General features: G+C 43.5%; 10 protein-coding genes across 15 annotated transcripts; 5 read left to right on the top strand and 5 right to left on the bottom strand.

The window, feature by feature from the left end:
* Nucleotides 1–27,699: 27,699 nt before the first annotated feature.
* LOC135324874 (transcription factor JunD-like) lies at nt 27,700–28,962 on the bottom strand. Its single transcript, XM_064501891.1, has 2 exons — nt 28,714–28,962; nt 27,700–28,563 (listed from the first exon to the last, which is right to left on the bottom strand). Exons 1-2 carry the CDS (start codon nt 28,960–28,962, stop codon nt 27,700–27,702), a joined length of 1,113 nt encoding a protein of 370 aa, XP_064357961.1.
* A 3,273-nt stretch (nt 28,963–32,235) lies between these two features.
* Nucleotides 32,236–38,724, top strand: THAP1 (THAP domain containing 1). The gene is made up of 3 exons (XM_064501984.1): nt 32,236–32,532; nt 32,901–33,096; nt 36,515–38,724. Exons 1-3 carry the CDS (start codon nt 32,462–32,464, stop codon nt 36,974–36,976), a joined length of 729 nt encoding a protein of 242 aa, XP_064358054.1. The 5' UTR covers nt 32,236–32,461; the 3' UTR covers nt 36,977–38,724.
* Nucleotides 38,725–51,590: 12,866 nt separating this feature from the next.
* On the top strand, nt 51,591–63,372 carry CHRNB3 (cholinergic receptor nicotinic beta 3 subunit). Its single transcript, XM_026098787.2, has 6 exons — nt 51,591–51,982; nt 54,421–54,572; nt 55,251–55,295; nt 59,270–59,379; nt 59,621–60,503; nt 61,835–63,372. Exons 1-6 carry the CDS (start codon nt 51,940–51,942, stop codon nt 61,967–61,969), a joined length of 1,368 nt encoding a protein of 455 aa, XP_025954572.1. The 5' UTR covers nt 51,591–51,939; the 3' UTR covers nt 61,970–63,372.
* Nucleotides 63,373–67,028: 3,656 nt separating this feature from the next.
* Nucleotides 67,029–77,134, bottom strand: CHRNA6 (cholinergic receptor nicotinic alpha 6 subunit). Its single transcript, XM_026098773.2, has 6 exons — nt 76,977–77,134; nt 74,405–74,544; nt 72,677–72,721; nt 71,476–71,585; nt 70,367–71,354; nt 67,029–67,555 (listed from the first exon to the last, which is right to left on the bottom strand). The coding sequence occupies exons 1-6, from the start codon at nt 77,053–77,055 to the stop codon at nt 67,433–67,435; spliced, it is 1,485 nt and encodes a 494-aa protein (XP_025954558.2). The 5' UTR covers nt 77,056–77,134; the 3' UTR covers nt 67,029–67,432.
* A 24,438-nt stretch (nt 77,135–101,572) lies between these two features.
* Nucleotides 101,573–154,366, top strand: IDUA (alpha-L-iduronidase). Of its 2 annotated transcripts, XM_026098601.2 has the most exons (14): nt 101,574–101,892; nt 104,367–104,507; nt 139,167–139,249; nt 139,856–139,963; nt 140,628–140,723; nt 141,288–141,490; nt 141,894–142,073; nt 143,678–143,894; nt 144,486–144,701; nt 145,317–145,438; nt 146,826–146,951; nt 147,614–147,690; nt 148,487–148,587; nt 151,420–154,366. In XM_026098601.2, the coding sequence occupies exons 1-14, from the start codon at nt 101,771–101,773 to the stop codon at nt 151,524–151,526; spliced, it is 1,899 nt and encodes a 632-aa protein (XP_025954386.1). In that variant the 5' UTR covers nt 101,574–101,770; the 3' UTR covers nt 151,527–154,366. The 2 variants fall into 2 exon arrangements, with proteins under 2 accessions (XP_025954395.1, XP_025954386.1); XM_026098610.2 differs by lacking the exon at nt 141,894–142,073 and having other exon boundaries at nt 101,573–101,892.
* Nucleotides 107,573–122,510, bottom strand: SLC26A1 (solute carrier family 26 member 1). Of its 4 annotated transcripts, none has more exons than XM_026098587.2 (3): nt 122,309–122,510; nt 113,907–114,557; nt 107,573–112,549 (listed from the first exon to the last, which is right to left on the bottom strand). In XM_026098587.2, the coding sequence occupies exons 2-3, from the start codon at nt 114,549–114,551 to the stop codon at nt 111,026–111,028; spliced, it is 2,169 nt and encodes a 722-aa protein (XP_025954372.2). In that variant the 5' UTR covers nt 114,552–114,557; nt 122,309–122,510; the 3' UTR covers nt 107,573–111,025. The 4 variants fall into 4 exon arrangements, with proteins under 4 accessions (XP_025954372.2, XP_064357609.1, XP_064357607.1 ...); XM_064501539.1 differs by lacking the exon at nt 122,309–122,510 and adding an exon at nt 122,135–122,157; XM_064501537.1 differs by lacking the exon at nt 122,309–122,510 and adding an exon at nt 117,795–117,867.
* Nucleotides 154,367–158,786: 4,420 nt separating the features above from the next.
* LOC112982330 (purpurin) lies at nt 158,787–163,644 on the bottom strand. Its single transcript, XM_026098639.2, has 4 exons — nt 163,528–163,644; nt 161,880–162,016; nt 160,265–160,377; nt 158,787–159,013 (listed from the first exon to the last, which is right to left on the bottom strand). Exons 1-4 carry the CDS (start codon nt 163,642–163,644, stop codon nt 158,787–158,789), a joined length of 594 nt encoding a protein of 197 aa, XP_025954424.1.
* On the top strand, nt 158,949–204,649 carry PDE6B (phosphodiesterase 6B). Its single transcript, XM_026098624.2, has 23 exons — nt 158,949–159,397; nt 180,156–180,710; nt 183,235–183,387; nt 183,717–183,806; nt 185,580–185,720; nt 186,724–186,798; nt 186,889–186,953; nt 188,313–188,379; nt 188,523–188,570; nt 188,747–188,896; nt 189,833–189,976; nt 190,884–190,949; nt 191,641–191,787; nt 193,512–193,619; nt 194,636–194,745; nt 195,778–195,865; nt 196,448–196,548; nt 197,923–198,030; nt 198,919–198,982; nt 199,764–199,838; nt 200,906–200,989; nt 201,518–201,674; nt 202,888–204,649. The coding sequence occupies exons 2-23, from the start codon at nt 180,300–180,302 to the stop codon at nt 202,944–202,946; spliced, it is 2,511 nt and encodes an 836-aa protein (XP_025954409.1). The 5' UTR covers nt 158,949–159,397; nt 180,156–180,299; the 3' UTR covers nt 202,947–204,649.
* An 8,787-nt stretch (nt 204,650–213,436) lies between these two features.
* MYL5 (myosin light chain 5) lies at nt 213,437–222,681 on the top strand. The gene is made up of 7 exons (XM_064501883.1): nt 213,437–213,496; nt 216,425–216,532; nt 217,512–217,587; nt 219,483–219,587; nt 220,970–221,048; nt 221,501–221,549; nt 222,576–222,681. Exons 1-7 carry the CDS (start codon nt 213,437–213,439, stop codon nt 222,666–222,668), a joined length of 570 nt encoding a protein of 189 aa, XP_064357953.1. The 3' UTR covers nt 222,669–222,681.
* A 1,967-nt stretch (nt 222,682–224,648) lies between these two features.
* On the bottom strand, nt 224,649–239,815 carry TMEM175 (transmembrane protein 175). 2 transcript variants are annotated; one of them, XM_064502427.1, is made up of 10 exons: nt 239,577–239,815; nt 239,143–239,181; nt 237,885–237,982; nt 235,306–235,357; nt 233,936–233,971; nt 232,516–232,599; nt 231,654–231,818; nt 229,569–229,647; nt 227,512–227,650; nt 224,649–226,948 (listed from the first exon to the last, which is right to left on the bottom strand). In XM_064502427.1, the coding sequence occupies exons 1-10, from the start codon at nt 239,754–239,756 to the stop codon at nt 226,285–226,287; spliced, it is 1,536 nt and encodes a 511-aa protein (XP_064358497.1). In that variant the 5' UTR covers nt 239,757–239,815; the 3' UTR covers nt 224,649–226,284. The 2 variants fall into 2 exon arrangements, with proteins under 2 accessions (XP_064358497.1, XP_025954446.2); XM_026098661.2 differs by lacking the exons at nt 239,143–239,181; nt 239,577–239,815 and adding an exon at nt 238,115–238,194.
* Between the last annotated feature and the right edge of the window lie 10,445 nt (nt 239,816–250,260).

Here is a 250,260-nt window from a genome sequence, read left to right as displayed (position 1 = left end):
AACCAGTGCCTTCAGGTCCATGGACACTAAGCTTTCAGAATGATAAACCAGCCCAGATGATTAATTAGCATCAATTTGCCAAGCAAAGAAAAGCAGAAAGGAGATGAATGAGAATCCAGTTAATGAGGTAGATTGAAGCAAATAGCAAATAGTCTCTGTTGGGATAAAGTAAGGATGAATGGTGGGTTGGGGCAAAGAAGAGCTGGATGTGACTGGCCTGTGCTGCAATGCTGTGCTTCTGCTACATGTCACAAACCCCTAGTTCACCAGGAAGGTGAACTTAGCATTCTGCCAAGAAATCTCTTTTCTGGGAAGTCCAGGGCCAGGTTGTGCCAAGGTCTTCTGGGAACTTTCTAGCCTGCTTGGATACACAGTTCTACTGTTCACAGAAAAACATTTAATTGCATATTTGGTAAAAAAAGATCTACAAGGATTAAAGTTTGGTACACACATGCAGACACTAACTACAGGAGATTAGTACAAAGGTCTTGCCAAGAAGTGGTGAGAAAGTGATGTAATGATTGTCCTAGCAAGCTGGTAGCCTCTGACAGGCTTTAGCTGTCTCCACCCAGTTATCCTCTGGCTGTGTTTATTTAGGTGTCAGTAAATGTGAAGGGTGCCGTAACAGCCACACAGTGGCAGTTCAACGTGACTTAATGAAGAGCCCTATTACTGCTGGCAGCTGAAACATAGCTGCCCATTAGGAAAGACCGCAAACCCATTAGGATGAAGAGACTGATGGGTAGGGACTAGGGAAGCTGTGAGAGGATTAACGTGAGGAGATATATTGACTGGCAGTGAAAAAGCGAGAGCAACTAAGGAAAAGTTCTTCAGCTGAAGTTGGAGAAGTTGTAGGCTTTTTTTTTTCTCACCTTTTCCTGCAGGAGGGGAGGGGAGGGGATGGATCTGAAAGTCAGAGGGAGGAAAAGGTCTGAGTCACTTTAAGGACGGGAGTTTGAACTTGCTCATGCTGAAGGACAGATGGACTTCCAAACGTTCCCTAAGCCCTTTGATTTAGTAGTCAGTGTAGAAATGCTTGTAAAAAACACTGTAGGCATCCCAGCCTGCATGTTCAGTAGCAGCTAAAATGGCTGAAGAGCTTGAATTCTATTTCCCAAAGCAGCCCAGGTCCTGTTTGCAGCGTTGCAGTGTTTTGCTTTCAACAGAACCTAGAAGCACCTTAGCAAAGAAAATACAGAGCCAACAGGAAAGTGTTTTCTGCTTCCTTCCTCAACTCCACACACACACACAGAAAATGTGAGAGCGATTTTTATGCCGCTCTCAGACCTGTTCCTCTGTCTGATGCACCTATGCTGGCTTGGCTGTGGGAAGCTTAACTGGATATTCAAGGAGATGGCTGCTTGGCCAAGGCTGCCAGGGTAGGTGGCCATTTCAGAGGGTCTATCGTGCAGTTGTAGATAGGCCTCCTACTTCCCACCTCCAAGGAAACAGACGACTGTCTGTTAGTCACCATTAGTGGCAGCATTGCAGGCACTCTTTCCAAGGAGACAAAGCAGTAAGTCACAGTCCAGTCACTGTTCCTAGGGGATTACCCTCATCCCTTTTTGGGGAATTGGGATTCTGACCTGGGGAAGAAGCTGCTCAATTTCATTCCACCTCCAATTCCCTCTGCTCAGGAAGCTGCAGATGTTTAGGGCTGAGGTAGGGCCACAGGTGCAGCCCACCCAAACTGCTGACCTGTTCCCACGTGGATAGCATATTGTGAGGTGCTATGGTAAGCAGAGATTCTTTCCATAGCCAGGGATTTTACCCATTGAGGGGATTACATCCCAAGTAATAAGAAGAGTATTAACACTACAACAAGAGGTGCAAGCAGGAGGCCGGAGTAGAACTTCCTGTGCTACAGCTTGGGTTCAGGCTCTTCATGTTCAGGTATTCTCAGTTACTGCCTTGGGAGCTTCTACTGAAACTTTTATAGTAAGTGTTATGGTTGTACTGTTGCACAGATTAAATTAAAGGATAGTGAGGTGACATAGGTGGTGGAAAAGAGGCTGTAGGAAAAGGGTCCTCTTTAAAAAATCCTTGTTGTCTGCTGTACTGTTATTGGTACTATATGGTCCCTTACAAGGACATCTAAATATCTTGTAGCTCTTTGTTTACACAGATACTAGATAGAAGGTGCGAGAATGATGAAAAGTCTAGAAAATACATCTGAGATGAAAGATTGGAGAAGCTCATATTCTATCTATAGAGGAGACTGAAAAAGACATTGTAAAAGTCTTTAAATATGTTAGAAGTCTATTGCAAGCAGGGGACAGGGGAACTGTTCTCTACATCTGATATGAATAGAGGAAGTAGCAGTGAGCTTGAATTTCAGCAGATGAGATTTAGATTGCAAGAAACTTGCTGAAGTGATCCAGCAGAGGATATTATCTGGGGCAGTCCTGGGAGGCTTTTATACAGGTTAAATTAACATCTATCAGGACTGATTTCAGTGCAGCTAGTCCTGCTTTGGAAAGGGTGGATGCAAGAAAACATACCTCCTTTCAACACAGATGGCTCTGGGCATTAATAGAGATGGGACTGAAGGAGTTCTGACCTGATCAAGCCTGTTTTGCTGCTGGTATTTCTAAAGCAGATTGCCTGTATTTATCAGCCAGCAGTCCTGACCGGCTTACCTTTCTTTTTCCAGGAGTTTTGCTAAATAGTACAGCTTAAATTCCCTGAGGTAATAATATGACTCTACCCTATTTTGGGACACCTTAATGATTATTTACAATAATATTCAATACAATACAATATGGTGGGAGGGAAGGAGAGGGGAAAGGAACACAATTGATAATATTAAGTCACTTGCTCATTGCTGGCAGGTAACTAATAAGGAACCATGGGTATATCAGGTGTTACTAATAGCTTGGCTAGAATATGTTGCATGGAAAGCTGTTCAGCTTCACATTAACATATGTTGTGCTTCACAGTCAAAAATCTTTTGAAACACCCCTCCTCCCCCATCTCCTTTCACTCTGGAAACTTATTTCTTCTAATAGCAAGACAGGGAGATAGCAGAACCTGAAAATAATCTATACCACATTTTATACAAGAAAGTTATTTAATCTTGCAGTGCAAGCAGTCCTGAGTAAATCACCTTTTTCAGGAAAAGGCTACCATCAGTTAGGGGAATTTGGGTAACTGGATTCCCAGTCAGTTCTTTAGAGTGGAAATACACGTATTTGTCTTTCTTGCTTTCTTCATGGTCTTGGCCTCCAGGTGTCCGAAGATTGTGTTGCTTTGTTCTGTTGCCTCTGTTCCTGGACTCTTTGAGAAAAGTCATGGGTATTTAGTGCAGATTAACTCAAAACAGCTATTAAATATATGCCTCATTAGTGAGCTGTTTTAAATCAAGCTGATGTTTTCATCCCATCTAGAGTCTTCAACATCCAATCAACCAGCCTAAAGTTGCTTCAGTCTCACTGCTTTCACCCTTGTGGGGTTGTTGTAGTTTTGCTCATTCCCTTCCCACTTTCTTACCATGATGAGGACCACAGTATGTATCACCAAGCAAATTTTGATGAGTCACTGGCTCATACCCACATCAGTTCCCACCTTGGTCCTGAATATCCCTTCCAGCTAACCCTCCAGCTCCCCGGTGCCAGACAGTAAGGACTGTCAGAAACGTCTCTGGTTTAAATGATTAAACTCCTGACATAGCCCAGAACTCCTGTGGTTCTGCCACCTCCCCTGGAGGCAGCCTCGCACCCCACTTTTGTGCCCTTCCCAAGGGGAATCAAAGACCTTGGCTCAGGAAGCCCAGCAGCCTTTTGATTTAGGTCTGTAACATCCCTCAGCAGTGCCTCCTAGTTTGTGACTGTGTATGGAGAGCAGAAGAGGCATAGCCCTGAAATCACCCTGCAGGTAGCTGGGACTGTACTTGCTGCTGGGAGGTTGGACAGGAGCCTGTGGACAGAGGAGATGTTGCATATGGTTTCAGTCTGGAGAGGCCAGATTTCTCTGTCACTGAGGCTGCCGGCTGCAAGTCTCTTCCTGAGGGAGAATAATGCACTGCTTTGAACTAATCTCTGTTGTGTTACTCTTTGTTTACATAGGTATTTTGAGCCCTCCTGGGGCTCTTGGTTCTCATGCTTCTTTCCGCAGCTCCCACAAGCAAGGGATGCCTCCATAAAAAAAAATGAAAAAAGAAAAGAGAACTCAACAAACCTATTCCAAGCACAAGAGCCCCAGCAAAAAACATCAAAGACTTGTAATTAAAACCACAAGGGTTGGCAGCACAGTGTCATCAGAGCTGCTTCTCTGGAAATCCTGTAAACTTCCCATTCTGGACTACTAGTCAAACCCTTTCTTGGACTCAGATCTCTGCTGCTGCTTCATTTCATCTTGCTCACAAGAAACAGGTGATTAATAGCAGTAGGGTTAGATGTTAGATGTGCACCAGCAGAAGTAGCTTTAATAGCCCCGCTCCCCTCCCCGCACGCTGTTACTCCAGCTGAATGCTCCACTGACCCGCAGGAGCATAGTAGCCACCACTGTGGATAGGGGTTAGCTAAAATGCTTCCTTGTAAATCATGAGATTGCAGCACTTCACTTCCAGGGAACAGGACAAAGAAATAGGCAAGTCTTTACCCTGTGGAGGAGAGAGAGGTAAGCAGAGACCGCCTGGTGCAAGCTCCTCTGCCCCTATGGAAAGTTTCATGAATAGACCCAGAATGGCTGAGTTTCTCTAAGTGATGCACCTCATCTTGGTTATTTGACTTCTTGTAGTCATTAGCCATAGTTTCTTTTGCAACTTGCTCTTTCCGTGCTTTTTCTTTCTGCACTTCTTTGGGGCAGCCTTAGAGCATAAGGTAGCAAAAATGCAAAACAGTCTACTCATGAAGTAGAGGAGGGTCGGTGTCCTATAACCTCCATTACTTTGCTTTATCGTACCACAGCCCTGGGATATGCTGCTACATATGAGCAATATTAGGGTACTTGCTCTTGTAGCATCTGAAAAATCAAAGCAGGTAGACCCTAAATGGTTAAACTCTAGCAGGTACCAAAATCTAGTGAAAATAAAATAAGCGGAATGGGAAAGGGGAATCAACTTGGGAATTAGTCATTACTGAGTAGGATTTACAGAGGAGTAAAACTAGCGTAAAAATGTAAACTAGCTTTGCATCCACCCACCATACCATGTTTGCTTGCTAAGAAATACCAGGCAAGAACCAGTAGGCGCATCATCTGATTTACTGCAGCAAAGATCCATGGGTCAAAATAACCTAGCAAGAGAACAACATCTCAGCCAAAAGATGTACATGCTTGAGCTGGGAAAGACCTATTTACAAATCCAGAACACCAGTGGTCTGTTGGCCATTGAGCTGTCCTGCAGCCTTTGCCCAGGGCTCTGTCTGCAAATCTCAGTATTCCCTGTAGCTGCTCATACCCCTTCGCTTGAGAGAAGTTTCACTGGAATTATTGAGACCAAAAAGATATTCCACCTAAAACTGTACTCTGTACTCATTCCCACTAGCCCATAGGCATACCCACAAGGCAGATCAGCTACGTGCCTACTACTGCCCTGAGGAGGTTATGGGCAGGATCACCTCAGAGAGCTCCTTTCCCTCAGGTATCGCATACAGCCCTCTGCAGTGCAGACACAGGTTAAACTCTGTGTTCCCATAGCCCTCTCATGTCCTCACCTGAAAGCCCCCCCCACCTCAGCCCTTGATAACTTGCAAGAGACAGCAGCAGCCTTGCAGTCATTTGTGCACAAGATGACTCCTGTATCTGGCACTTTTGGGAACTTTTTCATCCCTACCTGTTCAAAGGCGTTTTGTTTTGGGGGCAAACACAGTCTGATAAAGAGCTTTCAGTACCTTGGCTACTCTTGATTTATCATGCATCTCTTCCCATGGCCTGAACAAGCTACCCTTCTTTTCTTCTGACAGCATCAGCACTGCTGGGTCCAACCAAGTGTGGCACTTACTTACAGCCCCAGCTTCTGGAGTCACACGAGTATGTGAGGACTGTGGCTTACACTATTCCTCCACTTCCCCCCCCAACTCCTCATTTTTCCAGAGAAAAATTTGATAGTTGGGGCCCAGTGCTTCCTACAGTCTTGCATGCCAAAACAGGAAGAAGAAACCAACTGCAGAACTCATGTTTTGTAAGCTTTATGTTTATAAGGCAGTCTCGTGATGTTGTATGACTTGATTCAGATCAGCTTTTGAATGTAAGAGTTGTAAGCCCTACTGCTTCTCTCCTTTCCCCCTATTACTAGTCGTAAGTGCATTCCTTCTCACTTTGTCTTTCCTGCTTGGGTGCTGCCTATTCCCCTGTGCCCTGCATGATCGGAAGATTTTCTGCTTGGTTACTAGCACCTTCACTGTGCAACCTCTTCACAGAAGACAACAGAAGGGTGAGGGAGGTTCTCTTGCTATGGACCTCAGCATTGGTGCTCTGAAAGTATAACCACAGGCCCCAGAAAATGTGTGAAGTTTTAGATTATATTTTCCTCTAATTTAAAAAAAATAATTATGCCAAGCCATCTGTTGCTAATGTAAAAAAAGATGTAAATAGATGATACATAGCGTGCAGAGTGTCACATGAGTGCTCCATCTGCTATGGGGAAAGTCAACATTGCCCAGCAACACTGGGTCCTGTAGAGTAATCTAGGGTTTGGAACAGCCTTAGACTTTGCAAACATATAATCAGCTTTGCCTCATTCCTATCCTGCCCTGAAGGCTGCCCCAAAATGAGAACAACTCAACCAAGAGTGGATGAGGTAGATCTCTGCCTAGCAATCCTTGCTCTCTTTTTTTTGAAAAGCAGCAACAGTGATTACTTTGCAGATGCATTAAGTTATACCATTGTGCTCTTGTTTCAGACTCTTTGCAAACTCAGGGATCCTGCTCCCTCAGTTATATTTTCAAGGTTTACTTGGCAACCAGAAATCTGGCAAGCCACCTCTTTATTTAATGACAATAGAAGGCTCCCACGATGTTAAAGTAATTGGACAATAAAGTGGCAGACAAAACTCAGCTTTGACACATCTGAAGCTATGCACACAGGGTGAAAGCAACTCTTGCCATACCTACAAAATGACAGAAATTAGCTGTCACCATTCAGGAAGAAATCTGGGAGTGCTGTGAATGGTTCAGTGAAAAAAGCAGCAGGTCAGAAAAGGAAGTCAAAGGCTGAGAATTACTAGGAATGGAATAAAGAACAAAACAGCACTGCTGAACTCTTACATAATTTCCTGCTGTGTCTGCATCATGAACCCTTCACGTAGTTCTGATCTCCACATCTAAAAATGGATATAGTAAAACCAGAAAGGATTCTGAGGAGCAAGAAGTATGGAACAGCTCTGTAAAAGGAGGAAGATATTAGGACTCTTAACCAGCAGAACAGAGGATCAAAGGAAGATCAAAGGTAGAGGTCTAAGAAATCATGACTAGCATGGAGAATGTGAACAGGGAACCATTATTCACTGTTTCTCACAACACAAGTTCTGGGGGATAGCCCACCGAGTTAACAGGAAATAGGTCTTAAATTCAGCAAAAGGAGGGATTTTTTTCACAATATGCATAATTAACTTCTGTTGCAGGAATTGAGCATGTCAGGAGTTTATGCAATTTGCAAAAACTTCTAAATCAATTTCTGGTGGTTCCATGAGATTTATTAAATGTGTCCCCAACAGTCCCCAAACCGTTTCTCTCTAAAAGTGCTCAAATGCTCATTACCAGGAGCTGGGAAGTTATGCTGGGGTTGGATCTTCTATCCTGCCTCATATTTAAGTGCCAGCTACTGTCAGTCAGGAAACTGTGTTAAAAGGGCCCATGGTCTGACCAAGCTTGGACCAGGGGTTTCCCAGAACCAAGTCTCATGTTCTCAGCCTGCAAAAGATTCAGGAGAACAACTGATACATGGCAACAAAGGCAAAAATCTAGAGCTCTCTTGAACTATCTTGTCAGTAACACTGCTCGTTTCAGGAAATGGTCAGGGGGGCCCCTTCCCCACAGTACCAGCAACCCTTCCTCCCCCAAACTTGGGGTTGGGTAAATATGAGCCAAGCAGCAGGAGGGAGTGGGTCTGGGCACTGGGCATGTTTGAGACCATGCTGTTCTGTGTCCCATCCATGGCAGAACATGTCAATTCACGTAAGAGGGGCACCACCTCCAGGCAGACAGCTGCACTGAGGTGCTCCACTAGAGGAGCCAAGGGGAAGTCTGCAAAGAGGCTCTTTCATTGAGGGCAGAGTGTGTGCGGCTGTGGCTGGGAGGCAGGCCTGAGTGCAGCCCAGGTCTGGGGAGAAGGGGCATGGCTCAGGCATTGGGGAGGTCTTTCTGGCTGGGCCCACAGACTGGCAGGCAGCTACCCTTGTGACAGGGATTCCCCACAGTCTCGTCCTATCCCCAGCAGTTACTGCACGCAAGAAACAGTGTCTGGTTCAGGGAGGGAGGGTGGACCAGCGCTCAGGAACGTAAGTAGGGGTTGTTATTGCTATTCAGGTGCTGGAGTGCATGATCCTGCCTCTCCTCATTTCCAGAGGGACCGGGAGGGTTTGTGCCTGGGGTATAGCGTAGATTATAGCCTTCCTCTCACCTCCACCCCCACAAATGTAAATCCTCCCTTGTCAATGTCTAATTCAAAGTGGATTTTTCACAGTGAAATGATGACAGGCAGAAAACTGAGGGTAAACCAGCTGAAATCTTTCAGGAGAGGAGGACTTAGAAATGCAACCAGGCCTCTGGGCTCCCTGCCTGGCCCAGAGCCAGGTTTGCCTTGCACCAGAGGGTCCCTTGGAACTGGCAGGGGACAAGGGAGAAAAATAGTCACGTAAGGCACCTACTTCTGGGGCCAAGACAGCTGTGACCACAAGGAGGAAGCCTCCCCCATGTTACCAAATCTGTTCTAGGAAGCAGGATACACAAAGATTTTGCAAAATAGGCAAATCAGGCACAAAAAAAAAAAAAAAAAAAGAAAAAGAAAAAAAAAGCATGCTCTCTCTGCCCTAAACGTTCCATCTCCAGACACGGCCTGAGTTCTGCGACTGCCCAGCAAAAGGGCACCATGAAATACTGTTTGCTGCCTCTTTTACCTGACTCAAGGGGTCTAAATCTGCCTAGTCCAGAGGTCAGGGGATTTGGGGGCGGGGGGGAATTCTGCGCTTGCCACTCTACCAGGGAAGGAAAAAAGTTCCCAACAGGATGGAACATTAAATACCAAGAGCCACAGACCCAGCATGAGGTAAATGTAGTTTGTTTGAGCAGGTAGGTTGCAGTAAACAAATAGCAGGCTTAGAGGCTGGTTCCTAGCTGTCTCCCTCCCTGGCTTGCCCAGCCCTAAGGCTGGACTCAGCAATGGGCAGTTCTTGATACAGAGATGATGCTCACACCTGTGCTCAGAGGGCACTTAGGCACGTGGAGACTGGCCTACTCCTGCCTTTCGCATTTTATGACTACTTGAGAGGCCTGGATCTCCCTGGCTTTGCATTCATGTTCTCTGCATGGATGAGCAAACAAGTAGTGCCTTGTCTCCCCTGGACTTCTCCACCCTTTGCTGGCTGCCTTTCAGATATCTGCCAAAATGCTTTGCAGGCAAATATTTGCTCTGTGGTCTCAGACACTACCTCACTCCTGTTTGTCCAGATTCTTAATTCAGTGCCTTGAATATTGTGTTTATCCCATCCACACCCTAAGGTGTTCAAATGCATATGAAGTTATACGAGCACAGACTTTGTATCTATTACTCTCCCACATGCCTTCCTTCCCTGGCCTTGGCAAAGGCAGAGGAAGAAGAGACAGCTCAGAGGAAGAGGCGTCCAGGCTGCTAAACCCACCTGGAGGTGGGTCTTGCAAGTACATCCTTTTGGGGGAGAATGCAATTAGCGGTGCAGCAGTGAAGTGCCAGAGAGTAAAGAGGATGGGTATACGTGGACCTGCTGTCAGTGGACCTCTGTGTAGTCACAGGTCACTTGAAAGCACACAGTCACTTCTCAGTTTGTTGGGACTGCAGTCTGTTACAAGCAGAGACAAACAGAGGCTTGGAGTTGTTCCTTTTTTACCCACCTGTAGATGTGGGAGCCCCTCTTGTGTGCAGGGTTGTCACTGATGACTGTGTTTAATTACATGTGTGGTTTTATTCCACTGGGCTGTGCCCCCACGAGGAGATGCAAAATAGATAAAATTATTAGTTGCATACCACGAGCACTCCTCCACCCGAACTAGCTTGGATGGCTGCCTGGGTCTCCTCATCTCAGCAAAAAGCTACAGAGAGAAGCGGGGGGTAGATGGATGTGGGGTTGGTCTGTGTTTTGTCAGACTTCATGATTTTATGGCTTGTTTTGTGACCTGCTGTGTGGGTGTGTTCCTTTGTTCCCCCAAAGTCCTACAACTCCTCAGATCCTGTGGTGACAGAACTCTTTCATCTACAAATTTCACCCTGTGGTTCCTTGTGTGCAGCATTTGGAAAGAAAAGCTGAAAAGTATGGCCTTCCCCTTCTTCCAAAACAGGGCCCTGCAGTCATCTGTTAGAGGAGGCAAAGGACGGGAGGGGGGACAGGGCCCAGGAGCACAAGAGCAGCGCCATGTACATGGCTGACGAAGGACAGGGTGTGGGCTCAGGGCCTCTGGCTCTGGTGCCTATTGTGCCAGATTAAGGCAGCCTCTGGTCCCTCCTTCACGGAGCTCTCTCAGGAGCATGCTCAGTTTGGCTGGATACCCCTGAGCTGCCCCTAGGAAGAGCCCTGATGAAGTGCTCAAGGAGTGAAAGAAAAATGTTCTCTGCTCTTTTTTTTTTTTCTGAGCTCAAACCTCACAGCCTCACTCCTCAGAAGTGCAGCCAGATCCTTCTTGCTATACAGCAGAGGGGCAAAGACCCTGAAATGATCCCCTTCCTGGCCTGAGAGCAACAATAGCACTGCTGCACCTTGGGAAGCTTAGGTAGGGCTAACACCAGTGCCAATGCTGACCCCAGGCACTGGAGGGGCCAAGCAGCAGCTCTGCAGAAGACCCTATGCAATTTTCATTTGGCACATGCCAGGGAAAGCAGCACACAGAAAGGGAAGGCTCCAGCTACCACAACACTTGCTAGTCAGATGGAGAAGCTCTGCTGCAGGATGCCCACTGTGGGGAGACGGTGTGGCTGCTGAGGAGGCTGTATGAAGCAGTAAATATGATGCACCAGCCCAGTGGCAGGGCTCTGCTCTCAGCTACCTTGAAGCACTAGTCCCACTACAACAACCACAGATCTGTTTGAGACGGTGAGAAGACTCACCTTCTTGGAGTTTCTGGCAAAGTCAGTGGGTATAATGAAAGATCAAGGTATTTGGTTTTAATAAAGCAGAACCAGCACACTGTTTGACATGTAGAGAACACTTCACTTCAAGCAATTTCTCTTTCTAGCCCAGCACATTCACTTCACATAAAAGCAAAGCAGGAAACTAGAAAGCCTCTTACGGTTTTGGCAATCAAAAGGAAAGTGGCTAATTTCGAAAGTAGAAGGAAGGGATAGGGACTGAGGGCAGGAGGCAGCTATGTATTGATCCCAGCTGTATTGTACAAGGCGGACGCTTGGCTGGGCCATGCTTGGTAAATTTGTCGTTTCCAGAAAATGACAATGAGTCACATTTGCCCAGTGCCTCCTTTAAAGAAATTGAAAGGATTAACCGGTAAGCTGTTAGGAAAGGCTTGCCATGAATCACTCTGAGAGAGCCCTAGCTACAGGCACCGGAAAGCTCACACGGTTGTTCCCAAACAGCAGCTCATGAGCAAGAGTGTGCCAGAATAAGTGGTCAGTGGGACTCAAATCACCTTTAGAAAGGCACATGGTGATCCAAGAGGGATTTTGAGAGCTGAGGATGATTCAGTGATTTAATGAGATGGCCAGTCACTTGCACAGCTAGGTTTTGGCTCAGGTCTTATCCACAGTGCATGCTCTCAGGCTGTCTGGGAGAAGATCTCAGAACAGTCAGTAAGAAAGTATTTTGTCTATCAGCCATTAAAAATAGCTGTGCTGTGAAAAAGGGAGGTTATAGGTGAAGAGGGATAGTTCTTAACCTTCGGAGGTCACACCAGCTGGCCAGCACCTGGAGTTAAAACTCCAGCTCTCCCCAAAAGACTACATTGAAGAGAGAAAGAAATGAAAAAACACCCCTTGTCAACTCATATTTAGTCTCCAGGTATAAGCACTGGAGAGTCTTACCCTATGTATGGCAACACAGCAGAGATGATCTGGCATCTTTGTTGTGCATTTCTTATTCACCTTGAAGCTCCCAAATTTTGATGTTTTATTCAAAAGTATTTATATTACTCTCAGCTTTGCATAATTTTCTCTCTGGGATTTTCCTTTATTTTTTTCTCCCCAATTAAAGCATGCTAGACAAGATGGTGAAGAGAGTTTAAATCTAAGAAGTTCTTAGAGCTGAGAATCACAACTGCAAAGCCCACCCTGATTTTACAGCCACATTTTCTACTATGGTTGTTCCCCAGTCTTAACCAGCACAGAAGAGTAAGGCAGCGCTCACAGCACAAGTGTGTTAAGCAGTTCCTCCCCTCTATGCAGTCACTCTTCTAGTTCAGTGAACTGAAATTTTCATTTTTAAATCTACAGATAAAAGTGTGGAGGGGAGCATCCAGTCCATATGCATTTCCTCTGTCCTTCTCTATTTAGGACTGTGGATTCAGAGAGTTGTAGTGCAGAGAAACACCCAAACACACCTGGGTGAGGAAGACAAGAACTAAAGGAGGAGAGGGAGGGGAGCCCTGGAGCTGGGGAGGCTGGCAGATGCAGCTGGAGGGAGCAGATGGAGATGCAGCATTAGGGCTAGAGAAAAGTGGTAAGTGGGAGGCACCAAAGGAGAGATGTGGCATAAAAAAAAGATGGAAAAGGGGCGGAGAGGAAAGGCAAGGAGTTTCTCTTTATAACTGTGTATAAGCATTAGGACGTGCAGAGCATCAGGCAGACTTCTGTCTAGCTGTTTACTGATGAGTACAGTAATGCAGGGACATTGCTATTGCACTACAGAGCACAGCCTAAGCAGAGCAAGAAACCTGCTTCTGGGATAAGATTTGCTCATGGCCTTTCGCTGAGCTATGTCTGCTAAGCAGACACAATAGTTGCAGCTAATAACCCATTTCATCTTCCTTTCAGTTGGGCCCTTTAATTGGCACAGCTCAAGAATATGGAAGACCAAGTCTTTTGTTGTCCTGCCTGCTAGTAATTAGGAACAGCAAGCCCTGTGGAAACTTACCAGCAGGGAGACTGCTCTGCTAGATCTCACAGGAAAAAACTTGCTTGATAAAAAAAGAACAAATGATACACTGAGCAAAGGATGGAGGCTTAATCCAGGGCCTATTTAGCTCAGATACTTCAGTGTTCAGAGCTGTTATGCTGACTGCTGTGTGACTCTGTGGCTATAGGAACTACCAGATCTGTTTAGAGCAGGAGTCCATTTAGCACAACAGTCTAGCTCTGAGAGTGGCTGACTTGAGGTACATCAGCAGATCAGTAGAAGATGCAATGAGTCAGGCAGAGCTGGTATATTCTGGCTCCTCTGATTGTCTCCTCCTGCCCTCCTGGTCAAGGTTACTTTATTCCTGAAGAATGAGATGCCTTCCAAAACCTGAGCATTACAAGAATATATGCTTTAGTCATAGAAGTCAAATAATGGGACTTCAGATGTATCCAAAGAACTGTAATTGGCCTTTGTAACTTGAACAACTAGAAATCAAGCCTTTGGGCCTGTCTGACTTGCAGATAGCAGACGGATGTTAGGAAACGGCCTCCATCCAATCAACTCTCTGAACTGAGGCACTGATCAGTTAGCTGCCATCAATTCCCACTTCCCCTGTGGTAGGGTCTGTCTTGGACTGATGCTTGAAAACTGCAGCACAAAAGGTGAAAGCATGAATTCCAGATTCGGCAGCGTGGCTCAGATGATGAGAGATCCATTCACACATGCTGAAATCTTACTATGTACACTTCCTGATCTGATTTACAGTCAGAGAGGGGAAACCCAACACAACTTCTGTCCCATATCTTGCACATTGCCACGTCACAGCAAAAGGAAGGGAAAACTTTTAGAAACAATTTTAATGCCAACGAGTCCTTTATCTCATCCAGATGCAGGTGAAACAGAAAGTAACCAGCCCACGTCAAGACAAAAGAGAAAAGTCCAGAGATTTTGTGTCTCACCTGCTATTTGACTTCAGGCAACTGATGCAATTGCCAGAACTACCAGAAGGCACTACGTCAGAATCTGAATCACCCACACTGAAGAAATAACAGGCTGCAAAAGCACCATAGGGCTCTTATCTTATTTAGTCTAGGAGATAGGCAGTGCCTAGCAATAAATCTGATGCTGTGATGAATTATAACCTCAGGACACTCTATATTTGGAAGCCTTGCAAGGGACAATTCATGTCTGTCCCACTCTTGAAGGGCCTGTAGCAACAGACAGGGAAGAGAAAGGGACCATCTCAGAAGCCAGAAAGATGAACACTAAGCTGCAGGTTACCATTCAACTAATTCAAAGCATCCAGCTCTTACTCTACAGCCTTCAGACAATAGAGCACAATCAGTCTAAACTATCTCTTCACTGAGCATTTCTGATTCTCAGTGCACCACTGTGAGATACCCAAGGCCAGAAGAACTGAAAGCTCCAATAAACTGAACAGGTAGATCTGTTCCTATACCATATATAAAAACATTGGCTTGTCTATGTAACCAGGCTCTGTAGCTCAAAATTGACATCCAAAATTAGAAACAATGCCCTCAAGCATCTATCGAAGTATTAAAAGACTCTTATCTTGTAGTTGTTCTGCCTCCCCTCTGTATTTAATTTGGAAAGCAATAGTATTAGTGCAAGAGTAGGACAAAATCCCTGTGAAAGAAATCTGTTTATTTTATTCAGGAGCAGTCTGGCTAGCATGTGTGAAATACAGCCTGCAGCTATGGACAACAGAGATTGGAAAGCACTAAATAACTCATGTACTGAAGGATACATAGTTCCCATTTCAAAGTCACAGTAACCCCACACCAAACAGGTTATGTGATCATAAACTTTAAGCGCATATGTGCAAAAGCCTGAATTACGGTGCACTCACAGCTTTTTTTTCCCCTTCTGTTCTGCATGTTTGATTCTGTCATACTATTATTCACATTTTACATCAGGAGAAATCAGTTAGTCTGCCACTTTTTCAGTGTCAATGAATATGTTCACCTCTCAAAGAACTAGCCAGGACCCAGTTTTATTAGGGCGTATGAGCAAGCATAATAAACTTGACAGGTATCATAGAATTTCCCAGCTTTTGCTTGAACTTGGCATCCTCCCCAGCATTCTCCCCAGGGCTGGCATTCAGTTATTCCCCTAGCAGTAAATCAGTAAGGAAAGATGTTGCGGGAAGGCAGGACTCCCTTATTAAAGATGTAGTTTGTAAGTGGAACTTCTGAAGTGTTTTTAGCATGTGGCAATGTTTACTGAGTAGCTCTTCTTTGGGAATATTTTGAAATGTAGTTGTGGGCAGAAGAATGATCAGGGAAGAGGAAAAAATAAAGAGTTGCCTTATTCAACAGATTTCTTCCAGATGTGATTTCAGAATAGTTTAAATGGCAAAATGAGTTTTTACTGAAACTACTACGGCTGAAATAAAAAAAGGCAAGACACAGGCAACTGGAATTCACTCCAACAGTGCCATCAACTCCAGTCAGATTTTCTTACTAATGGACTGAAGTCTGATGGCACAAGATCTTGGCTTTCTCTTCTCCTCCTTTGCTTGTTTTAAAAGTATACTATTTGAGTTGTGTCATATATATATATATATATGTACATAAAGAGTAGCATTTTTTTAAAAAAGGAAATTCTTCCTTCTTTGCACTTCAAAATGCTATACAATTAAAAGAAGCAACATATTAAGCACAGTTAGAAGATGTTAAAGAAAGAGCCTAGAACAACAAATTCTACTCAGATTCTCCAACAAAGTAACAAAGTTATATCTTAAACTGACTTTTTAAATTTCTTCTGAAAATAAAGAAGGAAAAAATAACCAAAAATATGAATATAAAGCAATTTTAATTGTCCTCTAGATATTCATATCAAAGAAAAAATACTCATGACCAAGAACTGTACATACAATATCTTCCTTATAAACTCTTTAGTTTAAAACACATGTACAAAATTGCACACTGCAGTTTGCAAAAAATCATAAATACTTTTTTGCATGTAAACAATTCCAGCACAAGGATAAATGTTATACATTCCAAAATGTCTAATCTCTGTTCAGAAACAGAAAAAAAACCCCAACCAAACAAACAAGAAACCCACTGTAATCTCCATAAAGGTCCTACTGTTACAAATCAATCGTTAACAGATTTTAAGTGATGTACTACACCCAGGAATACATAAATGAGCACAAGGCAAGCCGCCTTTTTGTCATAAGTACTTAAGACAAAGACTGAAGAATACAATTCTGCTGCCATTTAAATGCATGGTATCAATTCCACAGTTTATAGCAGCAACAGGATTGAGTTAATTTTTCCAAGACTGCCAACTGCGATATGCCTTGCTTCTAATTCTTAAACAAGTTGGCTACCACGGAACAGTAGAAATTAGAATACTCTTGTAAACAAAACTATCACCATTGTCAATTCAGGAAATTACAGTATCCTCCTATACACACCACAAAATTAAGAAACTGATTTACATTTAATCAAGTGCAAGTTACAAATCAATATTGTCCACTTTGTCTCAGTAATAACTATTTTGATTATAATATTACACAGTCTGTAAAAGTAATCTAAAAAATTACAATTGACATAATCCTCACTTGTGTATTATTAAGCCCTGTAGCTTCTGTTTATGTAAAAAAAACCACATTGGAAAAAAAAGCTGATAGGAGTGTCCTTGATAAACCTTTCCTGGCCAAATCCAGCAAATTAGTAGCTACTGAATTTTGTTTTGTTATTATTAACTCTGTTTGTGTGCAAGACATTTGCCAGCACACGTTTGAAGATTTCAAAAAAAAGAAAAAAATCAGGCTTCAAAAAAGGCAGAAGTATTTCTGAACCTATACATAGTTTGCTTGTAATTTATTCAAATACCTAATTAAAAAAAAAAGTTCCTGAAAAAGAGATTTTTGGAAAGGCTTATCAGAAGCTTTCTTTAAGCCAGCTTATTTAATAAGGCAGAATAAGAAGGTACATGTAAACCCATCTTAAAAGAACTCAGAAGAGCATGTAGGCAGACAACCACCCACCAACTGGGTGCATATGCGTTGCTGCAAGAACAAAGCCAAATCTGAACTGCTCTGTCTCCATCTTTTGTTTTTTAAAAAAACTATCCTGAACAAGTTTCAATGTTGTGCCCCAAGGCCCAGGAAGAACTAGTTTGGATTTGAGAGTTGTAGTAAGTGACAGTTTATTCACACTTCTGCTTTTGAACAAAAATGGAGCTGGCGGGAATGATATTGACTACCTAGTATGGAGGGCCTGCTTCTCCTTTTCAAGAGATTCCTTTGGTCTGTTTATTAGCAAGCTGGATGACTGTAATCCCTACTGAGGTCCACAGGACTCAAGTGATTCCTGCAGCAATCCAAGCACACAGTATTGCTAAGCATTAAATATTTTCTACATCCTAGCAATTCAGCAAGAACGAGGCAAAAGAAACAGCTGAGCACCTTCAAAGCTGGGTCTTATTTCCCAAGAGTTCTTCCATTTCTCACTGATGGAAGTAAATTCCTCTGTTCAATTAGTGCAGCCTGGTGATCCAGAAGACATCTTGCTCAAAAAATGATGAAGTGTAAGTTTACCAGCCTGCACCTATCCAGAGTTGCTTCTTTCTCATAGGGCTCCATTTGAGTGATACAGCACTAACCATCAGGAATATCACAGAGCCAGAACGTAGATGTGTTCCCCTGCACCTTGAAAGATTTTCAGGCTAGGCAGAAACAGCAGGAAGAAAAAGCCTTATATTAGCTCATCTGAAAGGACAAACACTGGAAGAACACCCCACAACTCCACAGACTGAGAAGCAAGGAATTCGACGAGCTACTTCATCTACTAGATTTATCTAGAAGCAGAGACACAGCTGTCTTTGATCCATGGAAACTTGCATGGGAAGGTAACTAGACTAAGACTTACAGTCATTCAGAAAGCACAAGCTAGAGGGAATCTAATGAATTAACTTGTGTTTTAAGGCCCAGGATGCTCATAGCCTTTTATAGCAGAGCAGCCTTGTGCTACTGCTTTCCCTTAAGGTCTCTCCTCTTCTCTCTTTTCACCTTAAAAAGCCAGTAGACACAGTCCTAATTAAGAATAGTGGATGTGGTAAAAATCAGTGGCCAAATTTTGATGTCTGAGAGCCCTATGCAGACCTGCTCACCATTTGCTATTTGAAAGCCAGTAATTTCACAATACCATATTGCAACACATACTCCCTTCTCTCTGCCCCCCATGAAGTAGCTAAGTGCAACAAAAACAAAAGTACATGTGTAAATAAAGCTCTTAATAAGCAGAAGCATGTTTACATTGATGGTTCATATGCCAGAGCCACCCTAAATGTCTCTACAATCAATAGAACCTTGCAACAAAGCAAAACATTTCTCCAAGATTTGCTTGTGTTGGGTCTTCTCTTCTGTGGGGTTTTTTGGAAGGGGGAGGAGAAAAAAATTAATGAAGCCTGAGTATCTTATCTGTTACATACAGAGGAATGCTCAAGGGACTAAAAAAAACTTGTTTTGCTGCATGTTGAGCAACACCACATGGAAAAGCCTTGAAATTAGAGCAAACGCCTGAAGACAGGGCGTAGTTGCCTTTTGGAACTGGTCCTTCATGAGGTTAATTTTATTAGAGAGCAGAACTTTGCATCACCAGTCAGCATTCAGACTTGGACTTCATTTGATGACATTTCAGTGCGTTGGTTACCATGGCTTTAAGTAAATAAGGAAAGTGTGAAATTACCAGTCATGAGGCAAAACAAGGAGGGTCACAGTTTCCAAAGAAGACAACTTTAGAAGACACTTAAGCAATAATAACAAAATAAAGTAAGAGAGAAAGCATTAAGAGCAATCCTAATTCTCCTCCACTTGCATAAACATACAGTAAATATTACTATTAAATACTGTATCGGAGGTAACTGTTTTATTCCTTCCTTGGACTCCTTGTTTTTTTCTTAAGGGTGCTGATTTCTGGAAGTATAATCTCCAACTATTACCGTGGAGAAAGGAATAAAAAAGTAGGCTTTATTGCACACTGTTGGCTTGCTGGGTTACGTGGTATCATACTGCATACCAGAGATATATCAGCTTGTGCTGTGATTTGAGTTACTATGTGCCCAGAAGGACTCTAAAGCATCACAAGGATTTACAATACCAATTTTAGCAGCTAGCACAAAATGAACTAAATTAGTGGTGGTCTGACACTTAGGCAGCATTTTGGAAGGCACTGAACTGCTGAAGGTGTCATCTTGCAGACTGAAAATATAGGTGCCCTAGCTGCTTATGGTGATTATGTGACATGTTCAAACAAGATTGTCTAGCTCTCCAGTAACTAGTATTTTCCCACTATTTCTGTACAGGTCACCCTTCCATGAAAGACATTAAAAGGCAGAATGGTAAATGGAAAAATTCAAGAGTTTAACTTCTGACTCTGTGAAGATGAGCAAGTTTTAAATCTGGATCACTTGAAGTTACTAGGGGAAAGAAAAAAAAAGAAAGAGGGTATCCCAAATAAGAGCTTCTGAACAGTCCATTTAGTCTATTCTGTGCCACCAGATGTTGCTTGTGTCCTACATAACACAAAAAACTGCAGGTTTATGAAACAAAGAGGGGAAAGTATTCTCAAGCTCCACATTATCCTTCATAAGATTCAATGGGATCCACAGGACTTTGCAGGGCTTTTTAAATGGTTCACTCTTAACATCTATTTTTCCATGGCAGGCAGGAACACCCTGAGGGTTGCAGAAAAATTTCTGAAGAGGACAGAAGGATGGTATCAATAAATTCTGCAGAGTTCTGGCTATTGGTTACGAATTTTGGAATGACTAGCCCATAGTCAATGAACAGGGATGCAATGAGGAGCCTGACTTTTAACACCTTCAGCTTTCTTCATCTATGACAGAAACAATAACACAATTTCACTGATGGTAAGAGGCCTGTAACTGAACAGTTGCAAGAGATACTCCAAGATACTCAACAGAAAGGCTCTCAACTTTATTTAAATATATATCTAAATGGAAGAGGAGAATAGGATGTAATCTTGAAAAGAAAAGTAACCAAAATTGCTAAAAGCAAAACAAAACAAAACAAAAACCCTGCAATTAAAGTTTTTTCTGGAACGGAATAGAGAGTTTGTTACTGATCTTTAGTGATACAACAAGGCACTCTGGACCTGATTTAGACTGCTCACAATTCCACCTTGAACTAGTTCTTAACCAGTAAATAACAGTGGAAGTAAGTTTTTCTGTATTTTGCTAAATATCAGAGTGGCTAGCAGTGTATTACTGCACAGTGAACTGGTCACATCCATTACCTCTACGTGTCAGCAGGGCTGTGTTAGCAGGGCTTCATAGTCAACCATCATTTCAAAGCATACCTACAGCAACTGTAATTTCTTCAGATAAGCTATTTAGTTAGCACGGATATTTCTTAAAATATTTGGTGTGTGCAGACAATGAGCATTAGCAGTACAAAGTCCAGAACACAACATTCTCAATTCACAAATAGTCATGCTATGAATACAGACCTGATAACACACAAAAAGTAAACAGCAGGTAGATAATTAATTATGGCTACTCCCTTGTAACCATTATTTACCATACCCTTCCCTTCATGTTGCAGCAAATTATCAGATATGAACTGCAGTACTAATGACAGTATTAGGGCTAAATGTGATTTTAAAATAAGTGATCTCTTTGCGTTGATTTAATATTGCAGCATTTGACAATATCTCCAATTTCACTGAAAATCTAAAAATCACTTTGCAACTACACAAGGAGTTGCAGCTTAGTTTTTCTCAGAGATCCCAGTCACAACAAAGAATATGAATGTGAAACATCATCATATTACCATGGCACCTAAGAAAAATACAGTTTACCTATTTCAGCATGATCTTCTCTATGCATGCTACTGTCTATGCACAACACTTTGATGTGTGTTTGCAGGTATTTTTGTGCTCCTAGAGAATTTGTTCATAAAGGTTTGATTTGCTGGCTTTTCTGGTATCAATGACTGGCACCAAGTTGAAAAGATACCACTTAAATCAGAACTCTAGCCTAAGAACTCACGTCAGTTAGAGGCACAAGACAAAGATTCAGTACTTTTACATTAGTAATGTACTTTTGACAGACCCCTCAGCGAAAAGTCTTGTTTTCAAAATACAACCTTTGCGTGAAGACATAGATGCTGGGCTGACTTCCTTCCTCTCCCCTGTTACTGTTCCACTAGCAGCACTTTACTAAGACAGCTAGAACATGTCCTGGTTATTCTGTTGCAGTGGACTGTCTCAGCATCCTCATGGTGATCCAAATTGTGACCATGTCAATTAAAAATATGCAAGTAAATCTTCTGACATGCAATAGCTTAGGAAACGTACTTCCACTCTAAGCAGCGAGGACCAACGGCTGTAGTAAGTAAGTAAACAGGATGGTGTCTCAGAAATTGCCCTAGTTATAAGTTTTAGGTGTAGATGTTTTTAGACTGTTTTAGCAGCATGACAGCAGGTTCTCCACTGTACACACACTGTTGTAGCATTTTTCAGAAACCTACACTCTGAGTTTGTCACACATGACCACTCTGTGCAGAAGTTGCTTTTGTCCTGTCCCTGAGTTACTACCAGGCATTAAGAAGAGAGAAGTTCTGGAGCATAAACAGCTACAAGCCATTTCACAAGGAGGCTAAAAAGAGAGAGACCTTTGAAACAACAGGACAGAAATATCCGAGAGTTAACAAGACCTCTTCTCTACCATACTGTACCATAACAACTGACGTCAGCTGTTCAATTTTAATTGAAGTTTAATTCAAGTCTAATTTATCAATCACTCATTTGAGTAAAGTTTAACCATGTGCAGTAAGATAATCTAGTTTACAGGAAACTCACGTTTCTGTAGTTTGTCACAGTGTCTGTAGTCTTATCCTAAACCAGGTACAGTAAATTCTGAAGTGACATCACAGCAAGTGACTGTAGCGTTATAAAGATCAGTCAATATTTCTAGGACTATTATGCACAGTGAAATCTTTCTGCTCAAGGCTTTTTGCTTATATGTTTTCCTAAATGTTAAACAAGGTGGTTCCCTGACAGATTATACTGTCCACCTGTGTTTGTACACACACTGTCACTGCACACAGTAACAATCGGATGAAGTGTCACATACCCAGAGATCATCAAACCAGCCTAGGAATTCTTCAACATTCATTACTGGTTACAGTAAGGCTCCAAATAACATGCTTGGAAATTAGTAGAGGTTTTGTACGAGTCAGGTATGTACACAGATACACCACATTCCAAGTTTTCTGCTTACTAAACACAGAAACTTAGAGAATCAAGCAGGGATAGAGCAAAACTTAAGCAGCAGTTACAGCTTCACATAAGAACAAACAAAAAGATAACACACTGCTTTTTCAACTTACACTGCCAAAGACCACATAAAATGCAGCGAAGAATGACTTACACAAAAAGCAGATTTTTTTTTTCCTCACATACTAATTTCAGGTATAGAGAAAGTTTATCTAAGAAGCTACTGGATCAGACAGATTCAAATAGCTACAACTCAAGTTACAGCAGCAGTTACTATTTTCAGCACAATGGGTAATTCAGACACAGTATGCACCTGTACTTCAAACACCACTCAACAATGCTATACAATAATCCAGAAAATATCATCTAGTTATAGAATTGATTAGAAATTAAGTGCTGAATAAAATCTCCTCTTCAACAGCTGCATCCTGCAGAATGCCTCAGGGCTTAACCTCAGAATTGCTCCTTTATCAAAAGTGAGATGGGAAGATTCAATGAAATATTTAAAAGAAAGAAAAGGACACTTTGAGACTCGTCCTCCACTAATGACATAAATGCAAACCAAGATGACAGGGAATTGTTGTAGGGCCATTCTTTGATCTTCAATAATGTGTAATACTCAATAGTGATTTATCACATGAAGTGAAGAGTCTAAATCCTTTCAGGTATTTACCTCTTGCAAGAGTATCAGCAGCTTGTAGTAAAACTGTCAACATCACCTGCATGGACCCTTTTCCGTAATCAGGATTTACTGCTTCCAAAGACCTACACTTCTCAGAGTATGCACAGTACTTGCGTTTTGAGATCTGCTACCCAGAGTTATAGCAAAAGTTATTGTAAAAACCACTCGCTAACGACATGGACCTTAAGGACCTGAGAGATTTCATTATCCACTCCACGGTGGCAAGCAAATTAATCAGCTTTTCTAGCAATGACATTGTTTGAATTAGTAGTAGCAGAATATGTTTCCTAAATTCACAGAAAGCAAGAGCAACAGTTGATGGTAGCTCCTCCCTCCTTCTGCCCAAGAAAGGAGTGAACAAGGCTTCTCTAACGACAAATATTCCTCTTACTGCACTAAGCCAAAAAAGTTTTGATACCAATATGAAGAGATGAGAGTCATTTATGAATCAAACTATTTTGCTGTAGCACCTAGATAGGAAGATATGCCCCTGCTAGATCAAGACATCAGTTCAACTGCATTCAAAATTTGCTGGTGAACAGCAAGCAAGATGTGCACAGCAGTACACATGCAAACATCCACACAACCAAAACAGATATCAGAACAGATAATCTCCAGAGCAAAGATTACACCTAAGGCAAAGAAACAAAGAGGAATGTTGATTTGTCATGGTTGTATGTCTGGAATGCAAAACCAAATCAGAAGGGCATACGAGTAGCCTGAAAATTAAGTCCCACAGCAAGACTCATTGTGGGGACTAGCCAACAGTGTGCACAAGTTTAACAAAATATGACTAGTTTTGAAGGATGGAGAAAAACACTAAGAAGCATTGAGGTTTCTGTAAAGTAAACTGATTCCCTCCACCCATCCCATTCCCACCAGAAAAACTTAAGATACCCAAATGCCTGCAGTTACTGCAAATGAGCTATATTGATCCAAATAATATAAACAGACTGGAAAGCTTTTACCCAGTATTATTCCTTTAGCATCTCACAGAGACCAAAATTCCAGAAAAGAAATACAAGACAAAAAGTCTAACAGAATAGAGAAGAAAAAACACTGTAATGAATGGAGAAGAAAAAGAGAAGACAGACTAAAGAAGTCATATTTAAAGATTTTTGAAGACTATGGGGTGACAGTCAGGGTACTGATATATCCTAGAAGACAATAAAGGAGGAATCAAAAAACTGAAGTAATCAGCTGTGGCAGGTAAGCACTGCTGAGTTCTGCTATTTTGGTTTAAACTGTTATTTGCTTAAGCAGTTAATTCACACCTCTGCTGTGGCGGCAAAAACCTCTAGCAGAATCAATAGAGGGGAAATAAAAAAAAAAGGTATTCCCAGATCTTTGTCACATCTGTGTTAAATCCTGTGTCTTAGCTTAAATACCACATAAAATGATGCGTTTATGAAGATATCTGTCACTCTGTGGTAAATGCTGAGGCAAAGTCACACATTTCTTTCTGCCTGCTCTGCCACAGGATAGTAAGCTCTCACAGAGAGCTGGTGCAGACAGCTGCACCAGTAACCCCTTGACAGTCACTCCAACAGTTCAAAAGAGATACACAGCCAGCACTTCTACCATGTCCACTAGAGCATAAAACAGGCTACTCATAAAATAAAATAAAAAATGAAGTTTTGAGAGCTTTGAGAAGAGGCTAGATTCAGAACTGCTCCTGCAGAAAGTTCAAATGCTGGGGAGGTAACGTGTTGTGTTTTCTAGCTTTAATATTAGCATGCTGATAGGCCTCAGTAACCCTCCTTTTATAACCCTGCCCTCATTTGGGAAGAAGGATTGCAATGATTTCCTGTGTCTTACAGAATACACATCTTTCTGTGATACTGCTAACCTATTCTGACCAGAAGTGATACCAAGGAATGAAGAACACATGCATACTGAGTACAGCACAGCCAAAAGCATTTATAACATTGTCTTGTGTCCTACCATGAGGTCTTTACCTAGCCCTGCACTCATCAGCAAAAACACGAATTGAAAGAGCACAAGGTCCATCCATGTGTTTTTTATGTATTTTTCCAGGATTGAAAAAATAAAATCACTAAACATAGAGTAAAGCTAAGAATCTCACAACAGTGTATTTACCATGTGTTATTACCTCCCTCACTAGGCAAAGCAAGCTAAGTGAGGGAAAAAAGTCTTAATCAGTTTCTCTAGTCTTGCAGCATCTTTGCAGATAGGAGATACCAGCTACATAGTAATGAGTATTTCATTTTTAGCCACTTATTACGTAGCAGGCATTGCTACAGACTGCATTCTATTTAGTTCAGAATGCCTTTAGCAAGAAGGCTTTAAACCTTGTGTTAAGATCAAATCATTTCAAAGCTGTTCATTAGTATTTCTAATGTAATTCTAAAAAAACAGCAGAAGGTACTGTTAGAACCAATCACTTAAGCCAGTGAAATAGGCTCTGGTTAGGCGATTAAACAGTTATAAAATGATTAATATGGCTTCTACTTAATTTGCATATGCATTAAGAAATATCCCCAGAGCATCTTAATCTCAACACCACAATTACTATGCTTTGTTATATCATTTCACATATGCCACAAATAACTATGCACTAGAAGAAAAAGCTCACACGCTTTGCTGCAGCTAAACTTTTTGAACAGACAGCATTCATGTACCACCAATGAAAGCACAAAACTGTGCACCTATCACAGTTCCCCGCCTGGATTTTCAAAGCATCTACCCTCGCCTTCAGGAGAGGTAACACAGATGTTTAACAGCTGCTGAATGGGTTTAACAGATCTGAGGAACGGCTTCTACACATCCACATTCTCACCCTTCAGTTCCCTGCCCCAAACCCCACTTTTTAACGTGCATATACCTCCTTGTGTAAGTTTTGCCTCTGAGTTCAAGGACAGGGTTTTTTTTCACATTTTCGCAGATTAAGGCGGGCCCTGTTCTGTAACTGGATCTGCTCACAAGAAACTGTACGTTCTTTGGAGTGGCAAAACCAGGACTGGCGCCTTGGCACCAACAGGGTTCTTGCAGAATGGATTGCTCCAACTGTACCAAACCAAAGGACTCAATAGCATTTCATTAGCAGGTATGTTCAAAATATACAGGTGCAATAAAAGCAAGGTGGACCACAGTGCTGAGCAATTGATCTAAAGCTTTCAAAAACTGAGAGAGGATTATGTCTGATCAGAGAAAATGGTTCATTTTCTATTCTCTCCTACCAGTAAAATCTCAGCAAAGAAATAAAGCATATCAATTTTTTCCCAACCAGAAATTCATTTCACATTATAGCATTGACTCTTTCTGTCCCTAGACTATTACAGAAAGCTGCTTTAGAATAAAGTAGAATAAGAAGAAATGCACACAGATTTCTACTGAAAAAAATAAATCTACTTCTCTATAACATTTCTGTAATTTATTCAAACAGAATACAATGGAATTACCATTATTATACCCCCTTATCTGAGCCCTTTTCTGTATAGCACTGAGTTGTTACTATACTATAGAAAGAGCAAGCACAACTGAAATGTACACAGTGAAAGAAAGAGTAAGTAAAGCTCTTCTGCCAAAGTAACCATTTCCACTACATGTTTTCTATAAAAATAAGGTCTAGGCAACATCAAAAAGTGTTCAAGTTTCAATAAATAATCATCAATGCCCCAAGTTTGCACTGGCACAAGAAATATGGAGCTTACAGTCTAGAAAAGTATTTTCTTATGACTGAGTCTGAAATGCATTTCATCCTACTCAAAATTTACAACAAAATCATTCTCCTCCAGGGTATGACTTTAAAATTGAAACCATTTAAGTGCTTTACTTGCAAGAGCACTCACATATTTGTCTTAACTCTAAATGGCAAATTAAAGCTCTAGAGAAAGACGTATTTAAAAAAAATCTTTATCAATACCAAGAAAATATACATTGCCATGTTATTTTTAAATATATATACATTTATGTACACACATGTATTGTCAAAAGGGTATGATTCTGGCTTTTATGTTTGCTTCTTTTTATTATTTTTTTAAACTCTGAAAGGGTTATCCACAGCTATACACTTCAGAAAAGTGTATCAGGTAAGAAATTTTTTTTTTCTTCGTCGTCCCAGGAAAATAAAGTTCAATCTTTCTGTAAACTGGAATTACTTTAACTCCCGAAATCCCTACAGACCTCAAGCAATTCACTTGGGGGTGGGGGGAGGAAGGGAAGAAGGACCAACAACGACAACAAAACCCACAGTACAACCACCCCAAAACCACCCACGGAGACCCTCACTTTCAAACGCAGCTATTCGACTCGACGTCGCCCGCGTACGTAGTGCAACATAAAAATACCTTGCGACACGCTTAATACCCGGCTTCTGGAACCTCATTCTCCAGACGCGAATAAATAATAAAAATAGTGATAATAATAATAATTAATAATAATAATAATAAAGCGACGGCCGGCCGTGGACCCTCGGCACCGCGGCCCGTCGGCAGCCGCGGCCAGCAGGGAGAGGAGCGGCGGCCGCGGCCGGCCGCCTCAGGCCCCGCCGCCAACGGTCGCCAACGGCCGCCCGCCAACGGCTCGCGCCCTCAGCAGGCGCTGGTCTCCGGCGCGGCGGCGGCCGCCTCGGGCGGCGGCTCGCGGGGCGGCGCGGCGGGGCCGGCGGCGTTGATGTGGCAGCCGGAGGAGAGGTGGCTGCGGACGCGTCCCTGGAGCTGCGTGACCTGGGCGCGCAGCAGGTTGGCGGTGGCGGCCAGCTCGGCGTTCTGCCCCTTGAGCGCCTTCACCTTCTCCTCCAGGCGGGCGATGCGCTCCAGCTTCCGCCGCCGGCACTTGGAGGCCGCGATCCGGTTCCGCAGCCGCTTCCGCTCCGCCTTCAGCCGCTCCTGGCTCTCCGCGTCCAGCGGCGACAGCGACGGCGGCGTCGGCGCGCCGCTCCCGCCCTCGCCGCCCGCCGCCGCCGGCGGCACGTCGGGCACAGTCTGCGGCTCCTCCAGGCCCCGCGCCGGCGGCAGCCGCCCGCTGCTCAGCCCCGCCGCCGCGAAGCCCAGGCCCGGCGGCGGCCCCGCGGCGGCGGCGGGGTAGGCGCTGCCCGAGGGGCTGAGCGGGCCGCCGGGGGTGAAGCTGCTCAGGTTGGTGTAGACGGCCGGCGGGTCGGCGGCGGCGGCGGCCCCCGGCGGCCCGGGGCGCGCGGGGCAGCAGGGCCCCGGCGGCGAGAGCGGCGGCGCCGCCAGGAGCTGATTCTGCTTGTGCAGGTCGGCCAGGGCCTTCACGAAGCCGTCGGCGAAGCCCTCCTGCTCCTGCGTCACCGGCTGCCGGTAGAGGAAGGTCCCCGCCGCCGCCGCCGCTGCTGCCGCCGCCGCCGCGCCGGGCGCCACCGGGCCCGGGCTGCCGGGCCCCAGGCCCGCGCCGCCCTGGATCAGCAGCTGCTCCAGGTCGGCGGCCGGCGGCAGCTTCAGCAGCGGCAGCTCCGCCGCCGCGGAGCCCAGCGCGGCCTCCGCGCCGCCGCGGGCCGCCGCCGCCCCGGCTCCGGCTCCCGCCGCGCCGCCCGCCGCGGAGCCCGGCGGCGGCGGCGGCGGCGGCGGGGCGGCGGCGGCGGGAGCCGGCAGCAGGCGCAGCGCCGCCGCCGCGCTGCCGCGGGCGCTGCCGGGCGGCCGCAGGGCGAAGGGCCCCGGCAGCGGGGAGGGGGCGGCCGCCGCCAGGTCCCGCTTCTTGGCGGCGCCCAGCAGCAGCTTCTGCCCCGCCGCCGCCGCCGCCTCGGCGCCGGGGCCGCCGGCGGCGCCGAAGCCCGGCAGCGGCACGAAGTCGGGCAGCAGCTCCAGCCCTTCCTCGGCGTAAAACGGCGCCTCCATCTTCACGGCCGCGCGCCCGCTCCGCCCGCCGCTCATGCTGCCCCCGTCGCCGGCCGGCCGCGGCGGCGGTCAGCGGGCGCCGCCGTGCCCTGGGCGGCGGGCGCGGCCGGGCGGGGCGGTGCGCGGCGCCGCGGGCCGGGCTCGCCGGGGCCCGCCGCCCTCGGCGCGCAGTGGCGACGGAGCCGCCTCCCGGCGGGGCGGGCCGCGCCCGGCCTCGCCGCGCCGCTCCGCCCCTTGCCCGGGGCAGCCCCGCTGCCAGGGGGCGCCGGCGGCCCGTCCCGGAGCGGCCGGGCTCGGCGCGGTGGGAGCCCGGCTGCGCCTCGGGGGTCGGGTGGGGAGTTTCGGCGAGGGAAGGCTCTGCCCTCGGCACGGAGCGCTGTGGGGCAAAGCCGAGCGTCTTCGCGGGGAAGGGGCGGGTCTGACGTACCTTTTGTTTTGGAGAGAAAACGTTCAGGAAAATGATTTCAGGCAGCTGAAATGTCTTGGAAACGTTCTTGAAGTCTGCAAGTTCTGTTTTGTTTTTTTTTGTTGTTGTTTTTCAGCTTGCGGGGTTTTTTTTTTTTGACCATCTTTGTTTGAGACAACCCCCATCCCACTGATCGCTGAAATTCTTGCGGCATGAGGAAATTGTTTTCCAGTGTATTAAAAAAACCCTGTGTCAGGAGATATTAACATGATCCTGATAAAAAGAGCTCTCATCAGCTCTAAGTCACACAGCCTTTTAAGTCAGCTCGCTGTCTGAATATCAGGACCTGTATGGCTCACCTACACATTCACCTGTTCTCCCCATTATTGTACGTTATTGTATGACCCACCTGCTGCATTTTCTGCTCTTCAGCAATGTCCTTATGCTTTCTCGCCAGACGTTGCCTCCCTGCGCATCAGGACCAAGTGCCTCCTGTTCTCCCAAGCTCTACGAGTGCTGCTCAGCTCTGCTGGACCCCGCTGCTTCTGTGTGGCAGTGCCCTCGTGCCTAGGTTTGCTCCAAAACCAGGAGGGGGAGGCAGAGACGCTACTGTCAACTCAGGAAGGCGTTTGTCCCAGGCAGGTGTTTCCCCTCTCACTTACTGTCAAGCAGGAGACGGGGAATCTGTCTGTCAGGGCCCTGAGTGCACTAACAGGCGTTAGTGGCCCCTACCAGCCTCTCCTGAGGCCCACACCCCTGCCCATGGGACAGGGGCCCCACTTCAGCTCAGCCCCCGGCCGTCAGCCCCTGCCCCAACCACACCACAGCGGTGCTGAGCTCCAGCCCCAGCTCCTGAGTGGACGTTGGACTGATGTTGTAGCCTTGTTTCGAGTCCCGTTTCTGACACCATTTTCTGCCGCTCCTGCCCGGACCCTGAACTGGGTTCATCACCTTGTCTTGCTGGGGGCTGTCGATGGGCCTTATTACCAGTGCCCTGCTCAGCTGCTCTGCCCTGGCCCATGAGGACACTGCCTGCGCTCTGGTCACCCCCAGCTCCCGGCTCATCTTCCTCTGTGGTGCAACCCCGCCTCTGCCGCTCCCTGACACTGCGGTAGATTTGCTAGAGAAACAGAAAAATCTGGGGAAGCTAGTAAACAGAAGATCTTGCAAATAGGGTTGGTAGGCACTGGGAAACAGGAGTCTTGTGGAGAGCAGCATGTGAAGGGGATAGAGATGCTTCACAAACACTGGGGGAGGTGGGCAGGAGTAACCGTGGAGGGCATCTGGAAGAGGACAAGGAATCGTGAGCAAATCCCTAAGCCCTGCTAGACAGAGCTGGCTAAGAGGGTGGGTACCATAGATCGTAAGGACAAGAGGGAATGGAGGCAGGGAGACTGAAGAGGTATTTAGAAAGAGAAAGAGGAAAAAATGACTGGAAGACCTCAAAAGACAAAGGGGAACTGGAATAGCTGAGAGGAAAAAGGATAGCTTTAGAAAAAGGAGTGAAGAAGCCACTTACAGACATGAGTTGCTGATGAGGTTCAAGGGAAGAAGTCTGGAGAGGTGGAGTTACCTGGATGGCCTCAGAGAAACTAGAAAGGACATTTCTAAGGCAGGAGAAAGCTTGGTGATTTGGGAGACAGGAGTCTGCAAACATCCTCAAACAGAGAAATACAGTATTAGAAGTTTGGAGAACTTGGATGAAGAAATGAGAAAGGAAACTACTTCAGTAAGGAGGGAATATCTTCTGGGAGAGAGGCCACATTAGAAAACAAGAGGACCGAGGGTGCTAAAGAGAAAGGGAGAGTATAAGGTTTGTGAGAGGAAAGGAGAGGTCCTGGGGATGGGAGAGATGTGTCAGACTGGCCTCTCCCAAAAGATCGGATGGCTGTTACTGCTTTTGGGAGGAGAGTGGTCCTGGACAAGCTATTATTCTTTGCAGAACTGCCATCCCTGCAATGTTTTAAGTGATAACTAGTCTGCCACACCATACTTAAGAGAAGAGGAATCAGACCACACTGTGTGTGTCTTAAACACCTGTGATGGTGGCAGCTGATTTTGTCCTGCAAGACACTTGTAGTTACTCAGTTTTTCTCTGGCAGGGGTTAAATATACAACCAGAGAGAGGTAAAGCTCATTTCAGTTATCTCCGGCAGTGGATGATGCTAGAGACAGGCCCTTTGCCATTCATCTGCCAAGAGCCATTGGCCATTGACACAGGACAGTTCAGTAATCTAATGCAGGCGGGGAAGGTGGACCTACAAAATGGAAAAATACAGAAGCCACTTGGAATAAACAAACTTACTTTTAATGGTGTACCGATTCATTTAATTTCTGTCTCATATTTGCTGATACTAGGGGCCTGCTAGTGAACTTTTAGTGAGTTTTTTTTTCCCTTCATATCGTTATTGCAACTATGTGTTATGTCGACGTGGTCTTGCAAAGGCTTCTTCTTGTTGCTGCTGCTTCGGAGCAGCACCCGGGAGCCCTCTGGAGTTCAAAAAGCCACTTCCTGCCCTTGCGCCGGCCGAGTTTCGCCCTGCCTCAGCCCCGCGCGGCTCCGCAGCGGCTCGCAGGGGGATGCTCTCGCCACCGCGGCATCCCCGCCCGCTGCTGCTGCGGCGGCGGCGCCAGGCGGGCAGCGGGGCGTCCCGGACCGCGGTGACCTCGGCTGGCGCAGCCCGCGGGGGCCGCTCGGAGGGACGCGCGGCCGGGCGGGGCCGGGCGCGGCGCCCTCAGCTGCCCAGATGTGCGGGGGGGGGGGCGGCAGGAGGCCGCGCCGCCGCCGGGAAAGGGGCGGGCCGCAGGCCCACCTGGTGGCAGCGATTGGTGGGCCCGGCTGGGAGGCTCCGCCTCCGCGCCGAGATCTGCCAATGGGCGAGCGCGGCGCGCTGTCACCGCGAGAGTTGCGCTGAAGCTGGCGCCGCCATCTTGGAGTTGGGAGAGGCCGCGTCCCGTTTCTGTCCCTCTCCGAGGGTCACCGGCGGGGGGGGGGGGGAGGGGGTGCGGAGGATGAGCGCCCGGCGGTGAGTTAACGGCGTCTGCGAGCTCGTCTTCGCGGGGCCCCGCGGCGGCGGGCGCGGCGGAGGAAGGATGGTGCAGTCGTGTTCCGCCTACCGCTGCCGGAACCGATACGACAAAGAGAAGCCCATCTCCTTCCACAAGTGAGCGCGGGCGGCGGGGCGCGCGCCCGCCGGGGCGGGGCGGGGCAGGGCGGGCGCGGCGCGCGCGGGGTGGGCGGGGCGCCCCGGCGCGGGGGCGGGGCCCGGGGCCCGGGGCGGTGCCGGGCAACGGCCGTTAACGGCCGCTGCGCCGCGCTGAGGAGGCGGCGGCCGTGCTGGCTGGCGCGCCTGAGGGCCCCCGGCGGGAGGCGCTGCGGCCCCCCGGTTTGGTCCCGAAGGTTAGTCACGAAAAGTGAAGCGGTAAGGCAGTAAGTCCCGACAGCACACATGTTTTGGCGTACGCTTAGCTCTAGCACCAGCCCAGTGTGAGAAAGCCTTTAAGAAAAGCTGAAAGAGCTTTTTATTTGCAGGTTTCCTCTTACCAGGCCTGATCTTTGCAAGAAATGGGAAGCAGCTGTTAAAAGGAAAAACTTCAAGCCGACCAAGTACAGCAGCATTTGTTCAGAACACTTCACTCCCGATTGCTTTAAAAGAGAATGCAACAACAAGCTTCTGAAAGAAAATGCTGTGCCCACAATATTTTGTTACACTGAACCCAATGAAAAGGTAAACCCGAACCACTCTCAGTTTAAGAAATGGGAATGCATACATGTGTCGCTCCTATTTGTATTGCAGGGTTTGATGTACAGGAGCAGTGGGGAGAAGGGGCAGATTGTAAGTGTTACCTGCTGAGCATACACGCTCAGAGGCACTTGGAGGGCTGTGGAAGAGAAATCTGGGGTACCTAAACAAGTTGAAGAGCTGTTCGTAGTGTTTTGAGAAGAGCAGAGAGGTATGCTGTCTGAGCCTTGGGAGCACACAGAACATTGTGCAGAGATGAGCTGACCCTGACCCACTCTTTTGTGTGCATACACAAAAACTAAATTATGGCAGTGTAATTTTGGTTAAAGCCTGATGCTGAACTATCACAGCAACAGAGTAAGTAGTTGTTGCCATATAATTAAGTTGTTCAACTGTATTTCTGGTATGTTCAGGGTGTTATGAAGCCTTCAATCATATTATTTGCAAACTGAATTTGACTCTCTTAGGCTGACTGGTGGCTACTACTGTCATTAAGAACTTGGTGCGGCTTAGTTCTGAGATTTAACTGTCCTTTCTAAAGGACTCTGGCCTCAGGTTTAGCCAAGGTAAAGTGACAGGTGAACACAGGGGCAGCAGGGTAGCTGCAGGTGCTGTCTGTCTGTGCGGAAACTGTCTCTATCTTAAGAATTACATTTTATTCATAGGACATACTAGTCTCTTCCTGTGTCTGGACATCTGATGATGTTCCCCTGTGGTATGTATTGCTCTCCTCACTCTGCTACTAAGGCAGTTTACCATGAGAGGAGAATGAATTATTAGCTCTTCCTTCTTGACCTAATAACTGCAAGGTGAGAGTTAAGAAGATCGATTCCTGATTTCTATGAAAGGATACACAGTAGTAGGTCTCTTCCCACTCTTTGCAATAGAGGAAGGGGATGGATATGGGGAATGGCAGAATGTACTGGGTGGAGTACACAGAGGAAAGCTGTGGTTTTTGCCTGTTTGATTTTTGGTTTTATTTTCAGTATTGGAAGTGATGCAGAAATAAAAAGGGGAAGTATCTGGAAAATGAAAAGCAGCTAATAGTAGACAAGCGAATACGAGCAGAAGGCATATAAGGGCAGATAGACAATTTCCAGTAAATACAGTTGTATTAAGCTTTTTGTTTAATTACACTTTCCCAGTATCTCTGCTACACACTTTTTTGTCATTGGTGAAGCTGATTGCAAAGTTCTTTACAGTCTAAAAGCTGGATAGGTATGTGGGGTCATCTGCAAAAAGTGGATAGGTGCAGCGGGATCAGTATTGAGCCATGTTCCAGCATTTCATTCTTGATCTACAAAAACACAAAAGGGCACCTCTTAATTATGGGGGAAGATTTAGTGCTATTTGTTTTTAACTTCACAGCCCATCTTAATGAAATGCCACATATCTTAAATTAGTCACAAAGGTTGGTAGTAGTAGTTGCTGGGTTTCTGGAATTCATGGTAATTTCGAAATACAACTTTTTATCTTTTGTATTACATAATTTGAAATACTTCTTGCATTTTTTCATAGTAGTATCTATGGAGATTCTTTTACTGTCTGTAAGAAATAATTAAATTCACTCATGATGTGTCAGTGAAATGAACGATCTGCTCTGTATGATACATTGTGATAATAACATCTCTATAAAGATATCATGTGCTCTATAAGCTGGAAATAGATGTCTCTGTGAATTCAGCTGTCTGGCATCTATCAGATTTTTGCATGTGCCTCCAAAAAGCATGAATTTCTCTTTGCAGATCATGCTTTTGCCTTGTAATTTTCCTGGCAGAGGAGTTTGAGAGTGATAGCTGATATGGTCAGATTGTTTAGAATCCTCTTGTGTGAATAAGATGGGCACAGTATCAGCAGAGATTTCTTACAGTTGAGAGGTAAGACTGATGGATGGCTGTTTTGTACTTTAAAGTAATCAGCAATATTTGAGCACATATGAAACTTCCCATTCGGTGCCAACTGCAAAACTGCCTGTTCAGTTACTGTCTGTCGAGTATTGTAGTTTGTGCAAGAATGATAGCTAGGCCTTCCAAATAAAGTGTTAGGTTGCATATTATGTCCTATCAGCTGGTGGAACTTAATGACATGGGCTTCAGGTCTTATGAACTTAATACTTGCATTATGAGTATTTTCTGCAGCTCCTATAATGCGCATTGCGAATGTCCTTATGCTTGTATGGGTAGTAATAATATTGGAGATGGGTCATTAGAAAGTTGGTTTCAGTGCCTTTTTCACTGATAATTTCTTGGGCTTTCTTTTTCATGAGTGATATGAAGAGTGCTTTTTTTAATCATCATGTAAACAGAAGCATTTTTGAATTAGCTATGTTCCTTTGGGCAGAAGGAATGTGATTCTCTCCTCTGGGCTCTACTCAAATGCTGAGAGAGCTGTGTCATCTTGAACCGTGCAAGTGCACTGAATCTATCAAGGGTAGTATGATGCAGACTGCAGCTTCCTGTGCAGCTGAGCCAATCTAGTATTTTGCTGCTGTCAAAGGGGAGAATTGTGTTTCTCCTTTCTCAATCCCATCTGCCAGCTGTGCAGTTCTGCTTCTCACTCCTTCCTTGTACCAGCTCGGCTGTTGGCCATACCTCTTGTTGAGCTGCTTTAATTTAATAAAATGGCAGAAGTTGTCTGCAGTGATGGTGGGGAAGTGAATAGCTTTCTGTCGTCTTACCAGCTTACCATATTGCAGCAAAGGGTAAACACCAGAGGTGGGAGCAGGGAAAGGTGGACCTGTATCTTCCCTTTCTGGTGTTAGGGAGCTGGATTTTTTTTGTCTCAGCAAGTCTCATTAAGCCAAACCCTTATGCTGCAGTCCCAGAACAGTGAGGCAATCACTTCCAGTTGTTAAGAAGCAGGCCTTGCTATGTCTGCCTTCCTGCTCTGCCAACTTATCAGCCCCCTCAGTGAGAGGATTCTTATTCTACCTCATCAGAAGATTTTCCACTTCTGCTGGATTTGTGAGTTAAATTGGTTGACAGGTTCAAACTAAGTTGTGGTAAGATGCAAGGGACAAAGGGGAATGGGATGGCAACAATGAGTTGTTAGGTCAGCTAACCCCTGTCTTACAGACCTGCAGCCTGTGTTCTTGCTTCTCAGCTAATTGTGGATGTATTTGGCCTAAGTCTTCAAAAGTGAGATTGACTTCTGAGTTCTTCAGTTTCTGCTTTCTTCAAGACTCAGGGACTTGAGTTTCAGGGAGCCTTGAAAATGAAGCTTCTTTAGAATATAGCCAGTTTAGAATTAACAGGGCCAGAACTGTTAGTTTTGAAAAAGTAAGCCTTGAAATTTGTTTTACTAATTTCAGTCCTGGTCGTTTACATTATATGGGGGCTGTAGTATTGGAGTTGTTTTGTGAACAACATAAACATGAATATGTACTTTTATTTTGTTGTTTTAGCCTGAAGAATTTGCAGAACAACCAGAAGATCCACTACCACCGCCGCCACCACCGCCACCACCACCGCCGCCACCACCGCCACCAGCAGCTCCTGCGCTACCGCCATCTCCATCAACTCCTTCCTTTCATTTATCTCAAATAGATGCAAGATTTGTGGATCCAAGTATTGGATTATTGATGCCTCCTCTCCAGACCCCTAGCAATCTTGCTGTTTTTTGTGATCACAACTATACCGTAGAGGATACAGTTCATCAGCGAAAAAGAATTCAGCAGCTGGAGGAGCAAGTTGAAAAACTGCGGAAGAAGCTCAAGACAGCGCAACAGCGATGCCGGCGTCAGGAAAGACAAATTGAAAAACTGCGAGAGATTGTTCAGTTTCAGAAAGAAAAAGACATATTGGCAGGCAAAGGCTATGTTATTCTGCCCAATGACTATTTTGAAGTTGTAGAAGTACCTGCCTAAAAGTCATGAACATCTGCCTTCACTTTGCTAGGCCAAGAAGTTTAGTTTCAAAACTAAATGCTCTCTAATTCTGTGTATGAGACTCTTGAGAATTCTAAATCAATAAAGAAGATATCATACAAATGAGATCATATTTTGTTTTTCTTCATTATCATTTCAGTTTGATACTTTTTAATATATTGAAAATGCAAGCATCTCAGAATTAGAATGCATTTAGTTTATGAAATCCACTTGCTTTACAGAAGGAAAGGATGCAGGGTTACATACATTTAAAATGGGTAAAAACTTTTTGCAATGGCTGTCTTGTGCTTACCAGGGGACAGGGAATTGAATCTGGCTGAGAATGAATGAAGTTCATGATGCGGTACACTTAAGGCAAAGCTTTGTCAAGGCAGGTAGCATTGGCTCAGTTGACTCCCAAGAAATAATTGTTATGATTGCACAAGAAGCAGAATTAGGCCAGTTAGAACATATGAAAGTGCTACCTTACACAGAGAATAAAAAGATACATATTTCAGCCTGGGAAAAATTCCAACCTCAGTTTGTTATGCCTTCAAAGCACTGCATAAACTCTAATTCCTGGATCCCTTTGGTGAGGTATGTAAATGAGCCTATTGCTGTGGATAACCTTTACCAGTGTGTGTGTTGTGAGGGAGAAGGGGAGAATTCATTAGCATAGTTAACTGGAGCTGTAAAAGAGGCTTTGCCAGGAAGGCACTGCTGAAGCGCGGTGCTGCACTGAAGATGTATATTATCTGATCAGGCTCAGGAAATGGGTGTGTTGCTTAGTGTGGCTGCTTTTCAGAAATACCACGGTAATCCACAGTCCCCAATATGTTAGAGGATGCCACACTTTTATGAATAAGGTTAGCCCCTGGTTAATTTGTTCCCATAAGCAGTATAATGGGTTGCATGTTGTTCTCATCCTTAAAATTGTTGGTCTTAACTCTCATCCCAAACATGTGCATAGTGGCAGGAAGTTAAGGATTTTTTTTTTCCTTCCCCAGGGTGCTGGGCATTTGCAACTTTCACTGCAGTATACTGTGATTTTTTTGTTTGTTTGTTTTGCTTTGTTTTGTTTTTCCAAAAGGCATCCACCAAAGGGCAGATATGGGATTAGACTTTGGGAGTTGCTTGGTGCTAGACTGGTTTTTAATATCTCAAATGCTGCTGCTTCTCCTACAGCCTTAGTAAGATTCTTCTCTGAAAATAAATGTACCATTACAAAGTAGTGCAACAGTTTGCACTTACTATCTAGTGAATCTGGAAAACAACTTTGTTGTGTCAATGAACTCATTCAAAATCCAAGAGAGTGGCATTGTATTGACCCTGTTGTAGCCTTCGCAGCTGAAATTCGCGGATCTATTAGACATGAGAAAAATGACTTTTCTCGGTCCATATCGAACTTGTATGTAGCTGTGAATTCTCGCTCTGATATTAATCAAGCTCTATTCATGATGGCTTTAAAAGGTTCTCCCAATCTGTTTAGCATGACATTTTGAAATGTTTAGAACCAGTCTTGATACTTCTGACCTCACTCCTGCTATATATCTAGCCTCACTACCATTTCATATGCTTAAGATGAACAAAAATGCTGTTCGATCCTTTTGTGTACATTTATTATTCCTGGTTAAAAATAAAAAGCAAATGGTGTGTTAGATTTTTTAACTGCTCTCGTTCTTTCCCCGGGACTTTGCCAAAGCTAGCTTGACACTTTTTATCTTTTTATAAAGAAGTTTTGTGATTCAGATGCTGTTTTTTGTTGCGTTTTTTTGTTTTTGCTTTTGCTTTTGCCTCCGGAAATACAAAGCATAAAGATGTGCAAATCAGTGTTCCTGGGTCTTGTTGTTGTGCTTATGTGCTTAAAATAAACTTGCAAATGCTCAGATTCAAAAAGCGACAAGATAGAGAAGTTTAAAGAACTGTTCCTCTGCTTTTGGCATGTGTGGCCATACAACAGCTTGTTTTTGTTTTCTCTGCAAATCCAAAACTGCATCTCCATGAGGCATGGTGGATTGCTGGAGGCCAGTCTTTCCAAAACTGTAAAGGGGACATCTTGCTGTTGACTTTTCAGTACTGCTTCTTTCCACCTCTGGCCATGTGTTCCCATCTCTCCCTGCCTCATGCGTTGGCTGCTGTACTTGTTCAGCCCTTCCTTCAGGCATTTTCACTTAGTAACCCTTCAGAAAAGTAACTCAACGAAAGGAGGGATTAGTCAGCAAGGATAATTTAAGGCACACTGAAAAATGGCTGATGTTAGCAATTTTCACATGTTTAAGCTTTTCATGTTGGTAAAACTGGCTGAAGAACTTGTATGTATGGCTATGTACCTGTCATAGGCCTCAAATAATGTCCCTTCCACTGAGAGGGACAATTATTGGTTGTCAGGTGGGTCTCAGCCAGTGGTGCAGGGCTGAAGAGGGGACTATGGTCCCATTGCTTTCACTTCATTTCCTATCACCAAAGGATTTTTCTAAATAGAGATGCAGTCCGTTCCAACAGTGGGCTTGAATTCCTCCTGCAGCAACCTTAGCTCCTTGTTATAGTGCTGTTAGGACTAATATCGACCCTCTGGTAGGCTCATGAGGACTGTCAACATTACAGAGCTCTGAAGAGGAAAAAAGGGTGGCACTGATGCAACCAATGGTCCTTCAGCAGTTGATTTTTCTTGCACAGGAGCACTACCCTGCTACACTTCAGTCTTTCCAGCTGATAGCAACACACAAAGAAAAGATGAAGTCTGGTTACTGCTGGGCAGTCTAGGAATGGAATTCTGGCTCTTCACGTAACACAAATAACACAATACTTTGTTAAAACTTCCTCCTTTTTTAAAGTGGAATTTCTTATGTTCATACAATAGGCTCTCAATAAGGACTGTGTCACTTCCTGCTTTTGCTGGCCACAGCTGGTATCTGCACGTAGCAGCAGTTTTGTGAACATCTCTGAAAGAAAGTGATTGGGAGTTGCAAAAGAAGAGGTGGGAATGTGGGGTGTCAAAGGCTTTTGATAGTGGTGTTTGTCCAATTGCACATGAAAAAGCTAAATTCTGCTTAAATGCGTGTAGCTGCACTTCGGTGAAACCTATTTTATAAAGCAAACAATTCAAGGAAGTTAGAAGGCACTAAAGTTGGCAAAAATGTCCCAACCTTAAGATCTGGATGGAGAGTTTTGTTTTTAAACAGGCTGACACTACCACAGGCAGAGCATTAGAACTGCTTTTAAAAAGACAAGTGTTTGCTTTACACACTTCCTCCTATTGTTCCAGTTTCCCTTTTGCTCAATTTCCCTTTTTCCCTGGTAGGGTATCTGAGTTGTATGTAGTGTTTACTTTTTTTTCTCCTTACGTCTCTGCAAAGTACTAGATTTCCTTTTCTAACCGGGATATTCAATGGCCTAGAGTAGAATTCCATGTGAAACCTGACCTATATTTTAGGGAATAAAATGAGTAATTATGCACTTGGACCACTGCCTGTTGCACTGAGAAAATCCTTCATCGCTGCCCTTTTTCCTCCTCTGCCTCCCGTTGCTATCTTGTCTACGTTGCTACTAGACTGGCCTTAAGTACTGAAGCAGCACGTTGCTGCAGTGGAGATTTCCAAGAAGTCTTAGCTCTTGTTCGTTTTCATTTGCCTTCATTCATGCATAGGGTTCAGAGTACAGGTACCTATATGAATTTTGAAGGAATTCACTTGCATCTGAAACAGTACTAAGCAAATCCAAGTGTGAATGTGGGAAGGAGAAAAGTTTAGGAAGAAAGTTAAGGAGGTGTTTGGGCAAAACTAAAACCAGAAATCCAGTTTCTAGATCCATTTCAAAGAATTATTCTATCATATACTTCTTCGAAACCAGGCTGTAATTTGTCCTGATATTGTTTTATATTTTAGTATATAGACTTTTCCGTTTCCCAGCACCTTCTACTCTCATCAGGTGACTTTGGTAGAATGGAAAGGGGTATTTTGAGCTATTCCCTAATTTTCACAACTGAAATAGAGTCTGAAAAAGCAAGTCAATTAATACTTACAGTCTGCCGTGATTGCAAATTCAGGGATGTTACTCCTGCTGTTTTAAGCACAGCAGGTTATTTCCCATACTTTAGCCATGATAATGATTTACTAATAGATAGAAAAACAGCAACACAGGGTAAATACATAATTCACAAAATATATTATGGCAATATTAATTGTTATTACAGAATTCTCTTTGTGTTTGTGTGCTTTCAAGAGAAATTGCATATTTTTAATAGAAATCTCCTTTTGAAGGAACCACAGCATTTGTTGTTCAAATTGGGCAGACAGCCTTGTAGTGTTGTACAGATGACTGAAGGAGTTTAAAAGTGTGCTGAAAAAATTTCATCTGTGACTAACTTAAAACATTTCACAATGGAAAGTCATCTTAAATAATTCTTATGAAGTCAAAGAAAACATTTAAATCAGTTATTCAGAAAAAAGCTATTCAAGGACATCTGTTGAGAATAGACATATTGTATTAAGCCATCATTAAATCTCTCTGAAATCCTGCCAGTGTTAATTCATTTAGCACTGGTTATCAGCTTTTTATTGTCTGCAGTGCTAAAGGGTCTAGTGATCCTCATGGAGCTGCCTTCTCCGATTGTATAGGGGAGACAGCTTGCAAAGACTGAGATAACACATTTCTGGACCCTCTGAAAAAGTAATTATCCTGTGCATCCTTAGTGGTTCTTATGGTCTATTACTAGAGTCTTTTAACTTGGTGGGAGCATGAGGATGATCATGAGGTAAGTCTTTTTCTGCTGAACACACAGAAGACTTTCTTATGGCTCGAGCAAATTAGGCAGTCTCCTCATTTGCTTTCAGGCATCACTGGATGTAGCCATTACAGCTTCAAGATCTCTGCCTGCAGCTGTTGTCTGTAGATAAGCTGGCTCTTCAGGATTTGGGTCTGAGAAAGATATTTGATTCCCTGCTGGAATATCTTCTGTTCAGTGATCTGTGCAGCGTAATCCAGAAAAAGGATGATATCTTGCATTTGCTCATGGTTTCTTCTTTCATCTTCGACTTGTCTACAGTCCTCCCCTCCACCATCTCTTTTCAGGACGGTCCTCGTATATGTCTTCTACCAGAAGTGAACTCTTTCTTGGCTTCAGGTGCTTTAGAATCTGGATCTGTGGCTCAGAAAGGAAAGAGTATTCATCGAGGGTCCCTTTTTTCTGCTAAAGAGGAGAAGAACCTCATTCTGGACTTAAGAAATTCTAACACTTTCACCTGCATGTTGAAGTTCAGTATAATTAATCCAAGCAGCTGGTTCTGCAGAGAACGAAACTTCAGGACGCTGATTCTCACAGCTGAGTCCAGGGTTCTCTGCCTCTTTTTTCTTATATTGATAGGATCTGTTTCATCATTCATCAAATCATTGATAATGATGCTGTCAGGTCCAGAGGAATGCCGCCTGCAAAGAAAATCTAAGTGGGTAGAGAGCTGTTCTCAAGCTGGTTGTGAGATATGAAGGTGGAGTCCTCTGCTCTCATTAGAGCACATGTCACATGAGCTCCTGCCACACGGGGTGACCTGACTGATAAATGTTTCCATTTCTAACATTTTAAGCTTGACCTGTGCTTGCACGCCTGTCTCATAGGTATCCTGAGCTGATGTGGTGTTCTCTCAAGTGGTTTTGTGGTGGCAGTTTCTCTCAAGGACTCCGAAAGTCACTTCCAGCTAAATGAGTATTTATGGTGTTTACTGCTGGCTGTCACCTCCAGGGTGGTTTTACAGACAGATCATTTCTCAAAAATGGAAAAGGAGTCTATTTATCAGTAATCTCAAATTACGTAGTCTGCATGTACATTCAGTTCTTATCTTCATCTCTCTCCTTCTGAGTTCAGACGGGAACATCTTTTTATTAATTTTCTTTTACTGAGAAGGGACTGGAATGCCTCAGAGTTTATTCACAAGCCTGGCATGGAGGAGAACTGGGCATTCTCTACAGGTTCTGCAGCAGGAAAATCTTCTGGTCTTGGAGAATAGGACACAGGTGCTACCCCTAACGGGAAGGTACATGTGCATCTTTCAGCTTAAGGAACACTAGTTATGAACAGGTAATCTCTTTAAAGCATATACCCCCCCACACACACACACACACACCACTTACAGGTTCAGAGGGGTTATCGTTCTTTGATACTGTCACCAGCTGACAAAAATCAGATTTCCTGGCAGTAACTTCTCGTATAATTAGAAGACAACCAAATACAAAAGCCGACATTATAATTTCTCTACACATCATATATGAATAAGGAATATCTTTTAAACTCATATGCTCAAGCCAGCCTATGATGATGTTATGATTGGTCTAGCAGTATCACCCTGTTGATAACCATTTTTCTGTCAACATTGAAATTTACCTCCCACCCTGTCTACTGAGGTTGTTTTGACTTTGGATTTTTGGATTCATGGTATTCCAAATTAATAGCTGCTGGGTAAATGACATGTATATCTTCAATAATAATATGTAATTAAGTTAAATTAGTGTCTGCAAGTGGTGCTTTCTGTGTTGTTTACAGTGCTGTCTGACAGACTGGATTCCTATATAGAATTAAAAAACAGCCTGAGTCGATGTCTTTTGCTCTCTCACACAAGGAACAGAAGCTTATACATGCAGTAAATGACATTGGCCTTGTTTGGTCTTCACCGTACAATCACTGCACAGTCTTCTGAGCATGTTGTCTACTCAGCCCTCAGCTCTGTCATGAGACATGACTATAGAAGAAAGACTTCTCTTTTTGTCAGAAATCTTTTATAATTGTGAACATTATCTCATTTTTTATGCCTCGTTTAACATGCCTTGCCTTGCTCCTCTACAGTATTGCTCTTCTGTCTTACACAAGACTCATTTAATCTTTTCATTAAATAATGTCAGAACTTAAACAGCCAAGTTTCTTATCACATTTGCCATTTGCACTCCTTTTCTGATCTTCCATACATGGTAATGAGACACCGAACCGCTCAGTAACAGAGGTTGTCAGCAAATGAGCGTGAGGGTGGGACATGGGGCAGCAGCTTTTTATTACCTTCTGGTAACTAATACTGTTGCCTGTTATAAAATGTGCCAGCAACAAAAAATGTGCAAAGCACTGTTAGAAACAGCATTGGAGTGAAATGCAAGTCTCAACTGGAGACTGTTTTGGGTTACCTGGATGTGCTTCACCTGAGGAAGGAGGAGGCTTACTTATTATTTCAATGGATTTTACTCTCCTTGCTTTCAGGATGAGCTTACATATCTATTTTTGTTTTTATTCTACTTGGATGTTCGTTCTTATGTGTAGGACTACTGTATGTGCAAACAGAAATGTTCATTTAGGAGCTTTCTGGGTGATGTGTTCACCAAGAACACAACTTTCTTCCCAGAAATCAATGATAAAAGGTTTGCTTAGGGAGCTGGACTCTTTGAACATTTTGGGCAAAGCCTTAGAGCTGGGATTTCCTTTGTGTATCTTCAAAAACTCCCCTGTCACTTTTCTCATGAGCATAGTGCGGAAGAGGAGGCACCGAGGCGGTGCTGCTGTCTGGCACGAATCTAGGCAGCATTGCTCTTCGGGAGCAAAGTTACGAAGCCGTGTGCGCTTTCAGCTGCAAGCGGCTAAATATCAGATAATGAGGTCATTATGGGAGACCAGGCTCCCAGCAGCACGGCAATCTGCTGTGCACGACAAGACCATGGTGAGATAAAACCCAGCTATCGTTTCTAATGAGTATTTAACTGACCGAACAACGCGACTGAACTGACGATAACATTTGTAGCCGAATGATCACCCCCATTAATCCATCATGGTCTCTGGGCTTACCGAGAGCCTTAAAACACTGCAAACCTTATGAAGCAGGTCTGACGGCTGGCTCAAAAGTCATTTGAGACAGGCGTGCTGCATCGGCCGGGCGCTTGCCGGCCTTTTTGCGGGATTGCTGGCGCGCTCCCAGCTCCGGTCCTCCCGCACCGGGAGCAGAGGGCAGAGCACATCGGCCTCCTCCTCCTCTTCCTCCTGCTCCTCCCAAGGTACACAGACTGCTGGACTGTGGTCCCAGTTCAGTGAGTTGTTCAAACCCAGCCTTTGTTTACTGTTAGCTGAAGCTGGGCACCTTAAATACCCTTACTTCAATTACGTTGATACTTCTGACCAGTCGCAGGCACGCCATTGAAACCGCTCTAGGAAACACTAGAAAAGGGAAATCTAGATTTTATGCACTATCATAAGTGACATCAATTATGCTTTCTGATGAGGTGAAACTGTAAACATTTGTCATATTCAGCTCTTCTGGCCTGTCTGGAGCAAGACAAGTGCCAGATATCAGAGATGTCATCCAGTGCAAAAACCTTTAGGGTCAAAAAACTGCCCATTTTGCTGTTTTAAATCTTTAAACTATTCAATTAACCTATATGGTTGTAAATTATATCCATTGGCTAGATATACCACCAAATATTTACAGGATCTCATTCTGTTACCTAATATTGCCTTCATATCACTTCTATTACGGTTATATGTTGCCTAAAAATTAATTTTGCAAATTACTTAAAAATCATACTCTGACTTCACTCAGACGCTGTGAAGACATTTGATACCCTATACTTTGTCTACAATCCCATTTAACATAGTATGTTAGCGTACTTCCAGGCTAATTAGTCTTACTATTTAAAACTGTAGGCTAACATGCATGAATGTCCAAGACCTTAGCCTTATTTCTATACTCAATACTCTTAGAGATCTGTTGTTAAAAAAATAAAAAAGCTTTTTGAAAGTTGCTGCATGTGAAAGCTGGCTTCTGGGTCTATATTTAGGCATCTAAGTAAGGGATCTGATGGTACCTGTTCATAAGCCAGTTAGAATGTAAGTCCAAAATATGATGCATATGTTCAAAATGATGGCCCTACATATCCTATTTCTTTGGGTCCTGCCTGTGAGCACATCTATCTAACCTTAAAGAAATCTGTAGATGGGATGAATATCATCCTATATAAATTATTGACATTAACCGAGATCATACGGACTCAGCATGGCAAGCAGGCATCTCCGGCAAGAAGGCTCAAACCGCAGATCAGACCATCGGACAGCAGTGGGCTGACGTGAGCCCTGCTATGACAGGGCTTGAGGAAGAGAGAAGCAATTTAGAGGGAAGTGTTAAAGGAAGAGCCTCTTGCGACCTTCCCCACTGTTTTCCTGCGGAGAAGTTGTTTTCACGCTACACCAGACTAGTTTTTGCTGTTTAACCAGCGGTGATGTGAAGCCAGATGCACACCCTTCGTAGGAACTGGCTCTGGCACCCCAGTTTTTCTCCCTTTCGGAGGATTGCCCTGTTTGCTCCCTGGAAACTCCTGATCTTTCAGATTCTTGGCTGTAAAGTGACTGAATTTCCCTGCACAATCAGAGCCAAGGTGAGGTCCAGCCCCAGCCCCAGAATTGCTCCTTCCTGGGCAAGAGCTGCAGCCATGAGATACCAGGCAGAGGACGGGTGCTGTGAACATCAGGGGTCTTGCTCTGAGGAGGACCAGATGGCCTGGATCCTGGACGACCGAAGCAGTTCCAGTGGCTCCTAGCCCGAGTGGGCCTGGCCACAGTTTGGAGGAGGAACATTTCTAACTGGGCAGGCTTGTTTTCCCTGCGCAGGACTTCAGAAGCCCACATCTCCTCATTCGGTGGCCACCTAGAAGGCCAGGCACTTAAAAGCTCATCAAAGCGGTGCCCAGATGAGGTGGCTGGACTGCATTCCCACCCTCCGCCAGCCGCTCAGGGAGCCTTTTAGTATTTCTGGCTCTAGTTTGGAAAGGCAGGGCATGCAGCGGGTCATGAGGCATGCTGCTGCTGAAAGGTTGGCAGGAGAGAGGGTTTCTGAAGGGCGCTCAGAGGGAAGGGAAATTGTCAAAACAAGTTCGGATCAACCAGAGAGCAGCCACCTCCGCAGCCAAGAAAGCATTTAACACTTGCTCTCTTTTCTCAGCCCTTCCCCAATCGATTGCAGAAAGCTGAAGGTGAGGACACGGGTGTCCCTCCCGCGGCTCAGTGATACAAACTAAGGAGCTGTGTTTCTCAGCCCCTGAGATCCGTGAGGCTAAATGTGGCTGAGACATTTTCTGCTGCTGCAGTAACATACCTTGGTCACTTCTGTGAAAACAGTAGCTTTTTAAAAAAAGTTGTATTGAAACCAGAGGTGGCAGAATCACCCATGACATGCAAAAATTGGAGTGCAGGGTCATGTCCACAAAGCACAGTATGATGAGGCTGCTGTGTATGAGTGGATTTCAGTATAGAAGATGTAACTAGTCTAGCCTTTTCTGCACAGAAATGCAAGTCGCAGTACACTTGCTGAAAATCCTCGTGATGGAGAATTTCTAAACTATGAAAATAATCCTCTTTCTGTAATCCAAGCAGGTAGCAGAAGGCAAGGAGCAAGAGAGGAAACTATACAACAGCAATTGCATTTCTTTTTATTGAAACATCATGAAAAAAGCCACAAACACCAGAATAATATGCAGTAATGTAATGAACCAAGAGACAGAAGAATATGAGCCTCCAAGCATTTCTAGCAAACATGTTGCACCTCCATTTTGTAGAAAAAATGAGAATTACTATCTGTCTGCAACGAGATATGTTTCTAAATCTAAAAAGACACCTGACTCTGAATCTTTTGTGCAGATGGGCACCCACAGAGCGACCATCTCTGATAACTCAGGAAACGATTATGAGAAGCAAATGCCATCAAATGCAGGCAGGAATGGAGCTGGTAGACCTAGCCATGCCCATCCCTACTCTTCAGTTCCTGGCAAAGGGTTTGATTTCAGTACGGTATCGCCAAAGGACCCCCTCACTCTACCACACCAAACCCTGGGAAGGAAAACACGCCAGAGGCTCCAAAGAGAAAATCAGTCCGCTGCCAGCATTCAGGCTACGTGGAGAGGCTATCGAGTCCGGAGAGAGGTGGATGAAATGAACAAAGCTGCTGCCACCATTCAGGCAGCTTATCGAGGCCACAAGACGCGGCAGCAATTGCCCCTTGCGTTTCACAGTTACTTTGGCAATGAAAAGTTTGCACTGAATCAGAAGAAGAAAGCAGAAAACCAGGCGATGGCAGTCCCTGCGGCCTCAGAGTGCCACCCGCATCGGGGTAGGGGCCTCCAGGCACCGGGTGACATCAGCGAGCATGAGAGGTCACCGCAGTGGGAGGCACGACCCAGGCGCCTTTTTTGTTCCCAGAGCACTCGTCTTCAAAACAGCGTCTTCTCTTAGGCTCAGCAATGAAGTTTTGGCCCTTGCCAATAGGCCGTTACCTGCCTTTGGAGTCTTCCAGGCCTCAGCGCCCGAACAGCAGAGCCACGGTGCTGCAGAGAACACCCAGGCTGCAAGGGGAGGCAACCGAAGCGGCAAGGACCTTGGTAAAATGGCAAGGCAAGCCGCGACGATAGCAGGGCAGAGCCAGATCTTAGCTTACAGTTACCAGCTCAGACCAAACAGCCGTGAAAATTATCAAATTTCACAGGTATTTAGTGACACCAACATTCAGGTGTTGACCCAGGAGCCCCAAGACGTGGTGCAATATCCCGGACTGGACCCTGTGGTAACGTTGGGACCGAGTAAGGGAAGCAGAGAGTCTAATGCAGAGGGCAATGCACCGTCCATTAGAAATATTAATGTGTATACAGTGCTGAAGGGCTTGCCAACCTCCGAAAGGTCCTCAATCTCCCTCCAAGTGTCCAGCCCCAACGCAACGGTGGAAGGATTTCAGAGGGGAGCAGGCAGAGAGCAGCTGCGTGGGCTGTACACTGTCAGAAGACACAGCGGCTCGAAGCCTTCTCAAGTCTGCATTCAGGTAAACGTGGTGGAAATGGGGAGGACGGCAAGTGGCAGCTCTTCACAGCAGGAATGAACCAGAGAAACCCGAGACAGGAGCTGCTTTCGGTCTGCAAAATCATCTCTTGTACTTGCAGAGACTCGTCATGGCTAAAACCATCTATCTTACTGGAACTGGAAAGTGGGCACAGGTTTGGTAGCCGCGGTCAAGGTCTCCCATCAGCTGTTTCCTAACTCGTTGTGCTAAGTGGCTGCTTTTCCCCTGCTGATACGAAGACTGTTTTTCAAACAGGTCCATGCACAAGTACAAAATTTTTAGGGTTTTTTTTTGTTTTTGTTTTTTTTTAGAGCTGGTTATCCAGCCCCAGATAACATCATATAAAGTTCCAGCGGCAAATAAATCACTCAAGGCATGAGCTTTCAAAACCACGTGTATTATATAGAATGAAGCTTACACAGGATGCATTTTTTTGTCTGCACTGTAGCCCAAACAAGTCAGATGGACCAATTATACCCACAGACCTAAATGTCCCAGGGCCCTGGGCTCCCTGGATGGCTGTAAGATATTGCAACTGGCCTCTGTACAGTGCTGCCTGCACTATCCGGGTCCTGCCAGGGAGGGGTGCTGAAACAACGCAGAAGAAAGTGGGGAAAAAAATTGTAAAAAGGAGAAGGGAAAGGGAAAAGACCAGGTGAGCGTGACAAGACGGATGGGAAAGACTCTCAGCTTGGGAGAACACAAAAAGGGAAGTGGTGGCTGTGCTGGGACACCGTGGAGGGACTGGGGATACTGGGACGTGGTGCAGATCCCTGTGGGAAAAGGGCAGGCAAAGGGAGGCAAACGGCAAGGCGGGCAAGGCTGAGCGGGGCTGGGGAGGTGGGCGAGAGCAGGAGGTGCCTGGACTGCTGCAGGGCTGCGGGGAGCAGTGGTTGCAAACTCCCCTGCAAACGCACGCGCCAGCGCCCGGCGTCTCGACGGCTTCAATGAGCCGGCTGAAAAACGGTCCTGGGGATGGGGACCATCGGCTCTGGCTTGCAGCATTTCCTACTTGCATCCTTCCTCCCTCCCTGTCCTCTCCCTGAGCCGTTCAGCTTCGCCTCCCATCCGGGCTCCAGCCGCCGCTGCCGCCCCTCACGGGAAAACGCATTCACCGCGCTCAGCTGCTTGGCACCTACGGATGACACAGCCCGGCACGCGTCTTCGTAACCTCAGGTTTTCAGTTCCTCCTGATTTTAACCCTGTGGGCTCAAACCGATCATTTCTGGGTGGATTTATCTTCTTATGCACTTGAGCTAAATCAGTCCAGCAAGCAAGGCCAAGGTCAAATGCTGTTTGTGCTCGAGCAGCTCCAGTCTGTCTGCGGCCTGGAGTCGTAACCTGATGTCGCTTACGAATCCCCTGAAACCTGTGGAAAAGCAGAGGCAGGTTTGCAATGGAGAATATTCAGGTTTCATCCAGAAATTCATGCTCTGTCTCAGAGCGGATGCTCCACACGCTTCATCGTATTGTCAGTAAAACGGAGCGTCCACGCGTGCTTTCCTTCAAAAGGGCTTGAGAGCATGGCTGAGTGAAGACTTGCAAACACCACCAGCGAGCAAATAGAAATTATTTCCCAGTGTATCATTTCCCTCCTCCGACTGCCAGATGTCTCCGAGAGCCTAAAATCAGGCACGCCAGGTCCGTAACCTTGTCAGAGCCCCAGCAGCGGCCGCAGAGGTAACGGTAAAGCACACATTGAATTTCCCTCCAAACAGCCTCCAAGGTGGCTAAGAGCCTATTGCTATTGACAGCTGATAGATTAACTTCACTAGCGCACGGCAAAGATCTGTGCAGTGAGATAATGCCTTTTGAAAACAAGTCTTCCCTCCAGTCTCCGATGCAGTGCTGTCTAACGTTGTCTTTTGAAGGGGCGGCTCCGTCCCAGCAAACTTTACATCAGGGCAGGTGGTCACGTGTTTGGTCTACTCTCAGTTTGGTGACAGGTCGTGGCGTTGTGTGTCTGCACCGTCCCAGCCAAATATTGTCCATTCTCTTGAAACCGGCACAAAAAGTACTTTCCTACTGTGCAGCTTGAATAGATTTACACACAGAACTGTGCCAGCAGTGACACAGAAAGCAGCCAGAAAGAATCGATCAAAGCAGAAGCAGTTTTGGGTTCGGGTGCAAACTAAAGGAATTTTGAGCCGGTCTTCCTTGAAATTGAAAAGTTCAGAGAAAACAAATCCCTTTTGGAGACAGGTGGCAAAGCGACTCCCATTTGGGAAGAAAACCCAAGTTTTCCTGTGGATGAAGATCCTGAATCCCTGGGCAGGGGAGAGGTAGAGAGAGGGAAAAAAGGAGCCCACGTGCTGCTTGGTATCACTGATTTCTGGTGGCTTCCAAGGAAGCCTGGTGCAAGGAGCAACTCGAGAGGAAAGGTGCCTAGAGAGGAACCTGCTAACTAATCGAAGGTCCCACCACCACCACCGCTGAACACCGGGCCCTGGGACCATGTACTCCCTTAAGCTGTGCTAGCGATGGTCCTGCGCAGGCATCTCCGAGCTGCTGCGTGTGATTCTGTGCGTGTGATGAGAGGTAACGCTACAGAATCAGCCCTGTTTTCCCCCATACACCTGCTGTTTTTTCCCCCAATATCTATTTTTAGGGCTGTATGAAAAAGGAATACGGTAACTCTGCAGGGAGGCTTCATCTTTTATTAGACCAACGAATACAGCCGAAGAGACAAGCTTCCAGGCATATCACCCTTCTTCAGGTCTGACCTGCAGGCTGTTTTTTCTTGCTCAAATATAACTTTTCCCAGCTGGCGGTCTAATAAAAGACATTACTCCTCCCTGCAAGCGTCGCCTCACTTCTCCTAGACCACTGTAACCGCTATAACCCCACGAATACCGCCAGGAATAGGTCAGCCAGAGCTTAGGACCCAGAGCCCCGTCTTAGGCTTGCGGGATGTGACAGCTGACGAAAAATCAATGAAGTGTGATGTGCTTTACAGAGCTCCGCTGCGGTACCAGACACGGCTGGAGAGGTGCTCTCTTGCCTCGCAGAGTTAATTGCCCGCCTCGATTTTTAATGAGATTGTTTCGGTCCCCCACCACGGTGAGACCAAACTGCTTATGAAGACGGAAGACCAGACTTAAAGGAAGAGCCGCGGCGGTGCCCATGCTTTGTGTAACGCTCCTCGCGCTGTGTCTGAGCCGTGCAGGTAAGTGCTGCTGCTTCTCCTCCCGCGCTGAGGCTGCAAAAGATGCCCAAGTTTTTTCCTGCCACCCAGTCAGCTGCTGCTTGCTGGGGTGAGGTGGGTGGTCGTCTGTTTAACCTGCTCCTAACTTTGTATTGCAGCCACAGCCGGTTTGGCAACGGGGTTTTAATAACGGCGGTGTGATGGTCACAGAGAGGAAGTTAAAGCAAAATACCAGGGCTCTGGTCCACCCTGAAAAATGCCATTTGTGTTCAATACCTGGGGGCTACCTGGCAAACGCTACTCTGTGGCTTCTGCTTGTGGCAACCTGGCAGGCAGCTGGAAAACTTCTGCTCTTAACATATGACATAGGGGTGCATCTCACCTGCAGCTTGCTTCTCTGTTTTTTTTTCCCCAAAGGCGATGCTCCTTTGTGCAGCGTATTCACCACTGCTTTTTCTAACCTCATCGTCAGACGGGGCTTGTTCGAAGGGGCTGTCGGGCTCTTTTTCCCCCTTGGTATGGCTTCCTCGTCATTAAAAACTGCTCCCCCACACTTTCAAGCTGTCTCCCTGCAAGTATTGAGGCTATGTTATATGAGCACCAACCTTATTCCTCCTGCCTTTCCTTTCTGTGGGATTTCTCCCCTCCAGTCTCTCTTTTTTGCACTTTTCTGCGGCTTCTCCAGCAGCGGAGAAGCTGCACATCCAGCTCTGGGATGAACGGCTTGGCCAAATCTCTGCCATGCTCTCCTGGGGCATCAGGGCCCCTTGAGGGCCCTGGGGCTGCGGGTACGCCCGTGAGGTGTGGGCTCCGAAACAGCGTCATTTTTCTGTAAGGGAGGTTAAACAGAGGCATCGGGCCAGCGCGTTGTGTGTTTGCATGCGTGTGTGCAGGGCGTTATCCTGAAATAAACCTGGAGCGTTATTACGTTCCAGCCCTGGAACAAAGTTGTTGACCCCGCAAGTCTTTTGGGGGTTGTGGATGTTTCGTGTTCAATGGCATTCTCGTTAAATTTCCTGTGTTCGATGACCGTGCACCACTAAGGACATCCTAAGGGGACCGCGAAAGGGCTGGGAGCTGCTTCCTAAGGGTCTCCCCGGAGAGAGGTGTGTGTGGGAGGGGGCTGGACCGTGGAGGCTGTGGGTAGAGGGGGAAGGAGAAAATTTTTCTTTCGCTTCCCCGGGTGCGGATGCAATGCCTGTCTGGCGTTTTTGGTCAGGCAGCCCAGCTTCCTGGGACAAACCCCATGCTCTGTCCCTGATCTGCTGTGGTGGAGCTAGCGATAGCCCTGACGTGAGGAGAAGAAACCTTCAGGAGGGACGTTTGTGATTTCCTTGCTGGTAATGAGAGACCCCAAAGTTTTGTGACAGAGTGGCAAAACGAGGTGGCCCTAGAAGCTGCTCTAACCTGCACTGAAAGTCAAGTGAGTCCATCCCTGGCTGGCAAAAAGGAGAATGAAAAGTCCCTCTCTTCAGCTGGCCTCCCCCTCCCCAAAGCTCGGTAACTCTGCCGCAATTGCAGTGAGGTGACTGACTGCTGCCCTGTGAGTGGCAATCATTAGGCTTCAGAGTTTACAGATGTCTCAGAGGAATGGGCATTTCCTGTGGCTGCAGGTGCTGCTTTGACCTGTACCTCGTGCCGCTTTGAGGGCATCCCGAAAGAGTTAGGGGACGATTTTTTAGGGTGGAAAGCTGCGGCAGGGGAGCAGGCTTTTGCTGCAGCCGGTCCTTCGGCCGTGCCGCTTCCCTCTGGGCCTCCCCGGCTCCCCACAGCCTCACTGTTCGGGTGTCCCCTCCTGCCCTCCAAGGTGCGGGGACCTCCCCGCAGATCCCCCCCGCGGAGGCGTGCTGCACCGGGCGCTTTAGCCCCTCGGTGGTTGCAGCTCTCCCTCGGTGCAGCTGCCGAGGCCCTCGCGCTGGGCGACCTCTGTTTCAAAGCCCACCTCGAAGAAAGCGGGAGGAAGGCCCCAGCGGCGACATCCCCGCCGCGTATCGCTCTCGCTTCCAGCTGCAAGTCGTCCAGCAGCAATAGCCCCACAGCAACCCGACCTTCCCCCCGGCTCCGGCTCCGGCTCCCCGTGGTTCGCTGCAGGTATCGGGAAAAACAGACGTGTTTCCCAGGGTGGCGTTTATCGGGCTGGTTTTTACTACACACAACCACGAGCATCTGATGCTCAAAGCTTGAAGATCTCCTAGAGAGTAATAACGAGGAAGCCCAAACTCGAGACAAAGAGGCTGGAAAGGAAACAGAAAGCTAACACGAAGCCGTCACAGCCCCGGCTGGGGCTGTCCTGCCCTCCCCTCCCCTTGCCTGGCTCTGCCGAGAGTCCCAGTTCCTACAGACTTCGCTGGCAGGGTCTGCCCAGAGGCGGGTTCCTCTCGCATCGCTGCTCTGCCTCGTTTCTTCGGGTCACGCCGTGCCCCGCCTCTGCTCTCCGGGCTCTCTGTGCTCTCTCCCAGGCGTGGCCGCCTCCGGCTCCATTGCTGAAAATGAGGACGCGCTCCTGAAGCACTTATTTCGAGGCTATCAGAAATGGGTCCGCCCGGTGGAGAGCTCCAACGACACCATCAAAGTCCTCTTCGGGCTAAAGATCTCTCAGCTGGTGGACGTGGTGAGTCTCCCCGGGTAAAACATCCCATCCCTTATGGACGGCCTTGCATCCGTCTGGGAGGGCTGGTTCTGCTGTTTGCTTCTGCCCCCAGCGACAGGAATTGCACGGCGGTGGCTGGGCCACAACCCCCGGGGCGTGAAGCGATGGTGGGGGTGGTGGTGGGGGGGGTGTGACCTCCCGCCCCGTTCCCACCGCTGTTCTCGGTGAACAAGGCTTCGCTGCATCATAAATTCATCAGCTGCTCCGTGCTAGACGGTCCCTGGCTCCTGCGTTTGCTGTTTACTGAGGAGGCAGCGACGGGACGGGGTGGGGAAGGGTGGAGCCGGTTGGACGTTGTTCGGCCTGACCAAGGTTTTACGCAGGCCGAAGGCAGCTGATATCTGGACCCAGCTGGCCGCTCAGATAAGATACCGGAGGCAAAATCCCTTTTTCCCCCCCCCCCCACTTGGAAAATTTCCATTCCCTTTCCCCTCCATCACTGCGACGCACAGTGCCAGGCCCTGATTTTCCGCCGGGAAAGTGGGTTCGTTTCCCCAGAGGGGCTGGAGAGCCCCGTCCCGCGGGGAAGCCGGCCGTCGGGAGCTGCTCAGCGGTGCGCGGGGGCGGATGAACGCGGGAAGAGTCGGCTCCTGGCAGCTATTTCGGCATTTCAGTCTTCTCCGCTTCGTGTCACCCTAGGACGAGAAGAACCAGCTGATGACAACCAACGTGTGGCTGAAGCAGGTAAACGAGGCCCTCCTTCCCCCGCGCGGGGCAGGGACCAGCGGCCACCCCAGCCTGCCGGCGGAGCACCACCGATGCCCCTCGGTGATGCTGAGCGGCCAGACAAAAGCAGCACCTTTTATTTTATTTTTTTAAAAGGTTTTTAAGGCTTTTGCCTTAGTCCCATCACCCCAGAAAACCCAGGAAGGGGCAGAGAGGCTGATGGTGGCTGGACAGTGGCCCCTCTCAAAGGGCCAGGAAAGAGGGTATCTGCTTTTTCTGGCCTGTCCCACAGGCCGTGGGCTGACGGCAGCTGTATTTCGGGGACGCGACGTCTCCTGATCCTGCAGTGCCCCTAGGGACTATCCTGTCTCGCACTTAGAGGTCATCCAAGCCATGTCTTGCTCTCCCCAGCTGAGGCTGATGCCTCGGAGAGGTTTCTTCTTCAGCATAAGTAAAGAGAAAGAAAAGGCCAGCTTGTCACCCCCAAAATTAAAATCTGTGGGATTTCTGCAAATTATTCCCCTCTCCCTGATAGACTTGTCTCTGGAAATGATGCTAATTTATACAAATGGTGGAAAGGCACAAGCTGAACAATTAGATCTCCTTTCTTCTTCACTCCTGCAGAACACTGTGTTTGGTTTAGATTACATTGCATCAGTTTTTTGACCTTGTGACAATTATTTTAAGTCTCTCAGGCATGTGAATATCTATAGATGCATCAGCTGATCCCAGGCAGAGGGTATAAAACCCAAGCCTTGCCTGAAATGATGCCGTGGGAAGTAGTTTCCAGGGCTCGCTGGGCTGGTGGAGCAGAAATGCAGCTCAGCTTTTGCTCTTAGTCTGGTGTCTGCAGCACTGCGGTGACTATGCGGTGGATCAGGGCCCCTAAACGCTGTGTGGGAATAACATGCAGAGCTGTCCTGGGAAGAAGCACAAGCTCCCCTTGCTGCAGGGAGCAGAGGAATCCCCCTTCCGCAAGGAAACTTCCTGCTAACCTGAACCCAGCCGGTTGAGAGCCTGCTCTGAAACACGTTTCCCCCATTCAGCTGCATCTGCAGACCCTCACGTGCACAGGGCCAGGTCCTGGCCTCCTCGTGCTGCCCGATGGGCTCGGGTTAGCCCATCCGCGCTGGGGACACCGCTTGTATTGCAACACTGACCTCCCTCGAGACACAGCTTGGGGCCCGTGTTGTCCGTCACGCTGCGGGAAACCAGGGCCTGTTGCAGGTTACAGGAGGTCCATGCGTGTCGCAGGAGGTAGAGACGTGGCCCCAGTCCATTATTTGCCTCTCTGGTGTGAGGAAGAGGAGGAGGAGGAAACCGCTTTCTCCTATCCCTCTGCCTCTTCATGTGGAAGGACCTACCTGGCAGGGGCTGCACTCAGGACACAGCAACTTCTCTGCAGGCCTTTGGAAAAAGGTGCTCAGATTTTAGTCCCGGCAGCTCCCCGGGGGAAATCAGCGCAGTGATTTTCATACGAACCGCTGAGCTGGGCTCTCAGCAGTTGTTACTGCTCCAAGGACCCCTTCCCCGTCTGATGGACCGGGAACAGCAAGGCCCAAATGAAACGCAAAGGGAGCAGAAATGAGACTCAGACTCTGATTTTGACACGTGCGGGTGCTCCCGGGAGGTCAGGCTGAGCACTGGGTGCCCATGGTCTGACCCAGGCGTCCTGCTTCGGGAATTCGTGTGTGCCCCTTGGGTCCTCCTAGCATGAACTGGTCCCACGTGCGATCCAGTGCCCAGGGGATTATTAGAGAGTGTTGGGTGACAGCTGGGAAAAGGTGAACAAAACTAAGCAGAATTTAAACAGATTTGTCTTTCAGGTAGGGAAAAGTGAAAACAAATCAGACAGATCAGAACTCCCTACGGAGGCAGCTCCCCTCCTTTCGTGGGAGCTGGGGAGGGCAGGGGAGTCTGGTGCATAAGGTTGAGGAGGAACCGTGATCGTTACTTCTCTGCATGAGTTTGGCTTTTCTTGGATGAGCAAAGCTCAGAACAAAGGATTTTGTGGGTTTGTTTTGTTTGGTTTTTTGAAAATCAGTTGCTAGATGATGATGGTGGGACCTGATGTCGTCTCACAGAGGGTGCAAAGGAGCTTTTAGGAGCTGCTGAGGGTATCTAAGGTCAGGCAATGTGTAGAGTTTGTCGGCAAGGGTTGCGAGGCCGAGTCCGGCGCTCCTTGGCCTTGTTGCTGTGCGGGGAGCCGGAGTGGCAGCCCAGGAGCAGAAATCTGGCACAGCTGGAGGAAGGGAAGAGCCACGAGAGGATCTTGGAGCAGGGAAGAGAGGAAAGGGCCCATCGCCTCGACTGGTGCAATTCACGTCAGCACAGAGCCCGTGGGGAGATTCCCATTTTAAACCGCTTATCTTCAAAGTCTCCACGCTGTCTATTTCTGGCTCGGGTAAGGAGACACGCAACCGTTTGTCTCGCAGACGTGAAAGAGCACTTCAGCTGCGACAGAAATCGATGCAGGATCGTGGGGAGGGCGGAGGGTGGCAGAGGCAGCAGAAAACCCAGGCTGAGGAGCCACTCCAGTTTCACTCTGGGGGGACGACTACGTCCCCAGGCGACCCACGGGGTACCTGCGCCGGGTGCGTTAGCCTGGACCGTGAGCCAGCGGTGTCGGCTGCCACCGTGGCCCCGACCGTCCCCCCGCGCAGCAGCGTGATGGACCTCAGCCCCTTGCACCCACCTTGGTACCAGGCTTTGCAGCTGCCTGCTCTGCCTGCACCTCGGGCCAGCCCTGATCTTAGGAGGCCCCTGCCACCCCTCTGCCCGGGACCTTGGGCCCTTTCTCCTTCACAGGGGAGGAATATTTTGTGTCTCCCTGTCTGTCTCCGTCTCTGCTGAGGCTCTGGTGTGCTGTCACGCTGTAAAGCACTGCAATAACACAAATGGGTAGGGATGGCCGTGGAAAGCACGCTGAACCAAAGAAATAAGATGCATGGACAGTGTGGTGGGAGAAGCAGCAGAGATTATTGCTTGTTGGTCCATCCATAGACAGTCAGGAACCTGCCCAGAGATGCTGAGGCCCCCAGATCCCTGGGGAGCTCTTGGCACTGGAGCTTAACGGAAAGCATCTCATCTCTGGGTACTGTATCTCATCTTGCTATGGACAACAGTCCATGGCTTTTGCTTTCCCTCTCTGCCATTCTTCAGGACAACTGGGAAACCCATCAATAACAGCCAGGGATCAGAGACCTGCTCTTCTGCTGCACTTCTGTGGAAACCTCCAGGTCCCTGGAGCCACTTTGCTAGGCTCTGCCCCACTGAAAAACTTGACAACGAGAGAAATTTCTTCTGGAATTCAGCATGATGAAAATGGTCAGGACTCCCTCTGCCTCTGCCTTGTTATAATATCAGCTCTTCAGAGTTGTCACCAAATGCTTTGAAACAGTATCATGTTATTTTTCCTGCAATAGTGTGCAGGTGTCTCTACTGGGAGAACAACAATTTGGTTTGCAAGAACAGTGCGCAGACACTGGGAGATGTCAGTCCTGTGCACTGAACAAGGCCAGGTCTTCACTGAAAAGGAATTAAAGGCCACCTCTGTGTCCCGTGGGCAAAAGTAGCCATGTCATTTGACTCTCCTGTGGGGTAGATGCCAGCTGAAAACACTGTAGGGTGGTTTTCCAAGGTAAGGCAAGGTGCCACATCCAAGGGAGGTGGCTCCTTCCTTCCAGAGGACTCCTCTCTGACATGAGGTGGGCTGGGCGGGGAGGTAAGTAGAGTGAGACTTGGTGCTTTCCAGGAACATCCTGGGGTTGCCTGGGAAGGGATGGGATGATCGGGGCCCAGCTGTGCCGGGAGGGGCAGCGCTCGTGGGGGTTAACATGCCCCAGCCGTGCCTGCAGGGCATCCCCTCCGCAGCTGGAGAGCCCCGCGCCAGCACCGCCTGTAGTGCCACGTAATGCAGTTCCTCTGAAGCGGGTGCGGCGGGACGAGCGAGGCTGTGTCTGAGTGGGCAGAGGACTGCTGGCTCGTTGCAGGAATGGATCGACCACAAGCTCTCCTGGAATCCGGAGGAGTACGGCGGGATCACTGCCATCCGCGTCCCCTCCGAGTCCCTCTGGCTCCCCGACATCGTTTTGTTCGAAAAGTGAGTAGCGTGGCTACAAGCTCAGGGCCGAGGCCGGGGATGGACGGGCGAGCTCGGGCAGCGCGCTCCAGGTGCTCCGGGTGTCCTGAAGCCCACGTGTGCTGCTAGAAAGCTGCTCCTCCGGGCCGTGCGCGTGTCCGCTTCCCTCGTGCCACGGGGCAGAGAGTGGAGCTGGGATGGGGCCGGGCTGGGGCCAGCGTGGTCCCGAACCTGGCACTGTTTCTCCCTGTCCACCTCCCAGTGCCGACGGACGCTTCGAGGGCTCCCTGATGACCAAAGTCATAGTGAAGCACAACGGAGCGGTGACCTGGACACCACCCGCCAGCTACAAGAGCTCCTGCACCATGGACGTGACCTTCTTCCCCTTCGACAGGCAGAACTGCTCCATGAAGTTCGGGTCGTGGACGTATGACGGCAGTATGGTGGACTTGGTGCTAGTGGATGAAAATGTGGACAGGAAAGACTTCTTTGATAACGGAGAGTGGGAGATCTTAAATGCCAAAGGTATGAAAGGCAACAGGAAGGACGGCCTGTACTCCTACCCATTTGTCACTTATTCCTTCGTTTTGAGACGACTTCCACTGTTTTACACTCTATTCTTAATAATCCCTTGCCTGGGATTGTCCTTTCTAACTGTCCTGGTGTTTTACCTGCCTTCGGATGAAGGAGAAAAGCTCTCACTGTCTACATCGGTCCTCGTCTCCCTCACTGTGTTCCTGCTAGTGATTGAGGAAATAATCCCTTCTTCTTCCAAAGTCATCCCTCTGATCGGCGAGTATTTGCTCTTTATCATGATATTTGTGACCCTCTCCATCATTGTGACCGTCTTCGTTATCAACGTCCACCACCGCTCCTCAGCAACTTACCACCCCATGGCGCCCTGGGTGAAAAGACTCTTCCTCCAGCAGCTGCCCCGGCTGCTCTGCATGAAGGGCCACGTGGACCGTTACTCCTTCTCGGAAGCCGAGGGGAAGGAAACCACCTTGAAATCAAAGCTCCCGGGGAAGCAGAAACACAGGCAAGCAAAAGATGGGGAGAAAATTGTTATTGCCTTTCTGGAAAAGGCAGCTGATTCCATTCGATACATTTCCAGGCACGTTAAAAAGGAGCATTTCATCAGACAGGTAGGTGAAGGGAAGCAAGACGAGACCACAGCTTCCCTGACAGCAGTGGTTTCTAAAATTTTCCTTTTCTGCATGCCTTTCTATTTGCCTTTTCCTCCTGCCCTCATGTGGGACATGTCCTGGGGGCTTCCCCTGCTTGGTAAACGACATGGTTTCCAGGAAAACATATTGCTCCAAGGGGAGCTGTGCTGTGCTGAGCCCCTGGTCTTCACTCACAAAAGGCCTCAGCAGGCTATCCCAAAGGAATTCCCATCTTGGGACTATTGGGATAACCTTGTTCTGCCTGAGCTGGGGGCAGGCACCAACGTGGAAGATCTCTGAGCTGCCACATGCTCCAAAATTATACCTTTCTCAATACCCACAGGCATCACCAGGACTTGGTCTTGGCCTCTTAGCCCTTCTACAGAGTGTAGCTGCACCATTTTGAGTGGGGGTTTTCTTGATTTACGCTATTCTCAGTTTGGGTTACTCCCTAAATGTCATCCTTCTCCTCCCTCCAGCAATCTACCTTGCTATTAAAATACCAGAATTTTAAAATTTAACTCAGCTACAATGCACATAAACAATGCATCTCATGTGAGGGCAAGACAGCAGAAGGGAATGAGCACAACAGAGCATGGAAAGAGAAAAACTATTGTTACCAACCTCCTAGCAAAAACCAGGGCTTTGTTCAAAGTGTGCTGAGAGGGCTTCAGCAGAAGGATGAAGAGTGAATTAAATGTGCAGCGGAAAAGTGTTTGAACATACAGTGTCCATGCCTGAAGCCTTCTGTTTGAAGCTGAGATCATTCAAAAAGAAGTCCCGTGAATTACTTTTATAAATAGCTCCAGCACGTGTGCAGGGTTGGGCCGGAGCAAAACCCCCTCCTGCACGTGCACAGCCTGAGCCAGCAGAGCACTTAAGAAACAGAAACCAATGGGACCACTTGTGCTGGAAGCAATGTCTGTGGTAAAGTGCTTTGCTAGAGCCAAGTACTAGCACTCAAAGGGAAATGCATTTCTGTTAAAAGAAACACAAATCATTATAAAGCCATCTTGAAGCCTGAGTCGGGAAACTTTTACATATGCGCTTAGCTAAAAGCTTTTGCATGGGCTGAAAGAAGTCTCTGATTGTCGTGTGCTTAAAGATATGGAAATGCTTTGGTGCTTGAGGGACTGGCAGCAATCGGTGCTGAAAAAGTCTTTTTTTTCCCCGCAATGTTGATTTCAGGCTACAGTACACTACACACTTCTATTTTTAAAATAAGATTTTTACAGCTGAAATGTAGATGAAAGTCTTCAAAATACCATGCTCATTAATATCTCTGGTTGTTCTCCCTCTCTCCTTCCCAGGTCGTCCAAGACTGGAAATTTGTAGCTCAAGTCCTGGATCGGATTTTCCTGTGGTTATTTCTGGTGGTCTCAGTGACGGGTTCGGTTCTCATCTTTACCCCTGCGTTACAGATGTGGCTGAACAGTAGTTTGTAGAAAATGCTCCCACACTCGCATACACCAAGCTCAGTGCCATGGGATGGTGGAGCATCTAGGCTTCATTTTTTATCGTACAGGTTGGGATGCAACAGCAAGACTGAGTGAAGCTGGTGAAGGTAACAACGGGCATTGACTGGTGCTTTCTATCTTCATGCAGCTCTACCAGTTAGAGACTTGGCTGAGATCGGAGAAGGGCTTGGTGGCAGCCGAGAACTGGAGTGAACAGGGGTGCACAATCAGGTTATAAGTAGTTTTTCTGGTAGCCTGGTGATGCTACAGGATGAGCCAAAATTATTAGTTTGAAATGGTAATAGAACTTTTGGTGCAATGAATATGTTTAAAAGTCAGATCCTTCAGTTAAAATGCTATGCTATAAAAGAAGTTAGATTGTAGTAGGAACACTGAATCAATACTTAGTTTATCTATCTACATTTTCAAGTAAAAACCACAAAGGCTCTACAGATGGCCTTGGGCATGTGTCAGAACTGGCTATTGCATAGCATGTGCATTAGAAGAAGTACAAATACCTTTTAGATGGGACATTCAAAGCCTTAACTCTGTGGCTTCACCTTGCTGTCAGGATTGGCTCAACAGTGAGGGAACTTGCAGCTCTGCGCACCTGGTACCAGCCGTTCTGGCATGCACGTGTTGTCTCTCCTCTTGGCAGTTGGGACACTGCAAAGTGTTACCCACTGTTCAGTATTATTTGCATTTGTACCTTGTGCTCAGTAACATACCAAAAGGCTGAGCAAGTCAGGGTTTTTCCCATGCTTCTCCTCGTGGCAACAACGATCTTCCCAAACAGTCCAGCTGGAGAGGAGCCGTGGAGATCCTTTTTGGTAAATGAAACTTGTGGTTGGTGCAGAAGTGGAGTTTCTCCTAAAGCTGTGGGTTGGGCTGGCTGCCAGAAAGCTATCTCTTTGGGTGTTGCTTGCTGAAGTTTCCCAGCCAATTTGGAATTTCATTCCTGTGGTTCACTGAGAAGGGATCCTTCTGCTGTATTAGAAACACTGCTTCAGAGTGGAAATGAGACCTGACAAAAAAGGTACAGGTGAGATTCTCACCGCTTTCATTGGGATGAAGTTACGCTGACATGAAGTCCTTTAGAGAATCCCACTCAGACATTTTCGATGTTTTCAAGGCTAACAAGGGATTCAGACATCCAATTTCCAAGAATCTCAGTGTGAGTCTAGTGTTAAGTCTTTAGGTAGCCTTGAAACTCTCTCCCTAGGGGTAGAAGTTAGAAGATATTAAAAATACATAAACATATTTGTGTGCTTGGGTTATATGTGCACACCAGACCTCTCTGAGTTAAGATCATCCCCAGTGTTGTTTCGTCGCTGCAGAAAGCTTTGTTCACTTGTGCAAACATTATTAATAAAGCTGTATTTAGTAAATGATTCCCGTGGGCAAAGAATGCCCATGTATTACTGCTGTTTCTTTTTTTGTCAGTGTAACTTTTAGCCCAGTTAAAAAGCCTTGCCTCAAATTATTCAAAAAGAGGGTTTTCCATGTGCTTGGAAATTCCTCATTACGTTTTATGCCTGGGGGGGGGGGCGGGGGGGATGGGTAGCACGTTCAGAGCTGGTTATTCTATCATAAAATTGTAGAACAGGCTGCTTAACATATGGAGATAGATGTGTTCGTGTAAACACTGGTGTCTATATAAAAATCTTACACATTGGCCTTATTTAGAGCTGCTGGGATCTCTTCTTTGCATTGTTCAGGTCAGTGTGTTCCCCCGGCGTGTGAAACGTCCCTAGCAGAACAGCTTGCAAACCCTTCCGTGTGGCAGTCGATGAATTCAATCAGCGTCAGGTTTTCCCTCTAAGCACTGCTGCCAGGGGTCAGTCTGTCTGCGGGGCGAGACGGATGACAACACCCTGCCCTGGGCAAGGGCTCCAGGTGCTTGTGAGCAGATGGTCCCGTCCTCACCTTGCGACACTTCAGCTGCCTGCCCCGCCGCGTGGTTGGTGATGCCCTTGGTGCTCCCTGGTCCTTCTGCAAGGGCAGAGACACGTGTCTGTAACCATGAGCTTCACGGCGTGACTGCCCAGCAGGTTCCCCGGGGTGGTCTCGAGACGCAGTTGCAGGCAGTCATTTCTCCTCAAAAAAAGGCCATGATGTCCAACTGGATGGGTAACAGCTCTTGCTACATGAGCCCCTGAATTATTTGCAGCACAGAGTCTACCTAGGAGAAGAGGAGTATGATATTCCCTTTTCCTCTGTCTCACATGGCTTTGGATGATGCCAAGCTGCTCCTTCTGCCTCAAGCTGATAAAGGTCACCAAGGCTCAAGTCCTCAGGGTGAGAGACACGCGAACGCTTTGCACAGGCATGGCTTTTGGCCTCGGGTCTTCCTAGACCTGCCTGCAGGTTTTCTATATCCATAGCCTCACTGCTCGTTATTTCCTCTCACTGACTGTTTCTGAGCTTCCGTGAATATGTTGGTCACTGGCCTGCAAATACCTAGGGGCTATTAAAAAATGTCTCTTTTGTGTGGGTACTTTGATGTGCAGTCAGATGTGGCCCCTGCTGCAGCTCACCCTGAGCTGAGATGCTCACCGTGCCCTCACCCTCTCCAGACAGCAGTCTGTTTTCACCAAGCTGGCAGAAGCGTAACCACATGCCAGGCCTCCCGTCTCCTCTCAAACACAGCTGAAAACGGCAAAGGATCCAACAGCCACCGAGTGGAAGGAAAGAGGGGGGAAATGGTACCTCAGCACCCAGGGAAAGACACAACATGACTTTCTAAGGCTAACTTTCTTAGGATACCAGGCTGATGAGCCTGTGTTTGAGGCCCTCAGGAAAGACAGAGAGATAGGTGGTATATAAGTGGCACGAATGGGGAGGTGGTGGGCTGTCGGGACACCTCCTAACAGGACTTATTTTGTTAAAGACCCATAGTTTTTGGTAAAGATGCCCTATTGGCTGTGGGGTGTTAGCTACCCTGCCTAAGACACCAGTGCAGCACACCTTCAGTCATAAGACTTGTCATTGCTCATGTGGTTGCAGATTGCAACAGTAAGTGCTGGATGGCAGATGTCTTTCCTATAGGAATGAAGCTTTCGGGCTCGGAAAGCACCTCTCCTCTTCAAATTCCCCTTCTTTCCCCTCCTCTCCTTGCTGTTTTGGCAGGCAGTGCAGCAAAGATAACTTGGTAGCATCTCTGCATATATCGTACAGTGGTGGGCTTTGGAAAAAATACAAATTCTTCAAGAAATTGTGTCCCAGGAATGGTATTTAATTAACAGGCTGACAGAATAAACCATGCTTGTTCATGCATCTGTCTGTCAGTAACTACACAGCCATGCAGCATTCAGGTGGATTATAGAATATATGGTTTTCTTCTAGAAAACAGACTTTATATATTTCAAATACTGGACTGAGATGGTTATAATCTTGTTATTTCACCATTACCTCTGTCATATATTCCAGTCCCATCTGTTTTTTTAGGGAGCATCAGGTAAAGTAAAAGGCCCATCAGGGACTTTAGAAACAAGGAGTCACACTTGCCTGAGACATGGTGACATTCAAAGCACAGAGTGACACATTGCAGGCACTGAAAACACTGCACTTGCACTGCAGAGTTAAAGCCAGGGCCTCCTGTAATGGCAGTGGTGGGGATGAGGGACTTTTTACTCTTAAAGCCTTTGGCTTCAATAGGCATGATGCCTTTCAGTGAAGAACCCTTTGGGGCAAAACCACAAGGAATCTAAACAGACGCGGGCCCCGAGGGTAGACTGACCGTAGTATAGACACCACGTTAGGTGCATGACTACAAAACTTCTCAGGATTATCGCGCTAGGTCACTACAACACCATGCTGTTTGGCACCTGGATACACAGCAGCAACCTCAGCCCCGGAGGAAGCATACATACAGTTACAGAACAGGTTTGTGCACACAGGATTCACCCACGGGGAGCCAGCAAAGGGGAATCTGCTGCAAAGCTCTTTGGACGCAGGTGCTCAGCTCTGTGTGGGATTTGCGAGAGCCAGCCTTCTCCTGCTGTGACGCTGAGTCTGCCCTGGGTTTTAAGACCACAGGAAGACTCGGCTCAATCCAGTGCTGTCAAGCCAGTTCTCTCTGTGAAAAGTGAATAGGATTGCCAGTGCATAAACTCAGGGACAAACCTTTCCCTAGTGGGATTTTGCCTAAGCCTGAGTCAGCAAAAGTTTTCAGAGCAGACCCTATGGACAGGGACCACTCTTAGCCCTGTGAGAGAAACATGAGGCCTGGAAACCCTGCTGGAGCTCACCACGTGGAGTGTTTGCTCTTTGGCAGCAGGAAGCAAAGGGGACTTTGGGCACCTACAAAGTTAAGTGACAGAAGTCATTTCAAACGTGGATGTCAAACCACAGACATTTCAGGTCTTTTCTGGTTTCTGTACTGCTGCCAGGTTATTCCTCTGCGATGTCTCTAGGATGCTCTACATGGTGTCAGCAAGGCTACATGGAGAGCGAACGGTCAAGCAGATTTGTCTTTACCTGTGAGTAGGTGCTTAAGACCTGTCTGACGTCAAGCACAAACATAAATGTGTTCATTATTGACCTGGGATCCTCATTTGGGTACAACATGCATTGCTGAAGATGGGAAGACCTCATTTTAAACTGTATTCAAGACGTCACAGGATCAAGGGATGAGTTTGATTGCGCTTTTATTTGGATTGCTGGCGTTCCCATCACAAGATCACAACAAAGAGCATTGGTCCAGGCAGTAAGACCTTGGTTCCTCATCCAAGGGCCATACTGAAGACTAGGTATTTTACAAGGAGAGAGACAGAGAGAGAGAGGGAAGGTAAATTAACCTAAAGCTCAGGAAAAGTTATGACCAGCAGAAAAAAATTAAGCCAGGCAGAGTCATCTCTGGGCAAGGCACTCAAAAGTGCCTGAACCGTCACAGAATCACAGAGTGGTTGAGGTTGGAAGGGACCTCTGGGGATCATCTAGTCCAACCCCCCTGCTCAAGCAGGGTCACCTACAGCACGTTGCACAGGATCGTGTCCAGGCAGGTTTTGAATATCTCCAGAGAAGGAGACTCCACAACCTCTCTGGGCAGCCTGTCCCAGTGCTCCATCACCTTCACAGTAAAGACGTTTCCTAATACCCCTCTGGACTGAGGGCAAGGGAAAAACTCATTAAGTTTGTTTAGTGGCCCCCTTTGGTCAGTGGTGTTATTACTGCTGATCTCACTGAGGGAAAGTCAGATAGACACGACCAAAATCCCAGCAGTTCTGCCTTACAAAGACCACAGGCTCATCTCCAATTTTTAGTTTTCTTCTTGTGACACTTCATGCTGTTTGCTTTCCCAGAGGACCCTTCCCTTCTCTCCTTCCCTTTGCGGGTGGGTGCTGAGGAGGGGCTGAGCAGAGGGGTGGTGTAGGAGGAGAGAAATGTAGGGAACACCTCTGAATTAAAAAGCGAATGAAGCAAAAATGGATACAAAGCAGTGGATCAGGGTTACATGTCTGCTATCAGTGGCTGGAGAAAGAGCCCTGCAGTTCCAAACACACAGAGGATTATGAATACCCAGAGAAATACTCTGTCTATCACCATAGCTACGTATTTCCAATCATCTTCCACCTGCAAGAGAAAAAAAAGAGAAGGATAAACTACATGTAACGTAACACGCAGTTGTGGGTTGACGCTGTACGGCAGAAATGTCCCTTGCGCTTTCGAACATGATAAAGAGGGACATATATACTGGTGAGAACGTGGTGCTTACATCTGCCGTCGTTTTCAAGTCTCTTTGGAGGGCACTGATTTTCAAAGAGTGGGTATAACATAAGATCTGGGCCCATTTCTGTGCCTCTCCCTGAACGACCTGTCACTTTCCGCTCCTCTGGCCTGATCTGCCACTGTGTCACTCCGATTAGACTTGACTCATTTCAGCAAACAGGGCAACTGGACTACAGCAAAGCACGGGCCCTGACTGCGTCCACTGCGGCGTCACGCGTGCTCAGCACGCTCCGGCTGCAGGCCGAGGTGAACTCCTCATCTCTGAGACATGCACCCTAGGAACACGTGCGATGCGGTTACTGCCTTCTAAACTGTACCTGCAAACGTGGACCATTGCATCAAAGGACGAACATTCACTCGCACAGCACCTAGTGCTTGCCAAATAATCTCTGCTGAGCGTTTTTCCACCCTGTTTTCTTTTCCCAGTTTCTGGATGTTTTCCTCCACGAGGCTGCTGCTGTGCTTCTTGGGAAAGAAAATGCAAGAACTGCAGCTGCTGTAAATGTTGCCACCATTTTAAAGGGCTGTTATTCATACAGTGCTAGTGCATGGTATCGCCCAGGTGGCTTTACCTAGCTGCTGAAGCAGGAAGCAGCCCGCAGAAGAGTTTCTTCAGTGCTTACCTGAGAACAAACCCCATTTTTTCCCTTGCTCAAAAGACAGGGAGTGTTCCCAGATGAAAAATCATGCTTCCCACCTCTAACATGTCTTGAAAAGTAAGAGGCAGTGCTGATGATGCACATGCCAGACTGAGAATGTGATTTCAGGTGGCAGAAGAAATCAGAACATCAGCAAAACTGGCAATGGAAGAGTTATCATGAGCTGTATAATCAAAGTGGCATGTTCCTGGGACTGCTTCATGCAAAACTTCTGCTTATCCGGTGTGCATCCAAGAAACCAGATGGATATGGTACATGGCTATTTTTTATGTAGCTGGAGTGGCAGTGAGAGCAGGACCGAAATGCTGGGGTCAAGCAAGACAGTGGGGCACAGGCTCAGCTCGTTTCCCATCTCCTCTGTGCTGAAAGATTCCTGCCTTTCATTCTGGGCCTGGCATGTACTGCCAGATCACCCTATGTACCTCAGTCACCAGTCTTAACAGTAGTGTGGTGTGCAAAGTTAGATGCATATTTTGGCATGAAAAATTTTCCACTGCATTAAAAAAAAGAGGGGGGAAGCAATTTTTGGGTGGCACAGAAGCTTCCTGAATTTCTGCTGATCTCAACAAATTATTCTGATTGATAGAAGGAAGAACATCAATGTTTTCCTCAGGAGATATTTGCATTTTTCAATATGAAAACAGCAGTATTTCATTTTGAAATGGATTTTGCCTTCATATAGCATCTAACAACTCAAATCCAAAAGGAAACATTTCATGACTGGTTGAGGTAAATGCTTCATGAGCTTCAAAACTCTTTTTGAAAACATCTTGGTGTGTCTGACAATTTTTATTCTTTGTGAGGCAAGGGTGGTCCAATAAGCTTTGCTGGAGCTGCTTTTAGTTGCATGTGTTTACACCTGAGGACTTCACCCATGAGTTGTTAAAATATCAACATGCATCATTTTCCGTGACAGTAATCCTTGTTAGGATGAAATATTTATAGCTTCATAGAAGCAAATCCAAAGTCCAAATGCCAGGTTTCATTTTTAAAACCCCTTCTGTCTTTCTTCAGTCTGTCTTTATTCATCTGTTCTCTGTTTTCTTTCAGCTGTCTTCCCTCAATACTCAGTTTTTCTTTCAAAATATGGTTGTTGTGGCTGAAAATACTGCATTGCTGAAGCCGCAGTTAGTCAAATCAATGTAAAAAATTCAAAATAGACCAGACTGAAACAAAGTAGAGACAATGGCATCCTGAAAGGAATATCTTTACCAAATTTATCACTGGCTGAGAATTGCTTTTCCCCAGATTAACCACAGTGCTGCTAGACAAGTCCTGCTCATCAAAAAGCAGTTCCCAAATCTGCTTGTTCAAACAGTGTGCCTGAACTGGAAGCCTCTCCTACGTGACCCTGTTCACGAGCACAACCCCAAAGCACCGCAGCTCTGCGGGAGCTGGGGGCCACACTCCCTTTTTAACACAGAAAGGCGCCTTCCTTGGCAAATAACACTGTGGGCATCAAGGCATCGCTGCTTACCTGGGCTGAGCAGTTGGCAAGCAGCAGAGATCACTTCTGAGGAACTACAGAAGTAGGGTTGAAAGAGGCCTTGAAAGGTCTCATCGAGTCTGTCCCTTGCTCCATGGCAGGATAAGCTCTGCCTGAACTGCTGCTGATCAATGCTTATTTACCCCATACCTCATGGCCTCCACAGGCTGGTGCTCCTCTCCTGCCCCAAGATGGGTCATCCTCATGTCTAACCTAAAACTCTCTTGCTGCTTAAATTATCCACCGGGAACAGAAGAAGAACAGACGAGCTCACTTTTCTTGTTCTACCCCCAGTGAAGGTTTTTTCTCCTCCCTTCCTGTAGGAAACTTTGACCCATCTTCAGGTCTCACAATTCTCTTCCCCAACAATTCCAGTTCCTTTGGGAACTGCCCAAAGTTGCAGTTGCAAACTTCTAAGCCGTGTTTTTCAGCCCTTGCTCACTGTCGCCTTATGTGTGGCCCTGTGCCTGGTTGGTTCTGCGTGGCCCAGTTGGGCGCATACCCCCTTACCTCTTTGGTTTCATTTTGAGACCTCATGTTCTCTGCGATGAACTGAACGCTGCTGATGACATCTTTCACTTCTGGGGAGTAGTCCACGTGCTCTGCAGTCCATTTCAGTGACGGGTGGCTCAGTCGCCTGCTTTTGGTGGTAGGGAGTTCAGCTGCTCTGTCACAGTGACGGCATCGCTGCTCCTTCTGTAATTTGGCATCTCCGTGCTCGCTGTGCTTTGACTTGCCTGACTTACTGGTTGATCCTTTCCTGCTCTTTCCGGACGTGTGCTTTTTCTGCTGTTCTAGAGGCCTCTGCATCAGCAGGACTTTTGGGAGCAGGCTAAGGAAGACGGTTTTTACCCATTTGGGCATTTTGTGTGTGGTTGGGGTTCTGTAATGTATGTTCAGGACAAACACAGTGATGACAATCGACAGAGTCACAAATATCATGGTGAAGAGCAAATATTCACCTACGAGGGGAATTACCAAAGAGGTGGATGGGATTGTTTCTGTGATCACCAGCAAAAACACAGTCAAAGAAAGTAGCACAGAGATGCAAAGAGTCACTTTCTCACCACAGTCAGATGGCAGGTAAAAAACTAACACAGTCAGGAATGAGATGAAGAGACAGGGAATGATTAGATTTATAGTGTAAAACATTGGCAGCCTTCGAATATAAAAGGAATATGTTATGTCTGTGTAGATCTCTTCACAGCAGTTATATTTGATGTCATGTTTGTAGCCAGAAGCATCAACTATTTCCCATTCACTATTTTCCCAAAAGTCATTCATATCTACTTTGGAGCCAACGATCAGAAGATCGATTTTGGCTTTGTCATAGGTCCATGAACCAAATTTCAGTGAACAGTTCTGATGATCAAATGGGAAAAAGGTGATATCCATAGGACAGGAGCTTTTAAAAATAGCTGGTGGGGTCCAGGTGATCATTCCATCATAGCGAAGGAGCGCTTTGGTTTTGCCTTCAACTTGAAAATCTCCCACAGCACTGGAAATAAAAATAAGGCAAAGAAAGGAAAATCACCATGAAAGTAAAACAACATCTTCCAGGGACACTGCACAAGGAAATTTCTAATAGAAAGGATAAAATGGAAAAGCATTTATCATACTTGTTGTACAAGACAATATCTGGCTTCCAAATTTTATCTGCTGGTACTCGAACAAATTCAATGCCGTCATATTCTGTGGGATCCCATTGCAATTTGTAGTCATTCCAAATCTGAAAGTAGAACGAACAAGGATTATAAACCTATCCGTAATCAGCAAATACCTGCCTCTCAGATCTGCCTGGATAATGACAGGCTACAATAGAGACTGATGAAAGAGGGGATAATAGCCCAAAGGACAACAGGTCAAGCACTGGACAAATGCTGGAGAGGCATGAGTTTTGCTCACATTGATTTGCTATCTCCTCTTCTGTGGTGAGCTAGCATATCGATCGCCGAGATGATGAGCCTTCCCCTTGGCTTGCTGCAGCAGTGCAGACCCTGACCTGTGCAAGGTTACTTCCCCAGTTCAAACAGGAAACACGGGCCCCACTGCTGCTGGTATCAGAATGGATCCTGAAGGCTAAAGGAGACCAGCATCTGGATGAGAAAGGGACTACATATGCACACTGTAACAGGCAGTCTCTGCCAGGGGACCTTGCTATCTGTACAGGGGCAGTGAACTGACAAGTTGGAGCAGCCCGGGATGTCCCACAGATCTCTCGCATTGTTGTCTCGTGGCATCTCACTGCCTCTCACACAGCCCACCCTGAAGATCCTGCCTGTGAATATAGCAGCTTTTCCAGAAAGCTTTGTGTGGACCAGAAACAGGGCCTGAAGGAAGCTGGTTTTAGTGGAAGATGGCTTGTTTCTTTCAGCAATTTAGATGCTCTAAGGCTCTTTGTCTATGTATGACTGCTAACATCATCAAGAGAAAAGGAGGTACGCTCCTTTTGCTAATAAATATTTTGACTGGAAACATCAATTGGAGATGACCTGGGATTGCAGAGCTGTAATATTTAATCATTCCTTAACAGGTACATCCAGCTAAGTGAAATTCATTGGTTAAACAGATGATAGTGGATTTGGAAGAGAATGCACTGCACAACAGAGACGGGTTGCGCTTGCTTACTCCTCAGAAATAAGACCACATAATGAAAATGACTTTTTCAAATGGAGCTTTGGTTAATGGAGATTCTTCTCCTTATATGTGTTTTTTAAACCCTTGTTACTAAACAAGCACTAATTCTGTAGATCTAACTTTCATGGTAACATACCTTTCATCATATCTATGCAAAACACATGAGAAATGCAAGTCACTTACATGTCTCAGCCACAAATTGGTTTCCATAATCTGATTGACTTCATCCTAGAAGCAAACACAAACATGCACATCTTCACTCCATAAATCTGTTACAGTACCCTGAGATGGTCACAGATTTATTCTGATAGAAGTGGAAACCAGAATTCCACAGTATGAGGTGATCATAGGTTATTTTTATGGTGCTTGTGAAAGATAACTAGGCAAAGCAAAGCTGTTTCAAGGAGGCTTACACTTTCTGCACAGTGGTCTGCAGCTCTACAAAATTTTTTTCGGGGGCTGTGACCCACAAATATCTGGCATACCAAGAGTATGCCCAGGGCCTGAATGCATGAAGACAAAGCATATGATTAATCTGACCAGTGCGAGTGGAACAAGGCTCTTCTTGCAGCTATATGTTTTGTAGGATTCAGTTTCCAAAATGCCCTGCTTACTTAGTACCGTGCTGGTCAAACTTCAGGGAAAATGGCTACCATAGCACAGTGTTCTTGCATTTCTATGCAAGCCCCCGGAGTAGATGCACTGAACCAACAATAAAGTAGATGGCTGTAGCACTGACACCTTCTTTTTACAGCCAGCCATGAATCAGAAAGGTGGTACATGATGCACAAAAATAAATGATAGGTCCTGTTCTAATGAGCCTTCAGCCTAGAAGAATTTGCAAAGAATCAGATTGCATATATTTATGGATGCAGGCTGACATTCGCAATATCTGTGAGAATATTTCTTCAGAAAATCCAGCTGGTCTATTTATCATTTTCCTTTCTTTCCCAAAGGCAGTTCCAGAGGCCATTATGTAAGAAAGAAGTAAACTCTAGAAATCTGCCAAGTTACCTGTAATCTGGAAACAAAATACTTTGACATACTAATTCCTACGGCTGAGAGGTCAAAGCCCTATCTCTACCATGAGGACTTACAATGCCTTCATTTAAACTTTCAAATAATTTAACTCTCCAGCTGCTCTTGAATCTTGCTCCACTCTGCTCGTCTGTTGCTTCACTATAGACCTAGGGAGATCCCTGGGAATTGAAATCCAGGTTCTGTTCTGCCAATAATTCAACTTCACAGAGCAAACTTCAACCTGATGCAACCAGACCAGGTTTTGCTTCTTCCACAGTCCCCCTACACTATCGCAGCAGATTTCCCACCTTACACAAACTCACCCTTGTATACAGGTATCTCACAACACACAATAGCTATTCCCAGGTCAATGTCTAAAAACACCTCCCCACAGGCTGCAACACAGCTCTTATGTTATTCTGAACCAACCAAACCAATCTAAACTTGCAAAAATTAAGATTTTATGTCTGAGGGCCACTAGGGAAATGACACTTGACCCAGGGGAGAAGTAGGCCACGCGCTATGTAATGTGGACACAACCAGATGGCTCTGGAGTGGGCTAGCCCTGTGGAGAGTGGGCATGGACACTCAGCACTGCTGCTCTGAGGGCTGGAGGTTGCTCCCTGGAGTAGAGAGATTTGACACTAGAGAGGCAAAGAATTAATCAGTACAGTTTGAACTGCTCATTTGAGCACTGAAGGGAGCTGGTTTACAGACAGAAATCCAAAGGAATCAACATGTACACCTGGACACACATGATCATGGGAGCTATGAGATTTGCAGGTGCAACCACCGCAGTTATGTTTGCTGTTCTAGTAGTTTATGTGTGTTTGGGCACCTGAACTCTCTTCCCACTCCCCTATCTTGGCAGCCTACCGCAATGAGTCTTACCACATTTGTAAGCTGGGTAATGGCCACTTCGAAATGCACTGTGACAGGATCAGACACATTTTCCACTGGCCTGATGAACTGGTTGTAGTGGGAGAAGAGTTTATGAAAAAGTCGCTCTTCTGATTCACAGGTTGTGACATCTGTGTTGATAAAAATAAACAAGAAGAGCTACTTCAGAGGTAAGGAAGAGGGAAAGAAGATGCTGGATAATGTGCTATTCCATGACATACTTCTGGATCCTGTGCTTATGACCAAGACCCAGAAGCAGAGAGAGAAGAGGTCTCATAGTATATTGCCTGTCAAAAGGCATTCTCCTGCACGACTTTGCTCAGTGCTCTCTGTCTCCTCAAAGCTGAAGGTGATGGCCTGAACATAAATGTCCCCTGAGCTGGATATGGTCCATAAGCGTCCATTTGTCACACTTCGATATCGGACTAAGGCATAACAAGGTCTAGTGGCTGGAAGTTGAGGCTGGCCAAATTCTGAGCAGAAGCAAGGCACACATTTTCAGCCAAAAGATTAGAAAGACAGCTTACCTGGAAATGAACTCACCTTTGGGTGCTTTTACTTTAAAACTCACAGTTTATGAAAAACATAACTTCTTACTCAGAAATTAAAAGCTTGAGGCTGCAATTACTGGATCAAAATCTATGGCAGAAAGCCTGATTAGGTGATTATAATGATTCCTCCTAGCCTTAAAAACTATGCGTACATTTTATCCTCAGATTTGCTATTTCAGCTCTTTAGAGCAATTTCTGTTCAGAAGGACGTTTGTTTGTTAAGCTGTATGAGAAAAAGAAGTGGAAGTGTTACAATTTCTCATAAAACAGCATGCATTTCTGACATTTGAAGCTGTTCTTAGGGAATAAGCAGGTCATAGCTGTTACTCTTCATGCAGGACAGGCTTCATGGCTCAGCAGGGATGAGCTATACGACAGGCACTGAGCTGCCTCGCTGCAGGCTCAAGAATGCTTTGAATCCATGACATACAGCCCACATCTGAAATAGTTATTTTCACGGTGCTAAAGGATAGAAACTTCAACTTTAAAAGTAAAGATTAGATGGTGTGGGCTCTGGTGACACCAGCTTAGAAAAATATCTTTCTTGGGTGGTTTGGCTATTTCAACCCACTACTATAATTCAGGACTTAAAGTCAAAATTCTTCATAAGGCAAAGATTTAGAACTTGCTCCTCATATTGAGTATAGCTATCTTGTCAAGGCTGCACGATGCAGCCAGGGTTATTATTCATGTGAATGAGGAAAAATACTGTTTCAGATACATGACCACGATGTTTTGCATTAGTCCCAAGCTACACTAGAACACTTCAGGAAAGCAATCACAGCTGGCCTCGATGACATCAAAACCTTAAGCACAGACGGGGTTTGGGTTAGACAGAGTGGTCTCTGGTATGGCACAGGACATGAATTTGCATTTAGCATTTCCTCCAGTGAACACAGAGGTCTGTGATGGAACAAATGTCCTATAGGGAGATGCTTAGTCTCAGCATACAGCACTGATTTCACGCATAGGCCACCCTTTCTCTATCTTTAAAAAATGACATTTCTGTCTTTAAGGTGATACAGAGCATGCCCAGATTCCAGGGATGATCACAACTAAAGGCTGAAATGTTGGTTATTGATAACTTTCATTTATGGAAAGAAAATTCCAGTAATCTTTCCATGACTTGATGTTTTGTTTCATCCCTTTAGCAACACCTAGAGAAGACACATTACTGCCTGTAGAGTTTGGACACTTGTACATTGTGTATTATGCCATTCGAAAAGGAAATGTAGTTTCTTTTTCAGATCTCCCTATCACCAGCCATAGCACTGTGAGGACGTGGGGTCACCACCAAAGTCTCAGGAAGAAAGCCAGTGAGTCTAAAATCATGTTTCATTTGAAATATTCCTATCGGCTTCTTAATGGACACATGTTTTAAAATAAAGTAACATTTGGAAACAGGCAAGTTTTCAGGCCTTTCATTTTTGTACTTCATTTACATATTCTCATCTTGCTTGTGCTGCTTTAAGACAATGCCTAATACCCTGCTAACAAAAGCACAATAATTCGTAAATGTGAGTCTTGGTCATCAGCAGAGGTGAGACTTTCAAAGAAGCTGTAGTGACTTAAAAACAGAAATCCTGCTGAAACTCAGTGAGTCTTGTTCTTGGAAATCACTCCAATGCATTTAGCAATAAATCACAAACAACAGTGAAAAAAACATATTGAGTTCTCACTTCTGAAAGCGTGAGTACAGAACATGCGCGTCTTTAGCCTGCATTATTTAAGCAACGGCAAAATTCAAGCACCTAGCAATATTAGTAGAGCTCCTATTGCGTTTTCCATTCTGCACTAGAAGCAGTTCCTCAAACAGTTACCAGACTGAAATGAAGAGTTTTATCATGTGTGAAAATTAGTGTTGCTTTAGCTCCCTTAAAATACTGCTAAAACGTTACAGATTTCAAGGTAGAAATAGCTGGTAGGAAGTTTACATTGAATTCATTCCAGGAAAACAGAAGCACAGACAGTGACGGAAGGTATTTTAGAGAGGAGTATCAAAGACAGCCTACCTTTAATCAAGGATGTGAACACAAATGCCCACACACAAAAAGCAGGGTAACGCCAGCAGAGCCACCTCTCAGGATGCATTGCCAGAAGCAGAACAGACCTTCCTTTTGAGGACAGAGGTTTGGGAAAACCCAGAAGCAGAAGGTAGGAAGACACAGAAGCCCCTTGGATTGTGAGTGGGTGGCACGAAGGTTTCAGTTTTGCATTTGCAGCAAACTCCGCAGTCTGCTGAGCACAGCAAAGCCTTGCAGAGTTGCTCCCGCTTTCAGCGGGAGAGGAGAGCTTATGCTGTGCAGAGAGAAGGGAGCCGGGCAGCGTCCGATCAGGTGACTTTTCACATTTCCAGTCACCCCCTTGCCTCTGGGGGAATGCACGAGCGTGCAGGAGAGAGGGAAGGCGAGCCACAGGCGGGGGTGTTCGCGGAGGGGGGAGGCACCCCTCCAGCCCCCCACCCACGGGTTAAAGAACAGTCCCCCAAAAGCAGCTGCTTTAGCTATTGCTTGGTGTGATTTCTTCACAGATCCCACCTGAGTGAGTCTGTCGGAATACGAAAGGATGAAACAACTTCACTTTCTTGGCTGAGGATCAGTTCTGCTGCAGGAGAAATGGATGCTATGTGGTTTTAACACCTCTACCAGAAATGTTTCTGCCTTGAAATAGGAAGAGCATCATGTGCTAGAATTGCTTGACAGTTTTCTAGGTGGATAACTCTAAGGTAAATAGATTTATTATTGCCATCTGACAGGGATACCTAAGTGCGCTAAGTTCTCTCCTGACAGACAAGTCAGCTCACAACATCAGTTTTCCTGTGATTTTTTTCTGTGGTATGATCCATGCGCTGGTACACTACTGGTGTAGAAACAGAGCAGTAGACCGAAGGAAATATATCAAGTGCTGCCACAGAAGTAGCTAACACACCAGGTCCACTAGGACAGAGCATTACTCTTAGTCACAAGAAGTTAAAAAAATGAAGATCCCGATCCTGTAAAGATTAATTTGTGTTTGTTCCTCAAACATTCAGTATGGGTTTCCTTGCAACAGAAATGCCTGAACAGAAACTGCAGGCAAAGGGTCTGAGAAAGTGAGTGCTGTGTTTAATTGGGGAGGGGTGGATGGTGCCAGAGGTGACTCGGTGCCCTCCAGCCCCTCCGAAAGCAGCTCCAACAAGGAATCTCCTTTATGTGTGCTCAGCCCAGCATGAACAAGTGGAGCGACTGGATGGATGATTCGATCAAAACAGAAATACTGCTGATTTCCAGGCAGTTACACTGTAAAAGTGTGGAGAGAAAAGAAAAGCTATAAAAAGAACAAGGACGCCCTTCACACCGCAGAGCCCAGAAGTGAGGCCTCTCAGGATGAGAAAGTGGCTTCTCTTCTACACAAGTTGCTAACGTATGAGCAGGAGGGAAGGGGTCGGCATGGCAGAAAGAGACTTAGGAATGAGTTGTCTGCAAAGAGATGATATTGGAAGTGGACAAGTCACCCAGGGCAAGACTGAGGGAAGAAAAGGCAGTCTTGGAGGGTTACTAACAGGGCCCTACTCCAGAGCTCACTCCAGGGCTGGTGTGGATATTGCTGTTGACCGGGGGGACCTTGAGCTGAGCCACACCTCTGCAAGGAGCTGAGAAAACAAAAACTCAACCCTACAGGAGTGCGTGGGTGCTGCGAGTGATCTCGCACTGTCAAAAGCAGCAACAAGCCAATGTGGATGTGAGTAAATGAGAGGCCACAGGACACAGCAATGGGGTGTTTCCAAGCTGAAGTTGGATACAAACTCTCCTTCCAAATGGTTTTGTTTTAAGAAGAAAATGTGAGGTTTTCCATGACGATTTTTTCCTCCGAATTTCCATTTTGCTAACATTCTTCAAGAAAATAAAAAGCAAAAAGAAAAAAGCTTTGCTTTGCTTTGCTTTGAGCTGTGTCTGGTTTTCCTAAGTGGAAATGTTTGTTGGGATGAAGTTAGCACTCTACATCCATAACCTTGCACCTCCCTCACCTTACTCGATGAAGCTAACACTTCCTCCCCGAATTTGTGCTGCCTAAGGGGCAACAGGAGTAAGTAGCCACAAGGCACCACGGGATGCCTGTGACTTGCTGTAGCGCGTCATGGCATACACACTGCTGTGACAGACCAGCGCGTGTACCGGGACTGGGCACAGTAAGGTAGTCAAATACAGTCTGAAAAAAAATTGACCCCAAATTGAAATGTTTTGACGTGTCCAAGACTTTTTGTTCTGGTGAACAAAGTGACAGGCCAGGAAATCTGGTGTGAGTGTGTTTCCTCCCTCCAAAGGCAGGGGAAAGCAATGGCAGACCAGCTGGCAAGGTCCCTCCTGCCAGACTTGGGGAAAACAGCTGTGTTTGGGGGCGGAGGGAAGACACCCGGGAAGCAGACCGAGCTGAGAGGCAACGCGTGTCCTTCCGTGAGCAGGTGGGAGGAGGGAGAGTGCCGTGCCCTCCCCGCCTCCGGGGCGCTGGGGAGCTGGCCCTGCCCGTGGGGAAGGCGTGAGAGGAAGGATAAGGAGCTCAGACTGGGCGATGGGGCATCCGGATGGAGAGGCCGGAGGGACCAGCTGAGGTCCTGCCTCTGTGGCAGGGAAGCCAGCCGGGAGCAGGGAGGGAAGTGTGTGAATACCTGCTGTCGGGGAAAGTACTCAACTGAGCCTAACACGAACCGCCCAAGGCGGGTGTCAATACGCCAGGCCCAAACAGCAAGAACCGACAGAGCCTTTTACTCCGCCTTTGCCTTCGCTGTGTGGAAGCAGAGGTTGAATCGGTCCCTTTACATGTGCTTCAAGAACGTACTGCCTCAGAGCAAAGCACCTAGCCTCCCTTCTCCAGGTGAGGTGGCTCAGGCAGCAGAGGACGTGCAGCTTGCAGGGACGCGCGCAACCTGCCTGATGTGAAGGTTTCCAGGACAGAAGTACCGTGAGGGATGAGCCACCTCTCGCTGTGTTCTCGTTCAGGGCAACCTGTACGCTCGCTTCTCGCTGTGGTGGTGCCGAAACAGCTGTGAAGAAGACGGCAGGGAACCCAGCTGCGCTGCTCGGCGTGCCTACGCTGCTGCTTATCACCACCGCACGCAGGCAGCTGCTGGGAAAGCCATGCTGCTGCCGGGAACCACCACCTCAGCCAGGGCTCACTCCTCTGCGGGTGTTCACACGCAGCACTGCCCTGGGCCTGGGACACGCGCTGCTAATGAAAACGATGCCAGAGAAAGGAAACCAGAACTACTTTTTCTTTCTGTTGAAAGTATCAGTCTAATTACACTGTTTTACTGATGGTTCTGTAGTCACGTATGGACTGTCTGTCCTTTAGCTGAAGTTAAAGAAGGGAAAAAGAAGAAGAGGGAACTTGGTAAAGGTCACAGACAGGGAAGAAATTTCTCAGGGTGTGAGACTTTATAATTTAGACACCATGGCACTGTCCCAATCCCCTGTGTCATTTCTCAGTGCTCTAGGCTCTGCCTGCTCCCTTGCACGCACTTTCTTTTCCTCCCTCTTCTCTTCACCTTGCATCTGTCTGTGTCCAAAATACTCTCCAGCTTCCAAACAACCTTCCCTTTCCAACCTGCTCCTCTCCTCCCAACCTTTTGCCTTTTGTCTTTCTTTGATACTCTTTCACTTTCACCCTGTCTTCTCCCCTTTCATTTTTTTCTCCTCTCTCTTCCATCTGCCCATATTCATGCCTCTTCTCCTCTTGTGGAGAAAACATCGGGGCAGAAAGAGGTGATGTGAAAGATAGGGGAGGGAGAGGAAAGCGGTAAACTTTCTACCCCTTTTGTTATTCCATTTCTTATCCTGTTCCTTATTCTTTTCTTCCCCCCTTTATGCCTGCTACAACATCTTTCTTTCCAGTCATTCCTCCTTTTCCTTTTTTTTTCCTGATATCCAACATCACTCTGCTGCTCTCAGTCACCCCTTCTTCTCTTCCTCCATTGATCGATACGATGTTACTCTGCTTCATACCCTAAGACCTACTCCACCTCTACTTGCCACAGCTCAGTGTCCCATCTGAAAAGTGCACCAGGTTCTGAAAAGTACAGCACAGAGCACAAATACACCTCTGCTTCCCCAGAGGCCTAGGCAGCATCTGCCATGTGTACACAGAGACACAAACACATATACCCTCGCTCTCTCATGGCTCTGGGTGTCTTGCCCTCTCCCCTGTATGTGTGCACAGGTGCAGAGCGATGCACTACCACCTACCTGAAATCTGTCATGCCTTTACTGTGAATGCTAAATGGAAATCCAGCAGGACCTGCTAAATCCCATATTCTTCAGACACCCTGTGCAATTTCCTACAGCTGCACAGAGGGACTGTCGACAGCAGCACTTCTCCACTCCTTTTTGTATTCTTCTTCTGCGGAGTGACAGCCATGGGGCAGGGGAAGAACACAGCTTTTCCCAGGACTTTTGGGAAAAAAGCATTATATAGGTGTTTGCTCTGACCTTTTCCATGCTGTACTGGCCTTGTCTGTGCAGATTACAGTCCCATCAGGTCAGAAGGTTTCTATTACCCTGTGTTAGTACGGTGCCAAGCACAGTTGGGCTCACCTATTTTGTGTGACTCCTATCGCTACAATGAATGAGGCTAATAAAGCATTTGTCAGACAAGAATATTAAGAGTCCCGTTTTCATTGCCTCATTGCCAGACGTCCAACCGTCACACAAGCACTCCCAGGTCACTGTCCCTTGCTCATATGCCAGTGTGGTCCAGTTCGTCAAATCTCACACCCTGAGCTGTGCGTTCACGCAACCGGTTCCTGTCCTGCACTCCGCTGCAGTGAAGCCTGGAATACACCCCTGGGTAAGCCCTGGGCTGTGGCCTCCGTCCTCATATGCCAGCAGCATTTGCTCTTTGATACATCAGCCACTGGTCAATGACTTCTAGCGCGCAGGAGATGTGGAGTGTGAGTGAGGTTACCGTGTGAGAACGGAGCTCAGGGGGGTATTGCATGCTTCAAGATTATCCATATTAGGGCATTTTTTGTTACTCAGATTTTAAATGATGCGTGGGAAGATGCCACAGGGCATTTTCTCATATTGAGCACATAATTTTTTCACTTCACCAGTTTGCCCTGTGATACAGTCCTTTCTTCCTGCTTCATGTTTTTTAAAGGGGTTGAACCATAATGCCCGTCAGCCTCCCCGTTTTCCTGGCAATAATGCCAGATAAGCCAGGCAGTCATTACGCTAAATAGAAAAGTACATTAATGAGGATGCCTACTCCCCTGGAACTGCCTGCTAAGGAGATGCAGTACCCAGAACACTAACACGAAGAGCCATCTTTTTAAAGCCAAAGTATCACTGATGGCAACATCCCCAGAACACTTTCCACCACACATATGGAGTCTAAGAGCATTACTCTTTTTAGTTTCACTGACCTCCAACTTGGATTTACACTTCCTGTTGATTGGTGGAGGTTTATATAGACTGCTAAAACCTAATCCATTTCAAGGAATTAAAATCAAAAGCCTCCATCTTTGTTTGGCTTTTATAGTATTCTCAAAGTAAAAAAACCCTAGGAATGTGTTTTGCAAAATAGTTTTATATTTCAGTAATATAAATAACTTCCTCTGGTGCAAACATACTTTTACATTAGAGTCTGGGATGTTTCTATACCTTCTCTTGACCTCTTTGCCATAACTGCCATTTTTTTTTAATCCCATAATGAAAATCAAGACATATTTTTAAGCAATGCTGAAGCCATATGATGGAAATAAACCACCAGACAACCACAACAGAAAGCTGGGTGTTATTTACGCACCTAGTTGTGATAATATCAATAATGTAAAGGCCATGCAATCTTGGGCAGGAGGTCTCCAAACCCACCTTTTATATTGACATTTTCAAGGTCTCCAAGGTGCTAATAGACAACATTTAACTTCTAAGACATTTAGCATTTCATAGGTAGGAGAAAAAGCAAATAGATATCTAAGTGGAGCCTCTGAAAGGGATGCTATGATGTGCAGACATAACAGATTACTGGATTCAGTGAGTTTGGTGGGCTTCCCTAATATCCTATTCCTGTACTGAAGATAGCAGGTTAAAAAGTGATATTGTTAGAGAAGATAAGGTAGCAATGAGTATGATGAGTTGAAAGAGTAGGTGTCCTGGAATGAAAGACATAGGGAGAGACTGTGCAGGAGATGGGAATATGACTGCAGTGAATACTCCCATTTTGGAGATCTGAACTTACCCAGCCTGGAGGGATAAAGGGAAAGGAGAATATTAAAGGGTGTTGCACAACAGGGAATGCTGCTTGGAAATGGTGAAGATTATGATAGTCCTAAAAAGGAATTAATAGGAGACAAAGCGGATATGTCTGTATCTGGACACAAACCAGATTTCCTCTTTATCCACTTACTTCCTTGGAGGAATGAACTGGAGTGTAGGCTGCTCAAAATGTCAGTGTAGTTGCCCAGCTTTGGTCCTCATGAGTTTACTAAATTTCAGACCACTGCATGGAGCAGGTAGCTAATGTCCCATGTACATGGAGCCACTCAGAGCAAGCACACCAAACAGTGCTTTTGCTGATCTGACAAGTCATGAATACAGTCACACCCTGGCTGAAAAACTTCTTTATGCAGATATTCCAGTGGACTGAGATTGAAAACTTACCAAATGTTTTTGCAGATTTATGGCTATGTTCCAAAGGAAATGATAAGATCTATGGGAAACTTTGTGGCTGGAACTTGGAAAAAGAAAGAGTCTACTAAAAATAACTTAACAGTAAAAACTGTAAAAAGATCACAGTTATCACCAGGGAAATGAGCTGCTTAGCAGGCAGGAGGACTGAAGAAACACTTTTTCTTGTGCATCTGTGACTTTTGTTCCAAAACCTCCCATGCTTCAACAGTTTTAACCTCCCCGCATGCCCCCTTTGAGACCTGTAGTGGGTATAAAGCTGTATGTAGAAGCTAGGCAGGAGCTATGTGTATGCTGATTAGTGGACCAACACATATGTGCTGACTGGCCATCTGGTTGCTTTCCAATGAGACATAAAAGCCTGATCCGTCTGCCCTTCCTTTGGGTGGGGGAGCATGGAAATCTTATTTGGATTATCCTTTTTATGCAGCTTCTGGTACACACTAACCTTACAGAAACGTAATTATCTGTAAAAGTCATTATAAACTGGCCTTTGGAGGGGTCAGTGATCAGCCTGAAAAAGTGTGTGGCATCATAAATGTTGTTTCAGTAGGAAATGAACTGGACTGAACTAAAAAACAGTTTTTCTATCCCTGCTTTAACAACATAGGTAAAAAATAAAATCTTCAGACAGGAAAGAAGTAAAATACCATATCTCCCTCTAATTTTTTTCCAAAATACAGAGTAAGAAGATGACCAAAACTTTGAGCAAGCAGGAGGGAGAGATGAAGGATAAATCCTCTCGGTATGGAAGAATCTCAAGGAAAATTCCTGCCCACCACAAAGTCCAAGTGCAGCAGGGATAACAAAGGTTTGTCTACAAGGCGAGAAGCATCGTATCCATTCATGTCTCATTGAACATCAGATCCCTTCTGGCATAGAAACCTCAAAAATGTGCAGCATCTAGGCCAAGCAGTGTGACATTCCCCTGAGACTAATCTGTCAGAGGACAGAAACTGAACAGACACCAAGTAGGGGAAAGCTTTTGTCGGGCCTGACACATAAGTAACACCTTACATCTGACTGACATTGAAAGGCTCAACAATCTAACCTTAAAAAGTCCCATTTCTATCTGAACTGCTGTTTTAAGTATATTGCCTTAGCAAATAACATCTAAGGCAAAAATCCATGGAAGAGCATTGAAATCACTATCTGTCTGTGTGTTCATAAAAACCACAGAATCACAGAACAATGGAAGACTTTCTGAAGATCGTCTAGTCCAACTTCTTCTTCAAAGCAGGTGCAATAGGTCATGTCCATTTGATCAGATTTTTATTTTTGTTGTGTTATAGCAAGCAGAGTGCGACCAAGCTTCCTTAAAACCCGGTCCTGCAAATGATCTTAGACAACCAGTCTCAAGAGATCCTTTGCATGTTTAGGCACTTCGTCATATTCCCCAAATGCTTGTGGGTATGTTTTTCCCAGAGGAGCTGGAGACCAAAGGCTTTTCTGTTGAGTGAAATTGTCAGTTTAAGCCACAAAGGCAGCACTTAAAGGAAGGAACACTGTCGCATCAAAGGTGGTCCTTGTAGGTTGACTGATTGCATGGATTTGTTGTTAGGGTGAAGCAGTGATTGCTCATCTGATTTGAAAGTGAGCTTAGTGAAACAGACAGAACTAAATTCTGTGTGTGGTGTTAAAGATAGCTGTTAAAAATGCAATTGGAAAGACATGCCAATGAAGCTACCTAACATAGCTAATGCAGCAGTTTGTGTAACATTTTTGCAGCTGGAGCATGCATTTCCAAAGGTGCAATTGCTGTTTTCATGGGTCTTCTCCATGTGGAAGTGCTGTAAAGAGAAGGGAGACATGTTCAGAGTGTAACTCCACATCAGAGCTGTGAAGGACACTTCCTGGCTCCTTCAGACATATATGTAAATTATGCCCTCCTCTCACCACCCAAGTCAGGTTGTCCAGGTGAACAGCGTTGGTAGGTAGCTTAATAGCATGAAGCCTCTACGTCTGTCCGGAGCTCTTCTGGCTTTTCTGGTGATCTGTGCTGGCACAAGATTGTGCCCATACTGTATCCGCGTGTGCAAGTATGCTTTCAAATGGGAACACTCATTTAAACAACTTGGTCAGCTGAAACATTTGTAATTTCATTTTGAATCACCCACAGATTTGGGCTATTCTGTGTAAGCAGTTTCTGAGTAAGTATAGCTAGGGGATTCTCAAAAGATCAGAACTACACTGAAATTAATTTACTTTTTTGATTTGGAAAATTATTCTCTTACTCTCCTCTACACCTTGCTGATGGCTTTCCAATTGGAGGGGAAAAGCTATTTAACATCATTTTACTGGTTTGTGATGGACTGCCATTATAAGTTCATTCTAGTATCAGACAGGTGACACGTTGCTCATACTTTGAAAAGGGGCAGGAGCAGCACAGATCCCCTTAATATGACTGTCCTTGGTGAAGCTGTTGAAAGAGTCAGTTCCTCTACTGGTCCTAAAGAGGCCATGAACTTTGGCTGAAACCTGGCAGTACCCTTCGGCCCTTACTCCATCTTCGAGGACAGTGGAGTGATTTAGAAATGTTGCCCTTAAAAATTCTTCATGTCTAGCCCCACCATATCCCAGGGCATCAGAGTATTTTTATGGATGCTGTAAGGAGGCTTGTACATGGTAAAGGGGACTCTTGAAAATAGATCAAGAAAACCTTCTGGAAGCAGGATAGGTGCTGTAATATTTTGTAAGGGCTCAGTATATCCAAGATATGCCTTCCCAAGCGTCTGTGAGAATTTGCCATGTTCAGTGCAAAAGAATGGAAAGTAGCTGAGCAAAAATGTAAAAATTTGATAAACTCTACACTTCTATTTTTGTTAAGACCAGCCAGGTTGCTGGGAGGGTTAAGTAATCCTGTTCATTTCAGTCTCTGTGCCATGCTTTCTTCCCTAGGGCCCTGTGCCTTTTCAAGGAAGAATGCTGTTTGGATTATCTGTGCTGGGTTTGGTGAGTAATTTTGATCCCCTGATTAGCAAGTATTAATGTTATCTTTTTAACCTTGCTTATTCCCTTCTGCTCATAAAGACCCATAATATCCTCACTATGGAATAACAAAAGTGGTAGTGAAATGTTTTGGTCTCAGAGAACCTGTTATTTCTGTTTCCACCCATTTTCCCAACCTACCACCAAAAGTTTATGGAGTTTTTTTAAAGTCAGTGGGCAGTGAAAACACAGTCCTGTAATTGCAGGGACTGCCAAGAATTCCAGGGAAGAAAAGACTGACATTGCACGAGGTTTGCACAAACATCCTGAGAGATGGCCCATCTTCAAAGAAGCTGGTATCTAAACTGACATAAGGGACAAGATGTAGGAGAAAAAAAAATCTCATTGGCCGCATTAACCAGCTGGAGAGCCAAAACACAGAGCAAGCAAAGGAGTCAGCAAAATCAGTCAGGAAAACGTGGATTCCAGAAGACTAAACAAAAGAGAATACTTCCTTTGCAGTCAGGTATATATTCACAATCATCATTTCCCCTAAAACTAAGCTCCTATTTCTGTTTTGCCTAAGGTTTCACTGGGAACTGGTCACCAGGAAAATCCAAGTTTCACAACTCTGTGGCAAAAACTAAAGACACAAAAGCTTCAGAAATTTTGCAGTAAAATGGATGAGCAGAAATATATTCTGACAGGCCTAAATAGTCTAGGATGTTAAAAACCCATGTGGACAGAGAAGCTGGGTAGATATTCTTCTTTGGACTCCATACAACCCTATCAAACGTCTGCAGATATAAAATAGCACTGAGGTCAGAAGCTTGGCATGCAATGACTTTCATTAAACATGCCTGGATTTCCCCTCAACCGAGCATTTTGGTCAGAATTCTTCTCATGGGACATTTTTCTCCTCCAGATGAAACTGAGGCAAGCTTCTGGCAAGTTTCCTCATATTTGAAAGAGAAAATGTCTATCATAGCGCTTAAACAATTTGCCCTGAGTTAGTGCCATGAAGCTTGTACTTGGATTGTGCCTACATGTCTTTGCAGTGTTTGTTTTAAACAGCACATAGCTAGTTTTTGAAGTTATTTCTACAGCTCGTCAGAAAACCATGCACATATTCACAAGATATTTCAACCTTTTTTGCTAAAAACTCAAAATACAGAAAAGAAGTATTCAGCCAAACCTAAGCTCCCTGACAGAGCTTTGGTGAGGAGAAAAGGAGCATCCTATGACTGCACTGACCCACAGCAGCATGAAGGGAGTAAGAAGTTAAGAGACATTTTCGAGGAAGTCTCATCATGATACACCACAGGTGAAACATTTTGATTTTTACCTGATTTATATGAATGGGGGGACAGAACACTTCTTTGTCCCCAGAAAACAGTGCCACCCTTTTGCGAACAGTATCACTTACCCAAAAATCCAGACTTCGTCTGAAAATATTTTTAATCCACTCTAGTAAATACTTAAAATTGTTGGCCCTCAAACAAAGTGCACTGAGACAGGCAACTGTGGGACTAAGAGAATTAAATCAATCACCAGTTGCAGAGGGGCAAAGAACCAAGACACTTCTATCATAAGAGTGACCAGAGCTCCTAACAGTGGCCCTGAAACATGTTGTGACTTTGGGATGTCTGAGCTATGATTTTTTAACCTTTTGGGGCTGGTCTAAGCTTGCACCCTGAGGGAGAGCACTTCAAAGCTGCCAGAAGGAACCAGCTGCCCATTCTCATTTAAATGCATGACAAATTAAGATCTGGCTCTATTGGTAATGCAGAAGAAGAACCTCTCCTCTGCTATGTGAAGAGCAATCCTACTAAAAAAAGAGTAATTCTGAAACTGAAAGCACAAATTGGTGCATTCACATGAAAAAAAGTCATGTGGCAGGACCTTGCCTTTGGTAGGTTAGTGGACTTGCCCATGTCTCTTATAGACATCTTTTCATGAGGGAGGCAGAGAGGCTGTCAGAGGCCAAGAGAATTTCTTGTCTTTATGTGAAAGTGCTTTATTTTTGTTAAATGACTGTCTGACAGTTACAGAGACTTGAAAGACAATTCTGCACACTTCATTTAATGCATGGTTTTGTGAATGTTATGAGTTCAGACATTTCTAGGACAGGCTGAGCCATCAATATACCTCTTGTGCCTCTGGCCAAAAAGTGCAAGGAGAAAGCCTGATGTCATTATGGTCAAAAACCATCTTGGTCGCTGTTTTTTGGAAGAATATTTAGAAGGCAGAGAGGAGGAGAGCAGCAACCTCATAATAAGCATTGTGACCAAGAGAGAGAGGAAGTGGAAAAAATAATTACAAAACGTCCTCTGCTTTAGTAATACAAGTATCACCACTGACTATTAAGTGAGCAAGGCAATGTCTGAAGGGGACAAGCTTCAAGTTTTTTGCATAGGCTTAGGATTAGACAAGAGTGTTTGACAATCAGTTCCCATGCTGCAGTGTTCGTGACTCAATATTATGTTTAAGCAGACTGGAGATATGCTTATCTTTGCTTCAGGCAAAAGTGAACAAACTGCTTAACAGGACACTAATTCCATCTAGCTCTAGCTATCAAAAAAAAAAGTGTCTTTTTTAAGGCTTTCTCTGTCATCAGTGGAGAATGATTGGCTGTTTCAGAACATGACTTAGGATGGGGACCTCTCAGAGCCTGATGCTGCAGGGACTATTTAGATACCTACCTTCTGAGCAGCTTAAATTAGCCCATCCTTTGCCTCCCCTTGTCTCGTTTGGTACAACGGGATAACAATACTTTGTCTCTTAGATCTTTTTAGACTCTGAGATTGGCACGGGACTGTCTGCTTCTGTATGTCTGTACCACCAGACGCCCCTTAAAATCTGCAATTCAGGCAGTAACAAGGAAGACACTTAGATAATAATTAGGGCAGACTGTTTCATAAGAGATGAAAAGAATTTTTTTCTGTTTAAGCAGGTAACACCAGCTGACAGAAATGAGGAAAAGCAGGACAGCTCCTTAGCAGACCTCCAGAGGCTGTGGAGCAGGTCCTACAATAGCTTTCTGTGCCACATACCTTACAGCAATGTAATATTGCATATATACACTGTGTTTGAACTCATGGCTCATCTACACGAAGATTTAATGAAGCAGAAAATGGTGCAAAGCATTTAACATGTTTACGTGTTAAACATTTAACACTAATAGTGCAAAAACTCTTGGATTTGCTTTCTGGCAAAGTATCCAATAGCATATTATTAAGAGCATGTTAAATCAGCCTGCATTATCATCCGCATGGAAACAAAGGAAGAAATGCAAATCTGCAGTCAAATTCTAGACCGACGTATGTGTTGAGCAGGAATTTGCAGAGCAGGCCAGGTGGAGTTTGACTGTCATTCATATAGTCTACAGAAGATGTAGCAGTTTTGAAACAAAAGTGGTGAAGAAGGTAACTACAAGTTGGCAAGATACCCCCTTGGCTTCAGGGGTGCAAATTTAGCTCTAAAGTTCCAGGGCCACAAATGCAAAGACTAAGGGAAAATATGATGACCAGTAAGAAGTGACACAAAATCATAACTGTGATCCGCGAGGCATCACTGAAAGTTGGTACCATGTCAAAAGTCAGCAGCAAGGCAAGTGGGAGAGTGTCTGTGCTTGTCCAACTTATTTACATTGTCAATTGGCTGAAGCTTGCCAGCAAGGAGTGAAGGGTGAAATTCCCTCAGTAGAGCTATGGGGAGTGAGCAGCGATGACAGCAACATCTGCTGGAACTAAAATGTTGCTGGCTTAGCCAACAGGATCCCCTAGTTTAAAGCTGACTGAAAGCTTTGCCATTCAGACCAGCTCAAAGCTTGAAGGGGGGAAACAATGGAAAGGGAAATGCTTTTTGCAAAGACACCTCATTTTCCTTAGCCACCTCTATGGCAATTTAAAAATTTTCAAGTATCCAAAAGTGTGGTTTTGAAAGTGATTTCTCTTAAAAATAAAATTATTAACTTTGGGATGGGAAAATTTTAAAAATTTAAGATCAGCCTGATACATATCCTGGATTTTACTGCCCTGATGGACTGTATTCTGTAATACTTGGTTATCGGTCACATAAAAAACTTTTGAAGAGATTGCTGAATTCTGTTGGACCAGTTTTTGCAATCCTTTCCCCTTTAATCCAGTAATTTCAATAACACTGAAGAAATTATCATCAGTATGGGTGAAGTTTGCAAAACTTCAGAGAAGCCAGAACATGTGGTTTGGAAAGTGTAGATTCCAGTGCCATTCCCCTGGACATGCCTCTCCCCAGTCCCCAGTTAGTCATCCTTTAACACCCATTGGTCAAATAGAAGCTGTGAGGAATAACACGGAAATGGAAATCTGGAGCAGCAGATAGGCCCCACTTGAAACCACCACATCAAAGAATAATACTAGCTGTCATCTCTCCAAGGAGATCTGTTTGCACACAGCAACTTCTGAATGACAAAAAAATTGAGAACTACTTCCCTTGATAAGGGGAGTACGTACTGGTGTTTTTGTGCAAGTGCATGCATACAGACTTCTAGTGATCATGGTGATAGGTTGTTAAGACTGTAAGGGTGCAAGCCATATATGAAACTGATGCTCTGTGCTGATCTGAATGCTCTCATGATCCAGTCCTTTGCAGATTGGGTTGCAATCCAGAATGTAAAGGTACAGAAATGTGCCCATACCTCTTCTGTGTGTCGTTAATGTCTGTTGAGCTGCTAAGGCAGTTTTAAACTTTGGAGGAAAGCAGTTGTGCTCCAGTCCGAGGAGGTAAGTCAAACTGTGCAAAAGAATTCACATGTTTTATTCAGGAAACATTTGCAAAATCCTGAAGCTGGATGACCTTTGGTTCTGATTTAATACATCCTTGGATCTAAAAAATCACAAGTTTTAACCTGTATCATTTTAAGAGTTCTGTTCTTTGAAAAGAAGTACTCAGTTAACTTGAACATGCCCAGTCCACCACTATACAACTTGGAAAATCTTGCTTGAGAAGTTTGCCCATGAATTTTCTTCCCACAAGTATAACTTGCACTCTCTCCATTGAGCAGATAACCCATGAGCACGGGTCATGACAGCCTTCCCAGGAACACAACAGCATGGTCCTCAAGCCCATCCTGCCTTAGCCTAAATACCACTGTGCATACATACGCACACTCACTATCCTTTGGAATAGCAATGGAATGGAAAAGCTATTGCCTTTAATTTATTGCCTGATTTGGAAATGGCTGGCGTACAACAGTGAGGCACAGGCAAATTTAGTAAGTTCCAGGGTCTATTATGAGCCTAAAGTCAGAGGCGCAGGAGAGGGGATGTGCCTGAGAATTGCATGCAAATACCGGAGAGACCCTTGGGGAGCACACTGGAGGGGCACAGCAGTTTCACAAATGGCTAGAGATTATCATGTGTAACAGCCCTGGGTGGGGGAGGGCACAGACTTGCTTCCATTTTGCAAAGCAGTGCATCTGCAGAGATGCCTAGTGGTTGAAGCTCTTCCTTCCTCATCTGCTCTTGTACTACCAGATGATGCCCAAATGCTCGGAGTGCAGAAAGGCTTCTTACAGCCTTCTGCGGTGCACCGTCAAGTCCACACTATGACAGCACAGGTATTTGCCATCCTCTAGTCCACTTCGGAGGGTAGGTGACAGCTACTGCTACTACATGATGGGACAACTGGGTAAACCCAAGATGTGAAAATACCGCAAGTCCTGCACAGCTGAGGAGATGTCTCTGAAGCACAGCTGCTCTTCTAATCTGCTAGCATTAAGCCTTGCAAAGCAAAGTAATACAAAGTAAAACAAATTAATAAACCATTAGGAAAAGCATTTCCAGTTGCTTTTCTGAGCTTAATCCCTTCAGCTTCTAAGTATCACTTAAGGGCCTGTTACTCTGCTCTGTTCTGCAGCTCATAATTAAAATAGAAAGGCTGCAAAGCTGCTGGGAAGATACTGATGGACAGCTCTGCAAATTGTTCCAGCTGAACCATAAACCTGTCAAACAAATGATACATGTTAGTTGTGATGGCCCTATGCCTCCCAGAAATAAAGTGGATCTCTAATGGAAGACTTTGGTAAGTTATTAAACATTAATTAGGGCTTACACAATATGTATATAAAAAGGATTAGGTTTGTTGTAGCAAGGGCAGAACATTTATTTCTGAACTTTGGTTTACTGATTATCAGCAATACGGACCTGCAGCTGAGAACATCTGACAGGAGAAAACATCTTTGTTCTTTGTTTTGAAAGGAGTAATGGCACAACACCCTCAAGTTCCCTTCAGCTGTCTTCACAAGCACAGTGATGGAAGAGCACTTATATTCTCAATTATTAACATGGTTTCTACCTGGAAGAGCTTTTGAGCAGTTGCATCATGAGCTCATGCGATGGTCACAGGAGTTCTAATATGGAAATTAAGGCTACACTTGGTGCCAAAATAGCAAACTGCTTTGTAAGGGATATATAGTTTTAATTGAGTACAGTCAGGTTGACTGGTTTAGGTGAACTGAGCCAATGAAAACTTTTCTAAGGACTCAGACACCAGCCATTCTGATTTTTCTGGAGGACTTTATGATTTGTTATTCTTATTGCCTTTACTTTTCTGCAGCCCACACAAAAATAGTGAGTACAGTTCATGCCATGTGGAACAAGCAAGAATGTGTAAATCTTGCATCTTTTCATTTTTTAGGCAGATTTGCAAATTTGTATTAATTAATCCCTTGATCGGCATCCAGCCGGAACCGAGCGTTTAAAGTACTGTCATCGATACTAATTCAACCATCATTACAGGTTTCTGAAACTTGTTGTCAGATTGAATGCAGACAATATTCCTTCTGACTGGCAACAAATCATATTTGTTGGCTTCTGTGTAACAAGTGCCATGACTAACAATGGGTGAAGTGACCCATTAATAACAGATACATAAATAAATAAATATTTCTTCCAGGAACAGTTCCAAAACAGAAACTGAAGCAAGTCTTATAGTGACTGGGAGCAACTGGGAACTGTAACCATTGCTGAAGAACATGCTCTTGCCCAACTACAAGTGACTGGGCTCATCTTCCACTTGTTTAGTGCCATGGAGGGCAATTCAGTGCTGTGAAAGGCCTACTGGGTCAAGTTCTTTAGATGGTGGTACACAGGAGGTCAGATCACAAGATTAGAAGGTGTCCCTTTCGTCTTAAGGTATTCTGACTCATGCAGAAGAAAGGTGGGAGGTGCTGGCCAAGTTCTAACAGATCCGTCATCCTTTTCTGTACAGACCCAGTGCACTTAAGGCATCAGGGAGTTGTGGGCAGCATGGTTCCCTCCTACAACCAGACCCAAAACTTCCAAGGGAGCACAGGCCATGCAGCTTTTCTGTCTGCTGCACTGCTACCAGAATTACTCTGTTTTCTAGCCCAAGGCTTCCAATGGTGGGCAACTTGTCAGGGCTCCCCATAGTCCTTATACAGGCATGCTTCCTTTCTCTTCCAGCCTGATACGCAGGTTTTCCTCCCAGTATTCAGAAGAAGGCACATACCTCCTGACAGCTACATCCTTCTAAAGTCACCTGGCTCTCTGTCTTCTTTTGGGTGTTGAAATTTTTGCCTTTTTAAAGCTACAGGGAATGGAGGGGAAGAGCTGCATTTTCTCTTTTCCAGCTCCAAGGCTACTCAGGGTGGCCGCTAAAGCGGCTTTCTGAAGGGCTACAGAGCAAGTTTTGCTAAGCAAGAGCAGAACAGAGAGTGGAAAAAAAAAGGAATAGGCCAGCACCCATCCCACTTTAGCTCCATCTTTGTGACACCCAGGAGAGACAGTTTCTAAACATATCATGTTGCCAAGAGGCTTTTCAGCAAATAGTCATGTCTGATATGGGAGAGAGCCATCTACACGTTTACAAGCCACCTGAGATGTGCTAGACCATCAGAAATTTGGAGAAGCACCTTGTAGCTGCTTCCAGTCAAGGAGAGCAAGGGTATAAAACAGGAGCTGACACTGAGTGTCCTCTCCCAAGAAAACACAGGAAACACAGCTTATAAGTAGAACTCAGAATTTATTATCAGTCTAGTTAAAGTTTTCACAGTCTAATTAGAATACAACAATTAGCTATTGTTAGTTCAGTTACAATAACAACAGCACCTTGAAAATAAGGTTAAGATTGATACACATTAAATTCCTACTACCTACCCCTTTTCTCTGGCCTTATGCTTAGCATGCCTGTTTCATTCTGAGTCCTGAGTCTAATGCATAAGTCCTCCCTAAACTGAAAGCAGCTATTGCACTGAGTCCTTGGTATGCTAATTTCTTTGCCAAGGGAAGGTCAGTGCTGGTTGTAGTGTGGTTGCCTGTGCTTTGCTTGGGGCTATTTCGTATGTTTTCTTAAGAAAAACTGCTTTGTTTTCATTAGTTCGCAACTAAACTTTGAAACTTGGACACAGGGTAGCTCTTCCCTTGAGGAAAATGGTCTCAGCCCAGAACTTTACAACCATCGACAAAATATTTCTGTTTTATTTCCCTTCTGAGTTAAATGGAGGAGTAGTACATGCTAACATCAAGCCCAACACCACAATTCTCCTGAGAAGGGAGACGTTTGCACTGGAAAAGTAGGAACATCGCACATACACAGTGGTTCTCCCCAACTACAAAGCTTTAGTGTTGCCACAACTTGCACAGTCATGCGGAGGTCATTAGCAGACCTTTTGTCAGGGCCCTGAGTGCACTAATAGGCCTTAATAGGGCCATTCCAACAGAACCACCCTCACCTGCCCACAGCCCCAGCAGCTCCATTTCAGCTCAGCCTTAGGGCCATCAGTCCCTGCCTGTGCTATACCACAGGAGTGGCAGTCTCTTGCTCAGCCACAGGCATGCCTGTGCCTTGCCATGGACCTTGTTGATCTGGACCTCGACCTGCAGAGTGACTTCCTGGCTTGTCCTTGGACCTGCCTTGTCACCATGAACTTGTCTGATGATCTGGACTCTGGGCTGACATTGGCTGCCACCCTTCTGGCCTGCCCTGCTTGCCTCACTCAGGGTGGTTGGATAGTGAGGACCCTGCCCTGCCAGCTGTGTTACCCTCCTCAGGGAGCAGCTGGCCCTTGCTGTGCCCTGACACATTTCATCATGGATAGTATTCAAAATGCTAAGCTGAAACAGGTTAGGCAACAGTTACCCGACAATAAAGCACTTCTTATCACTGCTAAAGGAAGCTAAAACCAGCTCAGGCCAAGAAAAGCCCAAACAAACCCTGAGACAATGCACCATCAGGTTAATATAAAGTCTTTGGCCTTAGGAAGATAGGAATAGATGTGCAGTGCAAAGTCATAGCAAAGCAACCCCCCTCTGTTCATGCTGAACTAAGAATAGAGGCACTGCATTTCAATGTATATGTATAGGAAGGTGGGCTGGGAGGTGATATCTGGATGGTAAGATTGATGTCCCTGAAAAGAAGTCCCAGTGTTTATTGAGCAGTCCTGGCTAGACATGCTTGGGGGAAGGCCAGGATGGGGTGAGACATATCATCAATGCATAGAGACACCAATTTCTGTCCTTGAATGTATCCAGCTCTGGGATGTTAGAAATATGTGAGTGCATGGTCTCTTGGATTGCAAGCAGCCATACTGGTTAAATCTGTTGTATTCTGCAGAGGTGATAGCAAGACTGACTTGTCACAGCTTATCTACTTAAGCTGGGTTTTGAATTCAACAGGTAAACTAAAAAACAAGGAAATCCATCGTGAAGGGGAAAGAATTATTTTTATCACTGAGTCAGGCTGTTCACATCCACCCATACTAATGTTATGTCCCAGCAATTGATCTCACCACTGTGTAGAGGGACTGTGCCTTAGTTGCAAAGTCCAGAAAGTCCACTGTAGCTCCACAGGGGAGCTGTGGAGAAGTAAGAATCAGAGTGCAATTTCATGCTGTGCCTCCTCCAACCTAATGGAAGGTGGCTGACCCAGGGTTGGTCTTGTTGTCCTCTCCTATCCCTGTCCCCGGGCTTCCTCCACACCAGACTGCCTCATGCCAGAACCATGTGATGCCATGTCAGTGTGGCTTGGCAGACCAAAAGAAAACTAGAAAACTAACCTCCCCTAAAAAGAGTTGTCCCACAACCGCTGAGCCAGATAAACTATCTCCTCCTTCAGCTGCACTGCTGCCAGGACCAGCACAGGGGAAATGGCAGGAGCAGGCAATCAGCAGCAGGGAAGGATACTTGGACCAGCCCTTCGGGCAAGAGGCCCTGTTAAGACTGGATTAGGTGTGACATGAAACTCCAGACCCTTAAGCTCAGTCCACATACCCAAAGAGCAATTGCTACCACAAGGGGATGTGAAGTGATCCAAGAAGCGGAGACTGTCCTAAACCCTGGGAAGCTAAAGGTTTAGTTTCTCACCATAAATAGCACTTAGTCTTTATGAAAAATACCCATAGACACCTGTCCACCATTTCCTCCCAGGACTGGGAGCAGAATTCACGCTCTGCATGATTTCCAGGCTCCAGGCTCAGTATTTCATAGCAAAACACTGTTGTTCCTGCCATATGGTAGGATTAGATGGTTAGGTGACAAAGCAATCCAGGCGTTTGCAGAGATTCACTTTTAGGCCAAGTTTATATTTTGAGTAAGAGCTCCAGGGAGCCAGAGGCTCTTGGACTGCAGAGCGTAAAAGATTTGCTGTGCACTTGTTTCCTCCGTGGTGCTCAGGTGCCTCCTGCTGGAGATAGAAAATGCAGCAGGAAGAGTTACCTGCTCCTTGTGAAGCAACCTGATCCGACCGTGCTCCCAAAATCCCTCCCCAGGAATACTGCGGGGAGAGCAGCTGGGGCCCAGTGGTTTGCACAGGAGCTGGCCCCAACAGTCAGTGTCACTGCATACGCCTGGCTGTGCTTCCTAGTGGGCCTCCCTTTGGCATTCCTAGCAAAGCAGCACCTTGTTGGGTCCTTCAAACACAGCCAGGATCCACGAAAGGGGATTCCTGCAGGCACACAAGCTTCTCGGTCTGAGCTCAGCAGCTTCCTAAAGATTGTTTCACTGCAAAGGGTAGCTAGAAACCAGGGGAAAGCTCAGGCAGCTCAGCTTCTGTTTCATAGGCTTGTCAGAGAAGAAAAAAGCTGACACTCAGCTAAAAGTTACAGCGCCTATCAAAGAATGCTCTCCACTCCAAAGCAATACAAAACCTCAGGTGCAAAACTTAGGACCTAAATTGCGACAAGCCCCAGAAGGCTGTCAGTCACATGCTTGGGAGATTAGCCGGAGAAGAAAGCAGCTCAGTTTTCTGGAGAGAGCAGAAGAAACAAGAGTGACTCCCAGTCATCCCTTCCAGTGGAGAAAATTCTGCCTGAGTGTTTGTAAGCAGAGAGGGTTTCCCAAGGTAGGTACCGAATGCTGTATGTGCCCCAGGTGTGTATGTGCGTGCATGACATAGTAAGCCTGTGGGACCTGAAGGCCAAGCGGTGTCCTTGAGGCCAAGGATGTATTCACTAGCAGTGCTGGCATGAAGCTGTGCCTCCCGGGCAAGCAGGTCTGTGGCTGCGGAGAAGAGGCTAGCGAGACCGAGAAGGAGCAGAGGCAGTGAACAGACGCAGCAGTTTGTGCAGCACTTCATGCAGAAGGGCTCAAAGAGGGCGCCTTGGTCTCCAGTCACTGTAGCATATCCTTCCTCAGCTACGGTTATGACACACCACAGAGGACATTCCCCAGTAGCTGTTGGAGTTGCTGCGTTGGCCGTGGCAAAAGCTTCCACCCAAACAGACCTTCTGATGGTGGATGCAGCTCTGCAGGTCTCAGGTTGCAGAGAGTGCCTGGGGTGTCTCTGTGAGGCTGGGGCTGACTGAAATTTTCTGCAGGTGTGCTGTTGTTGATGAGTTGTGTCACCAGGTAAAGGAGTTACAGGAGGAAGAAGGAGGCAGCGTAGCATCTGAGAAGATGAGTGAGAGATAGATCGGATATTCTCAGAGACCCTACAGCTTCAAGAGTCTCGTCTCCCCACAGCAGTGGAGATGCAGGTGGGCTCTGTGCCATGTGGAACAGTAAGTCATAACCCAGCAGATGATGAAGGCTGGAAAATGGTCACTTCTCATACTTGGAGAAAGGCTCATGCTCCTCCCGAAGATTTGCAGTGATGAACAGGTTCAGTGCCCTCCAAGCTGAGGAGGAGCTGGGCATAGCTTGAAGTGAAGCAGCTGGGCCCACAGACCCTGTGCCATGAGGGAACACCCAGAAGAAATGGTGAACGATTGTTGTGGGTGAGTCCCTGCTGCAGGGGACAGAGGCACACATCTGCCAACCTGACCTCTTGTCTAGAGAGATTTGTTGCCTGCTGGGGGCTTGAATCCAAAAAGTCATGGAAAGGCTGCTGAGGCTTGTCCACCTGCCTGACCCCTTGCTGCTCTTCCACATGGGCACCAACGATATGACCAAGGGCAACTCGTAAAGTATTAAACAGGATTTCAGAGTTATGGGGACGGTGGTCAGGGTCTGAGGGCCGCAGTAGTTTTCTCCTCGATCCTGCCAGTGAGGGGAAAGGATGGGAGAAGGAGTAGACTCCAAGTAAACAACTGGCTGTGCCGCTGGTGTCAGCAACAGAGTTTTAGTTTTTATGACCATGGGACCCTGTTTGAAGATCGACAACTAACTGGGAGAAATGGGATCCACCTCACTAAATGAGGCACAGGGATCTTTGCCAACAGGCTGGCCAACCTGCTAAGGAGGGCTTTAAACTAGGAAAGATGGAGCAAGGGGAGAGTTACAGAGACCATACAGTCCGCAAAACAGGACTCAGGTTGGGATGTCTCCAGCAATTGCATGCAGCTAAGGACGTACCTACAAGACAAGACTATGGGGAATGCTCTTGCACCCCTCCTGGGAAATCAGTATGCTAAAATAAGTCTCTGATGTGCCCTAAGTGCCTGTACACAAATGCATGCAGCATGGGGAATAAAAAGGGTGACTGAGCAGTGGCACACGTTGTCCAGGGAGGTATTCAAAAACTGTCTGGACACAGTCCAGGGCAATGTGTTTTAGGTGACCCTGCTTGAGCAGGGGGGTTAGACTAGATGATCTCCAGAGGTCCTTTCCAACCTCAACGATTCTGTGATTCTGTGAGGCATTCATGTGAGTTTGGGGCAGTCTCATCTCTGGGACAAGAGAAGGGGGGCGTGACCCTTGTGATGTGTCCTTGTGATGAGGTGACGCAAAGTGCCCTCTGAGGTTCTCCCTCTGTTGGGGAGAGGCCTGCTGCCATGATGGAAAACATGATGATCAGTGCAATGACGCACTGACCCTGTGTGAAGGTGGCTGGCCCTGCAGGGTCTGGTTAGGAAGTGCTGAAGCTCTGTGCTGGGGACTGGTGGTCCCATGGGTGGAAAGGGCCTGTGGAGGCAAAGACTGCGTGAAGAAGCAAGCAGGGGAGCAAGTGTCTGAGGACACGTGTTGAAATACTCCTGCACCACGTCCAGGAATAAAGATGTCAAAAGGGGAAGATTTTCTGTGTGCGGCTGAGAAAGTCGGGTGAAACGGAGGTATCAGGCTCTGTGAGGATGCTGAGTAGCTTCTGGCATTTCATAAATTTGTTCAGGGGCAAGATGTGTGAGGAAATGGCCTGCTTGCACAGAAAAAGAGTGACATGGAGGAGGGCATGAGGAAAGGTGCTTGATGCCTGAAATGGTGTGTCACCTGTGGCTGAAATCAAAGGTAGTTTGGATCAGGAACAAAAAGGACATGAAGGACAAGAGCATGTCCCAAGAGGAAATGAAGGGTAGACAGTCCAGAGTGCTTCTAACTTTGGTGCAGAAAAGAAGACAATGAAAGTAACACTCAGATTTCTAGCTCAGTATTACAAGTCCAAGAAAACAAGGAGGGGAACTTGACTGAGCTTCCCATGGGCTCAGAATGATGTACAGCGTGCCAAAAGTTGAAGGAAGGAAGGCACAAGCAGAAGGGATCCTCAGGAGCAATGAGAAGTATTAGAACTGATAAACCTTCTGGCAGCTTTTCCCTGCAATTGGGGGACTGCAGTACTCTGCTCCCTATCATGTTATCAGACATGACCATCCTGTCTATGTTGTTTTAGATACATTCAAATACTTTTGTTGTAGAGCTGGTTTATGTAGGGGGGCACAGGAACATGCAAGCACAGAGCTTAACCAACCAGTGTGCAGCATCTGCCGCTGAGCACAGCCTGCACCAAGGGACATGCAGGTGAAGAGTACTGTACAGTGATAACAGTTTGATGGCCTGCTTCACAGCAGCACACACATCTAAAAAAAAAAAAAGAAAAAAAAAGCTGTTTAACTAACATCTGGGACTGATGGTGAGGGGGTGGCTGCCCCCACCTCCTGCTCTCTGTGCTGACTGCTGGGGAGGGGTAGCTCACTGTCGGTGCCCTGAGCCTCTCTCAGCTCGGACGGGAGGATGGACGAGGTACGACCCCAGCGCCGTGCGTGACCAGCTGCATGCCCTCTTTATCAGCTGTCACAGGAAGAAAATAATGCGATCAAGTCAGATACATATCATAAGAAGTGAGCATTTAGAAATTTAATCTATAGTCTTTCCACTAAGTGCATTTTAAGGCTTTTGCCATTCTGAGCTCACTAAATACGTTTAGACATAGCTTCAATATGCCCCTGCAGACCGACCGCTCCCTCACCGCCTGGGCCAGCCGCCGCGGCCATTCCCCGGGACGCCCGACGCGCCGGCAAACCGTCCCCGGGGCGCCGCTGGGCACCGCAGCCCGCTGATAGCCAAGCGCGCGGCGGGAACGGCGCAAGGCCGCGGCGGAGGGTGAGGCCGGCTACGGCGCAGCCGCTGGGGGCGGGGAACCGCCGGGGGCGGGAGCCGTTGGGGGCGGGGAGCCGTTGGGGGCGGGAGCCGTTGGGGGCGGGGAGCCGTTGGGGGCGGGAGCCGTTAGGGGCGGGGAACCACTGGGGGCGGGAGCCGTTGAGGGCGGAGAGCCGTTGGGGGCGGGAGCCGTTGGGGGCGGGAGCCGTTAGGGGCGGGGAACCGCTGGGGGCGGGAGCCGTTGGGGGCGGGGAGCCGTTAGGGGCGGGGAACCGCTGGGGGCGGGAGCCGTTGAGGGCGGAGAGCCGTTGGGGGCGGGGAGCCTTAGGAACGGGGCTGCGCTGAGGCCGCCCGTCGCCTCCTCCGCCACGTGGGGCGGGCGCCTCTCGTCGCGTCCGTGCCGCGTTTGTAGTGGGCGCCGGCGGCGGTGCCGTGTTTTTCCTTCCCCCGCGCTGCGCTCCCCGTGCCGGCATGGGGCCGCTGATCTGGCTCTGCCTGCAGCTCGGCGCGGGCTCCGCGGCGTTCGTGGTGAACGTGGATGTCCGGCGAGCCGAGCGGCCCCTGCAGCACTTTTGGAGGAGCACTGGCTTTTGGTAAGCGTGCACAGCCCTCTCAGGGAAGGGGCCCTGGCTGGCGCCTGGCTGTAGCCCCCGTACCGTTGGCGATAAGCAGTCAGGACAAGGGCAACTTATCTCTAGCCCTTCTGAGCCGAAGGAACCTCAAGGTATAACCTCCCTTACTTTCTGGAGGAGCCCAGGCTTTGCTGGGCCCGTTGCTGGGGGATCACAGGACCTGGCTGCTGGCTGCCCTTTGCTGTTCAGCCTGCTGTTGTGTGTTGCATAGCTGGAGCTGAAAGTGGGATGTGACCAGTAAAGTAAGCTAAACAAAATGGGTCATAAGACAGGTGCTAACTGACATTCCTTCTTTGCCTTGTTCCTTCCCTCCTAAAACCCTTGAACATGTAAAGTATTTTCTCATCTCCCAGAATGGCACATAGATTGATATTCAAATATTATTCCCTTTCATTATCAGTGTTTACAATATCACAGTCCCTAAATAGGTCCAGGCAGAATATCCCTGTCAGTTAGTTCTAGGAGTTTCTTCTTGCAAAACCATTATGTTTTACTTTTGACATGCACCATCTTCTTGATCTGCCTGTTGAGTCCGGTTGAGCTAGGTCAGGCGAGCAGGAGTCATGGGTGACCTCCAGCTCCAGCACACCATCCCTGATAGTGCTGTGCATCTTGGAGAGAGCTCTGGCTTACCCAGCTGAGCTGAGTGGGACTGAATAGGCTTCCAGTTCTGTGAGCTGTGTGAAGATTTCTAGCAAGCTCAAGAGCAGGAGACATGTTCCTCAACTATATTGCTGTCTTAAACTAGACTGATTATGACCTCCTTCACTTAGGCATTAGTAGACTAAATATCGGTTGTAGGATAAGCAGTCATAACAAGAATGGAAGTAGCAGCATGTGCTCTGGACATTGTGCTCTTTTCTGTGCAATGCATAAAGGAAGTGTGAGACAACACTTGAAAATTTTTTCCACTGGTGGTTCTCAAGCTCTAGGGTCCCAGCCCCCTTGAAAGGTCATAGTGCAACAGAACTGCAGTCTAGGTGTTAAATCTTCTTTCTGCATCACAGGGTCAGATAGCTGGGCAAATGTGCAGTTCAGCGTTATACAATAGCAGGTTCATTCTGTGAGGTCCTTGTTGGAGGTGGAATGAACACATGGAGAGAGACAGAAGAGGAGAAGATGACAATATGACTCCTCTAGGATAGTTAGTGTGCCAGCACAGAGCTCCAAAAGATCTGCTGCCGTTAGGAGCATCAGTATCTACTACCAGTGGCAGTAGCTGAGCAGCCGAGTTTGGGAATCCCTCTTGCAGAGCATACTTTCAGCTCCAGTAGGAAGTAAAGAATAAAGGTTATTGCTGAAAAGCAAAAACTTGAACTCATATGACGTATCTGTTAGCATGGAAACAGTTGCAAATTTGGACATTTATCTGATCCAGGCATCATAGTAGACAGATCACAGTAGGCAAAGCATAAGCTACACCTGTTCTTCACTTATACAATTAATATACTGTCTGCTTGTAGTTCAAGCACAGAAGTCATCTTTTCTTGAGGTGTGAAGTATGTATAGCAGCTTTTTTCTGAATACTGGAGGCAATTTTGTTTTATCTTTCTTTTCATACAAAAGCTTGAATGCTCAGAATTTGCACATCACCAAGAGGCTTAACAAGAGTCTCTAAGTATGCCCAAACCCAGTGAACTGGGCACAGTTCTAACTTTCTAACGTGTGGTGTGGAGAAGAGATACCCCTCCATGTGGCACCTGTTTCTTTTGGGGGATAGAAGCATCAGAAATTTGCTGTAGTGTTATTTTGATGGAATAAGTAGGTCCCAAAGTGATGTTAACATGACTATTACTATACAGCCTCAGGCAGATAAACAGCTTGCAGCATCAAGTATAGAAACCCCCAACCACTTATTCCTATTCTCTCTCATGTTTAGGAGTGAAAAAGGTATGGCAGAAGAGTGCGCAAGCTCTGAGAATCTGATCCTGCCTCCAAAAGGTGTAGCTTCCACAGCAGAGAAAGGGTTGATGTCATTACATGGACTTCGGTGGGAAGATTAAGCCCATATTTGTCTTACTGCAGACTTGGGAAAATCTGACTTCCACTCCAAAGCCCAAAAGACACTGAGGTCTCTATAATCATTAGTAACTCAAGAGACAAGATGACTGTCACTGTCTAGTATCTTCAAGCTACCTCTGCCTGAGCTTGCTGCCTAAGGAACAGTGACCACTTACTATACTTTCCTTTAAGCATGGTAAAGAGATGCACTCAAGTCATGTTGCGCTTTGCCAAAACCATGTGTATAACCACTTAGCTCCAAATAACCCTCAGCTCCATTTTGCTTTTGTCACGTGTTAGACAGTGTTCCCCATGCCAGGGAGGATCTTGCCATACCGTTAGTACGGACTTAGCATGGGGAGCTCTGGATACCAAATGGAGCTGTTAGCTGCTCTTGCAGCTAATATTTTCTTTTATGTCGCTCTTTCCCAAAGCCCTCCTTTACCTCACAGCCGAGCTGATCTATTTGACCTGAGCAAAGACCAAGAGATGAATCTTGCCTACATTTCTTCTGTTCCGCATGATGGCATTGAACAAGTTCGCATTCACTGGTTACTGGAACTAGTTACTCTCAGGTAAGCAAACACTTCAAGTGAAAATCTCCTAAAAAAATAGTTATGACCCACTGAAAAATACAGCAGGTGATTGCTTTGGTATTTCTGTCAGCATAATTGCAAACTGAGCATGTCTGTGTTTCCCTGGAAGTCAGGTAAGTACCTATAGGGCTGCAGGGGGGGAAATCAGTTTGGGGCATATATGAGGTTAAGACAGAGAAGACTAGTATTGGGAAAGACAGGGCTAACTTGCATGCATTACATCATAATCACAGGTTAAGGGGCAATTTAAGGTTTACTTGCATCTGAAGAGTCCTGTGGGTAGACTAGTTAAGTTTTACCAAGACTATCTCAGATCATACTCTATGATCATTTCACCTCTCCCCTGCTTCCATGCCCAGCCCTTAGCCCCTTGAGTCCCAGTTGTAACATCATCTCCAGAGAGGCCTTAGGCTAGCAGAGCTGGGTCTTATTCACCAGTACATGTTTTAGATGCTAATTCAGGTTTTTCAACTGGGTGCCTCCTTTCTAAATTACTGCTTGGTACAACATTGAAAAATGAAATCTAGAGGAGCCTCCACTTCTTGCTTAAGCAAAGAGGCATTTTGTTTTGTGGCCGGAGCATTTATGACAGCTGCTATAGAGAGAGCTCTCAGCTGGGTTCCAAGCAGCAGTCACTGAGGCTGTTTTCAGAACTCACACCGGGATTATCACTGCCATTTCTGCAATCTAGCAGAGTAATACAGTAACACCAGCAGCTACTCAGTACTGAAGAGTACTGCTGAGATGATCCCAGGAGAAGCCAGGCTTCGAGAGATCAGTTTGTGATCTGAGTGTCCAAAGCCTGACTGCCTCCACATGTACCTAGAGCTCCCTCCAGCCATAAGTCTGGTTCAGTATTCAGGCCAACATGTCATGCCCCCTTTTGATGGATAGTGGATGAATCTCTGGGGAAAGCTAAGAATGAGGGAGAATGGAGTACTACACATAACTAACTTCAATGTAATTTTTGCCAAAGTACTTAAGGTGGCAATGTTGCCCCAAATAAGGCTTCTCACTAGTCCTGTTAAGAGGTGTGTGCTCTGCTAACCATTGGCCATTCAAAGTGCAGTGCAGAGGAATCAGAAATGTCTTACTTTTCTGTCTTTTAATTTAGGAAAAACTGTACAGCAAAACAAAAAAAAACCCCCAAAGATTCAAACTATCTGTACTTACTGAGAGGTCCAAATGAAATTATTACCTCTACCTTCTTTGCACGTAACTTTGGAGTTTCTTTTTATATCCTGATCCTACCTGTGCCCTCCCTCAAGTGTCAGGTAATGACAACTAAAATGAGATGGCTTTAGTTAACACCAGCCCATTATCATTACCAGCTTGTTACTCTTCCAAAAGGATTCACATACGTAATAGCATCTCTAGTTCTAGGGAAACATATGGCAGACATTAGGCGGACAAGGTTGTTCCATGCCTTTCAAGCCCTTTTTAACTCAGCTTGAACACACTTATGCCAAGTTGGCCAGTGGGGGCAGGAGGGAGGTGCAGGAAACATAAGAGATGCTTAGAACAGGAGTGATTAGTCTGTGAGGAAAGAGAAACCAAAAAAAAAACCCATTGAAAGTTGTAATGTCTCTTAAGTTCAGCCTGGCTCAGGCTGTAGCTGAGGTTATGTTTTCCTGTTCTTCCATATTTACAGCCACATGTCACTGTTGCCTCTGCTGTTCCAGGCACAGTAAGGTGGGAATTTACTAGTTTTGAGTTTGGCGCACCGATGAGGTGAAGGAGGGCTCAGACCGCAGAAAAGGGATGTGAGCAGAGGAGTGGTGGATCTCAGGCTGTGCTTTAGGAATAGGAGAGGTTTTCTTCCTGGCCATAGGGTGTGCTTGTATGTGTGGGTTGGGAAGGAGATGCTGCGCACAGATGGACAAGGACACAGCAAGGACAACAGATTCTCCTTCCCATCTTTCCCTGTGGAGGTTTCCCAGTAAACACCCTTTTTGTGCTCTGTCTCCTTCTCTCACTGACCTGTGGGTTTTATACTTCTTGCAGTGACTGAGCTTCAGTAGCAAAGGTGGTTTGACCTTCAAGGGTCTTTTCTGAGAGATGGCTTGGGTCCATGGCCACCTCCACGTATCACACTCCAGAATCCCTCCCTGTAGCCTGTCTCAGCTGTGCCATCTGTTGAACTGGGCTTTTCAGATCACTGAGGCAGAAGAATACCTCTGTATAGATTCTGCTCAGTCTTTTTAGGGAGCCAGGCACTGAGTTCTTCAGAGTGGGGCCTCCCTGACACAGTCTGCAAACTTAGTCAAGCAGAGAAGCCGCAGAAAAGCTGTAGCGCCTCTTGGTTTAGGTACTGGCCCACCAGCTTCAATATTTAGCCTGACTTTGATACAAAGAAGCTTTGCTGCTCATTAGAACCAGGCTAAAAACTGCTCATATCGCATTAATGTAAATTTGTCGAAGACAAGAAGACATTTAAGCTGTGGAAGGACAGCCAGTGAGCTGAGCAACTGCAATGGTTTGGAAAGGAAGAGAGCTTGGAATCTGCAGAAGAACACTGGACCTGGAAGAGGAAATAGTTGGAGGAATGTAAGTCAGAACAGGAGGAGTTTTGTACTGATGCCATACTCTGCATGTGCAGTTCTCTTTCTGAACTAGCAATTTCCAGAAGGACGTAAAGAGGTTCTGTGTGAGAATCCTGTAACAACAGAGGTGTGTTATGTTGTGGGGCTGGTGAGTTGAGATGACTTCTTGCAAGATAACAGTAGGGAGTTTACTGAAGAAAGGCACTTACAGAAAACAGAGGACTGGGAGGTCCCACCGCTGTGGAGGGCTAACAGAAACAAGCGTTGTTTTTCCCCCGAGATGTGTGATCTGTGGGAAGGTGCCATAAATGTTCCTCTCAAAAGCAGATGTGCTCAAATAGAAGACTGCCACTTTTCCCTTTCTCATAACCCGCTCACTAGTGAGTGCATCCTCATATTTTAATCTTTTTTAGGGCAGCAAGCCCACCTCCTCTTGTCTTCTCTGCTCTAAGTATTCCTGTTATTTTACCCAACCATGAAAGAACAGCACAGGACAGGCCATTTTTCAAAGAACTGCTAATTTTATTTTTCAACCAAAAGCTCACATTTGTGTCCAGCTCATATGACACAAGAACATTCACAATTATGGGGGAATCCAAGGTGTCTTTCCTGGATTGGACAGTTCCCAAGTTGTTACCTACCAGTACCAACAAGTATAGCTATTTTGACAGCTCTGCACAACACACTCTGGCCATCCTGCATTAGCCAAGGGGAGAGCTTGAAGTAAATACAGCAGCTCTTTGCTCAGTTCCATGGGACCCACACTTCCCCCGGGTTAAGAGCCCTCCCCTATTCTTATGTAGCAGTACTAAAGGTTGTTGAATATGTGATCTATGTGAGGCACTATTGTGAACAAGACCATCTACATGATGGAGATAACACTTCCTAACAGATAATTTAACAATTTTATTCCAACATTAGTATTAACTCAGTCGGAATTACAATCCATCCGCAGCTTCTCTCCAAGTCACGATACCTAATTCCTGCTGGTACAACAGGAGAGAAAAGAATCAGCAGTTTTCAACATTTTCAGTCTGCATACTGAATCTTGCTATAATGTAGTATAGCAAGTATAAACCTGCCAGTAAAAGATTGCTTAATTACCTTTTCCCGACTCCGTAGAAATCATTTACGGCTCCCCAGCATCCCTCCATCATAACACTGAAAGCCATTTCCCTGCTATGTTTGACACTGTCCAACACAACTTGCTGTGAGTCATCTCTGTCAATGAAACTGAAATAGAAAATGGTTCGTACGGTCTCATCTGGTCTTCCACCAGAAGTTTTAAAGCTCATTCCCCATGTTATGTATACCAGCATTCCTTTGTTTAGCTCTCCTTTGGTGCCATTCTTGCAATAAATAGGATGAAAAAGAGTCTTCTGACTCTTAATTTCTCAGCATGATGGATCAGAGAAGGAGAAAGCTGCAAGGAAAGCTTTTCTTTTTTCTTTTTCTCCAGAGACTGTTGGCCGATGTTGGAGCTCTAACCTCCCTTTTTTTAGGCAAGGATACACTTTCCATTGGGACTTCTTTTCCTCTTCTAAAATGAGATTCATCTTGTAGTTATGGGTATTTTTTTGCACTTTTCCTTTATGACCTAGATTAGTACCTTGGCCCATAAAGATAAAGGAAGTCTAGATTGTCAGAAGGTGTGTTCTTGTCTATTGAAACTATTTTAGTTATTGTAGGCAATAAGTTGCTTTGCCATAACAGCTTAAGACTGACTGTACTGATAACTTATCTGGCAATAACTCCTGTAAACCACTTCCTCCTGCTAGGCCCTGGCAGGAGGTAACAGAGAGATTCCCTGATCTAAGAAAGGTTACAAACAAAGACAAACAGACAAAATGCAACACTGTGTCCTTGGGCTCTGCACATTTGCTTGTATGACAGAAATAAGTTAATCATAATAAGGCAGCACTTTAAGGAATAATGTAATTAAATTGTTTTATGGCAGGAGAACACTGCCACTAGTCAATCCTGTAATCTCTTGACAGGTGTTTCTGTCAGGTTTTACTGTTCTGACAGTACTAACAGTGTGAAGCTGACATGCTTTTGAGTAATGAGTGCATGAGAACCTCAGGATCGAATCACTCGCCTAAAACTGCGCTACTCTTCATCCCCATCAAGAGCTTTCTTTTTTTCTTTTTTTGGTATTATGGGAATGCACCATTCTTCTTTTAGTGAAATATTTGTTCCTGAGAGCCAGACAAGCTTTGGAGCACCTTGAGAACCTCAGTTAGAGTGTTCTTCTCACTGAGTGACCTGAGAAGTTGAAATAAGCAACTCTCGTGATTTTTTGGCCCAAAGTTTTATTCAAACAGCACAGCAGAGAAATGGCTTCAGCATACATGGAACTCGGTTCTAGAGTCTGCTAAGCATAAAAGGCACAGCTGCGAGAGGCCTTCCTTCTACATCCCCTTACTGTTTGTGAACCAGCCATAAAGAAGGAGGGAAGGGTAGCAGCTATCCTGGCTTTGACACAGGTAATCATAAGCCTATCTTTGATGCAGGTAGTTATTGAGTATGAAAAGGATTATTCTGCTAAAGCCAAGTGCCAGAATACAGAGTACCAAATGTGTTACAATCAAAATTTAGGCCCATGTTTATTTGTAAAGAGAATGTATAACGACACATTGGGCTTTGGTGCTATCATTTGACACAATACAAAATGAACACCTATTAAAAGAAATTAGTATGAAAAGTAATCCAGCCCTGGAAAACACAGGTTAGTGGACATCAAATCAAAGAATAACATGTGAGGGGGCAGGGCAGGGAGAAGCCTGTAGTATAAGGAATAGTAGCAGTCTTCCAGCACTTGGGAATACATAGCTTACAAAGCATTGCCCCCTTCATTGGCTCAGATATGCCACTATAGAACTTCATTAGCATTACACCAGAGAAGACCAGCCTGGCAGTCCTGATTTGTCACTTCTCTTCCAGTCAGGTCACAGGTCTGCCTTCCCACCCTGCTCTCTCTTCTCCAGTTTTCTTCTGGTAGCCCAACGCCCAGGCACAAACATGCTGTGCTTCATCACAATTCTAGGGTCTATGGCTGATGTGTCTCTGAATTAGATTTGCATCTCCCCAACAAGGGCAACTCATTTTGGCAGGATGGTATAGCAATCAGAGTAACAGTGGGACTGCCAGTCAAAGCCTTTCTTAATACTTTATGCTGCCCCGCTAGTCATGAAAAAATTGTGTGTTAGGGTCATGTTTCTTCCTGCGTTACTAAGGGTATCAAAACCTTCAGCAGCTAGCTGCTGTAACAACACAGGTGACTTCAGGGGTGTTTTTTGGACATGCTGCTCTTGAGAGGAACATGTGGTAGATCGTAATTTCTTTTCCAGTGGTGGATTGTGTCATTAAGCCTTTACAATCAAGGTGAAGAGGAAAGACATGTTACATCCCTCAATATTTTATACACAGTTGTGTGCAATTAGTGGGAGTTGTTTTCAGGAGCATACCTGGGACAAGGGAAGGGTAAGGGCCTTGCAAGCCAGAGCTTAAAGCATTATGAGGCCAAGATGCTAAACGCACTGCATTTCCTTGAAGATGGCTTGTGCCTCTTAACACAAACCAGCTAATAAACCCCTGGGGGAAGCAGCTGGTATTCAGCAGACTTCCCAGCACAACAGTCTCATGATGTATATATTTGGTCACACATGACTGTGGCCCAAGGAGGAAGTCTATCCCAAACTGCCCTATAGCATATCACTTGCCTTTTAAGGTGGAAATGCAGATAGTAATCCAACCTGTTCCAGGCTGGTACTGGACCTCACCCCCAGTGGCTGTTCTGTGTGGCCCCTGGCAAACTGCAAAGCTCTTCAGGGAAGAATAGCTTGTAGGCCCCTTGCTGTACCCAGCCAATGGTGTGTCTCATAATTTTAATTATTTCAAACTGCCCCTTCTCATCTGTCACTTGTGTAGCGTACTAGCAGGAAAAACACAGGACTAAACACCAGAGCAGTCTGCTGGAAGGTTTAGGTCTCTTGCAAACTGCACAGCATTGTGTACGCTGTAGAACAGCAGTTCCTGCATACTTCCAAAATCCTTCCCAAAGTAACCTCCTCTTTTCAAAGAGTCTATTACTGAGGGATTGCAGCAAGCCAGGAGGACAGAAATGTTTAGCTCCTTGTAGTCTTTCAGGATTTCCTTCAGAGTATTAACTCCAGTGGTGTCCAAAAATGAGATGGAAGAACAATCTACAACAATGGCTTGGAAATCAATTTGCTTAGGTACTAGTTCCATGGTGGTTTCTCCCATGCCCAGTCCATTAGCAGTTGTGTGATCTCCCTTTTGCAGTTGCTGCTGTTCCTTCTTCTCATATTTCTTCCTTTTAGCAGCTTCTAGGTTAGGATCTAAGTCAGTCAATCTGTACAGAGACTTGAGGAAATACTTTCTATTTGCATAATAAAGTGGTGCTTCAAAACGGAATATTTTGACCTTTGGAACAGAAGAGAGATTTTTGTATTCCAAGTCATCCTCATAAAAGCTGCTGTTCTGGATCTGACCAAGCAGGGCTGTCCGTGGCCTCTGTGTCCGAACAATGATACACAACATGGAGAAAACAATACCAACCAAAAGCCCTATTTCTGTGCTAATCAAGGCAGATGCAGACATAGTAATGATCCAAACCAGTGTGTCCACCTTGTTTACATGGTACCGCACTGGCACATCTCTGAACTTCCTCAGGGCTCCTCGGAGGCTGACAATAATGACACAAGCCAGAACACACTTCTGCAAGGAGTAGAAGAGAGGTGCCAAGAAGAGCAGCACCAGCAAAACCACCATTGCACTAATCACTCCAGAGACTTGAGTCTGACAGCCTGTAGATGTTTTGACAAGTGTTTTTGCCAGAGCCGCGCTGGTTGCAAAAGAGTGGAAAAAAGAAGGAATGATGTTGCAGAACCCCACAGCAAACATTTCCTGATTGGCTCGGATGGTGTAAGCGTATTTCTTCGCACACATTTCAGAAAGTGATACAGTGAAGGCGAAGCTTACTATGGCAAGTGGCAAAGCATCTACAGCAACTCGGAGCATTAAGTCAAAGCACGGTATCTTGGGGGGAATAAATCCTGTTGGAATAGCTCCAGAAACACTGGATGCATACACTTCATTCAGGTTCCCATAATGTGACACCAGCGTTGCCACAACAATAACTACCAGCTCTGTGGGAAGGGGAAATTTCAGCTTATGCTTATACCGATCTCCCAGTTCCTTAGCAGCGACCAGCACCACAATACAGATGGCACTTGTGATGACATCACACAGGTTAGCCTGAGAAATGTTCTGGAGAATATTAATCCAAGTAATTACAAGCATTCCATGCCCTTGGCTACGTGGGATTTTTATTCCAATCAGATACTTCACTTGAGCTGTTAAAATGGTTAAGGAAGCACCAGTTGCAAAGCCATCTAGCATAGACTCAGACAGGTACATAGATACAAAACCCAGACGAAAGATTCCCATTAGAACCTGGGGAGAGAGAGAAAAAAAAAAAAGGAGCTTTAAATTTGTGCTACACATAATTTAGCATAGATGGGAGGGAACTAGCTGTAGGCAGGTAGTGCTTGCCTATTTGAATCTTAAAACAGCAAGTATCTTAAAATGTTTCTGGTCCACTTTTAAAACAAGTTAATTCCTTTTACTGTTGTGGGCTACTACAAACGAAAGAGATAAATGATGAGTTTAAAACAGGGTCAAATCAAGCTCTGTAACTGCAGCTTTGGTGCGGATTAATTCCACTGAAGTGGCTTGTCTGAGTTTTATTTCTTGAATGAAGAGGCAGTAGATCGAAAAGTGCTTCTGTTGTATCAAAATGAATTTCACTTTTTCCTGGCTATAAGTGATTTAAAGTTACAACTATGGCCATTACTTTGTAAATGGAACATCAGTGAGGACAGCTAAGATTTCTACTGTAGTGGCATTGCTGTATTAAATTGCTTTTAATTTTAGCTTTGTGAGTGTAAGGAAGAGTAGCGCACAGGCAGCCTTTATGGCATGCCTAAGATCGGAAGTGGCATAAGAATTCACGAACTTTTCCCACATCCCATGATACTATCCTAACTAATTGATCCTTCTTCCTTTGATGGCTTTGGGAAATTTAGCTTCATGTGGGCATTTCATTGTTCATACACATGACCTGAAATTTCTTTGTATTAAAATCAAGATATGTAGTGCCGTCTTAATTCATAAATGTACAATTAAAAGGCAAACATGTTCATAGTGCTTCTTCTGTGTTTGCTTGACATCCTTGTGAAAGGCAGCAAGTTGATAAGTTTCAAAGAGTTCTGCACAACCACTCTCTGAAAGGTAGGTTAGTCAGTCAACTTCCTGTCTTGTCCTTTCTGCTTCTGAGTTACCTCTGGCTAGCACTTTGGTGGAATACAGTACCCAGTAACAAATACTGAGTAACATATTCTGAACCAGTGTAGAAAAAGGTGAATGGGCCTGCATCTTTTTCAAAGTGTCTAGGGAAACAGAATTATTTCTTCAGTCTTAAAGTACATAGGTACCTGGGAATTTCTCTTATGATGAGATCAGAATCAGATCCATTATCCCATGAAGGTAGCAAGGCCAATAGGTAATGGAGAATCAAAACAATATTCTCAGTCTTGCAGAAGACTGTTGGTTTGCCTGTGCTTGCTAAGAAAACTATGTAGCTCATGCTTTTTCTGAGTTGCCTACAGAGTTAGGATTCCTGAAGAAAACAGTACAGTCATTTAAATGAAATGATGCTACATTGCTATTCCTGTATGAAGGAGGAAGCTCAACTATGCAAAGAAGCTTTATGAATTTCATACCTTTCCTCTGGATGTCAGCAACCACTTACCTGATATACTCCAGCTACAAATGTCAAGGCTGTAGCAATGCCAATAGCGTAGCATTCTTTCCCACACTCAACACTTGTTCCTCCAATGGTGAGATTGAAGGCGGTTGTGTTGGGTTGGCTGTCATTCCAGAGGGACCCATCACCCAAGGCTGGTGGGGCATCATCATTCAAGTCAAACCCAGCCAAGAGAAGCTCTCGGTCCACAACTTGCCCTACCATTAAGCTTATCAAGCTGAAAATGCCAACTGAGACATGGCGGGATGTGCCCATTAAGAAATAAATGATGTTGGCAAAGAATGATGTGTAAAGACTGTAAATGGGCTTTAGACCTGCCAGCAATGAGTATGCGATTGCTTGGGGCACCAAAATGATCCCAATCACTAGCCCAGACATGATGTCCCCCCAGATATACTCTTTGCACTGGTACTTGGGAAGCCATTGTAAAACAGGAAAGAAGCCCATGACAAGGTTCTTCAGTTTCCTTGGGGTGCAGGAACAGCTCTTCCTTAGCTTGGCTAACATGATCTGTTTCCTGGTGATCTTGACAGGAGTCTTTCTTTCCAAAAGAAAGCAGGAAGAGGTGCTGCTTTCCAGCACAGTTGCCTCCAGTGGTCTTTCCATTGTGCCAGTGTTTACTTCATGCATCTGTTCCTGCAGTGTGAAGGAAACGCTGTTAGGTTGCAATTTGTCAAGTTTTTCTTAGCACAGATATTTAATGCTAAAAGTTTGTCACCTGATTGTGTTTCTACTGAAACATCATCCCAATGGGAACAACACCACAGGCCCTGATGACATTCTATGTAACACTAAGAAATAAATCTGTATGCTGAGCCCTTTCCTGCAGACATTTAAGAATGCATTCAATTGAATACAATTTGTTTTTCAAAGGAAAAATGGACCTAACCTAGTCATAACTACATACAAGTAATTCTATCAGCTCTTCTGAATGCTGCAACATAGAGGTCTCTGTCATCTGAGGCAGTATTTGACAATGTGAAATAAACCTACAGTAAAGAGTAGGCTATGGTCTTTCTGTTAGTGCATTTGTGGTCTTTAATGTGGAAGTCACATGTGGTATAGTGATCTGTTACTGCAGATGTCCTCAATGCACAGGAGATGCTTCTGCTAGAAGTTCTTGGAGACCAGTGATTTAGTATCTTGCAAATGTTTGTTCATAAACCACCAAAGGATCTTTAGAAATTGTCTTATTAATTGCCACATAACATGAACCCATTGCACTGTAGATCATTTGCTGTGCAACTTTATTAATTACTAAGCATTTCTTCACAAACAACAGTTGAGCAATCTATGGACCATGTTACCATCTCTGAAGATTGCTACATGTTAGTATTTTCAGGAAAAACAGTAGTTTCCCTAGCTTTGCCCTCCAAGTAGTAAAACATAACAAGTAATTCTGTGGGCAGCAGAATTAACAAAGCCTTGTTTCCTATGGGTCTTCTCTATGTCAGTTTTCTGATACCTAAAGGATGGGAAAATTTTTCTTCTCCTAATGGAGGTACTCCATCTACATAACTGTTTTCACTGAACTCAGATCTCTACATTTCTGTTCAGCTGCAAATTAAGTTGAAGTTAGCTTAGTGCATTCATAAATAATTTGGGTATAGGTGGGGACATGACTGAGAGGCAGAACAGTATCACATAAGGGTGCCCTACCTTAAAAGGACAGTTTAAAAATAAAAATAGGAGCAGGAAGGTAGAAAATGTCAAAGATTATGCCAGCTGTCAAATCTTATCGTCAGGCTTGCAATGGAAAGAAAGTAGAAGAGACTGCCAAGAATGAATGCATATGTGTAAATACTGAGACATAAAGAATGCCTCATATTGACCTAGAAGAGAGAGCATGTGATATTACTAACAATATGCAGAATATATAGGATGGAAGAATTTCCCAAACCCAGCTTTTCCCAATTTCACGAACAGTAAGGGTCTCTGCAATACTAGGGATGACATGTTAATGCCAGTGCTAAAGGCCATGGCCTGTAAGTAAGAAAGCTACAAATACGAAAACATTTTTAATATTTAAAACTCTGATAAACAAATAAAGAATTGTCTGCAGTTAGTTAAATGAACAGCTTTTCTGATCTTCCTGAGTCAGATTTTCAGAGTTATCTGAGCACCTCAAGGTGTGGATTGATGCTGAGTGAGTTTTCAAAAACACCTACTCAGCTTGGTGCCTGAATCTTGCAAGAAGCAGGCATTTTGTGTCTTTCCTGACAAAGAGACTTCCTATCCAAAAGCTCCTCTGTTTTTTCCAACTAATTCCACCAATCTAGTAGAAGGTATTCTCTCTCCCTACAAATCTTGCTTTTTTTATGCCTTTACACTTCTAGGTACAACATCATTACTAAAAAGGTATCAATTAACCTGAGCAGGTAAAGAGCAGAATTCTTCTACACATCTTTCTTCTGATAAAGTGGAAACCAACTAGGTTCTGCAGAGGTGAAAACAGAAATACTTTCATTTGTGATAATATAGATCTCTGCATTGCGAAGACTGAAATTAACATATTTCCAGATTTGGACCATATTCAGAATCTTTGCTAGCACAGACAGGAAGCAAGTGTGAAAATAATAGCCAATATAGCCAATAACCAGTAGACCTACTATCAGCAAAAATATAACTTCATTGCTTGGTGAGTTCTTTTGTTGTACAAGATGCATATGCATTAACGCAGTCAGCAGAATAGCTGATTTGAATAGCTATCACAACAAAGTTTTTTGATGCCAGGTGTGACATTGCATTATAATAACAAAGCTTGTGCTAGCTCCCAAACTGAAGCTCATTTCTTACTGATTCTATATCTAGAGACGGAAGCCATACTCTTCAGTTCCCTCAAACTTGAATTCATGCACTGGCACAACATTTTCTAATGTGCTTTAATAATTTTAACAATTAATAGCAAGTTTACACTGTCATGCCAGGAGTCATCATTCCTTGTGTAATTTCATACTTTTTTTTTGGAGGGTATTGTGATTTGTTAGTGTTTGGTAACATCTAATTAAAGTAGAGAAATCCAAGCTGAGGAAGTGCAGTGGGCTTTTACATCCGATTGGAAGTATAATCAATAACTAAAAGAATACACTATCGATTGTCTGTAAGCTGTTGCTCTGTAACACTCTTTCTTTATTAGGAGTGACTCATTTTAAAGTCTTTTGTATCTGTCCTGCCTAGCAAGGGAAAATTTACAAAGATTTTACAAATACTGTTAATCAGCAGAGTTAAAAGTAATAATAAGAAGATACACATCTGTAGCTAGTACAAAAATCTGCAACAAATTCCCAGGTATTGTTTTAAGTGATAGCTTAAATTTTAAAGCTGTCCAAAGTTTAGCTACAGCTTTAAGCAGGATGCTCAAGTTTTACAGGTGTGTAGTTCATAACTTGGTACAAGGCAGAAAAGAGATCCTTTTGGAGATGTATGGATTGTTTGTCCATGCTGAAAATAACCTGAGTAGTAGTCAAAATATATTTTAAAAAATCAGTAGATTTCTACCCATCCTGATTACATTAGTTTGTAACTACCCCTGTATATTTCTTTATGTTTCTGAGTAAGGTTTAGGTCAGTCATAAAAGACAATGAATCACAATTTTAATGTAATTATCTAGAAAGATTGATGACTTTTTTATCTGTATTGTCAAATTTAAATTTGGACTGAGTGTTTATTCTAGGCAAGATTTGCTTGGACTACAAATAGGCTGGGTCTAATCTTTGTTAGAATGCAAAGATGAGAGAAAAGATAAGAGAAAAGAAATTACAAAACCAGGAGGAACTCTTAAGAGCTTATGATTAAAGCTTACCAAATACTGAATATTAGAAACTACAGTAAAGACACTTTTAAGATGCGAAAAATAATACTTCACATCTTACCTACATTAGTTTGGAAAACGAGAATTTTGTACTCGAAGACAGCAAGTCCTATTCAAATGCCACCTACTTCTTACAGCCAAGTGAATTCAGGCAGCCAAGAAATAAATACAGTGGCCTTATTTTACATACTTACAAACTATTGGACAGTTCAATATCCAATGGGTGCTTTTGTTAGGCTACATAGAGAAGATTGCATTTGCATCTGTATACTAGACTTAGATATTTGATTGCATAGTTGCTGTCTGTCTCTTTCTAAACTCACACAATTTACTTATAAATGCTGTATTTACAAAAAAAAAAAAATTAGAATGGATAATAAATGCATATGTAAAGCCTATACAGCCACCTGGCAGATGCTAATAGATTTTGATACTTACAATTATTGGAGTAAAATTTTTCTGGGAATCTGTTAAGAGATGTGTATACAGGTGATAATTTAGTAATATATCTGGGCTGTCTGCCTTGCTGGATAATCAGAATGGCAGATCTTTTTAAAAGGCAACACAAACTTTTAAATTACAAAAAAGCTAGTTTGCTAAAGCACAAATCTGTTAAGCATTTTTGATGCTTTTTAGCAAAAGGTCAAAAACCAGTTCCTGATGGAAACAGAGGTGCTCAAGACAAAACTCAGCCAAATGCTTGCATGAAGTCATTATTTTCAATTTTGTTTTCTCCTGAAAATAAGGGTTTCTTCCTGCATCATTTTAAGAATGCTATGTAAAATGAACATGCTAGCTGTAAAACACTCAGCTCTAAAATTAGATGTTACTGGTTTCCATTTGTGACAGGTACTGTTAATGTTTAGAGCTTAATTGCTGCTTTCAGAACATAATGAAGCCACACCAAGTAGTAGAAGAGGGTGTTATTTGCAGGAAAACTTTTTTCAAGGGTATAGCCAAGGAATTCTCAGACCGTGTTGCCTGTAGCTTAGTAATAACTGCTTCACCAGAAGTACAAAAAAGAAAATGGGATGCCACTATGTCTGCATGATGCCCCCTGAACATTTGTACTACCCAGCAAAGAGCTCTTGCTACCTCCAAAGATAGGAGGATGGAAGGCAAATCTATCTATTCATATGTACGTGAGCAGACTTTGGCCTGCTGATTCTGACACTGAGATACAATACCATCCTTCTATGGTGGTAAACTCAAGCAATATTTAGGAACCTCAGAGGCCATTAAACAGGTTTCTCTACTTCTTCTCCAAACTGGCACATTTTCCCATGTACACGTACTTAGTGGTGTATAGGAAAAGGAACAGCCCACAATCCAGCAGGCTTCTGCTGCATTCCCCTGAACTTCACAGAGCACAGTATTTGCTTTTTATCCAAGTGAAGGCTTTCTATTACTGAAAGAGCTGTTCCTTACATGGCTGTGCAACTGAAGTGGTATATAGCAGAGAACGCATCTATCCATTGTATTTGACTTTGGTATTAAATCATTCTAAACTGTTTAATACCAGTGAAAGTTCTTTAAGTACATGCATATGCATATACATATGTATTGTCTATGTCATTACAATGAGAAGCAGTCTGTGTTATTTGTAATTGTGTTTTGATGTCTGCAGTCTGCAAGGTTAAGCTTTTTCAAATTATCCATGACCATACAGGCAAAAAGCTTTGTTTTATCTTATACGTGCAAATTTTACTGCAGCCACTGAATTCCCAGATCTGCAGCTTTAAAGAAAGCTCTAAATTGTGACGAGACTTAGTGATACTGTTTCTGCCTGAGCTTTGAATCACTTGTTATTTCAGGTTAAATGCAGTGACTCAGTTCATCTTGTGGAACAGAGAAACAAAGCAAAGAAGAACCATTCAGGCCAAAATGCCTGCCTGCTTTCCATTTGGCCTCAGTCCCGCCTTTCTTCCTGTCTTTTCATCCCGCCAGTAAATTAGCAAAAAACTCTCTGCATGGGAGAGTCTCTGCATTCATCACACCATGTTCAGCATGATTTCTTTTGGCAGATTCCTTGACAGGCGGTCCCTGCCAGGACACATATAACATTCTGGCTGGCTGCAAAGTTTAGGGACACCGCGCCCCCGGATTGCGTTCTGGTGCATCTTCTTGTCTCCCCATCCTGATCTTCTACCTCACAAAATAATCCCTGAAGTTCTATCTCTGGAAAGTCTAAGAAGGAGAAAGGAGGGTGAGTCTGCTTCTCTGTCATAAGGAAATCACTGAAATGCTGTTCGGGACAGAAATCAGTGTATCATGGCTCAGTACCAGCATCTTTCTTACTTGCTCATACAGTGATTGCAGGTGTGAGGTAGGAAAGAAACCTTTTACACAGCCTGAGTTTTCTCTGTATTGAAGGCTACAAGAAATCAATCATCAAGCAGTGTGGGTGGAGCAGGCACTATATTATGATCTGAAGTTGCATTGTATTTTTGTTGCATAAAGCACAAAAAGCATGAGAGTAACATCAGTTTAGCTAAGCACTTTATTTAAAACATTTTTATGTGTTTAGCTAACTGTTTGTGCTAGTCATTTTTCATATCAGAAACATTTTCTAACTGTAAGAACCCCCACCGTGGTCCCTAATGGCTATGACTACATTAGTGTTCTCGTTTTGAACAGTAACACAGTTTTGAAAAAAATCCCTAGTTAGCCTCATTTACTCTGCAGAGGTTCAGTGTAGGGGGGAGTGCTATGCATGCAAACCAGACATTTTTTCAGAGGAAAGTACCCAGAAGCTCTGTTTCTGTGCTCTCTGACCCTTAACTGGACTTAAAAGCCTGAGCCAGCAATTGGTTCTTTGAACAGGTTTGAACAGATGTGGTGAGGACATTTAGTCTAGCGGACCAGACTAAATTTAGTCTGAAATAAAATCTCCTGAACTGCATATAATACAGATGTCTGGGCTTCAGGACCTACTGCTTTGATTTATTGATCTGCTGTTATTGTGCAGAACTACTTGGAAAAGTAGACTTAGCCCATGAAGTTTAGAAAGGATCGGACAACCAAACAAGTTACATGAATGCTTGTCTTGCATCAGCTATTGTGTTTTCAGCTTCAGGGCACCAGGATCCAAATGTACTTAGAACCAAATTTAAGCAAGGTACCACCAACCAAAAACATTTATCTAAACATTGACCTAACAAACATTCAGGCTCTAGGCAGAGAATAGAGTGTTGTTAACATTGCAGTGCTTTTTAGGAAAGTCATGTGAAATTTGATGGGCTTGGTTTATTTTTGACTATGTCAGGGCAAAATCTTCTGGCTTCAAAGCATTTTTCTTTTGAGTTTCAAGATTATTTTAATCTGAAAGTCAAGAGCAGAAAAAAATTACAAATTATAAGTCTATGTAAGCTGGTAAAACCAGGTTAATGAAAGTCGTCTACGAACTAACACTGTTCATGCTAAGGAGTTATTCTGAGAGTTGAACAATCCTTTAGAATTCTGAATTTCTGATTAAAGTCTCCCATTGACAACTCTAACTGCCAGCTATTAATGTAATTTAGGATTTTCGAGCCATGTTGGGCGCTTTTTCAAACTCATGCATTCACTAGTAACCATGATTCAATTCATATTTATTCAAAGCATTCTCAGTCCAGGGTTCCTCTGAGTAAGACTGCTGCTGCCATGCGGCAATGCCAGAGATGGCGAGCAGTCCACAGTAGAACTCAGAGTCCACCAGCAGTTGTTGTTGTTACGGCTGGTGCATCAGCTTATCCTTGGAAATGATCAAGCCTCTGCAAGTAGTTACACTGGTTCTCTAGGGAATGATTTTGTTCAGGGTTTCCAGAACATACTGATCAAAATGTTGCCATGCACTTGAAGACAAGACTGTCTTATTCTTCTGGACAGTCCTAGAACATGACCACCAAAAAGATTTTTTCTGTGCAATCAAAGAACGTTCCTAAAGATCAGACTCTTGGCCTTTGGAGAAGTAGCTGCTTTTCCAAAATGAAAGTTTGTTTTTCAAAAAAGTCTTTCAAGACAGCTTTTCAAGAACTCAGTTGTCAGTCACAAAGCTAAACAGTAAGGTCTGTTTTCCATGCTTTTGCTTGATGTTTGTTAACATGGCTGTTTAGCCACCTTACGTTGTAGAGAAAAACAAGTTGTATCTCGTTCCTATGCCATTTTTTGTTTTCCCTGGTAGCTTGTTTTTACCATAGGCAATAAGGATGATACTTTTGGAAACCCTCTTTTGTATTTAACCACTGAGAAAATGTTCAGTTTTAATTTTAATTGAGTACTTTGAGATCCAGATAAGCTTCATATATGCCACTTTTATAAGTATAAAGAGCAACAAGCCAAATGTCTGGTCTTAAACTTTACATCATGTTTTGCTGGGAAGACTACTTATATACCAGTTGCAGCTCACTATATTTTACAAACCTCTGGCCAATATCTGCATTATCAGCAATATTTATGAAGCGCAGAATAATAGCACAACTTAACAGGCAACACCAGTCTGTAAGGTAACAGAAAAAAGACAATTTTGCACCTTCAAAAACAGACAAAGAACAAATAAAGCTTGAGTTTGAATATGGGGAGGAGTAAATCTCTTACCTGGACAGCTTTTTGACAGGAATGTTCTGCTCTGTGCCTACAGTTTTTGCACACTGGTATGAATGAAAGTCTTCAGTAAGGCTTTGCTGTATTTGCATAAAGGATAATTATTAACTATATAATCTTCAGCAGAAAAATGGGAAGTAAAGGGATCTTGAGCTTGCTGCTTGGTATTGTGTTGTCACTTGTACCTCTCTGAAAACTTGGATATATGGCACTTACTAAGAATTTGAGTTTAAATAATAGGTAAGATTATTAATTAACTAACACTCACCCAAAAAATATGCTGAGTTCAGGTAGTGCATCTCTGACCTTTGAAGCTACTTCTCATTTCAGATTTGTTCTGCTGTATGCATCCTGATGTAGCATTAGCTTTAATTTTACATACTCAGTCTACAAGAATAGATCCCCAATCTTGCCTGAGATGAGTGCATTTTGCAAGCTGGAAGAAGTACTCTTTTCTGCTCTACACATAGGATGGGTCTGCTGGAGGTCACAGTTCCATTCCTACATGTTAGTTCATTCAGATCACAAGATCTCAGTCTCTTCCTTGGAAATTGGAGACAGTAAAATGTACGCAGGAGATCAGTGGGACAAAGACTGTCTTTCTGTTCAGTGTTTGCAAAGCGTGTAAATGACTGAATTCCTTCTCTGTTACCTTGGCTCCTGGGTGCTGCAGACTTATCCAAATGACAAATAATCACCAATAGCAAAGGTGATAAGTAATATTTAATGTTACTAAGCAGTGTAGTTGAATAGATTGGGCACAAGGCCAGGACCCACAAGAACTGCATTCATCTTCTAATTTTGCCATGGCTTTGTTGAATAGTGTGGGGCCACTGACTTTTCGATATTCTTATCAGTCAAATTTTGTTGGCCTGCAAAATAAAGGATTTGGAGATATGTATGTTTTTCAGCCAAGGAAGAACATGAGTGTTGCATGCAATGAGAATCTCAGATAGGAAGTACAAGGCCCAAAAAGGTTGTGTTGCCAGACAATCAAAGATGGTTCCTCTTTCCCTGCCAGCAGAGGAAGTGCTTGCAGGGGTAAATTGCACAGGCATATCTACAGAGGGCCAGGTCCAACATCAGATTTTCAAAGAATCACAGAATGGTTGAGGTTGAAAGGGACTTTGAGAGATCATCTAGTCTGCCCCCCTGCTCAAGCAGGGTCACCTAGAGCACCTTGCCCTGGACTGTGTGCAGGCGGCTTTTAAGTATCTCCAAAGATGGAAACTCCACAACTTCTCTGGGCAACCTGTGCCAGTGTTCAGTCACCCTCACAGTAAAAAAATGGTTTCTTATATTCAGACAGAAGTTCCTGTGTTTCAGTTTGTGCCCACTGCCTCTTGTCCTGTCACTGAAAAGAGGCATCTTCTTTACAACCTCCCTTCAGATATTTATACCCATTGATAAGATCCCCCCTGAGGTTTCTCTTCCCTAGGATAAACAATCACAGCTCTCTCAGCCTTTCCTCATATGACAAATGCTGTAGTCCCTCAGTCATTTTAGTAGCCCTTTGCTGGACTCTCTCCAGTAGCTCCATGTCTCTCTTGTCGTGGGCAGCCCAGAACTGCACACAGCACTCCAGATGTGGCCTCACTGGGGCTAAGGAGTGGAGAAGGATCACCTCCCTCAACCTGCTGGCAATGCTCTTCCTAACGCAGCCCAGGATATCATTGGCCTCTTTGCCAGAAGGACACATTGCTGGCTCATGGTCAGCTTGTGGTCCACCAGGACCCCCAGCTTCTTTACCACAGAGCTGTTTCCCAACTCTACTGGTGCATGGGGTTATTCCTCCCCAGGTGCAGGACTCTGCACTTCCCTTTATTGAACTTCATGAGGTTCCCCTTGGCCTGTTTCTCCAACCTGTGTAGGTCCCTCTGCTGAGGGTAGTTAGTCTCTGTCACATTGTCCAGATCATCAGTGAATAAGTTGAACAGTACTGGACCCAGTATTGACACCTGGGGTACACTGCTAGTTACTGGCCTCCAGCTAGACTTTGCACCACCAATCGCAACCCCCTGAGCTCTGCTGTTCAGCTGGTATTCAGTCTGCCTCACTGTTTGCTCATCAGCTTGCCTAGGAGGATGTGAGACAGTGTCAAAAGCCTTACTGAAATCAAAGTAGACAACATCCATTGCTCTCTCCTCATCTACCCAGCCAGTCATTCCATCATAGAAGGCTCTCAGGTTGGTTAGGCATGATTTCCCCTTTGTGAATCCATGCTGACTACTCCCATTCACCTTTTTGTCCTTCATGTGCCTGGAAATGGCACCCAGGACTGGCTGCCCCATCAAATTATCATTTCCACCAACTCTCTTTCAGGATTAGTTGCTCTGCCAACTTACCATATCCATAATTTTATCCCTGCTGAAAAAAAAGGAAGCTTAAAAAAAAAGGGAAAAAACATGAAAATGATGCAAATGAAAAATCAAACCCCAAAGATAAAGGTGAAACACAAAGGGAAGCACACTTTATCTGTGATGTTAAACTAATGTCATGGATTCCACTGGCTGTTACCAAGATCTTGAACTTGTGGACATTAGTTATGCATTCCCATCCCAAAAGTTTCCTTTAAGTCTCTTTCCTCTTTGCTGTAGAAAGTCTTGCAAAGAATGCCTTGGACAAGCAACAGTCAAGATCTGTCCCTTTGCCATTCCAAAAGTAGCTCTTAAAATTGTACACATAATAGGGACACACTAGTGCGCTTATCCGCATAATGAATTTTGCATGCCTGAGACTGGGAGAGTAGTATGTCTCTCTGGCCCTGTGCATCATGGAATAGAAAATGTCTTTTTTGCTTCTGTTCATTTCTCTTCAGGAGTTGTTTCTCTCTTGAAGATAAAGCCATGCAAAGGAAACTCTGTCTCTCAGCTTTGTCTTTTCATCCATTTTATTACCTGTTCCTCAAAACCAAGAGTCATCATCTCTGATGACCTCTAAAATTTTGCATGCCATCTGCTTCAGGACCAAAGTGAATTTGTCTACTCAGTTCTTTACAACCTGATTCCATTAGGATCATACTTGCAATCACAGTTGCAAAGTATTTGGGTTCTGCCCCTCACTTAACATTTCTTTTGAACGAGCCTCTCTGCCTTTCTCTCTGACACCACCTTTCCAAATCTCTGGCTCTAATGAGTACTAAAGCATATTCAGGTTATCATTTGACCCTGACCATACACAATCATTTGTAATATTATAACTTTGTTTTGCTTTAAGCTAGCGTAAAAAGTTACATTCTGAAATTTTAAAATAAATTTTGAAATGAAATTTTGAAATATTTAAGCACTATTTACAATGACAGTACCTAGTCATGGAATAGAAGGAATGGAAATTAGATATCTCTGGATGGGATAATTCCAAATGAGAAGAAAAGGACAAAATAAAGCAGTCTTTTATTCTGTCTCCAGGATTTGTGAAAATAGTCCAGTTTTGAAGAAACTACATTTTATGATAAGCAAGTTTTACTTAACATACAGACATACTGCCAAGAGAGGATTCAGCAGCACTTTAATAGTAGAGATGCTAGTTCTTCTCCATAGCATGAAGGTAATCATCAAAGCTTCACTCCAACAATAATTTCTGAGTGGGCAGACCTTAGCATTCTGAATTTCACTGACACTAACAAAACAGGACTGAGTTCTGAAAAGCCTTTCTGTGTCAAATACTTAATTTTGTATTTGAGAAACAACAGTAATGACTGAAAGACATGCTACAAACACTTAGCTTTGAAAATAGAAAATACATTAAAAAAAAGGTTCTGACCATTAACCGCTACTTGAGAGTTTACAGATTGTTTTCTTTTGTATGGCTTTTTATGCTTATATTCAGATGCCTCATATTAATTGGGTTAAGAACTGTAGAAAGTTAAAATCCAAATCTACCTGAGGGCACTTGTAAAGTCAATGTGGTAAAGAGAAAATATATTTGGCTTTGTGGTCACATTAACTTGAGGATTTCAAAAGGTTTCAGAACAAGTCACAGTATTACTGTATACAATTCATATCTGGTAACATATTTATGTACTTGAAAAAATCATAGTGCACTGTAAAATTAGTCATACAGGGAAGGTTAAAAGTGCTTGTTTATTGGGCTACAATCAATAATATCAAATCTTCAAAAATACATAGTGCAAATGAAATAGCCTTGTTCTTCATTCTGTGTAATTTTTTTGAAGTCTATAAATACAGTGATTTATAAAAAACACCTCAAGTCTAATGCCTGCATCAATTAAAATCCCCTTAAATCTCAAATTAGTTGTAGTGTACCTTTATACCATAGTGACCATGTGCTATGCCTAGTAAAACAAAGTCATTTGATTTGCGGAGGACAATTTATGTAAACACAATACTAAGCATTCCAGTTTCTCCTTCTAATTATAATATGGTACACTTTTATTTCTTTTTTCATAAGGATTAGTGGACTTCACAAAGCAGTTCAGTACTGCTTCAGCTCCCATCTTATTGTAGCTTAGTTTTTTAAAAACTGAAACAGCTACCTCAGATAGAAAATGCCTGGTGGCACTACATTCTGTTTTTATGGAACAGAGACCAGAGCATTCTGTTTCTGCCGTTCTTTTTGGTTCTTCAGGGTGCTATCTCCTAGTTGGCCAGTTTATCTACTGATTGTGTGCTCAGTCAGGACAGTATTAGGACAGCACAATTCATTCAGTTCCCTCATCTTTGAACTGATTTCCTCATCTGGATGTCTTGTGCTGCTGAGTGAGTACAGCCAAACACCTTCTAGCTTTGTCTGTTTGTTGACCTGCAGGATAGTTTATACTTGCCAGGCAAAACTGTTTGTTCACCAGCTGGAATTTAAAACAACACTCAAACTCACTAATGCTTCAAGGACAGCTGCTAGGAAGGAGGGAGTCAGTGTACTCCGTAGTCACATCACTCCAGGATGCATGAAGAAACTACAAACAGCAGCTGTCACCTATTCACCAACAGCACCATCACAGGAATGAATACTATGAAATGCTTAAGGAAACTACTTAAATCCAGAAAAGCAGAGAGGAATTAGTGGCGTTTTTCTGATATTTACCATACAATTGTTTTAAACTAGAATTGTTGTTTTGGGAGGAAAAGAAATGTTTAGACCGATGTCTAGACTGAACTGCTGATTCACAGGAAATGGGGAATATTTCTGTAAAGAAAATTGAGCTTTTTAAGTCCCAGCATAAAATAACTATTCTAGCTTTTCAGAAAACAATAGCATGTTCAAATGACAATCCAATACAGACTGCATTTTGCACACAGGTGCAAGTTTAGTTAGCCGTAAACAAAGTAACTTATAAGTTTATACATATAATATCATAATATTCATACACATAATACAGTTCATACACATAATATCATAATATCATTAATTAGGTTCATTTTTATGTCTAAAGAGAACCAGTAGCTAGTATCAGCACTTACTGGTGGAATTGTGAACGCCTGCAAAGTGGCTGGAACTGCAGGCACTATCCAAGAGCTCCAGTGGTGGTCCAACACCAAAATCAAAGCTAAGGATAAGGATGCAGCAAATGCAGCACTGAAACATCCAAAGGCAGGATAGATTCCAGACCTCCTCAGCATTCAAGAATAAAACTATTAGGCATTACCTTCAGACTCTGATTAATGTTAAAGATGTTCTCTTCAGAGTTTCAGGGCAAAGTATATATTACACCATATTCAAACTTGGGCCTAGACATCATTCAGAATGGCTGCCAAAGTTTGGTTGCTGTGTCATAAGAAAAATGGGAGCACCAAAAATATGCATCCACTACGGAGCTCTTTTGGCAGTATCCTCCAATGCTTTCACAGCCAAAGTTTTGTTTATCCAGTGCACTAACAATGCAGAACTGGGGATAAAAAGGTAAAGGGAATGGTACACTAAAAAATAGATGGGCTCTTTGAAGTGCTTTACTGAACCATCTTGGTTGTGGAAAGCAACAGTCACCCACAACCATGTAATAGAAGTTCAGTCGAAAACAACTTAAAGAAAATCCTTATACAACTCCTAGCTTCTGCTCCCTCCTTCCACTCATACACAGCGGTCTCCCTGCAACATTCCAGGATTATTTTCAGGTCTTGCAGCAGCAGAAGAAAAACCACAGTCTATAGTATGTCCACACAAGAGAAAGTAAAACCAATACTTAAATCCTTCCAATAGTGCAGAATTTGTTAAGTGAAAATCCACAACCTTTCCCACATGTCCCTGCCAGCATCAGCTGGGAAAACACTCTGTTGTGGTTTTCCAGGACTTTTAAAAGCACTTATATGCTACACTTAATATCCCTTCTCTAGCTGTGGCAGATTTCCAGTGCAGCTGAAAAAGGTGTATGGAAGGAGAATGACCCATTATTGATGTTTTTTAAAAAGTATCTTCTGTAGTCCCTGCCGACAGAAGAAACAGAATCTGGCAAGTTCAGTACAAACGTATCTATTCAAAACTGAATAAGACCAACTTTTACTAGGCATTCCTCCTGTTTCTCACTGCAAACATAGAACCAATTGAGTAGCACTTACCAAAGGCACACGGTAGCTGCAATAGTCTTACAACAGTAGCACAGTTCCCCAGGAGCACAGCTTTCTATGGAGTAGATTGCAAATTCTGTTGTGGTGTAGATTAGGTCAGTCCAATTATATTACTCCATTGGTATTTACAGTCAGATAACATAAAAAATTCTAATAGTGGAAAAGATCTTTGTCCTGCACGATGTAATTACAGCTAATAGATAAGGTTAAAATCATTAAAGTACAGATTCGATTTTCTGACTTGTGCAAGTATGAAGTTTCTCCAGGGGCCAGTAATCTCTGCCTTCTTACTGATCCCTGCTTTTGTTTTAATACAGCCTGTTGCCCTACGTGGAGATCAAACAGAAGTGCAGTCCCTGCCTTGGTAATTTCAGGGATTTTGTATATTTGCTTCATTTAGACAAAAAATACATACTGCAATTAATCAGGATTAGGATAGGCAGTATGTGAAACTGTCCTACATAGTGTTGAACTGTCTACTGTAGGTAATGTAGCCATGCCCGTTGGAAAACGATTTTCATGAAAATACATTATGGAGAGGGCTTGGCTAATAAATTTTATGTCTAGGAAGAATTTACATAACTTCAGGTGCCATCGAGTGTAAAATGTCAGAGCTTGTCTGCTTGTCAGCTTTTGTCTGCAAAACAAATGATCTGCTGTCTTGATGACACTCTGTTCTGTCCGCAGAATTGATGTCCTAAGGAACAATTGTCAAGAATCAGTCTTAATGATTGAAAACTACTTCCAATGATTTGGTCCCACAAAAAAGAAAATCAACCTACAAACTTTCCCAACACTCAGCTTCTCTGGAAGAATAAAATCTCTCCAAAGTGAAAGATGTTCTGCAGACTGGAGGCTATTGTTGTGGAATTTACTTGTAGAGTATGTATGGGTAAGAGGGCTCATAGTAGTCAGAGTTAGTAGCTTTGTCACTTGGTCACCTTTTCTTTTGTTATTTTCAACCCTAAACAGACAGAACTGTGGAACCAAAGTCTGCTTATTGAAAAGTTTACGAAGAACATTACTACTAATGTTCCTAAATCTTAGAGGTAAATTTACTATAGCAAGGGTAGTTTCTCAGGAACAGTTCCTTCACCTGTTCCTTGCATTCATGCACACTCTTAACTGGATACTCAAAGCCTATTACTGTGTGCAAAATAATTAAAGCACTGTTTACGGACCATAAGTTAAATTTGCATGTTTTGTAAGTACAGAACATAATTGATTTTTGTAGTGAAAAGTAAGATATTTTCCATTCCAGCAGAAGTTGTCTGGGATGGGGGAAGAAAGAATAAAAAAGGGCTAAACATGAACTAAAGAAAAGCATGGAGTGGAAGAATCTTCATTACCATATTTAATAATATATTGCTAGCCTCCTTTGTAATGCCAATAACAGGTTGGAGTGGAATTATCAGTTCTTAGTTTGTGGAGAACTACAGGTTTATACCTCATTCAAAACTGTCTGTAAATACAATAGATCAGCTTTATCTCCTTAATCTTAAGAGATTTTGCCATTTATGTATTGGAGAGCCAAGATGTGACATTGGGCTGCCATTTAAAGACTTGCTCTTTCTGGATTGGGTTATAGCACTCATTTATCAGTATTCAGAAACAATTCATCACAAAAATTCTGAAAGATTAAGAGCAGGCAGTGCTCGACATATTCTCTGTGCATTTTCACCATCATAAGTCATGAAACATGAGCAAATTAGGAAATGAACTCAGTATCAGCTAGTGAAGACCTCTTCTATTTTTCGTTTTGTATATCAGGAACATATTCAAATAAGACATACTATTGAGATGATTGCCTTTGGGTAGAGAAGAATTGTCGTAGGAGGACATGCCTGGAAGTATAGCTGTCACGCAATAGATCAAGGAGCAGCTGGACTTAATTAGACACCATGAGCTATCTCTACTTCAATTAGACATTAGAGAACTACACGAGCTGAGAAAGCTAGCTGTAAATTTTCACACCTTCATTATTTAGTTTCACTCTTTTTAAGTGTCGAATTAGAGGCTCCTCACTACACATCTCACCAAGTGGAAATAGTTCTTGAGAATGTTAAGATGGAAGAAGTTGAAAAATTGCACAAAATTTCAGATCCAGTTACAGCACGTGAGCGAAACCTATGAGCAACCTGGGTGCTTGTGAGATGTATGGAGTGTAATTAGTAGAACATTGTTTAATTCAGTTCTTGTTGCATACTTGGCAGCAACCCTTTTCAAGGGAGGGCAACCATTAAAACTCCTTGGGATATGACAATAAATAAGATATGTTCTACACTATACTGTGATTCACATACTTTTGGACTATATTGTCACATAAAGCTAACAGGCAAAATAATAAAAGGAGCACAAACAGAAAATAAAGCTGTGAAACTGAGGAAGTAACAATAGCAGTTGTGAAATGAGACCAGAAGATAATGTCAGTTATGTACATTGGAGATTCCTTTCAGTAAAGAGGACGTATTAGGCTGAGTGCTTGAGTTAGGATTCTGAATGCATACAGAAAACAGTTCAGCTGCCACTTTGAAGGAAAAGTTCAGTGACAACTTTCCTTGGCAATGCCAAAAGGAGTTTGACTCAAACTAGTTTTAACATTTGGTCATCATTCTTTGTGCATCTACTCACCCTTTAATCTTCATTATGGATTTAGTTTCCCACCCCCTCTCTTCAAAATGTTTGCTTGTAGATGACATTATTTTTAAATGTCATCAGCAAGGACAGCATAAAACCACAGTTAACATTATACTTGCAGTCATGTGTTACGCAGGTACAAATCACCTCCATACACCAAACCCAATCAGAAAGAAAGGTCAGATCTAGCAGCCAAGCTTACATATAGAGACTGAGCCTAGTTTTCAAAGTGAAGAACCAGTCAAAAAGCATTTCCTGCTGCTGGATTCTGCTTAACCAGTCAAAAAGCATTTCCTGCTGCTGGATTCTGCTTATCGTTATTTGATTACTTGCTTTCATAAATGAATGTAGACACAACAGATCTCATCATCAGTATTTAAATTATCCATGCTTAGATGATCTGATTGGATAAGTTCACATGTCTGGAGATGAGAGATTATAAAATACCTTACACTGTTGCCTAGATTGTTATACTTTCATAGCCTGTTTCCCCTTTCACAACTTGAATTTGTTTTAAATTTTGGAAGGAGATGGGGAAAAGAGACACAGGAGACTAACAATATTTTCCTGGCAAGCTAACTCACCTCTGCACAGGGAGCTGCTGATGCTTTGTCTGCCTCTCTCTCTCTTCCCCTCACACACAGCACGCACATTGCTGAAAGAAGGACTGAGTCTGTGCTCACAGAAGCAGGCTGAATAAGAAGTGGTAAATCATAGGCCGTGATTTCTAGCAGCTCGAGAGCGTTCATTGTTTGCTCGCGTTTGTGTGCATGTCAGATTTAGCCATATTGCAACAATGATTTTGTGAGTTGGTTTGCAAGGTAAAAGTCAAATATGCTGATTTTAAAGAGGAGAGAAGCTAGTTAAGATGCTATATAAATCAAAATTAATTCTGTTCATTATGTATTAAAAAAAAGATTCGGCTGAATGCACAGCGTTCCGGCTGGCTTGTGGAGGAAACAGTGATTTCCAATAAATAGCAGAGGTTATGTTTTGCATGTATGAAGGCAATTTGTTCCTGAACCACAAAGATTCATACCCCTCCTTCGTTATGTGGATATATCATGCTGGTTGGTTGTGTGGATGGATTAACTATGACAAGCTGTGACATCAGCAAGGGCTGGATGCTGCCTGGCTGTGCAATTTTGTAATGCGTCCTCCCCGTATTGCTGAGCTGACTCACTCACTCTACAGGGAAGCCTAATTATGCATAGCACAGGCCTCGTTCTGCCCTCAGAGAGCTGCATAGCATGGACTGAAGCGTTTGGCATTCTGCCTGTACAGAAGCCATGCCAGTCTGCCCGTAAAACAGGCAGACTTTTGATCCCAGCTTACACAAATGATATGATTGAGAAGTAAATGCAGATAAGCATTACTGCTAATAAAAGTGGAAGTGATAAAATAGGCCAGTTTGCAACAGTGAGTGCAGTTTTCTTTGGCCTTGCAGCTGTGAAAGAAACTCAGAATGAGGAGCTAATTTGGTCTGCAGAGCCTGTATGAAAATCATAGGCTGTGTTTTCCCTGCAAAGCAGGAAGAACCAGAGTTTAAGAACCTACAAAAGGCTCCATCCAGCTCCTCAGGTTATCATGGGTATTTTGGGACATAGGAATTTCAGAGAAGGAGCCGGATTTACTGAAGCCGAAATGATTATAAGAAGTAAAAGCAAGTGGAGCAAGAACATGGTACAAGCATATCTAATATAAGTGAATGCCATACTGTCAGCTTCCAGTGAGTTCAGAAGGCAGAGAGGTGTTTATTAATAAACCACAAGCTTGGTGATTTCGTAGTTACTCATTAATCATCTTGTGCTTAAACCATAGGTACTGGTTTAGTAGTTTTTTTGGTTGGTGTTGAGGAAACCTGAAGCAATAACTGCTGAGAAGGCAGCCTCTGGAAAGGTGAATGCTAATGATATATTCTGCCCTTCATATGTGGGGCTGTGGAACTGTGAGGAATCGATTCCATAATGCTCACAGTCCCTTAAGACCTGCTTTTAAGGTCAGGAGTTTTTTTTCTAAATACTCAGCAGAATAAGGTGCTCATGTAGACAGTTGGTGGTTTTGGAGCAAAGTCTTTGCAACAGCCTGAACTTTAAACTGGCTCCAGTTTATTCCTCAAAGTTATCAAAAGTCAAGTAAAAAACAAAGAAGTCAGATCGTTCTGTGTGGTAAGAGGGACTTGGAGACAACACATTGCTGTCTTGGAAAAGATAAACCTGGTAAGATATCCTATCCAGAGCTCCTGACTTTCATCTTGAAGACACTGAGCCCCAAAGCTCATGTGTCACACTCCCACTTCCACAGCTTGGTCCCATGGCCAAAGAAAAAACAGTTACTTCTGAAGACAGTTATTTCTGGAGAATGTGGTGGCAGTAGGAGATCAAACTGGCATAGCTGATCAGAGCTTACATCTTTCCAGTGAACATCTCCCAGAAGCAGTCCTCTTTTCACCTGCGAAGAGTGAGAGTCAGCTTTGGACACTGAGCTCCTCTCCAGGTTAGAGTGACACCTTTTTCAGCTTGGCTTATCATATACTAGCACCTGTTCTGGAGTCTTGTGGTCTCTAAAATGGCATCAGGGACACTAGTAAAGCAGTGAACAGTTCCTTGGGACACTGTATCTAAGAATGGTCCTCACAGTAATCACCTACAGCAATAACTGTTTACTTTTGAGAGGGTGCATTTAGTTATTATACATATTTATACTCATCAAAACAACAGTGACTGTGTTACCCATACAAAGACTATCAGTACATGTGCTGGCACTGTGGCCAAGGGAGTGAGTGCTTACATGAACCACATTACTAGGCAGGACAAAGATGGTCCGGAACCAACAGCTAAACATCCCCATCAAACCAACATTGGCATGTAATATGGTCATTATCTCAGACGACAACACAGCAGGGTGCCTGGTATCAGACTGCTCTGCAGTTAACTCTTCTACTTATCTCTGAGTAAAACTGTAGCAGAGAAAGCATCCCATGGAGCACAGACTTTTTTGAGGTAGCTCCCTTATGGAGTGTGCCTTTCAATTCTTAGGTCAGCCACTACCTGGCTGAAAATTTTTGCTTGCTGCAAAGGTGTTATTTGCACCTCACCATTGCCAACACCTTGTGCCAATTTTTTGTCCCTATTTTTTGGCTGCATTTGCCACTGGTCCAGCAGTCTTTCCCAGCAGAAGCTCCTAAGAGAGATGTAAGCAGGCTCTGCTGTCTTAGGACTGGTTGTAGCCAATCACTACCACCCATCTACCAGAACAGAGGTTGCAGGCAGGCAACAGGCAGATCTGGTCCTGCTGCTGCTGCTGTTCTCAGACACTGCTGAAAGCAAGCCCAATTATCAATCATCAGGCAGCTTCTGATGCGTGTGGTAACTGTGTCCACCAGAAAAGCGAAGAGGGGTGATACCAGCTGAGTGAGAATGTAAGGATAAGAGAGGCCCTGTTCTCATATATATACAGACAGACAGACAGACAGACAGACGTGTGTGTGTGTGTGTGTGTGTGTGTGTGTGTATTTGCTGGTCATATCAATACTAGGCCAGATAAAACTCTCTTTAACAAAATACCTCTGGTGATAGTCATGCCACAGTCCCCCCCGCTAAAGAGGGACTGTGACCTACCCACATGGGATCAGGCAGAAGGTTTCCTATTCCAGGGAATATTGTTCAAATTATGACGATAAAGTTTGATGAAGTTTGCTTGAAGTGTTATCAGAGATTCAATACATGACTGAAGATAACGGGGAAAGGAACACTCCCTACCTATGTTTTCTTGCTCTCTTCTTTGTAGATAAGATATTTGGTCCAATGTCTGTGTGTGCATTTGCTTTCCTGAACTTACCATTATATCCCTGGGCCGGATCAACTCAGGCCAGAAAAGAAGCAGCAGATGCAACCTGCTGAGCATGGTGGGAGCTATAACTACCATCTGGGAAGCAGAACCCACAGCTATGCTAAATGGAGCAGATCTGGCTGTGATGTAGGGTGTTGACAACTAAAGCTAGTTCACCCCTTCCCTCCTGAGAGACTTAAGTTAGTGAACGGATTTAAACTGAAGGTGGCATGAAAAAGTAATACAGCCTGCATGTTACTGCATGTTACTGCAAGGCTGCTCTCCTTCCCTGTGGTGTTCACCACACAGCTCTCCCCCCTCAGAGACAGCATGTGCAAAGGTATTTGGAATTGTGACCATGGCAGACCCAGGCTGGAAGGACACTTCACCAGCAGGCAGCAGTCTCTGGAGTGTACTGGCTTCAGGCTTGGAGCTTGTTAGACATTGGTACTAGGATGCTGTAAACATGGTTGAGTGTGTTTGCTTGTTATGACTGAAGAAGAAGAAGAAGGCCTTATCTGGCAAGTCTGCCACAAAAAGCCCAGCTGAGGGACTTTTCAAAGCCAGGCACAGAAGGAGTTATCAGGACAGTGGTTGCTGCTCCACATCAGAAAGACTCAACAGCAAAGCGTGAACAATCCATCAGAGCTTGGCAAGCCTTCAACTGAAATGACACGGACACAGACTTCTGCCTGTTCATGAACGAAGACAGTGGCATCCCATGGCCACAACTTAAGAGCAAAGATATCAGAAAGGAAGCAGGCAAAAAAAAGGTAAAAGACCAATAAAAGTCTGTGAGCTTGCTACGAAGGGCCTAGTCGCAGATAGATGATACTGCACAAACAGGTTGTAGGTCAGATGTACAAAACTGTTTTGAACAATTTTGACCGTGTCAAGTCAGTTTGTCCTGGTTCAGTGATTTACCTTGTTACATGGCTGTAGCAGTTTGGATCTGGTCATCAGTGTCCTAAAATTATGTTTAATATCACTCCTGATGGCAGCCTCACAGATGAACCAAGTTTTCACCATGCAGAACATCTGGAAATCATACTGGCTTGTAATGTTACTGCTGTGCCTCACACATGGCAGTCAGCTTCCAACCACCTCCTGACAGGCAACCATGCAGTCTAAATTCTAGTAGTCAGGTCTTAAAAAAAGTTAAAAACAAGCATCAGTTTTACATAGGTAGGGTAGCATGGGTAAGAATAAGGTCAAGATTTGTGAAACGGACAATCATATCAATCAAGTAGTCACCTTGTTATTAGGAGCATACTGCCTAATTCATTTGCAAGCAAGAAAAGGTTCTCATAAAATGGCAGATCAGCCAAAGGATGTAAGAAGTGCCTCTACTTTTACATACGTTACATAGCGCCTAAAATGCCATTGCTTCTGTCATGGTTAGCAATGGTGTTTTGTTTTAGATGTTTTACTTCAAAGGACACTGGAGGAAAAATATAAATGTTCTGGGATCCTAAGTGTACGTGCACAAGATAGAGCCTTATTTACTTATGTTTTTACATAGTACTGTGTAGACCTTAGACTGGAGTCAGGAAGAGCAATAGAGCCAGTAGCTGTGCTATTATTTGAACAACATTATTAAGTTTTTACAAGACAGTAAAGTTAATCATTCTTATGCTCACTGACTGTAAGTGCGTATGTAAGCAAATACTTCAATAGAACACAGGGTATAACTTGAAATAGAGTTAATGGATCTGAGGGAGCAGAACTACATTTTGCAGCAAGATATTTGTCTTTGAACTTTGGAATGGGACTCTCAAACTTTTAAAATCTCTCTCTGAGTAAAAAAAAAATGTTCCAAATAGCCATTCTTTAATTCAGGAGTAATTTCTAAAATGTTGTTATGGCTATTAAAGTAAATAAATATCTTTCTGCAGCTTTCAGAGCTGTGTGATTTGTGTCTGGCAGGAACTGTAAGCCTGTCAGTGGCTGCAGACACGAGAATTTCTCTCAGGGTGATAGGACATATTTTAAAAGAGAAGAGACAACTTCAGATCTTTGGTAAAAGACCATGGCCATGTTGGGACTGTTGTTTGCTTGGTTACATCACAGATGGAGTTGGTACAGTAGATATGACTTAGTTTGCTTTGGTTTTGCCTGTCCTGTTTTCCTCTGAGTTTTCTAGTTAGGAATGTGTCACAGCAGACATTGCTAGACAGCAGTCAGAGATGCTGACAGCATTTGTCCTCTTCAGATGGCATAGTTCTCTTCCTTATTTACTAGGCAATTCTGGCAACTTTGCTTATTTCTCTGCAGAGCTTCAGAATTATTATTACAGGTTCTTGACTGAAACATTTGCTTGGCAAGACAGCACAGAGGAAGAGCATTTTCCTTCAACCAGAAGGGTTGGAGTCCTCCTCCCCTACTAAGAGCAAAGAAACAAGTTGTGGATCTTGATACAGAACTCAGCCAAGACTTAAGAGATCCTCTGCTCACTCTCCCATCCCACTCCTACCTGTGTGCCCAGTATGCCTTGCTAGCACTGGTAACAGTCCTTATAATTAACTGCCTTTCCCTCTTCCATCATACCTAGGTCATTACATCTGCGCCTCACTTACACAGCTTTCCACCCAAGCAGAGGCACAGGAAAGAGCAGGCAAGACAGCAGAAGCAGAGCTCAGGCTGAACTGTACCTGAGAAATTAGATTTGGTACTGTGGCAAGGCTGGAGAAAGCAGCTTTGATACGCACTGGCAAGACCTGAACAGCCCTCCTATACAGCAAGGGCTGGACCTGACCTCAAGGGTGCTTACGAAGCCTTTTGCTCAGGGCATGCTGAGGACAGAAATTGGATACCAGGCCAAGGCTGAGACTTATGCCAAATGGCAGTAAATTACATTACCAGAATATTGTCAACAAAAGTTTATTTTTAATTCCTGTTTGGCACTTCATACTGATAAGACATCTCCCACTCTGTCAGCCTACAGGTTCAAAAGTTAAGAGAAAACACACACTGACCCACGCATAACCTTATATATGTTTTCATTAGATACCAGCCAAGAAAGTCTTTCAGGAATTTAAAATATTGCTTCAAGTGTAGCATAGACAAATTGCAAATCCCAGTTTTTGGCCCCTGCACAAAAGAACTCTAGTGTTCCCATGTTGGTGCATTCCCAGAATTTTACTGTGCTCCTGCAAAATTCACTGACACAAAGGAAGTACTTGATGGGGCAACTCTGAAGTTTTTAAACCCAAGGGTTCAAACCTGGCTGAAAAGATGCAGCCTTTAAATACAGATGCAAATTGGAAATACAAATTATTGCAGCCTGAGATCCAGGGAGTAACAGAAGAAATAGTAAGCAAATGCTAACACTGAAGTAAAAATTAAAATATTCACATGGCTAAATTCAGTGCTCCCTGAAAAAGAGAGCTTTCTCAGTTGGGACTAAACCTGTAAGTAGTACTTACTGCTAAGAAAGCTATATTAAATACTGCAAACTAAAGATTAAGAAAGACTGCATATGAGCTAAGGTGGAAGCCAGCTGGACTAGCAGTAGGTTATCAAACAGAAACTGAAATAGCGAGATAGCAAAAGAAAGTCTGGGTGAATTTCACTTCAACAAAAAAAGATCCTCACACCCTGCTGAAAACTTCACTCATCAACTTCGTTATATTGCTTCTGTTCCTGCTTCTGGGAGAGAAATACAGCATGGGCTGGGCAACAGAAAACAACTTGCTTACGCACTGTGAACAAAGGAAGGAAATTTTTATCCAGTCCCAAGAACCCTAGCTATGTGTAAATTTTGAGATCCAAAAGAATGCAGTCATCTGACCCATTACCTACAATTAAGTGCTGCCTTTGCTACAATATTTATGTTTGTATTTTTTAATATCTGTATACTTCAGAGTGAGAAATGGAAAACTTCACTACAATTTTACTGCTTTGGATAACCTTATGGATCACCTGTGGGAGAATAAGCTAATTCCAGGTAAGGGCAGCTGCCTGCCTCCACAACTTGCTTTATCTATTTGCCCATATTGCTCAATTATCAAATAATTCTTAGCGTTGCCAAAGATAATTTTGATCAAAATTCAGTCTTTCTACTTGCATTTAGCTTCTGTCTGTAAATACAAACTCTGTGCAAAAAACACTGTTGGGACAATTAAGACAACACACTCCTATTGCTTTTACGTCACTTTCAACACTAGTCTAAGATACAGTAATTGTGAATGAGATCTTCTGAAGAGGAGAAAACTGTGTACCTAGGAAGGGGCTAGAGAAGCAGATCTTTGAGGTTTAGCTTCTCTTGAATTTCTATAAACATGGAATATCTGAAGTTCCACTTGAACCTTGAATTTAAGTCTTACTTTGGATAAGGTCATTGATAAGAAAGAAATGTGAGCAACCTCAAATCTGAAATATGCCTGCAGATAACATGTAGAAACAGGAAAGAAACCCCTTTTAGGGGATGCTTCTTCATTATCTATCCTTCTTCATTAACCAGTTAGTGTCAGATAATACAATAACCCATGAGTTAATCAAAAGGAAATATCATTCACAAAAAAAGGAAACTAATCATTTGTATCTATTTTAGGATTTGAATTGATGGGAAGTCCATCAGGATTTTTTATAGATTTTGAAGACAAAGACCAGGTAGTAAGATGGAGGAACTTAATCAGACTTCTGGCCAGGAGATATATAGGTAAGTTCCCCTCCCTTCCTGCCAAAAAAGAACTACCTGACTGTTTATCCTATTGTAATCTGGTCTTCCAACTACTTCCTAAAGTTCTGTGGATTGCAGTTAATAACAAAACACTGGATTTCAGAACAGAACAGAAGACATATGCTGGAACAGCCGGTGTGGCAATAGCCCCCTTTCTGCTGACCCAAGAGCAGCACCCAGAACAAGTAATGTGTTCTGGGCACCACACTTGGCCTGCTTCTGAGGACAGAGTTTCAACTTCTTCATGTTGTTGTGGCCATAAACCATTGGTTTGCTCTAGGGCATGATAACCTGAATCCTACTCACATGACAGATTTCAAATACCTACCAACCATGGAGAAGCCTGAACCTGGGTCTCCCACAGGTTAGATGAGCACCCTAAACACAAGGCTATAATCCACATCATCGTACTCTCTGATTTTCTGGGTAGGTCCTTTCATCTTTTTCAAATATAGCTATATTTGATCCAAAATTAAAAAAACATTTCAAAATTACTAAAATCATATTTCCCTAATTATTAAAAATAAATACTATTTACACCCTGTTGTAGCTATGGCTGCTAAACCTCACATGCAATACAAGACTGATAGAAATTGTCTGTACATAAACTGAAGCCCACTGCTAAATGAAGCCTCTTATACAGGTAGATATGGATTGGAACATGTTGCTAAATGGAATTTTGAAACTTGGAATGAACCAGATCACCATGACTTTGATAATGTGTCTATGACAGTGAAAGGTAAGCATGTTTTGGAGCACTTACTACTTTAATAATGTGAGAGCTGGGGGCAAACAGGGAGAAAGTAGAGATACTGGTGAAGAAATGAGGTAGATGAGAAACATCAAGGTGTATCTGGTATGCTTTACTGAAGTCACATTACTGACTACAATAAGCACTTTTTTCCCTGCTTGAACATCAATATAAATATGGGGATAGCAGAACAGGGAAAACAGAACAAAAGTTATGTTAATAAGACCTTGTTCATTATTTGGGTATAAAATTGGGTTATTTGGAGTAGGAGGATGTTGATGAGGTTAGAGGAAAACTGTATTGACTGATGCATCCTTTGGGAACCTGTCCTCATAAAGTCTTTGGAGGAACCTCCTGCATGAAGCTGAGGTTTTGACATCTGGCATCCTCAGAGCATAGAAAAGAGTAGCCCCAGCTTCTGAGGTTCATTGAGTATGTTTCCTAACAATGAATGCCTAAAAGAAAGAATTATAACATATCCCCTTAGTTTTGTATCAAGATTCTGTTTTGAGTTATTATCATCTTTGATACATGCATCTACTTGGACTTCAGGGTTTCTCAACTATTATGATGCTTGCTCAGAAGGATTAAGGGCAGCCAGTCCTCTACTGAAATTTGGTGGGCCAGGAGACTCCTTCCACCCCTTCCCCAAGTCACCTATATGCTGGAGTCTTCTATGTCACTGCTACAATGGAACCAACTTCTTCACAGGAGAGACTGGCGTAAGGCTGGACTACATCTCTCTCCATAAAAAGGTCAGTCCATGAATTCAGATTAAAGGAAGCTGTTTGTTAGTCAGTTCAGTGTCAAATCTGACTTTATTCTAATTTATGAAGGTGACTGTCAAATGAGTGTCCTGCCTATAGCAGGAAGAATAGCTACCTATTTTAAAGAATATTTGAAAATGTTCAGTTGGAACTCAAAGCAAATTTGCCTGTGCCTGTGCCCAGGTGGAAACAACTCCTCTATTTCTTTTTCATTTTATCTTCTAGAAGGAGCTCATCCAAACAGCACATACCATAGTGGATTAGGTAAAAATTTCTAATTCTGTCTGGTCCACAGCTCTTCAGAAATCCCAGGGACCTGTTTTCAGAGAATACTGTACGTTTGCCGCTGTTTTTCTCACTTTCACTAAGCAGATATAAAATATTGTTGCAGGGAGGTGGGAATTCTCTCTACATCTTGCAACAAGAAGTAGAAGCAGTTGAGCAAATTCAGAAGCTGTTTCCAAATTTTGCTTCTGTTCCCATATACAATGATGAAGCAGATCCAATGGTTGGATGGTCGGTTCCACAGCTGTGGCGAGCTGATGTGACCTATGCAGCTATGGTGGTAAAGGTAACTCAGTTCACTGACAGTCTTGTCCTGGTATGGTCTCCTGAAGCACTAGTGCAGTTGCCAAAGTAGACGTACAGCTTTTAAATGGCTAGTTGGAAAAACAGAGCCAGAAAGAACCTATACAAAGCAGCTGGGTTTTCCCCGAATACTCTGTTCTCAGTACCTTTATTTAGTTTGCCTTAGTTTTCCTCACCTGCCCTTAAAAACCCCCCAAGAACTAGCCTTCCATGTGTTGCAGAATGTGTGAGAAATTGTCTACAGTCCCCTAGTTAGATCCAACTGATAAGACTATACACACACATCTTCTCTCCATAATTACTACTATCACCTCATTTCTGTTGGACATTATTCCCTAGATCCTCTCGCCTCACTGAGAGACATTGGAAATAATTAGGAAGTCTACTGAGCTCTCAGCACAGGGTTATTCCGTGGCTTTGGGTAATGACTCTGTACCTGGTCTTATTATTACTGCCAGTGGTCTTAGTCAAAAAAGCAGAAGGAAAGGAGAACGTACGGCATTCCTACCCTTACAGAAATTTTAGCCTGGCCCCAGGGCAAGCTGGGTGCTTGCGCCTGCATAGCAACAGCCCCACTGCATTTATGTTGGCTCGTGAGCCACTATACAGCATCTCAAGTCCAATCTCTCTTATGCAAAGCATGAATGCCCAATCTTGGGAGCATCACCCAGAAACAGGATACAACTCATCAGTGGCTCCAGTAGAGAAAGTGGCTCCCAGCTCCTATAGACTTCATAGAGAAGGAGGCTTCTCCAAAGCAGCAAGTCACTGATTACACTGCAGGCTGTTTGCGGAGAACAAATAGCAGTGAGTAGACACTGTATAAGGAGGTGGTGATATGAAGGGAGAAAAGACACGTCCAGCAGAAAATTAATGTCTGGGTAGATGAGAGCTGGAGCCCTGTATTATCGATTACACTTTCTTCAGGACCACAATTGTGAGACCTCTTCTGTTGTCAGAGTTCTGAAGGTCTGTTTCATTCTGATATTTAGGTACAGTCTGGAAAGCAGAGAGCTTGGGAGTGCTAAAATTTTGCAGGCGAACAGCGCCATTGTCAGTGAAATATTGGGAAAAAACTAGTTCCACATTAGCACCAAGTGGGTGAAATTACTTGTTGAGGAACAGAATTCTCACTGACGAAGAGAATCCAAGACCAACTACCAGAGGAACATTAGTGTAATGTAACTGCAGAATTGGAGAACGACTCAGATTTAATTTCTTATGATCACCTAGTAAATCCAGATTACTAACCTCATATTCAAACCAGAGGATTATCACTTGTAGTGCAGTAGCTAAGGAAATGTATTAATAATTTATGCATACTGCTAGTCATGAAATAGTCATTTCAGAGGCTTTTTACTAGCTAAACTGTGTGTAGACTTAAAATTTTTCGGTGACTTATGCATAAACCATCACTAAATGATTAGTTTCTGTAAAAGCTATAAGAAACGGTGTTAATTCTTCAGACTTTTCTAAATGACAGTATGGCAGCTCTTTTAAGTATGATACAAAGTTTTGAAAAAAAGATATCATGTATTTGTTGGATTTCCTCCAGGGTAAAGTTCCATCTTCTCTGTGATTTTGCAGGTAATCATCCAGCATCAAAACCTGCTCATTTCCAAACCTAACAACACCATCAATTATACTTTACTGAGTAATGACAATGCCTTCATAAGCTACTACCCCCATTACTTCACACAGCGGACTCTGACAGCACGGTTTCAGATGAACAATACAAAGCCACCACACGTCCAGATGGTGCGGAAACCAGTACTGACTGTCATGGGCTTACTGGCACTGCTAGGTATAGTAACCACCAATTTAAAAGCACATCAATAATCTCACCTACCTGCAAGTTTCATGTCTGAGGGATATTATTTCATCCATCTCACCCCAATGAAAGCAGCATTTCCCTTACTCTCTGTTTATCAGCTGTGAGTGTTAAGGAAATGAACTTTTCATTTCCTCTGAGAAATTAATAGCTCAGGAGATCTCCTGACAGTCTGTCATCCCTTTAATTAACCCTACTACTTTGCTTATACCCCTTGTATGCCAACCATTCCTTTTTTGTGGATTGTTACTTCCCTCGTGTGCTGTCACTTCAGGCTGCAGATGTCCTTAATAAACCTCCATACCTGGAAGACCTATCCAGCATACTAAAGGGGGATCTTATTTCACTGTTACATGCTTAGTCTCTGCCTAATGAACAGTTAAGCAAAAGAACTGCAGTAGGATGTGGGTGCTCTTTAGTTTAAAAACCACCCATAAGCCTGACTGATGCTATACCTGGTAAAATAAGCTAGAGCACTGTTCAGCCTACAGCTCGCCCCTTGTTTTGCTCTTTCCTGTATCAGAAGTGCGGTGGTGCTTACAGAACTGTTGGGTTTCTTTAAAGGAGAAAAGCAGATTTTTGCAGAAGTAAACAACAGTGAAGGTGAAAGCACAGAAAACAGCACAATTGGTGTCCTGGCATCTCTGCACACGCCAGCTGAGCAGCAGCCCTCTGACAGCTGGCAAGCTACTCTACTGATATATTTAAGTGAAGATAACAGGACTTCACCCAATATCAGTACTGTCACTGTGAATGCCACCCATTTCCCCAAACTTGAAGGTAAGAAAGCACCATGTAGGGAGCTTGTATCATTGATCCCTAGGAGATAACATGTGCTGAAGCATTTCTACAGAGTTGCATTTCATGACAAGAGTGAGACTTGCATTTGCTAACTATAACCCTCAGTCTTTTGGGCTCTCCTGAGATTTTCTGAGTTCTGATGCTACGCTACTAGGAAGGTTTCTTTCCTAATGCCTGCAGTTAGTCCCTGACTATAATGGTAGCTGTAAATGCTACCTTTTCAGAAAGCTATTCATTTCAGTGTCCTTCGTTGGATATTTCCAAGCAACAGTTTCCCCTACTGAGGTCACTCCAAGGTAGCCAACATGACCACATGATTACACAGTTGTCCAAGAGATAAAAGCAAAACACCTATGAATGTATAAGATGGTTTCTATTCTGGATGTGGAAGTAGTAGCTTGAACTTTGAGCTGGAATATATGAGTTGTAGGGCTTTTCAAGAGTGCTAGCCTCAGGCTTGTGACCAGAAGCCAGGCTCCGAAGTGCTGAAATCATTTTTGAGAAGGTAGACTTCAGCATTTTCTGCTAAATTTATTCTTGTCAGTCTTTAGATTTAAGTGAAGGGTTTACTCTCCTCTGTTTGTGTTCCCAAAGAGCTGGTCTACGTGACATACTGTCTGGACAACAACCAAACCAATCCCTACCTGATATGGAAAAAAATGGGAAGCCCTGACTTTCCTTCCACAGAACAATTCCAGGAAATAAGGGATGCTGAGGTATGACCATGTGTTTGCTTGAAACGTTGTAATGGGTAAACTGCCTGTGAATTGGTGGCTACAGCTAAGTGGACAAGACATCAGGTATTCAGGATTTCTTTAATCCACAATCCTGCACATCTCAGATTTTTGTGTGAAAATGGATTTGCAGACACTCAGAGAAATGTAGCTTACAGTCAGCTGGTACCTTTGCATTCATGTTATACAAATGTGGAGCACCAGCTAAATACTGAATGTAGCGCACCACCTCCTTCACTGTTTGCTGCTCTTTGCAAAGTGACTGGCCTACCCTCAGCTAAGGAGACAGAGTTGCTCTGGAGCAAGTTCCCCTTCTGCTCTGAAACCTCCATGAGCTTTGAGACCATTTCTGCTCAGTCACCCCTAACAAGGCACCTGACCCTGTGTGCGTTAAGGACTGGTCAGATGATTGCCTCAACCGAGTGAAAAGAAACTCCCTCTATAACAGAACACAAATAGCTCCTCAAGGTAGAAACTACTCAGAAGTCCCTTGGCCTCTCCTCCTGGGTCTCTTGGCCTATCTCAGGATCTCTTAGGGAGGCTTGCTGTTTTGCCTCATCCTTCCCGGTTCTGAATTCACATTAGCAGGGACACAGCAATAAGTTCTCAGATTTCTCCTCTTACTGAGAAAACCCATGACTAGACTGCTTCCTGACAGAATATGTGAGCAGCCTGTCACTTCTGCTCCTTCTCCCATAGCTTCCCTATGCATTGAGGCCCACAGGTTAAAGTAAAGGAGACCACATTTATCCCTTCTGGACCCTCAGATTGTAATTGCCTTCTGACTTGAGTGTATAGTACTATGTCTTCTCTTCCCGGTCACCTTAACCCACTATTTGCTAAGGCCTGTCGGATTGTATAGGATCTTCCTTCTACCAAGCAGCAGCAAGCTTTTAGATCCTCTTGGCTATCTTGTGAAACCTTATCTTCATAGACCAGCTGTCTGTTCTTATAATTAGGTATAATTTTCACTGTACATTGGAGATCCATAGCAAAGATATAGGAGAGCGGTTTATAAAAACCACTAGCCTGAAAGGTATGCCTGGGAGGCTACTAGAACTGACAGTCTGATTGCCTAAAAACGTGATTCCCCTATGGGAATCCCACATGGTCTCTGTGGTCTACCCAGTCTGTAGGACAGACAAACTCTGCATGTTCCCTGAAGGGCTGACAGGGTAGATAGAAAACAGTCTCCCTGACTGGAGTACGTTTATAATTATTAGCCAATTATTAACATGTGTTTACAACTCTAGCAGAAATTTACAGCCCCAAAGGAAATACAGTTACTTTACACTGATCTAGCAGTTAGGCATTAATAGCTGTAATGATAGTGAAAGATTATTCATAAAGCTTCCGTTTGGCTCCACAGGACCCAGTGGCAGCAGGCCCATTCCCATTCCCTGAAGGTGGCGTCCTGACCCTGAAACAAGATTTCGTGGTTCCTTCAGTCTTTCTTATTCACATCTGTGCAAGACCTCGTTCTGTTCCTGATCAGGTATGTGCTGTGCTTTACCATAAGAGATACCAAGTTAGAAATTACATCCACAATGCTTCTTTAAATCTCACTGAGAAGCAGACTACTGGTCTAAAATTTGTTGAAGTACCATGACTTAGTAAATAAACGGTCTTCTCTCCTTAGGAAAGAAGGCACTCCAAGGCTTAATTCAAGATAAAGCATTTCACAGCAAGCAGTTTGAACTATCACTGAGATAAATCTAAGTTTAGCAATGACGGTAAAATAATAATATGGTTATGGAAAATGCAGTATCTTTTTTTCCCTCTAAATCATGCCATGTGTTATCAGGCTTCACAACAGCTCTCGTTAAAAATTTGTAGCTAAAAATAAAAACAGAATCATGACTGTCATAGATTAGACATCTAATCTGTATCTGCTTGTTCAATCCTGAGCAGGAAGTGGGTTCATAGTGGCACCCAGAGCCTCTGAACTTCCTCAGCAAGTGATCAGGTGGTTGAGAACACTGGACAAGTTGGAGACATAGGCTACAAAGCCACGGGCGAGGAATTTTGTTTTTTCCCCTACTCTCAGAGGAACGAGTCAAAAAAAGAAGTCTCATTAAAGGAAGGATGAACATAGAACATCTGACCTGGCTGACTGATTTGTACAGCTTTCTTACAGGGGCATTTGTCTTTGGGCAGGTGACTGGTGTTCGTTTGATCCCTCTCACAAAGGGGCAGGTTATTGTGTTGTGGGACGATGGCTGTGTGAATTCAAGGTAAGAACCTCTCAGAGTAAAACGGATATAACCAAATCACCAACACATGACTCTCTTAAGTTGCCATCAGTTCTATAAAGTGAAACAGTCATTAATTAATGATTACTAACTCCCTGAGAGATGCTACACGGCTTTTGTTTGGCAAGATGAACTGTAGGATCCACATGCAATACCCATGGAGAATAATCCTAACTATTTTGCTGTCTGAGCAAGAGAATCAGCCAGTGGCTTGCAAGCACCCAGTGGCCTTTTGAGGGACTTGTCTCCTGCAGAGCAGACAGGAAGATCCACAATAAAAGCCTAGGCCTGTCTTCTGTGGGTGTGTGGGCTGGAATAGAAAACTAACAGTTCCTTGCTCCAGCAATCTATACTTGACCAGAAACCTTCTATAGGCTAACTGTCAGTGGCTGTCCATTATATATCCAGATTGCCTCAGGAAGCACTGGCTTCACTGTTCTTCAAGCCAGGCTCCCTTAAATCTCTTCAGCCTTGATAACCCTTGATATGGGAATAAAAGATGCTTACCAGTTTCAGATTTCCCATACACACAGCATTAGCAAGTCAGTCTGGGTGCTCTTCTGTGGGCTGTTGGAAGTGTGGAGTGTCCTCGTACTGATAACCTATGCCAACCCATATTTGGCAGGAGCAACACAAGGCCAACTCATATTTGGTAGGAATGAGTCTACTAAAAATTTCCTACTTCTGTCCTTCTTTGTTAAAATGGCCTTGAGGTAAAGATCTGATCCTTCACTGCATTATCAGCTGTAATTACCAGCCTGTCTGAATTCTTTTCTAGATGTATAAAGACATTTGAAGTGGAATTCTCACCAGATGGAAAAGCATACCAGCGGATTAATGCCAAAGACACAATATTCACTCTCTGGATCTACAGTCCAGGTACGGCCACAGCACACATTTGGTGATCTGTGTTGTTACTACTTGCAGTTGTGAAAGCAGGAAGCTTCATTTAATGATTACTGAAAATACATACCTTGCCTAGTGGTGTACATTCCCATCACAAATGAGAATAAGTCCCTTCCTTTAGGATCATATCTTTTAGGACCAGATTCTCAGTGAAAGCCTTTTCTCAAGGACAGGCATTTATTGACAAATAGTCATGAGGGCTTTGTTAGGAGTACTGCTGTGAGTAAATTGCTTGTGAGAAACCAAAATTACCCAACAATGGGTCTGGCAAGCTCCCTGAGAGGCCAAGAAGCTTCTCAATCTCCGTCCTTAGCCTCACATTTCTTGTATAGAGTTATGCAAAAATTAGAACAAAAATATTGCTCCACATTTTACTGTACTGATTTGGACACACAGTAAATGTTTTTGTAGACTTACTGGGAAGATATAAATTTGACCCGCAGATGCTGCCTGATGGGGCTTGTACCATGCCCATCCCACTCAAGCAAAGCAGAGACAGTCTCAGATACAAGGACCACTTAATTCACTCAGTTTATACTGGTGCAAGTTAAGAAAGAAGGGTTATCAGGGTAGTTGTTACCAGCTGCACTTCAAAATAGATGGTAAGAAGCTGTTCTTTATTTGTGAGTGAGGGACCTGCTTTCTCTTCCTTACTCCAGATTTGATCATTGCAGCAGAAGAGGCCAGAAGTCAGTATGGCGCATTCTTGCCTCTGTCACAATAGCTGTGTCCCTCAGCAGGACAGTTCTGCCAGCAAACTTGATGGAGAGTCAAATTTGTCCTTGTCTGCAACTTTTACTTCTGTGGCAGCAGAACAGGTCTGGACAGTCCACATTGCCCAGTGTATGCTCTCTGCTGCCATCTCCACTGGTGGGAGTGACACAGCGGTCCCAGGACCAACAGCTGTGGGGATGACTTAGTATGGCATCCTGGGACAGAAAGGGACTGTGAAACAGACAGCATGGACAAAAATATCTGACACTGCTGCTACAGATGACTGAACAGAGCTTGGAAAACTGGCACTGTGCTACTCTTCCTGCTCTTGGTTCTAGACTCACAGCAAGGAAGGCTGAGGTTTAGGCTCAGTCCTACAGATATTGGCCATGACTTAGCCTAAATGTGAGGCAAATACTGCTCCAACGCTCCTTTTGGGGTAAGGAGAGAGGAACAAACTGCCTTGGTAACACTTGTTTTTTCATCACTGTGTCCCAACTTGTTAACTGCCCAAGGACGTGCCATCAACCTACAGTAAGTGTGAAGTCACATCCCTTTCATGGAGGGGTTGGTTCTCTTTCATTTATTGTGTGCCAAGCTGCTCAGTAAGCTCACACTTCTGCTCTCCCCTTGGTCATCCGTCCCTATTCCCATACCTTTTGGCTGGATTACAGCTTGCCAAATTGAAGCTACTGAGGCTCCCTCTTTGTGAGAAAAGGAGAAGAGGCCCTCTGGTAGGACAGTTTGTCCTGTCTATCTGAATACCTAGCCAAGGGTGGATCCCTCTCTTTGATATATAACAGCTTTCTAACTAGCTTTGACCAGCTGCCTAAGTCTTAGATGTTTCACGTTAAAGGAACGTGAGTTTCATCTTTGTCACCAGGCAAAACTTCCCTTAGAGTCTGTGGTTGTATCTCTTCAAGTACTGCCTAAATGCAATAGAAACACATGCTGATGAGTAATCTGAAAGAAGGTAGTTTTCTTTTTTGTTTTGTTTTGTTTTGTCTTACCGTAAGTGGTCTAATTCACCATGTCACTCAGTCCAAGATGTATTACTGAATCAGGCACTGATCAGAGCTGTATGAAACACAGATAGGCCTTCCCTCAAAGTGATACTAGCGAGCAATCCAGAGTGGATTTTGCTAGAAATGCAAGCTCACCTTAACCTGAGTAATGCTTAGGCTTTAGTAGTGGGCACATGATAATGTTCAGAGCCATTACTGCAACGTAAAGGCTGCACAGTAAACCAAAGACTGTAAGTCATGGCTAAGGCAAGTCCCTGAGTTTAGAATTCATTATTATACAGTATTTCACATTTGCAGAACGTACCAGATTTAACTGTTTGTTTCAACAAGAAAGAAGAAAAGAAAGCTCGAAAAAATCCCACATCTCAGCAGCCTTTATTGCTAGGTGCTTTTGCCTTGCTCATTATTTCTAGCCTTTTTTTTTAAGAAGAAAACCAGGAAATATGCAAACACATACAAAAAACAAGGCAGCACATAAGAAAACCCAGATTGTATTGTTCATGAGGTGTAAGTCTCTGCCAGCGAAGCCTGTGTTCTTTGAACATGAGCAAGCATGAAAACCAGCAGAGCTACAGAACAGCAACTGACATACCTTTGGGGTTGCCTCCTGAATTGACCAGAGGGTTTTCAGTCAGCATGCTCCTTGTTCTGCTCCTTTGTTGTCCTGTCCACACATAACCTGTTCCAAATGCATAATAACAGCCAGAATTTCAAGTGAGTCAGAAAAAAGGAAAGTAGTTGTTATTGGTCAGAGAAGTTGTGATAGCCTGCTTCCAAAGGGACTGCTGGAGAAGCAGTCCTGTAACTGAACTCCCAAATCCTAATAAGGAGAGAGGAGGTCCTTGGTGCAACAAAAGAAGAGCCAGCGTTTGGTTCTGAGGAAGTTATAACCATTTACAGATAGACAGGTACGGACACACTTACTTAGGGTGCAGAACTGATTTCACCACTTCCCCGGTCCGTTCCTCAAACCTGTGTTTTGTAAGAGTAGCACCTGCTCCACACGCTCCAAGCACCATTGATGTCAGCCCTTCCAAATGACTATATCTAACCTTCTCATTTGCAGGAAGCTCAGTCTCCGGCTTTTACAGAGTGCGTGCCATTGACTACTGGGGGAAGGCAGGCCTGCCCTCCATTCCTGTGGAATATGTTGAAACTTTCAAGAGAATCTGAAGAGTGGTGCCTGGCTTAGTGGCTGGGTGGTGTATGCTCCCTGCAGATGACAACTCCCCAGAAAAATAAACTCCTCCCAGGCTGAGGAGGGCGTACAGAAGGGACCTGATGAAGCAAGTTAGGAATGCAAGTGGAAGCAACTGCCCCTATTAACTCTTCAGAACTCAGAGGCAGTGTTATCAAACAGCCATATCCAACAACCTGACTGGTAAAATTGTAATAGGCAGCTAAAGGACTGGGAATTATGGGAATAAATAGCTATTATTTCCTATATCACACTGAGCTAACACCAGGGAGAGCCAAAGATTTATGAAAGCCACAAAATGCAACAGAAACAGGACCATCACTTCACTGTGCAGGTGAGGATGGTAGCAAAGGCACCAGAAGGACCTGTAGGAGACAGCACTGCCGGCCTTCAGCATCCAGGCTGACTGTCATAATGGAGTGATGGAAGGCTGCATGACCACGAGACAGACACATCCAGGGCTTGAAAAGTCCCTGCACATTCCCAGCAGCACCACAGGTTATTCACACATGCTCTAATCAGTTATTTTGGAGCACTTGCTCTGTCTCCAGACATAAGAAGTTCTTTGCTTCCTCATACGGGGGTTTCCATACAGGTGCTTTTGCATTTGAGGTTGTTATTTGCATGTCAGAGCTATTCCATCACACAGGCAAAGGAAGGAGTAGCAGCTTGTCTTCAAAGGGAGAATTTCACAGAGAAAGCTCTAGCTTCAAGACTTACCTGCCTATCTTGCTCTCTGCTTTATCCTGTCATCTGCTTGCACCATGGAGGTGTCTGTGTTGGTTCAGGTCCCTCGATTGCTGCCTCATCATGGTGAAGCCACTAGCCGTGAAAGCCCCTCTTTCTCTCCACTTTGCTCGCCTAGCCTGGCTTCCTGAAGTCCTTCCAGCTGGCATCTCCCTCCCCAGCAGACCTTCTTTCTGCAGTCTCATGCTGAAACAGTAAGTGAAATGAAGCTTGGCTTTGGGTGGCCAGGAGAAAGTTAAAATGGGAGTTAGAGCCTTTTGTGTTTTCATGCTATAGCAGGGCATGCTGTTGAATGTAACAGAGGGCTGCTTCTGGTTGCCAGTTAGGAAACTAACCAAGAACAGCTTGACCTTCTGTGTTTTGCAGAGCATGTTTGCAAGTGTGTTATTGCCTGAGATAATGGGGTACAGAACACTACTGGATGCCCATGCAAATGCCAAAAACTTTATGTAACAAAAAAGTGCCCTGAAATTACAGGGGTGTTTTTTTACTCTCCTCTTCTTCACAACTAGAGCACTTTGAACTCTGCCTTTAAAATGCTTATAGAGGGAAGGATAATGCCAGTGAAAACAGCTGGAGTGTTTTCCATTAGAGGAGCAGCTTTGTCGCACAAACACCTCCCCTACTGCTCTCTTTGCTGACATCGGCTGCTTCACCAGCATAACAACAAAGTTTGTGTATTTGGTGAAACATTCAGGTCTCAGACAGAAAATCAAGTTTGCACAGTGGGAGAGAGCTAAACCACCTCAAATGGCCTCACTTTTACAGCATGGAAAAGACACATATAAAAAGTCAGTATATGTCAGATAAGGCTTGTTATCTCCTTACCTTCTTGTTACTTGTTCCTGTGCTTATGTTGAAAGTTAGCTGTGAAAGATCCATGTTATCTCAGAATTCAGGTAAAATGTGTTGTGTCTCACTAATTTTTGAGTAAGAAGCCTGTGCCACATCCTAATCTGTCAGCTTCTCACCCATAGAAGCTTGAGATGGTGCAGAACAGAAAAATGAGATGTGAGATTACTTAATTCATTAGTTTTCCAGGTACAAAAAAGAGTTAATGAGAAGTTGCACTTGGAAGGAAAGAGTAAATCAGAGTAAAATACATTTCAAAGCTGTTATAATTATCTCTAAGTGAAGAATCAGAAAATGCAGTTAAACAAATCCAGCCATGCCAGTTAAATATGCCAGTTAAGGCATATTGATTTACCAGTATGAAGCAGTGCCACAGAGCTGATGAATCCCAGTGGATTGCTTGGCTTTTGCAAAAGTGCAGTACATGAATGATGATTCACTCATCTCATTCTTTCACTGTTTTTAAAACTGTCTCTATGGCAAGTAATTTCCATTAGAGGATGTTACCATCTTTTAGAAGGTTTTAGGCTGGAGGTTCTCCTGGCTCAGGATTTCTGCTCCCCAGCAGAGGCAGACAGAAGGCTTGTAGCTGCCTCTTTGCTCTGGCTTCTAGTTCTCATGTTTACTTTTTTCATCTTTTTAGAGGGCAAAATGAAAGTGCTATTTTCTCCAAAGTTTCAAGGTAAAATTTCAGACATTATCATATTGCGTGTTGAAGCCCCCACAAAGGCAGGAATTTTATTTTATTTGCAAGGTCAAAGCACAGCATGTAATAAATGCAAATAAAATCAAATCTCTTAGAATGACAAGGTCCAATCACTTTGAAGATCTGTCACTAGCTCCCTCCTTTAGGACTTCTACCCTTAACATCATGCAGAGTGTGGAAACATTTTCTGGAATATTTCTACTGATGGCACAATGCGTTTTCAGGTATTTTCTTGGCATTGGCAAATGTGTGTGGAAACCAGAGCCGAACGAACACAGTGGGCTGACTGTGCTGAAACAGGTTTTGAATATTCGGTATTTTTTACTTCTGTGCTGCTTTGTCCAACTTTGTATAAACTTACTCCTTTAGTCAACGAGCAAGTCTAAAAAAAGGCAGCAGAAGAGATGGTTTGATATTTCCAGGCTGCATTTTATTTTCAACAAAGTATGTAAGTTTTCGACTCCTCTGTTCTCTTTTGTAATTAAACTTCTAGAAAAAATTACTATTTAATACATGAAACTTGACTTTTCTGTAATGATCTGTCACTGACTCCATCTTGTAGGGCTTCTAACATTACATCCTTAATCCTTCAACTCTAGCGTCTGCTCCTTTATTGGGGCAGTCATGAGCTTCACCTCATGTTTTAATTTTCGTAAGTCCCAGGTGTGCATAATGCTAAGTGACAGTTGCAGGTGCTTAGCAGTTCTGCAGCATCAGAACCAAAGCAAAACTGTTGAGCACTGTCAAATCCTTTTCTTGGCAGCAAGCAATACAAACAAGGAAATCTAACTACAAGAGGAGATCGTTTGGCTGCCCTTTAAGCAAAAGCTTCTAAGGTTATATAACAGTTTTGCAGCTGATTATTAATATGTATACAGGGAAAAAACTTTCAAAGAGATATTTTATATTATCAAAAAGTGCATTTATTGCATTTGTTACCATCTTTTATACTACACAATAAAATCAAATTTTAATCTTTTCCGTGAATCCAGTAAAAAACAGCACTTGATCATTGTGTTCTGGAAACAGCTCAAAACTCAGACTGACAAATAATCATATGAAGTAAAGTCTGTTCTCCAGGTATAGAAGACACCTTGATTTATGGAACTTGCACCAAGTTCCAACATTATGTAGAGATGAAGCATGTAGGGTGTGTGACTATAAGATATTTTGAGGTTAAAATAGAAATTTAGATGCATTTATAGCCTTGTGCTCCGTTACCACAGTCTTAGGCGTACATGTTTGAGCCCAAGGGGGAAACTGGTCTAACACGACATGATACTATAGCATCAGATCTCAGGACTTGCAGTGTGCTTGTGGTAGGAGGGTCACTGATGTGTGAAGGTCAAAATCCTTGCAGGGTTCCTCCTGCTGTTGCACAGTCATAGCTACTCTGTCAATAGCAAAGGACCTTCTGAGGACAAAACAACAGTGCTTTTCATTTGTAAACATCTTTTTCCTTTCTGCTGTTAGTGGAAAGTTTGTGCAGGACAAGGACCTATGTACACACTTAATATCAGGAATAACAGCCTGGTTCGTTAAAGGTAAGATAGCAAAGTGTTGTTTGTAACACATTCAGCCAGCTCCAAGGCCAGGCAGAAGTGTGTCTGCTTCTAGATGTACTGTTTTATATGTCTAACTCAATGGGACGAGACAACTGTAAATCAAAGCAGAATGCACCCCTATCTGCCTGGCCACCCTGCCTCTCCACTCTATGGAGAGAAACAGAAATGAGCTAATTAGTGTGGTCCCATCTGTTCATTGACTAACCAGATCTGGTTAGTACGATAAGAGCCTACTTGCAATCCTGATGGAAACGTATTGTCCCATCTCCTCCAAGGACAAGTCAGGCTCATGGGTCATGTATAACTGAGCAGCATGTTTTCCCAGAATCACTGCTATCCTCCTGTATCCCTGGAGGCTCAACACTGAGTAGCAAAGAAAGGATTTCAGTGCTTATCTCTTCCGGACAGTCTATACCAAGCACAATAAGGACGTTAGCATCTGGCTCCTGCTTGCTGGAGCTCCCAGCTGCTCTGATCATGCAGATACTGTAACTGCAGGCATTTAAAAGTCCCACTGCTTTAGACTGCTTTGTAGTATTGGTCTTGGCCAAAGGCTAGGCTCCCTCAGCCAGGGGTTAATGTTGTCTAATCGATTGTGATACCAGTCCTAAGTTCACAGATCTCCACCCTAATACTTCCTCATGGGAGAGGGGGGCAATTGGTGAACATTCAATCAATGCATCGACCTTGCACTTAGTCCAGAACAAAAGGCTAATATTTTTTCAACATTTTATAGTCTCCATCTGTATGGTTTTTGTTTTGTATTGCCTGTTGCTCTTCCATTTCTACTTCAGTTTTAGGTGGTAGTTCACTGTCTTACTTCCCTTCAAGGTACCTATCCTAGACTAGTAGAGCAAAAAACGCTTTTCGCTATTAGTCTCCGCTGGCTGAGAGGCTTAGGAATCCCACCTGGAAATCTTGGAAAAAGCAAGCTTAAGAGAACTCCATGCTTCCCTGAAATACTGTCTCTGGCTTCGGAGAAGAGTCTTTAGTCAGCATTTAGGGTTGTATGTTCCTTTGAACAGAAGCGATAGATAATCATTGGCAGTGTATAATAGATTGTGCAAGCATTTTGCAGAAACTGTTTTATGGAGTGGTGTTCTGAAGCTCTTCACTCGATATCAACCTTGTTCTATATACCCCATAAATACCCAAAGGCAGGGGCTATCCAACTTGGTTTTCAGTGTTTCTTCAGTAGTTATGACCTGGAAAAATTGGGTTGCTGACAAACTGCAGGGTTCTGCATCTTGTTGGGGACATTCTGGACTGGTAGTTTATTCATGGGAAACATTCAAAGTGAATGTGATTGTCTCAAGAGTAATGGAAAATGCATTTCTGAGAAATACTGATGCAGGTTCCACTTTTCCTACAAGGAACTGTCTAGATATTGCACTTTTGGTTCCTCATATCTCTGAGCTTCTTGGCCAGAAAATCTATCAGCTGTGTCTCTCTCAGACCCTGAGGCTGGATCATGAAGTAATGGGGAATAAATTACCACATATGGCATACAAAATGCAAGCGATAGCTCAATTAAAGAAACAGCCTGGTGTTAGCTACAGGAACAGCTGCTTTGCTGCATTCTTGATTCAGGGTATTACTAGAAATATTCTGCAGACCTTTGAGCATTCAGATGTACCAGACATAATGATATTTATTTTATATACAGGCAGCAAGGATCACATTATCCATTTCATGTCAGAGCTGTTGTTTGAGAGGATTTTGTAGCTTCAGAATTGAAACAGATATGTTGGTAAGAGAGGGGCCAGGTTGTAGGTATGCCTGTGCCCAACCCTGTGCCCTGCTGCCCTCACTTACTGCCTGGACTCCCAGTGTGGACCCTGGACCTGCCTTGTCACCATGCATTTGCCTGCTGATCATGGTGCTGTTGGTGGGACCTGTCCCTGTCACCACCCCTGCCCTGTGTCCCCTGGTTGGTACTACACTGCCCTGGTGGGGGGGACACTGCCCGGCTGAATGGAGGCTGCCCTCGGCTCCTGGCTCACCTTCCCATGGAGAGCAGCCTCACGCTCTCTGCTCCCCAACAGTGTGTAACAAAAAGCAATGACAGAGGTTTTTTTAAAAACATTTATTGACAAATGCTGTGTTGGGTATTCCCTTGAAAATTCAGATATCAGTACTGTATTGCACACAATTTACAAAAAACAAACATTTTTCATGTGTTTTTCAGGAAAAACACACTAGTCCAAACTATGATTTTCTTTTTTTAATTAGCTGAATGACAACTTCAAGACCAAGAGGTCTGGTTTCTGTGCTTAAGGATAGAATCAGAAGTATAGTTTTAGCAGGCCCCTGGAAAGAAAGAAAAGCAAACTTTAGTCCATGCAAGTAAATTTGTGAAGTGCTTTAACAACATTTTTAGTTTTCAGTGAAAATGTAGCTACAACTTTCCCAGAGTACTTCTAAATCACAGTACAAGGTGAGGGGGGCAAAAGTTTCCATTTCCACTATCTGTGACTGTTGGCATAGCATTTGGGCAGCCTTCACCAGTCCCAAAGACCCATGAGTTCTGTCCAGCTGGGCGTAGCATGTGTACTACTGAGGCAATCCTCCAGTCTAGGTCCTCAGACCTGGTTTACTTAAGGGCCTGTCTCGAGGGAAGGCAATGTCTATGTGAAGGCTGTGGGAGCTAAGCTGCTGACAAAAAGTGGAGTTCTTACCTCCAGCATGACACTAGAAACTTACTGCCCACCACAGGGGCAGCAGGTGAGCTGGAAGATGAGCTTCCATGGCTCCAGAAAAAAGGCCCCTCAAAACAGCTGTTAGACCTGCAAAATAATCTGTTGCTCTAGTTACCCATATGTGGAGCAACAGCTTGCTCCCACTGTCACCAGACAGAATCATGACTGCTGCTCAAAGCCCCTCATCTCTGCTGTTCAGAAAGCCAAGGACACAAATCATGCTGGCAGCTAAGGAGAGTAAGGGTGTTCCTTCCTGGAAGGAGCTTTTGCTGTAGGGCACAGTGCACAGACCTAAGGTAAACTGCTGTTACGCAGGTGTCCAAACCATGCATTTCCAAGTTCAGAAACTACATTATTACACCTGCCCAAGCCCTTGTGTGTGTGCATCTTTTAGGAAAGAGAAGACCTGATCTTCCTCCTGTAGTGTGTCAGTTTCAGCACACACCTTGCTATAAGGTGAAAGTTAAAGCTACAGAACCATGCTGTAATGGGCTCTCCCTGCCTTCCATGGACTTTGCTTTTGCTGCACTTTCTTAGTAGATGCGACTTTAAAAATCCATTGCTGAAAGAATGCAACTCAGTTTGCTATGGTTTTGCCACATTTAGCGCAAATGCAATCACCTACTCTACAAGCTGCCAGTGCAGCCATTTCTGTGAGTTTGTTGATTAACTCAAAGTACCTGACTGAAGCACAGGCTGGAACTGGCCGGACATGCAGATTTCTTCCTGCTTCTGGCGCACAATGCGCTGAATGGCTGGGGGGAGGCCACGAGGGTTGCGTGAGAAGATCAGGGAATAGCCATCATCGCAGGACCCGTCTTCTTTCAGGCTGCGGCAGGCATAGGTAATGGCATAGTTATCATAGTCGGTGTCAATCACCCAGTAGTTGTCCCCTGAAACATCAGAATATATGTGTTTGTCATGATGGACAAAACAGATCAAAGGTGGACATGCTCATCCAGGTGAGAGAGGCTTTACTGCAACATGTGGCAGGGAGGGCTTCCCAAAGGATGTAAAGTCACCTCCCACATTTAGCTTATATCCACACTGTGAGATAAAGAATTGGGACAAACGAAGTGTGTCCTGAATTCACCTTGCTCCCCACCATGTCATTGCAGTATGTGTCAGTTATGCTGAGAAAAAGCCAAGGCTGAGTGTCTCTGATCCAGCTGAGCATTGTTCCATCGCTGCCTGATCTCCACCCTGCAGCTGAGGGCACAGGCAAGCTCCAGTGGTACCTCTCAACAAGACAAATTCTTGCTCAGACAGGATTTGAGGTTAGTGCATTTTCCCCTGCGGCTTCTTGGTCTACTAGTGTTCACAGGATTACGTTTTGATGACAAAAATCTCTCTATATTTCTTACCCAAGCATGTGTCAGGGGGTGGGGGTGGGGGTGGAAGCTAAAGGCCAGACCGATCACATTTGCTGTGCAAAAAGCCTCAGTAAAACATGGCTTCTGTTTTCCAGCTTTCTTGATCAACAAAGTATGTATGGTGTGGCGTATCTGCCAGTTCTGCATGTATGTGTTTCTTTGCTAGGCATTAGCAAGCCAAATCATGCCCAGTTTCCAAAGTAGTGTCCCATAGCTATGGGAGATCCAGGCTGGAAATATGGAGTGTGTAGGGTGCATTAGTGAGATTCAACTCAAAGAGTTTCTGCAAGGGGGACTTCAGTTAACAGCTCAGAGTTGTTGACTCCAGCTGTATCTGTCTGATAGGATCTGTGCCTTGCTGTTAGGGTGCAGATTTGGGTCCACATGTCATGTCCCATTAGCTATGAGGTGTGTGAGGATGGGCACCTTCAGCACCTCTATAATACCCACCCTGGAGCCCAGGAAGTATTTGGCAGCCATGCTCAGCTATATGAAATTTATTTGCATTGCCCATTCTCTCTAAGCTGTATCTTCTCTGTTGATTAAACTGGTGGATAGGTGGGTTCCCTGGGAAGACTCTGGATCCTGCCCCTTGTGTGGAGATGAAAAGCGCTGCTTGGAAAAAGCATCCCCCCGCAAGGATGCTTTGTCTCCATTTAGAGACTCAGCTTTTTTTCCTGCTCACATACTGAAACACACAAATTTGGGCAGCTGTAAGCTACAGATCAACATTTTGGGGGATATAAGAGGGGGCTGAAGAAATTCACTCACCACCACTGGAGAGGTAGCTGGCCAGGCCCTGGTAAGTCATGTACATTTTTGCTGGAGTGGTTGGGTCAGGTACTGTGTACTGAGCAGCCATGTCGGCACAGATCACCCAGAACCTGTAACAAGATCCGTGAGGCTGAAGGTAAAACCCTGCAAAGTGAGTGCCTCATGCAGGACTCAAGGAAGCACCAGGCTAGAGTACAGTGCAATTACTTTGGGCATGGGCACAGCCTTTCTTAATACAGCCTCGTGCTTGGTCATCAAGGAAAGCATGTCTGTGATATCCCATCAATGACAGTGCATGGTAACCAATGCACCCTGTGGTTGGGGCACTGCTCTGACCCTCCTCCAACTCAGCATGCTTTTTAACACTTGCTCGGGTACAACTAGACAACTGCCATGCAAAACAGTGAATGTTTCTTGACTCCCTGCCAGAAGTTTGCAGAGTGAACTGACCTGTATTTGTGCTCAGATAGGGAAAATTTGCTGTATCCACAGGCAGAGGTTGGGGTTTGGCAAAGGAGATGCCTTTTGCATACAAGGAAATAATTACAACCACGCCACTCTCCAAACTGACAAAAGGCCTTCACACAGGCTGCAAGAGAACCTTGTAATCACCTGAACAGCCCATCTTCTTTATCCATTTCCCTTAATGGCCCTCCATCTGATTTGCTTTGAATGCCACCTATGTCTTACTGCATTATAAATGCCTGGACATGGTGAGTTGTCTTGTTTTGTGCACCAGCGTTAGGGTCTTCATTCCCTTTCTAACAAAGGATGAGCTTCCTTTTAACCCTGCCTTTACAGAAGTAAATTTATGGCAACCTTGAGATTGCACCTGGTTTCTGAGGAGGCCATTCAGAAGTTTTCTCACCCACATTGCATGGAATATCTGCAAAGCTTCATTTAGCTCTGTCTCAAAATATCCTACAGTGTTGTGCTGTTAAGCCTAAGGTTCACAGCCACCTGCTCTTCTGGTTTTTTTGTTTGTGCCATTGGGCACTTTTGGGCAGTTAACACAGAGCAGAACTGGTGTTAGCTTGCTGGAAGCTCCAGTTATTCTTTTGTATACTCAGAAATCTATTTAATCTCTTCACATGTTGTAATCCCATATAGTAACCATTTCTGACAAGAAAAACTCTTAAGCTTCCTTCCATCTGTCTATTCAGGTGTCACAGTGATGTCCAAGGGCTAACTGAGTCTTTTCCTGAGAAATGTGTCCGACAACATGTTGAAAGATCTGCTAAAGTAATGCTCATTTACACACATTTCCTTGCTTTCAAAGAAATCTAAGCTGTTGTGCTACTCATGGGCCTGCAGGCTACACTAGCTCCTCTCTCTTTGTTGCAATTTATTTACTTTACTACTCTATCATTAAAGATTAGACTTTATAACTGAACTGGCAGTTACACAGTAGTTTTATGATGGACCTAGGCCAGAGGCAGGCTGAGAACTCACCCAGGATGCAGATGGGTTTAACCTTTGGCTTGCAATGTATTAGCTTGATTGAGCTTCCTTTCGTGATAGAGGCAAGTTGCGCGTTCAGGATAGATTACTGTCCATCCCCCCTCCAGTACCTCATGTCACCTCTAGAGCTGACAATCAGGCACACGCTTACCCAAAAAGCTTCACTCGGCCTTTGGAAGACGCTGTCATTGTGCCATCCTCCTCAACGGTGTATTCAGCAGAGATATTGTCTTGAAGGAAAAGGCCTTCTGGATCCTTCTTGGCCAGGGCATACCACTTCCCAGCATACTAAAATGAAAGATTATTAATATCTGGATTAGTGACCACAGCAAGATTAGCACAGAAGCATTTTTGTAAACACAGTTTCCCTCCAACTAGCCACTGCCTGGCCAGAGAGGAAGGTCTGCACTTAGGCCGGTAGGCACCACACAGGTCCTGCCACACCATTTGATGAACCCTTGCCTCTGGGCTTCATGAAGTACTACGAGGAATGGCTCTAGCACCTCCGCCTTTCTGTATGTATTTACTTTTTACCACTTAGCCATTCCTGTAGCAACAACCCAGCCCTGAAAGTGTCTTCACAATCCCACCCTGAAATGTCTGCTGTGAATCAGGCCAGCTCTTCTTTGTTCCCATTTAGGCCTAAGCTTTTCCATGGGAGATGCCAATGAGGACACCAAATCACCACTGCAAAGCCTTTAGCAAACTGGCTGGAGCCACTCTTTTGGCTGCCAGGGGTCAAAGTTGTTCTCTGATGGTGTCACAGGTCTACCTGGAGAAGCAGAAAGCAATGACTATGTGCATTAGGAAGAGGAAAAAATGTGGTGGGGAGACTAGCAGCAGAAGGAGATGAAATGAGATTAAGAAGAAGAAAATAACTAAAAAAAGGGGACCCTGAAAATCAAAAGCAATATCTACTAAAACAAGATCTAAACAAGTCACTGCAAGACAGGAAGACCCTCAGAAGTTACCATTATTGGTAAAAGCAATGGGGAGAGCATAACTTAGCAGAATATAACTCTGCTCAGTTTGACTCTTCAGTTAAGGTAATGAAATCTGTCTGGGAAATTACATGCTTAAGAGTGAAATAGAGTGCATTAGCTCCTAAATACATGAGGCTGAGCAGAACTTGGATTTAGTAAGATACTGATGTTCCTAAAACTCCCCAGACATGGGTTTCTTTCCAGCAAGGCAAACTTTGTACAGAAGAAGTGCTGGCAACCCATGAATTCTGTTTGTGGCTGGAAATGATGTTTGCAGGTGGTCAGTCAAAACAGGAACTGGCACACTAGACTGAGCCTTTACTACACAAAGTTAGCCCTGATTTCCTCTTCAGAGGCAGGTAAATTAAACGCTGTATTTAGAACCAAAAGTCAGGCTGTGTTCAGGATACCAGCTAGATAAATTCTCATTTTACTGTGACTCCCAAGAGTGGCCAGCTGTGGATGCAAGTCTGTGGGGTACCTTGTTTGCACCTTCTCTCTATGTTTAGGGATCTAAAGTGTTTCATTCATGGGACTGCCCAAAACTGAAAGCTATACTGAACTTGAGCTAACAGAAGATTATATCTAGTAGAATAATATCCCCGCCTTTTGTGGCCAGCTGGTCCATAATATTCAGCAAGTCAAACACTAGCAGAAAGAGCAAACTACAGAACCAGTGTTTGCGAGACAGCATATGAACCAAGTTAACTTCTTGGCAATGAACCCTTTTATACAGCCTATAACCTGGAAAAACATTTTATATAGTAAAGCTTCTCCACATATATTGTGTTTAGCAGATGAAATAACCATAATTACCCTTTTTGGATCAAAATTGTCTTTCACAGAGAAAGACTCCACTGCGCAGGTCTGAGCTAGGCTATATTCAACAGTGGAGAAGATCGATGCCAGGAAAACATATTGTGCGTATTTCATTCTGCAAGACAAAAGTGGACATACAGAGTCTTATTTCACAGCAGATGTGGATAGCCAGTGCTGTGCCTACAGACACATTCCATTTATTTTAAAAACTAGTTTCGTCCCATGCTGAGCGAGTACTACTTCACTGAGAAACCTACGTTATTGTGGTGCCTGAATCCAGCTAACTCTGTACATCTGAGCACCAATGGCAATTACTTTGCAAGAGTATTTTGGTCGCCACTAGTAGTATTTCAGTTCATGCCATTTTTATGTTATAGATCAAGCCAGACTCTGGCTAAAGTTGGTAAGAATTGATAAAATTCAAAATTTGATGGTTTTTTGTTTTGACAAAAAATAATGCTCTGGTGAGCTTTGGTAAAGCAATGTAGGTTGAAAGTCTGTTGTTTCTAATTATTCTGTGGTGCTTGTCCACTCCGCTTTAAAACCAGCAAAGCTTTGTTCATTATGGCCAGTTCTCATAACCTTATCAGGTACTAGAGCTGCATACTCTAATGGCAAATTGCATTGTAGTATTTTCTTCCCTCAGACCATCCCCCCTACAAACATAACAGATAACACTGATTCTCTGGAGGGATGATCTCCCCTTGCAGTGCAGCCACAAGATGGCCATAGCTGCATTCATCTGCTAGTGTAACCCCACTCCTCTGCATCCCAGCGTGTTTGGTCCTCATCTTTGGGAAAAGAGAGCATACATACATTATATATATACATTTGTTAGCATATTTGACCCTGGATACCAGTTCCGATGATAAGTTAAAACACAGATACTTGAAACCTGACGTCGGCATCGGAGCTGAGCTGCCAGCCCAAGACTGCCAGGCACCCAAGCAGCTACTCTGCTCCCAGCTGCTGCCACATGAGCTGCAGGCTCCTGCTGCAAGAGATGCTAACCTGGTTCGCCTCTGCTGCAAGAGACCTACCTGTTGGGGTAGAGGTGCTGGAGATCCCTGAGGCTACTCTGCTTCAGTCTTTGGGCTGCAGTCAGCAGGAGAGATTTCTGTGAATTGCCCTCCAGCTGCCTTTAAATAATGAATCTGCAAAGTCACTAATTGGTTATTTTTGCTCGTGTGCCTGAATAAAACGCTTAATCTTGGATAATCCATTATGTAAAAACCAGCTGTAATCCTCACACTGGTGGGTCTGACTGCTATACTAATACAAACACAGCTTTTACATAATGGAAAAAGCAGCCCAGAAAGCTAGTAAGTCTGCTGAAGTGATTGTACTGCACCTTTGTCTCACTGAAGTCTTTCTGCTCCTTACACGTGTTAAGAGAATAAGCACAGAGCATTAATCAGAAACTCATGGATTGTACATATGGATCTACATAGGCATGTGTTCATACTTGCCCACTTGCATGGGGTAGATATATCATGAGCACTTCCAACACCTGCATCATCAAATGAAGGTGATCCTTTCAAGAGGAGACAGATGCTATGCATTATCTGCTGACGCAAAAAAATCTGCAGAAATAAAAGTTTTGTCTTCAGGACCACAACAAAACCTTGGAGTCCCCAGTTCACCTATTCACTGGAAACATCTCTATGCACATTCTTTCCAGCTTGTCTTGTGGGCATTTCCAGTTGCACAGACACTATAGCTCTTTCCTTCCCAAGATATTTTTTGTAAAAGCCTTCCATGGGGATGCAATGAAGCACAATAAATAGTATACCAGAAATGACTACAAAAGCATTTTTGGCAGCAACCTGTGCCCACCATTCAAATAATCTTCCCAGCTACCTCTTCTCTCCCTAGAGGAGAAATTCTCTTCTCTGCAGTCTGTCCATGTATTTTTCTGTACCCCACTTCACCCGGGTAGAAGTCAAAGACTTCAGGTATGCATTCAGGACTTGTCAGCACTGGCAGTTACTTCTCCCACTGGGCTGCAGGGTGTCCAGGGGTTGAGGATGCATGCACCAGGAATGACTCTAAAGTTCCTACAGAAAAGCCCTTGGAGTCTTCCACCTCTTGGTGCTGCTTCAATGGTCTGGACATTCACAGTAAGCCTAAAGCTTTCTGGGTGTGTTGGACTTGCTGCAGAGATTGCCTGCAATCACTTGCCCAGGAATTCCTGAACAGAAAAGTACAACCTCCCCCTGCCTCTGGTGTCTATGTTGTTGCTTTGCAAGCAACTTGTTTAGAGTTGCCCATTATGTGGGAAACACCATGCTTGTTGCCAGGGGGAATGTGGTATCTGTGCAGCTTCCCCTGACATTTCAGAGGGAGACCTCGATATGCATGTGCTTGTCTCGGGGGGGACTGTACTCTGTTTTTCCAAGACTGCAGAGTGGAACTGTCTTTTGGTGGTTGCTTTCATGCAGACCCTTCACACACAGCACCATAAGTAAAAAGGCAGAGGCTTGTTGAGCACAGACTTGAAAACAAGAGACCTGTGGATTAAACCAAAAAGTTCTGGTGACTTTGGAGCCAAAAACTCTGCTGGGACACACTCCATTCCTTCATTCAGCATCTCGGCTGGGTTTATCCAGGGACACCAGGACCTGGAGGTGCAGGGAGATGGCATGTGCCCCACTGCCATCACAAGCTCCTGGGTGCTGCATGCCCTGGGCAAAGTGGACCTACTCTGTCCTGCCTGGACCTGTGGCCTGTTTTTCTAGAAAGATGCCAAATGGCTGTTTGCCGAACTAATCCATCAGCTGCAGCTGTCTGCTCACCATATGTGCTGTGCCCCAGGGATCAGCAGGGTCCTGCAGGGATTGAACAGGGCTGGAGCCGTCCACACTGAGTGTGATGATAACCAGCTCAGTAAATTTAGGCAAAACTAGTTACATAAGGCCTCAGGTACGCACTGTCATTTGGTGGTTGCTTTGCATGCAGGTCCTTCACAAGCAGCACCATAACTGCAAAAGAGGAGGGGAAGCTTGCTGAACACAGGTTTAAAAACAAAAGACTGTAGATTAAATCAAAAAGTCCTGGTGATTTTAGAGCCAAAAGCTCCCTTGTGACACACTCCTTTTCTTCAGCAGCAGCATTTACTTCATTGTGGAGTAAAGGAAAATCAACAGAAGGACCACTTAATTTCTTTAAAATGCTTGGCCATTTAGAGAAGGACATTAAGAACAACTTTTTAAGCTGTTTTTGAGGGCTGGATGCCCAACTTTTCAAAGGACACTCATCTGAAACAGAATCCAAGTCAAAACTACTCTTTTCCACCACAAAGCAGTGATTTGAGACCAGAATGAAACACAGGAATTTTCTCTAAATTAGAAGGGCTTTGAAACACTTATCGCTTCATCTGTTTCCAACAAAACAGATTAGTTTATGTCCCTATGAGACATAGGTGACACGTGAAGCCATGCTTAGGTGACTACTTAATCCCTTGGGGATTATAGACATGCTAATAATAGCTAATCACAGCACACAATTTTGGTTGGTTACCATAACATCTGTCACTGCATTATTTGCTGTTTGGAGCAAGAAGAAAATCACAATAATGTTCAGTTTCACAGTATCATGGTAGTTCATGCTGGGTTTAGGAAAAAGAGAGGAGTCTAGAAAAGTGATAAAGCATATTTCTGAATTAGTTAAACTTGGTGTGACATGAAGTGGATCCTACAAAAACAAAAGAGCACGAGAGGAACTGGTTTTCAAAGAAGACATCCAAGGCCCTGTTACAGGCCTAGCTGTCAAGACCCCTTGTTTTTTTCTGGAAGGGGTGCTCTGACCAGATAAAATATATGTTCAGTCTGCTGGACTCAGCCTGGGAGTAACTGGTAGATTTAATGGTAGTTTTAAGACAGGTATGCAGACAAGATGATTTAATGATATCATCTGCCCTATCCTATGAAATGTAGCAGCAGCAGTTTTGGTCTTCCTATTCCTAACAGAACCCTTCTTTATTCCTGTACTTTTGGAATAAGCAGTGGGTAAACTGCTCTGCGAATCACTGCAGTTGCACTGCCAGCTCAGATTTAGCAAGATGTGCTAGCTCAGCAGCTGATGGCACGGTGAAATCTCTAAATAGCCTCCTGCATCAGGTATTGAGTTCCCTCATGTCAAGCTAGCAATCAAGCTGGGTGCTTGTTTACCAGGGTGCTGGAGAACAACTACATTGTAGGTGCATTTTGAGTGACCTTTGAGAAATATTGTAGTGGTTATTGTACAGTAAGTAGGGAGGATTTCCTGCTCCAGCTTTAGCTCTAACTCGTATTTTTAAGGATGCAGGGCTTCCTTCTGCAGTGTCACATATGTGTGTCTGGGGGACCCATGCTCTAGTCCCGTGTCTGCCAAGGACCACAACATTGGTAATCTTTTCTACTCCCTCAGCAAGGCAGGAGGCAGGAGAAATGAGGCTTTTCTATGGTGGCAGACCACATGAAGGCCATCAGTTAAGGAGGTCTCAGTTTCTGTGACTTCCACTCAAAACTGCTGATCTTTCCCAAATGAAGAAAAATGACACAAAACAGATGAAGAGGAAATCATTTGAAGTTTGTTCCTATGTGATTCAAAGGTTAAGGTCCTTGGGTGTGTTACATCAATAGATAAAAAAGCATAAATCACTGCACTATGACTTTTAAAGTGCCATTAAATACCTCAGAGCTTTAAATGATATAACCTGAAGTTCACCTTTCCCTTCTAAAGCATGATAGTGACATTCTTTCTAAATGCATTGCCTGGCAGCTTAAAGACCAGGGGCTCATGCTCCCCTGTGCACATGACGCAGCACAGAGGCGCAGACAGGCATGTCCCTGCGTTCACACACAGAAGCAAGAAGCATCCCAAAGTGTGGAGGTGTCGAACAGCCGCAGCTCCTCAGCCAGCGAGGGGTGGCCTCACTGGCCGGGAATGGCCCCCTCCACACCGTGACTTCTGTTAGCGCCAGCAGAGGTGAGCCGCTCGCCCACTGTCTCTGGGCTGCGCGGTCCGCAGGAAAGGCTTTGAGCCCTGCCTCTGTTCCTCCCGCGCCACCTGCCTCAAGCAGAGTTACAGCTTTCATTGCAAAACTAGACAGGGTTACAGCAAAGACCCACTCCAGTGCCCAGCTCAGCAGTACACAATCTCTGTGCCACAACTAGAAAATGAGTGTGCTCAGACAAATGGTGTTTTACATACCTAAACCTCAGATGATGAGTTTTTGCTCTGAGTGGGCAAAACTGAATATTTCTTGCCTGCTACATATGGTAACAGAGCATTCATCTCCCTGGGATTTAACATGCTTACATGGATTTATACCTGATGGCACACAGACATTTACTTTTTGCCTGTAGTTAATGCAAACTTCTGTGGCCCCAGACTGGCCCTTTCTCTTAAGCTTCCTGCCCAGCAGGCAGATGAGACTTGAATGCTTGCATTTCAGAAGTTACACATAAGTTTTTACTCTATTTAATGTGATCGTTATTTTTTTCTTCCTCTAATCACACTGCCTTGCTGCAGCAGGCCTCTGAAGCTGTCTCTGGTTGCAGATCAACAGAAAACACCAGGATTTCTCCCACTTCACTTGTTCTCATGCTTTAAGAACAGGCTCTCAACTGCAGTTTTCTCAGGGCAATTGTCAGTAGCAAAGCTAAGTTACAGCCTCGGTCCCAAGCACGTCAGCACCCTGCTGCCTTGGCAGCACAGAATGACTGCAGAGCTGGCTAAGACCTATACCATATAAGTGGTATTTTAATGCATAGGAATTTGCTGACCAGAGGAGCAGATCCACTTTTATACCACCACCTGATTTCTGCACAGCTGTGTGGAAGATGGTTGTGGCTTGAACAACAAGCTGCTGCATTTCACTCTCCAAGTTTGGGCAGTTTCCCCATTGGCCTCTTGCTATTCTGCACCAAGAGACTATCCCAGACTAAGGAAACTTATTGAAATACAGACATTTTTTTGATCATTGAATGAAGAGGGGGATATGTGGGTTTTCTTTTTCTGGTATTAACTACAAGAAATACTGTTTACTATTATGCATCTGGTACTTACTACTACTGTATTAGGCCCTTCCAGCTCTTGACAGGTTTATTCATTTTAATTGCAAGTCTTGGGACATTTGTTTAAACATATAATATTTGAATTTATGTATCAGCCCTCCAGCTCTGGGAGTGCAGAGATCACCTGCTCAGTGTAGAAAGTGTAGAGTGCCCATGTTTTTGGTTAAGAAGGGTGACATCTGCAAACGTGAAGGGAAACAAGCTGTTTCAGCCTCAAATCTTTATGCTTAAAGACAGTCTTAAGATATTTTAATGTCCTGATTCTATTCTTTTTCTTGGGGGACAACAGGAAGAAAGGTGTTGTTTACTTGAGGCGGAGGGTACCCCTACCACATTTCACAGTGAGGTAACAGATCAGAGCCTATTTAATCCCTGGCATTATCCCCATGATGCCTCCTAAATTTGAGTGGCGTACAGGGTATGCAAATATTCCTGACAGTTTATGTATGTAAAGTTTTAGATCTAGTTCCTTTTCTGTTCATGGAACAGAAGAAGCTAAGCAGCAAAAATGCAGGAATAAATCTGAGGATCTAAGTTATTATAAAGCATGAGGTAACAATAGAACATATGTCTTCCATCATATATGCAGACAGTAAGTGCTGCTTCCAGATTATCCCAAAAAGTTAGTTACTGTTTCCTACATGGCAGTCCCCTCAAGGTGCTTTACAAAAATGATACTGTTAGCAAGGAACTTGAGCAGTTCTGGATAAGCCAGGATGTACGTGCGAGCCCTGAAGGTGGATTTAAAAGCTAAAATCAGAATCACAAATTGCCAAAGCCAGAGGAAATTATAGATCTGTGTGTGCATGCAGGCAAAGGCCATTAGCCAGGCACCTGGCCTTAGCAAGCATTAGAGGACGCAGCTGCAATCTGCAACAGAAGGTGGAAACAGACTAAGAGGGGAAGGTTTAGGTCAGAACATCCCTGCGCTCCAAGGAGAAGGCAACTGTGAGTGGGAGGCTGATTAGTGAGTCATGGAGATAGGAAATAAGCCAAGGGCTTTCCTGTACAACTGTGTTTCAGTTTGCTAACTGTGCTTTCTCTGTTGGAGAAAAGGATGGGTTACATTACGTTGCTTTTGAAAAGGGAAAATAATTGTGGGTTTTTTTTTTTTATTTAAGCTATCAGAGATGATCTGATTATTTTTTTCACAAAGAACATTTTTTGCCTTAAACTTTAAACAGCTGATTTCCTTTGAAGCTGCAAGACCTGAGACATGGCTAGGAAACTCCATCATTTTCACCACAAGATGCTTTTCTTCAGCTGGGGGCATTTAGGTAGAAAATTCATTAGTGTTACAGAGGGGTCCAGAAGTTCCAGTCAGCTCTCACGGTCCCGATGCTTTACCAACTCTGCAAACTTGTACGTGGAAGACCCTTGGCCCAAAGACCAACTTTACATCCAGTTTAGATTGGACAACAAACTAGAAACATTGAAAACTGCAGTATTGCTGCGAAGGGTTAGTTACCGATGCCAGTTAAAAATATCATCGCTAAACAAACTCTTCTTCCCCATTACTTCATTGTCTCTTCTGTTCTTTCTTTATTTTTGAACTTAGAGTCAGTTCCTTTTCTCCATTTCTTCTCTGCTCAGCAGTCTTATCCTCTGACTTTTTTTTGTGTGTGTGTCCATGTTTCCCACAAATCTCTTTGCTTGTCTGGTACACTGGCCCCTTATTCTGTAGGTGTCTGCAAACCTTGGGTTATTCTTACAGCTCCTTCTCTACTTTTTTTTTGCTCATGAATACTGCATGAGCAGCACCACTTCTGGATAGATCTGACTACCTGTATCACAATACTTATGTTCCCTTATTAAAGTTGCAGATGTATTTTACCCTTGCATTTTCCTTGCACAAGGAATGCGTGTGGTAGAGTTTGAGGAGAGTTTGGTGATCTTTTTTTGTTCTTCAGCTTCACAGAGCCTTTGATCAACAAGTAAACTTCTCACTCAAGCCTCTGTGGTTTGTGCTAAACGCTTTGGATATAATTAGTCAAGAGAAACATCAAACTCATGCAGTCTTAGTGCAGAAATTGCCATTGCACCTGTATTATAACCATTTTTGAAACTGAGCCATCTCCCCATAAAACTAAGAGGGACAGAAATTGCATGCTTACGATGAATGCGAAGAGAATGAAGACAGGAGAACATGTCACCATGACAGATTTGATGGACATGTTCAAGGTCCAGTCTTCCAGTGCAACAAAGATGATACCTTTTCTCAGAGGTATCTCTCTCTGAAAACACCAGCCTGAGTTGCCAAATCCCAAATGGACCTACAGGCAAGATCATAAGGCAAGGGCTGTGCCTTCCTGGAAGCTTAGGACTTCTGTGGAGCACAGGGCAGTGGAGGAGTCAACTGCTTACAGTGTCATTTCCTTGTGAATGAAACTCCTCCAGCATAACAGTCCTCTTAAAATTAGACAGTTCCTGAAGCAAAAAAAAGTAAATATCGGCACTTATTTCAAAGCTTTGCAAGATTCTGCCTTTAAAGAGAGTGTTTACAGAAGTAAAATAAAACAGTTAACTGAGAGTGAGCCTCACATTAACCTGAAGAGGTACTTTCCCTGTCTCATCAATTTATAAAGCTTCAAAGTAATTTGGCAAATTACCCTAAAATCAAAAACATATTTCTTAGTTGTTGCTTACTCAGAACACTACTGATCTGAAATAAAACTGTGCATTAGCTTGTATGTATATAGCCCCATCTACATAGCCCCAGGTACTTATTTTGACTTGAAAACACATTGCTCACCCTTGCAATTGAATTGCCAGCAACCCACTCTCGTGTGTCCATTGTGGTGGATGGGATATTATAGTCCAGTATATTATTTTTAACAATCCTGCAACACTTCAGATATTACCTACCTCAGGAAACATGACTTTAAGCATAAACAGCTAGCACTCAAGCTGCATTTTCTGTAGGCCTAGGACTGGTCACTAAGCTACACTCCCGTACCTCTGCTGCTGCATTCACGCAAAACAGCCAGACTAAGCTAAAACAGGTAAGCTGGCTCAGGTTGCAGGCATGCTCAGCCCCGGAGCAAAGCCCAGGAGATTGAGCTGGAAGATTTCAGCTGGGCTTGCTCTGTGCAAGGAAAGCCAGTGTCCCCAGGCGACATGCAGCCCCCTTGCTGCCACTGGGCCTCATGCTGCTCCCCAGCCCACAGGGTCCAGCCAGTGCCACTGCCTCTGACTGGGCAGGGACTTTGGGAGGTGCCATCAGCCCATCTCTCTATACCCATCCTACCATCCCCATCCCTATGTCCCTGTCGGGAGACACACACCTAAGCCCATGGGTCTGTGTTGTAGTGCCATCTAAAGGCACCAGGCAAGAGACAGAGGGGAGAGAGACATTTCCTTCTGAAGAAGAGACCTAAACTTTCAAATGCTAGCTCTTTGGCTGATGAGAAAATTGGTGGGTGCCTGGGAGAAGCAGCCAGGCTCCAGGTGAACAAGGAGATCCTGACAGAGGAGGGGGAGACACATGGGTGCGATCCTGGCTTGAGGCAGAAGGTTTATTTTTGGACACAAGCAGGTGGCATGAGAATATTACTCATTAAATCAGATAAGCTGCAATCTTGTTATGCCCACAGATGACTGAGCCAGGAAAGTCTGAGTGTAGCTGTCAATACAGCCTCCTCTGAGGATAATGTCTAATCAAATTAGTCACTTGCAGCCCCCTCTCAGCCTCTTGTTTGGAGGAAAGCTTTGTTCCCATGAAGGAGGGGCAAAAGCATCTGCAGACCCAACAGCCCCAGGTTTTGCCATCACCTTTTTTGATTTATCAGTAGTATCTGCAGCATCTGCTTTAGACACAGTCCCACAAGAGGACCTAACAGTACCGTTTGCCTGGGGCAGTGTGTTCTGCATCATGCCAGCTGAGTAGTTTTGCTTCAGAATTGGAGCTTTTAGTACTGCCAGCCCTAGGAATGGGGACAGACCGTGATATGGGCTGTTAGATAAGTTTATTCCAAGATGCTCCAGCTCATTTTCCCAGCTACCAGCTAAGCCTTCATAACAGCTTAAGCGTTTGGGGTTTCCATTTGAAACATTGCTTAAAGAAGAATATCCACCCACAGCCAATAAGGCACAGGTCCTGTGCTGACTCTGCAGTTCAGATTAAAGCTATTAGAAACAAATGTGTGTAGTCACACGTGTTCATATATTATTATGCTGTATGAGACCCTAGTGGAAGTTTCCTAAAATATCAGCCTCATCCTCCTCCAAAATCCTACGTTGTTTGCTTAAGCCAAAGAAACAGCATTATCCTGATGCAGGCTTAGACTGTATCCACCTCTATTATCATTGGTGTGCCAGCAATGGCTTAATAGCACCACAGAAGTTTCCCTGAAGACCTAGGGAACACCCATAAGCTTTGCACTATGCTTTAAATCTTGGATACCTCAGTCCCACCCTCCTCCAAGGGGATTGCTCTGGTGGCTGCTTGCTTCTTTTGCACAGATAATTTAAATTTTCACCTACCATTCATATGTGATTTTGATTACCCTGCAGTTCCACAATGCTAACTTGGCTTAATCCATACTGCCTCAATGTCACCCCTTCTGTGTCTATAAATATAAATAATTTAGGACCCTTTTTCTTTCCCCAGTAAAAAGTTAACTTGCTAAGTTTCAAACTCTGCATGCAGAGGAAGGAACTCAGCCTGGATCTTTCATAATCTGAGCCTGGAGTGTCACTGCTGGGCACTGTTTATTTTTTCTTATAAATGTTTCAAAACGAAAATGTTTATCTTGAACTGAACAGAATATTTCATACTGAACAAACTGCAGGTGTCTGGAAGGTTCGAATCCAAAGAGTTTCAGCTTTGATTCAATATTAATAGTTTCTCCACCTGCAATTTTTCATCTTGCCGAAAAAACACACACTGTTATACCTCGCAGTACAACCACCAAAACTGTTTATGTGAGTTTATACATGAAAAGTGAAGCCACGCAGCCTAGAAAATACCATATGGTACCAAGCCCAGCAGACCTTCTGTTCAGGGACAGGGCACTCTGAATACATCCCTTGGCTGAGTAGCTCTATGCTGTGATCTCTGCTTGATGTGCAGCCTGATTCAAAGCCATTCTTTGGGACATGGGCATAATTGAGGAAAATGGTATGACCTCCTGAGAAACCTCTCCTTCCACCGATCTGACCTTTTGGGACAAAGAAAGTCCACTAGGAGAGGAAGACTGTCAGGCCACAGTATATCAGGTTGTAAGAAGAGCTACACTTCAGCACAGACCTCCTCAAAGTCCAGGTGATGTGAGGCTTCGTTGTTTTGTCATGTAAGAACCCCAAACTCATGTTGAAGTCCCTTGACAATTCTTTTAACATTTTGAAATTATGCAGTCCTTTCCCCCCCTGTCAGTATAGGATGGAACAAGGCTGTTATTTTACAATAATCTGGAAGGCCCAGGTTGATTTTGGCTGTGGAAGGCAGAAGGGTGCCTCCTACTTCCATCATGCACTAATTGTTAAGAAAATGGTTAATCCACCAGGCATACACTGCCGCAAAGGGAAGTTTTTTCTGATGTCCAGGCAATGATTTCCTCACATCTAACTGGCTTGGGAGGCTGTGGAAAGCTGGGCCACAGAAAAATGAGTTTCTCTCCAGCCATAAGAAGTTGCTTATCTGTACTACTTCCATTGGATAGCTATCATTACACGTACATCAGTTCTGACAGATGTTTGCTTGGAGAAGGATGGCACCTCTATTTTTAGTGGTATCTAAGATCAGGTGAGACCATCTATTCAGTATGACAATTGTTGGGGAAACCCTTCTAATGTTGATCTGAAATCTTGTCCTGTCTGGTATAACCTGTCTGGTATAACCATGGAAAATGGACCATTCCCCTTTTCTCTGCAGTGGCCTGGAGACTGTTTAGAAAAGAGTTAACTCGAAAGAGATATGAGAAACTTAAATCTTTCCTCAGAGGTCATGTTTTCCCACTATTGTCTAGATGACACATCTGTTCAGTACAACTTAGTATAATCTGCTGTGTAAATAGAAGTACATCCTAATAGATGCTCATCCTTTTCTGCATGGTGTCACTGAAAACACGTTCAGCCCATGATAAGCCCAGCCGTCACTCTGAACTCAACAGGAGTTTCTCCTCCCCAGGTGCAGGACCTTACACTTTCCTTTGGTGAGTTGTAGTCTACATCTCCTCTACACCCCTACCTGCAATTTAGTTGTAAGCTTGCTCTCAAACACATTTACAGACAACTGACCATGGCTCATATGCTGATTTAATATGCATTTTCTTCACCCCATCAATGGAAATGCTGACATGATCTGCATCTAGGACAGCCTACACAGAGAATGTTACTCAACAGATTTAGACCATTTCATCTAAACCACAGTTCCTTCATCTTAAGAGACAACATCTCACAAGTCATTCACTGAAGTCAAGACCTATGACAGCTCTAACTTTCCTTCTGTCCACAGACTTCTTACTCTGGCATAGAGGAAATTATGTCAGTTTGACACAGTTCTTTTTTTGACAAAAGCACATGGGCTGTTACTTATCTCCATGTTATTGTGTAAATACAGTAATGTATTTGTTCCTGTATTTTCTCAGAAGCTAGATTTAAAGCAGTCTATGTGAAATTATCTAATTCCTTATTTGTCCTGTTTTTCTAAAAGAATCATTACATCTATCTTTCCCAGCATTTGAGAACCTTGGAAGATCACCCATTAATTATCGGAAATAATCACTAATAACTCAGAGGTTACTTTACTCAGTCCTCTAAGTACCTGACTGGGTATTTGCATTAGGCTCACCTGATAGAAAACAGTAATTTAGGAAGTACTAACCTGTTTCTCCCCTATCTTATCTGAGTTCCCACTTCATTGTTGTGATGTTAAATGTGTTAGCCACCAGATTGCTTCAATTATTAATGCAGAGTTCAAAAATAATATTTAATAATCCAACCTCTTGGTGTCAGTTTTTGATAGCTTTTCCTTTGTCCCAAGTAGCAACCAATGCTTTTCTTGATCTTCCTACTCTTCCCAGTATGATGATAGAACATTTTCTTACTACTCTTTGTGTTCCTGATTTCACCTCATTTTGAATCTTGACTCTTTGACTATCCATTTTTACTCATTCATGGTATTTTATATTCATCTTCATTAACCTGGTTATGCTCATACTCTCTCTGTCTTTTTTCTCTTGCTTAAGATTAACAAAGAGCTCACAATTTACAAAATGGCCTCTTGCTACATTTCCTATCCTTCCACTAGGTTGTGATCATGCTTGTAATCAGATTTCCGTAAACAACTGTCTGCTGTTTGTAACAAGCTTTCCCATAGTTCTTGCTTCCCTTCTATATCAACTTCATTTTTAATCTTTCATTTATTGGTCATGCTCACCTAAATGCTTCCCACTTTCAAGTTCTTAATGAGTTCTTCCTGTTGCCTCTGGTCAAAACTTAAGAAAACTTCCTCTTGCTGTTTCTGCCACTTTCGGTACCTAAAAAGCTATTTCAATGTGCAAGACCTTGCTGGACAGCCTGCAACCTGAAGTGTTCCCTTCCCTATAGATGTCAGGCAACTGAAGTTCCCCACAGCCACCAAGTCTTGTGCTTGGAACAGTTCTGCTTGCAGCTCACCAAAAAGCTTCATCCCTCCCCATTTTGGTGATCTAGAGCAGACCTCTGCCATGCTAGTGTTGAGCAGGTCCATGTGCCTCCGTAAGAATATGGACCTTGGAGCCACAGTCACACTTGACCTGTTTTGCACCCCTTCTGGCAACAGCACCAGCATTTGCAGGGGTAGGCAGCCTGAGACGTTACTCCATGAGCTGACTGAGCCTCGGTTATCTTCCAGCAACATGGTGAGTTTGGACTGATGGTCCCCCCCTCTCCCTGCAAGAGGGAGTCACTGTACATCTTTTGCTTCCCCTAAAGAGTGGTGGCTCCTGTGAGATTTTTGACTTCCAACATGATGCTGACCCTCATGTGCTGTGTGCACAGCACTGTTATTGCTGCTCTTGCAAGGTGGCTTCATTGACATGAAATGCCCTCTGCTCTCCTGATCCATCACAGCCATAATCCCCACCTTTTCTTTACTACCAGTGATGAGGAAAAGGTTTTTTTACCTTCCTGGGTGTTTTTTTGTCTGCTGAGCCTCTCATGATTCCTGGGGTGTTTCAACCCAGCCGCCGTAGTCTGTAGGTCTCCAACTGTCTTCATAAAGGGGTTCCACCAAGAGATACCTCCCATACTGGATGTTTTCCACTCCTGGTGCTTACTGGCAAGAAAAATATTACAAAAATATTGCAAACGCTGTTCGAAGTCTGGATTGAAGCATTCAGAATTGGTGTCCCCATTTGAAAATAACCCTCACAGCAGCAGGTAAAGAAATATGTGATGACAGAACAGCAGCATGACCTCACTATTTTTGTTTTGATTATTGTGCTATTTGTTATTCTCCACTCAGTGTCCCTTCTCTGTATCCCCTCCCCCTCTATTCATTACTCCTTCCTGTGAAGGTCTTTAAGGAAAGACTAAGGAAAGACTAAGACTAAGGAAAGACATATGTGAGAAATTTTGGGGGTAGCATAGATCCTGCCTTGGAGCAAAGAGTAAAAGAGGTCACCTTCTAAATGAAGCCTCATTTTGCAATTCTCTGCAAGGATTAATTAAAATAAAAAGGTAGAAATGCAGTTAATTTTACTTCACATCCAATATTATTGTTTAGTTTCACAAAGGTCTCTCATGTATTGGAAAGCCAATATCTATATGACATCTACTGCCACTGAGAAAGACAGCTGCAAAATAGCATTGGTGGGTTTCAGTTATTTCTCACTCTGGTTTAAAGTCATGCACTGCAGGGCTTGATTTGTACTACTACATGCAGACTTAGTATGATTGAGGAAGTTCCCACTCCTAGGTGAAACCCAGACCAAAAAGTTCATCAACATGCAGCCCTAGAGTTCTCTCAGCACAAATGCTCCTGTTTGGACAAGATCAGCTTGAGGTGATGTATAGCTAACTGCAGCCAAGACAACAGGGCCATCTGGCAGCAGCAGGCATAGGAAAACCTCTGATACAGGCAATGCAGCTCACCTCAGAGGCCCAAACCTCAAGAGAAAAGTCATCATGAGCTTTCTGTTCTACATATGAGATGCACAACGTGCATGGAGATTCAGAGCAAGGGAGGGGAAAATATGCACAGCTGACCAGACAAATCCCTAGTGAAGTGAGGAACACAGAACTGCAGCCAGCTTTTCTCTTTGGTGATAGATAGCTTTTCCGTTTTGCTGTTGGATGTTAGTCACATCATTCAGCACACTGTTCTGCCAGCAGACACTTAGGATCCTGGACTGCTTCCATTGCTAATCTGGTACATGAAGACCTATAGATGGTATCTGTGCAGTCGTTGCATGGTATCACTGAATTCAAAGTCTCAGTTCCAGGATAAAAACAGGTCTAGAAATTTCTTAAAGGCATGCTGAATGCTTTGTAGATGTTTTGTCCACCAAGAGGGTAAAGAACTATCCTGTTTACCCAGTTAGCTATCACTGACAATTCTGTCTGCCTTGGAAGCAGATGAATAGTTTGCATCCAATCCCTCCAAGACACTGCCTCATAATCTTGGAGGATTCATGTGATCTTTTTCCTCCCAAAGAAGCCATGGAAATGCAACTGGGGACAAGAATTTGGCAGTATATGTGGTACAGCTCATGTGGTGGGGGCTGGATAACAAATTTGGAAGACAAACAAAATGGTCTAGATGGGATTAATCCTGTCAACATCACTGTGCCAAACCAGAACTGGATTTTGAAAGTGTCCAAGAGAACTAAATTATTTGCAGCTTGGTCTTGCTTGGACATTTGCTGTTGGGAATTCCAGTGCCAATTCCAAAACAGTGCATGGAAGGCCATTTAAAGAGCCTCTTCCATCTTAGCCAATGAGAATATATTTTGCATTTCTTTCATAAAACACAGGACAGAACTGCTATTCATCTACTATAGTAAAAGGCTCACAGAGTTGATCTTCAGTCTGCATGGACAACTGAACTGTTTGTGTACTTACCTTATCAGAATCAAACTCCCATCCTTTTTAACTCATTAATCACTTTAACAAAGAAATTTAGAGTGGCTAGTAAATGTAATATATAACTGACACAGTCTGCTAGTCATTCCATTACGCTAAAAAGATTGGCACATTTAACATTCAATGAGGACTGTTTCTTAGATAAACAGGGAGAGCAGAAATAATAAGATGCTCACCTTGTTAGCCAAGGATTAGATCCAAGCAGTATATATTTAATTAGACTTTAAAGAGCTTATTTCAATGTTAGGAGATGCAGTTCTTCCCTGTTCATGCTGCCTCAATATTATTGTTTCAGTAAGTGTTCTGCTTATCAAGAGAGAGGAGAGTGTTTTATGATATTGTGAATACTTAGTTTTGTTTGTATTTAGCTTAAGAAGAAAAAGTTGACTCAAAGCTTTCATAGAGGTCATCTAATCTGTTTAGTTGAGAAGATCTATCCTCCCACAGACTATATTCAGCACTATAAAGGAATACCTTGCTGATGACAATCTCTCTTTGCAGTGTTATCTCATCCCTGGCCATTCTGGAAGCAACATCTTCTATTATGCAAATTTAGGAATTACACCAGAAATAAGTGTGCTGTTTGCATAGACAGCTTCCTTGAACTACTACCTATCATAAGACCCAGGATTCAAGACATTCACAATGAGCGTCAGTGAGGATGATGTGGAGAAGTTTCTTGATGGCAACCCTGCTTTTGCGAAGCAGTACTTTGAAAAGAAGATGAAAACAGAGTCCTGGGATGACAATGAAACTGACATCCTTTTTGAGTTAATCCAAGATATGCAAGAAAGCATCAACATGGAGAAAGTTGTTTTCAAGACCTTGAGAAGAATCAGTTCTCTTATTCATGCTGACCGCTGTAGCCTTTTCATGTACAGGCAGAGAAATGGCACACCTGAACTGGCTACAAGGCTTTTCAACATCCAAGAAGGAAGCACGCTTGAGGAATGCCTGGTCTCCCCCGACTGCGAGATTGTCTATCCGCTGGACATAGGCATTGTGGGCTATGTTGCTCAAACCAAGAAAACCATGAACATCAAGGATGTCAATGAGGTAGGTTTGCCATTTATCCACTTGGTAGAGGAAAGGCTCACATGCTTATTTGTACAGAGAGGGTCAGGAGAACACAGGGCATCTTGGTGCTTGTTCCAATATCTTGCACTGTGACAGCTTTCTGATAGGAGACTAATGCACCACTAGTCAATCTGTTAGCTGTTTTCAGGTTTCATTTGTGGAGTGAGGTGAAGCTAAGCACATTGAATTACACCAGATGTTAATGCCTAGTAAACGTATGTGGTGTCACACCTTAACTGCCTCAGTATAAAAAGAAAGTCTCCTTCAGTGTGGCAGAGAAGAGACAAGCAGGTACTTGCTGCAGTCAGATATTCATTGGACGCACATCAAGTTTTCCACATACATTTATATTCCATGAGAAATTGGCAAAGAGAGAGAAAGCCAGAAAGAGTCCAGAAAGAGTTTTCCACCACCAGTCACATTTGAAAAAGTTTGCTGTCTGATGCAACCTGGGCCAAGGACCTTTAGAGGCATTTTTATCAACCAAAGAGAGAGGATCTTAGAGCAGGTGGGTTGACTGCAACCAGTGATCTTCAGCAGCAGCAGCAAGAGACAAACCTTGGCTGAAAAGTCCCTTTCAGCTAACACTGCAGCTGCAATACCAAGAGGGATCCAAGGAGTTTTAAAGTTATATTATGCCTTCATGAGACTATTTTAGCCCTTACACTTCCAGGTTGAATCATATAAATCTGAATGGCAGCAATCACAATCTGCTTGTTCTAATCATAGTTATAAAACTAAAATCCATGTGACCCAGATATGGTATTTGAGATTACTCCATCTATTGTTTGCTTGCTACAAAGAGACCATCTGTTCATCCATCCACTCGATGCTCAGTATCAGCATATCCAAATACTTCAGCAAGAACATTCTTGACTCACAGGGAGCATACTAAGACTTTGGTTTGATTTTGCTACCATTGTTCTGCAAAGAATGCCTCAGAAGATAGGTAACAGTTTTTAAACCTTTTTGTTCAAATGTTTCATCCAAGATGCTAAAGAATTTCAGAGCTGTAAGCCTAGTGCTGTACCCTAGCTCTAGTGCTTTCGGACTTTGCTACTGTTATGGCAATTCCTTTGAAAGCCTCAGCATCTAAAGCTTGGTTTTCCCCAGGGAGCAGGGAGGACCAGCAGTGGGGCTGAGGTATGGGGAGCAGGGGCCTTAGAGAGTGATTGTTTATATGTCAATGCTCAAGGCTCAGTATTTTTTACAGGAATTGTACCCAAGAAGTTATTAGGCTGAGCAGGGAGAAGATCTGGGATCAGCAAGAGCATCCCTGTTCTCAGTGGGTGAGGGGGTGTCAAGAAGGGCCTTCCCAGGTGAGGTGATTGGGATGTCCACCCTCCCCATGCTACCCCTTGCCTGCCTCATTTTCCTTTGGTGCAGGGGGACACTGACATTCATGCAAGGAAAAAAACAGTCTTTCTGGTTACCTGCTGCAGCAGCAGCACAACCAAGCAATTTCCTGGTGGTTTAGATGGCAATTCCCCATGAGCAGAGCTCCCTGGGCAGCCCAAAGCTGTACCAATGCTGTCTGTGCATTGCAACCCTGGCCAGCATGCTCTGGGGATGCAAGCGCGTAGGTCACTTGCAGGGCCTGAGAGACACTGACACCAGCCCCATACTGCCTGGGTGAACTGAATTCCTTTGGAATAGCTAGCCTACTATCCCACTCACAAAGGACCGGCACGGCCAGGGTTTGGGCTAAGATCATCACCACTTTTCTATCCCTGCACCCTAAGAACAGCTACAACCTACTGACATACCCAGCAGCAAAAGGCGGGTTTCCCACGCCTTTGAGCTCGCGTTTTTCAGCAGAACTCTGAGAGCAAGGCCATTGCTCCTCCTTGCATGAAGAAGAACGGGAGAAAACCCTCTAGCACTGCACCTGTAAGACCAAGGTTCCTACTGCTCATACCAGCCTGGGAAGGAATCCCCAGGAGAACATATTTTGAGGAATAGACAACTCCGTGGAGGCTGCAGGCTGGCAGTGGTTTCAGCATCCAGGCAGAAGCACGGCGAGGATTAGGGTGAGGGAACAGTACCGTGATTGTACCAAAAAGCGCAGGTTTATAAACTGTGGCCATGGAGTGCACCATGGTAACTGATTGTACCCGCTTCAGAGTGTTAATTCGAAGCTGGATAAAGGGATGTGGGAGGTATTGTGGAGAATGACAGTGATCCATTGCTCAGAAATTCTGGAAATGATTAGTGTAGAGACTAATTCTAATGGTGTGTGACATATTAAAGCTTATGATTTGCAAGGTCTTTCCAAAAACTGAGAAAGTTCCCTTGTGTTGCACTCGTAAGAAATGACAGCCAGTTCTCCTGATACTACGTTTATCCCCTTTTCTGCTTTACTTTTCTGCTGATTCCCTTCTCTTCTCCAGTCATTTTTAAGCAAAATTTTCTTTAGGCAGCTTGTGCCCAGAGGTCTCAGGCTTGGTTTTAAGACTACAAATGTTGTGGACAGTGCTTAATTTGGAATTTCCTCTTTGAACAGTGTGCCCAATTCAGTCCATTTGTTGATGAGCTCACTGACTACACCACAAAAAGCGTCCTTGCAACACCCATCTTGAATGGCAAAGATTTAGTTGCTGTCATTTTGGCTATCAATAAGCTGAACGGCCCATTCTTCACCAGCTCTGATGAAACAGTAAGTGGTCAGTAGTTCAGTTTCTATCATGCAGTTGTCCCCTTTGCCATATAACACAGACTCCTCTATACTAGGGATGTTTGCATTAGTGAGGCACTACTGGTGCTAATTTCCCTGCAGGGTACTCACCCTGCAACAGAAGAGGCTTGTAATGAGGGTGCTTATATCAGAAATCTACATTGCAGTGGGATAAACCTCACTGTAGACCAGTGCAAAGCAAAGCCTTCATCCACAGGAATTACCATGATATTGCTAAAGCAGTGTTACAAAATCCAGTACACAGGAGGCTGCTACTGCTCTTGACTTAACCTCATTGTTTGCCTTTTCAGCTTTTCCTGAAGTACCTGAATTTTGCTTCCTTAAACTTGAAAATTTATCACTTGAGTTATCTTCACAATTGTGAGACTCGAAGAGGCCAGGTAAGACTGCAGATGCAGTTTGGGTTTTATCTCAAAATCAAAAGAGTACATGCTTCTGATTTCAAGGATGTAGCTGATCTGCTTCAGAGATATGTGCCTGAAGAGCAGAAAGAAACAGGTATCACCCCATTACCTTGGAATACAGTTCCAATCTCTATGAGTGCTGCTGCTGGCAAATTTGCAGGAGCTGGGGCAGCGGCATCAGCCTCAGCTGGACTGAACTTCAGGTGTTTAGTTGAACTCAGACTACAAAACACTCCTACGGTATGTAAACTCTAGCCAGCAGTACCAAGTGATTTCCTCAAAGAATTAAGAATTTGGTATGTTTTCTTCTGCTGATTATTTAAAAAAAAAAAAAAAAAAAAAGCTATAGGATTGCTCTTTAGTACCATTAAAATCTGATATAGTTGCTCTATTTGTCTCCTTCAGTAGAAATTAATATGTTTGGGCACTTTAGGGTATTTTGAGTTGAAAGAATGCAGTCCTGCTCATGACTTGGCTTATGAAAGGACTCTTAAATTCACTGGGGTGAATACGAATCCATGCAGTCACTTTCTGGCAGCAGACAACCGGTTGTCGTTAAAGTAAGATATGCAACATAGTCTGTGCTTCATGGCAGCCGTGCTCTTGTCTCCAGCAAGGGTTCACATGAGGGATAAATGTTTCAGGAATATGGATGCAGGATGAAAGTTTACTTGATGAAGTTTATTTAGACTAGTACTTACTAATTGATTATCTTATGCTCTTTGTTTGATTGTTTCAGTAACCATTAAAATGTGAATGATGAACAGTTAAGTGGGTGGAAGGCCTAATGGCTCCTGCAGGATGCTCTGATCTGGGACCAATCCCAGAGTCCTGCGTTCATATATTGCTGCTGAGTCAGCAAGTCCCACAGAAAGGAAGGGAAAGCAAAAAAGAAATGCAAAACACAGTGCCAGATCTACCAATAACTCGAGTGGCAGAGATCTGGCCATGTAGATCTGAAGATCTATTTGAGAGTTAATGAAGTTCATTGTGTTAGACTTAAAAGTACTTAAATATGGAGTAAGGAAATTACATCCTCTAAGATGGTCTAGCATTTTAATGTTGCAAAGTCAACTGCAAAACCTGGGAGATCCTGTAAGTAATACGATTTGTGCAGACAATTGAGTTTGCTTGTGCTTATAACCTCTAAGAGTCCTTTTAGACCATTTAACACTCTTTGCCCAGCTTCTTTACACCATTCCATGAACGGGCCATTCTTACAGTGTTTCTTTCAATCCTTGATGGACTTCTGGCTTCTGGCCTTATTTACGGCACACTACAGAATTCTGGAAGTAAACAATTCATTTTCCACTGCAAGTTTGTATGGCTGATGCCTGCACAAGACAGCTGTGCTAAGACTTTGAGGGAGGTAATAATCCAGACATTTCCAAGTCCAAACTCAGAACTTTGCAACCCTAATGTTAACTATTTTTGGATGCAGTATTTTACTTATGTGCATAAAATGTGCATGGGACAATCTCTTTATTTGGGACTAATACATTTTGTACTAAATTTGAAAGGTCAGATTTTTACATGGCACTTACTGATGACCTAGCTCTGTTCCTCAGAGTATTTTCTTCTATAGTATTACAGTATGAATAAGCAATGCTTTGAGGCAGCACAGAGTACTTTTGCAATTTTTAGGAACTGTAATATAAAAGAACAATTACTTCTTTGTTATTCCAAATATGCTTGGGAAGCCCAGCTTCCCCGGAGAGGCTGTGCTCACATTACATTCTCATCCTGCAGGTGCTGTTGTGGTCTGCTAATAAGGTTTTCGAGGAACTGACAGATATAGAGAGGCAGTTCCACAAGGCTTTTTACACAGTGAGAGCATATCTGAACTGTGACAGATACTCAGTAGGTCTTCTGGACATGACTAAGCAGAAGGTAAGCATCCAGCTGTATGCCATACTAACACAGCACATATGTCTGCATGGTTGTTCACTACTGAGGGGCAATTTCTGGAGATAGATAGGTTTTATTTGGGCAGCCAAAGAGCAAGTCAATTTTGAGTCATTATTCCTGTTTCTGTTTGGCATTTTTTCTTCCATTGTACAAAATGAAGAACCTAGGGATGAAGAAAAGAGGGGAAAGAAATTGTCTCCAAATGGCACTGTCTGTGGATCCAGGGTTTGGGAAGATGAAGGAGGAGCAGATATGTTTGACAATTAAGCAGCAATCCCAGTCAAAGCCTGGAATGCATACCCAGTGGATGACACAATTATAGTGAGATACCTGTAAAACCTCCAACAGCAAAGCAGCCACCTTCTTCAAGTACTCATTCATATGTACATTATCCAGATTTTTAGGTGAAATGTGGGTACATGAAGAAGCAAACTGACAGAAATTAAGTTACTTCTGTGACCCTGATTTAGATTCCCCCACGTGCGTCCTATCCATAGGAGCCCTGCTTTATTTATGGTCAGGTTGGACTGTGACTACTGTTGTCTTTAATCTCCACTGCATCTCCAGAACCCTTACAGCCCTATCTTGTGAAGAGGTGTGTTAAAAGATCATCCGTATTCTGAAGCTGTGTTGATCAGCGTGATAGTATAGCCTAAGAAAAAATTTCCTTTCTTTTTAGCAAACTAGCAGGTCCTATAGCCATACTCTGGAAAATGAAGAACACATGATATTTAAACAGATGCTTGTTATGTGAATACAGCCCATACTGTTCACTGAATGAAACAGAAGTCCTATGGATAAAGAACTGTATGATCACTTGCAACCTTATAATGCATCTGACACTTCATAATAATAATCTAGCCGTGTTGTTCAGTGCCTTGTGAATAGAGTACAAAATACAGCATGATAGAGCAGACATTACTGTGAGGTTTGAGACAGAATGCACTTTTCCACACTAAAAATGCTGCTTTTATTTTAAAACCAGGAGTTTTTTGATCTGTGGCCAGTCCTGCTGGGAGAAGTTCCCCCCTACTCAGGGCCTCGCACTCCTGATGGCAGAGTAAGTAGCGACCAGATTTCTTGAACTCCCTCCTGCCTAGGTGGGTTCTCTCACCACTGATTTTAACATCACTTTTCTTTGTATTTGTAGGAAATAGTCTTTTACAAAGTCATTGATTATATATTGCACGGAAAAGAAGATATTAAAGTCATCCCGTAAGTAGCCAGCCTACTGCTATTGTTTCTGCACAGTACATACTGATACAGAGTATAGCTAAGGCAAGGGTTCTGCATGATTTAAAGACATTCATGAAGAAATTTTCAAAGCTGCAGTAGAAGACTGAATAAGAAAGCCAGAATATATGTTGGTGCTTTGAATGAAAGTTCCTGTAGGACAAAGATTATTGCTAGTGCAGTGGGATCCTGGCTTATAAGTCAGACTCCAAGAATCACTGCCACAAGCCCTTTTATATGCAGAAATTAACTGTCTTGATTGTCTGCAAATTCATTGTTCTGCCTGCTGCCCTGATGCATTGTGCCTCACAGGTGCTTTCACTGCTTCAGCAGGATCCACCCCGGTTCCTCATGGGTCCAGGCACCATTCCCACTGCCGAGTTCCTCACTTCTCGTGAAAAGTCATTTCATGGTCATTTCTGCTCCTTTGACTGTCTGCAAACTTCCTCACTCCTCTCTCTGCCTCTGGTCACAAACTTAGTCTCAAGGCTGTCTTTGACCTTTCCTCCTCTCTTGACCCTATGTTGAGACTCCTTCTTTCTGAAAACCACCCCCTTTTCTTGCCACTGAATATTTCAAAGAAGCCTTGGGGACTGTTGGACCTGGGCTCTGTGTCAGCTTCCTCCACAACCCACCATCTTCTCTGGTGATTTACCTCTCCAGACCATGGCTTTGATAAGGTATCTCTCTCTGCTCTTTCTTCACTGCCTCCTTCACAAAAGAAAGAAGGGAAAAGCAGCTGGCTGCAGTTGCAATGACCATGCTTCGTCTCCTCCTCTCCCCTCTCACAGCTCCCATCTCAAGCTCTTCACCCTCCCTCCGCACTTGCACTTGCTAGCAATGTAGGACTCGGCTGAATGAAAAATCTGACATAGCAGAATTTGTGCACAGTTCTGGTCATACCACTTTGCATCTTGCATAAGCTGGATATCCAGCTTCATCTCTCAAGAAATCCCCTCACTATTTTGGTAAAGCAGTGTTCAAAAGTTCAGCAGACTCTTTTGACGAGTCACTTTCCTTTGTCTTTCTGTGCATTGAAGGCCTGAAATATGACCCCCACTCCCAGTAACAACTTTCTCCTCAAGTGAGATACTTGGTGGACTATGATATTTTACGAGTTATACTTATTGAATCCTTGAAGGAAAAGTATTTCCTTATGTGAATGATTTTTGCTTTCATACTTAAGTCCTTTGAAAATAACAAGACTGCTTGTTAACAAAGAATGAAACATGTAAATGTGGGTTGTGCAATTGCTCAGACACATTTCAGCTCCATGATCAACATTGTTCTTACAATAAAGGTACATGCTTAATTTCCCTTATGCCTTTTGCTTTCATTCAGAAATCCTACCCCAGATCACTGGTCACTTGTTACTGGACTACCAACATATGTGGCTGAAAGTGGATTTGTAAGTACTTAACTTAGGCTTCATTAGGGGTTTCTGAAAAAAAGTCATGCTGATGCTGTTTTTCATCATTTCAGTTTTTTGTTTTGTTATTTAAGCTTCTCAGTGCTCACCTTGTAAAACACAATTTGTTTGTGATCCCCTAGATCTGCAACATTATGAATGCTGCTGCAGATGAGACGTTTAACTTTCAGGTACTGTAAAAACTTCCGGTGCCCTCAAGGATTCTATTTGCTTACAGAAATGTAATTTAGAGCCAGTGTTAGGCAAAGAACATGTCCTTAGCTTGTAGTGGTAAGATAAAACAATGCTGATGCATTTAGAAAACATATTAAGTACATGGTGTCTTTCTGCTTGCTGTTGCTTCAAGGAAGGTCCTCTAGATGAATCAGGATGGACTATCAAAAATGTTCTTTCCATGCCCATAGTCAACAAAAAGGAAGAAATCGTTGGTGTTGTCACATTTTATAACAGAAAAGATGGGAAACCTTTTGATGAACAAGACGAGACTCTCATGGAGGTATAGTTCCTTTCTGGGCGGGGAGCAGTTCTTGTAGTTGAGAGAGATCACTTTTGCTCATTGTACACCTGCAAAATGCACTCCAGTGTTCTGGAGCTAGGTATATTTCTTTTTTGCTTGTATAGGTATTATGCAGTAGCTTGAAGGCCACTAAGTGAAATTGTTGGTTCTTTCAGCTTTGAAAAACCCAGCTATGTCCGTATCTTTTAGTTTCAGCAGTCTTCACTCAGACATCTAACTGTAAGCAGCTACAATGTAGTAACATGACCATTTTGACTTATGTATAGATGCATTACAGCTGACTCGCACAGACTGGACAGCTCACTCAAGAAATTACACAAAACTGGTATGCATAGCTAAGATAAACACTACTGAATCTACAAGCAACAGCTGTAATTAAAGCCCCTGTTGCTGAGAAACTAGATCTAGTTTCAATCCAATATAGACATCCAGCTCTTGGCATCTCTTATCAACCTGAGCATTTCCTGAGATAGACCTGTTAGCAAACAATTGGCAACCGAACAGCAAACAGCAAACAAGCCATGAGCAAACACAGAAGTGTCAGTAAATATACCTGAAAGGTGACCAGACAATCTTGCTCTCCCATGGAGATGCAGAGGGTTCTTGACCAACTGTCACAGTTCTGACATCAGCCTTTCCACAGGCATAGGGTATTACACCGAACACTTGTAACAACATCAGAATGGCTTTCCACATGCTGAACATGAACCTCTGCAGTACAGATACTCTTGAGACCTATGCAGATTCACCATCTGAGAAGCTGGTGGGAACACACACAATTGCGTATTGCTAGAGCTGTGGCCAGAGTAGAGTTTATGTTTCTCTAAAAATATATCATGTAGTGTTATATTTCTGTGTCTTTAAGAAACAGATGTTTTGGTTGCTTCACTGCTTTCTTCCTGTTCCCTCTACTAGTCCTTGACACAGTTTCTGGGCTGGTCCGTACTCAACACTGATACCTACGATAAGATGAACAAGCTGGAGAACCGGAAGGACATTGCTCAGGATATGGTGCTCTATCATGTGAAATGTGACGAGGATGAAATCCAGGAAATTCTGGTACTTTCTCATAGCATGTAGCATAACCCCACAGTGTACTGAAGTATGGACTGGTCAGTGCTGAACTGCAGTTGTGTCCACGGATATAGTGGATCTCCTCCCACAGAAATGCTTCTGTCCCATTGGCTACCTTCAAATTTTTGCAGGAGGGACCTTATTCTTCCCTGCCCTCACTTGGTGCCCCATCTTGAGGCTTTGTTTCACCTTGGAGCTGTGCAGGCTTAGCCGGGTATCTAACAAGAACAAATTCCACCGCACAGGTCCCTTATAGACACAATTTCTCTTTCCTGCCCCTCATTCTGTTTTCTGTCTCCTGTTCACTACTTACTGGCTGCATCCACCTTCTTTTCTGACTTCAGAAATGCAGCCACCTATAAGGTGTGAAGGGAGGCAATTACTTTTTACTGCAGCTGCATGGTAGCACAACAAGTCTTAAGGCTGATTGTGGTCTCCCCTCTACCTTGGCACGCTGCACTGTGTCCTTTCTATTTTCCTTAGCAAAGCCCACCCTGGGGGTGAGTTCGGACAGATGTTGCCCAGAGCTGCACTGTAGGGGGTAACAGGGAACTGATTTACCCTCCAAAACCTCCTTGATACAGAGGATGTGGAGTTAGAGAACCCTGCTGGGACACTGTGTCTAGGGGAATTTTTCCAAGTGGAGGAAAAATTGACCCAAATTAATGAGACACATCAAATATGGCAACCTCCTAAAACTATCCTGAGGGAGAACACTTTCACAAGATAGAAGTGGTTGAAAGATCAGAAATAGAAGCAAGGTATGTAAAGAAAACACCTATTTAATATGAGAACTCCCTCAGATATGTTCATCCTAGAATGCCCCAAAGCTGCACAGTGTGAAATCATATGGGATTTGGTAATCAGTTTAACATGTCCATGCTCTTTGTAGCCAACAAGAGAAAAGCTGGGAAAGGAGCCAGATGAGTGTGAGGAAGAGGAGCTTGCAAGCATACTGGTAAGAGCAATGCGCTGCTGGAACTGATAACCATGGCAGAGAAATATTACTTTGGTGGAGAGAGGGCAGAGTTATGTTGGCACACTGATACACATCAACAGGGATTCTCAAGACTTGTGAATGGTAAGGGCAAAGCCTGCCCTCCACTCCTCCACTGTCTAAGTGTGAGGTTATTATCAATAGGTATCAGGGAATGCCTTCCCAAGCTCCTGGGAAGCGCCTGCTTTGTGCCACTGTACCACAGGGGAGTGGATCAGGCACCTGGACCTGCCGTGCATTTTATTCTCTAGAACAAATAAGGAGGGCTGTAAGGCTTCCCCAGGAAGACTTGTCAGGTGTGGATATATGATATATGATTTCGGTACATCTCTACTCTAGCATTAGGCCCCTTTTGATAATATGTAATCAAATATCAAATGATATATCAAAATATATATATATATCAAAATATATCAAATCAACAAGAAGACTGCTTACCAAAAAGCAAGTAATTTCTTTCACAAAAGACCCCCCTTCCCCCATTGATAGGGTGGAAATAAGCTGCATTTCAGTCTAATTGTGTGTCATATTCTGAAAGGGAAGGTTTCCAGCAATATCAGACTAGTGTATTTTTATTAAGCAAAACCTGCCCAGATGTTTCTGGCGGGTGGCATAAATAGCACAGCAACAACCTATTCCACCCCTTTTACAGAAAGAAGAACTCCCGGGGCCCACCAGATTTGAAATCTACGAGTTCAGGTTCTCCGATTTTGACTGCACTGAGCTTGAGCTGGTGAAGTGTGGCATTCAGATGTATTACGAACTCGGCGTGGTGAAAAAGTTCCAGATCCCGCAAGAGGTAGGAGCTGGCAATGCTTGGGGACTCACACCTTGTCAGGTCAGTGGTTTGCATGCTGCGTGTCTCACAGGGTGGCAGAGGTCCAGGTTCATGTGGGCTGAGGGGAGAAGACCGTGTGTCCTCACCCCAGCAGTGCCTTGTGGGTTAGGCTCGGTCAGGGATGCTGCAGGACACTCTGGCAAAACAGTGTTGCCTCAATTCCTCCTGTTAATGGATTTCCTAGAAAACCCTTGACAGGAGAGTCCTCAGTGCAGAGAACCCCTGCTCCTGTCCTTGTTTGCTGGATGTAGCTCTGGAGGATGCAGCTGGCCTGTTCTTCTCTCTGCTGTGGTGGGAAGCACAATGCACCTGTATGGTTACAGGCACAGGTTTGCTATCTGGTCTATATGGTGAGGACTGCACCATGCAAAAATTTGATTATTCTTGCTCTAATACCATGAACAGCAGCAGTGTAGCCGCATGGTTTCCATGAGCAGTACATAGTACATATGTTTCATTTTCTGTAGTAGATACCTTGTAGCTCTGAGCCAGCATAAGCTGAGAGCCACATCGGCAGGTTCCTGTGTTCAGTCGCCCACAAATGCAGGGCTGTATATATATCTTGACTGCTGGTGAAAGGGGTGGCATGACCCTTAGGAACAAAGACCCCAAAGGAAAAGGATGAAGCCCCTGATTCACAAGTTCAAAGCCTTTTGCCACAGTTCACACCTCTGTAGAATGTGGGAAATTCACATTTTGGCGGCTGTGCTGCTCACCAAGGGATTTTTCGGCACAGCATGTGACGTTTATTTCCATCTAGTGGGATATGCGGGCAACTGCATGGAAAGCTTTCAGCCAGATATCCTTCCCCATGGAAAGGCAGGCGGGAAAGGTAGAAGGAAGTCAAGGACATTGAATGGGAATTACTTCTCTACTTCATACTTACAGCATGAGTCACTGAAGAAAGCTTTCAAACAATCTACTCTGGAATAATTAATTCCTGATTTTCACACTCCATATGTAAAAAAACCCATTCTTTGCTGCCACTCTAATGGCTAAGATCTAAAAATATGCATACTCCTCCATGACTTGTTTGCTCTCTAATGAAGAAAACCTCTGTAGCTACACAAATGCATTTGGAGAAGTACAATGCAGAGAAAAAAAAACTTTTTTATCCAGTGCCCTGTGTTACTATCAATTAGGTGTTATAATATATTCCATCTCTATAGACCTATGGAGCCAGCTCTATTTTGAAAGGAGAATTTGTATTATTATATCACAAGATACAGGAAGGACAAGCCTCACTAATGACAAAATAGTGAAACACAAAAATGTAGTAAGTTCACAAACACTGCAATGAAATCCCTTTTCCTCTAGACCTTGCTGTTTCTCATTTTCCCAGTAAGCACCTCTGTGATTGTCTTTTTCTTAGAAACAAACATAGAAAGATATAAGAAAGCAGAGAGGTATATTTTAAACCATTCCACTTTACTACTCCATTTTACTATAGCAGAATTGTCAAGGAAGCCTCTTTTCCCAAAAGCTAGTGTGGAGTAAGAGACAAAAGCAGGTTGTATTTTGCCATTCACAGCTCTAGGCTCTCTCCTGATTACCAGTGACAACTAGTTAGTGACATGGTACAAACAAAACAAAAAGAAAAAAAAACAAACAAACAAAAAAAAAACACCACCAAAAAGAAAAACCCAAACGTCATGTTAGCTAACAGCCTCTTCCCCAATTTGCAGGTGCTGGTAAGGTTTGTGTACTCTGTCAGCAAAGGCTACCGGAATATAACTTACCACAACTGGCGCCATGGCTTCAACGTTGCGCAGACCATGTTCACGCTCCTGATGGTAAGGTACCACCACCCCAGCTAACTGTGCCACAGCTGTGTTTACAGGAGGTCTTGCAGCATACCCTGGAGGTCAGCAGGGCTCCCTTCAAATCCTGCTATGAGATAAAACTTTGCTATTGTTAGCACAGTTCCTACCATATGAGAAGGTCTCAGTTTGCCTAAAGTAATGAGTCCACATATTACACTCAAAACTGTGTTTGTTCTGTTCTGTTCTCAACTGTTCTCAAAACCAGAATTGCCCTATGGATGGAGTCCTTTAATTCTTAAGGGGATGGGTGTGCATGGCATTGAATAGACTCCGGATGAAATCCTTTTGCAGTTCAGGGTACAAAGAATGCAAGACCTCCCTTTCTCCAGTATTTTTTGACAGTAAAAGCCAGACTGACATTAGCTTAGATTAAAAACAACCTCACACTTCCCATTTCCAGGCAGGACAGCCACCGCTGTCCATCTGTTGCTAGCAGGAATGTGCAAGTCCCATTTCTCATGGGCTGTCAGGGCAGTAGGTGCCCCAAGATGAAAACCAGGGCTCAAGTGTGCTCTCTGCAGCCGCTCCAGCTCAGCACCATGGCCCAGGGCAGTACGTAGGGCCCACAGCTGGTGGTAGGGTTATGCATAATTCCTGGCAAACCTTGGGGCAATCCAGCATGGACTGCTCATTGCTCTGTGCCCAGAGATATTGATCCTTTGCAAGGTGCTTTGTGTCCTGGGGCTTGTTATGAGGATGCAAACGTCTCGAGGCTGCTGGTGTGGTGGGGTGCCACCATCTCAGGTAGGCATTGAGCCTACATGCATGACACATGTGCCCACATAAACCCTGCTCCTGAAACATTTTGTTTCCAGTTGCTTCCCCATTTTAATCTACGTGTGCTGTGTATTGTATTTAGCTTCACGAACATTTTCAGTTTTCCTGGACTGTTTCAATGTGGAAATCCCTGGCACAGAGCAGTCATAGCCCAGTACCTTTTCCTATATGAGATGCTAACAGATAACATGCAATTTCTCGCCCTCCAGACTGGCAAACTGAAGCGTTACTACACAGACCTCGAAGCCCTTGCTATGGTAACTGCTGCTCTGTGCCACGACATTGACCACAGAGGAACCAACAACCTTTACCAGATGAAGTAAGCACTTTCCTACCACTTCAGACCATTTGCTGTTCCTTTTGCATGGAGTGGGGATCAGACAGCAATCACAGCAAACCTCTGTGCAGCTCTGGTTTATACACAGAGGGCAACAATCTCTCTTCTGCAAATAACTTTTCTTTTCAGCTTGCCACAGGGTTTGGCTTCTGTTTTGGCCATTGGGGAAGCTGTGATTTTGAGGTGCTCTCTGAGGCTCTCTTCATCTCTGAGCAATCTGGCCTTAGCTATTTGACTAAAACAACCCTCCACGTTACTGTTACAGGGTGCACCAGGGACAGTACAGGCATTTAGTAGCCTGAGCATCTTAGGAGATCCAGGATGCTGCAAGGAGCATCCTGGACATGAGAAGCCTACTTTTTGCAGGAAGGTATCTATACAGAAAACACCATGGGTGGCAGTGCCTACAGAAACAAAGTACCTGTGAGAATGAGGGAGCTGCTTTAAATAGGCAGTCGCTAGCTACAAAAAATCAGTTTCATAATTTCAGTGACCAGTCAAGCCTCTGTTGCAGGCTTAAGGTAATGTCAGATCACAGTTCTTTTGCAATGTGTGCTGGCTGTGTTAATTTACTGTTTGCTGGAGTCATTAGGGAAAATTTAAGTAAAGCTGGTTCATATTTTTGATACAACTGTGTCTTGGGGGGATTTAGCTAGGAAAGTATGAAAGGACTGTTTTTCCTGTTCCTATCATCATACATCAATATATACTTATTCAGGAATTTAAAAAACCAACAACTATGCAGAGTAATAGAAGTCCAGTCATAAACGATGTTTTATGTGAGATTCACAGATTGAAGAATATTTTATATAGTGCCCCAATAGTTATCAGTAATGTAGGAGAAAGTCTTTTACTTGTCAGGCTGAAGTCATTAGCAATTTAAAACATTACTCTTAAGCCTTTTATAAAATGAGCTGAACTTAGATAAAAAGTTTGACAAAATTAAATACCAAGTGGGACACTTTTTTTTTAAGTACTGTACTAACATCTTTAATTTTTCATTTACACAACCAGATCTCAAAATCCTTTAGCAAAACTTCACGGATCTTCAATTTTAGAGAGACATCACTTGGAATTTGGAAAATTCTTGCTCTCTGAAGAGGTTTGTAATGCATGGTAACATTAGAACCCAAATAATTTACTTTCAGGGAAGTTTTTAGCAATAAACAGTAGTGCCGTCAACTTCCGTGATTCCTGTGCCCAGAGGTTTAGGACAAGATCTTTCTCTGGTTTGGACTTCTGAGAAACTGCAGCTGTGTCAGCCCTTCCACACACAACCCCCACCCCAAGTACGTTTTGCTCATCAAAGACCAAAACTCGTCAGCTTCCTAAACACATGATTTTTTCAGTAGCCATACCATTGGCCCGCACGACTGTCTTAAATTCAGGGTCATCCTCCTGCAGCCTCTCTGATAATGCCAAGGCTGACAGCTAAACTGTTCACTTGTGGTGGGGTCAGGGAAGTTTGGGGACATGCCACGAGACAGCCCCAGGGCACAGACCCTGTCCAGCGACTGCGAGGGAGACTTGGCACCAACGGAGAGCGAACTGTCTCATAACCCTCGCGCCTGACCAACTGCAGCTGAAGCTATTAAATAAAGGCACATTTGAGGAAGGAAGGAGCGCAGCAGCTCCTAACAAAGCAGTGCTTGGATTTTTACAGCTTCTTTTGTTTGCTTTTCAGTCGCTGAATATATGTCAGAACCTCAACCGGAGACAGCATGAGCATGTGATTCACCTGATGGAAATTGCCATTATAGCAACAGATTTGGCTCTGTACTTCAAGTAAGTTAGTCACACACACTGCATACGCAGGACAGAAAGCAGCTGGTACTCTACAAATTTAAAAAGTGCTGCTTTTACTCTGTGGGTAGAGGTGCTCTCCACGGACGCTGCCTCCAGAAGGCTCTTTTTAATGCTCATTTCAAAGTAAGGAGAAAATTCAGATCATTCAAAAAATTTGAAACTTTAGTAAACACATCTGTGACTTTTCAGCTCTTGGTTTCCAAACAAGGCAGTACAGTGTGATCCCCTAAAAGAAAGAAATGACTATTTTTATTTTAATTCAGTCATTTAACACTAAAAATACTCATTAATGCCAGTGGCCTGGCTAGGGCTTCATTAACCTCTCTGTGAGAGCAGCACAGCCCAAATAATAACAGGTCCCCTGTCAATGAATATCTAGTCCGCTGTCTGTCTCACTCCCAAAAGCCAACAATGCCGAATGACTCAGAGCAGGATATATTGACTCCCTGGGGCATCAGGCTGGCAGTCAACAACACATGACTTCCTAATTAGCAAGAAGCTTACCAGATCCACTGGTCTCAAGTGCCAGCATCAGAGGGTGCTTCTATACCTTGCACTGAAGAATGATTGGGCAAAATACAAGCAGTCCTGGAAACAGGAGTTTGTCCCCAGGCTCTCTCACTCACGACGCGAGCAAATACCACTACTTCATTACCAGATGAGAACAAGTCCATCTTTGCCATTCTTGGTCTGTGGTTTGTGATTGAAGGCATGATTTAGATCAGATCCAGGCAAAAGTGAATGGACAGCACATGTCCTCGAGTCTCTTTGTGGATCTGGCCTAAGCATTGAAACAGCAGATTTTTTTCAAGATTTCATACTACTCAAAATATGGGCGTGTTGCATACTACCACTTCTCCAGCACTTGCTATGTATTTTTAGGCATACAAATAGTGCTAACAAAGTCTGATTGAGTATATAAAGACAGGTAGCCTTAAAAATATTCCAGTAGTAGAGTCAGCTGTAGGTTTCATCTGTTGCAGTTTGCTTAATATTCGGGTAAAAAGCCTGCTGCTGGTGTTTGTGAATGTAGAAGCATTCCTCATTTAGCTTCTGTCATTTGATAAATATTGTCACATTAACAGGTGCTGTCAAGTTAACTGCTCAAGTTTCACCTCACTCACTTACTTTTTAATTAACCAGATTAAGTAACTTACAGTAGTTTTACCTACTTAAAACAAGCAAGTGATGGTAACTGCTTTTTGTTGGGATCTTCCTTGAGGAGCTATATGATAGGACAGCAACTACTGGAAACGTTGTTGTAAGGGTTATCAAGCTATGATCAGCCATCTATTTTTAACACATTAGTTTTCCCGTTTTTGAGCTTTCTTTTTTTTTCTCTCTCTCTCAAAGAAAAAGAACAATATTTCAAAAGATTGTTGATGAGTCTAAGAAATATGATAGCTCAAATGCCTGGACTGAATACCTGTCTCTGGAGACGACAAAGAAAGAAGTTGTCATGTGAGTAAGCCAATTCTGGAAAGACTGATGATGCAGTAATGCCTTTCTTCCTACGCTGACTGGTGAGAGCTCCTAAACCTAGCTAAGGCCATTAGTATGTTCAGTATTAAAAAGGATTTTTCCTTTTCAGTGGTAACAAGCCCTGGCTAGTATACCCCACTATGCTGAGCGACAGGGAAAAACGCTCTGGCTTTGTGTAATTTGGGCATGCTTGAACCAACCTTAGTGTGAAATCAGCACACACCAGACAACCATCTGCTCTGACCTGATCTTCTGCAGGAGCCTAGACACAGGTCATAGGGAAGAAACCTGAACTGGTTTTGCCAGCTAGATGACTGGCCTCAGGGCGTCCCTTCCAGTGCTATATTCCCAATGAGGAACAAGCTCTGTCTCAAACAAGTAAGCCATCCAATATGGCACAAGCTAGGGCAGTCTGCAATGGCAGAGCAAGGAGAGCCCAATCCACCAGTTGCTCTTCCCAATGGCACCCAATTTTAATTACACAAAGCTGTTGTTGTAACCTAACAAATGTCGTGCAAGACATCGTGTGCTGATGATGTAGGGCACCGCAGCAGTCTGTGCCGTTCAGTGTCCATGAGGAGGTGGCAGGAGTTTCCTCTGAAGTTGGGAAGTTCAGTGCAGCAGTGATCAAAGCAGTGAAAATCTCAGTGTCAGTTCCCTAGCATAAATTCATTTTAATCAAGAGAGCAGCTCTTGATGCCTGCACCCATCAGGGGCACGGCTGTTACACCACCACATCTTCCTTTTTCAAGCACTTCAGCAAGGACGGAGGATACATGATACAACAGTGGACCATAAAGATCCTGAACCCACAAGAAGCAGGATGAAGTCTTCAGAGCAGAAACTAATTTCTCTTCTGTTCTTTAGGGCCATGATGATGACAGCATGTGATTTGTCAGCAATCACTAAACCTTGGGAAGTCCAGAGTAAGGTCAGGTGCTTGACACATTGTTAGGTTTCTCTAGTTTGTACTTCAAAATAATGTAATTTTCTAAGCTGCCTAAAAGTGGCATCAAGGTTTCCTGCCAAAACTGGCAAAAGAGCATTAGAATAACAATCTTTTTGATAGATAAATCAAGCTTTAATATCACAGTCATGAATTCTGCAGGAAATTTGTGTTTGGCAGAAAGGAAAAGAACACAAGCACTTCCTGTGTTACAGTGAGAAGAGGTTTTATGCACGTAACGCATGGAGGGGTTTTACAGCAATACCTGCTGTCTGATCAGTTGTTTACTTTCCTTCAGGAGTTCCCTCTGGAACTGCATGTATTTGATCAGTTTCTAAGTAAGAAACATTAGAATTTAAAGGACGGTAAAATAAATAAACCCACCTTTCTCTTCAACATGGAGAAAGGGCAACTGAGAAAAACCTAATAGGTAGCTACAGCTGTGATCAGCATTGGTCCAAGAAGCAAATCCTTGCAGGGGAAGTGCTGGGACGTTATATTAATAGATGAATAGTGAATTAAGGAGCTCTCGTGCAAAGTGGGCATTTGAGCCACTGCTACACCAGTGCAATCCTGTTGCCGCCTCAGTCATGCACAGAAGGGATTTTGGAAAGGTCTGGAGGCTGGGGGGGGGGGGGGGGGGGATGGACAAGATTAAGGTGTAAAGAAGCTAGAAGTAAGATTTGCTTCTTAGTGGCGACCTGAAGTGTTTGAAGTTAGAAAACCAAAGGCAGTGATAATTTTTTTTTCCTCCTTCACAATGTAGGTAGCTCTTCTCGTAGCGGCTGAGTTCTGGGAACAAGGAGACTTAGAAATAAAAGTACTTCAGCAACAGCCTATTGTAAGTCACATGTGAGAGCCAGATGGTTTCAGTCATTACTTTCTATTGTTAGTCTCAGCAAAGAGAAATACAAACACCACCACGCTCAGGGTGCTGTGAGTCTTCCTGACTACTGTGTCAGTCCAAATCCATCTAAAATGTGGGGATTCAATAGGGAAGACATCTGTGACAGAGCCCTTTGTCCAGCTCTGCACACAGTTAGATGGACCCCACTGACTGTGAACCAGCAAGGTTCCCCATGGAGATTTTGGGATGGTCTCTTACAGAGAAGAAGAAAATGAAATACCTACATCTTATGGGAAAGCAGACTTTCCAATAATGAGAAAGAGCTACAAACACAAAATTTGTAGAATCCAGAAATAATTTCTGGTAAATAAATGCACTTTAGATCGGTGTTTCTTAACATATCAGAAAACATGATGGACCATCAAGCTTTCGGGGTGTGGGAGAAAACTCACGTGACCAGTTTGCATGCCCCCTAATGCATATCAGATGGGAAGAGAAGTGTTGAAATAGTTAGAATTTGGGTAAATTATATTTTGCAATGTCATGCAGATTTAATTTTTCTGCTCTAATTACAAATATTTAAATTTGGCTTGGACAGAGTCATGAGTTGTTCCCTGATGTGGCCTCCATCTGTGTGGCTTGAGTTTTCTTTAAACAGACTTTCATATACTCCCTCTGCCCACAGATGCATCATAAATGATACTCTAAGCAACAAGATTTTAAAATGATATCATTGAACGTTCGGCTGAGTGTTTTAGATACTTAAATACCTCTTTGGCACTTCATAACATGGTAACCCTCTCTCAGATATCCTGTTGAGAGGCACAAGGGAAAAACTGTCTGTCCTCCTCACCATCCACTGGCACAGAAAGAGCCGTCTAAAATTTATCCTAAAATGAGCCCACTCCGTTTCTCTGCAGAGGAGGAAGAGGGCTGTGATTGACAGCCTTTATGGACAACATGGTAGAACATCAAGGCAGTTCTGGGGTGAAAGTAGAAGTGTGGGGTTTTTTTAATGAAGTGTTCTCATAAATCATGAAGGACTCCTGTCTTCCCCCTAGCCCATGATGGACAGAAGAAAAGCTGCTGAGCTTCCAAAGCTTCAAGTGGGTTTCATTGACTTTGTGTGCTCCTTTGTCTATAAGGTAAGCCAAGTGCACGCTTGCACACCCCATCCTACTCAGTATGTGTTCAAATCCTGGCCTCCCTGGGAAGTCCCAGGGTAGAAACAACACTTAGGAGCAGAGGGACAGGTAGAAGAGACAGCAGTGAGAGGAATCCCAGGTTGCTGCCCGTCTCTCTTCTTCCTGAATTCAAAGGAAAAGGGAAGATTTGGGAAAGGAAATGGCAGATGCCAAAGAGATTTCTGACAGTGAAAAGCAAGGGAGCATTTGTGTATCAGACAGGAAGAAAGCAGGAGCTCCTCACCCCAGGGTGTCCTAGGCACAGGGAGGGAGCGAGGACCCCCTTCCCCTGTGGCCGCAGAGGAAGGTCTCCCCTAACCAGCTGCCCTCTCTGCGGCGTTGCAGTATGGTCCTTCTTCATGCCACTAATGCTTCCCCTGCATGAGCCAGCTGGGGAAGTGAGGGATAGGGGCCCATGCCACAGGATCAGGGATGCATGACAAGTGCTATCTGTGCACAGCATTGCACTGAGGGTTGTGTTTTGGTCAGGAATTTTCACGTTTCCATGGTGAAATTCAGCCAATGCTTGACGGGCTGCTGAACAACAGGAATGAGTGGAAGACTCGTGCTGATGCTTATGATGCAAAAATGAAAGCTCTGGAGGAGGAGAAGATAAAACAGGAAGAGAAAATGGCTGCAACAGGAGGTCAGAAAAAATGCTTAGCTTTTCATTCTTGACTCAAAATATATTTATCCAATATCCTCCCAGATCTGCAGCAAGCTTTCCAAAAGCAGAGGGCTTACCATGTCAGTGGATAGGCCCAAAGAGTCACAAAAAAGACCTGGATGTGAAGAACAGTTTCCTTAATCTTGCTCCATCAGCTAGATGTAACCCCCCGCCACCCCGCCATTAAACACCTTGTTTTCAAATCTGACACCGTGACAGGCTGTCAAAAAGGCTACCTGCTCAAATACCTGTGGGCACCTTAAAAACTAGTGACACTATGTTCAGTATGAGCTGCAAGGTGCCTGGGGTCAGCAGGAGGATCTTTGCGAGTACATAGGTCGCTGAAAAAGAGCAGAGGTAGATCATTTTGTACACAAGGGCTGCAGTTCACGCGCTGCCCGACAGGTCATGAAGCATCAGGAGTTAAGAAAAACTAACCCACACCTAGGGAGAAGACTTGAAGAATGGCTGTTCATCCCATTTTTAGCCCAAATTAGGTAGTACTTTGGCAATTTATTTTGTTTGAAACTATTGTTCTCTTCTTTGGACCAAGTCTGGATGGCACTGAAGTGCACCAGCTGCAGCGAGCATTGGATGAAAGCCCACATTAATGCTTGTGGTTGTTAGCCTGAGGATTTGTTTGACTCTCTGAAATGTGGAGGTAGCATGTTCTCTGACCACCTCTGCCAAGTGTCTGAATAAAAATCTGTCAGAACTTGGTGTATCTGCTCCTTGGAGTCTGCATTTAAAGTTTCCTTCTGGTCTGGTCTGGTCTTTCGGTCCAAACTGGACCGAAACCAAAATATCGCATCAGGTGGACATTCCTCAAATAACTTAGTTGAGCAATTGTTAAGGTGACCTAAAAGTCTTATTTCAGTTTCATTATCAGAAATTCATTTAAAATATCGAAATTAAGGGCTTTGGGTATGATTTGGAAAGTGTCTGAAGAATTCTTTCCTGATTAAGTGATCAGTATGTAAGTGAGAAACCTGTTAACTCTAAAAAGCTATTTCAAAATAGCTTTATATATGCCTTGCATAGAAGATAGCTCTAAATATGTGTTCTTTAGGCATGATACACATTGGTCACGTGATTATTTACAAGCACTGAATGAACCCTTTGGAGACTAAGAAGAGATTTCAGGACATTTATGACCATACTTCTAATTCTTCTTTTTCTTTTTATATGGCAGGTGGAGTAACCTGTAACGGAGGAACAGCTCCAGCTTCTAAAACCTGCAATATACTTTAGACCCAATTCCAACATGATATACACCACCCAAATGAGACTGCCCTTGCTTAGGAAAAAAAAAAAAAAAAAAAAAGGCATACAAATACGTTCCTGATTGGACTGTTCTGCTACTTAAATTAGGCTTATGAACAGCCAGGGAAGGGCTAGATCTTGTTTGCCTTAATTGAATCTCTTCCTGATGGTGAGGGGCCAGTTCTGTCCCATCTCTCACTCCATTGAGTGCACCTGATGTTAGAAGGTCATACGGCAAGTCACAGTAACATTTGGCCCAATAAATCAGGTTGCACGACTATGGAAGAACCATTTCTCCTGCACCAAAACACTTCTTATCCCAGTGCTGATGGGGCCAGCTGAATTGATGTCCTGCTCAGTACAATCCCATGTGATTGACCATGTGTGCAAACACAGCTTTGCAGGGCAGGAAAATTGAAGAGCTGAATTTATCGTAACTCTTTATTTTTTAGAAGGACATCGAAAAGAAATCTGTAGGTAGGGACAAAGTATGAAAACTGACCATAGTAAATGGACCTTTGAACTGGTCTAAAAAGTTACAGTTCCCTATAAATCCAAGAAACAGTCACAGTGATAATAATTCTGCATTCACTTAAGAATTTGAGTAGGTTGCTGCTATAAAGCCTGCAGCTGTTCATTCAAGATCCGGTAGGTACCCTCTTCATGCAGGGGATCTGTACTGTGCACTAACCATGGCAGCTGTGCTGTGATGTGTGATCATAAGAAGACTGCTATCATTAGAAGAGTGTTATCGTTGCTCATAGTAGTCCCTGTTATGGTTACCCAAGCAATCTGAGTTGTGGCACCTCCTGATTTCATTCAGTTTAACGTTGTCATACCAGTGTTCTTTAATGTAGTTCTCTTGTGAACAGCACAAACCGTTCTTTCTTTCTCCTGTTTTTGAGATTTCTTTTTTTTTTTCATTCCCCTTCAAACTTTGAAAGACTGGTAACTTGTGCTCCTTATTTCAGATACAAGGTAGTCTTTATGTTTATTCATGCAACCATGTTGGAACAGTCAGTTACACTCTGATAGTAGTAGAGAAGCCTTTCTCTGTTCCTTTCCTCTTTTTTTAAGTGTTTGGTATATAAGCTATGTATATGTTTTGGTATATAAGTCATATAACAGAAGTTCTGTTTTCTTGAGGGGACAGAAGTTCTGTTTTCTTGAGGGGATATTAATAATCTTTTGTTACTCCTGCTACCTTCAGTGCTTTTACCCTCCAGTAACTTGTTCTGCATTACAGAAGTACTGTGAGTAAAAGAAAAACTAGAGCCATAGTAGTATCTGGTGATCATTTACTTGGTCCCAGAGTACCAAACATGATACAATCAGCTATCACTGTGCAGCAGGTGTGTGAGCAACATGCTCGCTTTCAGAAAAATACAGAAACCTGTCCACTTGCGTGAAGGTTAAATATGCTGATAGTAGCCAAAATATTTCGTACTGTATGTCTCAGTTTCATTAGGAACTATGTAGGAGGCTTTCATGGTATAGCACTTTCAGGATACTAAGCCAAAGAAGTCATTTTTTCAGCAGGCAAAATGCCACCAGTTTATCCAGTTGTGGAGCTGTAAGAAGTGGATTGTTAAGATAACTATAAGCTACTGTACACTTAAGTGTCTCATGCTGAGAAAGCTATTTATGACTTCAAATGTTTGTCTGGAAATAAATATAAGAATTTAACTTCCCATCTCTCATACTCACTGCAACATGCTTTCAGAGTGCTCCAAGAAGTTTTCTTGTGTACAGAAAACCAGGGTGTTTGGAGACACCATTGCAGTGGGGGCTGGGGGGGTCTCCAAGGCTTCTTTCTGCAACGGTGGGGCTGGGGAGGCGGTGGGGACAGGGCCAGCCTGCCCCTGTTTCCCCAGTTAGCTCCTCTGTAAAGCTGAGAGGGTTGCGTTCCCTTCCCATCTCTGTGCTTCCTACTCTGCCGTGGCCTGGCATCTTGGGTGTCCCACACAGCAAACCGTTCAGCGGCTGGTCCTCGGGCTTTCCCCCTCTGGTACGGCCATGTGTGACACCCAGTTAAGTCTCTGGAGGGGAAGGTGTGTCCCTGTTGGCTCACTTCAGTTCGCAGCAGCGGGCTAGGTAGGAGGGAGATGTATGCCTTGATTGGACATGTGTGTTTCATACCTCTGACCCTGCCCAAAGAAAGGGGTCTCCGAGAAGACCCAGGAGCAGGGCAAAAACATGGGGAGACGAACTGAGCTCCTGCTGGGCAGCTCAGGCAGTTGTCACTGCGGCTTATGGAGCTGCTGAAGGCGATATGGCACCTGCTTGCCCGGTGCTCTGTGTCCCCAGAGGTCACCTCCTGTCACCGCAGGTACAGCTCCTTCCTCTGGGGCAGTTTGCTCTTCCTTCCTGCTTGTTATCATGGCTCTTGCAACTAATTTCTAAGACATACAGGGTGTTTGGGTGGAGCACGGACTTCCTCCTACTATATGTGCAGGGTGATATCCAGTTTCTGTGCAAAACAGCACCATCCAGTCACCTAGTCAACTCACCAAAAGATTGCGACTGCTGCCCTTTCTGGTCAGCAATGCCTCGCTAAGAAATGTTTCTCCTTCTTGTTGTACTGTCACAACCACACTGCTTGCAATTTGCTTCTTCCTTGCAGTGTTAGCTGGTTGAACAAAGGTGGAACATGCCTTGGTTCTTGCCTGTAATGTTCCTCTGCGGCAGCTGGGACCAGGCTGCCTGGATTTCCTGCCGGCTACAGAGTCAATGGTGTGTGGGCGTGGAGATGGGATGGGCCAAGAAACAGTTCTCCAGTGTTTTCCCAGCCCTGGGAAGAAAGCGAGGCATGATGGGTTAGATCAGGAGGCTATCGGTCATGGCAACACTATTTCAAAGGAGCTCTCCACACAGCTCCTCCCTGTTGAGTGCTGTACAGGCTCTCAACACAGGGCCTCTCCCCCAGCAAATGGCTGGGGATTTTGTCTCCATGTTTTCCTGCAATTCTGCTAATGAAAAAGAGCATGTGGGTGCCCTTCAGCTGTTCCCTCTGTCTGAGCATAACCTGCTATCGCTGGTGGGTCGCAAGTGAACGTGCCTGACTCGGCACTGATGGCAACGTGGGAGCGTGCGGAAGGTCTCTTCTGCTGGCAGAGCTGCGGAGGTGGGAACTTCCTCCAGAGAGAGAGAGAGAAACTGCTGGGAGGTGAGGACTGTGGTGTCCTCAGCCACTCCACATGGATCTGGAAGAGGTCCTCACTGGCTTTTCTGAGTTGGTCTAGGTATGGCTTTACCTAATGCTAGGAAATGCTGTTCTCCTTTCAGAGAGGCAGGGTGGGAATGATTCAACTTCCGCTCAGCTTTTCAAGAGGGGAAATGTTACTGAATGCTGGCAGGTGGGGTATGGATCTCCGTTCCACACCTCAAGCAGAGGAGTTGTGTCTTGGTGATTGGTAAAGTGGCTTGACCTTTTTTGTTTGGCAGCTGTAACTCCTGTGTAAGAAGAACTCCAAAAGATTCAGAGTCCATCGAAAACAAGTGAGATTTTACTGCTTTCTGGACAGAATGTGGCTCACATCATCTGCCAGAAAACCTTGCAAGAGAGAAAAAAAATTTTCTTCACATCCCTTCCTCTGCTCCTTCCTCAATCCCTTAAGGTGGGATATGGGAAAGATTAGAAAAAACACTGGGTGGGGAGAAACTCTCTCCCAGACAGCAGCAGCAGAGTGATTAGTCAGATTAGCTTTATTCCAGCAGAAGATAGTTGCTGTGTTCTCCAGACTACAGAGCAAATGAGGAGGATCTTCCCTCTCTCACGCCCTTTGAGAAGAAACATTTTCTTATCACTTTCTTCCCTACCTGTCCATTTTAGGTGAGACTGCTAGTTTCATGCTGACTTTCTGACTCCATTTCTACCTCTTGTCAAGAAAAAGTAGCTTTCTACAGAGCTATCTGCCTTCTTCCTACTGCTTCATTCAGTCTGTGGCACCTCTTGTTTGTGCTGTGCCACTTGGGATCAGATGTCCTTTGTCTTTCCTGCTTTCTCCTTTGCCTCTGTCTCTTCCAACATGCTTCAGTTGCTGCTACCTGCTGCTGGAGGTCACTGTAGCCTCAGGCTCAAATAAGAGAGTTCTCATCTTTTGCCCCCATTATCCCCAAATCCATTGCCAAACACAGCTCTCATTAAGTACAAAGATTTGGGTTGGTTTGCATTCCTGTGGCAAACAATTGGCCTGATAGCAAATACTTATTAAACGATCATTTATTATGTCCTACCCTATTTTTTCTCCTGTGCCTCATGGGCCAGAAAAAAATTATGCCCATTCTTTCCGCAATGGTCTTCAGCTGCATTTGCAGACTGTCTTCACATTCCCTTTGTCTTTGTGCCTTCTCTAGAAGCAATTCCACCAGCTTTTTCTTGCAGACTTGACAGATTTGTGGTGGCGAAAGACTAGAGATTGAACTCTCTCAGCCGCAAGCAGCCAAATTATGGACAGCCCAGGAAACCGCCATTGATCCTCACTCCCTGACCACGTAAGTACTCCCAGCCTGCCGCAGGTGAAAAGCTGAACTTGTTCTCCTTGCAGCTTCGGCAAGGTGGACGACTGCTCTCAAAGCTGTTTAAGCGTAGTCAGCTGGATTATTTGTACCTTCTATAGACTTGCCTCTCTCTTATGGGTGTTTTATCACTGGAAAAAATGAAACTTGGGATGCAAGCGCCTGTATGAATCCTGTCCACAGGATGTGTGTGTGAAATGGGATAACTAAGCCAGTCACAGAATCAAAGAAAAAATATTATTTTTTAGACTCTTGTTAGAAGTTTGACCACCCACATTGACAAAATTAATCTGTACTTGTTGCAACCTTTATCCAATCCTTTTGTTGTGCACCTCTAAGAAGCACAAAGCTGTCTTTCCCAGAACCTCTCTTAGCTGAAGACAAAAATCAGATCACTCCTTAGTCTTTTAATAAACGAACAAAAATTTTTATTCATCCATTTCAGTCCTTAAGCATGTTAACATTCCCAGGTGCAGTGGAACACATTACGATGTTCACAGGTATCTTAAACTCGCTGAAAACAGAAAATTAACCTCCCTATAGCTGTTTGGCATTGGCTTTTTTTGGCTTCAACATGATAGTTGCTTCTACAACTACATTTATGATAAATTATATGTTGCCTGGAGAGAACGGGGTGATTCGGGGGATGGCTGGAACGAAGCTTGTGGCACCTTTTCTATGCGCGGGGAAGAACTTGGCCCAGTGCCTGAGGCACTACACAGAGTTTGTTTGCCCGGCCCTGCAGACCCTGGGTTGAGTGCTGTATTGAAATGGTGGCCTTTTCTGCCTCATCTGGTACAGGGAATTCCTGCACCCTCGTCTCTACAGATCCAATGGATGTCCCTGGCTGAAACGAAGAATCCACCCAGTTAGTAACCTAGATGCTGGGTTGCAATAAAAAAAAGCATGGGCCCAAGAAGGCAGGACAGCTCCTAGAAGGAAGCAAGAGGCCAATGATGGCACCAGATCCAAAAGGCAATAGGAGTTTGGTTGAGAAGAGTTCAGATTGGGTCATTTGCAGTCCTAGAGCTAGGGTATACAGTAAGACTCCAGGCAGCTTGCGCTGCAAAAAACCCTGTGCTGTTGCCTCTGCGTTATGAGTTCTCTATGCGCAGAGATCCCGTATCCCACGGCACAGGTGGGAATCCCACTGTATTAAATGCACCATTCACCCACCAGGAAGGACAAGCCGAATGCTGCTGGGAGCTACCAAGCTGCCCTCAAAGGGGAGGGAACCAGCGTGCTGGCATAAACGAAGCAGTGGAAGTAAAAGAAGGGGAGAAACGAAACGCTCCTTTTTGTGCCATGCTCCGCATTTTCACTTCAAAAAGGTGTTAGCCTTTGTGGGGTGGTAAAGGCCAAGGTTCCATCAGAGTAGCAGCAGATGAAGCAGGGCTTACTTAGCACTCTGGAAAGGAGCTGGTCACTGCTACGCTAGAAACAGGGTTCAATTCCAGCAACCCAAACACAGCAGCAATAGCTACCACTGTGACCCTCACCAGAAAGACAACACTTACTTAAAATGCAAGTAAGGAGCCCATTATAATTACAGACATTTCTATTGAGTCAGAGCTGAATCCCAAGTGTATGTTTTGGTGTTCTTTCAATAACAGTTTCCACATAATCACAACTGACAGCCGATGACTTACTACAAAAGACATGGGTTAAGCACCGTGCTTTACAAAAGTAAAGTTTTCCAGTAATTCAGATCTAGTCTCCAGCTCCTGGAAAGAGAGCCTTTTGGAACGCTTTAGCAATGCAACATATCCTAAGTTATCTGGAAACATCAAGATGTGAAGTATTCCCTTGATTTTACAGAAAATAATGCATTTTAAATAAACTGGCAGTCTAGCTCTCTACTGTCATTATGATCACCCAATCCTTTCAATACTGTGAGGTGTAAATTCAAGCTAAGGCATAACTAAAGAACTATTCAGGACAAGATATAGCTGAGTTTCCTATTTCCCGTTTCCTCTTGAAAATATGCCATCTTATCCCAATTTCTCTGCTGTCATTAGACTGAGTTTACACTTTTAATTCAAATCTGATTGTGTTATATTTTGTTTCACTATATTCCATAGTGCCTCTTTCTTTTATTAGCTGAGAACATTCACCAGTGGTTAAGAATTTATTTCTTCTATAGCATATCCTAGAAGGAACTACATTTACTGAGAACAGTTATAGTTTACTGAAACATATGACAATGTTTCACTTAAGACTATCACTTTAAGAAGAGGGAGATCTGGAGTCAGTACTTCAGTTGTCTAATCCCCAGCAGAAAAAGGAATCTTGTCTACACAAGAAAGCAGGCTCTCTTGATCTTTAAGATAAACCTACTATCACCATTTACAATTCAGATGAGAAAAAGCACAATCACATAGTCACCCAACAACACAAAATCAGCAGAGGTAAACTTCTTACCTCCTTCCAGGACCTCTGAGGTCTCCACAGCTGAGCTCCTGCCTTAACAATTTACATGTTAAGAGCAGATAATCTCACACTGAAGGCCACTAGTTTTCCAACTTCAGTCACTTGAGTAGCCAATCTCTTCTTATAAAAGAGACAATTAGATGATGTTCTTAATTTTAGGGAACAACATTTGACCTGCTAGCCAACTGTGAAATTTAGTAAGACAAGTGTTTAGAAATAACATACTAGTGAGTTAGCACTAATTCCTCAAGGTCCAGAATGGCTTGACAAATTATAATCAAATTTGACTGCACTGTCAAATGCAAGGATCATACAATTATCCAATGTGATAATAAAGCCAAGCAGATGACAGTATATTCCTAATCAAGCTAGTTCATACAAAGGTACACAGTCAGTGCAATGCCTGCCTCTCCCCTATGCCTCTATACAGAGAATTTTGTGCATTTCCTGATCACAAACATTCCCTACAAGTAATAGATGCAGTGACTGGCTTTTTATCTGGAGGAAGAGGACAGAGAATGTCATCATCATTAGCTATAGTCAGCTTGTGACACATGTGTCCTTCCACATTCTGTTGCTGTTCTGTGTAATTCATTCAAAAAAAAAAAGATCAGCCAGGGTGTTCTACGTACTTTATTGATAGAATAACGTGCAGAGTTAAACTGTTGAAATCCTAGCCAGATATTTCCATGATTGAAAGTATGATCCAGTCTTTTGTTCATTTCAATATGGAATCTTCACTTGCTAGAAGGAAAGAAAAAACAAAATATGTTTAGGAGTACTGGCCATTCCTATGCACATTCCTACTAAAACACTGCAAGACATTAATTGGATCTCAGAGGCTACCTCTAAGCCTACCAATTCTTTCTGGCCTGTTTTTATAATTCCTACTTCTGCTAATTCAATGGCAGTTGATTTCACTGATAAAGGTAAAATAATTTTGTGGCCTTACTCACTAGTGAGTAACAGCTTTCTGAAACGGCAATTCAAATAAGCCAAAATTGCTATAATTTCAGGTACTTCCAGTTGCCCATCTTTAAACAATAGTCTCCAACAACTGCAATGATGAATGAAGTTAGAACAATTGCTTTACTTACTGGAGAACTATAACAAAACCACTCAGTAGGCAGACAGGCAATCTACAAGACGTTACTAAGTAGATTAAACATACTAAGAAAGTGATGACAGAATTCTACTATTAAGTGAAGTATGAATTTGCAGTATAGACTCTGTCTTAAAAGGAACACCTAAAAATCCCATTCATGCACCGAGATCAAGGGAGGCTATATATCTGAGATCTTAGAGCTTGGGATCTAAGTAAGCTGTGGTAAGTACTGCTATCTCCAGTAAACAATACAATTTACCAACTAGCATATTTAACCTTATACATGAATTGTTCATTTATGTTTAATTTTACAGGTTTTTGGTCAACATTATTAGTCTTTAGGACACTGCAAATGTCTCTGTTTCCTAAGGAAATAGTTATTAAATGTGTAGCTAGACCAAGGTAACTATGCTTACTAATCATCAAACAGTTTCCTTCAAGCTTTTCCTAAGTGAAAATCCATTTAAAGAACCCAGGTGACTTAACCTAGAGAGCACACTGCTCTGTGACAGGATGAGGAAAGGATAGGGGACTCAAGAAATATCTTAAGGATGATGTGAAGTATGCTGCAGCAGAGACACTGTATGCGGAAAGGGAATGAAAAGGAGAAGCAGCACTAATCTCAATAGACCACCTTCAGCATATTCTCTTCACAAGAGATATAAAAAAATGCAGGTGACCTCTAGCATTATGCTAGCGGTAGCATTTTAAAACTGCAGTCGCGACCATTTTTGTCCAAGATTTCTCTTTCTGACCATAATAATTCTGCACTGCATGGAGAAAACAGACTTAAGTTTACTGTACTCAACTATTAAGGGATAGCAGAGCACAGTTAATACACAACTCGAGTTATTCCTCCCAGAATAACCAGCTGCTCTTTATAGTTTGTTTTCTCAAAGGAAATTTAGATTCTTCATTCAGGGAGAAGTAGGTAAGCGTATCTGATTAGGTTACAAGTGTTTAACTCCTCCCCTATTCATGTGGATATTTTGAAGAATTTTCACACAAAGTCTCTGTTCACTAACACTTTTCTTTAAGGCTACACAATACATTAGTCTCTTCAAATATACAGTTTCAGCCTCACTTCCCTACCAGTAAACCCATACAACTTGTGTAAGTGCACAGGTACTATTCACACTTTACTTCAAAGAAGATGTAACATGAAGAGGCTGAGCAGCAGAATTACTTGTAAAAACAGCTGCTCCGGACACTGAAAGAGCGTCAGGAACCTCAGTCACTGCAGCAGCTCTAGGACAACTTAAATCTCAAACCTGCAGGTCAACCGGCCAATGGTTCTAAAAATTAACAAAGTCAACAAGGGTGTGTACCGCAAACACAAAAATGTCCACGAAACAGGTAATAGGTCAAATTAGATTTCTGAGACTGGCATCTAGCTTTCAGGATAAGCATCCTATGTTAACTCCCTGCTTTAAAAAAACACCAAAAAAAACCCCACTCACCTATATTTTTTTTCTTTTTACTTTAACATACAAAGAAAAAGTAGTAGCTCCAGATAACTAGGAAAACATTTTTAGGTAAAGCATTTTCAGGATGCTTTAACACATATAAGTTGGTCACATTCAGATTTCTACTTTAAAGTGATTAAAAAAAACAAAAAAACAAAGGAAGCTGTTTTGGTTGAAATACTAGGCCTAGTTATCGTTTACCCGGTAGCATCATACATAGAAAAGCCTTGTTGAACTCCAAAAGATTTTCCAGTGACAGCACTGATCATTACATACTAAGCTGAAGCCCACTTGCAGACAGTTTGTCAGACTACAGCACTAGTTACGTTTCCCGTAACCACAGCCACCAGTCCAGGGACCCTCAGGGTGTGCTGCCCACCGGCCCTAAGCCCGAGTCCCTGCGGCGGGAAGGCAGGGGATCAATTTCCACACGGGGAGCGGGCCGGGGGCGCCTCTACCTTCTGCGAGCTCCTTTGCGATCCGCTCTAGCTCCTCACGCTTCTTCTTCTCCTCGGCCTCCACTCGCCGCTCCTCCTCGGCGATGGGCTTGAGGTAGTCTGCCACGGACACGGGCGCTTTACGGCTCAGCCCCCAGGAGGCGGGGGAGGCCCCGCGCCTCGCGGGGGCGAGATGGCGGCGCGGCCTGCGCAGCCCGCACCGGCCGCCTCAAGGTGCCCTTGCGGGCCGGGGCCGCGCCGGGGCCGGGCCGCGCCGGGGAGGGGGGGGCGGCACTCACCGTATCGCTTCTTCCCGTAGATCATCCCCACCAGCAGCGCCGAGTACCGGGTGAACTGCGGGGAGGCAGAGACAAGGGCGCGCCCTTCGCTCAGCGCCGCGGAGCCGCGCGGCCGCCCGCCCGCCCCAACCGCCACCGCCCAACCGCCGCGGCGCGCGAAGGGCGCACGCGGCCGCGCGCCGCCGAAAAGCGGCCCCCCGCGGCCCCCGTCGCCCTCACCTTGATGAGCGGCGAGACCTGCACCGGCGGGAGCATCCTGGCGGCGGTGGAACGGAAGCCGGAAGTGACGCGCAGAGGACGGCGGCGCGGCGGAAGGGAAGGGGAGCGCTCCGCCCACCGCCGCCGCGGGCGCGCGGCCCTTGGGCGGTGCGCGAGCACGTGACCCTGGGGCGCGCGGCCCTTGGGCGGTGCGCGAGCGTGTGACCGTTAGGCGCGCGGGCGCTGAGGGGCGAGGTGTCGCCATTACCTCCTCCCGCTCTGCGATCGCAGTTTGGAAGAAAGTCTAGGTTAGCGTTTAAGAAATATCTAGAAAAAACAAAATTCCTGCAACGGCTCTCTCAGTTTGGACAGCAAGATAGAATTTTGTCACCTGTTTTTACTAATCTGGAAAATAAGTGCTTTATCAATCCATCTGTTGATACTCTATTTCAATTGAGAAGGCTTCTCCGTGTTTGACCTCCTCTTGCATCGTAATCTGTCAGCACAGACCACGTGCTGTTAAGGGGTCTCGTTAATTCAAACGGAGCTCCTAGGTTGCAGAACCATCTAATTCAGGAGTCATTTGCATGTAATCGTCCAGTTGTGTAACACACGGCAAAGTTCCCAATACCTACAGAGTTGTGAGCTGAGGCTTGAATGTGGACAAAGCTACTAAAACAACGGTGCTGTGTTAGAGAAAGTGTATTTTATTTCTTACATCCCGGGATTCCACATCACAGTGTGAGCCATGGTCTTTGCCTTTCCTTCGCTGTCAGCTGTGACCCTGGAAGCAAGTCTGTGTTTTCTCATTTTCTCTGCCAATAGCTGCCTCTGGTAGCAACATTTGCTAATTACATTGTATGGCAATATCCTCCTTGGGCCCAGGTTCAGCCATAGTTTATGTTTAGATTCAGCTATTCCTTGGCTCCCGCTGATCCACATCAAAAAATTAAATAAGACCTTTTAAAACTTGCCTTGCCACACAGTCTTGGAATAGCTATAGGGAAGGCTTGAGTGACCATGCAGTTGCTTCTGCAGTTCCACATGGTAGGATATTTTAAAAAGATCAAATCTAAGAGCTTCTTATTAACATGCATTTTAGATTGTTTGTTCTTAATCTTCCTTGAAATAATATGTATCCTGTCATCTTTAGCAAAACGTTTAGGTAGCTGTGCTAGCAAAGTACGACAAAATCCACAATGACATTTTGCTTCTACAGATGAACTCCTTTATTTCAAAAGACTCTAATGCATGCTGCACCTGTGTGATGGAATATACTCTTTCCACTGGGCTTAAGCTTTTTGCAATTGGCTTTTTCACATGGAACTTTATAAGAACTTGTTTGCAATAGGTTCTCAAAGTTCTCAAAGTTACTGCACAGTGATAAATAATTAGTTTCGCTACCACAACGCTACTGGAGTTCTGCCAATTAGTAGTTTCATCTTCAGTGCAACATAGCATTAAATATAACAGAAGTATTGTTTTTGCTTCTGCCTCAAGGTGCATCTCATGTATTTATTTATACCATTTCTTAAAGGATAGAATAGGATGGAGAAAAGTTCAGAAAAGATCAACAAGGATGTTTAAAGGGGTGGTGCTGTTTTCACAGAACCAAAAAAGTAGACTAGGGCCCTTTAATCTGGAAAAGAGAAGACTGAGAGGTGCTTGCAATGGGGAGCTGCACAATGGAAAATTAAAAGAGGAATGTTTGTTCACTGTTTCTAACAACAGAAGAAAAGTTCTTCTAAACTTTGCACGTTTGTTTAAATTAATAAGAAGTAATAGCTAATGCTTCATATCACCTTTTCACATTAAGAAAATTTGCAGGATGTTATGTTTGTGCATGTGCAGAAGCTATGTGCCTACGAAGTAGATCCAGTAAAGGATATAGGTAGATACGTGTTACCAAGTACAGAATTGTGATCTAAATAATCCCTGTTTTTGTAGTTGTTACCTACCTATACAGAGACAGGAGGATGCTCAAAGAGAGCCTCACAGGGACCTCTGAATGCACTGTGCTGCTTTACTGGGAGGTCTGAGACAAAAACTTCACATAAAATCACAAGTTACCTCCACTGGGAAGAGGTAATCAAAACTGTAATTAAATCCCCTTAATAAAAGAAAAAAGTAATTACTGGAAGTACTACATCCAGTGTGATTGTAACTGAAAGCATATATAAGAAATATTACACTAGGCTCTGTCTGCAAATAAGAGGAGGCAAGAGTGCCAAAGCAAATGAAAGCTGGCATTTCCCCAAGTTAATTAAAAATCCTTTTATATTTGCTGTATCTGCAGCTGGGGGCAGGCACATTTTTGGAAACCCATATAAATTTGTTGTCATATTACTAGGTACAGCTGCCATGCAGCGTGTTGCTTATGGTAACATCCCAATGTATTGATCCACCAACATTTTAGCTTAGCAGCAGTCCTCTAATGAGGAAATCACTGCGGGAGGTTTCAAATATAAATAGCTGTTGTTTAGTCTCCTGAAAGTAGAGGATCTGCCAACTCTGTCCCTGTATGGGGCACGTTTTGTATGCTTGGAGTTCTCTTAGGGAGTTTGGCACCTTCTCTATGACATGTCTGGCTGCAAGCATGCCACTGCCCCCTCAGTGAGGGATGCCTTATAAAGACAGATCCATCAGGACAACCTAGCACATCACTTTCTCCAGTGACAATGATTAGTTAACTCTTCACAGCCATGAGTTCACCAGGGCATTTAGCACTGAACATATTTTGGGAAGGCACTGGGTTTTTCTTCCAGTGTTGGCGGTCAGGAGGGACAGAAGAGAATACATTGTATTTCTAGTGGTTTTCAGGTAAGTCTGAAGAGCAAGTGTGTGGGATTTGCATTTTTATAAAGCATGAATCTGAAACAGGAAACAAACAATGTTTAATCAAACTTACTGTTGACCTCTGATATTTATTAGGTGGAGGTAAATTTCTGAAAGAAGCAAACTGAGGTAAAGTTCAGTCAGAATTTAGATTAAAAATCATGTCTCTCTTTTCCAGTTTAGCAGAAAAACTAAAAAGAAAGAAGGTGTTGCCAAGCTTGCTCAGAGAACTTTCTCCAGTGTGTTCACTGACCTTGAGCAGACGCAGACTGAAGAATTTAAAGGAGTAAGGCATCATAAAAAACAGCACCAGGTATACAAGGTATGGGGTTGTGCATGCTGGAAACAGTGCTTTGCTTGAGCTCATTACAGAAAGCATATTTATGCACTGTTTATTAAGTTCTGCTTGGGGAAGGGAGGATGTCCTCTGAGCTGTTCTTTTGCTTCAGACTGTGGTCTTGATGTTGCAGCTTTGTTGCTACCAAGCCACCAGCTCCTATGCTGCACAGTAAGTTTTAACCTACTTCAGTATTACATGTAGCTCTTCCTCAAGAACAGTTTTTCTCCATCTCTGCCAAAACCTTGGCTACAGACCAGTATCTGAGAATCTCCTGTTCTTCCAGACCCATGTACCATTTGGTGTACTGATACAGAGCATTGAAATGGAGAGGCACTGTTTTGGCACACACTGTGTAGCGCTGTGTGCACCCTTCACCACAGAAAATACAATGCAATGAAAAAGCGATGTGCTAAGTATGCAACAGCAGTAAATAACTGCATCAGGCATTCAAGTTATAGTTCTTGTGTCATGCTGAAATAGTTTGTGATTACATTGAAATGCAACAGTGTCAGGATTTCAGGGAACTGTCTTCTACTTCTGAGTATGTTCTGTGACCAAATGGCAATTTAGGTTTGAACATTATTACTCTAACAACAAGAAAAGTTTGCTTTGTATTTACATAATTAAAAAGGGACTGTGATTGACAATACGATTAAAAGACAAATGCAACCAATATGTTCCAGCAAACAGAGAAATAAGGCCATTGAAAGCTTAGCCAATTTTCTTTGAAGGCCCTGCATATATATTTTCATTCAACCTTTCTCTTAGATCATAAATGTCCATTTTAGTAGAAAAGAAACAATGAGGATTTAGTGTTTTCTTAATTTGAATGTTTACTAAATGTAGACTAATGTACAGTTTTTATGAAGCTACAATCAACAAAAATCTAATTAATCTCTCTGTGTTCATTCAATTTATCATCTAGGCTTTCACATTAATTGATCATAACAGGGATGGATTCATAGACAAAGAATACTTGAAGGATACATACGCTTCTCTGGGTACATACACTTTTATGGAGAACTAGCAGTCAAGCATTTACCTCTTAGACATTTATATTGACTACCTAATGGCAGATAAATTAATTTTTTGGTAATTAGCTAAATGTCTTTGGTTCTCTTATTAATGACAAAACTGCTAAAAACTCAAATACTATCCTTAGAAGCAAATGGAGCCGGAAACTAAAACATGGTTTTGCAAATTACTCTGGTATCTAGTAGTCCAAATAGTCCAATTAGACTCCCAGATTCAAAGAGCTGCCATAAGACCCTTCTTGACAATGAATACTGGAAGAACATCTTTTTGTAGAGGATGGCAATTACTGTCATCACTAAAACTAGGTAGTGTGCTACAGTATTTGTTTTCAGATCATATATCTTTATAAGGACACTTGCACACCATTAAGACTTAAGAGTATATTTGTATATTTTTGTATGTTGTATAATCCCCAAGTTATGCAATGTTAAAATTAATAGAATGTAAAAAAATCCCTCCAAAACTGATTTCTGTATTTCTTTAGTTTCAGATTCCCTCTACTGGATAAATTATGCCTTTCTCTAGAACTGTAAGAAATCAAAGCTTTGTATCTTGCCAGGACATATCATGTGAGATCCACACACCACACTTTCTCCAACATTTGGTTTATGTGTCTTGGGTGGTGATCAGTCACCACTCCAGCCGCTTGTCACTCTCCGTCTGACTGTCTTTTTGCTAAGGAGCATGAAATAAGCCTGTAGCCCCCTTTGCGTCACACATCTCTAAATTGTGTGTTAAAGCAACTTGCAGCCCCATTCAACATGTGCTGAGACTGGGTCACAACTTCCCTGACACAGATGTGCTATTGCATTTGTTAGAGTTGGCAGAACAATTTAAACATCGGATTTCCCCCCAGTTTACTCTATGTTCTGTTAAAAAGGTTCCGAAGCTGGGCAGCAGGGAGGGAAGGGGCACTGTGACAAGGGAAGGTTGGGACATTTAGCAGCAGGAGGAAGAAAAAAAAAGAAAAGCAAAACAGTTAACAAGGGAGTTTTACACCTGTGGCAGCTGGGAGCCCCTGAGGAGAGCAAGGGGCATGTAGCCAGCAGGGATGAGATCGGAGCCAAGCTCAGCGGTAGTCAAAAGAAAGGCTTCCCTGCGAAGCCCAGAGGAAACTATGTGAAGGTTGCTCCATTCATTGACTGTGCTGGGCTGAAAGGGAGGACAGGAGAAAAGGACGCTCCTGTCTCTCCTCCCTGAAAGAATGCAGTCAGCAGGGAGAAGATTGTCTTCGAACATTTTGGTCAGTCTTGGCCAGCAACTTTGGATTTTCATCCATTTCATTGTCTCATTCTAGTTATTTATGTTCCAATAACGTAGCTTTCAGGAATGGCAGCAGCTGGGTAGGATACTGAGTATGTGCAGATGGTTGTATGTGACCTAGTCATTAGTTCATGGAGAGAAACAGATGCTTTTGTGACATAAGTCAATTATAAGATCTATTATAGGCAATTACATTAGGGTGAACTATTTTTCTTCATTATTACAAAGGAGTCTAGAGGAACTTGCACAGACATAGATGTTTGCATGGTAGAAGAGAAGAATCTCAGCTCTGGTGTGGTTTGATGTGCTAATTGTAGGCAGGTCGGGGATGGGGAAAGCTGAGATTTCACCTCTGTGTTCTAGCTAAATTGCGATCCATTTGCAGCATGAAACTTCCTTTGGATTCCGTGAGAAAAATGTAGTATTTTACAAAGCAAAGGAAACTGACAGCTTTAAATGACTGAAAAGCCGTATTCACTAGGTAATTGCACTCCCCATCTCCCTACCAGGAGCAGTAAGAGTAGATAATATAAAGCAACAGACAAATCCAAGAATCATACGGTATTTGTTCATTGAAAGACTTTTTCCTCTAATTTAGGTGAAACAAATGTAAAAGATGAGGAGCTAGAATCCATACTTAAGGAAGCCTCTGGATCCATTAATTTCACAATGTTTTTAAATCTATTTGGGGAAAAGCTAAGTGGTAAGGTTAAATCTGCCTGGCTAAACCTCAGAAAAACTTTAGTTTCAACTGTCTGGATATACAATTCCCTTTCAGGAGAGGCTGTTCTTTACTTCAGAAATCTATTACTATTAAAAGATTCTTTTAAACAGCCTATTCTGAATGAAGGCCAAAGCCCACATGCAAATACATCATGGAATCTGAAAATGATTAAGCATAGTAAATTCTTGCTTCTTGGGAATTACTAAACTGGATTTGATGTTGATGGCTACTGTGAAGAACTCACTTAGGGCCTTAGTATAAGAACCTTTATTTTACCTGCTGCCATGTTAGTAATATGCTAAGTTTTTTCCTGTCTGCTTGAAAGGTGATGTAAAGTTGTGGCAGCCAGAGGGATGTGCTTAAAGAATAGCAGGGTTGCCATTGTTCATTTTGAAACATTGATACAGTTAATTTAATTGCCTGTGTGCTTCACACAAAGGCCTTGACACAATGTAAATAACACCTATTGCATTGTGGGTATCCAGTCAAATTCTAACACCGCCTCTGGGAATCTGGAATAGAGCCAATTCTAATGTTTAAAAAGCCAGTATGTGTGAGTTAACATGTATTTTAAAAAAGGGAAAAGCCACTTTTAGGAGTTCAGGAGAGTTTTACCACTAAAATTAAGAATTCCATACTCCCTCTTTCCAAAATATTATAACTGTTCTTTTTTCTACTTACACAGGCTTTCCAATAAAGAGGGTTTTCTTGCTATTGTGCAAATGGGCTGTAGCTTTCATATTGGAAACACTAGTCTTTCAAAAACAGAAAGAAATTGTCTTAAAGATCCTAAATTTGGGATGCAGGCTCTTGTCCATAAGTAATTTGGTTTGCTGTCTTCTGGAAACTGCCTTCTTCCAATTTTATTAAGCATTTTACATTAATTATATATTTTTATAGTAGGATGACATGGATGAACTTTCACCCAAACCTAATTCATGATTATAGTTTTTATCCATGCCTTATAAAATACCTTGACTATCCTGCACTGTGTTTCAGTATTTGATCACATTTTCTTCAGTGGTGAGAAGCCATCATATTGCAAAGTAAATTGTGTTCATCTATCACAGAAAATAGACCAGTAGACTACAAGTCCCCATCCTCCAGCCTGTTTTTAAAACCTAAGGTCTCAATATTTTTACTTTTTCTTAAAAGCATCTTGTAATCTAAGGAAATGACATTTGGAACCATTAATGTTTTTGTCCTCCCATGCTGTAGTGTAGAGACAGAAGTTTGAGCAATGGAATAAATCACCATAGCTGTTTGCATGACCATGTTCTTGAAGACTTGAACTAGCAGGCTTTTCTAGCCCAGACAGACATGCTATCAGCTGAGCCATGCTGACATATTGCTTTCTGCAGGTACTGATCCCAAAGAAACTTTATTAACTGCATTTAAAATTTTTGATCCTGAGGGCAAAGGACACATTAACAAAGACTAGTAAGTATAAGTCTGTGTGTTTTTGAACCTTAATAACAGGATTTTGTTGTGTGGTAGACAACTAAGTAAATATTGTGGATCATGTTTCACGTTCTCATAAAATTAAGATATCTGTATCTTAGCCCACTACTCCTTAGTATTATCATTTTCAAATCCTTGCCTATGGTTAAACATACACATTGAAAGGATGAGGATATGATCAGACTCCCTGGATGCTAATTGCCTGTGCTATTTTCTGCTAATCAAGCCATATGTAATTGAAATCTTTCACTTATGGAGGTCTGAAGAGTCTTTCTCTGAGGAGAACCTGTTAGAAGATTGTTAGTATTCATTCATTTGAAGAAGTAGATTAAGTTTTTTAATTTCATTGTTGTATGTGCTGTGTCAGTAACACCTGAAACAGCTCTCATGCAGGGATGGAATGTATGTATCTTCTCACTTTTTCTCTTTAGTACATTCGTTTTTAGGATTGCTTTCTGTACCAACAACTCTGAGACACAGGTGGAGAATTACAGATGAGAGTTCATTGCTGTGTGGATCGCTTTCATTCCAAATACCATTATCAGTTTAATACCATAACAATTCAGCAGAAAGCTCAATGCCAAGTCAGTTAGAAACTACTCAGCCACTTTTGTCCAACAGATTTCTGGACGAGAGTTTTAAGATCATTAAAAACTCGAAAGTAGCAGAATTTTAATTAAATATTATAAATCTTACAAATGCAAAGCAGCAGCATTTTAACTAAGAGTTTTATGCTGATCTGCAAAGAGAACAGACACTAGCCTCAGAGACTGCTATGGGCAGAGCCAAAACCCAGTCTGGTATTTGTCTAAATTACTCTACCAGTTTTGAAAGTAACCAATTTAAGTTATATCACATATTAGATAGACAGAAGTGCTTTTTAACTTAATACTACAAAGAAAAGATTGCAAAGTGCAATGTTCTTGAATTATTGCATCACTTACTTTGAAATACAGCTAACGTGAATCAATCACCTAATTAGCCTTTTCTCTGTTCCACCATGCTGAAACACCTTCTGATGACATGGGCTTGCACATTCAGTGCTGAAGAGGTTTGTACATGGTTTTGTTGCTCACATGGATGTTGGTGTTAAATGCAGATTACTTTGTAAAAATGAGCTTTGTAAGACATCCCATATGTTAAAGTTCCAAACTTCTAAGACAGAGTCAAAAAAAAAAAAAGTAGCAAATTTTACATCTTTCGAAAAAAGTTTTTCTACAGAAAGAGTATGTCTTTAAGCTAACAGCACATTTTGCTTTCAGCGAGTGCCTTTATGAACTAGCACCACCTCATTTTTAGAGACTTTGCTTTGCAGAAAGGCTTTTTTAGTTACTAACTGACTGAGTGATCTATTTCAAGCAATTAAATGCTCTGGTTTTTGAATGATTTTGAGCAATTGACAGACATTTCTGTGCTGGATTTTTAAACAGAAAGTACTAAAACAAAGCTCTGAGGAAAAGAAAAATCACCATTATTCTTTATTTCTTTTGATGATACACAGAACAGATGTTTCAGCCTTCCACTATTGATGCAGCAGGCAATTTGGACTACAAATTGTTATGCTACACCATCACACATGGAGAAGAAAAGGAAGGGTAAATGGCACCAAATAGTTATTAACTGCAATAAAATCTCAAATTATAATCTTTATATGAGAACTGCATGTTTTCTTCTCTCTAGAAAAACATCTTTCTCTGTACTCTGTTCAACAGTAGCAAACACATGGGTTAGTTACCACACATCCTGACTAACCTCATGAGATTACAGAGCTGCAAATCACGTTCCTGAATCTGTAAACTCCCATTGAGTACCCTCACACTGAAGAATCAAACAGCCAGTACAGAATTCCTGTGTCTGTCTTGAATTTTACTGAAAAATCCAGCTTCAAGAGCTGCCTGGGATTTATCAAATGTCAAACAATAGCTTTCATGGTCTGCTCAAACTTAGAAGGCAGGTTGGGTCAGTTATAAAAAAACTACTTCCTGATAATCTGCAAAATAATTATTTGCAGTAACTCATTTCTTTTCAAATAAAATGCAGGAAGTCATAAACAATGTGTAATATACTGAACACCAATCTTTTCTCTTCAAAAAACTCTCTTTTCAGGAAATTGGAATAGTTACGTCCATTCATCATTATCTTGAAGTTCTACTGAAATTTTACTTCCTTACTTTAAGGAGATTTTATTTAAACACTATTATGGCAAAGGATAGGATCCTGTGCTGCGTTAGAAAAAGTGTCATCAGCAAGCTGAGGAAGGTGACTGGTGAGACCGCATCTGGGGTGCTGTATCCAGTTCTGCAGTCCCCAGTACAAGGACATGGACATACTAGACTGAGTCCAGTGAAGGGCCACAAAGATGATGAAGGGCTTGGAACATGTCACATGAGCAGAGAAGACAGAGGGGGGATCTTATCAGTGCATATAAATATCTGATGGGAGGCAGTACAGAAGATGGAGCCAAGCTCCAGTGGTGCCGTGACCGGACAAGAGGCAATGGGCACAAACCTTAATACAGGAAATTACTCTTAAGCCCATGAATCTTACTCTAACGGTGGTCAAGTGCTGGAACAGGTTGCCCAGAGAGGTTGTGGAGTCTCCATCCTTGTAGATACCGAAAACCTGTCTGGACACAGTCCTGAGCAACCTGCTCTAGTTGACCCTGCTTGAGCAGGGGTTGGACTAGATGATATCCAAAGGCCCCTTCCAACATCAGCTATTCTGTGATTATTACAGTCATTAGAAATGCTTAATTTTTCTAGGATCAAAAAGCTGTGATCCCTAGATCACTGGCTGTAGAGAACAACCACTTACAAATAAGGTTTGAAACATTGTATCTACTTGAGAATCACACAATTATTGATGCCTCATTCTGAAATACAGTTTGTTTCCCTAGGATTTACAAGAATGGTCTATCAGAATGATCTTATACCAACTACTTTCTTCTTTATATGAACTCTCAGGTCAAGTTTGGCCTTAAATTTAGATTCTGAAATATTGTTAAATTTGGTTAGAATAACGTTACCTTGATTACATATAAAACCATTCTTTCTGCAAGTGTCATTCCCTTGCAAGTGGAAGGGAAGAAGGAAAAGAGGAAAATCTGTTATGTAGCAAACACCGTCATATTTACACAACACAATTCACTGATCCTCAAGAGCCTTAGTCAGTTTCCTTTCCAGGTCCCATTTTCTTTTAAGTACATCAAATGAAAATATCAATATTTCTGTACACCTTAAATGCACACATGAAAAATATTTTTATGTTTCAGTGTTTCTTTGATGATCTGGATATGAAAGCACTACTTATCACAGATTTTTTTTCCACACCCAGTCAAACATAAGCCTCAAACTCACAAACTTCCAACAGCTTGCTTGCACACACTTGGTGAGCACTTGGCTTTAATTTACCTAACTATTACGCCAAAAGGTACCAGAATGAGGATGGAGAACAAGAATGACCAAACTATCTGAGAAATACACCTTCATGTTTTGTCTGAAGCAAATCGCTACTCTGTGTTCAGCTTAATTAAGCCTCAGTCCTGAGATGGAACAGTATTTATTTTTTCATGGAAAAAAGTAAAGTTTTTCTTTTACTCATTTTATTTATCAGGTTTATTACAAATACACATATCACTGCTTATTCACATTAGAAACAAAACCATATAGAACCAAAAGTGCTTTTACTAAATATCACAAGAATCCAGCCATATACAACACAGTGCGCAACCCCACTGTAAGCCCTTCAGCATCAACCAGGTATAAAACCCCTAGAATATCTGAAGACAATCTCTTACGTGAAGTACCTAACACTAAACTTTACATGTTGGTAGCAAGGTGCTTCAAACCAAAAGTAAAAGTGCTCTCAGATCAATCTAGACTGAAGCTAACCTCGATTTTGTTTTCACGAAGTTACTCCAGCCTTTCTTTGCTATAGTAATTTTTAAGAGGAAAAACAAAATCCCTCAAATACCTCTGAACATGGCAGAAAAGTTATCAGGCACTAGGACAGTTCAAGATACAAACTAACGGCTCTGGCCAAAAGAAATGTATAACCTTCCAGGGAACCAGGGCCCAGATGACTTTGCATACTTCCTCTGAACAGCTCTATGCAGGGAAAAGTTGGAGCAGCTGCATACAGGCCTAAAAACCCCAATATTGCAGGGACTAGAACTCCTGCTGGGTTAGTTTCTTTGACCCTCTTACCAAAACTCAAAAGTCTGTAGGAGTTCATTGTATTAATGACAGACTCAACTCCCTGGCCTGAGGGGGAACTTTCAGAACGGGCAGGAAAGTCTCATAACCTCTATGACTCCTAAATCATGCCTTCAAGCTGGCAGACCTTTTTCAAGGAGGTTCTTTTCAACAGGCATGAGAATAGACACAAAAACCCTGAGAAATCAAAATCTTTCTTTCCAAAGGGGCAGTTGGTTCACAGCTGAAACAAATTTACTGGTGTTCCCACAGTTCAAGTTTCTTCCCTGGGAGATTACAAAGCTGGTTCAAACCTTGGATAGGTAGCCACATGAATCCTGATTTGTTAAATACATTCTTTTTTTAAAAAAAGGTCAAGTATGACTGAAGAAGAATTTGTGTTAAGGCGGCCTGGAAGACTGCACATCAGTCACAACTGCAACTCCCACCTAAACTCATGCTAAAAGCCATTCAAAAGCAAGCAGCTTTTGATATACTATCACAACTCTATGGCTTTGCAAAAGAGACAGTGTAATCATGAAAAAGAACAACAAACAAAACCCCAACAGTCTGTATGCATAAATACTCTGATTCACCACTGAGAAACTCAGGTATCCTTCATGTCTTCAGGCCTCATTCACTCTTTATATAGGAGCATAATCATCCTCTATCTATACCTGTGTCTGGCTGCCACAAGGAGTTCCATATGTCAGAAAAAGGGCATCTTGCTGAGTATCTGTTTGTGCGCTCCTGAAGTGATCATCACTGCAGTTACACTTCAAGCAGCATTTTTTCCAAAGAGGTAATTTTAAACAAAGGAGAACAAGTTTTTCTTTGTCTCTCCTACTAACCCAACTTTCAATTACATGTTTTGGAGAAAGGGTCTTAAGCATTACCAAACTTAAATATGCCCCAGTTATGATCAACACAAGCTTTAGTTTAGATCAATATAATCCATACATTAATTCAATGTGAGTTAGAACTAAAGTAATATTGCATTTTCACGTGTGCTGCATGGAAATTTAGGACAGTGTTTCACCAGGAGACAAACATGCCTCCTCTTCTTCTAGCAACACAACCTTCCGTCTGGAGAGAGGCATCACAGACTTTATGATAGTTAAGGAAATTCTAACAAAAATGCGCAAGGCAAGAAAAGCAAATGGGATTACAATCTGCATAAGATGGAAAATTGCTGTGCTAAATTCACTTAACAAGCATGTTAGAAAGAAGGCCCCGAGGCTCACACAAGGGTAGAGAGCAAGCTTGGCAAACATGAAGGCATGCTCCTTGCCACCATATCTAGCAAAAGGATGCAACGTTTCCCTTTCATGGAGGAGGGCTGTAGTCCATATTGCAAACTGAAAAATGCTGGCAAAGAAAGTGATAACACAGCTGACCTGAATGGCTTCTATTTCATTGTGAGACTTCTCTGCAAATTCACTGGTTAGCTGATAAGCCAGCGGGAGCCCGCCAATGAAAGCCAATGAAAGTATGTTAAGCAGTCCCATTAATCGTGTAGCCTTTGTTACATAAAGGAAAAGTGAGTGGTGGACAAACCAGAGAAGACCAATTGTTACGAAAGAGCCAAAGTAGGCAAGGTAGTTTGGTCCATATTCACTTAAAGCTTCAAGAAGGCTGCCATGGAACTTTTCCTTAACTTCTCTGGGATCAGGAACATTGTCTTCACTGTGGAGAGAAAACTTACTTTACTTTTCATGTTAATGATAAAAAACAGACATGGAACAACGCTGAGCTATGCTGTTTTAATCTGAACAAGTACGAATGAACAGGCATCCACTTTATTCGTACTTCTCTAATATGTAAGTTAAAAGAAGTACTTCAAATAGTTCTGCATATAAATTGGATCTGAAAGGAAATCTAAAAGTAATTTTTCTTTCTTTTTGGTTAATGTAATAGAGCTGCCAGTAGGACTAAACATCTTTTATTGATATGTGCCTTTCATTTGGAAATATAAAGCATAAAACAAGCTTTGTTATTCAAGACTTCCAAGTACCTCATCCCACTCCAACATACACTAAGTAGACTGATGATCACTGCTGCTGAACTGTGCATGTTAGAAGACTCTTTCCTTCATGCTCTGTATGCTTTAGATAATTGTACTTATGGTAACTACTGCAGACTTTAAAAGTCAAAGACAATGCTTGTTTAATTTCTCAAAAATTACATATAGACACAATTTAATATTATATTTAGCCACACAAAGTGTGAAAGCCAGCACAAAGCCTTACCATATATCCAAAATAAGCAGGGTTGCTACAATAGCATAGACTCCATCACTGAATGCCTCTACTCGTTCCTTACTCAGAGGCTCACTGAGGTAAAATGTGAAGGTCTCTAAGTTACTGTGTTCCTCTTCATCTCTCTGACCTGGAAAACAAATCCAGATGTTTACTAATAAAAGACAAAAATCAGGCAAGGTAGCTAAAGAAAAAAAAAAACTGTGATCACTCCTTCTCTTTCTCCCCATCTGCCCAAATCTTTCTGTAGAATTGAGTGCCATTCATCCACACAGCTGCAGAAAAAGGTGTGTGACTGACCTGTGCCTCTCCCTGAGGTTCATGTGGCTTCCTGGGACAACAAGCGCTTCAGGAACAAAAACATGTCCTTTAAAGTACATGGCAGACTGCTTCTACTGAGTCAATAATGACCTGAAGCTCTAATTAAGCAAAAAATTTAAGCTAAACAAAACAGGGCTTTCTGAGATGCTGCACAGCATCTAATAGCTTAGCTCCTCCACTCAGTGAGGAGAACTGCCTGGGGAGAAAAGAACTCACTGGAGCTGGGCAGCACTGCAGGAATCAAACCACCTGCTTTAAAATAAATTCAGTCTTTGGTCAGAAGATGGGGCTCTGGAGCTTTTAAAGGGAAATGTCAAACTCATCCCTGAAGGCTGTGCTTTGGACTGCCCTGCTAGCCATGCTGCACCACTTGGGGAATATAGACAGGGTGAAGGAAAAGCTTTACAGGCTCTTGAGCAAGTAAAGAGAAGAATTTAAAGAAAAAGCAAGCGTAATTACATCTCACTTATTAGTGTACTAACTTACAGAACAAAAACCAAACAGCAAAAATCTCTGCTCCAGGCAGACAGGACCAGGAAGACATTTTCTTTTTCTCTGCAGCACTAAGTGTTAGCCATCTGACAGGGTGAGACGTACACAGCAGCGACCACTTGCAGTAGGCACAGGCAATACTGGTATGTGTCTGTTATCTGGCTCTGAGAATCTGCTTTCAGCTGTTTCAAAGCATTTCTGTTTCCCTGTCAGACGTTATTGCCCCATGACAGAGCCAAAAGTGTATTTCCACTTGCAGTGAATACATACAGAGTTACACTAGGCTAAACAGGAACAGCAGACAGAAACACAGACATGTTTTTCTGCTGATTCACTTATGTGGTGTTAATTCCAAGGACATGATCTCTTGGGTGCGTTTTTGTTGCTAATTTATGCTGCTGCCAAAGGGGGGGCAGTCCCTCATGATACCACTTTCTCCTTTATTTTAGCAACCTCCTTTCTGGTAGAGTTAAGGAGCTGTTGGTGTGGTTGGGCAGTTACTAGTGCAGATGGAAGGGAGGTGGAAAGACAATACAGCAAAGACCATGAGGACAGGCAGCACAGATTTAGACTGAGTTAAAGCATGTGTGAAGTCATATGTTTAGACCACAGTAATTACATCAACCAGAGATAACACACTAAACAGCGGACCTCCCTAGAAGTGGTTGGCTTACACTACTACTACTACTAGTTGTTACAGACTCTCATATACATTGTTGATTATCAGTTTGAGAATGTGGGAACACACAGTATTGCTGGGAAGAAAGTGAGTCAGGCAGAGAGCTTCCTGTGTTCTTCAATGCTCACGTAACCTTTTTAATGGTTTAATGGGGAAGAAGAACAGGTAGTCTGCCACCACCATGCATGTGTGCATACGCGCGTGCATGTGCGTACGCACGTGTGTGTGTGTGTGTGTATATTCAGGACAAACCAGAGAGGTTCTGCTTTCAGAAACTATCTTGTAACATGTGCCTTACACAGATCAAGTAGCAAATTAAGGAAAACATAGGAAAAGCAAAACAAAACAACAACACAGATCAAGTATCAAATGAAGGAAAACAGGGAGGAGGGAAACAGTCTGGGAAGCCTGGCAAGAGAACCCCATATCAGTATGTTCTGAATACCAACAATGAAAATGGGAGTAGAAAAAGTTTACTTAATACTATGTTGTTTGGATAACAAGTTGACAACTTACAATGTATCTGAATACACTCCTTATGAATATTATTACTCACCAACAATCTTGGTTTTACACCACGTAATGAATCGTGTGAGGTGTGGAAAAACGATAACGAGCCCAAGCAGTACATAAGACTATGGAGAGGAATCAAGACAGTTTTAGTTTAGTTACTGAAACATAAATTTGCTTCCAAGTTTAATATTAAATGATTACTCTCAATCTTTAGGTATAATCACATGAAAGAAAAACAAATCTTGACTTTATGACATGGAAGAGGTTTATCTGAAACATACGGTTTTTTTGGACAGAGATTGAATGGGCAACAACTGAATGCACGTGCACCTCTATAAAATGAACCTGGGCACTACAACTGACAGAGCTAATTTGCCTCCTGAATATTATGGGTACAACCTAGTACCTAGTTTAGAACCTTAATATCAGGTTTAGAATCAGCAATGAGGAAAGCTAAAATAGAAAGGGAGATAATTCTGTTAACAAGAATGTAGCAATCATTTCTTTGGAAGCTGGGAAACTATCCCATGTTTCTAATGTTACTTGTTACTTGTCACTTGCCATTCAGCTGGAAATACCCTGTTTATCGAATGAACTGTCCAGGCAGCCCTACATTGTGCTGGCAAAACTGTCTGGATAACCATGTAGTAATGGGAAGGGCCACAGCTGAAAAAAATGCAAAAAAAATCACTTTATTTGGTTGAATCACTTTTGTAATTTCAGCATGCTGCAGAAAAAGATGAATTGGAATAAGGTGACAGACGGAGGGGAGTGGAAGGGAAGAGGGTTCAAAGTTTTCTTAAACTAGGGCCAGAGAAATACCTGTGAAGGACACTGCCAAGAACAGAGCGCCCTACTGCTTTTGACTGCTAGTCTATATGAACTTCATAAAACTGCACAAATCTCTTCTGGTTCCTTTATAGCAGCTGACTTCATTAAGTTATGTTCGGCATCTCTGTGAAGCAGTTACTACAAAAATATCCCACCCCTCTGAAATTTGTGAACACCTCAACAGGTTCACCAAACAAGAGAACGTTCTAATAGTGTCTGTTTCCTGAGCCTGTTTTTAAAGTATGTAACTGCTTCTATGTCCCTTTGTGCCAGTTGCCCTTAGCGTAGAACTAAAACATGCTGTATGGTCTGCATACTAGTTCTGTCCCAAAGACAGAGCGCAGCAGATCATAAGCTATTCACACAAGAGCAACCTGGAGAGTAATTTGACTGTTCTTGATATACAAGAAATTATACTGGGGAACAAGGTGAGGGAGAAGGAAGCAAGGATGCAAGTCACAGAAGAAGAAAACAAAATGTGTTTTCAATTAAAACTGGGCATTTTCCCACTTGGACCTCATTATTCCATGTCACTCAATGAGTATCAACCCGATTCCTCCCAAATTTGGGAATTTAGACACTGATAATTCCCACGGAATTTTTCTCAGATACATCTATTCCTAAAGAACGAGACAGAAGCAAGGAAGCTCAGGATGCATCCACACACTAGCTTTAAGTTCCAAGTAGTGGTTCTGAAGAACATGAGAGCTATTAACAACTCAGCAGGAGCAACTTATTATCGTTTAATAAAGCAGGGGGAGGAAGTCGCTGTGTAAGAGCAGAATTTAGCCAAAAACATTTGTTTGGGATGCAAGCTGGATATCTGATCTACTTATTCTGTTTGCTATAACACCCTGACTTAATGCATCAATTATATTCACTTGTCTAGTTTTTAGGCAACGTGGTGTTTAACTCACATAACTTTCCACATTATTCCACCTACTTCTTATGAGCAAGCAGCTGAGTTACAGTTTAAAATATTTGTTTTTGAAGAGTAAGTAAGAGAAGCATTTAAAAAAAAAATCCACGCAGAGCAAATGATACAAATACTTCTGATACCAGGAGTTTCACAACCTACCCAAATTCATAGATCAAATTATAGATGGCTCTCTGTGAACTAAACATCTTCATCACAGAATAGCAGCCATGATCACATCACCACAGAACTGGCAACACAGAAATTTAGCATAGGAATAATTTTTTAATGCTTAGTCCTAAATACAACTAATACAAACTGGTGTGTCCAAATTTTAGGTTAATTAATCATTTTAAAAAGAGAACTATTCAAAGAACTTACCAAAGGGATAAAGAAAAAAGAAAAAATGGCTGCTAAAAAGCATAAAATTGGTCCTCTTAAAATAATCTTTAAGATATGACGTTTATAGAAGTTCTGGTTTTCAGATACTTGTATCTGTTGATTTAGTAAGTGTGGGTGATAGAATCCATAGGCAACTATCACTGCCTGCAAAGAGAAAAGTGTTACAGAAATCATTACATACTAGTATACACAGCATTTCAACTATAAAGCCATGAAATTTTGAAACACCAAGTTCCAACAGTTGAAGCTTACTCTTCCCTTTCGGATGGAGGGCTGGTCTTAGAAACTCTGGGATTTCACAATATATTACATACAGGGACCTTAATTTGCTCTGTAGAGCTTGTCATGACCCTGGATCTTACAATGAAGAGCAAGAAAGACCTCCACAATAAGGAACAGAAAAGAACAAGCCACTGCCCCAAGAGGAAAAACTGTGCCATCTGATAAGTACTTAAAATTAAAGCAGAATGCCCATGTTCACTGACTCACTCAGCCCATGCTGGGCAGCTCAGCAAGAACCACAGCAAGAAAAATCAATGCCATACACCAACCGCTATTTCCCCAATGCATTTTTAACAAGTGTGGAAGGAGTTACAATTCAGTGGACTTTGAGATCAGCCAATTTAGTTGCATAAATCAGGTTCACAGGACAGTGGCAATACAACCGTTCTTCTTATAAATGGGTACTATGTTATTATAGCAGGCATAGCTTTGTAAAACAGTGCCATACAAACAAAAATGACACCTAGCATTTTATATCCCAGTTAATAAACTTGATTTTAGTTCTACCCAAGAACATCTAGTCTCAAAAACAGAAAATGTAAATGCATAGCTTCAATACCTGGATAAGGCCAATGACAACAGCACAGACACTAAACAGGAAAATGCCAAAAGGTACATCTGGAAAGGAGGCCATTAAAGAAAACTAGAAGGAAAAATGCAGTCAGATTAAACATTTAATTAAGAAGCAATATAGGAATAACAGTAGAGAAAACGAAGTATTTTTCATTCAATACTGAAACTCAAAAACCTAAGTAGTACTTTACTTTTCAACAAAATTCCACTGAATGCAGTTTCTAGCCACAAACACATGCCGGCATCCCAACTGAGGGCATCTGGAGAGAGAGCTATGCTCACATGCTGATATTGCAAAAGCTTCTGAGCTAGAGAGATGGGCCCAAAGCACTGATGCTATGTCTTCATTATAACTACCAGCTGGCATGTAGCTGAAGTGTAATTGTGATAGTGTTTTCAGGGGACAAGATGTTCATAACTGTGAATATTCTTGATACTGGGAGACCTTTTTTGGATCTTTCAAATTCTCTACCTCCATGACTTCCTCTTGTGCTAACTTTTACAACTTCATTAGGGAAAAAAATAGCATGGAGACTTGCTAGGGTAACACTGACAACTTTCTAAAATTATTTCTGCTTGAAGGCAAATGGAAAAGTGTGTGCTCTTGCTAATAAAGACACTTTTAGTGACCATAGCCTTACTCTTTGCAGATTGATATACATATATATATATATATATATACACACACACACACACACAAACACATACCTATATACATATAAATACATATACACCTACACAGACATAAATATTCATGAATATATATAAAAATACAGTTTTTATAATGTTATATGTATATGCAAAATCCATAGTGAAACAGGTTCCCTTCATACTTTCTTCTCTACTCATACCATGAAAGTCAACCAGCATTTTAAGCAACAGCTCTATTCTGCTAATGCAGTGTTCACTTGTAGATATTCCTCCTAGGTCTAAAGGGTATCTGACATCAAGTTTGCAGATTTAACAGCTGAGATTGGCTGGGCCAGAAGCAACATTGTTGAATAAATCAGAAGTGATATCAAGAACTCTGTTTAGATTACAAGACAAAATATTGTGGTATCTAAGGGGGAGTCTGTAACAGTTTTATTTCCCCTATAAAATCCAAAATTCTAATCAGTCAAGTTAGACATCCTTCCAAAATTCCAAGAAGCTAAGACTTCCCATGACTGCCACTTTCTTTCTAGAATATCCAGTTTCTGCCAGATCTATAGCATTCAGCAGTTCAAGATTACACCATGTTCTCATGCATTTAAAAAAATTATAGCTTAACTGTTGCAATGGATTCAGGGCTTACACTACAATAATGCTCTCCTGAGCTCCTAAATACTTTGCGTAAAGTCTTCCTAAATAAATAAAGAAAAATCCTGTAATTTAAACATAAGTCAAAATATTAGAAAAGGACTTACTGTGTATGGCAAGAAAGTTATGATCATCATACAAGCCTAAAAAAAAAAAAAAAAAAAAGAAAAAGAAAGAAATTTGAAACACTAGCTAAAATACAACCTGGCAATCCAGTCATTCAAGATTTGTCTAGAAAATGCAACACAAACAGTTTTAATACTTGTGCTGCCTCAAGAAAAGATAGTAGTGAAGTAGCTGAGCTATCTTTGCAACAAATGGCTAGTCCTGAGTTGCCATTTTTGTTTTTCAGGGCTCCAATACTCACCTTCTAGATTTACTATCCAAACTATACAGGCTGATTTTAGATACTGTTGAAATTTTGTTACCAGTAACACAAAAAAATGTTTTGCTTATGTTTCTTAACAGACTTCTTCTAAAGTAGCAATGACAAGTGTACCACACCTTGCTATTTTTCCTCCTAAGCAAATGCTTGATTTTTACCTGTGAAAAGCATTAATTTCTGAGTTCAAATACTCCATATAAAAAGACCAAATAAAAAACACTCAAGCATACTAAAATGCATTGCTTTGAAAGCTACATTAGAAAAGAACTACATGCCTTAAGCAATTCCTTTCATGTAATTTCTTGCAGTGTTACCCCACAGAATTTAAACCTAGTATTTTTATTAACAAAAATTAAATGAACTGTATGTACACACACTGTCAGGGAGCAGAATTTTAAATAATATAGTAAGATAAAAGATCTACATGAAAACAGGAATATGTTCACCACTGTAGCACCCCCTTACAACTATCAGTAACCAAAATATTACAGTGTGGCTCATTAAAGAAAACATGCTCTGAAATAAATGAAGATTTTTTTTTAAACAAAGAACATTTAGGACAGAGTAAAGCTTAAAACAAAGTGATACAAAGACACTATTGGTGCCTCAGTGGTAGGCAGCTTTTGAAACATTATACAGTCCTATATTCCAAATATACTGGAGAAAGAATTTCTAAGGAATTTAAACAGAAAGATAGCTGAGACCACAACTGCAATTCAGATCCACCATTACGATTTTTGCCTCAAAAGACACAGCATTTCATCTTCTTGAGCCTGGAGGACAGATGTCATACAGATCATTAGAGTCAAGAGATTTCTTCATAGAAGACTCCTCAGTTCACTCAGACGAACTTCAGGCTAATCTGGTGCAGAACTTCTTTTGGCTTATGATTAAACATGTGCATGCTAAAAGCAAGTTAGTTATCAATCTGCCATTTTGGCAAGGAGGAATTCAAACCCTGTATCTTCCTGGCTTGAAAATTTGACAGTGTTACTCTATCTAAACTAGAAGCTCTCTGACATTTAGATACAAACATGCAAAAAAATTACCTTTACTAGCTAGTCAAACATCAAGTATTTTAACAAGACTCACCAGATTTAGAAGAGCGAGGACATCGTCTATGAGCTCTATCACCTGAAACAGCCTGCCAAGGCAAAGCAAGACACCATGAACAAGCCAGCTCTCCCAAACAGGCATTATAATGCTGTCTACAAATTTTACATCAATGATATTGTAGGGGAACTTGATTTCATTTGCTTCATGATTTTTACGAGCAGTCCAGGTTGCGTACATTAATTGAAAAACAGAAGTCATTCATTAGTTTTAAAAAATATGAAGAGCTAGATGTGAACAGTCAAGTTCAGCCACAGAGGAGTTATTAAAAACCTCATTTCTATTAGAAGGACAAGTAGAACAATATTTATCAAATTGACTTTTTTCTTTTTTCCCCCTCTCCTCTATCCTTCATCTGCACCTGAAATTGTATCCTCTGCTGAGCAGTCAACTTCACTGCTGTTGAAGAGCCAATTCACCTGTGAAAAAGTGATCCATATGTCAGCCCTGACCCATTAAGTCACATACCAAAATCCTAACAAGGCTGAGAGCTACAAATGGACATTATGCCTTGGAAAATGGGAGCATTGAGAGTGATTCACAGACAGGAACTGATGACAACTTTCCTTGGGACTTGCCCCTTCATTTATAGGATGAAATGCATCCAAGTCAAAGAGTAGGCTACTTGGTTGCTTTCTTCCACAGCAGTTTCACTCCAGAACAGCTATCTTCCATCACCTGGCACAGCATGGCTGGGAAACTGCTAGTGAACTGTGTAAGGCTCAGGATCTACAGGACTACTACTAGTTGTCAACCAACTACTGATTTACTTAAACACGGGCAAGGTCCAGAACTAACTAGAGACTCACAGCTTATGCTCACTGCTCCTGCACATACTGCTGAAGCATGAACAAAGGCAGACTTTCACAGTAGACACTTTATCGCTCACACAAGAACCTGAACACATCTACTTGATATTCACATCCCAGAATGAAAGAGGAAGGCATCAGGCTGACTTTTAGCTTCTCAGACTAAGCTATGTTGTGCTGGGAGCTGAGTTCTGCAATAGCACTGCACAGATTTTTCCAGGACAGATCCAGATACTCAGGGTGCATCCAGAATCTCTAATTTTTCTCTGTCTCATGTGCCCCTATGAAGAGCTATTATTATGATTTTCTCCAAATTTGACTTGGAAGAGCAGAGGCAAGCTTATGCTTTCAGAACCTGAATCTTTGCAGTGTATCAAGGCTCAAAATTATTTCTTGTGAAGAAACAGCACTGTTGTTATTGCAAATAGAAAATAAGCTTTTTCTGCAAACTGCCCCATAACCTGTTAACGAAGTTCCTGGTTCAGGGAAACATTCACATTTAACAACTATGCTTGAGCATTTACTCATGCCGACAAGGAACAGGAATGGTGATTAAAGCACTGATGTGAAATATCAGTTACAGGTATTGAATTACAAGTTGCATGTCTCTGTTAGAGTGTGATCAATCCACTTACTTAAGGGGAAGAAAAAGTAAAGTAAAATTTATAAATTCCAAAATTCAAATGAAAACTGTCCTGATTCCAAAGCTGTGGAGAGTAAGCTGCAGAGTTAACTTGATTCTTAACCTAATCTAGAAGATCTCAGCAGTATGACAATTTGACATAACACTTATTCAGGTCATGCTTCCTTTAAAACTGCACTATCGACTCATAGCTTTCTAATATACAATGATGCGTGAGTGTTTAGAGGTCTGACATATTACCCAAAAACAAGTATATCAAAGAAAGACCAACTGCAACATTTCAGCTGACCTGCTAGCTGTGGAAGGTGTTCACTACAAATAAGTTTATCAGTTTGAAGAAAAACAGTTGCACTGGGTTATAACCGAGTGCTATTTAATTACTGTAAATATTTGGGAGTATTACTGAGAAACCAATGTTTAGGAAAAGACAAACAAAAACTGCCTCCAATTAACTGAGCTCTAAAGAAAGCACAGTAATTTTTAGTGACTTCTGCAGAACACAATCAAAACCGTTTTTTAAGGGAATGGAAACAGGACCAACTTTCCTTCTTAAAAATAAATGCACTCAGCATCCTATGGGATCAGACCAAAACTGCTCGCTCCCTCCTGTCTCCTCTCTCCCCCCGCCCCCTGAAGATGCCTTTATGTTAATTCTTTTTAACTAAGAAATGGGTATAGGTGGCAATGTCCAGAGCTCTATAAAATGGAGCACCTGCAACATCAGTTTGGTAAGAAGTGCTGCTGAGGACTGGGAAAGATGAACTTTGGACCACCTGTGATGTCCGAGTCCTTCTACTTGTGCAGCACACAATTTAAGAAGTCATGCTGTTTTAGCACAAATATAAGTTTAACTCCACCTAAAATATGAAGCTAAATGAAGAGTAATTCCAGTTTGAAAGATACAATGCTTGCTTTTCTTTATCTCGCTCTTTCAGTCGTGTAAGAGTACATTTAGTCACTGCTTAGGATAGTGTTTTTTTTTAATACTATCCAACAAAAGATAATCTAATACAGAAATATATCAGATATACAGTTATCTCCTGTCCTTTCACATAAGGGTTTTTCTTGAACTTTGTAGTGGTATTAAACACTCCCAGTGTTCCTACCTTACATGAGCTGCCCATGCCACCGTGACTATTAAGAAGGTCATTAGGTAGACTGCAATTTTCGCTAGGAGGAGCTGCTGAACACTTTCACCTAGTTTCTGAAACAAAACATAAAGCGACACACAGACAAAGGAAGGAGAAAGGTAAATGCTACATTCTGAAATTATTAGCAATGTCTGTGAGTGAAGAATGATATACCATTACAAGATACGTTTTTTGGAAACTCCCACCAAAAACACAGTTCTCTTCCAGCAACCTCTTTTTCACTGTCCAGGAAGAGGAACTGCTTTATTAGGCACCTGTAAGCATGCTAAAACACGCAGTTAACGGCAAATAACATGTCAATACATCTCTTTAATCCATGTAACGGCTTCCCAATGCCCTATCCACCATGTAATACACTTACGCATTCTCTCATCACTGTAATAATGCATTTCAGAGGTGGGATGACTACAAAACACCCTTTCCATTTTCTCAGCACTGACTTTTCAAGCAGAAGCACGACACAGGTTTTCATGTGATGACTGTTAACACTGAGGCAGGAAAGGGCTCCACAACTGTCAGTTTTGCGGGTATCACCACACTGGCTTACATGGACTCAGGCAGCACATTTGCTGTGTTATGAATCACACTTGAGCCTCCTAAACTAAATGAGAAAAAGTGTTCAACACTGAGTCTTGCTCTGTTTTGAAAAGCAGAAAACTAAATTACCATAAAACACTGTAAATCTTCTCAAATGCTAATTCATGTTGTCCAACACTCCTGTTTCTTTCAGAATTAGTATGTTTTCTGCATCTCCTCTCATTCCACCTGTTTATCATGACTACATTTACAATTAGCCTGATTTTAAAATCAGCATTCAGTTTGCACTCTATATGTGGACTCTTTAACAAATGCTGCCTTAGAAACAGCAAATGCTTTTTGAAAAAGTTTTGCTCTGACAGATAATTCATATTTGTATAAGAGTAACCAAACAAAACCTATGACCTGTGACATACAGCTCATTCTGGCCTTAAATCATGACTTCCGTAGATTACTCGGAGCTTCAGCTGTGTTGGTATTTTTTGTTTGTTTGTTTGTTTTTTTGCCTTTGGTTCAATAGCTCCTCCTTCTGGGGGGAAATTTCTGCTGGCTTTATGTCCTTTGATGTTATGTCTTTTCGAAAGGCTGTAACTGGAACTGAAATGGGAAGTTAAATTAGAGTATCACATGCGCTCGCAAAGGCAGAAGAAACAGCAAAACGGAAAGCATACGATACCTGATCGGGATGTATTTTCGTGTGAGCCACGGGCAAAATCTGAAATAATAAAACCCCGTAAGCACCACGCATGTCTTACTGGGAACTTCATTAAAATCTAAAAAACAAAAACCCAAAGACCCACCACCCAAACTTTACGCAAGCATTCATGGACCATGTCATAACGCAATTCTCTAACAGAAACTTCTATTTCCTGCAGAGTGGGGACGAGCCTGTTCCCCCCCCCGCCCCGACGGTGCACGTTATGGAGACGGCCGATAAACGCTCCACCGTGCGGGCCTGGCAGCGGCTCTGCCATGTCACGGTAACACCGCAGAAAAGGGCCGCGGGAGGAGGCCAGCACCGTGGAAATGGGCAAGCAAACGGCGCAGGGAGGCAGCCTGGGCGGAGAGGCGGCGGGGGGTGGGGGTGGGGGGTGGGCCGGGGCCGCTCACCATGACGGTGGCGATGATGGAGAGCAGCGCGTCGCTGTAGGCCAGCAGCCGGTGCGAGGTCTGCGTGCTGCTGCCCAGCTCCGGCTCCGGCGCCACATCCAGCTCCAGCCCGCGGCCCCGCGCCGGCCCCGCCGGCCCTCCGCCGCCGGGGCCCGGCGCCGCGGGCCGCGCAGCCGACATGGGCCCTGGGCTGCGCTGCGCTGCGCCGCGGCCGCCCCTGGCCGGCGGGAGGGCGGGACGGGGGCGGGGCCGCCATTTGGCGACGCGAGGGGCGGCGGCCGCCATGTGGCGACGGGTGAGGGAGGGGGCGGCGGTCTGTGAGGGAGGGGGCGCCATGTGACGCCTGCGTCTCCCCGCAGCCCTTCGGCGGCCCTGTGTCCGCCCCAGGGATGACCGCTAACGTCTCTCTTAGAGAGAAATATTTGCATTTCTAAAAGTCTTTTCTTGTAACTCCGAGGATTTCAGGGGCTTTGAGGGAAAGATACCTGAATTTGGGATAGCTTTTTATCTGGCAATATCTCCCTCATTATCTGTGTTTATTTTTTTTCCTCAGTTCCTAGAAAGCCCAATCTCTAATGGGTTTAATAAAACACCTGTCAGAGAAGAAGCTGGCAACACAAGCTGTATGTCCACTCTGGGGTGAAAAATGCTTTAGGATTGGCACCTGTACAATTGATGGCCTCCATGAAGCTTAATTCATAAATGGCTGACTATGCTTACTTACTGGAATTAGGTCACTAACATGCTTTAAACCAAAAAATGTCCAAATACTGCACTCCTGTACTGCAGGAGCTGCTTCCAGTAAATCATAGTTGATTTTCGTCAATTCCTCTATCAACTCAAGGCAGAAGTAAAAGAGGCCAGACCAGAAATGTAGAGCTGAGCATGTACTACAGACTGGAATGGATTTGTAATTGCATTTTTGGAAGGAATAGTCCAGGAAACATGCTAGAGATGCAGTGGAAATTTCTGGAATTCATAAAGATCCATAGGAATCAGAAATAATACAGCATGGTCAAGTCAAAAGTTATAAGAACCAGTGGAAATCACTCAGCTGTGCCCCAGGCTCTGCAGAAGAAGAGAGGGCAGTGGTGGAAGTTAGCTCTTAAATCAGTTAGGGACTGCAAGAAAATGGATGGCTCTTAAGACCTGCCTATATTCCAGAAGTGATCAGCCTGAGCGACTGATATGCCTGAGACATTGGGTAGTCTTCTTGGAAAGAGGAGTGTGAGAAAGAGCTAGAAATCCGGATGCACTCCAGGTTTCTTGCACTGGGAGCAAGAAGAGGCCATAGGAGAGAACCGCAAAGCGGGGAGACTGCAGCTGGAAGAAGTTTCATGGGGAGGGCAGCAGCTAAGCAGCTTAATTAACATGTATATGGGGAAACTTTTGTCAGGCACTTGAACAGGCTGGCAGTGGGCCTTGGCTGAGGATGAGCTGGGAAATCTGCTTGGGAGGATTTGTGAAGTCTCAGAAATAGTCCAAAGAGAAGCTCCTGAGTATATTAGCTATTGGAATAGATTTTGTTCTGCAGTGGCTTCCTGAGACAGGTGAAGTAACAGCATTTCCATTCCAGGCTGACCTGAATGGTCTGAACTGGGAAATGCTGCTTTAAAGTGATCAGATTAGAGAAGGAGGTGACTGAGACTTGAAGAACCACTTTGGCTGTGAGATCTTGGAATTGGATCTCTTTTCATGAATGTGAAGTAAAGTTTTGTATAGATGATGAAAGAAAACAGCAGAACTGTGGAAAAAATAAATTAATTTGTAGAACAAAAAAGGGCAAGCCTTTGGGTGAAATACTGAAATGGTGTGCTGGATATTAGCAGGCTATGCATGGGCATGTTGGAACGGTACAGTTCTGCCGCTCTAAGAGTAACTTTTTTTTGGAGCTACTGAGCTGCACAGCAATAATGAAAGTTCGGTTGGTGAAGTGATTCCATTTTTAAAAGGTCTTTCAGTTCAGCTTTCAGCTTTCCAAATGCAGCTTTCTGAATCTGTTTTCACAAGCTTTTTTACATTTGGTCAAGAAACATTAGTAAAGGAGGCAAAGGAAAACATGACTCTTATGGAAGCAGTTGACGTTCATGGAACAAATTTACCAGTTAAGAATCTTGGTTTGGACTGGTACCTCTTAAAAAACAAATACCCCTCCCTGTCCAAGCCCCCAAAGCACACATGGAGCATGGGCATTCACATAATCTCTGACTTGCTAAAGAAGTACAGACAGAGGCAACTGTAACCCTCTTGGTCTGGTAACTGTGCTTTTTGATTTTGACTTATAAAAGTTCACTGGTCTTTGTACTCATTGTTTTTTATCAACAGTCATGGTTGGGGTATTGTAAAACATGCTGAGCAGCATATATTGAATACAAACTGGCAGTGTATAAGGCAGGAGATAAAACACAATTAGCTTAGAGTGCAGCATAAAATGAATTCACAAGGGAGGAGACTGAAATCCTTCATGTGAACATTTTTATCTGCTTTGTATGAAGCATTTTGTGGCACGTTTAACTTGAGCTCAAAGAGTATTGCATGGAAGTGAAATCCCTCCAAGCACACAGATTTTTGCACAACTACTTTAATTTTGTATTGTATAATAATAAATCCTTTGAAGATGAAGAAAGGTAATGAAATAGACAAGTTAATGGATTTCATAGAGCATTTCTGATAATTATTAACTGTGGTTTAAAGTCTTTATTGCTCTCCATCACACACTTGAGCAATCACTGTCCTTCAGAACTTTTCTCTGCTCTCTGGGAATGGGTGTCTTTCACTGTTATGCACTAAAAACTTTTGCTCCTAGGGTTGAAAAAAAAAAGCAAACCCCAAATGGGTGTGTGTGGCCTTTTACCTCCAACCAAATCACTTTATGCACTGCTGTCTCTCAAGTACAGTGGTGGTTTTCAGTTGGCTGACTGGCGCACTAAAGCATATTGGCTACTACTTGAATTACCACAACTAGGCAGAACCTTCTCCAGTCTTTCTTGCAGCTAAAATACAATTTTGCAGTACGTTTTCTTTTGCCAGAGTGAGATTAACTCAAGGAATTGCATATAGCTTTTTTACCAGGTGTGAAGTGAAAGCATTGTCTTGAGTCTTGTGTTCGCTGTTAAAAACATTACAGTTCTCTCTAGAAAACAAATGTACGCTATTGGGATATAGATATATCCTAATATAAAATATAGAGAGACACTGGAAACAGGGTTACTGTGAGGTAAAATAGTTGAGAAAAATCCCATGCTCTGCTAGAGGGTTGAGTTTGGCTTGTTTGTCTCAAAATAAAGCTGAGTCCCTTGTCTTCATTATTACCACATAATACCTCACAAGTGTCCTGAAGTGAAAAGCACACTGTTTTCTAGCAGTAAAGACTTAGCAGAATGAATGTTTGGAGTCAGCCTTATGGTGATTTTTGTGAGATGCTTGTGGTAGCCTGGTGAATGATGCGGTTTGTTCACAAGGTTAGCGAAACGTTCAATTACAGCTGTCCACCTGCATCCCAGTACCTCTCTGTTACTTGCATAATGTGCTTACATTATGGAGCAACATTTTCCGAAATGACTACTGATTTAGAGAAGCTGAGCTCAACATAATGTATTGCAGCAGCATAAAACTGCTGTGTAGAACAAGCTTTTTAAAGACAATACACATCTGTTGTTATTTCCTAAACGGCTTTGTGGCAGTGTGCTGCACTAATGTGCTGCAGTGTGCTATTGCAATGCGTTCTGAAATAAGCTGAAGTAAAACAGGGCCTCCAAAGGGGCAGAGCTTACTCACTTCATTTAGGTATCTTGAATCCTACAGTTTCCTAGTAGTCTTTCTTCATCTAAGGCAAATAGGAGGCAAAAAGGGGTCTGTAAGAGTCCTTCAAAGAAAGTCTAACTATGCACAAGTTCAGGAAATCATGAGCAAGGACCTGGTTTTCAGCCTCAGGATTTGAGTAATTTATAATAAACCCACTGTCTTTATCAGTCGCTCTATAGAAAATGCTGTTGGTTGTGACATAGCTGTTTTCACTTAGCCAGTGACATAAACAGAATTAGAGAAGAGAAGCACAGCTTACTACCTGGGCAATTACTGATATAAACATATGTCCTCACATAAAAAAGGGACAAATTTCTGTATAATTCACTACTGCAACTAAGTACAATTTATGGAAAATACGCCTAGTAGAAAATGTCATTTGCCCTTCCATATTCAGATAAAATCTATGAGTTTTTTTACTTAGCACTTAGAGGTACGAGTAAGAACAGAGGCTTGGGGAAGTATGCAAAAGTACTCAGCTTTGGTTTAGTTGTGTTCATGCTCAGCTTAATGATAATGCTTGTGCAGCATTTAGCAGGAGCAAGGTTAACCAAACACAAAGGGCTTATGAAAATAGTTTCTGTGGTAGTGCATTGTAAAATCCACAAATATCAGTCTTCATCTACTGACCTCCTGAGGAACAAACATGCAGAAGTCATTACATCAGCTTTCTGCATAAATACATTAACCTTTCCACCTCACCTTCTGTGTGCTTTTTCTGTAATCCAGTTGCTTTGGGTCATTCTCACTTGCAGACTCACTAAAGATACTAAAACATGTCAAGTCCTACCTCAGAAAAAGAAAAACGATTTCTTTTTACCTCAGAATCTGTTGCCAAAGGTCATTCTGGTAAGTCAAAATCCTATTCAAATCTTTCCTTTTATTAAGTACTTGTACTGAAGAATGCTGTATGACGAAAGTTAAGTCATTTCTACCCTAATGGAGAAAAGGAAGGACCAATCAATTATTTTGGCTAGACTTCAGATTAGTTTCTTTGTGCACTTTAAATGAACTTGTTTTATTTGTTTAGTACGCAATATAATCAGGGATTATATTTAAATTTTAAACTTTTGCTCGAGAGGAGGAAGCATGGGGAAGTCTTTTACAGATAGACTTGGAGCTGCTGCGTATACTGGATATTGATTGCCTTTGCAGTTCTGTGATGAAAAGAAATAACTTTATGGCTGTGTCTATAATAGGGGATCATTAATTCTGGACTTCTGAAATGTTTGGAATATTAAGCATTAATTTTCATCAGAGCTGCATTCCAGATAATGCTGTAATAATAAATGCGTCTCTTCTGCCATGTTGCTTGTCCTTAATACAGATTCATGTATGCCTGTACAAAATCAGTCTACTTTCTAGGTCTGAGACTGAAGGACAATGCCTCAGCAATACGTGCTGTTCATTGAATGCAGCTATTTTTCACACAGTTTTTTTAGACAAATACTTATCTGCAAGCTTTGTTAACTGGTGGATTGGAGGAAGTCTGGATCTCCAGAAGGAACCCTATGGCTGAAATTTGCTATAAAGTAGCAACAGGTCCTATTATTATAACCTTTAAATGACATATTTTAATGTTACAACTAAAACTAACATTAACTATCTGCTTTTCTGCAATAGAATGAAAGATGAAAAGCCTAATAATGGGAAAATCAGGGTGATGTCACACACTGAAGGTTTGCAGCTGCATTTTTTTCTGTGTATCTGTTTTCTCAGTGTACCTGTTCATTAGATGAGGCTGGCATAGTTTGAGACCAATTACATTACTACCACATTTGTCTGCCCAGCCCCTAGTGAGCAGTGTAACAGCTGCAAAACAATTGCAGCATGTAGCATCGTATATTGAACTGCCACCAGCACTCCTTTGCTTTATAACACTGTGCTGTATGTCGCAATGAGGCAAATGGCTGAAGGCTATAAAACCTGTCAGTTTTTCCAGGTCATGCTGTCCCTGCTTCAGCATCAGACCCCTTGGTTTGAAACTGTTTCTTGATGCAGGGCTCAGCTTGCCTCAGGGTTGTTGACAGACTTGCCAAGTAATGAACTTGGCAGCATGGCATTACTGATTTTACAGCAGACTGTACAAATGATTCCTGGGTCTGAATTTAGACCACAGTTTCTGTATTTTGAGCTTTTGTCTTCAGACTGTGGTCAGTTTTTATCAGTGAAGTTGACCAGGTACAATATAACTTACCTAATTGACCGAGATTCGAATCCTACAAGTAAATATATTAGCAAGAAATTTCAGTATGATAATGCTAGAACTGGGGATCAGTGCAGCACCACAAATAGCTGAAGACAAGCTTTACAAGTATCAAAGCTTTTTGTTTTTCTTAAGCTTTCAAATTGTTGGGCTTGCTTGCAAATGCTTTTGAAATGCTTGGTTAAATGTTTACCTTAAGGTTGATTGGGGAAAACATTGTCAATCGAAATGTAAAGATACTGAAATTTCTGTTTGAATTGTAAAAAAAGAAAAAAGATGCAGATTGTCAAGATTATGCCAGTGAACAAGAGACTTGTGTACCTCTACAAGGAAATCTAATGCTGACGTTGAGATCATTGTAGCCTGTGTGTACAGAAGTGGCACATACTTTTTTGGCACTCATGCTTTGCTTTTAGTTTGTTTTCTAGTTTGTATTTGAGTGGAACAGTATTGCTGGCACAAAAGCTAACCTGTTAAAAACTACATATTAGCATGTTTCATATGTGCTTGCTCTGCAGCTTTCATGTTAAATTCACTTTGAACCTGAAACTTCGGTTGGATTAGGACATTTTGGGTACAGAATAGCTTTAATCATAGTTTATAATTTCATTCTGATGTCCATTTGCTTCCGAAGCAGATTGTCTTAAAAGTAAATAACTAATGAAGAAGCATAACTGAATGTCCAAATGAAATTAACTTCCTCTTTGGGGCAATCTAGTCTGCTTACAAATGTAACAGTGCTCACGCCTGCAACAGAAGTGATATTAGACTAGAGGTTACATATATTATTACAGAGAGTTTTGGCAAACACTGCAGGCATATGGCTCATTGTTATAGACAATATTTTGGATCCAGCTGTGTAGTTGTGTGACTGAACCTATTTTCAATAATTTTTTTGTAATGAGGTGGATGAAGGTTAATGCCTGTTTCCAATTTTGGATCTGCAGATCTAATCATCAAAGCTGTACTTCTGAAGAAATAATATGGATTGCTTTTACCTGGTTCACTTTTCCTGATGAGACAGAGAACCTCAATTTCTTCCAAAATATAGATCATTAACTTTAAACAAACCACATGCCCTTCTCAAAAGAAAATAATAGCATTCTCAGGTCTTGTTTGGACAATAAGTTAATTAGTTGCTAAAGACAGAATATGTAAAAACTTTATTCTCTGATGCTTTTGTCCTTAAAAATGCCTTTTGTCCTTTTGTTCTGTCTTGTCAGAAATCTTATAGTGAAAACTTGTAAATGGCCAGTGCTTGTTGTCCCTAAGAAAGTTTGCAAATTCTTCGCTGAACTCAAACGAGCTGAATAGTTGTGGGTAATTGTAAGAATGGATTCAATCTAAAGCACATGTTTTTAGGAAGAGGAATGCCTCTTGTGATCCAAAAAAGCTGACACATGAGATCTCAGAGGTCCCTACAGAAGGTAGTGAAGCGATCAACAGTGCTGTAAGTGCACATCTCTGGGAGTTATAAAATACATATGAAATTGTGTACTTTGCACACAAAGTGCAATACAGATTTTAAAACAAAGAGGGGAAGAAGAGAAACCCCCTACAGAAGTGGCTTAGTTATCATGTAATTAAATTCTTCTTCGGAAAGTCTCTTATCTTCTTCTTTTACTGAAATGAACATTTCAGGATGCTTTCATGGGCCTTCTTCATTTTTCCCTCACCTGGTAAGCTGCTGACCTTGCAGATGACAGTGATAAATCAGTTGGGATTGATTTGAGGAGGGGAGTGAAAACATACATACATACATAATGCATATATTTCAGGATTTAAGTTGTTAAGATTGCATCTTGGCAGTTGCTTTGGCAGAGGTCTGCCCACTAGAAAGGAAATTTTACCAAGAAATTATTTTTCTCTTCTCACAAGAAATGTTATGTCTTATTTTTGTCTGCTAGATAAGATATGTGATCAGATAAGCGATGCTGTTCTGGATGCTCATCTTACTATTGATCCAGATGCCAGAGTTGCCTGTGGTAAGTACAATGCAGTTAGAAAAGCAGACTAACAAAGCACAAGAAAGTAATCTATGCCAACCTAACATCCTCTGATCCAAGATTCTTGTAGTAGGTGGCTGGCAGTCAGTAGTTCCACAGAGAAGAGGCAAACTCTAGTATCCTGACTTTGAGCTGAAGGAAAGGGAGGAAAAAAGTTGCAAAAAAACGAACAGGATAAGGAAGTAGAGAGTATTCCATACAAGTTAAAAATGACCAAATATGTGGTTGAAAGGGCTACAGATAATGAGGAATGCAAGAAAATTGGGGAAGAAGAGAATTGAGGAAAGATATGTGTCAAGGCATATTTCTTGATACAGTAAGTAAAATGTGTTAATAAAACTCGAAATCCAGAAGTATTAAATGCATATTTATCCTACCTTTACAGAAGCAGGGTGATGCCCTTGGTTCACAATAAGATGAAGTGCACAATTTATTTGAATGTGACTCTCACTGCACTGGTTTGCCTTTTTCTTGGGACTTTGTCTTATGTGTATGTGACTGTATATGGACATTGCTGCTATGCAACATCATCTCTTCCAGAGGCCAAGAACAAGTTATCAGACTAGAGTGCAGCTGCCAGTGGGGAATGAACACTGGGAATGTGGATGGGAATATTTCTAAAGAATGGGAATGTTTCTGAAGAGCCCTCTGCATGCAAAGTCATCTCTTTCTTAGAACTAGGACTTAGAACTTAGGACTAGCTGCATCGCAGGGATACAATGACCTAATATGACACTTGGTCTAAAAAAATCTCATATGATATTTGGAAGCATAGATGTGAGCCGTGAAGAGAAATGGAGAGGGGCTTTAACATCTGTATTTGACTTAATGAAGCATATATTTGGGTATTACATGATGCTTCAAAACTGCTAAAAGCTGAGGAGCATAACAGAAAAAAGCTACAAAAATGACAGCTACAAAAAGGATGGAAAAACATGTTTTGGGAGATGTGAGAAATATGATCAGTTTGTCTTACCAAGTGGAACACTGTGGTGTGACACGATTATATATGTAAATCCCTGATTTTTGTAACCAGTTGGGAAAAAACCATCAAAATTGCTGACTGGAGTCAGAAAACTCAAATTAGCATTAAAGAACAAGTCTTCCTGGTTGCCTAGACACAGAGTTTACTTAAAAAGTAGTGGGTTGGAAAGTAGAGAGTAGTTAGTTCACTCAGTACAGGGTTTACTGGGTGAAATTTAGTGTCTCATATTGTAAAGAATTTCTGCCTTGTTGTGCAAGCCTCAAAGTTTCTGAAAAAAATTTCAAAGCATTATATAAGTACTAAGTCACTGTAACACCGTATTTTACAAAACTGTGAAATGCAATTTACAGAGATGTTGAAACTAGGTCCTGTCTATCAGTAGAGACAGGTACATGTAAAATTCTCTGAATTTTATTTGCTGGTTGGTCTTTTAGTGTCAACCAGTTTTGCAGATGATTTTCTGAGCTATTTCATTGGCACTGCTTCATTCCAGCAGGACAGAGCTGGGCTGTTTAAGCGCTGCAACATACTAGCAGCAGTAAAGTCAAGCAACTGAATACTAGGTGCAAGTAGTATAAGGCAGAAGGCAGAATAATTATTCTAATTCCTCTGTGATTAAGTGAAACCAAATGCTCTCTTGAAAAAAAAAAAGTCCTTCCCAATGCATCCAGTAAATCAGAGTCAAGAGATAATATTAACTAACCATATACCATTAGAGTGCGAAAAAGAAGGTGGAAGTTTTTACCTAGAACTGGAGTTCAAAATATTCTTTTGGAGGACTTAAACCTGCAAGAAATCAATCCTTCTAAGAACCAAAAATCTTATATGGTAACTTTCCCTTAGGTGGAACAGATCGGGGTGTTGCCTGTAATATTTAAACTTGAAACAAATAAAATTACATAAGCAAGATGGTAACTGGATGACAAAAGTGATGGATGAAATTCAGTGTAGACTAATGTAAAGGAACAGGGAGCAATCTTAACCCAACATAATAAGGAGAAATGTTTGGAGATAATTGCAGCCACTCACAAGTGAGGGTTTGGGGTTGTAATACACTTGCATTTCTGTGAAAATGGTCAGTGGTCAGTAGCAGTCAAAAACCACATGGAGTATGGGGAATGGAATGGAGAAGGGACTGGAGAGCAAAACTGAGAACATCATTAAGACACTGTATAAATCCATGGTTGCCTCTGTCTTGAATACTGTGTGCAGTCTGTTTGCCTTTCCCCATCCCAAAAAAGGCTTTAGTAAAATCATAAAAAGTACTGGGAAGAGTAACAAATGTGATTATTGTCATAGAATGGCTTCCAGTGAATAGCATAGGCCTTTTCAGTCTGGAAAAGAGAGGAATGAAATAGAGCTACACAATTACAAGTTTTATATGGATGTGGTGACTAGAGAGTCAGTGATTGCTATCTGTTTCAACACAAAACAGAGAAGGCATGATAGGAAATTTGGGGACTGGGTGGACACTTGAAACAAACAGTACGTAATGATTCTGCACAAAATTTGTAATAAAATTGTGGAGCTTCTTGCTGCAGAATGCTGTAAATGCTGAAAGTTTTCATGGTTGCAAAGGGCAACTGGAGAAATTACTGTGACAATCTATTAACGACTGTTAATGCCAGTTGTTAATAAATGATTTTACTTCCAGTTCAGGAAGTCCCTGAACTGAAATTGCTG

The sequence above is a fragment of the Dromaius novaehollandiae genome, chromosome Z, assembly GCF_036370855.1.
Source record: "Dromaius novaehollandiae isolate bDroNov1 chromosome Z, bDroNov1.hap1, whole genome shotgun sequence".
In the NCBI taxonomy this organism is placed as follows: domain Eukaryota; kingdom Metazoa; phylum Chordata; class Aves; order Casuariiformes; family Dromaiidae; genus Dromaius; species Dromaius novaehollandiae.
The sequence above is the reverse complement of the archived record's forward strand: the minus strand, read 5'-3'. Positions and strand labels throughout refer to the sequence as shown.

Coding starts and splice junctions, on each gene's coding strand:
- LOC135324874 (XM_064501891.1), bottom strand. CDS start 28,962: ATGGAGGCGCCGTTTTACGCCGAGGAAGGGCTGGAGCTGCTGCCCGAC. Junction 28,564..28,713: donor CGGCGCTGCGCCTGCTGCCG/GCTCCCGCCGCC, acceptor CCGCTGCTGAAG/CTGCCGCCGGCCGCCGACCT.
- THAP1 (XM_064501984.1), top strand. CDS start 32,462: ATGGTGCAGTCGTGTTCCGCCTACCGCTGCCGGAACCGATACGACAAA. Junction 32,533..32,900: donor AAGCCCATCTCCTTCCACAA/GTGAGCGCGGGC, acceptor TTTTATTTGCAG/GTTTCCTCTTACCAGGCCTG. Junction 33,097..36,514: donor ACACTGAACCCAATGAAAAG/GTAAACCCGAAC, acceptor TTGTTGTTTTAG/CCTGAAGAATTTGCAGAACA.
- CHRNB3 (XM_026098787.2), top strand. CDS start 51,940: ATGCTTTGTGTAACGCTCCTCGCGCTGTGTCTGAGCCGTGCAG. Junction 55,296..59,269: donor CCAACGTGTGGCTGAAGCAG/GTAAACGAGGCC, acceptor GGCTCGTTGCAG/GAATGGATCGACCACAAGCT. Junction 60,504..61,834: donor AGGAGCATTTCATCAGACAG/GTAGGTGAAGGG, acceptor TCTCCTTCCCAG/GTCGTCCAAGACTGGAAATT.
- CHRNA6 (XM_026098773.2), bottom strand. CDS start 77,055: ATGCATCCTGAGAGGTGGCTCTGCTGGCGTTACCCTGCTTTTTGTGTG. Junction 71,586..72,676: donor CCAATTTGTGGCTGAGACAT/GTAAGTGACTTG, acceptor TTCTACTTTCAG/ATTTGGAATGACTACAAATT. Junction 67,556..70,366: donor CTCAAAATGAAACCAAAGAG/GTAAGGGGGTAT, acceptor TTTCTCTTGCAG/GTGGAAGATGATTGGAAATA.
- IDUA (XM_026098601.2), top strand. CDS start 101,771: ATGGGGCCGCTGATCTGGCTCTGCCTGCAGCTCGGCGCGGGCTCCGCG. Junction 104,508..139,166: donor CTGGAACTAGTTACTCTCAG/GTAAGCAAACAC, acceptor TGTATACTTCAG/AGTGAGAAATGGAAAACTTC. Junction 139,250..139,855: donor GGAGAATAAGCTAATTCCAG/GTAAGGGCAGCT, acceptor TATCTATTTTAG/GATTTGAATTGATGGGAAGT.
- SLC26A1 (XM_026098587.2), bottom strand. CDS start 114,551: ATGCATGAAGTAAACACTGGCACAATGGAAAGACCACTGGAGGCAACT. Junction 112,550..113,906: donor TTGTAGCTGGAGTATATCAG/GTAAGTGGTTGC, acceptor CTCTCTCCCCAG/GTTCTAATGGGAATCTTTCG.
- LOC112982330 (XM_026098639.2), bottom strand. CDS start 163,644: ATGAAATACGCACAATATGTTTTCCTGGCATCGATCTTCTCCACTGTT. Junction 162,017..163,527: donor ACAATTTTGATCCAAAAAGG/GTAATTATGGTT, acceptor CTTTCATTTTAG/TATGCTGGGAAGTGGTATGC. Junction 160,378..161,879: donor GGCCGAGTGAAGCTTTTTGG/GTAAGCGTGTGC, acceptor ATCTTGTTACAG/GTTCTGGGTGATCTGTGCCG.
- PDE6B (XM_026098624.2), top strand. CDS start 180,300: ATGAGCGTCAGTGAGGATGATGTGGAGAAGTTTCTTGATGGCAACCCT. Junction 188,380..188,522: donor ATGTGGCTGAAAGTGGATTT/GTAAGTACTTAA, acceptor GTGATCCCCTAG/ATCTGCAACATTATGAATGC. Junction 193,620..194,635: donor CCATGTTCACGCTCCTGATG/GTAAGGTACCAC, acceptor CTCGCCCTCCAG/ACTGGCAAACTGAAGCGTTA.
- MYL5 (XM_064501883.1), top strand. CDS start 213,437: ATGAGCGGCGAGACCTGCACCGGCGGGAGCATCCTGGCGGCGGTGGAA. Junction 221,049..221,500: donor GGACACATTAACAAAGACTA/GTAAGTATAAGT, acceptor TTTTCTCTTTAG/TACATTCGTTTTTAGGATTG. Junction 221,550..222,575: donor CCAACAACTCTGAGACACAG/GTGGAGAATTAC, acceptor TACACAGAACAG/ATGTTTCAGCCTTCCACTAT.
- TMEM175 (XM_064502427.1), bottom strand. CDS start 239,756: ATGTCGGCTGCGCGGCCCGCGGCGCCGGGCCCCGGCGGCGGAGGGCCG. Junction 237,983..239,142: donor CGAAAATACATCCCGATCAG/GTATCGTATGCT, acceptor GTTTTGTTTCAG/AAACTAGGTGAAAGTGTTCA. Junction 235,358..237,884: donor GCATGGGCAGCTCATGTAAG/GTAGGAACACTG, acceptor TTGCCTTGGCAG/GCTGTTTCAGGTGATAGAGC.